This window comes from Vulpes lagopus, chromosome 3, assembly GCF_018345385.1.
Source record: "Vulpes lagopus strain Blue_001 chromosome 3, ASM1834538v1, whole genome shotgun sequence".
In the NCBI taxonomy this organism is placed as follows: domain Eukaryota; kingdom Metazoa; phylum Chordata; class Mammalia; order Carnivora; family Canidae; genus Vulpes; species Vulpes lagopus.
Window position 1 is genome coordinate 152,701,063 of NC_054826.1, and position 288,358 is coordinate 152,989,420.

The window sequence follows — 288,358 nt, forward strand, 5'->3', positions numbered from 1 at the left end:
CTTAGACTTAAATTTGAGAGCTTAAGGCTATGTATCTCCACTTATCTGTCCTAATTCTGTTTCTGTATATTGAGTGTATTTTGCCAAACAGGCTCTCTTTACATTACAGATTTATATCCTCCCAGCTTAGTAACTTAAAGAACAGTTCTTCTCTTTCCCAGTATCTACATATTATTACTATTTTATATATAACTATGCTAATATAACAATGGGTCACCTGAGTGACTCAGTCGGTTAAATGTCCAACTCAATTTCAACTCAGTTCATGATCTCATGGTCATGAGATTGAGCCCCACAATGGACTCCACACTCAGTGTGGAATCTGCTTGAGATTCTCTCACTCCACCCATATGCCTCCTCCCCCTGCTCATAACCCTCTCTCTCTCTCTCTAAAATAATAAAATCATTAAATATATATATCAGTAAAATAATTAAAATAAATATAAATAATTATACATATTGGTTCTGTATAATTCATATGACCATTTCTGTTGAAGGGAGGAGACAGGGTACCATGACTGACATGGAATGAGAAAAGTGCAGTTTTATTGAAGAAATTGTCATATAAGGTAGGTAAAAGCAACAGATACCCCATACATTGAAAATAAGAAAGCTTCTAATCAATTTTCCATCTTGGGGACTGGATAATAGAGGTTAGGAATGAAGGAGAGAAACTAGTTTTTTTAATTAATGAGAGGTATATGACTTGAGACTTGGGTATATTGAGTTTGAGGTGGTAGTGTGACATCTAAATGTGGATAATGGGGATCCCTGGGTGGCGCAGCGGTTCAGCGCCTGCCTTTGGCCCAGGGCGCGATCCTGGAGACCCGGGATCGAATCCCACGTCGGGCTCCCGGTGCATGGAGCCTGCTTCTCCCTCTGCCTGTGTCTCTGCCCCTCTCTCTCTCTCTCTGTCTCTCTCTCTCTGTGACTATCATAAATAAAAATTTAAAAAAAAATAAAAAATAAATGTGGATAATGAATAGCAGGAAAATGTACAGTTAGAGCAATACAGGAGTTGTGAAATAAGTAAAGACAACAGTCAAAGCCACAGCTCTGAATGAAATCTCATTGAACATGGAAAGAATAAAAAAGCATGTAAGGGTAGACAATTATGAAACAAAAAAGCGGGGAGTCCTAAAAGGAGTTTGACGTGGTAGGAGTCTGGAGTGGTCAGACAAGCTGAAAGAAAAACAGGAAATGTAGTCAGAGGTCAAAAAGAATGAGAGAGTACCAATTTGATTGCATACTAGAAGTTATCTAATAAAAACAATATTAGAAGAATATACAGATGCTTGTAGGAAAGAAAAGAAAGCTGAAGAATCAGGATTGGCATACTCAGGAACCAGGCAGCTCCAAAGAGCTGAAATAGTTGTTGCTGATTGACATTTTCCACGTAACAGCCAATGGAACAACAACAGAATATATATTGTTTTCAGTCTTTTTCTTTTCCAACAATTCCGTTTCTAATGAGAGAATTCAATTGGCCTATCTTGGGTTAAGTTTTTGCTTACACAAGATAAGGCAACCGATTAGCAGTCCTGGGACTCATCAGTGGGGAAATTTCCCAGTACCAAAAAAAGGGTGGACTAGAAATTGAGCACTTAGTAAAACAACAATGTCCATTATTTAACAGTATTAGTAAACACAAGTATTTCTCCTTAGTGGTACTCTAAAGGACTATTCCTCCTCCCTGCCACCCAAAATGTGATGGACTTTATCATAAAATCGTAGAAGTTTTTGGTTAAATATGTGAGAAATAAACTGTTACCTGATGTGGTAGGCAGGATAATGCCCTCCCAAAGATGTCCAACTCCTTAATTACCAGAACCCGTGACTATGTTACCTCGACTGACAAAGGGAAATTAAGGTCACAGTTGGAATTAAGGTTGCTAATTAGCTGACATTAAAATAAGGAGATTATCCTGCACTGTCTTTGTGGGCCCATGTAATCATAAAGGTCCTTAAAAGTGGGCGAGGGAAACAAAAGAATTCAGAGTCCTGTGATACAAGATCTCTACATCATTGCTGATACCAAGATGGAAGAAGGGAGCCATGAGCCAAGCAATGTGGGCAGCTTCAAGAAACTAGAAAGAGTAAAGAAATAGTCTCTCCTAGAGTCTCCAAAAAGGAACACAACAGTGCTGACAGCTTGGTTTTAACCCATTGAGATCCAGGTCAGATATCTGATACACTGAACTGAAAGATAATTTACGTCATTTTAAAAACCATCAAATTAGTGGTAATTTGTTACAGCAGCAATAAAAAACTAATACACTTCATCCCATTTTAAAAATAGAGTAAACAGGTTAAGTGATTTGCTAAATTGTCTTGAGGCAAAACCAGGACTGAAAACCAGGTTCTAGATTCTCAAGAAGTTCTCTACACTTCACACAAGTGTATTAAAAATTCTTTACATTAAAGGTCATTATTTGGAAACACTGATTTCCTGGAAATAGGGTAAAGAAGGAAAAGGCAGTTTAATTTCTAAATTATTCTGTTAAATAGCTATTGAGTATCCATTTAAAGAGAATGAAGTTAAATATGAGTTTTTAGTTTTTGTGATCTGGAAGTTGAAGGGGTTATTTGAATAATATGTGTGGAATGTGCAGAACCATGGTAGGAAATTAAGGTGATTTTTCGATTTCTTTCTTTGTTTCTTTTCAATCTGGCAAATACTTTTTTCTTAATATTCATTTCTAAGTGTCTTGGTTTATATTATATACTACTTATAATTGTTCTCTAAGAAGGTGATGAATTTTGCTGTATAAAAGGTACTGGGTTTTTTTATGAGTTACTATGAAAGGTTAGGAGTGGCTAAAGAGAACTGAATTGCTCTAATTCAGAATTCCAGAGTAATCCAAGGCCTAGCAAGTGAGGAAGAGAGATGGGAAGGGAACAATTAGCAGTATGTCAGAAGACTGGGACTTTTATATGGTGCAGGCAATGGCAACTAAGAGGTCTAACATATGATTCCAAGTTGTGTCTTACATAGCACTTAAGGTAGCTTTCAGGTCTTCAACTAAATTTTTGCTACATGCAACAGCTTTATGTTTGTGGTTGCTCTGAAGGAAATAATAAAATATAAAGGACCATTTTTGCCTTTGCCTTGTTGCCTGAGCAACAAAAATGGCTCAGAAGCAAGATCAGAGCCAGAGGGGTCCCTGGAAATATAAGCCTATCAGAAATTTGTATAAAATCATAAAGAGAGGGAAACCTGGGTGGCTCAGCAGTTGAACATCTGCCTTTGGCTCAGGGCATGATCCTGGAATCCTGGGATTGAGTCCCATGTTGGGCTCCCTGCATGGAGCCTGCTTCTCTCTCTGCCTGTGTCTCTGTCTCTCTCTGTGTCTCTCATGAATAAATAAATAAAATCTTTTAAAAAATCATAAAGAGGACTTTGGATATTAAAATAATAGAGGCATGCTTAATTGGTTGAGTGTCCTACTCTTGATTTCAGCTCATGTCATGACCTCAGGGTCATGCAATCAAGCCCACATCAGGCTCCATGGTCAGTGGGGAGTCTGTTTGAGATTCTCTCTCCCAATCACTCCTCCCACCCTCTCTCTCTCCCTCTCAAATAAATAAATCTATAAAATAAAATGCATGTATTAGGGATTTGAATCAACCTTTTGTAGGGAATTAAGAAGCCGAATTGACTACAAAATCACCACCACTACCGCGAGTTGTAATTATAACTAAAATGTATAGAAAGTTCTCTATGTGCCAGGCTCTGCACTAAACCTTTTAAATATATGACTTCATGTAACTCACATAGCAGTTCTAGAAAGTGGGAACTGTCACAGTCCCATTTCACAAGATGGTCATGAGTCATAGGTAAAAGAAGTGGCCCAAGATTTTACATGTAGGAAATAAAGAACTAGATATACTTCATTTGAACCCAGATCAGTCTCATTCCAGAACTTTAATCAGTAAAACCAGCATTTCCAAAAGTCTAGTCTAGATCATCTGTGTGAATATGATTGGGGAGTGCTTGTTTTTAAAATGCAGGCTCCTGGATCCCATTCAAGTCTATTACATCAGAATCTTTTGTGTAAGTTCTAATTAATCTGCCTCTTAACAAAGTATGACCCTTATGTGTATGTGTAAGCCTTATGTTTAAGTGTGATCCTTAAATACACTGAGGTTTGAGAACCACTACCCTGTTGTATTGTATTCAAAGCCAAATTAACAGTCCCAACACGAAGTTGGTCAGGCAACCCTTGAAAATATTTAGGATTGCGCTGGTCTTCCAGAATCAGTACTGAAAACTTATGTAGTATACCAATTCTTTTCTATCTTCTTATATACGTATACAGTATAGGAATCAGAAAAGTAGAAAACTAATAATGATTGAGTCTTGTTTTGGGAATATACTACGCAAAGCACTGACATTAACTCATTTAATTTCAAATAATTATTCAAGATAACTACCTGATATATAGATAATACAGAGCTCCAAGTCTTTATCTTTTGCATAGATAACTGCCTTAGCCTTACAACCAGTCTCCTACCTGTCATCTCTCTGCCATACTTCCTATTAAACATTCCAAAATGGTGAAATAGAGCACACTTAACAAAAAAAGTATGCAAAATACAAATGTACAAATTCAATGGTAATAATAAACCAAAATCCATGTACCCATATCGAGGGCAGAAACAGAATGTTACCGTATCTTAGATACATCGTATGAGACCTTCTCATTTATCGTCCCTATCCAAAGATAAACAGAACCTTGAATTTATCATTCTCTTGCTTTAATTTAATGTGAGACTTTTGGTTTTGTTTTTATTTTGCTACCTAAGCATATAGCTCTTATAATATACTTCAGTTTTGTCTGCTTTTGAAATTATAAGAAGTAAGAAGTCTTCTGTAACTTGCTTCTTTTACTCAACATTGTTTTTAAGTTATAATCATGTGGATGCATATTCTATAGATCATTCCTTGTACATGTTTATAACATACTATTGTATGAATAGACCATAAATGACATAACCTTTATACTATTAATGGATATTGAGAAAAATTATATAGTTTTTAAACAATGTTGCAGTAAGTATTCTTGCTTATAAACACATTCAACAATCTACTTAGGCACCTAGCTAATGGAATTGTGGAGTGGTAGAATTAAAGTGTGTTCAGTTTTCCTGAATATAGGAAACTGTTTTCAAAAGTGGTTATACCCATTTATATCCAATTCCTTTTGCTCCACATCCTCACGTACACATGCTTTTGTTTTAACTTTTCCATTTTAACCAATCTGGAAAGTGCTTTTAATTTCCATACTGAAGAAATTGAATAAAATTTCCTATGTTTGAGGACCACGTATGCATCCTTACCTGTGAAATTTCTATTCATTACTTTAACCCACTTTTCTATTGAACTGTTAGCTATTTTCTTAATGACTTTTTTAGGGGATTTACTGAATCTCAATCCTTTGTAAACTATACTGTGGCAAATTATCTTCTCTCCATTCATAATTTGAGTATTTGCTTTCTTTATGATATTTTTAATGTATTTAAATTTTTATCAGCTTTACTGAAGAAAAATTGACATATAATAAACTGCACACACTTAAATGCACAATGTTTTTTTAAAAATAAAATATACAAGAAACGCTTGGATGGCTCAGCAGTTGAGTGTCTGCCTTTGGCTCAGGGTGTGATCCTGGAGTCCTGGGATGGAGTCCCGCATCAGGCTCACTGCAGGGAGCCTACTTCTCCCTCTGCCTATGTCTTTGCCTCTCTCTCTGTGTGTCTCTCACGAATAAATAAAATCTTTAAAAATAAATAATAAAAGTAAAATATACACATAAACACACACCCATGAGGCCATCACCACAATCATGAGATTGAACAAATCCATCATCTTCAAAAGTTTCACCACACCCCTTTATAATCTTTCCTTCCTACCTCTCCTTGCCAATCTGTTTCCAGGCAATAGCTTATCTGCTTTCTGTCATTATAAATTAATTTGAAGTTTATAAAATTTTATATAATGTTCCCATGCAATATGTATTTTTTTTTGGCCTGATTTCTTTCACTTAGTGTAAAAATTTTTTAGATTAATGCATGTTGCTTCATGTATCAGCAGTTGATTATTATTGCTGAGTAGTATTCTATTTTTGGCTGTGTTTATACCTATTGATCAATCTCCAGGCTGTTTCCAATTTTTGACTAATAAAGCTACTATGTATATTTGCTTACAAGTATTCATATGGACATATACTTTCATTTGTCTTGGTAAATACATAAGAGAATGGCTGGATTAAATGGGACACACACATGTTTAACTTTTATTTATTTCTTATTTTTAATTTTTTAAAAAGATTTATTTATTCATTCATAAGAGACACAGAGAGAGAGGTAGAGACATAGGCAGAAGAAGTAGTCTCCATGCAGGGAGCCGGATGTGGGACTCGATCCCAGGACCCCAAGATCATGCCCTGAGCCAAAGGCAGATACTCAACTGCTGAGCCACCCAGGCATCCCTGTTTAACTTTTAAAAAGACTGCCTGGGATCTCTGGGTGGCGCAGCGGTTTGCCGCCTGCCTTTGGCCCAGGGCGTGATCCTGGAGACCTGGGATCGAATCCCACGTCAGGCTCCCGGTGCATGGAGCCTGCTTCTCCCTCTGCCTGTGTCTCCTCTGCCTCTCTCTCTCTCTCTCTGTGACTATCATAAATTTAAAAAAAATAAAATAAAACCTTGTTAAAAAAAAAAAAAAGAAACCCCCTGATTGTTTTCCTAAAATATTCTACTATTTTACATTCCCAACAGCATTGTATGAGAGTTTCACTTGCTTCACATTAGCACTTTAGTATAATCAATTCTTTTTAATTTCAGACATTATAACAAAGTACATTATCTTACTGTGGTTGTAATTTACATTTACCTAATGATTGTTAATACTGAGTACCTCTTCATGTGCTTATTTGCCATCCATGTATGGATGGATTGGCAAAATATCTGTTTTTTGGCAAAATATCTGTTCAAATTTTTTACCTAATTGTTACTGGGGTTTTTTTCTCTCTCTCTCTTTTTTTTTATTATTGCATTTTTGAGAGCTCTCTGTATATCTTGGATACAAGTCTTTAAACAGATGTGTTCTTACAAATATATTCCTTCAGTTTGTAGTTTGTCTTTTCATTCTATTAACAGTGTCTTTCGAAAAAAAATTATTAATTTTAATTAAGTCCAATTTATCAATCTTTTTTGGGGGGATCATGCTTTTGTGTCATACCTAACAAATTTTTGCCTTAACCCTTAGTCACAAATTCCAAGCTCTGCTAAATTCTACACATTTAAGAAAGAAAGAAAGAAAGAAAGAAAGAAAGAAAGAAAGAAAGAAAGAAAGAAAGAAAGAAAGAAAGAAAAGAAAAGAAAAGAAAAAGATGCCAATTCTACAGAAATTTGAAGAGGAGGGAATACTTCTCAACTCAATTTATGGGGCAATCATTACTCGGATATCAAAATCATACAAAGATATTACAAGAAAAGAAAACTATATAAAAGTATCAAAAATGAATATATATTTAAAAATTCTAAGTGAAATTTTAACAAATCAAACTAACAGTATATAGAAGGGATAATATATCATGGCCAAGTGGGACTTATCCTAAAAATGTAAAGTTCTCTTAACATTTGAAAATCAATGTAATTCACATTAACATAAAAAAATAAAAAGCATAAAATCATCTCAGTAAATGCAGAATATTATGTGACAAAATCCAACTTCCCTTCCTAATTAGGAAAGAAAAAAAAAAAAAACCTCTCAACAAACTAGGATAAGGGAATTTCTTCAACCAGATAAATGACCTCTACAAAAATCCTATAGCTATTGTAATTCTCAGTGGTGAAAGATTAAATATATTTTTCCTGTGGTTAGAAACATGATGTGAATGGCTACTCTCAGCACTTCTATTCAACATTTTACTAGAGGTTCTATCCAATGCAATTAGGCAAGAACAATAATAAAATCCATCCAGATTGGAAAGGAAGAAGTAATATTTTATTTATAGAAGATTGTCTATGTAGAAAATACAGTGGAACTTATTTTAAAAATAGCTTTTAGAATTGATAAATGAGTTTAGCAAGGTTGCCTGATACCAGGTCATTATTTTAAAATCAATTATATTTTTATATTTTAGTAATAAACAATTAGAATTTTTTAATTTTATTTTTAAATATTTTATTTATTTATTCATGAGAGATACAGAGACAGAGGCAGAAGGAGAAACAGGCTCCATACAGGGAGCCTGATGTGGGACTCAATCCCCGGACCCCAGGTTCATGCCCTGGACAGAAGGCGGGCACTAAACCACTGAGCCACCCAGGCATCCCTAGAAATTGAAATTTAAAAATACAGTTTACCATAGCATCAAATAAGATGGAATGCTTAGGAACAAATCTGACAAAAGATGTGCAAAACCTATAAACTGAAACTTATAAAACATTTCTGTAAGATGTTAAAGAAAGACTAAATAAATGAAGAGATGCACCATGTTCATGGATTAAAAGACTCTGTTTAAGATGTCAATTTCCCCAACATTCATCTGTAGATTCAGTATAATCCCAAGCAAAATTGTAGCAGGTTTAAAAAAAAAAATTGGCAAGCTGATTCTGAAATTCAAATGGACTGCAAAAGACTTAGAATAGCTAAAACAACTTTGAAAAAGAACCAAGTTGGGAAACGGGAAACTTATACTACCTGGCTTAAAGATTTATTGTAAAATTACAGAGTATTAGGTTTCCCCAGAGAAACAAAATAAATAGGATATATAGAGATACATACATAAGAGGAGATTTAATATAGGAATTGGTTCACATGGTGCTGAAGGCTGAGAGGTTCCACAATAACTGTCTGCAAGCTGGAGAACAAGGAAAGATGGTGGTATAATTTAATCTGAGTGATGGCCTGAGAATCAAGGGAGCTGATAGTATGCAAGAGGGTGGCACAGCTGATATAAGTTTTGGAGTGCAAAGGCCCCAGAACCGGAAACTGTCATCTGTGAGCAGTAGAGGGTGGATGCCCTAGCTCAAGAAAAGAGAATTCAACTTTCCTCTGCCCTTTTGTTCTATCTGGGCCCTTAACAGATTTGATCATGCCCACCTACATTGATGAGGGTGGATATTCTTTACTCAGTCTACTGATTCAAATGCTAATCTGTTCCAGCAACACTCTCACAGACACATCCAGAAATTGTTTCATCAGCTAAATGGGCATCCCTTAGCCCAGTAAAGTTGAAACATAAAATTAAATGTTATGTACAGTAAATCAACAGAATGTGCTATTGGCATAAAGATAGACAAGAGATCACTGGAACAGAATAGAGAATCTGGGATCCCTGGGTGGCGCAGCAGTTTAGCGCCTGCCTTTGGCCCAGGGCGCGATCTTGGAGACCAGGGATCGAATCCCACGTCGGGCTCCCGGTGCATGGAGCCTGCTTCTCCCTCTGCCTGTGTCTCTGCCTCTCTCTCTCTCTCTGTCTCTCTCTCTGTCTCTGTGTGACTATCAGAAATTAAAAAAAAAAAAAAAAAAAAAGAATAGAGAATCTAGAAATAGACCTATACATATGTTTTCAATGGATCCTTGATAAAGGTGTAATAAGGTTAAGTTACGTATTCAGTACAGAAAGATAGTCTTTAAGCAAATGGTTCCACAACAATTAGATGTCCATACTAAAAGAGCTTTGATACATATATCACAAATATAGAAAAACTAACTCAAAATATATCATATACATAAATGTAACCCTAAAACTAAGAGGTTTTTCTAGATTTTGCTATTAATTTCTAATATTGTTGCAAAGTACATTCTTTGCATTATTTCACCCTGAATTTTTTATACTTAATGGCCAGTGATATGATCAAATTTTGTGCATGCTACAAGTCTTGAAACAAAGTCTTTGTTTGTTTTTGTTATGAAACAAACTCTTCCAGTAATAAGTAGGACAATCTATTCCATGACAGTATGTTTTATTGTCAACCCTAAGCTCTTGAGCTACCTCATTTGTAGATTCCTCATTGCCTTAGTGAAGGATGTGTCCTCTGGATTCTTCATGAAATAAAGTTAGATGGTGGGTTCTCCAATCTCACTTTAAGTATCTATTCAAAATTTTAACATCTGGAGCTTTCTGAATCTTTAATACATTCCAAAGCATTTCTAGTATCCCCACCTCATTTATGTAGGCATCATTATGTTCAAGCTTCAAAATGTTGTCTGAAACCATATTAGGACTGGTTCCAGGGATCCTTGCCAGAATGCCAAATCATAAGTCATGTGAAGATGTTCCTTATATCAATAAAATTTTCCCTATCTAGTCTTATATTTCCTTACCTTCACTACCACCAGTCTACTCCTACAGGTATTCCTCTAGTTCCTGCAAGTACTACTTAGCTGGAACTTGAAATTCCTTTCTCATATAAGGTGCTGTCAACTCTTGTTATGTGAGGTACTTATTTTCTATAGTCAGTGAGCCATTACTTGTAGGATAAATATATGGTTAGATTTCTGCTAGTCTGAAGTCACAACACTTTCCTCAACTTATCAATACACACCTTGCTTTACGTATGTTTCTATTTTAGAACACCTTATTTAATATGTAATATCAATTCATTAACATTGAACTCACAGCCAGTAGACAGTATAAATCATAGCTAAATGAAGCTAATCTAACCTATATTTACTCTATAAGACATCACAGCTTTCTTGTACTTGAGAACACTGGATAGCATTTCAAAACTATACTTGGGGGCCATTTTAAACAGAAAAGTCACCAACACGAAACACAAAAATGTGGGAAAAAAGGAAAGAGAGCTAGCTTTATCAGATGTTAAAATATATTTTAAAGCCAAGGTGAAGTGATATCAGCATTATGGTGACATTAGACTACCATGGTTGTTTGTATCCTCTTCCTCACAATGAAGGGAACAGCATCAGTTCCCTTTGACCTGCGTCATGGTCATTTGTTGAGTTGTTTAATTTGTCAGTTTGACAGCAGCAGCATAATTTGAACTTTAAAATATTGATATCACTTAAAATCATTTTGTCCTTTATCTCTTAATGAAGTTTCTTGATATCCCATCCTCCTTTCCTTGCATTTGGGAAGTGTGTTGGATTAGAGAATGGAATTGGTGGAAGATTTTAAATTATTATTTCAGAGTGCAGAGCTGGTGGCAGCTTCTGAGGCTCTGCTTGGGTCATGCTTGAGGGTCATGAGGTGGGGGAGTACAATGAGGACAGTGAAATCTGAGAAACTGGTAGCCCTCCCCCAGTAATGCTGTTAAGAAGTGGGTGGTGGGGAGTCTCTTCAGCTCTCAGTGGAATATGGGGAGGGATTGGGAGGAGGAATGTGTTCCTAAGTGCAAGGAAGCTATGATGTACCTTACATAAAAAAATACATGTGTTAGATAAGTTTCATTCAGGCATGGGTAATAGTGCTATTGGCTTTGAGTTTTATGTGTTATTCCCCCCTCCCTAACAACAAATATTCAGCACACATCCATGAATAAAAATGACTTTGTGGGAGCTGTGTGATCCAACACCATAGCTCTAGTCCAAAGGCACCAGAAGGAGTCTCACCTACCCATGCATTGGGTCATAGAGGCAAATGAACCTTGATCCTGGCTAGAGATAGTGAATTGATGCATGAGTAGCTCCAGCCCTTCTTGACCACAGACCAGGAGCCCCTGGAGAACACTGACATAGATACTCACCTATAGATGAGAGAGCCTTTGTTGAAGTCTAGGTTTCCAGAGAGTATCTAGCACTCTGTTAGAGAAGAGGAGTATGAGTTTTGAGTTTAGATGCATTGGAATGAAAAAGAGAATCAGTTTGATTTTACCCAAATAATTCCACCCTTGCCAAAGTGGTATAGTTTAAGGCTAAGAGAGCTTTTCCTGGGCCCATGATTTCTCCTGTGGGAGAAAGGGAGAGAGTGTGGGTGAGCACCCAGCTTTCCCAGCTGTGTGGATGCTGCCAAATAAGCTCATTTCTCTCATACTCCATTTAGAGAACTAAATGGAGAGCTCCATGACTGGAGGGTGGGAAAAGTCTGGAGAAAGTGATAATATGACTCAGAGGGCATTAAAAAGACAGTGGATACTATTATTGGTGTTATAAACTTTATCAAGAAGCCAACCCACAAAGTGCTGAGAAAACCCCATCTGTGGGCTGAGCCTCAATTGGCTCAATGGCAACCCCAGCACCTTGTGTGCCTTATCCACACAGCCTCTACACTCTGGCCAACAACCTGTGCATGGTTCTGAAGATGGTGGGCAAAAGCAAGCTTTAAAAGATGGCTAATGAGCATGCACAGAAAGCAGGCCCAAATCTGCAGGAGCAAGAGATCACAAACCTGTAGCACCACTACAAGTTTGGGAAAACAAAAGAGGCTTTCAGCCCTGGGCCTACCTAATGTGTTGCAGGATTGAAAGAAGGCATAAAAGCTTAAGAAGTCTACCACAAGAGGGGGCAAGATGGATGGAGCAGATGTATTTCATAAGTCTGAGAAAACTTCAGAATCTCTGGCAAGGCTGATGGAAGGCACCTCTCACCGGAAGACATTTAGTAAAGACTGGAGGAGCTGATACTACTTCAAATAAGAAGACAGCAACACAAAAAACAAGGAACATTAAAAAAAAAAAAAAAACAGAATCAAGAAACCTTGACACCACTGAAGGATCATAATAACCTTCTAGTAACTAACCCAAAGGCAGATCCATGATTTACCCAATAAAGAATCCAAATTAGCTTTTTAAAGGAAACTCAGTGAGCTACAAGAAAACACAGAAAAATACTTCAGTGAAATCAGGAAAACAATACATGAACAAAATTAGAAATTTAACAAATAGACCTAAATCATTAAAAAAAGGATAAAACAAATTCTGGAGCTGAAGAATTCAATGAATGAAATGAAAAGCACAGTAGAGAGCACCAATAACAGACTTGATCAAGCAAAAGAATCCGTGAAATTGAAGACAAGAATTTTGAAATTTTCCAAACAGAGGAAGGCTAAGAAAAAAGAATGAGAAAGAATGAACAAAGACTACCTGACCTACAAGGTACCATCAAAAGGACCAATTTGCAAATCATTGGCATTCCAAAAGGAGAAGAGAAGAAAGGGGAAAGAAAGCTTATTTAAAGAAATAATGGCTCAGAACTTCCCAAATATGGAGAGAAATTTGGATATCCAAGTTCATGAAGCTTATAGGTCACTAAACAATTTCAGTTGAAGAAATTATCTCCAAGACACATTATTAAAAAACTGTCGGGACCCTTGGGTGACTCAGCAGTTGAGCATCTGCCTTCAGCCCAGTGCATGATCCTGGAATCCAGGGATCCAGTCCCATATCAGGCTCCCTGCCTGGAACCTGCTTCTCTGTCTGCCTATGTTTCTGCCTCTTTTGCTGTGTCTCTCATGAATAAATAAATAAAATCTTAAAAAGCATGTAAAAAATCAAGAACAAAAAGAGAATCTTAAAAGCACCTGGGGGTGGGGAGCTTATAACTTAAAAAGGATCCCCACGAGCTATCAGTGAATTTCTCAGCAGAAAACATTCAGGCCAGGAGAGAATGGAATAATATATTCTGAGTGTTAAAAGAAAAAGAAAAAAAAAACTCTCAACCAAGAATACTTTACTTGGCAAAACTATCCTTTAGAAATGAAGGAGAGATAGTCTTTCCCAGACAAACAAAACTTGTAGGAATTCATTACCACTAAACCTATCTTACAAGAAATGCTGAAAGGAGTTCTTCAAGCTGAAAAGAAAGGATGCTAATTAGTAACATGAAAACATATGAAAATATACAACACAGTGATAAAGGTAAGAATGTATATATGGTCAAATTCAGAATACTCTAACACTGCAATATGGTGGTATATTAACTCCTCCAGTAGAGGGCTAAAGGGCAAAAGTACTAAAAAAAAATAATTAGGGATAAATAATTTGTTAATAAATATGCAATATAAAAATAGGTAAACCATGACATCAGAATCAGAAAGGAGGGAGTAAAAGAGTAGAGTTTTTATATGTGATCAAGATTAAGTTGCTATCAGTGTAAAATAGACTTATATCTATAAGATATTTTCTGTAAGCTTCATGCTAAGTGCAAAGCAAAAACCTATAATAGATTCACAAAAGATAAAGAGAAGAAAATCAGAACATACTACAATGGAAAAAATCATCAATTCACAAAGGAAAGCAGCAAGAGAAGAAGGAAGCAATAAAGGAACTACACAACAGCCAAAAAACAATAAGATAGCATTAATAAGTCCTTGCGTATCAATAATTACTTCATATGTAAATGGATTGAATTGTCCAATAAAAAGGCATGCAGTAGTTGAACAGAAAAACAAAACATAACAAAACAAGATCCAACTATATGCTGCTTACAAAAAACACTCCAGCTTTAAGGACACACATACGCTCAAAGCAAAGGAATTATAAAAGAAAGACAATACCAATAAAAATAAAAGAACACAGGGGAAACTATACTTTTATTAGAAAAAAAATGACTGTAAGCTAAATATGGTAACTAGAAACAAAGGTCATTATATAATGATAAAGGGGTCAATTTATCAAGAAGATACAACAATCCTAAATATATATATACACCCAACATCAGAACACCTAAATATATGAAGCAAACACTAATAGGACTTGAAGGGAAAATTAAACAATACAGTAATAGTAGGTCATTTTGATACCTACTTTTATTTTTTTTATTTTTTAAATACTTTATTTATTTATTCATGAGAGACACAGAGAGAAAGAGAGAGGCAGAAACAGGCAGGCTCCATGCAGGGAGCCTGACGTGGGACTCAAACCCCGGTCTCTGGGGTCTCACCCTCGGCTGAAGGTGGCGCTAAGCCGCTGAGCCACCTGGGCTGCCCTTGATACCCACTTTTAACAATGAGTAGATAATTTAGACAGAAAATCATCAAGGAAATGTTGGAATTGAACCACACATTAGACCAAATGGATCTAATGGGCATTTATAGAACATTCTATCTAACAGCAGCAGAATATACATTATACTCAAGCACACATGGAACATTACCCAGAATAGATGATTGATCACAAAAGAAGTCTCAGCAAATTTAAGAAGAGTGATTCATACCAAGTACCTTTAGTGATTATAATGGTATGAAATTAGAAGTCAGCAATAGGATTTGTTGATGAATTGGTTGTGTGATGTTGGAGGAGGAATGGAATCAAGGAAGACATCATTTTTTTAGCCAGAGCAATTCAAAAGATGAAATTTGACATTAATTAAGATAGGAGAAGTGAGAGGAAGCAGGTTTGGTGGGCATTGAGAGTAGAAATCAAGAGTCTGGTTTTGAACCCATTCAAATTTCAAGATGACCATTGAACATTCAAGTATCAATGTCAAAAAGACAATCAGATATATGAATCCAGAGCTCAGGTGAGAGGTTAGAGATATAATTGTCCTTTGTGTACATGTTTCTTAGGAGACTTTATCATTATACCTAAGAACCTGGTATAAGTTCCCTGAAATACTTATCTAGAAGACATTTAAAGTGATATCTCAAAAAAAAAAAAAAGTGATATCTCAGGGCATGGTGCATCCAAAATTAGTGTCTTATTCTCAAACTCTGTCACCAGACCAAAGTCAACTCCCTCTCTCTCTCTTCCTCTCTCTTCCTTTTTCCTCCTCTCCCATCTCCTCCTCTCCTCTCCTCTCCTCTCCTCTCCTCTCCTCTCCTCTCCTCTCCTCTCCTCTCCTCTCCTCTCCTCTCTCATCTCCTCCTTTTTTTTTTTTGTGGAGGAAACCCCTTTATTGCGTGTGGGGCCCCAGGAAGCGCAGGCCCGCGGCGTCAGCGCACCTTCTCCAGGAAGGCCCGGCAGCACCTGGCGCACTGCTGGTACACGGCCTCGAAGTCCGACTCGTTGCCGTAGTACGGGTCCTGGATGATGAGCTGGTTCTGCGGGTCGTAGCTCCCAAGGAGTTCGATTTTAGCTCTGCAGTTTTTAACCTGATTACTTTTTCTAGTCAAGTCTCTCAGATTGCTTTCATCCATACACAGTATATAATCAAATGTGGCAAAGTCTTCCTTGGTAACGTTATCTGAAAGCTTTTGATCATCTCCTCCCCTCTCCTGTATCCTCCTCTCCTTTCTCCTCTCTTTTCTATTCTTTGTTCTCTCTTACTTTCTTCCTTCATCATCTGCTATACTGCTTAGGAGACTAAAAAAAGGTTTGGGTCCTACTTCCTGATTGCTCAAGAAGAGGCAACCACTGGCCCTAAGGACTGGAGTCATGTCTTTCCCATTGAGCAATACTTCCTCAAAGGGGGCTGGATCAGGACTACCATGACACTACCAAGTAAAATAGGGATAAGAAAAGGCAAACAGTACATTTTTTTAGAGCAACATATACCCAGCAAAGACCTACACCTAACCTCTGATATAGATATTATGTGTCCGTGGGCAGCCCTGGTGGCGCAGCAGTTTAGTGCTGCCTGCCGCGGATCCTGGAGACCTGGGATGGAGTCCCACTTGGGGCTCCCTGCAAAGAGCCTGCTTCTCCCTCTGCCTGTGTCTCTGCCGCTCTCTCTCTCTCTGTGCCTCTCATGAGTAAATAAATAAAATCTTAAAAAAAAAAAAGATATTATTTGTCCAGTGAAACTACTAGGAATAAATTCTCATGCCAATAGTATTCCACTGATTTTATCTTTTAATACTTTTATTGTGATTCAGTTAAAATTTCATTTTGATAAGTAATAGTTAGAATGTTAATAGATATTAAATTAAGAAATAACCTGTCATAAGAAAATTGATCATACGGTTAACTACAAATTTACATTTCCAGTAAGATTGCTAAGCAGTGTTTCCTTATGGTTTGAATCATTGGCTAAATCAGATTCTTATTTATCACTTTAGCTCAGAGTTTACTTTTTATTTTTTTAATTCAATTAGCCAATATATAGTACATCATTAGTTTCAGATGTAGTATTCAGTATCTCATAGTTACAGATAACACTCAGTGCTCATCACATCATGTGCCCTCCTTAATGCCCATCACCCAATTACCCCATCCCAAGTCTACCTCCCCTCCAGCAACCCTGTTTGTTTCCTATAGTTAAGAGTCTCTCATGATTTTCCTCCCTCTCTGATGACTTCCCATTCAGTTTTCCCTCCCTTCCCCTATGATCCTCTACACTATTTCTTATATTCCACATATGATGAAACCAAATGATGATTGTCTTTCTCTGATTGACTTATTTTGCTCAGCATAATACCTTCCAGTTCCATCCACGTCGATGTACATAGTAAGAATTCATCCTTTTGATGGCTGAGTAATATTCCATAATATATAGCATATATATGTCATAATATATAATCATATATATATATATATATATATATATATATAAAACATCTTCTTTATCCATTCATCTTTCGATGGACATCTTGGAATTTAAATCACTATTCTCAAAAATATCTCCTTTTACTTAAGCCTGGCCACTACAGTAAAGATAAGAAATTTATAAACCTATTATATCACTCCCTTTCTTAATTATTTCTAGTCTTCTCTCACTATTGATAAAATAAACTCCAAACTCCATAGCCTCATTTCAGCTGCACAAGAATGTTAATAGTATTTGGTGTTCCACAAAGAGGAAGATTCAAGAATGATGTTTTGAATGGCTGGGGACATGATTAGATAAGGGGATTTAGGAGTACTTTCAGTGGGTGAACAACATGAAGGAACATTCACATGCAGATCTATCTGGGAATAGAATATAAAACATGGCTAGGATACAGAAGGAATTAAGTTGTGTGGGTTTAAATTCTGGAGAGCATTTAAGGCTTTTATTAGAAAATTTAATTGGATTGGACTGGTATTTGGAGACTATTTTATATCATATGAAAAGTGGAATCTGATAGTAAAATTTTTCCTTTAGGAATATGATTCATACTATAATTTGCAAGTCAGATTGGTCTTTTCGAGGCTTCCAATTTAGTGAAGCAAATCAGAAAGAAACATTTGCAGTTGATTTAATTGCATTTACCTATTTCTTTTGACTAATATTGCAGTTCTGATGAAAATAAGAAGCCTCATAGTCTGAGGGAACACACAGAATATGATAGTGAACAATCAGCATAATGTCTTTCCTGGATCCATGCCCTGGTATCCTTTTTAAAAATTTTCTTTGAAGCTTTAATATAAGAATAAAGATAAATTTTTCACCCTTAGAGTTTGTGTGTGTGTGTGTGTGTGTGTGTGTGTGTGTGTGTGTTACTGGATTTTGAGGACAATTACAAGGTCAAAGTGTGAGTCGTTTTGGCTTCGCTTAGCCTAGATACTAGGGAAAGGTAACTAAGACAAAATGCATTTTAAACTTTCATAGCAGTATTGGCTAATTTATTACAACTTGCATACGCTCAAAGGATATAATATAATGATGAAAAATAGTTTATGAATGGAAATAAAATTTTTATATTACTTGGGCTTAACAAGGTCAAGAGCTCTCTTCAATTAAAGACATGCAATATTTACAAGAAAGAAGATCCAGAGGAGGAGTTTTGTGATTCCCTCGGGATTCTAGGTCTAATTTATGAATTCTCAACTAATTTTTTTCTAGTTTCAGAAAAATAAATTGATGGCGCCAGTAAGTAACTTATATCATTTATCTTGTTCTAAAAAATCAAAATATTCAATTTATATCTTTAGAAAATAAGTGACCCAAATAATTTGGAAAAAAAGGAAAATAATTTCTAAGCTTTAAATAAGAGGATATGAATAAATGTAAAATTCATGATTTTTCTCTTGAAATATCAAAGCAAGGAAAAGCGTGACTATACCAACATATCTGGAGTATTCAAATTTAATTAAAGGAAAGCATTCTGTCTTTAGAAAGAGAAACTTTAAAAAGGGCATTATGTATAATTTTCTCAATACAAATCAGTGACTGCATGTAAACAGTTTATGAAATAAAGACATTGAAGTCTGATTCATGCATTTTTAATGCAAGTATCCTCTTAAGATGGCATTTTCCTACAACTGCATTTCTGGGGTTATAGACAGATAATGGGGTAGCACATGGGCCGTGACCTAAAGAAACTTAATAGTATCTGGAAGGCTAGATTAAATATTCCATAAAAGTAAGTCTTTAAAAGAATGCAATCATGGGCTATGTCTAGTTCTGGAAATTTCAGAAGTAATCCCAGTCTACTAGGAGAACATGAGGAGAAAACTCTAAAAGAGTAGAGCATAAGTACAGAGCTGGAAATCTGAAAACAAAGATACAGGTACTGCTTTCAAGGCTAGTCTTTGATCAGATGTTCTATATTACCATTCCATCAACTTTCTAACCCTAATTTAGCTCATTGCAAAATGAGAGAGACTAGTGTCTACTTTATGGTATCCCTGTGAAGATTAAAATGGGTTAGATCATACAAAGTACTTAGTATAGCATATGATGCAAAGCAAATGCTAAATAAAAATGTTGGTTACTTCTTGCCAGCCTTAGTGCCACAGCTTCTTCTGTATCAGCAGAATTCATTCCGAGAAGAAACACAACTACAAACTATATAGAATAAGACATTTATTTTATGGGATAGACTTTATGCAAATGTAGAAGAAGCTAGTCAGGAAGTCTATGTCAGACATGTATGGCCTTTGCACCTAGTGGGGGGCCTAATATCACTAGAGGTTAGCTGGGCTGGCAGTTCAAGAGAGACAGATGAGAACTGGGGGAGAGAAAGAACAAACTAGATCTTGCAATGGTGAATGGAACCCATGAGAACAAACTGGATTCCATGAGGACAACATGAACCTCAATGGTGTGAGAGACCTGCTGTCGGAGCTGGTGTTCTTTACCATGAAGTTTCACATATACCTGGCTCAGGACACTACAAGACATCTGAGGAAAGCTGGAAAAGCTGTATACCCCAATGGTATCCCACAGCATCAAGGTTAACTACAAGATCAACAATAACAACCGTGAGCTGCCAGAGTGATGGCACCCTCCACCAAACTTTGGAACACAAAAATGGTAGCTTTAAATTTTTTCCACCATACAGATTTTGAGGAAATTTCTCTTGTGGCCAACCCTAACCTGAGACTACACAGGAGAGGACATTATAGGAAAGAGATCCAACTTGACTAAGCTAAAACAATGAAAAACAGCTACAGTTTACCTCCTGTCAACTTAACATTTGTACATACTTCTTTAAACCATATTGTCAAATAAAGATGATAATAAAATCAAGCTTCCATCTAACATGTTGCAAATATTTCTTATACAAATCAAAATCATGCACATTCTTTTTCCAAAAAGGGTCCAAATTTCCTTATACATTTTGGATCATGAATTTTTTTTTTTTAGGTGGATCACATACACTTTTGAGAGCCTATAACTTAGATTCTGAGATGCTAGGCTAACTATTATTAACACATCTTACATTAGATAATTTGTTTTTGCAACTGGTTACATGGTTGTACCTGGTGTCTATAATCACCTCCTTTTGCTACCTGTTTGCCCTCAGCACATACCTTGATAGGTCATGGTTCTTTCTTTGGTAGGTGACTCAAACTTTCATTTCTGAAGGGTCTGGGTCCTTAAAAGTCCTGCCTATATATTGAATTGTAGTTTTCCACCAACTTATTTGAAACAGCTTTGTTGAGATATTTTAAATGCCATAAATTTCACTATTTTTTGTGTGTGCAACTCAATGATTTTTAGTAAATGTACTGAGTTGTTTAACCATCATCACAATTTAGTTTTAGAACATTTCCATCATCCCAACAAGATCCCTCATGTCCCTTTGGAAACACCCTCCATTCCTACTCTCAGCCAGAAAACAAAAACCCTACTTTCTGACTCTGTAGATTTGCCCTCTCTGGGCATTTCATATAAATGAAATCATATAATACGTGATTTTTACATTTGGTTTCTTCAAATTAGCATAATGTTTCCGAGGGTCATCTATGTTGTGACATATATTGGTAGTTTTTTCTTTTTAGTTATCTCACAGAACATGAAAGTTCCCAGGGACCTCTTATATTCCAGACATACTCTTCCTCACCTCGTTGTATAGTAGCACATGATATTCCCTTGACAGAATCAGTCACCCCAGTAATACATTTAACTCTCTTTCTTGTTGATTCACAGATGTAACAAACCCTAAATGGACAAGCAGCAATCTCAACTCCTAAGTTAATGGAACTACTGCTGTGTCTTCTGATGGAAATATGTCACCCTTGGGAACTAAGAGATCTAGACCAGCAGAGCCCAAACTCTATATCAGCAGCCCAAAGTAATACAGGAAGCAAAAGTTTTCATAGAGGATCACAAAGGGAAGTACCTCTGTATAAAGGGAAAATATGCAATAAAAACAACTAAAAAATATGACTATATAGATAGCCCACAGTTGCTTAATCTATTTGCATGCCATTGTAATTCTCTTAGTGAGGGTGTGATGTCCTTATGGGCCCAGGAACTTTGAGCTGATGGGAAATGACTGTTCCCTTTACACAGTAACATAGAGTCATAGGCAAATAAACAAAGACATCCTTTAAAATTTTCATGTATTATTTATCATGGTTTTTTGCATTAATTTTGATTTTGAAAATATTGCATGAAATATTATTAATCTTGATTACTAAGTATTTGACACTCAAATGTTGTGCCCTATATGAATGCTTCACTCATTTCATCCTAACTCTAGCCCTGATTAGAGGTAATATTGAGAAGAAACATTCCCATTTCAGGCAACTGCTTCTCAGACCTATAAACTTTTGGAAATGGGAGAGCATCATATATTGGTCACTGATTTAGAATTAACACTGTAGTCTAGGTAACATTACCCCTGCGTTGTAAAGTGCTGTCATCTAGCTGATGCTTTTAACTGAGTCTTCAAAAGGCTATTATACCATCCTAATTGGCCAGCAGCTACTTCAGGGTGATGGAGTGAATTCTGTGTGTTTTGTTGCCATACTTCATTTGCTATAAAATGAACTTCTTGGTGAGAAGCAATGTGTGGAATATACGGATGGTAAATAAGGCATCCTCTAAGTTCATATATGGTGGCTTTGGCAGAAGTGTTGTAGGCAGGGAAGACAAATCTACATCTTGAGTAAGTGTTTATTACAGTGAGAACAAAGTGCTCTGTCTTTCATGACATAAATAGGCAATACAATCAGTCAGGAGGTTCTCTGAGTCCCCCAGGGAAGATCCCCTAGGGTTGGTTTTTAGGTTATTGAGCCACCTCAGCCTTGGTGATTAGAAGTCTGTATTGCTAAGCAAATATATAACCTTTATTTCTGCTGCCTTGGACAATTTGACATGATTGTACTAGATGAGGATGAGGTCGCTAGGGAAAGAGGTTGACTGATGGCCACAGAATTGGTCATAATGCCCTCCTGCTTATTGGAAGCTTTTTCTATTGAGCTTGTTCTTTGATGAGCATTTTTACCTGAGACATAAATATCTTCATTTCCAGAGGCATCTATCCACATATCTCCTTTCCTGTCACCAGCTTTCCAATTGTGTTCTGGACCAATTTTCTGACTATCTAGTTAAATCATTAGCCACTGTCCATGATGTAGAGTAGATTTCTGCCTCTAGTATTCCAGAAAAATGAACAGCCAGATTTACTGCTTAAAGTTCTGCCCACTGGGGCAGCCTGAGTGGCTCAGGCTCCTTACATACCTGCCTGAAGAAATTCTGCCTTTGTCAATAAACCCTATACCAGCTTTTTGTCTTGTTTATTTTACAGAATGCTGCAATACAGGGCTCTTAAAACTTGTTTGATATAAAATACATTTTCCTTTGTTTAAGCATTTATTTTTAAACACTAACAAGCTTTTTGGACATCTATTCAAAGTCAGGAAGTCAGATTTGGGGTTTTTTGTTTTTTTGTTTTTTTGCTTTTTGTTTTTTTGTTTTTTTGCTTTTTGTTTTTTTTTTTTGGTAAGTCTATTATATTTTAATAGTTTCTGGAGACAATCTAGGTTAAGCAAGAGCAAAGTGCTATTGTTTGCCTTTAAGGGGGGAGAGGGGGTATTCTCTACACATTTTCTTTTTTAACTTTGCACTTTCTTTATATAATAGTTTGCATTTTGGTTATTTGCTACCCTGGATACTTTCAGGAAGAATGAATTAAATATTCAGGGTGAGTGAGTTAGGTATAAGATCTGAAGTTTTCAGCTGTGAAAACAGGAAAAATATATAACATTTTAACTTGACTGTGGAAAATGACGGTTGCATGTTTCTAATTTGTATGTGTTTCCATCTTTGTGATAAGATGCTTTAATAAATCTCTTAAATATTGGGAAAAAAATGAGCATTCGGCCTAGGGCATGATCCTGGAGACCTGGGATCGAGTCCCACACCAGGCTCCCTGCATGGAGCCTGCTTCTCCCTCTACCTGTGTCTCTTCCTCTCTCTCTCTCTCTGTGTGTGTCTCTCATGAATAAATAAATAAAGTCTTAAAAAAAAAAAGTTCTGCCCACTGGCAGGATTTCCCTTCAAGGCCTTTCCAGAATGGGGCTATATTGCTGTAGTGGCCCAGTCCGTTTTTGTGTAGTGTCAGCATATCATGCAGAACCATATGTAAAATTAAACACTTTTTTCCCCTAAGTCAGCCGGCCATAGGGAACATCCCATAAAAGGAAGGAGAAATTATAACAGAAATAGAAGCCATGGGTATCTGGGCTATTTGCTCCTACAACTTACTTGTATCCTCAGGGCCTTCTCAAGACGAGTCTCATATATATAACTTATTTTATGACAGAGTGCCATTGTACACACCCAACATTTACGACTTTGGATTAGACAATGCTCAGTGCATGACGGACAGCTCTGATTGCATGTTACATTACAGCCCATGAAAGTCAGTATTCCTTTTCTACTAAGGCCCACTAACAAATCAGATGATGTTTCTTAGAAGAAGTATAGTTATATTTTGAGAGTGGCATAGCTTTGTTCCAAAATCTTTAATGTCTGCACTGTAATACAATTATAGATATCTGTCAAAGGCTCCATGAAGCATCCTGTTTACTACATATACTTTTAGCACCAACGTGTTTGCTGGGTTACATGACCCAAGTGGAAGAATAGCTTGCATTTCTTCTGCATCCCACTCAAAATTGGCAACTTTTCTAATTATGCAGTAAATAGGTCAGAATAGCATACCCAAATGAGTGTATGTATTGCCTCCAAAAATCCAAAGAATCCCACTAGTTGTTATACTGTTTTCTTAGTACTAAAGAAACCAGATACAACAACTCGTCCTTTACTTTGGATGATGTAATTTAACATGTTTCTAGAAATTAGAAATCAAAATCCTAGAAATTCACTGAGGTGTGAGGCCTCTGAATTTTTGTGAATTTATTTACTACTATGTGACATTCCTGCCTCTTACCAAAATGTCCAGAAGAGTTTCTACCCTCTGCATACCAGGTCAATCATCGTGATATCATCAATGAAATATAACATAGTAATGTCCTATTCAATGTAAAAGCCACTAAAGTCCCTAAGACTAGATGTTGGCATGGGATAAAGAGTTGCTATAATGAGGTAGGAGCATGAAGGTACATTGCTGGCCCTAATAGCCAAAAATAAAACTGTTTTTGGTAGTATTCCTAATAGGTTTAGAGAATAAAAGCATATGCTGGATCAACAGCTTGCATACAAGGCTTAGGGATATGTTGAACTTCATATGGAGCAGGCACTGCAATTGACATTAACATCTGATTAATTTTACAGTATTCCATTGTCATTCTTCAAGGAACATCTATCTTCTGCATGGGTCATGTCTGTGCTTGAAACACTCCAATGTTTCCCTCAACCTATAGGACAGAATCTAACATCCCTGGCCTTACATACGAGAAACACCTTGTGTTATTTTTCTTTTTATCTTTTAAGAATTGTAAGGGTTTTTTTTTTTCTTTATTTAGTGAATTTAGTCATTTTGAGTATATTTTTGCACTTGGGGTAATTTTTTTTTCATGTAAGTAGCAATTTTTTAGCAACATCTATTGAATAGTTCATCCCTTCACCAATAATTGTAATTCTACCCTTGTCACATACCAAGATTCCACGTAGTCATGCATCTGTTTCTGAGTTTTTCATTCAGTTCCACATGTCTGTTCCATATGTATGTATGTAGGTATCTGGTGTCCCTATTTTGGGTGGTTTCCTGAACCATTGGGAAGTCCATGGTGAAGGAAAGCATAAAGTCTTCCTCAGCTTTATTCTTTTTTAAAGGATTTTATTTTAAAGTAATCTCTACACCCAATGTGGGGACCAAATTTACAATCCCAAGATCAAGAGTCACATCCTTTACCAACTTAGCCAGCCAGGCACCCCCTTACCCAGTTTTATGTAGCTATCGCAACTCTCTTGTTACTCCTGCACGATTCCTATGTCATGGATTTTCCTCCTTATACAAACATTAAAATTCTAGCTCTCTGCTTTTAAGTACTATATTGAGTCCTGATAACCTTACAAGCTATTACTTACCATTCTAACTTTGAATTTCTGCTGATTCCTGGCACTTCAGATTTTCCTTTTCTTAATTCTGAGTTCACCAATAAGTTGAAAAAATATTTTGCATTTTATTCAGTGTTTCTACGCATTTAAAGCAGGTACGTGGTATATCTTCTATGTCAGGTCAGTCCATCATATCTACCACATTTTTATTACTTGGGAATTTTTTCTTTCCTTGAAATTACATCTATATTTTTTGCTTCTAAATTCTCCATTTACTGGCTTTAATATTCATTGCTTCAGGGCAAAGTAGATAAAGTTCTACACCAAAGAAGTGTGTAGAAATGCTAAGTGGAATTTTTAAAACACTCAGCAGGCACCACATTCTGAAACCAAAGCACTTTTGATTCTTAAGGGCTAGGACTTCAGAGGAAAGTTTTTGTTTTGATTTCTAAAAAGATTTAGTTTGGATCATCAAAGCCAAAGCCTATATGACAAGAGCATAGACATTATAAAAGATAAATGGTGAATAGAGCAAAATGCAGAATATGACATCAGCTCCTCAGAAGCACAGAAAATAATTGTCAATCAAAAAGTCAATATATCAACAAGGGAGCCTCTGCAGCAGGATGCCAGGAAACCTTGTAAGCAAGAGCCACAGATAGACCACCCAAAATAGGGAGACCAGATGGGGATTCAGCTGAGTCTCAAAGAACCATCAAGCCTATGAGAGCCAGTGATGCCTGGGATAATAATCCAGTCCTACTCACTTCCAGATATCAGGTGACAAGCTACACCATCAGCAGAAGTAAGTAAGGAGAACCAGAAGCCCCCTCTTCCACTACAATGATAATGGCTAACATTTACTGAGCATCTACTATGTTTTAGAACCTGTTCTAAGCATTTACATGCTTTATCTATTTAACTCTGATAACAATCTATGGGTTTAGTAGTGTTATTGCCTCTGTTTTAAAGATGAGGCAATGAGGGTGTGCCGCGGAGGAAGGGCTGTTGATCTGTGGAGGGTTCAGGTCCCCTCGCAGGTGGCTCCCGTGGTCTGCTTCTCCCCCACTGAGCTGCCACCTGATGGAGAGGAAGCCAATGGCGCTCTGGGTCACCAGCAACACAAAAGTTATTGTTGAAAATACGGCGAAGATCAGTATGGCAGGCGCAAAGCGCATGCCTCTGGCCACTGCTATAGCCTCCAAGCCCCGACTGAGGCCAAGAATTGCTTTTGGAGACATTGGTAACCAAGTCAGAGAACAACCACAGGCCAAATTGCCTCTGAAAAAGGAAGCAAAAACTTCGGTTCCTGGAAAAGTCATTGCTAAAAAAATACCAAAGCCTCTGGAGAAGGCACCCGAGACTGTGCCTGTACCTGTGCCAGAACCAGAGCCGGAACCTGAGCCCATTAAAGAAGAAAAACTTTCTCCGAGCCTGTTTTGGTTGATACTCCCTCTCCAAGCCCAATGGAAACATCTGGATGTGCCCCTGCAGAAGAATACCTCTGTCAGGCTTTCTCTGATGTAATTCCTGCAGTGAACCATGTGAATGCAGAAGATGGAGCTGATCCAAACCTTTGTAATGAATATGTGAAAGATATTTATGCTTATCTGAGACAACTTGAGGAAGAACAAGCAGTCAAACCAAAATACCTACTGGGTCGTAAAGTCACTGGAAACATGAGAGCCATCCTAATTGGCTAGTACAGGTTCAAATGAAATTCAGGTTACTGCAAGAGACCATTACATGACTCTTTCCATTATAGATCGGTTCATGCAGAATAACTCTGTGCCCAAGAAGATGCTGTAGCTGGTTGGTGTCACTGCCATGTTTATTGCAAGCAAAAATGAAGAGATGTACCCTCCAGAAATTGGTGACTTTGCCTTTGTGACTGAAAATACTTAAACACCAGATCAGGCAGATGGAAATGAAGATTTAAGATCTTTAAATTTTGGTCTGTGCTGCCGTCTAAGCCTGCATTTCCTTTGGGGAGCATCTAAGATTGCAGAGGTTGATGCTGAGCAACATACTTTGGCCAAATACCTGATGGAACTATCTGTGTTGGATTATGATATGGTGCTCTTTCCTCCTTCTCAGATTGCGGCAGGATCTTTTTGCCTAGTGCTGAAAATTCTTGATAATGGTGAATGGACACCAACTCTACAATATTATCTGTCATACACTGAAGAATCTCTTCTAAATGTTATGCAACACCTGGTTAAGAATATAGTCATGGTGAATCATAGGCTTACAAAGCATATGACTATCAAGAGCAAGTAGGCCGCATCTAAGCATGCTATGATCAGCACTCTGGCACAGCTAAATTCTGCGATAGTTCAAGATTTAGCCAAGGCTGTGGCAAAGGTGTAACTTGTAAACATGAGTTGCAGTACTGTAATATCTGCAAATAAAATTGGCACCATGTGCCATCTGTATATATTATATGTTACCTTACTTACTTTTAGTAAAGTTTGTGGTCCTTTTTAACTTCTTAAAAAACTAATAAAGATGAAGCAATGAAATACAGAAAATTTAAGGTTGCTAGAATTTGATAGATTCAAGATTTTATTTCCTTTGTATCCAGACACTTCCTTTATATCCAGACACTGCTGAAGGAAAAAAAAGTGAGAAGATAGTCCTTGAAAAGGATTAAAAGCCTGATGGATGTTTGAATTTGAAAATAATTTACATCCTGAAGAAAATTACCCGCCCCAATAGTTGAGTTTTTCCAGAGAAACAGAGTGTATGCATGTGCATGTTACACTAATTAATTAAAATATTAAGGAATTGGCTCACACAATTATGGAAAAGTCCCATGATCTTTGTTTGCAACTGGAAACACAGGAAAACTGGTGGTGTAGTTCCAAAGGCCTGAAAACCAGGAAAGCCATGATGTAAATCCCAGTTTGAAAGGAGAATACCAATGACTTGGCTCACACAGTCAACTATAGAGAGAAAAATCTCCTATACCTTGCCTTTGTTCTGTTCAGGCCACCAACACGTTATATGAGCCTTGCCCACATTGAGGAGGGTAATCTGCTTTACTCAGTCTACCAATTTAAATTTAATCTCATCTAGAAACACCCTTACATGCCTACACAGAAATAATGTTTTAACAACCATTTGAGCATCCCTTGGTCCAGTCAGGTTGACACATGAAATTAACTATCAGAAGTTTACCCATAGGGATGCCTGGGTGGATCAACGATTGAGAGTCTGCCTTTGGCTCATGGCCTGATCTGGGGTCCTGGGATTGAATCCCTCATCGGGGTCCCTGCAAGGAGCCTGCTTTTCCCCTCTGCCTATGTCTCTGCCTCTCTCTGTGTGTCTTTCATGAAAAAGTAAAATAATAAAAAAATGTTTACGCATAAAATTAGCCATCACAAGTCCACCCCTTGTCAACTTGTCAGCCATATACATTACCTTAAATCATACTTAATCTCCAAATAAAGACAACATAAGGCCATAATTTCACCTAACATGATACAACTTTTCTGCTTGCAACTGAAAAGCACTAACCTCTTCCTCAATAAAGGAGATAATGTCCTTAAATAATGGTTACTCTTTTCCTTCATATCCCATAACTTAAATACTATGATGTAAGATTAATAATATTTTATAAGTCTAAAATACATCATGAACAGAGAATGAGAGAAAAAAGAAATTAGAGACATTTGATAATATATATACACACATACACATACACAAGCATATTTATGACAAAATAAGGGGGAATACTCATAACAAATAAGTCCATATTTTTAAAAACTGGTCACATGGTCATAGCAGGTATTTATAACTACCTTGTTCCACTACCCATTCTGTAGTCCCTTTGTCTTTATTTTTTTTTAAAAAAAGATTTTATTTATTCATGAGAGACACAGAGGGGCAGAGACACAGGCAGAGGGAGAAACAGGCTCCATGCAGGGAGCCCGATGTGGGACTCGATCCCAAGTCTCCAGGATTAGGCCCTGGGCCAAAGGCAGGCACTAAACCACTAAGCTATCCAGGGATCCCCTCCCTTTGTCTTTAGAAAGCACCTCAGCTAGTCTTGGTTCTTTACTTGGTGGAGTGACCCAAATCTTCATTCCTGATGGGTCTGGGCCATTGGTAGTCCTACCTGGATTGGATTATTGTAGTTCTCTATTGACCATAAATCACAGAACATGGTAATACTAAAAGATGTCCTAAGAGATCTCTTGTATTTCAGACATACTGCTCCTTACCTCCACTATGGAGTAGCAGTCCAATTTCCCCTTGGTAGTCAGGATTAATCACTCAACTAACACAGTAACTCCCTTCTTTGTTGATTTAGAGGCATGAAAGAGTCCAAAGTGGTTGCAAAGCAGTCTTAATTTCCAGTTTCTTAAAATCATGGTGTGTTTCCTGGTGGAAGAATTCTTCCCTTTCGAATTAAGACCTCTAAACTAGCAAAGCATAACGTCCTGGGGAAAGGTACCAAAAATTTTGGCTAGTGGGGCACTAGGGGTCATATCAGTGGTGTCTTTCCATTTCTATCCTTTGATTCTTGGACCCATAAATCCTTGATTATGGAGAAATAACACCATATACCTCACAGTAATTCAGAGCATATACAGTCTCTGGAGAACCTTGCTCCAGCCCTACAAGGTATTGCCACCTAGCCAGTGTCATAACCAAATTTTCAAAAAGCCATTCCAGTATTCTGTTAAAGTGGCTACTTTCAGATGGTGGGGATTGTGATAAAACCAATGAATTCCATGAGCATGGTGCCCTTGTCACACTTCTTTTGTTGTGGATTTCCTTGACCAAAAGTTATGCTGTGTGGAATACCTTAATGGTGGATAAAGCATCCTATAGGTCTACAGATGGTAGTTTTAGTAGAAGTGTTGAATGCAAATCTGTATCCAGACTAAGTGTCTATGCCAGTAAGAAGAAAGTGATAGAAGCAGTCCAACATAATCAACCTGCCACCAGGTACCATCCCCGGGGAATGGTATCATATAGAGGGCTCAGTGTTAGTTCTTGCTGCTGATAGATTGGATACTCAGCAGTGGTCATAACCAGGTAAGTCTTAGTGAGTGGAAGTCCATGTTGCACAACCTTCATCTCTGTCATCATGGCTACTTTGTTCATGAGCTCATTGGGCGATGCAGGGGTGACTGCCAGCAAAAGACATTTAGGTCCATGATCCATTTTCACATTTTCAGTTAACTTTTGTGAAGGGTATAAGATCTGCCTAGATTCCTTTTTTTTTTTTTTTTTTTTTTTGCATGTGGATACCCAGTCATTCCAGTAAAATTAATACTTTTTAAAAGGCAACACATTTAAACTTTAAGAAGCAGGACCAACAAGATTGAAAACAGGCCTTGAGGATGTTAGAGGCATCTAACCAAGAAGTGGAGCAGAGATTGACAGTAGCCCAGAGGAAAGCCAAATGAGCAAGAACCACCAGGACTGCTAAGGAATGGGAAGGATTTGGGGCAGGGACTTGACTTGCTCTAGAGCAATGATTGCTAAGCCAATGTCCTTGGTTATTTACTTTCTAATATTTTATTTGAAACAGTACTTTTTGTTATATTCATGACATCAGAGTTTTGAAAAGTTAACATATAACCCAAACCATAAATTTTTACTGAATTTGCTATAAATAAACTCTGGAGGAAGACAGATCTGAGTTTATTTTTATTATTATTTTTTTATTTATTTATTTTAAAGAGATCTTATTTATTTATTCGAGAGAGAGAGAGAGAGAGAGAGAGAAAGATAGGCAGAGACACAAGCAGAGGGAGAAGCAGGCTCCCTATGGGGAGCCTGATGTGGGACTTGATCCCAGGACCCCAGGATCATGTCCTGAACCAAAGGCGACACTCAACCACTGAGCCACCCAGGGGTCACCCAGATCTGAGTTTAAATGCTAATTCTTCCTCCTTATTAGCTGTGCCACTTTGGGCAAGTTATTTAACCCTTTCCAGCTTCTACTCGCTTATATGTAACACGAAGATAATAATAATAATACCTAGTTTATAGGGTTGTGATAAGCATTAAATTAGATAATATATGTACAATTGTTAGCACAGCATCTGGTATGTGATAAGTGCGCCTGCATGCAACCATAAAAGCATAGCTAAAAAGTTCAGGGAATAAAAATTTAAATTTGACAGCATCTCCTGTGGGAATTCTTATAGACATATCAATAGATAACTATGATGCAGTGTAATAAGTGGCTTAATAGAAGTATCTAAAAGTGCTATAGGAAAACAAAAAAGGGAGAAAGCAATGTGTAGGGAATTTGAGGAATCTTATTCAAACTAGATGACTTTTTAGTTAGAGTTGAGTGAAGTATATTTCTCTAAGGAGAATACGTTGATGAAGATTATTTAGAGAAATCAAAGGTAAAATCCTAAGATATCTCAAGCCATTGAAGTGGTTTTGTGATATAATGCAAAAATTCTCATCTATACCCAGTATTTAAATCTAATTCATGGGATGCCTGGGTGGCTCAGCAGTTGAGTGTCTGCCTTCCACTCAGGGCGTGATCATGGAGTCCAGGGATCGAGTCCCATATTGGGCTCCCGGCAGGAAGCCTGCTTCTCTCTCTGCCTACATCTCTGCCTTTTTCTCTGTGTCTCTCATGAATAAATAAATAAAATCTTTTAAAAAATCTTATTCATACTTATAATTTGTTTTTTCTATTTTCTTTTCTAAACATCAATTTTACTTAAAAAAACTCTTCTCACACAATGTGATACAGCTGTCAAAAAATTAATATGGTCTTACTTTAATTCGTAGAAATGCAGAATCCAGAAAAAGAGAGATGATTGGTTCTCTCAGTACACAGTATCAAAATTTACTTTCATTACTATAGTCAGTTCTGAGTATACAACATTAAGAGGAATAATTCAGGGGTTCTTACTGCAACAAAGGTTTCTTTCTTATTCTTATTACATGTAAGCTGAAGACTGACTAAACTCTTGACTACATCCTCTAATTTCTTTAGAGTCCAGACCGAAAAAGAAGCCTGTATATGGGCATTGCTTGAATTATAGAACCACATGAAGGACCTTAAAACTTCTGCTTAAAGTTGGTATCACCATTTCTGCTCCATTTCATTGGTCACAGCAAGATATATGACTTGCAAGGTATATGAGCTTGCCATCAAAAGGGCAGGAAGGATGGCCCAAAAGGAGATATTCTGACTACACTTAAACATACTACATACAATCCTGCAGTCTTGGTTTAACATTTCACAATTCCACACAGTGAAGTAAATAACTTCTAGGGAATAAGAAATATTTGTTTATATAGCATTTATTTTGGAAGCAGTTTTTCCCACCAAAAATTAGAGAAACCTACTTCACTCCAGAAAGAGAAAATGAACTCCCAGGCATTCATAGCAAGGATATTTGCAGAGTTGCAGGAAAACTGCATCCACTTACATCCCACCTACTGCCAGACTGTTACATGGGAAATCACTAATTTCTATTTTGTTTAGTTAGCCATTGTATTTTTTGTCTTTTCATTAGTTATAGCAAGTAAGCCTAATACATGAAATAAAATTCCGGGTACAATGCCAATCAACTATAAAAAAAACTCCCACATTTTTAAAAGACATACAAATGATAAAAATGTATCATTCAAAGATGGTGTCTAAAAATATGATTGTAATTAAGCTTTCATTCCTTTGGTACAGAAATCATCACAGTTTTGTAACATGCATGTCTATTGTTTGAATTTCACACATTTGACTTTGGGCAGAATGAATACATTGTGAGTGAAAGTAGGGGTTTTGTTAAGTAAGTTTTTAAAAGATGCTCAGGCTTCATGAGTGTTATGCCTCTCTCAGAAATCACATCACGCAGTATGTGTCTTGGTACCAGCACTAACAGGACTCTATTTATTTGCCAGACGGGAGGGAGTCTGCTCCCACATTATGTATATTGGATGTGTATGAAAGGCTTCAAGCTGTGTAACATAATGCAACAATAGTCACAATGCTAAAGAAGCAGAGAAGATAAATGTAAAACTAAAAAAGGGAAAAAGCATTTTTATGTTCACAAAGAAGTCCATGTTTCTTTTGTTGCCTTACTACCAATACTCCCACCCAAGCACCTGGTCTCTATATTGTGCTTTGACACTGAATGTATCAAATACATTTAAGAATTCAGCCAGTATTATTCTGGTACCTTTTTCATCTCCCAGGTTCTTTAAATGTACACATGGTACTAGGTTCTCTGAAACTTCACTGATCAGATTGCTTCCCCCTACAATTAAAAAATCCCCTGAATTTTTATTTCCATAAATGGGAAGCTGCCAACTGAATTAAGTGATAGGTGGACTTCAAAAGATTATTAACGTAGAAGTCAGGATGCTGGTTCTAGCTCTGCTGTGCATAATTATGTGATTTTGGTCTAGTCATGTAATTGATCTGGGTCCTAATTTTTAAATGACAGAATTGATCATTTCAGCCATATTTTGTGATTCTATAGATATGAGTGCTATAAGAAGAGTTTTATTCATAGGGAATCATATTCTTTGTTTTTAACATATTCATCTCATGAGGAATACATATAGCAAAGGATGCATGCATTGTATGTTTTCATGTCTTTTAAAGTGGAGACTCCAATATTATGAGACTTTAAAAATATTCAAAAAGCTTTTATTGAGTGATTGCTTAGTGGTTGGCCTGGGAGATAGAGTGAGGAGTAAGGCAGACTTGGGTCTGTTCTCTAGAGAGCTCAGCGAAGGCAAATATCAAAAAAGGTAACAGGGGATTCCTGGGTGGCTCACCTGGGGCCAATCCTGGAGTCCCGGGATCAAGTCCCGCGTAGGGCTCTCAGCATGGAGCCTGCTTCTCCCTGTGCCTGTGTCTCTGCCTCTCTCTCTCTCTCTCTCTCTCTGTCTATCATGAATAAATAAATAAATCTTAAAAAAAAGGTAATAACGTACATGATAAGAAGTGGAATAAACTTTGGCTATGTACAATTAGGAGACTTAGGATAGTCTGTGTAGGAGACAATGTTGGCATAAAGAGAGAGTTAGATTTTGAGAATGACTTTTAGGGAATAAATGACCATATCTTTTGTGCAGAAGTAGAGTTAGAGGTTGTGTAGCCCTGGGTTTGAATTTCAGCTCTGCTACACACTGTGTCATCTTGGGTTACCTCTCTAAACCAGTTTTCTTAACTATAAAATGGGGATGATAATAGTACTTAGCTCATAAGATTCTTAGCATGCTTGGAGGAAATAATGTCATGTCTAACACAATAATTATACCAGCTATCATTGTAATTTTTTTTTTAAGATTTTACTTATTCATGAGAGACACACAGAGAGAGGCAGAGACACAGGCAGAGGGAGAAACAGGCTCCTCACAATAAGCCCGATATGGGACTCGATCCCTGGACCAGGATCACGCCCTGAGCCAAAGCCAGATGCCAACCACTGAGCCACTCAGGCAGGAGTCCCTCATTGTAATTATTGTTAATGAATATTAGTATTGTGTCTTGGGACCTAGTCTAGCATTGATATCAGTCTTTCAGCTATCTCTAGGAATCTTACAATTGGTAACATAGTCCTGAGGTGCACTACAAATGTTTTAAGAATTTTTTTCAATTTGCAAGCAAATTTTTTTCAATTGACAAGCAAGCTGCAGTGTATCTGAGACAGGGCTTCATAAGACTTTTCTGGGCTCTTGCCCCTACCCTTACCCCAAGGTGGGGAGGGTGGAGAGGGGAAGCAGGAAAGGGATGGAGAAGGAGCAAGGAGCAAGACCTCTCAGGAAGCTCCAGCATTAAGTCCCAGAGCCCAGTACAGCAGACCCAATTGCTGTCCCAGTGAGATGTGGACTCAACTTTGTATTCAAGGTACAAAACTGTGTTAAGTCATGACCTGTTTAATTTTAGATGGTGATCAAAAGAATATGAGTTAGTAAAACAGAGCAAACATAAAAAAGAATAACAAAAACAACCCCATGAGGGGTAAGGGAAAGATTTTTTTTTTTTTAGCTCAATTGTAGCTGTATGAGGAGAAGGCTGTATTCCATCCAAGTCAACCAGCAGCATCTCATACTTTCCCAGCTGCTCTCATACTTCTGCAGGCAGACTTTCCAGTTTGTAAGACAATGGGGGTGTCTGCAGTTATACTTTCATCCCTTCTACTTGATCCTTCTAGCTTCCTTGACAGCTCCATCTTCATCACTCTAAATTGGGTTCAGTTGCTTGAAACTTCTATCTTTCTATCAGACTTGGTTCATACAGCCTAATATGATACAATATAATATGATGGAATATGATATGATAATAATATACAGAAGAATAGAATTCATTTGGAAGAGCTGTGATCCAGAATTAGTGTATTAACATTTAAAATGACAAGGTGGTTGACACCCACCTCAATACCTAATCCAGAATCTAAACTGATTAGTAATTGACAATAGTTATTATTTACATACACCAATCTCTTCACTGGAAAAACAATTAGGTAAATATAATCTAAATTTTCTCAATGTTTTAAGGTTTCCTTTGGTAGCATCCTCCCCACAGAATACCCCAACCACTTGACAGAGAACTCTTTGAATTAAAATAATAATAAATTTGAATTTATTATAAAAATAAATGATAAAGTAAAAACTAATATGGTGATGAATTTTAATTTGTATTCAGCCTAATATTAACAATAAGATCCTCTACCTGGCTACTTTCAGCTAATTTCTTTGTGAACTTCTAAATGATATTGACATTGATATCATTATTAATATTATTATTTGTGATCTATCATTTTATAAAGCTTTCAGCTAAAACCACCCCAAAGACCAGCACAATGAGATGATTCTGACTCCTGGCACTTCTTTGAATGTAAGTCAGAGTATGGCGTGGCATGGCAACAACACTCAGGGGAACCTCCATCTACGGGCACCACACGGCTTCAGTGACTCTCAAGTGGAGGACAGAGAGAGGCCCTGGAAGGATACACCAGAGTGCTCCTTAGACACAGCAGTCAAATCTTTTTGGGACTTAGGGCATCTCCTCTCACAAAAGATAAACATTTGATCTCACTTTAGATGTCTTAAGGGCAAAAGTTCTTCACATCCCTTTTCCCATATTAAAATATCATTAATTTCCTCTATTAAGGACTTCAATACAAGGATGTCAAAGGAGCAATTCAGTAAGACTCAACTTGTGTTAATTTGAGATATACATAACAGAGGTAAAAATAAAATGGCTGCACAGAATTAGCAGAAAAGAAAACTGGAAAATATGGTAGAATTGGAGTAAGATTTGAATCATTTCAAAGATGAATCAAAAAAGTAACTCAAAGAAAAAGGAAAAATGACAAAGGCTTCTACCGACTGAAAACCTTATACCTTGACGTCTTCAATTATGCTACATGATGAAAGTGGAAAGCTTTATTTTCCTAGTTTAACAAATACTCCCTGCAGCAAACCAGAGGTGACAACATGTCATTTGTTTCTCAAAGTAAGAAGCCAGCCAGACATTAAGAAAAACTAGAATTGGGGCAGCCTGGGTGGTTCAGTGGTTTGGTGCCACCTTCGGCCCAGGGCATGATCCTAGAGACCCTGGATTGAGTCCCATATTGGGCTTCCTGCATGGAGCCTGCTTCTCCCTCTACCCGTGTCTCTGCCTCTCTCTCTTTCTCTCTCTCTCTCTGTCTCGCATAATAAATAAATAAAATCATTAAAAAAAAAAAAAAGAAAAACTAGAATTGGGAAGACTTTTGCCTTTTCTGAGCTAGTTTTTTGTGTTTTGATATTGTTATAGCAAAGCTCCTACTGTGAGGTGAAAGGCAGAATGCTTTAATCTGTTACCTAAGATTTGTTTTAATTACACATTGTAAAATGTAAACAGAAATGGTTGTTATGAAGGAAGTTTATACCCACAGATCCCTGGAGAGAGAAGGCCCAGCACACTCTGCAAGCCCACATAGGGAATATCATGGTCCGTGGGGAGGCAAAGGGAAAGGGGAAAATGTGGGTAAGAACCTTACTGTTGTTTCTGAGGGAAGGAACAGGGAGGAGGTTTCAGCAGGTATAGGATTTGCTAGTTTGAATAATTTCAGCAGTCTATGGGAGATAACGGGCTAGTTGTCTGATATCTGGCCCTGGGGTTGTTAGGGCAAAGTAAAAGTCACCTTGAATTTGAGAGTCCATTAGAAGAAGTCGTTGGATGTGTGGGCTCTAAATTGATAGTTTCCATTCAAAAGACATGCTAGCAGCTTGCTAGGAATCTCTAGGAATTAGCTGTCCCTGGGAGAGGTAGTCCTTCAGGGTTCAGCAAGGTCCTAGATGGCAAAGCATCAAAATAAAGAAGCTAAAAAAAAATAAAAATAAAAATAAAAAATAAAGAAGCTAGACTGCATGATTATTGCACAGAAATATGTCATACTTCATAACTGAGTCTGAAAAATATCCAGCCACAATTCATATTCAAAATATAGAAAACTCTGAAAAACTTTAATGTTCTCATCAATATATAAAAGCCATCATTTAATTTTCATGCAAATGTACTTTGTCTACTACCATTTGGAATATTTCATGTTTATGTGTAAATTTTGCAAAACTTGACGTGCCTGGGTGGCTCAGTTGGCTAAGCATTTGCCTTTGGCTCAAGTCATGATCTCATGGTCCTGGGATCAAGCCCTCTCCATAGGGCTTCTCTATTCAGCCAGGAGCCTGCTTCTCCCTTTTCCTCTGCACCCTGCTCCACTTGTACTCTCTCTCTCTCTCTCAAATAAATAAAGAAAATCTTTTTTTCTTAAGATTTTATTTATTTATTCATGAGAGACACAGAGAGAGGCAGAGACAGGAGAAGAAGGCTCCATGCAAGAAGCCTGATATGGGACTCGATCCTGGAACTCCAGGATCATGCCCTGAGTTGAAGGCAGATGCTCAATCACTGAGCCATCCCGGTGTCCCTAAATCTTTAAAAATAAATAAATAAATTTTGCAAAACTTTTTATTTCTGCTTTTATTATCTCATTTGTTACATTGACAGATTTGTATAAGTTGTATGACATATGGCTAAATGCAGATTGTTTTAAAATTAACCACTCTACCTTTTAAAAAAAATATTGTATGAACAGCAAATGACAATGTTTCATATTTGATTACTTAACTTTGGCTAAAAAAATAAATAGCTCAAAAACCTAGTACAGGTAAAAATATATTATGACTTTTTATTTAAATAAAGCATATTTCCAGATCTTTAAAGTGACCAATCAAATATGGCTTAGCAATAACTGTTAGTCTCTCAGAATTTATACAATCCCTCATACAAATCAGGTATATCTAGGCATAATGGATCAGTATCTTTTATTGGGTCCTCCTCCTTCTAGACCTTTTACTTCAGAATGCCTTAGGACTCAGTTTGGGGGCCTTTACTGTTTCTATGAATATCCATTCTTTTAATACTTTTGGCTAGACTCATGACTTTAAATCCCATCTATATGCTTTTAACTCCCAATTTTATTTCTCAAGCCCAGACATCTTTCCCAATCCAAACTCATACATTCAACTTTCTTCTTGACTGCTTCATTTTTGAATGTCTGATAAATATCTCAAGCTTAACATGTCTAAAATGGAACTCCTTATTGCCTCCCCCAATCCCTGTCCTACATCACCACCAAATCTTCTCCAATATGCTTCTTTAATCAGTGTATGTCCATACTTCCACTAGTCAGAATGAATAGGACCTTCTTGACTCCTCTCTTTCTCTTGTATCCCACGTCCACTCCATAAACAAATTGTTCTGGACAATCCTGTCCTGCTTTCACAGCTCATTTCTTTTTCTGGTGCAAGTTTGGGAGCCTGAAGTTTATTTTAAATCTCACAGAGTTAAATGTTGTCATAGTCTGCATTCATAGTCTCTTTGATAATATAATTTCCTCAGAAATTTAGGATGCTCTTGATCTATTTCTCTGCTGAAATTCCTCATTGATTTTTGTATTCCCTTTTACATTTGATCCTTTAATATAGTAATCATAATTATTTTAAAGATTCTGATTGTTGCAACATCTGTGTCATCTTAGTCTATTCCTGTTTATTGTTTTATCTTCTCTCAGTAGGTTGTTTTTTCTTGCTTTTTAAAAGTCTTGTAATTTTTTTTATTGACTGCTAGACATTATGTGTAGGACAGTAGAGACTAAGGTAAATAGTATTCATTCCTGGATAGGGGAATACCTCTTCTTCTGTTAGACCTTTAGTGGGGGCTTGAATCAATATAGCCAAAAGTTGAACTGGGTGTGGGTGTATTTTTTGCTTTTGTTGCCTTCAGTGTACCAAAGGCCTCAAATTTTCTAACAGTTGAGCTACTACTCCTTTGTGCCTTGGATGGGAGATGAAGTGCTAAAGAGTTTCTCTCATTGGTTTTGCTCCACTTTCAGCTTTCAATCTCTACTCATACTCTTGCCCCTCCCCCAATAGTAGAATGTTGTTGCAAGAGAGATTCTCTGTTGTCCAGTTCCAACCTCATTCTCTGGCAGGCCTTATACAGCTGAGTGTTGGAAGTTGACCTTTCTCAGTATGTCTACACACTCTGGCCATGGCAACCAAACTCTGCCTTATATCTGGGGATGGTCTTGTGCAGGAGTTTCTTGTCTCTCCTCCAATGGCAGCAGAACTTTGGTAAGATTCAAGATCCAAAATTTTTTTGCCTCTCCTCCACAAGTAGGTGAATTTTGCTCCTATTCCTTCCTTAGATGCATTGAGTTTTTGCCTATAACCTGTAGGCATGAGGATTTGCTGCCCCTTCTCCCAGCGATTTAAATATTTTGCTTCATAGGAGAGAAGAAAACAGGGAGGCAAGTAAGGCCTTGTGCTCATTTCCTAACAATCACGTATTATTTCTTCATACCTGCATTAGTGATGTGGCTCTCTCAAATCTCCTCTGCCACCACTCTTTTTGTGAATACCTTGGAGAGGCTTGTGGGAAAACTTGAAGATGAGTGTCATCTCCCTTTGTTTTTGGGTTATCCCAAACTGATGTTATCCCAGACTGATGCATCAGCCCACATGTGTCTGTAACATTTTTTTTTTTAATTTGGCTATTCTTTTTCTTATCCATTTGCATGGTGGCAGCCAGTTTTTCCCCTACCCTGCTATAGATAAAAAGATTCATGTGTTCCATCTTTCTTTGAAAGACTTTGTGCCTCATTGGAAGATTACTCAGTTGCCTTGTGATCTCAACTCTCTGAACCTCAAGGAAAGTTATGCTTTTGAGATAAGCTACTCTTTTTCTTTTCAGATTTTAGTTTTAGTGTGATAATCTTTACAATTTTGTACAACCTAAGTAGAAGCTAAATTATTGTGTTCTTCATTTTTAAGTTATAGAAATTCATTCCAGATAATTTAAGTAGAAAATCTTGGCATATTGGCATATTGATACTGGGGAACCAGTAAAATGTGCAGATAAGGTAAAGAAGCAAGCACAAATTAGACAAGAACTAGAGTAATTCCTAGTGTCCAGATAATAAGGACTAGTTAGTTATCTAGTCAAATTACGTTAACTGGAAGGAATGAATTCCAACCCTCTTAGATTCCAACTATTCTCTACATTCAAAGTCTTGGAGAATTTTTACTTGATCAGTTTAGCCTTCATGTTTATCTTTTGGTTTTAAGAAGATACCATGTTTATACCAATGGGAGACAGAAATGCACCAAAATAGGTGTTATGTTACTGGTATAGGATAATAGATTTGCAGCAGGCAAGAAAAACAATTTTCTACTCTGCCTATGAATGTTGCTGATTTGCTGATTCCAATCTGTTATAATCAAGATTTCATTTATTTGTCCAACAAATATTTATTGGGTATTTGTTATATGGAAGACAATGTTCTTTTGGGAATTATGGACAAATGACCACAAAATAATCTTTTATGAATTAAATGATTCATTTTTGTGATATAGTCTGGTTTTGCTTGTTTCCATGTTCTTGGTTTTATTTTTAATATTTAGATGATAATGAGCATGTAAAATGCTAATCTATTTTGTTTTGGCAGTGAGTTATAAGAAAAGAATAGGCAATAATGTTAGCGAATCTATTTTTACTCACTAAAAATGCAAAGTGATCATGTGGATTATTATTTGATACCTTAAGGAAAAGAGAATAATAGCCTTTGGAAGATAAATGTTACCTCATATTAAAAACACTTTTAAAATTTGTATCATTAGATGAATTTCACTAATTATTCTCTATATCCTGAAAGTGTTATGGAATCTGTTAGTCTTGGCAGTGATTTAAGCCAAAAGACAAGGTCAGAGGCAGTACAGAAATATATTTGATAGAATTATTTTTTATGAGTCATATTTTCATTCCTTGTACTTCTAAGGAAATTACTCTTCTTGGAATGTGAGAATGAGCCAAAAGTTTTGCAAGCTTAATTTTGTATTATTTGCTTGCCAAATGGAATGGGTTTTCCTAAGGAATTGGCCTGGTGATAAAATGTCATATGTCTGGGATACTTGCATCCACAAGTAGGATAGAATATACCAGTTTCTCTTAGTAAGGCAGTAGGGTGGAACAATGAGGATGGGAGCTTAGGAATCAGAGTGAGCTAGATTTAGAAAAACTTGGACTTAAGTCCCACTTTGGCAATTTCTAGCTTTGTAATATCAGGAAAGTTACTTAATATACTTAAAATTTCAGTTTTTAAATCCATAAGATGGTCGTAATGTGGTCTCTACATGGGATTTTAGTAAGGATTAAATGAAGTAAATGAAGTACTTAGTATAGTGTATCTTACTTATTGAAAAGTGAATAAAAAAGAACTGTTATTATAAAAAATAACTATTAATATTAGCTCCCTTATAATAATAATCTCTACCAGGATCATATTTCACTGGATGATTTAGTTTAAATTATTTACAATTTTTTCTGGAGATGAACTTGACTAAAATCCTGTTATTAACAAATTAATGTTATAGTCTCATCCTTAAAATAACTAGACAGGCAAATTATAAGAAAAAAGGTGTCTGTCATTGGGAGTAGCACACAGAAAGCCTTAAACCACATCCTTGATGAAGTGAAGAAGTGGGGTTGCCCTGGATAGGAAGGACCATGTTCCTTCTTCAAAACATACCATTCTTGTATGGGAACTTTGCACAAGTCTGAGGATCACTTTCTTTGCTTGAATCAGATAAGCTTGTAGTCTTTCAAATCCAGTCATAAAATCATAGAGTCAAAGTCAGTAGGACAAATATTTGAGAGTTTTTATTTCTTATCTGCCTTGATGGCAATTGATTTTGAATCATTCCTTCCTGAAGGAAAGAGGGATAACATTATGGGTTATAAACTAGATAAACTAAACTTTAATACTTGGACCAAACTTTGACTTCTTATTTGACTCTGGAAAATAGTCCTCAGTTTTCTTTTCCATCTAACTTTGATTACAAGATTGTTTCCTTAAATTTCAGCAGCTGTGGGCAAAAATGGAGGCACTGTAAGTACAACAATTGGTATTCTTGCCTTCTTGTTCCATCTTTTCTAGTTTTTTTTCTTCATCTTCTCATGAAGTACCTTTAATTCCACTCAGTGTGTTCCTCAGTCACTTCAGGGAGAGAAATGATTTTGGCTGGAGTTGTCTCAGAATTTAGGACATCCAGTTATTCTAGAGCATTTACCATTTCCATTCCCCTCTGCTTGAGCTTACAGGAAATCAGAATCTATTGCCACTTTGGGTAGTGTTTCTCTCTAGTTTGCCAGTATTGCTGATCCCTGCAATAAGTTACTATCCTTAAAATGGGCCTAGTTGAAATTAGGAAAAAAACAAGTAGCAATAAACCCCAAATTAAACAAAAATATTCCCACCCATCTTTGTTTAGGGAGGTCCCAAATATTAATATTTTGTGCCTTTAATGTCTAATTGAGTTTCCAATAAAACAGGTTTATTTATTTTTTATTATTTATTTATTCATGAGAGACACACAGAGAGAGGCAGAGACATAAGCAGAGGCAGAAGCAGGCTCCCTCTGGGGAGCCTGAAGTGGGACTTAATCCCAGGACCCCAGGATCACAACCTGAGCCAAAGGCAGATGCTCAGAGCCACCCAAGTGTCCCCCAATAAATCAGGTTTTAGTTTTTCTTCAGCCCTCACCTTTCCAGGATGTGAACCTGAGAGTTGGACCAGAGGACAACAATGTGAGCAAAAGATATCAAGCTATATTCCAATTCTGGTACAGAGGAATGGTTACTGAATCAAGCTTGTGTGCTTGAGGTTTTTTGTTTGTTTCTTTTATTTTTAAGTATTTATTTTTGCCTCAGGATGAATCTTTTTTTTTTTTTTTGCACCCAGGAAATTCCTCAGTCTGTCATTCAGATATATTCTTGGCAGTTACTAGATTTCCAGAGAAGCCCTAACTGAGCATGGACTACTTGGGCTTAGGTAGGAAGCCTAGCTTCATTGCCCTTTATGTAACCCTTTTTATAATATGAAAAGAGGTGTTAGAACATGTAATAATAACTAACAGAGATAGTCTTTTTTTTATATGCAGGTAGAGCCTGCAAAATAGAGAGATGACTCGGATCACATGTTCACTTCTATGTTGACATCTCAGCACCACATACAAACTCTAGAACCATGATCCAGTTCCAGAGAAAAGGAAGGAAGATTTTGCATTGACTGAGATTAAATCTTTACTGCCTGATGGACTAAGAAATTTAAATAAAAGTTAATTTGGATTATAGATAAACATATAGTTAGGCTGAAGGGAGATTCTGGGCATAGGTTGACATGAACACAGTTTCCTTTTCTTTCAACCTTAAAGAAGAATGGAAAAAACAAAACAAAACAAAACAAAAAACCCAACCCAACCCAACAACAACTAACCGAAACAAAACATACCAATGGAAATGCATAGAAATACACCAAGAGGGGCTAGAGCGTTAGGATTCCAACATACCAATTTGATAGAGACAAAAAAATTCAGGTAATAGCAAGGAGAAATACGGAAATGCTCAGAAGCTTTGGAAAACTAGGGGATCCCTGGGTGGCTCAGCGCTTTGGCGTGTGCCTTGGGCCCAGGGCATGATCCTGGGGTTCTGGGATGGAGTCCCGCGTCGGGCTCCCTGCATGGAGCCTGCTTCTCCTGCTGCCTGTGTCTCTGCCTCACTCTCTCTGTGTCTCTCATGAATAAATAAATAAAAATCTTTAAAAAAAAGAAGCTTTGGAAAACTAAACACTATACACTAAAACAATGGGGAACAGCAAAATTGAATTCAGAGGAAAATGTGTTGCCCTTAATTGTGGAAGCAGAAGCTGTAAATAAAAAAATTAAGTACTTAATGAATCCAAATAAAAATAACAATGAAAACAAAACTTTTGAAGAGAGAATTAATATTGATAAAAGCTGAAATTATTAAAATTATTAAAATAAATAAAATAGCGGAAAATAATAAATTCAAAGACTGATTCTTTTAAAATACCAATAAAATAGATCACTACTGTGTGAGCCTGATAGGGAGAAGAGAGTGAAATAAAAATTAGGCAAGACTAACAATGTGAAAGTAGGAAAGACATTAAAAGAAGTTAAATTTTAAGTTATTAAAAGTTAAATACTAAAGGTGGCTCTGAAGCAGTACATTAAAAAAATAAAAACCTAGAATAAAAGAATAGTTTCTTAGGAAAATATACATTATCACAAACAATACAGAAAAAGTGAAAACTTAAGTAGGCCAATTATTTAAAAAAAAAAAAACCCTAGACCAATTATTATAGAAGAGATGGAAAAAGTGATTAATGGTCTCCCATTGAAAGAGGCAGCAGGCAAATGGATTCACAGCTGAATTTTTAATCTGAATTTTTAATCTAATCAAATGTTATTTAAGCTGTGTGGTACTTAGAAAAAGACGGAAAGTTCTCCAGTTCATTTTATGAACCCAGAATGTCTCAAATAGCAAAGCCAAAGAAGGAATACAACAACAACAATGACAAAGTGCGGGCCAATTTCATCTCTAACTATAAAAGCCACATGTTTAAATAATATATTAGAGAGTATAATAGAGGAATGAATCAAAAGACTAATCCACTATGACAAAACAGGCTTTATTTGAGGAGGGAAAGGCAGTTCAATTCCAGGAAGTCTATCTACATATTGATTACATTAAAAATTAAAGGGGAAAAACCCAACCATCATCAATAGATGGTTAAAAGACATCAGATAAAGGTCAAGCAAGTGATGCCAAGGGAAACTTGGAGCAAAACAGGAACAGAAAGAAATTACTTATGTAATAAAGTAAGCCCAATAACAAATCTTAAATGGCAAAAATTAAAACTTTCACTTAAAATCAGGAGTGAGACAGGCATCAATCACTATGAACACTTGGATTGGTGATTCTAGCAAATGTAAACAAAATAGCAGGTATAAATAACAGGAAAAGAGATAAAGCTCCAGATGCTGTTGATATGCCTGTTTTCTTAAAAAACCCAAGAGATTCTCATGAAAAACAAGTAATAATAGAATTTAGTGTGTTGGATTAGTAAAAAATAAATTACGGAAGCAATCAATCTCTATTCAGGCAAAAATCTTATAGAAAAGGAAATGGGGGGCAGCCAGGGTGGCTCAGTGGTTTAGCGCCGCCTTTAGCCCCAGGGCATGATCCTGGAGACCCCAGATCGAGTCTCACGTCAGGCTCCCAGCATGGAGCCTGTTTCTCCCTCTGCCCCTGTCTCTGTCTCTCATGAATAAATAAATAAAATCTTAAAAAAAAGAAAAGAAAAGAAAAGGAAATGGGAAGAATATTTCATTTGGGAGACAAATGCCAAAAAAATAATTTGGTATGAAAGCTGTAGAACATATATGAAAAAAACTATAAAAATATTCTTGGGAAATGCAAGATAAAATAAAAACAAATGATATCTATTATGTTGGATGGAATGACTTACTGTTATAAACCTGCTAATTCTCCAAAAGTTAATACTTAAATTTATTGCTGTTCTAATTAGGCTCTTTTTTCTCTTATGTAAAGTTCCAAATATCCACATAGAAAAGTAATTGTGAATGAGTATAATCTTTAACTTGAGGATTATTTGAAAACTTTTCAGAATGACCAAACTAATACTGAAAAAGGCAATAACAATTTAATAAATACATTTCTGTAAAATAAATGTGAATACTAGCCTCCCATTTCCTTTTCAACAAGTGATGGAGTTAAAGGGTTAAGTCTAGGAGACCGGATGGTTGTGAGACCCACGTTGCTCTTGTCCTGTATGGTGTGGTCAAACTGGTCAAATGGTTGTGCATTAAGAATCACTTACCGTGCTTAATAAGAATATCGATTCCAAGGTCTTACCCAAGAGTTCCTGGAATCAGAGTCTGCAGCAAGTATTTAGAAATCACTGGCCAACTCTATGCTCCAATGATCACTTCTTGTTGCAGAGTCTCTTTTCTGAGCACAGAAACCTGGAAAAGGATATCCAACGTTTCCACTGGGAGGACTGTCATTTAAATCGTCTTTGAGAAACGATGCATTTCCTTTTATCCTTTTAAGAGTGAAAGTTGAAAATAGATTTTAAAAAACAGAAACAAAATAGATTTTCTATTGTAGGGAAAAAATTCAATGTACAACTTGCTTTGCTTGTAGCAGGAGGCAGTAAAAGTATGTGGAGAGTAATGTCATGTACTGGTTTGGGTTTGAAACCCAGCTTTGCCACTTTCTAGCTGTGTTGCCTTTGTTGCCTTTGAAATTAATTGTTGTGATTCTCAGTTTCTTCATCTATAAAATGAGGATGAAAATAGTACATCACATAATAATAGTACCTCAGAAATACTAAGGTTGAAAAAGTGATAGCTAAAAGCAAGCAGAAATAACACTATTAAATATTCCCAAGAGTAACTTGGGATGTTAATGTCACCACATGCCTTAGTATGTGGCCAACACATAGTAGGTACTTAATATTCTTTTTTTTTTTAACAGTAATCCACAGTGAGATATACATTTTATTGATTTCAGTACCTATGTGTACTAAACTGGGGGCTTGAACTCATGACCTGAGCCGAAATCAAGAGTCAGATACTTAACTGAGCCACCCAGGAACCCCAGGTACTTCATAATCTTGAATCGAAGTTCAGCATGGCATGGCTCGCACTATAGTTCTATCAAAAATGTTAACTATTTTCTTTCTCTCTAGCTCTCTTATCAGTGTCATTTAAAAAGTAATATTATTTGAACGTCCCTAGGTCACACTGGTTTTGTAAATACAAATAAACTCACCTTAATACTGCTACCTAAATAAGGTTTAATAATCATCTAAGTTTAACCGACCCAAGCTCTCTTATTTATGACAAGAAATCCTCAGCTGCCTTTCCCAGGTGCTCAGGAACAATTCCATTTATGCTCTGCTGCTCTGGCTCCTAGTCAAGTTATCTTGACCATGTATTGGATGTCAATGCCCTTTATGAGAATATATCTCCAGTACCCTTCCTTATTAGTGGCAAGGTTGCATGAAGGTCTATGGCAGAATGGGTGAGAGAAGGGCCCTCTCCCCTAGCTCTGTGTCACTAGAGTCCAAAGTAGTACTTTTTATACTTGGAATCCAGCAAAGTCATTTATGAAAATAATTCCTCAGTTTCTGGCCCTAGCTTCTTTCCCTAATGGGTTCAAAAGCATTTGATGTCTCTGGGAGAGGAGGGAATGCAGGCATCACACTATCCCTTCATTCTTTTTGACAGTTTCTCAAGGCCACTGGCACAAAATATCCCCTTCCTTCTTCATTCAGAAACATACCCTCCAAGAAGTTCAACTTACACCAACAGATGGCCAGCGATGTCACTGGTAACCAGGTTCTAAATCCCAGTTTGGTCTCAGGTAAGCCACCTGAGACCATATCCTTCCTTCTTAAGTCCCTGTCAATCAGAGAGAAAATACTTATTCAAAAGGCATCTTGTCTACTCCAATTCTGTTCTTTTCTTGTCTCCTTTGAAAGTGAAACAGCTGTATGTGGAGAGAAGAATCACACATTTCTGAGGCTGAGGCCCTCCTGGCCCTGAGTCACAGATGCCTGGCGTCACTAGGGATCCAAGCACCTAGTTCTTCAGCAACATGGAGCTCTGGGGATTTCTGTTTTGCTGGTACTGATGTGTGAACATTTACAATAACAGTTAACACAATAACAATGGCACAGAGTAGGGTAAAAATTTAGTTTTACGCTTTTTCTTTTCAAAAAGCTTCCTTAACATGATATGAGAGTTATTAATGCCTTGTTACTTTAAATTCTGGTAAAGTATATGAGGACTTATGGCATTAAGCCCATTTAAAAATTCTTACTCCTTTCTGGGAAGAATAGGGCACAGTGTAATATAGAATCATAGTTTAAGGGTAGTATAAAGCACAATGTAGTGTCAATGCTGATCTAAAAATGACTTTAAAAAGGTACTGGATTAACAAAAAGATAACAAAAAGTTCCTCCTCACCTTCACATGACCCTAACCATGCATTTTTTTTTAAATGATGTTTCCAGGTTAATTCTGAGTGAAATACAGCCCCCTCTTTCTGATCCCTATTCCTAACCTCAGGAGTCCACCTTAGAAATTTAAACGTCCCTTTCTCCACCATGAAACCTAGTTTTCACAAAGGAAGGATTAATAAACTTACATTCAAGGGCCAATCATGGATATGGTAAGGCTTAGTATATGTTTCCTGGGGCATTCTGGATGGAAAGGCACTAGTCAAAAACTCCAGATTGCAGTGCTTGCTCTGCTACTCATCATCCATGAGATGGTGAACTCAGCACAACAAACTTTCTGAGCTCAGTCTATTTTAAAAATAGCGATGATATCACCGATTTTACAGGAGTTTTTAGAGTAAACGAAGGAATAAAACTGGAAACACTCTCAGTGTAGTGTTTGGTCCATCGTATGTGCTCAATTCATGTTAAAAAATCATGTTAACACACACACACAAAAAGGACAACGCTTTCATTCAGAGTGAATGGCTCTGAACTGTGGAATTTATTGGGGGGGGGAGTTATTTGGAGAGTCTTTTTTTTCTTGCCCCCTTGAATTATATATATATATATTTTTCCCCTTGAATTTTATTTTAAAGGTAGTTGTCAACTGTTTTTTTTTTCTTCCTATAAGGAAAACTGTACTGTACACTTGTCTCCATCCTCACCATGCTCTGAAAATGAACCTGCTTGCTTGAGCCTGGTTGTGAACGGGTCAGAGGCCACAAAAGCGCTCTCAGCAGAAGTCCAAGGGATGTGCCGGCAGGAGCTTCGCTCTCCAGCTCTATGAAAGTGCATTTCACATAAAGGTACGATTTCCTCCCCACTCCCAAGGCACTTCTCCTTAAAATGCTCAACAACGAACCTGACACATTTCTGCGTTTCTTTAATAATCTCGTATAGGGCCGTGAGAGGGTCTCCTAGATGCACATTTCCAGGGGCAGCGACTGGACATCCGTGGAGCTCTAACTCTGGGATCCTTATCCCCCCCAACCTCCAAGCAGCACCTACAGGACGCGGAGGTGGGGTGGGGGTGGGGGGGCTACTGGATTTTATTTGCTAACTTTCCGGCTGGGCTTGGATACCGCTGAGTTCTTCGCTCCACAAAGCAGCGTGGGTAAAAGAGCTGCCCTTGGAGGCTCGGATGGCCCCCAGGGTGGGGCGGACGCGCCGAGGCCGGTGCGCCCGGGACCGGCGCCGCGGGCCCCACTGCGGAGCGGAGCGGGAGCGGGAGCGGGAGCGGGAGCGGGAGCGGGAGGGGGAGGGGGAGGGGGAGGGGGAGGGGGGGCGCCGCCCAGGCGGAGCGCGCCCGTCGCTAGGTCCTCTGTTCGCCGCGTTCCGAAGGGGCCCCGAGCCGAACCAAGGCAAACCCGGAGGGGGGCGCCCGGGAAAGCCAGGCCCCCGCGCTGGGGCCGCAGCCCGCGGCGCCCGGCGCCCCCGAGCCCTCGCGGCGCCCCGGGAGGCGGAGGATGCGCCCCCCGCGCCCCGGCCTTGGTTCCGCCCGCCCCGCCCCGCGCCTCGCGCTCCCCCGGCCGCAGCCCGCGGATGGTCTGGCCGGTCGGTAGCCGCCACCCCCTTCGGCAGCCGCAGCTGCTCCAGCTGCTCCGGGGGCAGCGCCCGAGCCCCGAGCCGACGCTGCTCTGGGCGGCAGGCGGGCGAGGGGACCCCGGGCCGGGGGCGACGGGGAAGCGGCGCAGCCGCGGAGGGGCCGCCTGCAGCCGGGAGCCGCCCACCGCGCTGGGCTTCCCTCGCCCCGGTGAGTACCTGCTGCCCGGTCCTCCGCGACCCTCCCACGACCCCCCACCGCGGGGTGATCCCCCGCACCCCACCCCTCCCCCACCCGGGACGGTCGCCGCCCTGGGGACCGGCTCCCGCGGGAGCAGCGGAGCCGACAGCTGCCACTGCCGGAGCTGGTGATTCAGCACCATCCGTGCCCCAGGAGATTAGGAGATTCGGGCCCATGGGGGGTGGGGGGCGAGGTCAGCTTGCAGTGCTCTCCCCCCAGTTTCTAGGCTTCAGAGGTCGCCCCCGCGCGGGCGGGCGGGCGGGGTCGGGGCGGCCGAACCCCGAGGCTCCCTGCTGGCTCGTTCCGGGATTCCGTCCTTTCCCCGGAGCGTGGTACAAGCCCCCGTGAGTGTGGGTGCGACCTTTATAAAGTGTGTCACGTTAGTGTCTTTTCCGTACGTGTCGGAGAAGTAGGGGGCCCTGGTCTACCCCTGTCAGTTTCTTTACTTCTTGCTCCACTGCAAGCATGGTCCACAGTTTTCCGTTGGATAGCATCCCCCTCCTCCCCGAGTGTGAAACAGATGCTGTGTCCAAGTTGTCTTGTGTTCAGAGTAGGTTTGCTTGGTCTTGGCATAGGAGGGAAAGATTTAAGGGGAGTGGGAAATAATAATTTCAGTATCTAGACACTTGCTTTTAGGTATATTGTTTCATTAAGTCATCACAACAGCCCAGAACCGAAGGTGGAGACTGAGGAAGCCTGGAAGTTAAATTACATGCTCAAGGTCACAGAACAGGGATTTGAATCCAAGTCTGGCTGACTCCAAAGCCCACGGACCTTCCACTGTTCTAAGGAGTTGTGTGTCCAAGTGTAAGCGCACATAGAGATGGTCCGTCCATTCGGTATTAAACATAAGCTGAATTTTCTTAAGTGTGATCTCAAACAATAGCAACAACCTGTAAACTTATGGTATGTGGAATTATTGTTCTTTTAGTAAGAAAGAGCTTTGAATTAGGTGGGGAGAAAAATCTATTTTCTTAGAAAGCACATGCCAAAAAATAATATCTGGACAACACTGCAAAGGAGAGCTAGGTCATAGCAGGAGATGTTTAACACATTTTTGGCAGTGATATATGGTGGGTGCTCAAATGTTGGAAAAATCAATTAGAAAAGTAAAAAAGAATACAAATAAAAAAGACCGGAACACCTGGAAATCTTTTTCTTATTTAGAACTTAGCAGAAACATTTGCAGTAACAGTTACCTAGTTCGTGGGTGTGTGACTGAACCGTTTTTGTGAGGTGTGTCATCCCATGATAGGGTGATAGATAAACCCAGACTATTAATGTTATTTGTTTCATTTTGACTGTGGTTTGGCTAGGAAGTGATAACTCCATTTTACAGACCAAGGAACTGAAATACAGAGAAGGTTCAAGATCATATGGCTAGTAAGTGGTGGAATCTGGACAAGTATTGACTTACAAAAAATATATGTGCTGTAGCAAAACGAAGTTCTGTATAGTGGGAAACTGCATTGATTTGTTTTTGCTCTGCCCTTCAGAGTCAACAATCATATTGACCCGCGTGCTCTTCCTGAAAAAATAATGGATGCTGGGTTTTTCTTTGTCTGTTGCTTGGCCATTTGATTTGCTTTCATTTATGATTTATGTATTCTCCCTTAAGATGTGAAACTCTTGTTGATGTCTCCAGAGGCAGGTTGCTATAGTACAAATGCTCATTATCTCTAAGTGCTGGAATAGTATTTGATGGCAGATAGGAACATAATTATCTTCGTCCGTCATTTCTAAAGTATTGAACTATTTACATTGGAGAATTCTTGATGAGGATATTGATAGACTAAAGCCCATTGCCTGAATAAGGCCATAAAATGGAGGCACAAATATGTTGTTCACACAGGACTATAAGAGAAATAGGATCTTGTGATGACTCTTAAATTTGATTTCTAGGAGGTAATTTCTTTTTGTTCTTTGTATGGCTGTAGACTATATCCTGAACCTTGGGGAGGCATCTTGCAATCCAGGCTGTTTAATTACAAGGAGAATGGCAGAATTGGTATGAATAAATAAGCTATGAAAAAAAAAAACCCAAAAACGATCCCACTGCTATTTGAAAAAAAAAAAGAAAGTGCATGTCCTAGTGATGAAGGGTCAGTGAGAACATTTTAAAACAGAGGCAACACATTTTATTTAGGTAACATCACCAAGTATGAATATAACACCAACCTGGTTTTAGCATTGCATCTTTTCTCACTCTTCTCTCTTTCTGTATATGCATTTGTTGAATGACTACGGTCTGCAGACCATTCAAATTCTTGACTTCAAGGAACTTAACATCTAGCTGGGGAGGTATTTACTTACACATGAGTAATCAACAAAATAATTAGAATTGGCCTAGTACTGGGAGAAAGTGGTGCTATAAATGCTGTATCAACACCTTAAGAAGGAGAAATTGTAGAGGCTAGTTTCGTAAGAGAATCAGGAAACTCTTCATGGATGGAAGTGAATTAAATCATTCTGCCAGATGGGAAGATTTTGATAGGAAAAGAAAAAGTCAGACAAGGAGGTTTAGCTAAGTGCTTATATACTGTTTGAATATACAGTGACAAATTGTGAAGAACCTTGCATATCAGGCTTTGAAATCTGCTCCTCGTCTGGTGGTCATAGGGAACTAGTAGTGTAGGTTACTAAGAAGGCCAAGTTTCTCTTTGGCTTGTCTTGCTCACATTCTCCATGTTCTTTGTTCCAGGTGCCCTTCCAGAAAATGCATAGTTCTTGGGTACTGATATTAAAAGGACTAATTGCCAAAAAAAAAAAAAAAAAAAAAAAAGGACTAATTGTCAAGTGAACCCAAGAAGAATTTTCTATGCAAGTAACAAAGTAACATTTTTCCTCTTTCAAAGAAGCTTTTTTTTTTTTAAGATTTTATTTACCCATTCTTGAGAAACACACACACACACACACACACACACACACAGAGAGAGAGAGAGAGAGAGAGAGAGAGGCAGAGACACAAGCAGGCTCCATGCAGGGATCCCAACGTGGGACTCGATCCTGGGTCTCCTTGGGCGGAAGGCGGCGCTAAACTGCTGGGCCACCCGGGCTGCTGGAAGCTTGCTTTTTTTTTAAAAAGCTTTCCCGCTTTCCCTTTCCATTATAGAATTATGAACAAATTGGAAACTATAAGAATATAAAACGGAAAAAATGATCATACTTGTAACTAAAGACGTGCACTATTAATATTTTGATGTGATTTTGGTATTTTCTTCCATTCTTTTTTCTGTTCATGATTTTAATCATGGTATGTATATTACTTTTAAAATATTTTTACTTTAAATTTTATAACATTGATTTTCACTTAATTAAAACTGGACAGTGAACTTTAAAAATATTTAGATAATTTTCTATTAGGTAGGCTAACATTACAAATTAACTCTAAGATATTGACATATTATTTGTTACTGATTCTCACTCCTGTCTGTGGTTCCTCAGATTACACTTTTTTAGGCAACCTCTTTTGATTAGAAAAAGAAAACTATTTAAATCATGGCTACTGGGCAAAATAGATGAAGGGGAGTAAGAGGTACAAACTTTTAGTTATAAAATAAGTAATGTGGATGAAAAGTACAACTTAAAGAATATAGTCAATAATATTGTAATTACTTTGTATGGTAACTATACTTGGTATAGTGGTGAGCATTGCATAATATATGGCATTGTCGAATCACTGTTTTACACCCAAAACTAATGTAATATTGTCCGTCCGTTGAAAAAAATCATCAGTAGTAGGAGAAAGGTGAGCAGTTGGGGCCTGAGGAGAGAAGATGTAAATAGTTGGAGATCCTGTTTGGTGAGAGCCAGCAAGAGAAGTCACTTGCAAGAGAAGTGCCAGTCAGAGAAGGCACTATATGATGGACTATTTTCTGGTTTTAGCTTTGTATTTTTGGACCTTAACTTCCTCCCCTCAGGCATCTATTCCCACCCTTATCTCTTTCAAATTTCAACCTCTTCCATCTTCCTTTATCAAATTCCCAGGTCTCCACAGCTTCAATATCCTGACAATGCAAGGCATATGAACTCACTCCTGCACTATAATTTAGAGAATCCACATAGATGAGGGTGGGAATTTCAGACCTTCTTCCGGTTCTCAGCAGAAGCTTGGTTCCAAGGTAGAACAGAGTGTAGGGGACATTGATGACTTCTGCCCCCTTGGATATTGCTAGAGACAGCCTCTGAGAACAGGTGGCCATTGAGGGACACAACATTCCCAGCATTTCCCCTGGGCATTCATATGCTTCCTTCCCTTTGTTCCTAGTAACCCTCCGCCAAAGGAGATTCCCCTCTAGGAGGAGAGAGACTATGCCTCCCTTACCACACCAGTTGTAGGGATGAGTGACACTATCTCCTTTGCTTTGGCCAGGTCTCTTATTACTCCAGTCTCTCACCCATGCTTCCTTGGGGTCCCACCCCCATCCTACTTGGAATATCAGAAGCCATTGAGGCAGGGAGGCCATTAATTGTCTCTGAGTTTCTGAGGACTAATGGAAGGGGAGTCACTGGGTTATGAACTTATCTTGAGGGCACAGGTAGAGAGCAGAGGCAGGTTTTTATAACGTGCCATTAGTCTTGGGAGACCTGAAAGGAAATGAAAATTGAAGCATCAGCTTTACAAATCCAAAATAGTCCCCCCCTTTTAGGACCTGACAGATGATTTCTCGTGGAAGCTGGACATCGAGGTACACAGTATTTTGAAAAGAATTTGTCCTGAGCTTAGTTGAGACCTATTACTTAAAGCAGTTTCCTTAAGCTCTTAGAAAGTGGTTTATTTATTTACATTCCTCTTAGGCATTATCTGTCAGAGTTGAACTGGGCTTAGCCAACAGTTTTCCTAGGATTAGTTTAGAGTTTAAAAACTTAAATTGAAATAGGCTTGCCTGTTTATTCTCCATTACCCTATTTCTGTTAATTCCCATTTGAACATTTATTGGTTAACATACTCCTGCCCATAATACATTAGGAGTATGTTTGGCTTTTTGACAAAGCCAAAGTGTTGGGATTCTTTGGGCTCTGGGAAGGTGAGTGATAAATTAACTCTTTTTTCCTTCACTTTTTACTTGCAAGTAACTGATTGGCCTAGAGAGTTCCTTTGACTCCTTTGAAGGTTTAGTTAGGTAGTCAAGTGATCATTGGGTCTTCCCTGAGGCTGACTGGAATGTCTCTGAGGACTCCTTCCTTTTGAAATTGATAATATTCTTGGTTCTCTGGGTATGCTGAACCATCCACATTATTTGATATTTATGTATTTATTTATTTTAAAAGATTTTTAAAAATTTATTCATGAGACACAGAGAGAGGCAGAGACATAGGCAGAGGGAGAATCAGGCTCCCTGTGGGGAGCCCGATATGGAACTGGATCCCAGGACCCCAGGATCAGGACCTAAGCTGAAGGCAGACAGACGCTCAATCACTGAACCATGCAGGTGTGTCCCCACATTATTTGATTTTTAAAAATTGTGCTGTGGCTCCTGAGCTTCCTAACTTCTATGTGATTTTGTTCTTCCGCTTAGCCATGTGAAATGGAACATTATGTTTGACAAAGGATTATTTTGAACATTTTTATCTCTTTTACTCACTACTTTGCAAAGTCTGGCCTGCGTCACATCTAATTCAACAAGATGGCATTAGCTTATTTTTACATAAATTCTCCTTTCTCCATTAGCATATTTTCATGAAATTGACTTTTTAAAGTAAATTGAGCATTTGTAGATTTGGAAGATGGAACAGTAGTAATCCAGGAAACAGCTTCAAGATTATTTTGAGGCTTTTTGTTGGATTAGAATTTTAGAGCTGCTTAGATGTACCTCTCTTTTAAGGTAATACCATCTTTCTTTTGTAAGAGAAGTGACCCCACTTAAAACTTGCTTGTGTAAAATCTGCTTTAATTGACGTAGTCCTAATACTAAGTTTGACAGGTTTTGTGAAATGAATGGCCATATGTGTGGAGTATTGGTAGGAACAGTTAGCAACTGTGAATTTAATTCGAATCATTGCATTTGATAGGAAAATTTTCATTTGTAATTTTGTTAACATTTAAACTATTTTTTCAAGGTACTTAATAAATAGAATCTGTAACCATGTGTGATATTCATAGTGATTGCTAAAAAATCAGGACAATAATTTTAGCACACGTCTCAGTTTATATTTAGAATCAGTCAGTCTGCAGTTACTCAACAAATATGTGCTTGCTACTTTATGGAGGGAAATGATAGAAATTGGACACTTTCTATAATCAGCTTAATTTACATGAAATCAGATGGGGGCATTTTGATTTAGTTTTAGGTTTGATCACATGCAAGGTGATAATACTTAGTTGCTTAGCATGTCTCAATCTAGAATATTAGATACTGTTTCTTCATTTCAACAATATAAAAAATCAAGTGAGAGGAAAAATACAGGTTTAATTTGCAAGCACAATCATAGTAGGATTAAAAATTGATCTATAGCTAGCTGCTCCTTTAGATACCAATTTTGACAATAGATGCTAGTATTTACTATTATATGTAAATAAAAGGATGACTTTCATTCATTTAATGGATAGTTTTAATGGTTTACTTCTTTAAGGGTATTTGAGGAAAGAATAACTTGTCAAACTCAGTGAATATTCACCTATTTATTTATTTATTTATTTGTTTGTTTGTTTATTTATTTATTTTCAGATTTTATTTTTATTTTTTAAGTAGGCTCCACTCCCAGTGTGGAGCCCAATGTGGCGCTTGAACTCATGATGGAAATCAAGACCTGAGCTGAGATCAAGAGTCAGATGCTTAACTGACTGAGCCACTCAGGTGCCCCCATTGAATACTTTTTTATAATCTCTGACACCTACATTTAGTTCACATCAGTGTCTCTCTTGGCCAACACACACATTTCAGCCCATTATTATTGGAAAATCGAAACAAGTTTTTCCTGTAACTTGCTACAGAAATTAAAGGAAAGTAGACATGTTAAATACTGAGGAAAGTTTGAAAGGGGTTATCAGTGCTTCTTAAAATCAAGTGGACTGTATGTATGTGGAAAAGCATTTTCACTTGTCAAAAATGAGTGCCAAATGAGTATTTTAGGAAGAAAGAAAAGTTTACTGCTCCATATGTGAGGGGGCTGTCATTTCAGAATAGGAGGCATTTTCTTTTTTAAAAATTTATCTTGGGCATGGAATATGTGATAGCTATTTTCATCTTTAACTAAGGAATTAAAAGTTAAATGTGTTCCTCATTGGTTATAGTATAACATGTTTACTTCAATAACATGCCTGAGAGTATACCTGTGAATTTTGTTTTTAGAATCCATAAGGAATCAGAAAAAATGTAAATATGAAGTAAGGTTCCTAAAGTGTAGCTTCCACTGGGAATAAATTTAGCAAATATACTTAGCAATATCTATGAATATGTATATTTAGATTTCCAAATAAAATTACCTAATGGTCTGGAGCTTTCCTCTCTTTGATATAACTGTACATATTATGGTATTATGAAAAGGATTATCATGCTTTCTAGAAGAAAAAGGTAATAACTTTTTCTTTCAGAGTAATATGAGAATATTGTGATTTATGTATTTGTTTGTGTGATTTCTGACATAGGCATTCCACAAATGCAGCTTTTTCTTCCACTTAATACTGTTATTATTTTTATATAATTTTTTATTGTGTTAAAAAACACATTACATAACATTTATCATGTTAACCTTTTTTTTTTTTAAAGATTTTGTTTATTTATTCATGAGAGAGAGAAAGAGAGGCACAGGCAGAGGGAGAAGCAGGCTCCATGCAGGGAGCCTGACGTGGGATTCGATCCAGGGTCCCCAGGATCAAACCCTGGGCTGCAGGCAGTGCTAAACCACTGTGCCACCAGGGCTGCCCACATTGATTAATTATTGAATATTGAATGAACCTTGCACATATGGAATAAATCCTGTTGGATCACATATATACACACATATTGTTGCATTCAATTTGCTAAAATTTTGTTAAAAATTTTTGCATTTAACTTTATGAGGGATATTGGTGTGTGGTTTCCTTTCAGTTGTGCTTTCTTTATTTGGTTCTGGTTATTAAAATACTACCAGCCTCATGTGGTGCTAAGAAATTATAATTTGTTGAATTTGGGTGTTGTGTCAAATTCAAATATCTATAATTACCTGAGCCGGTTATTAAAATACTTCTTTTTCCAACTACATATCTCTGTGAGGCCAAATTTTTTCATATGCTTCCAACTAAAACAACTTCTCAGAATTAATGCATAAGCAGATATGAGAATCTGTGCTCTATGAATCAAGATGTTAAAGATATTTTTTAAAAGTACAAAGCACCACTTTTTGTTTTGAAAAAAGTTTTTTAAAAATAAAATATTTTTGTAAATGCATAATGGTTTTTAATGGTTTTAAACATGTATCAGGTTTACTTTCTAATAGGGTAAGTATTGATGGGTATAACCTGCAAAAGCTAAAAGTCAACAAAATTTAAAGAGGGTAAAGAATTCCAACATAAAAAAAAAAAAAAAAAAAGAGAACCACTACTAAGACAACCAAGGCAGAGAAAAGTGAAACCAAAGGCATGGACATGTGCATCTCACACAGGCATTGGTTTTATCAAGTTGTTCCATGTGCTTGTTTTCCTTTTTCTCCACTAATACTTTTATTTCACAAAAGATGCTTTTTCCTCCACACTTACTCACCAATATGTACTTCTCTTCCCTAGGATAAGTATGATAAAAAGACCAATAGAACTTTCTAGTGCAATCTTTTTTTTTTTTTTTTTTTTTTTAAATTTTATTTATTTATGATAGTCATACAGAGAGAAAGAGAGAGAGGCAGAGACACAGGCAGAGGGAGAAGCAGGCTCCATGCGCCGGGAGCCTGATGTGGGATTCGATCCCGGGCCTCCAGGATCGCGCCCTGGGCCAAAGGCAGGCGCCAAACCGCTGCGCCACCCAGGGATCCCTCTAGTGCAATCTTTATGAAATGAAATTCCTCAAAATTATCCCCATTCTAAATTTAATAAATCCATGTATCTATATATAACTGTATTTTAAGTTATGTTATAATAAATAGAATAACAATATTAATTCAGTGATTGCTTATGTAAGAATGAAGTAATTTAGACTATTTTGTAAAGAATTGACTCAAAGATAGCCTAGGACATATTTGAATTACTGTTCTTTGATTTTGATTATTGTAAATGGCTTTTCTTTTGTACCTTTCCCCAGCACTTTATTGAGTATAACTTATATATTGTATAATGTACAGCTTGGTGAGTTTTTACAAGATTTTGATAAATAGCATTTGAAAATATATAGTTTGTAATAGGATAAACTTTAAGGTGAGATGAAAAAGAATCTGAGAATATGAGTAAAGAAAACAACAAAATGAAATGAGCTAGGGGAACCATTAGCTCACAAAATCCATGTTCTGAAATCCTGTATGTTTATTAGAACTGAGCACACATTTAATTTGAGTTTTCTAACTTCCAGGCAAAGAGGAAAACAACTCTAAAAAGCAAAAAAAAACTTAATGGTTGGAAAACTCATCCATGAGAAAAACAAACTAACTGCCTAAGAGGAACACAGTTGTTTCTGTCTAGAATCCAGAATGAAATATCTGCTATAGTTTCTTTAAGAGTGGATTCAGTATAGTGTCATACAATTTCCTCAATGCTCTGACATTGAAAGTCAGCAGGATTCATTGGGCTGTTTTTTATAATGTCCTTCATCTAGGCTCTATGTCTCTGGGGGAAATAACCTCTCAAGATCTGATTATTTTCTTTTCTAACATGAAAATAACATCCATCTCGAGAGCATTGTGATGTGAGTAAAGATCGTATAGGCTCAATAAATAACTATTCTTTTTCTTAAAGCAGTTCTGTTAGGGTGGCCGTGACCAGCAATGAGGTACGGCCCAGGTACGTAGCTCTCTGATAACCTGGCTTAATCCAGGAATGGACATTATAGTATCTCAAAGAATGAAAGTTCTGCATATCTTTTAGGAATTCCTTCATGCATATTATTTTGAGGGGCAATGCATCTGAGGCTTTGTTTCCTCAAATTATTTGTTTCAGTCAAGTAAAGAATCTCATGGTTTGAGAATCTGCTGGGCTGATAGGAGTCTACCAAGTATATGTTACCTAAATAGAAGTGTATTGCAGCTCTGCACTAAAGTAGACTAAAGGAATGACCCTAGACTAGTTTTAAAACTTCCCTTGAAGTCAGTTTTGCACAACAGGAGAGTGGGTGATGCAATTCCCAAATTTATGATGTGGAATATGGCTCTAAATGCTTATTTGAGGTAGCACAGCCTTATATACAAATAAAAGAGGTGGAGCTATCACTTTTACCTCTTTTGCAGAGAAGTGTAATTTTTTTTTCTTCAGGCCAAAATATTTTTTTCTAGAATGTTTTTTAAACCATCAATCAATCTCTGTAGAGGGAGCCTGAAAGCAAAGTGTTGGGGTTTGCTAAATTCTCACTTTGTAAAAGTTGAATTAGGCCCTGGATTTTTTGAACAGAGCTGTAAAATTAGTTTGTAGTAATTTTGCAAGCATTCCAGAAGGTTAGTTTACTTCCTTAAGTAGTCTTTTAAAGCTAATTATCAAAACAATGTAATTGGTGTTTGATTTTTAAAATCTTTTGAGTCTTTGTTAGAGTAGAATTTTCTTTCAGTTGTAATCCCTTGAGAATGCTGTAAGCAAGTCCTACAGTTTGTATCCATTTTCCACATCACTAAAAGCATTCTAGAGCTACCCACTAGCACTAACTCAGATTCACTGTGGTTGTCTGTAGGCTTCTGAGGCTAGAGCAAATTTTCCTTTCTTTTTCCTAGGGCTTTCAAGACCATGAAAGGCCCAGATCTTTCTTGTCCAAACTAATTTAGTAGGAAAGTCATGGTCTTAGGTTTGGAGTCAGTTAGGTACTTTTATAATATGTGTTGAACTAATGAATGAGTTAGAATCAAGTTTATATCCTAGCCCCCATAACTGTTTCTGAAATTATAAGCAACGAATCTGATAATAACATAGCCAAATGTCTTTCATATGAGAAATTTCCATTTTCATCCCTGCCAGATTAGAATGTCCAGTTTTAAATGCTCATTTTGGGCAGCCCGGGTGGCTCAATGGTTTAGTGCCGCCTTCAGCCCAGGGCCTGATCCTGGAGACCCGGGATCAAGTACCACATCGGGCTCCCTGCATGGAGCCTGCTTCTCCCTCTGCCTGTGTCTCTGCCCCTCTCTCTCTCTGTGTCTCTCATGAATGAATAAATAAAATCTTAAAAAAAATTAAATAAAGGTTCATTTATTTATAATAAAATACAATCTTATTAATTATATAATTATTAGTTATTAGTAATTACTAATATGCAGTATTATATGTATAGTAAAATAAATTTTAGTTTTCATTTACTTCTGCAAATATTAAAACAGATCTTGCTTTATTGGGATACCTTTTGGTATGCTTTTGATTTAATGTGATTATTAAAAAATGCATTATAAAGTGAATTTAAAAGTCAATTATAAAAATATTGGAGAATTGAAAGATTAGATTTATGCCACCTATTTATTATTAATCTTGCTTTCATGGTTGGATTTGGTAGTTTCTTACAGGAAAGCTAGATGAATATTTGATTTTTGGCAAAGAGCATTTCTTCTCTATGATGTGTAAAATCTCCAGTATGCCATTTGAAAGAGTGATTAAGGGGGGCAATCTTTCTCCTTTTTTTTCTTTCCTTTGTTTGTTTCTTTCTTCCTAAATGACTGTAATTTATCTATATTTGAGTTTTGGATATGGTTCTGGCTTAGGGTCCCTTGGTTAGGTTGCATCCTTTAATTGGTGGGTTTTTGTCTGAGGAGCCAGCTAAATGGACTGGAAAGCTGAGAAAGAAGAGCTGGTTCATATAGTCCCCCTGGGCACATTTGTAACTCAATCTCCCTCTCTGGTTGGTGTCTGCATCATTTTTTATCCTGATGGCCTGCTTAAGCAGTTGCCTCAGACTCCATAGTAGACGAAAGCTTACTATTTTAACTCTGTGATGTTTAGTTATATATTTAGTAGGTGAGATAAATGTTATACAAAATCTAATGCACTGAAATGAAGAAAATAAGAAATTCACTGTTTTGTTATAGGGTACCTAGAGGGAGTTATATTTAATGTACAAACTTAAAATATTTGGTGTGAAATAGTCACATAACTCTTGTTAATGGAATTAAATGAATAAGGAAAACACAGTTGTACACCTCAGCTTTCCAATCTTGAGACAACTGTATGGCTTTGGAAATTATTACATGTATCTTTCCCTACCTCTTTGCCTAGCCCCAAAGGACCACATTTGAGTTAAGATTCAAATGTAGCAAGCTCTGAGTTATGTTTACTTACAGTACTCCTGTCTGTGCTCCAAAAGGAAATACTTGGCTTATGACCAATTTTTACCTTCTTTGGGCATCATCAGATCTGTGGATGCTGCTGCCTGTTTCTCCCCGAGATGAATCAGCGATGCTGTATGCCGGTTAGCTACATCCATGGCTGGCTTTGACTCTTAATAGTTGGGCCCATAATGTTAGGGGAAGCTGCATAATGTAGAGGATCGTAGAGCCATTTAATTTGGGTCAAAAATTTGAAACAAAGAAATGGTATGTGATTTTCTTTTTCACATGTTAAGATTGCATAAATTTATAACTAAAAATTCGAAGGTTAACTTTGCAGAAACACTGGCAGAATTTTTCCCATGGATTCCTGAAATAGATTTTTATGGAGCATGCTCTTTGGCATTCTTCCAATTTTAATTTTTATTTCTATCTTATTACAAATTTAAATTACTTCTAATGTTAAGTAAATTTTAATTCTAGTTTATTTAAATTTGTATGTTGTTTCCATGCTCCCTGGTACTTACTCGATTAAATGTCTTAGTTACTCAGATTACTGTGACAATATTTGACTTTAGGCTGGTCAGGAATATAAGATATTAAAATCACATGTATGTATATTTGTATACATATGCTTATATATTTGAATATATACTATATATATTTTGGTTTTTTGTTTTTTTAAAACATTGAGAGGCTTATTTTCTTTTTAAGATTTTATTTATTTATTCGTGAGAGGCACAGAAAGAGAGGCAGAGACACAGGCAGAGGGAAGAGAAGCAGGCCCCATGCAAAGAGCCTGACGTGGAACCTGATCCTAGGACTCCGGGATCAGGCCCCGAGCCAAAAGCAGATGCTCAACCACTGAGCCACCCAAGAGTCCCTATAATATATATTTTTAAAATACCTTTTTGAATAATTAAATAGTCCCGATATTTCAATACAGTCAAGAAATAGGAAAGACTTAAATTGCCTTTATTTAGATGATTACAGATGATTAAAAGACTTTGATGGTGTTAAGAATTAAAATTGAGAGAGAATAAATGCTTTTTTGTTTCCTTTGGATTTGCATTTTAGTAAAATTGTTTTTTTCCCTGTTATCATTCATAAAATGGAATGTACTTTTATTTGGTAAGTGTATTTATTTAATGTATTTTGTTTGGTAAGTGTTCAATGAATCTATTTTAATTTAATTTCATAGCAAGTATAGAAATAGGAATTGGAGAAGGTGATTTAATGTTAAAAGAGATAAGAGAGTGGGGCACTTGGGTGGCTCAGCGGTTGAGCGGCTGCCTTTGGCTCAGGTTGTGATCCTGGGATCCGGAATCGAGTCCCACCTCCAGGTCTCTGTGAGGAGCCTGCTTATTCTGCCTGTGTCTCTGCCTCTCTCATGAATAAATAAATAAAACCTTTAAAAAAATAGGTAAGAGAGTAGACTGGTATAGACAATGTAAGCTAATCCAGTAGAGCTAACTTCAAAGTTTGTCTTCTTTCTTCTTTGATACAGGCTTTGGCAGACAAGAGTATCATCTAGACTAGATATGGATAAGCCCGATATTAAAGTAACTTTAGTGCTAATTTGTGATTATTCAGGAAGATAGAAGATGCAATTCATTCTTCATTTATGTTTTGTATCATCAAAATTTCATGAGTAAAATAATAGTAAGCTGCTGTCCCTAATTGTTAAAAAAAATTAAGCTCCACCATGTATCAGGCTCTGTTTTGTTCATATTTTTGAGAATGAGAGACACTGCCCTCTTTAAATAAAATACTTTAAAAATATGGTTGATGTTGTTAACAGTGGTGATGCACTAAAGAACAGCTAATTCTGCCTAGGAGATAGAAGGAAGGGAGAGGACAACCAAGCTGTGGTTGAATGCTGGAGAGCGAAGGAAGACATTCTAAGATTAAAGAAAAACATGAGTGTACACAAATCAGAAGATGACTAACAGCTGCCTGCTTGGCTTAGTTGTAGAGTGTGTGGCTCTTGATCTTGGGATATGAGTTTGAGCCCCACATTGGGTGTGTTTATTTTAAAAATAAAATCTTAAAAAAATAAAAAAAAAAAGAAAATGAATAACATTTTCAGGATTATCTTTTTATCCTATGATTTTATTTCTACCTAGAATAACTTTCAAACATCAAATATGTTTGAAACTCATGGTGCAACTCATGGTAGGAGATAGGATTTGCTACTTGCTATAACGTGCACGCATACACACACACAGGCACACGTGCAGGTGCACACACACAGGAATAAAAGTTTCAAGACTCAGTACTTATAGTTAATACTTTTTCTGTTACATGCAGTGCAGTCTGGCACTGTTATATTTTTATCAATTCTTTTATTTCATTTAAAAATACTTTTTGAATCTCAGTAAATTGATTTCATGACCATCTGTGGGTCAAGGTTTGTTTTTGGAAGCAAAACAAAAAAACCTGTACCAGAGCTCAAAATTCATAAGGAGGCCTTTTAACCTACTGTGCAGATTTGCAAAGCAACTATTTGACTTTTTTCCTGGCAGAATTTGAAGGTTGCAAGAAACAGACTGATGGCTTTGGGATATTTACAGTTCAGAAGGCAACATGGTAGGTTTTGAGACTTGGAAAGGTTTAAGTCTTTGTCAAGTTACTGTATCTCTGAATCTCAGTTTTCTGTTCAGTAAAATGGAATTAATAATATGATCTATGAGGACTAAATGAAATAACATATCTATTGAAATATTAGTTCTCAAACTTGGCTGTATATTTAAATCACAATTTCACAAATTTCTGTGCTCAAGCTACATCCCAAACCAATTAGATTGGAATGTTTGGGGCTGGGACCCATCCATCACTATTTATTTTTCTCTTTTGAAACTTAATGCTTCCTGAATAGCAACTCTCCATATACCCCTCCCTCTATGTCTTGGCAGCTACCATTCCACTTTGTGTTTCTACTTATTTGGCATTTTTAGATACCTCATAAAGATGGTACTATGCAATATTTGTCCTTCAGTGACTGGTTTATTTCACCTAACATAGTATCCTCAAAGTTCATTTGTATTGTCATATATGGCAAGATTTCTTTCTTTTTAAAGCTGAAAACATTCCATTTGTATGTATACCCCACATTCTTTTTTTTTATTTTAAGGATTTACATATTTATTCATGAGAGACACAGAGAGAGAGAGGCAGAGATGCAGGCAGAGGGAGAAGCAGGCTCTATTGCAGGGAGCCCAATGCAGGACTCGATCCTGGATCCCAGGATCACACCCTGAGACGAAGGCAGATGCTCAACCGCTGAGGCATTCAGGTGTCCCTCTTTTAGATTTTATTTATTTGATATGGAGAGAGTGAGAGAGAGAGAGCCAGAGAGCCCAAGCTGGGGGAGAGGGAGAGAAGCAGACTCTCCGCTGAGTAGGGAGCCCAATGGGGCTCGATCCCAGGACCCCAAGATCATGACCAGATCTGAAGGCAGGTGCTTAACTGACTGAGCTACCCAGACACCCTCACCACATTGTTTTTATCTGCTCATCCACTGATGGACCTTTAAGTTGTTTCTACATCCACTGATGGACCTTTAAGTTGTTTCTACATCTTGGCTTTTGTGAATCATGCTGCGGTGAATATGCACATTCCTCATGTTGTAACCTTGATTTATTTTATTTTTTATTTTTTAAATTCTAGTTAGTTAACACACAATGTAATATTAGATGACTTTGATTTAAACTATTTTAGATAAATACTGAGAAGTAGGACTGCTGGATCATGGGGTAGTTCTCTTTTTAACTGTTTGAGGAAATATAAATAAATAAATAAAAATGAGCAAAGGACTTGATTAGACATTTCTCCAAGGCTAGAGTGCATGTACTCCTTCAAATCTGTGTTTTTGTGCCCTCTGGGTAAATACCTAGTAGTGCAATTGCTGGATCATAGGGTGGTTCTATGGTGACTGGTGACTAAATGCCCAGAAGTAGGACTGCTGGATCATAGGGTGGCTCTATTTTTTACTTTTTGAGAAACCTCCATACTGTTCTTCAGAGTGACAACACCGGTTTGCATTCCCACAAACAGTGCAAGAGGGTTCCCCCTTCTGTGCATCCTCCCTCACCAACACCTGTTATTTCTTGTGTTGTTGATTTTTCTTTTGCTCATTTTTATTTTCTTTAGAAAAAATATTTTATTTAGAGAGAGATTGCAAGGGGGGGAGGGGCAGAAGGAGAGGGAATGAGAAAATCTTAGGCAGATGCTGCCCTGAGCTCAGAGCCCATACAGGACTTGCTACCCAGAGATCATGACCTGAACCAAAATCAAGAGTTGGACTGATAGGGATTACACTGAATCTGTAAATCATTTTGGGCAGTATGGACATTTTAACAGTATTTATGCTTCCATTCTATGAACATGGGATGTCTTTATTTGTGTCTTCTTTAATTTCTTTCATCAATATTTTGTAGTTTTCCAGCTGTCACATCCTCAGTTAAATTTATTCCTAAGTATTTTACAGGCACTGATATTATTTAAAGCTCCTCTGGTGCAGTCTGTGTTGAAATGCTTAATTATAAAGGCTGTAGTGCAATGTGTGGAACATGCTACGTGTTTGTATCATGTTTGGTTCCCTTGGTTAATAATATCAACAATTATGAATAGCTAACTTTTTTGGTGATGCTTATTATGTTTTAGGCAATGTGCTAAATACTCTTCATATCATGTAGAAAACACTGTGCTTTTGGGACTCCTGAGTGGCTTAGCATTTGAGCGTCTGCCTTCGGCTCGGCATGATCCCAGGGTCCTGGGATTGAGTCCTGCATCGGGCTCCCTGTGAGGAATCTGCTTCTCCCTCTGTCTGTGCCTCTGCCTCTCTCTTTAGTTTGCTCCTTGGTTTTCAATAACCGCTTCTATAATGGTGATTGAGAAAGCATTCTTTTAAAAACTGTATAAAACCAAAAAAAGAAAAAGGCATACTTTTTTTCATGGACGTATGTGTTCTTTACATTTAGCACATCTTCAAATAACAACAACAAACCATTTCCTCTGTCCAGTAAATAGATTTTGAAATTGCTACATCAACTTTGCTTAGATGATATGCATACTTATCTTACTCTTTCCTTTGTATGTTTTCTTTCTACCTATTAAGTATTAACTCATTCATAGGGTACATATAGTCTTCAGTGTAAATGAGTTAATGGATATAAAGTTCCTAGAATAGTGCCTGGTGCTTAGTAAGCATTTAGTACATGTTATTCATTGGCAGTGCCGGTGACTTACAAAAATGCATAATGCACAAGTGTACTATGGGAGAGTCAGATATTTGCAAAGGAAATTAAAGAACTAAGTTTTGTGACTGAGAATAAAAGTTGCCATTCCTTAAGGAGATGAAGAAAGTTGAAGAAGTGCTTAATCCTTTACATTTTTGGTCTTTATAGACGCCAGATTAAATTCACTTAACGCCATAGAGCAGTTTGGAGGTGTAAAACATTAGTACAGAAGGAAGAACATTTTCTGAGTGTAGATTTTGAATGAAGGATTGTTTCTAGGGCATTCCAATATGATAGAACCCAAGCTAGGAATAATTGACTCGGATTGGATTCTGGAATTTGTGAGAAGTATCTAAACTGTTGAGTTGAGTTTTACAAAGACTGACATGTGTTGTCAATGTGATTATCTGCCCTGTCGTTTTATTCTGCTGTCATCATTCTCAAATTATCTCCTTTGACATTGTGGAACTATATAAGAATCTCTTGTGATTGAAAATTGAAATATAGAATGTGTCACACAGGTTTTTAGGACAGCATTGTCAGGGGCCATGTGATTTACTTAGGATTAATGACTAAGCATATTGTGTAGAGGCTAATGAAATCATACTTCCCTGTGTGACCGAAAAAGCTGGCTTGATTTTGCTTGGAAGGAAAATTTAACTTTCAACCCTTCCCTCCACTGTCTTCCTTTCACTTTCCTTCCTTACTCTTTTTTCCTTCTTCTTCCTTTTTCTTATGGAAAATTAACTGCATCTTTTGAAAAACTTTTTTTCACATAAATATGGTATGATACATATTTTTCTCCATTCCCTTTTCCATGAGTTTAGGATATGTGAAACTGATCCTCATTAAAAATAAGCCATGGCATTGTTGGACGTTAGCATACAACTATGTGTTGTTTAAGGTGCTGTGCTATGTTTTCCCGTCACCTTTATTGATTTCTAAAATGAAGATAGTGCTCATAGAGAGTTTACTATGGATGTCTGTCATGATAGGAGAGATATGGTGAATCTTTTTATTTTTTTATTTTATTTTTTTAAAAGATTTTGTTTATTTATTCATGAGAGAAGAGAGAGAGGCAGAAACATAGGCAGAGAGAGAAACAGGCTCCATGGAGGGAGCCGGATGTGGGACTCGATCTCGGTACTTCAGGATCATGCCCTGGGCCGAAGGCAGATGCTCAACCGCTGAGCCACCCAGGCATCCTGAGATTTGGTGAATCTGAATGTGGATGGCAGTATAGAAATAAATTTGGGACCTGGGTGCAAGGAGGTAGAGGGGTCAAATTTTTAAAAAACTTGATGAAGTTGGTGTTGGATCTGTGTTCTAGCTGTAGCTGGTTCATTGCTTGGCCTTAGGCAAGTTAAATAACTTTTTAAATATGAGCTTCTTCATTTGTCACAGGAAAAAATAAACAATCCTATTTAACTGGTCTTATAGTGTTGTGAAGGGCAAAGGGATTAAGAGAGTGAATGCCCAAGTAAAACTCTTCTTTGGACATAAATGGAAGGATATGAGTCTTACCACTTGTAGCAACATAATTTCATCTATTCATATGCAAAATAAGGATAATAATAGTACTGGTCTCAAAGCAGTTTTTATAAGTATCATATGAGCTAATCTACATAAAGCATTTAACATAGTGCCCAGCACGGAGCCAGTATTCACCCATTCTTTCACTTATTCAACAAATATTTACTGACAGTTTACCATGTTCCAGGTGCACTTCTAGGTTCTTGGAATACACCTGTGAGCAGAATCAAAATTCCTGTTCTTTGCAATTTTATAGGCCAATGGGGTAGAATTAATTAAAAATAAATGTATAATTGCTACAATAAATGCTGCGAAGGAAAGGTACCTGATGCTATAGAATAACATCAGGGAAGGTGGGCTCCTAACTAGGTGAAGGCCAGGGACAAATGAGGATGGATTCCAGTCAGAAAGAATAGCATTTACAGTCTATGCAGTGGGACTATGCAGTGCACGGTTATGAGACAGAGTGACAGAGAAGGTGGCTGAGAATCAGGCTGGAAAGATAGGCAGGCTACTAGATACTTATGTCAGCTAGGGGCTCCATTGAGGAAGCAGAATCACTAAGAGTGATAAAGAATAAGACATTTATGATAGGGATAAGAAGAAGTTTATAGAGGGCTTATATCTTGTATCTGGTGTTGGGTCAGCAGGGTTAGCAATCAGAAGTAGCAACCAGATCCCACTAGGATAAATTGGAACCCATAAGAACAAACTAGAGCCTATACCTAACTCTTGCACCCTCCAGTCTCAACAAACTTCGTATGTGCCTGGGCCAGGGAAGCTAGATGTGCTGGGATTCAGAAAGCTGAAGATCTGGCAAGGAGCTGGAGTAACTGCAGGCTCAGATGCCTCCTATGTCAACAAGAGGAGCAAACAGATCAATGTCAACATGTACAAGTAAACAGTGCATGATGCCTCATACTGACCTTCAGAGCACAATGCCTTTTGCTTTACTTGTGCCTTCAAAATTGCATGCAGATTTCTTTTTGGCTAACTAACCTGGAACTAATTTCTAGGAAATATTGTTAGCCGAGTTTAATTGACTAGTATGAAGGACTTTTTTGGAAAGGTCTTTTTTGGCCATGAGTGGGCTTTTGGATTTTATCGGATGAGTATTGAAAAGCTATCAAAGGAGAGTTTAAGCCTGCTAGGGTGGTGTGGTGAAGGAAAATGGGAGAGTAACATGACACGGTATATGATTAGATTTGTATTTTTAAAAATTGAAGTGTAGTTTACACAGTTTTACATCACTTTCAGGTATACAACATAGTGATTTGACAACTTTATATATTTATGCTATGCTCACAAGTGTAGCCACCATGTCACTATACGTATAGAGTAAACTGCACAAGTCTTTAAGGGTACAGTTTGATGGATTTTAAGTATGTATAAATTTATGTAAACATCACCTAGGTCAAGATACAGAACATTTACAGCATCCCAGAATGTTCCCTCTTGACTATTCTCAATCAGTGATCCCTGATCCTGCCCAGAGTTGGCTTTTATTCTAATGTTTTAGATTTAGTTTTTCCCATTCCTTTTTCCACTTTTACTTCTATTATAGTTAACATACAGTGTTATATTAGTTTCAGGTATACAATACAGTGATTCAACAATTCTATACATCACCGGTGCTCAACATGACAAGTGCACTCCTTAAACCTCATCACCTATTTCACCCATTCCCCCCATCTCCCTCCCCTCTGGTAACCATTAGTTTGTTCTCTATAATTAAGATTCTGTTTCTTGTCTTGTCATTGAATATGTCATTTCCATTATCTTCTCCCATTCAGTAGGTTGCCTTTTAGTTTTGTTGTTTCCTTCGCTATGTAGAAGCTTTTTATTTTGATGTAGTCCCAGTAGTTTTTCTTTTTTTTTTTCTCTCTTTCTCTTTTATTTTCCTTGCCTCAGGAGACATATCTAGAAAAATACTGTGTGGCTGATGTCAGAGAAATTACTGCCTGTGTTCTCTCCTAGAATTTTTATTGTTTCAGGTCTCATATGTAGGTAGGTCTTTAATCCATTTTGAATTTATTTTTGTATACAGTGTAAGAAAGTGGTCCAGTTTTAGTTTTTCCTATTCTTGAACCTCATCTAAATGAAATCATACAGAATATATGGACACAGACTTTTGTACCTAGCTTTCTTCATCATTAGTAAGCTGTTAGCAATTGATGTTGCAAACTATAGTATGCTGCAGTTCATTCTTTTTTATTGTAAGTAAGTATTGTATTTAAGTAATTCCATGTATATACCACAATTTCTGGTTTGTGCTATTACTAAAGCTGGTATTAACATTCTTGCCTCAGTTTTTTGGTAGACATGCCCTTATTGGGGTTGTTAATGTTTTGAGATAGAAAATGACACAAAGGTGCTTGCTTTGGGAGCGCATACAATAGAAAATGACACCAAGTATGAAATGTGAGGGAAAAGCCTTGGCAATAGAATCTGGTGTTCTAAGGAGAGTTAGGAACTAGAGGTTCAACTGGTCTAAATCCCTTCTTTCCATCTCTTCTTTTGTCCTTCTCTTACCTTCTATTTTTAGGATGTCTAGGACTGTTGATGGGATTTTACAGGGTACAGGGACTAGAATGGGGAGTTCGTTACTGGAGATGGCAGAGGCCTCGAAACCTTAACAACAGGGAGAACCAAGGATTATGTGGCAAGAGCTAGAAGATAACACTGAGTGAGCTATACTGCTGCAGGGTCCAGAAGATGCATTCAGGGCTGGGGTGCAGAGCCGAGTCCTCCAGATCCTGGCATGCAGAAGAGTTGACAGCCAGTTAAGGTTCTACCAGTGTGCCACTGAGTGGGGTCCATATGTGACCATTCTCCATCAACTCCATCAAAGTCACACACACACAAACTCTAAGTTAATACAGAAACCTGCTATGCGAATACAACAAAGAAACAATATAAACTATAGTATATTTGCTATACAATATCAAATCTTCTGGTACCACCCACCTAAATCAGATTGTTGTTCTTAAATCCTCTGTATGGAAACTGAACCCCAGACCTTGCTAAGAACCAGTGCTAATGTTTTAACTTGTTTTTACATGGTAGCTGGGCTGCGGTAGATGGTCTGTTGGTTGAATGTAAAGGCCATGTTTGGGATGGATCATTAGGTAATGGAATTGAAGTCTTGGGCACAAATAATGTAATTTAGGGATAGTTGTTTTAGTTGATATCCTCAGTGCCTTGCCCATAATCCTGGCACCTTCCCATCTCATTATACTCTTCTTACTTACAGTTGCCTGCCAGTGTCTACATCTCTTTCCCTGGGGCTTAAGAGGACTTTTCCAGAAGCCATGGGACTAGGAACTCCTTGCCTGTGCGGGCCTCCTTCCCCCAACTCTCATTCTCACTCCCCAGGAGGGCTGGAAGTGCCATAAAATTAATATCCACTGCACCCCTATAGCAGCCCTCAAGCAATGATTGACCCGTTTGGGTTCGCTCTGAAGCAGATGTATTTTACGCTGGTCATCCGAGTTCTCTCAGGGATTAAACTCTAGCCACCCAGTGTAGCTGGCTTTGTCACTCACCCTTTATGGGCTGCCTCCTCTTCCCTGTCTCACTTCCCCACTCCCCTGTTTCCTGCACTCCCCCAGATAAACTACTTGTACCTGAATCCTCATTTTAGGGTTTTTTTCTGGGGAACTCAGACTAAGATCTTTTGAATAATACCCACAAGGAAAAGGCAAGCAAGGGAAGAAGAGCTGTTATTTTAATTTCTGACTTCTGCCTGGAGTTTCTATGTGGACATGCTGTTTGCAATCCCAAACCTGATATGACCAAACTGAAATCAATACCTAAAAAACAGAATGCTTCCACTTTGATTAGGAAAAGAGGATTTCTAGGAGTTTACTTTCTTTCCATTCTTCTCTAAAAGGAACAATTTTTAAATGAATTCAGTATGTGCTGTGTGTTCCTAATTTTCTCTGACTTGGGGTGTGAATAGCACTTCAAGCAAATATAACTGGTACGGTAACTTCACCGCTGACTATTTTTACTTGATGATCTGAGTCTTGGCTTGAATTCCTGGAATCTGAGATCACTTAGTTTACATTTTTATTTACTCTAGAAGTGTTAACCTTAGAGTTAGTTTAGTAAATATTCCAAGTACCAAAATAAATGCAAAATATAATTCACACTCGTAATGCTTGTGTACTACTTAGGAATCAGTCTCTTTTGGAATTAGCCAATTTTATAGATTTATTTTTAGAGGTTGTTATTAGAAAAATTCATCCTGACATATGATTCCTAATTGATGATGTCCATTTCTTGGCTTTAAAATATTCTGAACTTTCACAAAACAAATGGAATGTGATGTGTAAGGCAGATAGATGGTGAATATAATATCACAGTGGTGGTATATTTGTTTAGGTTTAATAAGTTAAAATGGATGTTCTATAATTTTATCACTCATCCATTCATGGTAAAAGAAAATGTATTACTTAAATTATTGTGAACATTCTTAAATTCTTTCTCATATTCTTTCTCAAATAATTATATGCCTCTCACATGAGTAAAAGTTTTTCATATCCAGTTTCAATGACCATGATAACCTATTGTTTGGCTATATCATAACTTACTAAATTTCTCAATTGGATACATTTAGGTTGTTTTCCGTTACAGCTGTAAATAGTGCCTTGATGTACATCCTTGTTCACTAACATGCCTCAACATTTGGGTGATTTTTATTAGGATAGGTTCTTACCCAGGAATTATCCAGTCAAGAGCATAAACACATTATATATTTTAGGTTTTTGCTGTATTTTTTAATTGTTTTCTAGAATATTTTAGTTAGTGAGTGAAAATTATAAGCTAACCTGGGTAAGCTAATAATATAAATTGTTGAGTTTGATTTCAGTTGTTGGGCTTTTAATTTGTTGTGTTCAGTTTTCTAATGTTAATAGTACTACATTCAGTGGATTAAAGTGATAGATAATTTATGTACACGAAAGCAATATGTTTAATTTTATGTTATATGAGATATTACTTATAAATAACATTTCAAATTTACTGATGTAACATTGCTTGGAATCAGTATTATCTAGAGAGTAAACCTTGAAAAACCAGTATCTGTCATGACTAACTTGTTCTAGTGTATTTGCATTCTCTCTAGAGACCTAAACATTTTATTTACCAAATTACTTGATTATTTCATGGCCATTTTACTAACAGTAAACCTGACTAAAGTAATGTAACCAGGAAAGCACTAACATTGAATATTATCAAATGGTTGTCTTTGATACATTTCTAAGAATATTCATGTTTACTTTCAGATAATAATTGTAAACAATGAAATTGAATAGAAATTTTTCTGCAACAATTGTTTAAAATTATTAATTTAGTTCAAGACATTTATGGAGTACCAGTGATTCTCAAAGTGTTTGCGTATTCGAGGGGAAATTACTCTTGTGTAAATTTTTCTTATTTTCTATTGTGATGAATGAGAATGTTCTCATTCTGAGAACATAGATTTTATATTGTAATAAACATCTGCTAATCTTTAACTCATTCGTAAGAAGAATAAATTATATAAAATAAATTACAAAATTAAAGCATTGGCAGGGTGAACTTCTTTATTGTTTATTATTAACTTTATGTCTTTAATGCTTGTTATGAATATTCCTCACTGCAGCTTACTACCTCTCTGGGTGAAGGGAAATTCCACTTCACAGTGTTGTAGATTGAGATTACGAAGTCAGCATTCTCATTTTTCTTTTTTTTAATAATAAATTTATTTTTTATTGGTGTTCAATTTACCAACATACAGAATAACACCCAGTGCTCATCCCGTCAAGTGCCCCCCTCAGTGCCCATCACCCATTCACCCCCACCCCCCGCCCTCCTCCCCTAGCACAGCATTCTCATTTTTCTTTGATGGCAGAAGATGGGACTTCTGTGGGAGGGATAGTCATGAGGAAGTCCTAGGTTGAGAAAAATATTTCTGTTACCTAGCCTCAGTGTCACTAAGGGCCAAAAGAAATGATAATTTTCCAGGCCAGTGACCTAGCTGACGTTTATTAGTGTTTATAATAAAACTGTTCTGCTTGGAACTCAGCTGCTTTACTAGAGCTCAATTGAGAGTTAAGAAGTAGATAGAACTGTCTCCTGCCTAGCCGAAGTGGAGTACTGTCTTCATCATGAATTTAGGTTTAACCCGTTTGCCTTTGGATCTCACACTAAAATTCTTATCCCCTTAGAGGTGGGTGAGGAGTGAAGGTGGTGAGTAAGGAGAGCAGAGAAACTGGCAGGCAACTTTCTTGGGAATTAGGTATGATGGCGGGTAGGTACCCATGATTCCAGTATTTTTCTGGTCTAATAATGTTTGCTAAGGTCACAACCACATGCAGCTATGATATTGGCCTTCTCTGATATTTCCCATGGAGCTTGCTATTCTTTGTGACAATGCCTGTGGAAGTGGTGCTTTGTGACATTTTGCTCCAAATCAGGTCAGTTCCCTCAAGCAGCAAAACTGCTGCCTTTCATGCTTTTCCCAGCGCTGGTAGCACAACTGCACTGATGGAAGTGGAGGGTGATGGTGTGTCACCCTTGTATGGCTCCACACTCAGATGGCTCTTTCACTGTTACTACCCTGAGTTCAGTAGCTGTTGTTGAATAAAGCTTTCATTTATGGCTTTGAGCATTTTCCAGGGTCCTGGAAAGAGTTTTGACAACTTTATGCAGTTTTATTATTGTTTTGGGAGAGAAGAGTTGCTGAACTCCTCACTCCACTATTTTGCAAGTTCTGCATTCTGGGTCCATTTTAATTGCAGTCTTGGAAGTTATATTTTGAGTGAGGCCTGAGTAGAAAACCTTTCCAGATCATGCATGCCCTAAATTATAAATTAAACTTTTTGTGTGTGTGTCTGTGGCCAATGATTTTAGAATATTAGATCTAGAGGGGGTCATAATTCTATTTTTTCTTTCATCAGATTAATAATTGGAAACGTTAGCGCCTTGTGCAGTTATGACACAGACTTATTGGTGTCAGAATTGGGTTTGAAAGTGGATCACTCACAAGGCAGTCATTGCTTCCCCTTTCCCTCTGCAGGGGCAGATACCGAAATCCTTTCTCTACAGGCTCAACTCTGCCTCTGAGCTGATGTTGCCCAAATCAGAGTACATGAAGATTCTCAACCTTGCTGTTGAATGAGGTCTTGTATGAGTTGTGCTGCCTCGAACAGCAAGCTTGGGTTTGGGGCCTGGGAACCCTAGTTAAGCTCTCAAGGAGATTCTGAAGTACATTTAATTTTAAGAACTGCTGGCATAGAGTAAAGGCCTACCTGTCATTGAAGTTGTCATTAGTTCTACATACTTGACATTCTGATAGCCAATACACTACTATTTTTCGTCATAGTTAAGATCATGTTCATTGTAAGACACATTGATCTTTTTATTTACTTGGAAAAAAACCCCTCTGCAATTCCGATTATGGAACAGTTCTTTCATAGTATAATTGTATACACGTTGGAAGAGACTTTGAAAGGTAGTTTTAAAATTGTCATTACTGGGATGCCTGGGTGGCTCAGCAGTTGAGCATCTGCCTTTGGCTCAGAGTGTGATCCCACGGTCCCCGGATCGAGTCCCACAGCAGGCTCCCTGCATGGAGCCTGCTTCTCCCTCTGCCTGTGTCTCTGCCTGCCTCTCTCTCTCTCTCTCTCTGTCTCTCATGAATAAATAAATAAAATCTTAAAAAAAAATAAAAGTGTCATTACTTTATGCATACAAAAAAGGAAACTGTACGTAAAATAAATGGATCAAAGCATTCTTTAAAGTTCTTCCAATTCAAAGACAAACACTTGAATCTCTTCTTCATTCACTGTGCATGCTTTTCCAGACAGCATCATCCTCTGTGTCATGAAGAGTAATTGTTGCAACATTTCCTAAAAGAATATTCCATTATTGTTATATATCTGAATTTTTCTCTCAGCCTCTGGCATGGATTCTGCAAATTTTGATGTCTATGCACAGGCATATGATAGCTTTTCAGGACTGCCACCTAGCTGACAGTGACTATAAGGTGCATCATGATTTTAGAGGTTTTTAAATGTTGAAAAACAACACAGTATGGCTTAGAATCAAAGAAATATGGTGGTAATTATGGAGTAGTCTGTATTATCTACTCATTTCCTCGCTTCCATGCTAGAGATTAATCCCATAGATTCTTCTTTATACAATTGTCCCATTCATTCTTTTTGTAATAATATACCATCTTTAGTTTAGGCCTAGGTTGTATTTAGGCTGGTATATAGTTTCCTTCAGAAACTTCTTCAGGAAGCCTTCAGGAGTATTTAAAATAGATTTTCAGTCTCATGAAATACAGCTGACCCTATGGAATAATGAATGTATTAGTCAGGGTTCCCTAGAGAAATAGAACCAATAGTGTGTGTATGTGTGTGTGTATGTGTATGTATATATAGGGAGATAGGAAGAGATGGAAGTGGGAAAAGAGAGAATGAATGAAATGAATGCATATGAATTGGGTTATGTCACTGTGATTGAGAAGCCCAAAATTTGCAGGTTTGGTTGGCAAGCTGGAGACCCAAGAAAGAGTTGATGTTGCAGCTCAGGTCCAAAGACAACCTGAGGTTGAATTTCCTCTTTCTTGGGGACCTCAGTGTGCTTTCTCTTAAGGCCTTCAACTGATTGGATGAGGCCCACCCATATATTAAAGAAGTGAAGTGCTGTGGAGAATGCAGCATACGTATACTACACAGCAGCTTATATTATAGCTGTTTAAAGAAGACATTCAAGTGAATGTTTAATCAAATAACAGAAGACAACAATAATGTAGGTAGAGACAATATTTAAAATTGCATACTAAGTATATATTGTTATTGTAAGATTTATCTTTTTCATATTCTTAATGGAAGCCAACCTGTCTCTTCAATAGATTGATTGGGAAAAATAAATGAAGATTAAAAAAAAATAATCTGTTAGTATAAGGTCCAACAATGCAATAGTCACCAAAGCCAGTTTAAGACAGAAGCAGATGGTAAGGGGCACCTGGGTGGTTCAGTCAGTTAAGCATCTGCCTTTGTCCCTGGTCATGATCTCAGAGGGCCTGGAATCAAGCCCTGCTACAGGTTGCCCACTCAGTGGCGAGTCTGCTTCTCCCTCTTCTTCTGCTCCACCATCTTTGTGCTCTCACTTTCTCTCTCAAATAAATAAATAAATAAATAAATAAATAAATAAATAAAATCTCTTTTAAAAAAGACAATCATTCTGCAATATGTTGATTAAAGTTGTTCCAAAGAATACACATTTTTTTCTAGCCAGGCTAATATATATGATAATTTTGAAAATAGATAAGATTAAAAAATAGTAAACCCAAATCCTATGAGGCACAACTGAAAATCAGCTTTGTCGATTTAGTATAATATTTAACTTATAACACCAAAATACATGTTATGGATATATGGTTACATGCATAATGTTATAGATATTTAGGGTCAACTTTCATTCTTTTTTTTTAAAGATTTATTTATTTATTCATTAAGAGAGAGTGAAGAGAGAGTGAAGAGAGAGGCAGAGAGACAGGCAGAGGGAGAAGCAGGCTCCATGGAGGAAGCCCAATGTGGGACTCGATCCTGGGTCTCCAGGATCACACCCCGGGCTGCAGGCGGCACTAAACCGCTGCGCCACCGGGGCTGCCCTCAACTTTCATTCTTGAGTGTATTTATGTTGATATAGTTGTAGATCATATATATTCTGGATGAATTCTTGGGTATTTTGGGTATTTGGGTATTTATTAGATACCTTCTCTAAAAGAAAATGTATATGGTGAAGGCTAGGTGCATTTTTTTTCCCTCACAAGAGCACCTAATAAAACGATTAGCATTAGAAAGTATTTATTGCCTTAATTAGAAATGTAATGAAATAATGAAGGGATAAGCAAACTTTTAGACAGATTTGTGATACACCTTTATAGTATTTACTTACTTCATATAAGAAGGAAAGGTAGAGGCCAAGAAGGAAAGATCAGTTAGAAAATAGTACTATTTGAGAGTATAGCATCTGTGGATATCATATTACTGTGCTCTGGTTAACTTCAGGCACCGCTTCTATTCTGCGTTTCATTATTGTTCATTAAAATAAAGGACAAAGATCTTTCCTTTGCGTTTCCTTTTTTTTTTCCCAAAGATTTTATTTATTTATTCATGAGAGACACAGAGAGGGACAGAGAGAAGAGAAGCAGGCTCCATGCAGGGAGCCTGAGTTGGGACTAGACCCCAGGTCTCTAGGATCACGCCCAGGGCCAAAGGGGGCGCTAAACCTCTGAGCCACCTAGGCTGCCCTCCTTTGCATTTCCATAAAAGGACTAGTTTCACCTCAAAGATCATGGTGCCAGATAGATACAGTGTTTTTAAATGCCTGGAACAACTTTTGGGAAATATTTTTATTTTAAAAAAGGCTAAACTTATTGAAATATAGTTGTTTAACTAGTTTTCTTAATACTGGGTCTGTTAGATGAAGGCTGTTGGTATGTTTTTTCTTTACAAAGATTGATCTTATAAATTCACTTTGCACCTATTTTGTTTGCACTTTGCAACAAAATAGCCCTATTGTTCTTTCCTTCCTTAAGATCTAATAGTTATACACCTCTTAGTTTAGCTGATGGAGGCATGCAGAACATTACATGAACTCGACCTGTATATTTTCTTTTTTCTGTATGGATTTTCTAAACTTTGCACGACTCTCAGACCATGGCGTAATTTTAATGGGATTTAATTTAATTTACAGGGATTTGAAAACTGTGACAGATTTACTTGATTCTAGAACTTAATACAATTGAAAATTTCTTTTTTTTTTTTAAGATTTTATCCATTTATTCATGAGATTCGGGGTGTGTGTGGGGGGCAGAGACACAGGCAGAGGGAGAAGCAGGCTCCATGCAGGGAGCCCGACGTGGGTCTCGACCCCAGGTCTCCAGGATCACACCCTGGGCTAAAGGCAGCGCCAAACTGCTGAGCCACCTGGGCTGCCCACAACTGAAAATTTCTTATTTGAAGTTCAAAACCTCCTAACAAATAATATCCCTCTGATATGGTAGCTCGGCAATTTAGCTCCTATGTTTCAGGCTCTTTGAGATTGAAGAACATGTAAATTAAAAGACATTTTTAAAGCTGCTGCCTGGGAGCCATTTGTCTCCTGGAGGAAACGTACAACGAAGCCTCCTTTTATTTCATTTGAGTTGTGGCATTTTATGCAAGGACATTTTGAGGTAATTCTCTTTCTTTAAACAAAATAAAAGCTGAACCTAAATACATTGTTATTTGTTTATAAACAAAGTTTATAACCAACTTTATATAAGGTTATAAACCAAGTTTAAGCAGAAAAGAAATTTTTTAGTTTCTGTTGTTGAAAATTTGGGGGATGTGTTATCTTTCTCTCTTCTTTATGTGACTGCATCCTTAGGTTTTGTGTAGGTGTGAGCAAGTGTGTATTCTCTCATATTCGAATCCAGCTCAAAAGAGAACTATATTCTTTAAGAATCTGAAAATGAGTTCGGGGCTTGATTCTTGCTGGTCTTGGTTGGATCCTGTGTTCATCTCTGAACCAATTCCATGCCCAATGAGATGGGATTTCACAGTTATTTTAGATCTAAGTCATTTGTCCAGCCTTGGACCCAGGATCAGCATCAACCCCATCTAAAGCACATAGATTGATGGGGGATTTGCTTTACCAGCAAATATCCAGATTACTGTTCACAGAAAATGGGTAAGTGTAGGCTGTGGCAAAAATGATAAATGTCCAAAGGCATTGTGCTCATGGCTTTGCATTTAGGCTGGTATATCTTTTTCAGAAACCAAAACAATAATTTCTATTGGAAAAAGATGTCCATTATAATGCGCATTTAGATGGTGGTAACAGAAAATTAAAATAATAATGCCTTAAAAAGATGGAGGTTTATCTCTGGATATAGGCAGTCCAAGACTGACATATCATTTCCATAATAAAACCAATGTCTTTTTAAAAAATTTTTATTTATTTATGATAGTCACACACAGAGAGAGAGAGAGAGAGAGAGGCAGAGACACAGGCAGAGAGAGAAGCAGGCTCCATGCACCGGGAGCCCGACGTGGGATTTGATCCTGGGTCTCCAGGATGGCGCCCTGGACCAAAGGCAGGCGCCAAACTGCTGCGCCACCCAGGGATCCCAAAACCAGTGTCTTTTTGAATTGCTGTAGCTCCTGCAATCGCGTTTAAATTCCAGGCTGGAAGGAGGTGGGGGGAAAGCAAGTAAATGAGTATCTGTCAGTTGTCTATCTTGCTGCTCAACAGCTTCCACTTATATCTCATTAACTAGGATTTGGTCACATAGCCAGATATACTTGTAAAGAAGTCTAGGAAATGTGGTTATTCAGATTGGCACAATGCCACCCATAACAACCCAGTAAGTATTGTGTTAGTAAGGAAGAATTAGTGAATGGCTAGTGTTCTTTTGACATGTGTTAACTTATTAACTGATATGGATGACAATGGGGGCTTATTCAACAACCCAATGAATTTTATATATTTTAGATTTAAAACTCATTTTAGAAGTAGGTAGAAATAAAAATAATAAAACTACTTATACTCTAAAATTGGTAACAAAGTATGCATAAAATTGGTATCAAATAAGAAGGTTAAAGGAAAAGTTAAAGATGGTTCTGATTGGGATGCCTGGGTGGTTAAGCCAGTTAAGCATCTGCTTGGGCTCAGGTCATGATCTCAGGGCTCTGGGTGCTTCTCCCTCTCCTTCTGCCCCTCCCCCAGTAGGTTCTCTTTCTCTCTCAAATAAATAAATAAATAAATAAATAATCTTAAAAAAAAAAAAGATGGTTCTGGGGCAGCCTGGGTGGCTCAGCAGTTTAGTGCCGCCTTCAGCCCAGGGCCTGATCCTGGAGACCCAGGATGGAGTCCCGTGTTGGGCTCCCTGCTTGGAGCCTACTTCTCCCTCTGCCTCTCTCTCTCTCCCCCTCTTTGTGTTTCTCATGAATAAATAAATTTAAAAATTAAAAAAAAAAGATGATTCTGATTTATCTGTCTCTTGGACGTTTGGCTATAGTGATGTCCTCTGCCAAGATAAGGAACAAAAGAGGAGGTACCAGGTTTTCAGTGGAAGTTAAAGAGTTAAGTTTTGGACATTTAAAACTATAAATGTTGCTATCAGATGACATTTGGATGATGTCATTTGTTCACCAGCTAAGCAGCTGCACATTTTGATATCTATTGTGCATTTTCTGGCAGAGAACAGAGAACTGGATATTTTAGAAATTTTCCGTTTCCCTTAGTCCCTTCTTTCACCTTGTGATCTATGTTACTGCAAGTTAAGGAGAGCTGGGTCCACAGGACCACAGTTCTAACTCCATAGCTTAGAACAAGAGAAATGTTGATGTAGTCAAACATAAGTTGGGTGTTTTGAGGATGTGATGTTCAACTGTCAATGAAAAGTGAGACTTTCATTAGGCTACTGGAGAATTAGATAGAACCTCAGTATTACATTCTGAGGAAATGTACCTTTTGACTCTACGTAACTATTTGATGGCTATATTATGAAATCACCTTGTCTTTTGTCACTTTATTAGCTGAATTATAGATGTTACCTTTCCAAACTTTATTTAGTTCAACATTTACTGAATAAGCTTTTTGCGCTTTTCATTATGCTAAGTATTGAAAATAAAACAACTATTAATAATGCCTTCATGATATGCTCTGTTACATTTCCTATTTATCAGTTTCTATTTTTCGTGTCATAGTAGGCTAAATTTCAAAGATAAGACATTCCACATAGTTTAGTGGGCATTTTATTATGGATGTTGTAACTTAACCAGAAAACATTGAAGAAATACTAAGCAGGGTAAGGCAATTTGAAAAACAAGCAGTACATTAGTGGGAGCAACTATTGCTCAAAGTCAATATTAATTGTAACTAGAATGAATAAATAGTTCTTCTGTTTATTCTTATATAATGTCACACTTGGCCTTCTTTCAGGTTTTTAGAAGTGGTTGATCAAATGGTTTTTTTCAGGTCGAAAACACTGCAGATCTAGCTTTTGGGAATATACCCAGTCTGAGAAAGGGATACAAAAGTTTCTGTGTTCAGGGAGTAAGTAGATTCTCTGAAAACCTTTTTAATTTGTACACACAATGAGTGGTGCCAATGTATTATTGTTAGGGCAGTTGTTTGGGTGATGTCATTTGTTCACCAGTCAGGCAGCTGGGCATTTTGAAAATCTATTGTAATTTCTTGGCAGAGAACACAAAAAATAGAAGTTAGCTTTGGAGCAGACCTTTCTGTGTTTAATTAAAACAATTTTATTTATAAAAGTGGAGGTTTTCCTTATTTACAATCTCTAATTCTGTTGTGTTATTTTCTATTTTTTTCTATCTATCCTTTTCTGCAAATATAAAACTGAAATCAACTTACCCCTCAAAATGACTCTTCTTTCTGCAGGCATTCTCTTGATGAATGGACCACCTAGTTCCTGCAAGTCGTCTGAGATTACTTTTCCTTTATTGATTACCAACTTCTTATTCTGTAGTAGCAGTATTCTTTTGCCCTGTGTCTATTGCTTCTGTGATCAAGCTCATACCATCTCTCTTCTGGACTTTTGTAACACCCTCTTAGGACCCTATCACCATTCTTCTCTCTCTTCCATCCAGCTCATGATTACTGTCAGCATAATATATTAATAAGAAAGTTGGATTGTGTTACTCCTCTTTAAGCCCTTCAGTGACTCCACATTACTTGTGAGTCAGGATCAGACCTAAGTTTCCAACAGTGTAACTTAGAACACAGTACTTCCAAAAAAAGTACACTGATTCAAACAAAAGAATCTTGACTATTTTATTTTACTGCTTTAGAAGGCTAAACCATGATAAGAGTATATATTCATTCCTTATGTTAAGAATGACATCTTTGGTGCTCTTTCTCTGTAGAACAGGCCTGACTGTTGCATCCTCCTCCTTTCTCTCAAGAGGTGTCAGAGTTAGTGTTTATCATCCCCATGTAGTTCTTTACACTTTTATTTTATATGTGTTAATTCCTAAGTGATCTCTCTCTCTCTCAGTGTATACCATATGTTATTATTTTATGTAATTTTAAACTTTATATGAATAATACACTTCTGTTTGTATTCCTCAACTTTTTTATCTGCATTATTTGTGTGATTCATCATGTAGTTCTAGTTCATTTATTTTTACTTGTGTATAGTACTTTCACTGCGTGTGTGCACCAACAATGTACACAATGTACAGTGTTGATGTTCATCTGCAACTCTTCTTCCCCCTGGAGTCCCCCCCCCCCCCCATTTTTCAGCTGTGACCTTTTCAGATCAACTTATTATGCTCCTGGCCCAATGCTTTGGAGGAGAGGGTATATTGTTAATTTTTGTGGTTGCTGTTAATCCTTATATGTTTAATGATTTTTGGTAGATTATCTTTAAAATGAATGTCTTATTTGATCAACATTGGTAGCTGGTTTGGGCTCAAACAAAGGGTATAAACTGTTTTTCTAGATTAATGAAACCACATCTTACGTAGCAGGGCTGTTTCCAGTAAATGAGATCCTTTGTAGCAAATGTCTTCCTTTCTAGCTGCTCAGAGTCCTGCTTGGCAAATACTTTCTCCTGCACTTTTTCTTGGTCAGGTGATTCTACTTTAGAAGACCAGTGGGGAGGGAATAGACTCCAGTAGACTGTAGCAGTGTTGTCCTCCACTTTCCTGGAGTTTGCCCATGCTACCAGCTGTTGGCTCTCTAGTCCAGTGGTTCTCAAACTTTAGCCTCCATCAGAATCACCTGGAGGGCTTGTCAGTTGTTGGGCCTCACCCCCAGAATTTGATTAAAAAATTTCAGGGGTGAGCGCAAGAATGTGCATTTCTAATAAGTTTGCAGGTGTTGCTGATACAGCTGTTGCTGAGACCATATTTTGAGAATCACTAGGCCAACATTTCCTAATCTTTATTTTATTTTATTATTTGATTCATGGGGCCCTTTAACATTAATATGCAATTTCACATCACTTATATGAATTTTAAAATCATTTTATAATCTTGTAATTTTCACATGTTACACAGATGGACAGTAAGTTAAAAAGAATTGTGTCAGTATAGTATTAAACACTGTGGTCATTTAGAGCCTCACTACTCGAAGTATGAAGTGTGGACTAGCATACCTGGGAACCTGTTAGAAATGCAGACTCACAGGCCCCCTCACCAGAACTAATGAATCAGAATCTGAGTTTCAGTGACATTCCCAGATGATTAGCATGCACATTAAGTTTGAGAAGCCCCTGGCCTAAAGCTCACATTAAATCCATTCCTGATAACATCAAATAAGAAACATTTTAGATTTTAATGTTTAAACCTTGGCACATGTTTCACTTACTTTCATTTTCTTGTACATAAGAAAAAGCACTACATTTTTGAAAATAAGAATATCAAATTTGGTTTGGGGACCAAGTGCTAAAATTTAATGATGTGTTATAGCACAAAAATAGACACAATTGTAATCATGACCTGATGTCTGAAAATATACCTATTTCACACAAAAAAACCAACTGCCTCATTTTGATATTTTTCATGAAGTAATGGATTTCTGACTGCTACTTGGAATAACCTCTCTCCAATAACATGCTATGTGTGTGGAGAGTGTTTTTTCCCCAAAGTAAAAGCTTGATTTGGTATAATTTTTGCTACATTTATTATCTTTCAATTATTTTGAAGTAGTAGTAGAAACATCTTTCATCAAATAGTTTCAGTATAGAAATGCAGAGAGCATTATTTTGAGGTGACTTGCAGAACTATCACTTAAAAAATTTCTAATATCTTGTGTTTCAATATCATTGTTCATTATACCTGTTCATTATATATTTAGGTAACTATCTATGGGGTTAATAATAATAGAGCATCTTCTATGGTTGTGAAGATCAGAGTTTTATATGTAAAAAACCTAGATGAAAAACAAAACAAAACAAAACAAAACGTAGATGAATGCCTGGGCACATAGCATGTTTTATGTTAAGTGACTGCATCAACCTCATCCTTCTCCTTTTCTTCCTTGTGTTCTTCCTTTTCCTCATCAGTGTAATTATAATTCTTAACAGCTAAGGAGAGAGAAGTTTATTATCTGTTGTATAAAATCAAGGGACAGACTGGGTCCAGTGCAAGTCTCAGCAAACTTTTTTTTTTTTTTTTTTCAATCAGAGAATATTACTATAAAGTGGAGCTATGGAAAACTAGAAAATAGTGTCTAGGGGTAGGTGGCAAGGTTCAAATAGGGAATAATTAATTGGTTGGAGTCTGTTATGAGTGATGGTTGTTAGTGTTACTGGCTTTCATTCCTTCATGAGGTGGCGGGGAGGGACAGAGGGAGAGAGAGAATCTTAAGCAGGCTTATACCCAGTGTGGAGCCCTACACAGGGCTCAGTCTCATCCTTGAGATCATGACCTGAGTCAAAATCATGAGTCAGACATTTGACTGACTGAGCCTCCCAGGTGCCCTCTGGCTTTCATTCCTATTGGTCATATAGAATGATTGTACTTCCTAACTCTTGTTGGCAGGGGTCATGTGACTTATTCAGGCCATTGACCTGTGGAGTAGAAATTTTGTGTCATTAGTTGCCTATACAAGATCCTCCAAAACCCTTTCCCTCTGCCACAGTGACTCGTTTTACGATAATGGCTGCTCTAACAGCGTGTGTCCTCCTGTGTGACTATGAAATGCAGAACACCCCTGCCAGTCTTTGGTCGATATGCAGCATGATTAAGAAATAGACCTTAGTTATTTAAGCTCCTGAGATTTGGGGGATGTTTATTCTTGTCTTGAAATGTAGCTTGTCCTGACTAACAGTGATTCTCCTTGATGGGTTTTGAGAACTGAAAAGTCATACAATAGGATGTCAAATATGGAAGGGGGATGTCAAAAACTATGATGCTAAGAAACAAGAACCAAAGAGAATCATCAGCAATGTGCGAAAATCTAATGTCAGTACTGGGGACACAAAGTATATGGAGAGGTTGGGATCTCCCTGCCCCTCCTCTCTCCCCGTCCATCAGAAGAGTGATATACTATCAAAAGTATATAAAACTAGTTATATACACTGTGAAACCTGAGTGTTCTCCTTATCAGTGTGAAAAAAAAGTAATTTTAAAATCAATGTAGAAGATCAATATCTAGGAACACCAGGATTTAGGAAAAAGAACCATATTGGAGGGCATTAAGATTGTTGAGTACCACAGAAATGCTGTTTCCCCATTCCCTCCCCATCACACGTGTTCACGTCCTCACATACTTCCATGCACATATGTGTACATATGCATCAGATTTTAATCAACTCCACTTGTGACGACAAGTCATTACCCTTCTTGAAACATCACCTTCCCAATGAGGCCTATCTGGATTCAATATTTAAAACTGCAACCCTTCTCCTTCCTTTCTCCCCACATTCCTGATCTTCTAACCAGTTGTGCTTCCTCCCTTCAGAGTACTTAGCATTTTCTGTAGTTTACTTAATATGTCTGCTGTTATTGTTTGTCCCACACTAGAATGCAAGCACCACAAAGAAAGAAAAATTTTATCTGTTTTGTCACTGAGAACAGATGCTGATACATAACAGTATTTTTGAATTGCAGTATCTTCATGAAGGAAAAAACAGGAAGACAGATTCTGGACATGGATATCTGCCTTAATGTTCTAAGAAGAGAGATTAAATCTGATGCAACTTTGTGATCTCAACCACATTTTAAACCACAGCTTGATTCTCTTGTTCTCATTCCTTAGCTTTTAAAGGGAATGAGAGCAAGCAAAATTAAGCTTCTTTGTGAAATCTTCAATATGTCCAATTTAAAGACTGAATTTTGAAGGTAGCATACAAAGTAGGAAATGTCATGGAATTTAGAGATAAGCCACTTCATTGTCACCTATTAGGTGTAACTTTGGGCAAGTTACTTAGCCATGAAATCTAAATTTTCCTATATATAAAATTGGAATAAAACATACTGGGGCATTTATTGAGTGGACTAAATACAAAGTTATGTGAAAATGCCTAGTACATAGTAGGTACTAGTTTCTATTTCTTCCTCCTTCCCTCTCCTCACCATAAAAATGGCTTTTTAAAAATTTTTACTTAAATTATTTTACATATTTTCACCTTAACACCAATTTTGGTTTCCACTGACCTTTAATAAAGATTATTTTATTTTATTTAACAAAGTTTTATTTAAATTCAATTTGCCAACATACTGTATAACACTCAGTACTCATTTTAGTAATCAATGGTAGCTAAAATTTCACCAATATGTACGAAGAACCCATTCTATATAGTATTCACTAAGGCATGGATTTCTGAGATTTGTTGGGAAGGTATGAGCTTCTCTCAGGTGATTTACACAAAAGATGTCTTGTGTTCCTGTTTCAAAAATGCCACCAATGCTTTCTTCATTGGTTGGCATTTTCGACTGAAAGTCTGGGAAAAACCAATTTCTTCCTTATGCACATTGAGAAATTAAGTTGTCTATCTGGTAAGTCTATCTTATAAAGGATAAGAATTCAAATTGACCTCTTGTTCAGTGCCCTTTTTACCATATTATACTTTCATCTAAATGAAATACAAAGTTTGGGGTGCCTGGGTGTCAGTTGAGCATCCAACTCTTGATTTGGGCTCAAGTCATGATTTCAGTGTGGTGAGATCGAGCCCCATGTGGGGCTCCATGCTCAGTGGGGAGTCTGCTTCTCTCCTTGTGCCTCCCACACCCGCTGATGTGCACACATGCTCTCTCTCAAGTAAATAAATACATCTTTAAGGAAAATAAATGAAATACAAAGTTTGATGGGTTTTGTTATTAACATAGTAATGTTGAAACAAACTTTTATCACATGTATTTTACTTTTTAAATAGGCAATACATGCACAGGATAGGATACTAAAGGTTGTACATAAAAGTAAGTCTCTATGTGCTGTCCACAGCTGCAATAGGCCGCCACTACTCTATGCCTGTGTTCCACATATGCTTCTGTTATTTTACCCAAATGTAAGCTTTTATGTACTTCGCTTTTTTCACTTAAAAATGTGAAAGTAATCGTAAATGATACGTATTTGCTTCTCAGGGCTCCGTGACCACCTCTGGTTGCTCTCATGCGGCATCATGAACAAGTGCTTATTTAGCATTATGTCAGGAAATATTCTAAGCTCTGGGAGCAGGGGAGTGAACAAGAGAGAAGGAAATCACATGTCTTTACACACTTACCTTCATAGTCTGTGGTTGGTGATATGATAGGTACAAATAATGGTCTCTGTGATAGACTAGAAGAGGGAGAAATTAATTTCTTCAGTCATAGTCAGAGGAGGCTGTAGGGGAAAAGTGGAAATTTATTTGGATATTACATGATGGGTTGTAATCCAAAGGGAAGAATGGGGAAGAAAGAGCACTCCAACACAAATGTATCGGAATTAGAATTTTTTTTTTTTTTTTAGTCCTGTTTTTTAGTCCTATTTTTATACCATGTTTTGCATGGTAGCACTGGAGCCTCTACATTTAAGGTTCGCATTTGCTTAGCATTTTGGGAAATTGATTCCTTTTGGAAATGGCTTATTTGCAAAATAAAATTGCTTATTGTCTTAATTTCTGCTGATATTCTAATTCCTCCCCAACCCCCCAATTTGTTTACTTGAACTAGAAATGAAGATTTAATGGGTGCTTTTCACCTAAATATTTGGCCTCTTTTTATATAGGTTCCAAAGTTTTTTCCTTTGTTTTATTTGTTTCTGTTAAGTGTGTAACTAACTATTATTTGCTTCAGGGTCATTAGAACAGAGTTTGTTAGTCTAGGCTGCATGATACAGTCATGTGGAGAACTTAAAGTATGTCTGATACCTGGGCCCCACCGGGGCCTAAGGTGGGACCTGGTTTCCAGGATTTTCAGAAGTTCCTTAAGTGATTTATTTTGTAGCTGAGGTTAAGAAATCTTTGGCTCCAAGTATTTCGGAGGTAACTGAAACATGCTGTGTACCTCTGAAAAAGTAGGTAACCACGGCTCATTTGAGTGGTGTGATCAGTCTGTCGTCTCATATCTCTTACTAAGAATAAAGTGAAATGATTAGAATTCACTGGTAGAATGAAGTTCTTGAGTTTGTTAAAGCGCTCTTACTGTTATTCACCAGAACATAAGTGCAATTAAGTAGTAAGGCATATGTATGAAAAGACTAAATTTAAGGCCTTTAAATTACTGTGCGGTGGGAGAAGAGGTAACAGTGCTTGTTTTGAGGTCTACACTAATCAGAGTAGTTAGGCACTTTATTTAAGTCAGAAATTAACAAATCTCTTTTTAGAGCCTGTGACGGTTACTAACGTAGTGTCAGTATAGTTAGGCAGACCTTGTCTCACACTCCTGTTGACTTTGTCACCTACTTTCAATGTAACACGTACTCTGTTACCATAAGGGGATCTTTGTTTACTCCGGTAACAAGGTGTTGGACAAGGACTTGTAAACCTACATAGTTACCTCCCTGAGGTATCACAGAGCTTCCAGAAAGAAATCACGCTGAACTTTAGACCATTCCTTTCTTTTATTCTGAAAGGTAATCCAGTCTATTTCCAGCTTGGAATTGGGAGCTGAGATCAGTCTAGGGATATTCACTGTGATTTCACTGTTTGGTCTGAAGTATTGTGATTTCCCACAATACACCCATATCTTGCAGTTTGTACTGCAATTGAGTTGTCAAGATTTTTTTGTTTTTTGTTTTTTACATCTTTATAGTGTATTAGCACAGTGTCTGAAAATAGTGGGGCTTTGTGAATAGTATGAACAATCGGACAGAACAGGGTTCAGAGCCTAGGTTTTCTATTTATAAACTGTTACCTTGGTTTATTTAACTTAGAAAGCCTTAATTTCCATATCTGGAAAATTTCAGAAATGATATCTAAACTCCAGGTTTGTTAATGAGATAAGATATTTTAGATTCTTAACAGTGCCTGCCCACAGTTGATCTATAATAAATAAGAGTTCCTAGTTTTTATATTGAATTTTTCTAGATAATTATTTTAGTTTAATTGGTACCTGAGAACAAACTACGTTCTAAATTTTCTTTAATAATGAATCTTTTTTTTTTTGAATCTTTTTTTTTTAAAGGTTTTATTTATTTATTCATGAGGGACACAGAGAGAGAGGCAGAGATGTATGCAGGGAGCCTGATGCGGGACTTGATCATGCACTGAGCCAAAGGCAGACACTCAATCACTGAGCCACCTAGGCGTCCCTTTAATAATGAATCTTATTATTAATAATGACTATTGGATGTGATGTATATGAGTCACATTTTATGTAGCTGAATTTCTGATAAACCTGATAATCTCCTGATAAAGATATTAATACCATACCTTTATCATGATAGGTTATATAATTTTTCATTGTGTTTAGAGACATATTACAAGAATTCAAAGATTCTTACAATGTGAAGGGAGAAATTAGAAAGTTGATAGTGTAGATTGGGCAGTGTAGTGTAGTCAGGGCATGAATACCTAGGTTCATACATACCGAGTGAAAATATAGGTGTCATGTAGGCCATGCTAAATTGTAGCCAAATCAAATTAGTTCATTAAAAAATGTTTATTGCATTCCCGTGTGTGCCCAAATAAGGTCATGGTAATAAAGACTCCTTGTTTTCTGCCTTTCAAAATTGTTTTTGTTTTTTAAGTCACAATTCAAATGTGGTCTGCTTTATGCAGTTGTCACCTTCCTCCCCATCAACCACTGCCCCTCTTCCTTAATGAGGAATCCCTTTTCTCTGTATTCTGTTGGTATGTGATGTCTGTCTTGACACTTCATTGTTTCATATTAAAAGTAATGCTGCCCCTAAATTTCAGACCTTGGGTTGAAAGTTGTGTGGGTTCATAGTTAAGGGCACTGCCATTGACATCAGAGAGATGTTAATTTTAATCTCCACTTTGTCATGCTTTGTGTAAAGATCTGTCCTTTTTGAGATCAATTTACTTAACTGAAGAGAGGGATAAAAGCTCCTACCTCATGGTTTTGTTGGAAGATTAAGTGGCTTAAGTGACTACAATAGGGAGCAATAGTAAGTGTTCAATAGATGGTAGTGAATGTGGTTATTATTTTTGTTTTTGTATGGCATGTTATTTATTGTGTGTAAATATGGTATAACTTAAATAAAATCTTCCAGACTGTGCACTTTTTAGGACAGGGAACTATCACTTGGTATTTTTCATAAGGTTTAATAAAATTGACAAACATTTGTTGATTAACTTTGCCCTCACTTGACTTTTAAAAAGAACAGAAAAATTCCATAAAAGTCCTTTTCTAAATGACTTTGTTTTAAAATCCCTACAGGTACTTTCTCATCCCAGAACTTCAGTGTCCTGAAATCTGAGGATTCCATCAAGATAATATGATAGGAACCTTCAGTGATTTGGAGCCATATCCTACTTAGACTAATGCAGGCCTTCCAGATTTCCTGAAAGCTTGGTACAACAGCACACATTGTAACAGGCACAGGCAATAATGCCATCTTTGCCTCAAGAAAGAGGTAAGCAGATTGATGTGATCACATTACAAAACATGAATATATTATAGATCATCACTGAGAATTTTTTCTAAGAATTAAAAATTAATTGAGGACTCAAAGAACTAGAATTTATAGTTTTACCTTTTTTTGGGGGGGGCATTTGTGTTCTCTGCTATGGAATTTTTGTTTTTTTAATGATGTTTGGTTGGTTTACATTTCTTTTAAAGTTATTCAGGGACCTTCTCCCCTGGATCTGAATACAGAATTGCCTTATCAAAGCACAATGAAAAGGAAAGTCAGAAAGAAGAAAAAGAAGGGAACCATCACAGCAAATGTTGCTGGGACAAAGTTTGAAATTGGTAGGTCTCCTAAGGATCTCATAAGGTTTTCATAATTGTTGGAAAAATTGATTTGATGTTGAAAACAATCTAGAAATTGAGGGAGATAATTATCTTTTGTGTAATTGATTTTTAAATGCCTTCTATGAAATGTTCCTTTTTATGAGATATTTAACATGTTATTAATCAAGTAGAACATCAATGTAAATGAAAAGCTGTAGCTATTAATGGGATGGTATTAAATATATGTGGTTTTGATTAATACTTAGTTTTTAAATCAAGTATGAAATAAACATTAAATAGATTAAAATGTTAGATGTAAAATTTAAAAAGTACTGAATTAAAAAAATAAAAAGTACAAAATTTGAGATTTTTATTAAACAATGAGAACCTGACTTAAAAACATTAAAAACACATTTAAAAAAACATTTCTCTCTGTTTTAAGAAATTGTTTTGATGATGCTGTTGCTTTTTTATTAATGAAATTTCAGTTTTATGTATTCTCTGTTGTATAGAGAATAGATAAGAAGAATAATTGTTTTAAATTAAGATACATTTGCCCAGGGGGTTGCCTGGGTGGCTCAGCAGTTTAGCACCTGCCTTTGGCCCACGGTGTGATCCTGGAGTCCCGGGATCGAGTCCCACATCAGGATCCCTTCATGGAGTCTGCTTCTCCTTCTGCCTGTTTCTCTGCCTCTCTCTCTCTGTGTCTCTCATGAATAATAAATAAAATCTTTTTTTTTTAAATATATTTTTGCCCAGCATTGCAGAACTCTTTAACAAATACCAGAAGTACTCAACCAATCTTCCTCTTAGCCATTTTGCATTAAAAGAGTTAAGGAAAATCATATGAACTTCAAGGATGTTAATTATTCTTACCCTTATTAGTCTTTAAGAGCCTCATTTCCATTTACAGTAATTCACCAAAGTTCTTGAGTAATCAGTGGAATACTTCACTGCAATTGAGGTTCCTGATACTCTGTTTCAACAAATGGTCCTTAGAGGCAGGGACTTGAAACAGGTTAGCATGGGAGGGTGAGATGCAAAAGATTCAGGGTTTATTTGCAGCATGTTTTCTAGAAATAAGAGTAAGGTGACCACTGTTAAAGTGACTGATGAGTGGTGCTAATTTATCCTCTTACTTACTTTTAAGATTCCGGTGGGGTTCATCAGGAACCTGATCTACAGGAGAGTGTCTAAGTGCAATTCCCTCTCACTTTCCCAGGGCTGAAGTTGCCTTAGCATTCTTTATACTGACTCCTACCTCCTTGCTGAGCCTGCTCAGGGTTTAAGAGAATTTCTGACTCAGTCCTTGGATCCGGGACTGTTGGGAGAATACAGAGGAGGGGAGGGAAAGGGAGAATTGGCTGTGTGTCAGGGAGGAAGTGCTACCTTGCTTTTCCCTTATTTAAGCTAGTGATATACAACAGCTTACTTCTTACTGCTTTCTTAACAGTTTGAATTATATAATGGAAATACACTCAAGCCATAGTTAGGACACCTGTGCTTTTGCCCTAGGTGTTGCCTGTTTGCCTCATGTAGATTACTTTGCTGTAGTTTTAATAGTCATGTTTTTATAACCATTGACCAAACATTTCCACATGCATTACTTCATTTAATTCCTCCAGAAACCCTATAAAATAGGCTGCATTACTCCCTTCCTTCCATTCTCCTGCCTTTCCTCACTCTAATAGTGAATTGGAAGTGGCTAATAGTCATAAGAAAATAAACATGGAAAAATAAAGAGCAAAATAAGACGAATCTTGTGGCTGATAAGGATACAAAATACATTCCGTGAGAGTCTCTATAGTTGGAGATGGACATAGATTTGACTCAGAGCTTCCTGGCAACCAAAGCAAATATTTAAAAATAATCAGTTATAGAATGCAGAGGATAAAATCATACTGGTCATTCAAAGGAGATATGACTTCTGTATTCCTGAGTCTTGGGAGAAATTTCTTATGAAGACATGTTGTGGAATAATGAGGTGCATTCTCTTAGTAGTTCTATAATTAATACATTATGAAATTCCACATGGGTTTTTTAAAATTTAAATATAATTAGCCAACATGCTTAGTTTCAGATGTAGTGTTCAATGATTTGTCAGTTGCCTATAACACCCAGTTCTCTATACATCCTTTATAGTAGAGTTAAAGAAACAAGCCCAGTGACAGTGAGCAACTTACCCAAGTTCACACAGATGGCAAAAGTGGAACTTGAACCTGAATTCATTTGGTTCCAAATTCAGTTTTCTTTTTACTGTATCATGCTGCTTAAATATGAATTGAAATTTGAAATGAGAAACATAAATGTACCTTCTGTATCTAAAATTCAGAGAGTTTCATGGATTCCTATTTTTAAAATTCTTGAGCAGCCTCTGAAAGCTCTATGGGTCAAGGCCAAAGATCACAGGACAAATTGTGAGGAATGTATTTTTGGTAATTTTTATTAAACGGAGACAAGAAGGATCAGAGAAGGGGATATGTAAGTATGTAAAGGGAAATGTGAGAAAATAGTTTATATGGTTATCACTATTTTACCAATAGGGCATTTGGTTTGGTAGAAATTCAGTACAGAGGCTATGATTTCACCCCCTTTTAAAAGAGAGCTCCTAAAATATCAGCATTTAAAGGCGTAGAGTTAGGCTTTAGCTGTCATCAGCTTTCTGTTTGGAACTGATGCGTTAAAGCGATTTCTTTTCCATGCAGTGGAGGATGATATCCTTAAAAGATTCCAATTGATTTCTAAAATTTCAGTTCAAATAAAAATTTGACTAAATAGCTTACCTGAGGAAAGTGACATTTTAATACCCGGTATTTTTCTTTGAAGTTCAACTAAGTTCTCCAAGCTCTGAATTTCATAATAAAAGGGATTTATATATGACTAACCTTACAGATTTGGTTTTGTGAATCTAAGGAAAGAATGGATCTTTCCCACTATTATGTAACCTGAATGGTCCCAGCCTCACTGGTTCATGTGTATAGTCATAACCACTTTTTAGTAGCTCATTATACTCCCTCCCTCTGTAACTGCCACCAGTTCCATTTCTCTCTTTAAGGTCGTCTCAGTTATTTCTGAGCAGCCCCAAACAATGTCTCCCCTGCAATCAGGAACAGGTCTGCTCTTAAGCTGCTATTCTGGCTTTATTATTTTTTTCTGCTTAGGAGTGAGTTAAAGGAGTCTCCCAGGCTTTGTGGTTATTGCTGTTGCCCTGCGTGTTAGGCCTGGGTGGCACAGCAGGTCCCGAGCCTTCAAGTCATCAAAGCTTCATGGTAGTCTGGGGCAGACAAGAGAACATCCCTTATCCCAACTCTTGCTTTGTACCTTGTCACCTGAACCTTCAGAACAGCCCCAAGTTTTCCTAAGCCTCTCATGGACAACTGTAACTTCAGCTCAGCATTCCTCCTCTGCCCCAAGATCATCCACCTCCAATCACTATTCTCTTCTTTTGTGCTTGTGCTCTAAGAACCATTGCATAAAAAGTCCTTTCTTTCTCGTTGGCCAAAAAGCAATCAAGAATCTCTAGGACTTGAGACCAACAGGTGTCTGTCTGCTTATCAGTTTTATACTTGAGCCAAGTAAATTTAGACAATTGATCCCCTTTTACCATTTCCCCTCATACAAAGGATACACAGTAAAACGAAAACATTTACAAATAAAAATATTGAAGTGCTGCTATATAATTACACCTTTCTATTAAGACTCAGAATTCTGTTGGAACTCAAATTTATCCTAAATATTTTGCTTATCCTTATTCTAAACTTGAAATTCATTAGAAGAATAATGTTAGTATGTTAATTGTGATATCCAAATCAGAGAGGAACATATAAATAATTTGTACTAAAAAACAAACTTTCCTCTGTGCATAAATTTTTTTCAATAGGATTAAAGGGTTAGAAGCAGATAGGAGGCCAGTTTCCAGATCTCTACTGTGAATTCTACTTCATAATTCCATATCCTGAATTAACCCAGCTGACTTGATTTTAACTGCTAAAAATAATTTGATCTGGGGAGGTTGAAAGTATAAGATGGGTCTAATGATCAGGGACTATTTTTACCTTTTCCCTTTTGTACCTAGCCCAAGGTCACAAAAAAAGCCATGAAGTACATTTTCCTGAGTAGAGGTGTTGTCTCAGCTGTGTGTATGTTTTCACTGTGCCTTGAATAGTCACTGAACTCTTTAGCAGTATTGTGTACCCGCTAAATCTCAGAGGGTTGAAACCAAAGATTTTGAGTGCAATCTAAAAACAGTTCTCAGTTACTGTGAGTATAATTTGGCCCTAGAAAAATTGTCGTTACTAAAAATAAGGGTATGCTATAACTAATGGATATTTTGCAAATGAAATACTGTGAGATAAAATTTGCATATATCAAAAAAATGTTTCCACAACGAATATATTTCAGAAGTATTTTAATTTTCACTTAATTTCATCATTTACTTGCAGTTCGCTTGGTAATAGATGAAATGGGATTTATGAAAACTCCAGATGAGGATGAAACAAGTAACCTTATATGGTGTGATTCTGCGGTTCAGCAGGAGAAGATTGCAGAACTGCAAAATTACCAGGTGGGGATTAATCATGACCAATTATTGGTTTCAGGAGAGTTATATGAATTCCACTATAATTTTACTTAGGGTTCTTAATGTGTTGACATTAAATTTCATTTCTAACCTACCTACATAGCCTCATAGCCTGTTTTTTGCTGTCCAGTTTTACTGTTTGCATAAAAGCCTGAATTCCTTCCAATCTTTTAACGTCTTTCCATCTTTAAGGAAGAATTAATAGGAGAAAACTTTTCCCACATGGGTGCTTTGCATTACAAGTGATGTGGAATAGATTGCACAGAGGTGCAATCTTCCACAGAGGAAGTGGAAATACTTTGTAAGGTCTGCTATGTGTAATCTGACTTAATTCTTTTATTTTTAGAATGTCAAGCAAACATATTAAAAAAATAGACATCAAACTGAAAAGCCAAATACACAGAATTGTAGATAGTCAACATTTTGTATAGTTTGTTAGCATAGAGTGTAATACAGAATTGACAATACAATAGGGAACAAACAAGGCTATTTTCGTCAATATTTCTACAATTCTTATCTGTATGAATATAGTGACTTTGAAGTACTAGAAATAATTTGGAACTTGAATTACCAGTTATTCAATACAGAAAATTGTAACTTTAATATCTGTGTAAACACTGTCTGATTTCTTAAAAAATTTGCAATTTTATTCTTTGCTTATTGTAGATTCTTTAATTCTATAAAGTCATTAGAGGTCATTTAATTTTAACTATTTTACATTAATAACAATCAGTTCTTAAAAAAAAACATTAAACTCGCAGGATGGATGTAACTCTATTGTAGTATAAATGAATATTTTCATTAAGTCCATGAGAATATTAATGTTTACCTTTTTATTTTCCAGAGGATCAACCATTTTCCAGGAATGGGGGAGATCTGTAGAAAGGATTTCTTAGCAAGAAATATGACTAAGTAATCTTCATTTTCTTATAATAGAGAAGACCTTTTCAAAGTTTGTTTTGAATATTATAGTGCATCTTTCACCAGGTTACATTGGTTTGAAATAATATTTTGATGGAAGAGATAGAATTTTCGAGATAGCAGGTCTTAGAAGTTCCCTGGTCTTCCTTCACTTTGTAGAGGAGGTAACTGAGAATCAGAGAAATGAGTATCTTGCACAAGTCAAACAAATAGTTAATAGCAGAGCTGGAGCAGAATCCTGGTCTCCAGAATCTCAGGCTTCTTTTTACTGCAGTTTAGCAACATAATACACTGTATGTGTGTGTGTGTGTGTGTGTGTGTGTGTGTGTGTGTGTATTCATACAGTGGTTATTGAGCATCTGTATGTTATTGAGCATCTAATATGTGCCAGGCACAATAGTAGGTGCATATGTGCACACACATACACATAGCCACGTGTATATATCTCCACCCAGGGTTATACATGTACATATATTTATTTCTGAGACTATTTGGAGTAACAGTCTGCTTTTATGGGAAAAACTGTTTGAAGGCTCTCAAGTATTATATCAAATGAACTGCAGAATTTTTTCATGATTTATATTCTGTTGACTAAATTTTTTTTAGTTTAAGGAAGTTGAGTGATAATTTGAGAAGGTTTTTAAAAAAGACAACTCAAACAGAGAAAGGTTAGCAAACTGGCATGTAATCAGATATTTGTATGCATCCTGTGAAAGCTTATACACCCACTCACTCAACAAATATTTTTTGTGTGCCTACTATAGAGTAGAGACTGCTAGCAAGTGAACAAGATAAATAAGGCCTAGTCTCTGCCTAGAAATCAAATTTTAGTAAGGGAGAAAGAGTGATACATATAATACAGTTTGATGGTACCATGTTAGAGGAGAGTCAATGTATGGCAGTGACAAAGATAATAACAGACATCATTTCTAGGAGAGGTTTTCTGGAGAATTCAAATGCAAATTTGATATTGAAAAGCGTATGGTAGGAGTTCACCCTGTGAGAAGGAGGCAAGGAGACTGTAGGTGAAGACAACAATGGGAGAAACTATATGGAGACTTAAATCAACATGTTTCAGGAACTTCTAAGCAGTTTCTGTGGTTTTATAGGGTGTCAGGAGGCTCAGCCTCAGATGATGCTGCAGATAAATATGAAGGTCAGGCTGCATATGCCATGTTACTTGTTTTATTCAATCATTTAATTATTGATTCTTTAACCTCTTTAACTACTCAGGAAATATTTCTGTTTATCCTGAGAGAAATGACTTGTTTTTTAATGGGTTTAAGAAAAGATATGTTTTACATAATCTTGGTGGGCCTGTAGATAATGGATTCAAAGAAGGTAGAAAGGAGGGAGGAAGCCCTGAAGGAGGTGATTGTCAACATCTGATAAATGAAAGGAGAGATAGTGGGAATGGGGAAGAGAAAATACATATGGAAAATAGGAAAAAACCAGAATTGACAGGAATGGAAAGCTGCTGCGATATTAGAATCAAAGAAGTGTCCAAGATGACTGCTAGGTTTCTGGTTTAGGAGATTGTGTAGGTGGGACAATTTAGTAACAGGGATTATAGGAAGAATGGACTTCAGAGGAAAGGGAATTACTTCTGCAAAGTTTTGAACATGTGTTTCAAACAAACAAAACAAGACTTAGTATACTCAGAGGCTTCACATGGTTTTCTCAGAAAAGTAGTTGAACTTCAAAAACAGTGGAGTAAAAGATGATCAAAGCTGTTCCTTATGGGTGGCCCAGAGGACTCAAAATCATTTTTAAAGGAGCAATATGAATGGCACCTGACAGTGAACCGTTTTCTGCTACCCACCTTCTCATCCCATAGGCAGAGTTAATGACTATTTCCATATGTTAACTTGCCACGTATGTCTTTATTGCACTAACCATATTGTATTTAATAGCCTATATATAAATTCCTTATAGTAGAAACCATATTAATTTGTCTTAATATCCCAGTGCTTAGCAATAAAGTATGTATTCAAATGAATGATCTATCAATATATAAATTAGTGCAGAGAACAGAGAATCTTGTCTGTTTTTTTCACTGATGTATCCTCAGTGTCCAGAATAATGTCTAGCACAAAATAGGTGCTTTATAGACATTTGTTGAATGAATCAATAAATGAAGAAATGGTGGGAATTAAAATCTCTGTAGTAAATGTCAGCAGCATAGAGAAAGAAAGTTTAGAAAAGTTTGAATAGAAATTACTTTTCATATTATCTCTAATTTACAGAATGATCAAGTCCCGGCCTTTGGATTATACCTTTGTTCCTCGAACATGGATATTCCCTGCTGAATATACACAGTTCCAGAACTATATGAAAGAATTGAAGAAAAAAAGAAAGCAGAAAACTTTTATAGTAAAACCAGCTAATGGTGCAATGGGTCATGGGTAGGTATTTTTCACCTAGAATGTATAAAAGCTTAAAAAAAAAACTGGGGGAAAAGAATAAATGTGAGCCTTCACTCATGGTTTATTATGAAAAAAAAATAAAATGGGTCTCTGTTGCTTTTTTGGAACTAAATATTTATTGAGCCCTTTTATGTTGTTCCACAGGCTTAATGAATTCAATTTAAAAATTAAATCAGTTGAAAGACTGATAATTGGAGACAATAAAATAAGAGAAAAAAAAGATGTTTTCTAATTTTTCCTTAAGCAGAAAATTTCCATTTATTTTGTTTTTTAAAGATTTTATTAATTCGAGAGAGAAATTGAGAGAGAGAGAGTGGGAGAGGGAGAGAAAGAGAGAATGAGCAGTGGGGACAGGCAGAGGGAGGGGGAGAAGACTCCCTGCTTAACAGGGGGCCTAATACAAGACATGATCCCAGGACCCTGGAATTATGACCTGAGCCAAAGGAAGACACTTCAATTAACTGAGTCACCCAGGCACCCAAAATTTGCATTTATAATAATTTTAGAGTAAGCTTGGATGGTAAAGTTCAGTTGATATAGTGGAGCTAAATTGACTTGGAGAAGCTAGAAATTTAAAGCAAAATAAGTATCCTCTTTGCTTTACGAATAAGCTTTTTTCTTATGGAGCCACCGTATTTGAATTGAATATCACTAAAACACGTTTTAAGCTAAAGTACCACAAACTAGACATGTTAGCTGATTATACAACTTAATATTCCTAGGTCCTTTTGCTTTCTAATATTTTCTACAATGTACTTTTTTGAGGCTGCTTTTAATAAAAACATATTATTTTAACATTTTGATTTATCATTTTATCATTATATATTGTTCTTCCTTGTCTCTTATAACAATTTTTGTCTTAAAGTCTGTTTTGTCTAGTACTAGTATAATCACTCCAGTTCTCTTTTGGTTACCTTTAGTATGGAGTATCTTTTCCATTTGATCACTTTCAACTTATTTGAATCTTTGAATCTAAAGTGAATCTCTTGTAGACAGTGTGTGATTGGACCATGTTTTTTTTTTTTTTTATACATTCTGCAAGGCTTGTCTTAGTTGGAGAGTTAATGTACTCAATGTAATTATTGATAAGGAAAGATTTCAGCCATTTTGCTATTTGTTTTCTATGTCTTAGTATAGTTAACATTCTTCAATTCCTCCTTTTCTACTCTCTTGTGTATTAAATAGATATTTTCTTGTGTGCCATTTTAATTTTGTCATTTATTTTACTATATATTTTTGAGTTTTTAAAATTTTTTATTATTTTTATTATTTTTTTAGAAATAGAATTTATTGACGTATCACTGACCTGTAATACCCACTGTTCATCATAACAAGTGCCCTCCATAATACCATCGCCAGTTAGTTCATTCCCCACCCACGTCCCTCCATCAACCCTGTTTATTCTCTATTGTTAAGAGTCTTATTGTTAGCTTCCCCCCCTCTCCTTCTCTCTTTTTTTCCCTTCCCACACATTCATCTGTTTTGTTTCCTAAATTCCACACATGAATGAAATCATATGGTATTTATCTTTCTCTGACTGACTTATTTCGCTTAGCATAATACATTTCTAGCTCCATCCACGTTGCTGCAAATGGCAAGATTTCATTCTTTTTGATGGCCGAGTAATATTCCATTGTCTATGTAGACCACATCTTCATTATCCATTCATCAGTCAGTGGACACTTGGGCTCTTTCCATAGTGGCTATTATTGATAATCCTGCTATAAACATCAGGTTGCATGTACCCCCTTTGAATCTCTATGGGAGGGTTTTTTTTAAGTGGTTTCCCTGGTATTATAACTAACACTTTGATTTATAACAGTTTTATTGAGATTAATATCAACTTAGCTTCAATAGTAAAACGAAAACAAAACCAAAAAAGACCTCACTTTGCCTCTATATAGCTCTCTCCTTTTTTATATTATGATTGTCACAAATTACATTTTCATAAACTGTGTGCCCATCAACATAGATTTATTATTGTTGAGTGCAGTTGCATTTTAAATAATATAGGAGAAAAGAATAGTTATAAATCTAAACTACATTAATAGTGACTTTCATATTTACTTATGTAGTCACCTTTACCAGTGTTTTTTATTTCTTTATGTGGATTTGAGTTACTTTCTAGTGTCCTTTCATTTTAGTCAGAAGAATTCTTTTTAGCATTTCTTATAGGCCAACTATACTAGCAACAAACTCTCAGTTTTTATATGGGAATGTCTTTTTAAAAAAGATTTTTATTTATTTATTTATTTATGAGAGACACAGAGAGAAAGAGAGGCAGAGACACAGGCAGAGGGAGAAGCAGGCTCCAGGCAGGGAGCTGGACATGGGACTCGATCCCGGGTCTCCAGGATCATGCCCTGGGCCGAAGGTGGCGCTAAACTGCTGAGCCACCTGGGCTGCCCTATATGGGAATGTCTTAATTCCTTTTTCGATTTTGAATACTTTTGCTATAAGATATGGAATTGTTGGTTAACAGTCTTTTTTGTTGTTGTTGTTGTTTTTTGTTTGTTTTTTTGTTTTTTGTTTTTGTTTTTCTCTTTCTGTCAGCACCTTGTATATATCATCTCACTGCCTTTGGTCTCCATTGTTTCTGATGAGAAATCAGATATTTATTTTATTGAGGATCCTTAAATGTAATAAGAAGACTTAGTCTTGGTTTCAAGATTCTCTCTGTCTTGGCTTTTGACAGTTTTATTATAATATGCCTTACTGTGGATCTCTTTCAGTTTATCCTATTTGGAGTTCACGGAGTTCTTTAGATGTATTTTTTTTTTAAGATTTTATTTATTTGTGAGAGGGAGAGAGAGAAAGAGAGAAAGAGGTAGAGACACAGGCAGAGGGAGAAGCAGGCTGCATGCAGGGAGCCTGATGTGGGACTTGATCCCTGATCTCCAGGATCACGCCCTGGGCTGAAGGCGGTGCTAACCCGCCGAGCCACCCGGGCTGCCCTAGATGTATTTAGATGTAGTTAATATTTTTCATCAAATTAGGAAGTTTTCAGCCATTAATTCTTCAAATATTTTTTCTGTCCCGTTCTCTCTTCTCCTTCTGAGATTCCCAATGTGTGTGTGTTGGTGGTATTCTTGATGGTGTTCCACAACACTCTTAAGCTCTGTACATTTTTCTTCATCCTTTTTTCTTTCTGTTCTGAGACTAGTTCCAATTGACCTACCTTCAAGTTAACTGATTTTCCCCCCTGACTTCCTGTATCTTCTGTTTAGCCTCTGTATTGAATTTTTATTTAATTACTGTGTTTTTTAACTCCAGAATTTCAGTTTGGGTCCCTCCACTCTTTTTAACAAACAAACAAACAAACAAACAAACAAACCCCAACTATATCTTTATTGATATTCTCTATTTCGTGAGATACCATTCTTATGGTTTCCTTCAGTTCTCTGCATATGGTTTCCTTTAATTCTTTGAGCAAATTTATTTTATTTTTTAAAAAGATTTTATTAATTTATTCATGAGAAACACACAGTCCGATTCAGGACTCGGTCCCGGGACTCTGGGATCACGCTCTGAATCAAAGGCAGATGAGATGCTCTACCACTGCGCCACCCAGGCATCCCTTTGAACAAATTTAAAACAGTTGATCTAAATAGTTGATTTTCTAGTAAGCCCAGTGTCTGTCTTTCTATTAATTGGTAATTTTCTTGTGTATGGGCCGTACTATCTTTTCTCTTTGTATGATACATAATTTTTTTTGTTGAAAACTAGACATTTTGAATGTTATAATGTAGCAACTCTGAAAATCAGATTTCCCCCCTCTACAAGTTTTTTTTTTTTTCTGCTTATTATGGTTGCTTATTTGGTTAGTGATCTTTCTGAAATAATTTTGTGGAGTCTGTATTTTTTGTTGTGTGGCACTGAAATTACTGTTCTGTTGGGTCAGTGCTCAGCTAGTAAGTGGACAGAGATTTCTTCAAATATTTGCAACCAAAACAAATGAAGAAAACTGTCCCCAAATCAAAACTCCCAGTCCTTGCAGATGGGGTATATGAGTGTGTTGGAACATGCCATCAACACTTAACTAGGCAATTTAAAACTCAGCTTTAGTCTTCATTTCCTCCTTGTGCAAAACCTGTTGGTTGGCCAGAGATAAGAGCTTAGGGACTTACAAGTCTTTCCTGAGCATGCACTTTTAGCCTTGGGTATGCACATGGCATTCTAGATTCCCAAAAATATGAGGTTGTCAAAACTCTTATTCCCCAAAAGATTCTCATACTTCAGTCTTTCTTCTCAATATTTTTAGTTAATATATTGTTTTCCCCAACCTTTATTGGTTGCCATAGGCAGCAGGAACTAATTCATTTGTCTTTAAATGTTTTCAATAATGCCTACACCCCTTCAAGCAGCTGCCTCAACACTAGGAGAGTTCCTACTTAGGCAAGGTAAAAGCAAGTCCTTTGAGTTTCTTCAGGAAGCCACCAGACAGGTAAAACAACAATAATAACAACAAAACTACCACAGGAATAAGGTCTGTTCTGTTCCCTCCAGAACCAGTACCTGTACTGGGAACATGGGCTGTGTTCAAGGCCATTGCTGAATTGAGGTTGGGGGATGGGACCAAAATAAGTTAAAATGCCACAAAGCTCTTTTACATAGATTTGGCTTTTTATTTTTCCTCTCTCTCTCTCTCTCTCTCTCTTTTTTTTTTTGATTGTTACTTGGTTGTTACAAGCTTTTGGTCAGTTTTGAGGTTTCCAAAAAAATTGATTCTGATAACTTTTTGGCTGTTCATTGCTTTTGTGGAGGGACAGACTTTGGAGTTCCCTACTGCACCATTTTCCTCTTGAGTATTGTCTGTAATTTTGTTAACATCTTGACCCCCTATCAAATTATTCTTTTAATTCTCTTTTTTTTAAACTTAGAATTTCTTTGATAAGAAATGGTGACAAACTTCCATCTCAGGATCATTTGATTGTTCAAGAATACATTGAAAAGCCTTTCCTAATGGAAGGCTACAAGTTTGACTTACGAATTTATATTCTGGTAACATCGTGTGACCCACTGAAAATATTTCTGTACCATGATGGGCTTGTGCGAATGGGAACAGAGAAATACATTCCACCTAATGAGTCTAATTTGGTAAGTGATACCAGACAGAATCGATGGCTTTATTCATTTGTTCAACTTGTACTTTTTAAAGCATGCATTGTATGTAAAGATTATGTGAATCAAAGTAGCTCTTCTCAAGTTTTTATACTCAGGAATTGTGTACATAAACAAGACTGCTTCTAGTTTATAGACAGCTTTGTGAAAATTAGAAAAAAAAATGTCTCCTCTAGCAGGGCGCTGTGAGCACAAGGATGGATTTCAAAGCACACGTGTATGTAGTGGCCTTGTATAGAAATGACATGTACACGTGTATACAGTGGCCCTTATAGAAATGGATTTCAGAGTGCATATGAGTATGCTGTGATCCTGAATAGAAATGACTTACTTAGAAATATAGATAAGTGTCTCATTGAGAAGGACAAAGTGTCATGGAGTTGAATATAGGGATAGTTTGTGTTCAGCTTCTCATTTGAGTATTTGAGTAAGCTTTATATAAAGGTATGGTTTAACATGTAGGGTGTGGGAGAAAGTATATGAAACAGAGAAAGCAAGAGCCATCAGAAAGTAGAGTTATTAATTTTTGTTTTCACAAAAGAAAAGATGGTAAATTTACATTGACCAAATTTAAAGACATAAATTGGCAGTTTCAGTGTGCTTTTTAAAATCTATTAAATGGAACTTTTATTTTAAAGATTTTATTTATTTACTCATGAGAGACACAGAGAGAGGCAGAAATATAGGCAGAGGGAGAAGCAGGCTCCCTGTGGGGCGCCTGATGCAGGACTCAATCCCAGGACCCCAGGATCACAACCTGAGCCATAGGCAGACACTCAACCACTGAGCCACTCAGGTGCTGCTCTATAGATATTTTTCCATTAAGATTTCATTTGTGCAGCCATATATTCATTGCTGAAAGTTATAACTGAAGTTTATGGTTTATGAAGGTCAAACTGTAACACTTTATTATCATAATTTATCATGAAAGTAAAAAACTTCAATTTATTATACATATTAAAAGTTTAGTTAACCCCGACCCTATTTTTGGACCTCCTAATTGTAGTAAAAATTATAGTTAATTAAGTATTACTTCCCATTTTGTCAAAAGCCTGGTTATTTTTCTCCTCCAATGTTATGTGCATAGCTAACTGCACAAAAAGTGGTCATATTTTAAAAATTACATAATGACTGATCATAAGCATTGCTATATGTTAAATTAATTGAAAAATGTTGTAATCCTGGCAAGGGAAGAATAAGGGAACTGTCAAAGTTTTTACTGGAAAGGAAGATAAAAGAATCATCTCTTTAAAGGTCATAAGGTGTGAATATATCCAGCCACCAAGTAATATTTGAACTCTACTGCATTCTAGGCATTTTGCTGGTTTTGGAAAAACAGTGACCAACAGATACAGTGCTTGACCTCTCAAAAGCAACAGTCTAGTGGGGAGGCAGAAAATAAAATAAGCAATTATAATACCTGATGGTAAGTGTAATGGTCTAAGACACTGAGGGTGCTATGGCAGTGCATAGCAAGGGCATCTAACCCAGCTGGAGATAAAGTCTAAAGAAGGAGTTTGTGAAGCGAAATATGAATAATAAAGGATTAGCCAGTTTGAGGGAAGGGTAGGGTGGGGTGGAAGTCCATAGAGAAAAATGGCTCGTGGTATGGTGTGTTTGGAGAAAGCAGTCATGTTCAATATGGCTAAATACAGACTATGAAGGGTGGGTGTTCAGAGATGAGGAGGAAGAGCCTGGAAAAAGAGAAGGAAAGGAGGAATGTGATTTTTTGTCTTAAAAAGGTCATCTGGTCTGTAGTGTGGGGAATGTGAGAGATGGATGTAGATGTAGATGGATGGGAGAGGTGAGGGTAAGGGAGAAGGTATTTTCTAGTCTAACCACACGTGGGAAGAAAGATGGCCTTATCTGCAGTAATAGCAGTAGGGCTAGCCTAAGAATAAGAACTTAGATTTAAGATATATCTATGATAACATGGATAATATTGCTGTAATATACTGACAGGTTGGATCTGTAGAAGAGGAAAAGGGAGAGAGAAATGAAGGATAAAACTCAAGAATTTTGGCATGGGCAGTTGGGTGGATGGGGAATTATTCACCATGACAGGAAATCCAGGGGCTTGCAGAAAGCTGGTGTGCTTGGTTGACATGCCTGAGCAGCCTCCAAATGGAGCTGTGCTATAAGTATTTGGATGTATAGCGTAGGTCTGGAGTTCACGAGAGAACCAAACTGTAGGCCTAATTTGAGACTTGTCAGCTCTTAAATTATAATTAAAATAACTGGTGGGGTAAGAATGGGTTTTAATACATTCTAATGCAGATAGTCATGTTTTGAGAGAAAAGAATAGGGGAAGATATAGAAAAGGGTAAGACTTGGAAGCTCATTTAGATGGTAAAGTGATTTATCTTAATATCTTAAATTATATGTATGTGATTTGCTTAAGCACATTCATAAGGAAATCATAAGGAAAGTTTGGAAGTCAGGAAATGTAGCCTCTGTGCCTCACTTTGCCAAGTGCTTTTGAATCATGTAATCTTGTGGCTTTGGCTCACATGTACAAAGAATTATCTTCTCTTGTGTAAGTGTCAATGTTCCTTATATATCTTTAAATTTTCTTTTTTTAAAAAATATTTTATTTATTTATTCATAAAAGACACAGAGAGAGGCAGAGACACAGGCAGAGAGAGAAGCAGGCTCCACACAGGGAGCCCGATGTGGGACTCGGTCCCAGAACTCCGGGATCACGCCCTGAGCCAAAGGCAGACGCTCAACCGCTGAGCCACCCAGGTGTCCCAATATATCTCTAAAATTTCAACGTTTACCTTTTTTGACTTCACAATCAAATTCCTAGATTAAGATACGAAAAAGAAAAAAATGAAATACAAAATATTTTATCTAAAGTGTGATCAAATTATATAGAAAGTAAACTTAAAAAATGGCTGGAAAAAATAAATCAAAATGTTCTCATTGGTTGTTTTTGGATTGCATACTTTTACATATTTGTTTCTTCCTGTTTCCAACTTTTAAAATAGTGAACATGTATTTTATGAAGAGTTGTGTATGTTTATAAGAAGTAAATATTGGTAAACTACACATATGGAGATCATAAGACACAGAAATTCAGGCATTGAAATATAATAACCATTTATTTTTTGCTAACAGTTTAGCAGTCGGCCAGTTCTTCAAAAGTTTTGTATATCCCAATTCATTGTATTGAACCTACATGCTAAAAAAAAAAAAAGAGTAGAGAATAGTTATATCCTTCTTGTTCCCTGCAGGTTACTGTTTGGTTTATAGCTATCTTCACTCCTTATGGCCAATGTCCAACTGGCAATGAATTGCTTAGAAGATTTTTGTCGAGGTAGATGTGAAACTGGAATTTCCAATCCTACCTACAAAGATACCATTTTAAGAAAAATGCACAGTTCCATTTCTTACTCATTTTTTCACTAGGATAGCTATAGTTTTTACCATCGTTATTATTCTTTATTTTAAGAAATTATTGCCAAATGGAGAGCTCCTCAAAAACTTTCCAACGTTTTTTAAAATTGAAAAATGATTTATATTTTGGAAAGTAGGAAATGCTATGGGCTATGGTTTGATTCCTTTCCTTTTTCTTCAAATCAGGCAGTTATGATTAGACAAGCAGAAGATTTATGCTCTTTCTTTTAAAATAACACTTAATTTAAAGCTTTTTCTAAGTTTTGTTAGGTTAGGGACTATGTCTGTCTTGCTTGTTTTGTATTTACAGTGCCCAGTAGCAGTTCCTGCAGGTAGTAAATAGGTACGCCTTAAATACTGTTTAGTGAATGAAAAAATAAATTCTTAATTAGTTATGAGCACTTGGGTTAGTAAACAACATGTAGCTCAAATGATCAGTTCTGCACATTTGCTTCAAATGTTACTGTACATCTAAGTTAATTGCGGTGAAGATAAAATATGATACAAATATACTTGGCTATTTGTATCTTAACCAAGATAATGATAATGTACATGAAGTATATATTCATTGTGATGCAACACTGCTATCCAAAGTAATTTCTGGGAGTAGAATCATGAGGGTAGGATAGGTAGATTTGATGAATGTTTATGCTAGGTTGATATGGAACCATTAGGTGTGTATCAGTTGATAATACTGAGAGGTTTTAAATTTTGGATTCTTTTTTTTTTTTTTTTTTTTTTTTTTTATTTATGATAGTCACAGAGAGAGAGAGGCGGAGACACAGGCAGAGGGAGAAGCAGGCTCCATGCACCGGGAGCCTGATGTGGGATTCGATCCCGGGTCTCCAGGATCACGCCCTGGGCCAAAGGCAGGCGCCAAACCGCTGCGCCACCCAGGGATCCCAAATTTTGGATTCTTTTTCAAGCTTAGTTGAGGATAACAGTATCAACAAATGTAAGAATGTAAAGAGAATAAGGCATAACAGCTCCTAAAAGGAGTACTGTAAATTTACTGTTAATGATTACTGTTAATGACTCCACAGCATCGGGTGGTGCTTCTGTCTGCTGATTCTAAGTGCACTCTGTCTCTTGAATGAGTTCAAGTGGCTTCCCAGTCCCTATGAGAAGGCAGAGGTTGTGTTTGGTAGGCCTGCCTTTTAGTTTATACTACTTACTTGAGATTTCATTTTTTATTTTTCTTTGAAAAAAACATAGAATGTTCTCTCAGAAAATTCTCTTTTCCAAAACAAGTTTGGGTGAGAACTGTGACTAAAAACATTAAAAACAAATTAACAAAAACAGCATTTTTCTTACTTAGCAGTGTATAATTTCACATTTTCATGTAATTATATAATTATTATTATTTTAATACTATTTATGGTAGATATATTTTTGAATAATATGTAAAGTAACCTTGTAGATGACTACATTTATAATTCTTTTATTGGAAATGTGCCATTCCATTTAATTTGAAAATTACCTAAATCATCCTGAAATTGTTGATCTATATATTTTATGCTTAAAATTGTCTTTCATCCTTGGTTCCCTTATTCTGTGAAACCTCACAGTTCTAGATTCTCATAGGTGATAACAACTTTGGTTCTTACTTGTTACAGACCCAGTTATACATGCATCTAACAAACTACTCTGTGAACAAGCACAATGAGCGTTTTGAAAGGGATGAGACTGAAAACAAAGGCAGCAAACGTTCCATCAAGTGGTTTACAGAATTCCTACAAGCAAATCAACATGATGTTGCTAAGTTTTGGAGTGATATTTCAGTAAGATTATGCCATTTTCACAATTATAACTCTTTCCTCAGGTTAATTTAAAGGATCATCAGCATTTTAAATGAAGAAGAGGTTACATTAGATTGGGCAGATAAAACATTTTCATGAAGGAAGTGGGAATTGTAACAGATCTTGATAAGCAGTATTTTTACTGCTAGGGATGGGGGAGAGGGAGTTCTAGGTGCAAACAAAGCATAAGTGAAGGCGTAGATGTATGAGAAGAGTGATAAGTGGCCGGGGTTGGCATGGATGGTATTTTTGGGAATTCTGTGGGGATTTATGGCTGAGACAATATATGGAGGCAAAATTTTAGGTCTGAAAGATCAAAGCTTAACTTGGTGTAGGCAGTAAGGATTCATTCCTTCCAGATTTTCATAAAGGAGAGTAATAAGGCCAAAGCCTATGAATTTAAAGGATAAGTCTGAAAAATGGGTATAGGATGGGTTCAAGTATAGACCAAGAGTAGGTAGAGGAAGGCACCTAGAGGAAGTTTAAGTGAAAAGAATGGCCCAAAATGAACCACAGTAGAAGAGATGACAGGTCAACTTTGAGGTTAACTCAATGTCCAAGAAATCAGGGAGAAGCATTCAAATGTTCCTCTGCAGTTTTATGGAGGAATTATAGGGAGAAGGATGTGGCTTTATTTTAAATAGAGTAGAAAGGAACTTATTTTGAAAAGAGGTAGAGCTTAGTTTTTTAAGTGAAGGGAAAGAGTTCTGTTCATTCATTTCATCCAGTCATTCAGTAAACACTTACTGAACCCGTAGTATAGGCTTGTTTCTGGCTAATAATCTGAAGATTTAGAAGATACAGTTCCTCAAAAAACTTAGAGTTTGATAGGAAAGACCCACACAAAAACTGTTAATAAAATGTAATTTAGCATGTACAACAACAGAGGCATGCATTGGATTCTGTGGGACTGTAGAGGAAGACCACATATGGTAGCTTTCTGTGGGCGAGAATAGGAGGAGGGCTGCCTGGAGGTTTTGATGCCTGGACTAAATTTTTAAAAGGTTATGAGGCTATGACAATGAGTTCTAACAGAGACTTATTGAACTTGAAATGTTTTCTCAGGTAAAAAAGATTACGTAGTCAGTTAAAAGTGTACATTTGGGATGTAACTGATAATTAAAGCCATGGCAGTGGATGACATTGCAAATGATATGTGTAAAGAGAGAAGGAAGCAGATCTGAGAAGGTAACCTAGGTGAAACTGACCGTTTATTAATCCTAACAGAAGTATCACAATGGTATTCAAAGTTAGAAGAGGACTTAATATGATAGACTATGAAATATGATTTAGCTTTCCTTTGGGAGCAAATACGATATAATTTAAATAAATCTACCATGAAAAAGGACATGGAAGTTCATAGTTAGCTGAATTTGGTTCTTTCGGGAAAATCAGAAAAGCTAGCATTATTATATTTATCCCTTTGTTGTTTTGTTGGTTATTTTTTACACCTTATTTTCTATATATCACAGAATGTAAATCCAGAGACTATTGGGTGTCAGTCAAGTAAAAAGGAGTGAAATGGTGTGGATAGAAGTAAATAGCGTGTGCTGGGAACTGTGGTAATTTGAAGAGTGTAAGACATCTGAAGGAGGTGGATACTATTCAGCACCAGCCTTTTGGTGCCACATGGTATTTTGGGTCTAGTGTGATTCATTCTTCTAATTTGTCAGTGGAAGCTCTAAGTCTCTTGATTTATAAATAAATGTTGGCAGCATATTCAAAACTTTTTAGAAATGCAGGGGTTCCAGCAAAAATGTTTGTCAGCTGGATTTTGTTAGAGACCCAGCAACCTGTTAACTTTCTATTCTATCTTCCTGATAGTCTAAATACATCCAAATAAGAAATTTGATTATGATAATGCTGTGTTTATCTACTTACTTACTACCAATGCCTATTTTGCAGAAATTTAAAAAATATTTTAATAATGTTAATATTTAATAATAAAAATATTTAATAATGATAATTTATTATATAGCAAGTTAGATGCATCAAAAGGGTGAAATTTGTTATTTTGGGGCAGTAGCTTGTTGATGGGAGATCATTTATGATGATACCTGATGATTTAATGAACAGATCATTTGATCTCAGTGAGAACAAGAAAGTTTTATATGCTGTGTGATATTCCTTTTTCTTTACGCAATTTTTCACTTCCATGTGGGTTTTCACTTCTTTGGAGAAGTCCTTGTGAAAAGGTGGAATTTATTGGGCTGCCTTGGTGAAGAATGTGTAGAGAAAATTAATCAGAGAGAAAAATTGGTTTTAAGTGGTACTTCCCCTACATAATTAAATTAGATAGAAGGTATAGAAGTAAGACTAATATAAATAAGAGGGTATGGAAAGGAACCTTTCTTTTAGAGCCTAAAATATAATTTTCATATATAGCTGGAATATGGCCAATGTGCATCTATTAAGCTCTGAAACATTTATGATCTCTTCTATAAATGGGTAAATTTTGTATTATTCTTGCCTACATTGGTTAGGATGTATAGTAACAATCTACAAATAAGCAATTATTTAATACTTAATAAACTTATTAACTTTTCCAAGCACATATTTTATAATTATATTTACTTTTATTAAGAATTATATATAAAGATATCTGCTTAGCATGAGTTAATGAAATAATATATAAAAAGGGAAGAGTTTGAGAAGGCAATCAATAAATTTTTCTCTTAATGTCACAGTTAACAAAGTTCATGAATTTAACTTAGGACTTTTTTTTCCAATGACCTTTCTTGGGAGGGGTAATTTATCTAAAAAGTAACTATGTATGAAAACTAACTTATAGTACCCCCTATATAGCACAGAGATATGTATTTTGTGCAGATCAATAACGAATAAGAAATCAATAGAAAATCAAGCCATGGTGATTACAATTATAATCACTCATAAAACCATCCTTACTGAGTGCTTTTTATATATTTTAGGTACAAATCTACAAATCATATTTCAAAGCAATGACACCATGCTGGACATTCTCAAAAGCATTAGTGGAATTTGATTTGTGTTTGGTTCTATCATTGCTGATTTTCAAATATACCTGCAGTCTTGCCTTGCATTCCTTACAAATGTGTGTTTTATGTAGAATAAACACAGATTTATAATTCAGGGTCTATTAATATTCACTCTCCCCATCCTGCCTGTGGTGTTTCATGCAGACACTTATTAGCCAAGGTTTTAACTTTCTCTTTTTTCTTATTCTCCTGTGGCTTCACTAATGTATTGAAAGACTTACATGAAGTGGTTTTTGGTCTTTTATCTTTATATACTTTAGTATTACCATCAGTTTTTTATTTTTATTAAAATGTTCTGAGGATAACCGTTCATGGCATCTCTGATACCCCAGATATGATTTGGGTGGGGATTCTGGGTGACAGCAGAATTAATTTCTGTGTCCCATTTTTTTCTCCCATGTAGTGACTGTTGCTCCCACCATGTAGTGGAATGTTTGTCTTTGACTTGACGTATGAGGTAGTGTTCTGGAGGAATGGTTGAAAACTATAACAATAGTTTAGTAGTTAACACTGAAGGTTTACTCTGTTCTAGACACTGTGCCAAGAGCTTTACATGGAGTCTCATTTTGTCTTACATCACTCTTTTGCAGTAGATGTTATTACTATTTCCACTTTACCTTTGGGAAAAGTAGGACTCACAAAGTTTAAGCAACGTGACTGAGGTTGTACATATAGCAAGTAGCAAACCAGGGATGAACCTGGAAAACTTGACGTTGGAGGCGAGTTCTTACCTGCCATACTATATCGCCTGTACCTGTAGAGAGGGACTTAAAAAGACAATATATTCTAAGAAAAAACCCTAGCAAGCAGTTTTTCCACAATCCATAGCTTGTTCTTAAACTTCAATAAACTGTTTTGTTAGCATTAGTAACTCACTCTAGTAGTATTGTGTGTCCTCCCAGCAGTGTGGACAGCTATTTCTGTAGTCAGCAGGACTCTCATCTCAGATAAATGTTGTGAATTGCAAAATCATCACCACACACAGAAGCCCACCTCTCCTAGGTTCTGCCCGCCCTTCCAGCTTTTGTCTATGTTATTTGTTGTAAGGAGAGTGCTTTACTCTCCTTAGAAATTTTTTCCCCCGCTACTCTTAAACCTTTCTGTATGGTTTCTGAGAAGGCTAGCATATGATCCTAGCCTTCTTTATTTAACAGACAGAAGCCACATTTTATTTTACTTATTTGTTCACAAGTATTTTTGAGCATCTACTAAATGGCAGGCACTAGTGTTGGCACAAGGACATGGCTCTAACAAAATGAGAAAGATCAGCTGATTCTACTCTGCGTGAAGTGGTGCAGTAAGAGATGACAGACAGTGGCTACCTTTGACTCTAGGGTCACAGAAGGCCTTTCTGAATGTCAAGGCCAGGCATGGGAGTATAGGGAACAGTGTTCCAGAAAGAGGGAACAGTTAACGCCAGGGGCCCTAAGCAGGCAAGCATGGCTGGAATGTAATGAGCAGGGTAAGAGTTGCATGAAACGGAATCAGAGCAGCGGCAGGGGCCACATGCCATAGAGCTTTGTGAACTTGGCCAGGGTGCTGGTTTGTAAGTCCAGGCCTTATTTCCATATATGTAAACAAGATACAAAAAAAGTAAGGCATTTTTACCTTTTTTTTTTTTTTAAATCACTATACGTGCAGGAATTGGTTGTAAAGACTTTGATTGTAGCAGAACCTCATGTCCTGCATGCCTATCGAATGTGCAGACCTGGCCAACCTCCAGGAAGTGAAAGTGTCTGTTTCGAAGTCCTGGGATTTGATATTTTGTTGGACAGAAAACTAAAGCCATGGCTTCTGGAGGTAAGGCATTTCTTTAAGAAAGAGAAGTTACTACTGCTCTTGTGCATGAACGCAAATGTTTTTTCAATGTGTACTTGGCATAGTTGACTCATTAACTGAACAGAAAGAGGCCTGAATGGAGCATGTGGGAGGAAGAAAACAAAAATTCAGAGAATAGAACATTTCCAGGAATTGATGGATGTGTGTTTGATATTACTTTTCCCAAACTAAGATCGATTGAATTTCTAAGCCAGGACTTTTGAATATCTGTGTGAATCTGCTTTTACTGATTTGTTATCTACTTTCTCCACTATTTTCCCAGCCTCACGGCCTCTACCACTTCATGACTTCTGGATGTTGTCTTTCCTCTGTGTGGGTGCCTGGGCTTCAGGACCACAGCCTCCTTGTCTTCATTGGGTTCCCCATTCAAACTCTCCAAGAAGAGAGAGGCTCCGATTGGTTCATTAATCAGTATTCAGTACCTCATACCCCAGCTGGCATGGATTCTCCTTAAGGCCATATAATATGCCTGGGGCTCCTCTCATGTCCAGACTGTTAACTGTATGCTTTTGGGTTTGCTGCCAGCTTCTGGTATGGTCAGAGTCATCATTATTTTTCTCTCTATCATTTACTATTAGGGAAATAAGGAAATGATATAAGGAAAAAATAAAAATAGTCTCTGTTCAAGATTTTTGTACCTTCCCTTCCAGTCATATTTATGTTACATCCAGAAGAAAACTTAGAAGTCTTGTGATCCAGTACTACCCCATTCAGTAGTTCCCTCTCCGACCCCTGATCTGGAGTCATAGAGTGCGTGGGCACAGAACACTGTGTTTAGGAAACTTTATCAGCAAAATATCACATACCCAAACACTTGTGTTTACTAGATTAGTTACATTAAGGAACATATTACTATAAAGGGTCCAATCAACAAGTACTTTTCATTTTAAGCTGATTATTTTTTTAATGATTTTGAAGTTGGAAGTTCCATCTGTAACTTGAAAAAGCAAATTGAATAAGTGATAGATAATCAAGACACTCAAAATATATTTTTAGGAAAGAACACTTTCCCAATTTGAGGGCTCATGGTTTTTTTTTTTTTTTTTTTTGTGTGTGTGTGTGTGTGTATGTGTGTATGTGTTCAGTTTCCTATGTGCCAGGAAAGTATATTCTATTTCCAGTCAAATACAGACATCAGATGTTCAAAGTTTGCTCTTGCATAGGTCCTAGAAATAAGATAAATGTGAGGAATTTTGCTTATATTTTTGCTTCCTTCATTACTTAGATATGAAAGCATTTGACTCTGTACCTTACTAAGGCATGACATTTTCTTCCTTAGGTTTCCTTCTTTGTCTGCAATTACCCCTTCCTGTTTTTTAACTTTATTCTTTTTTTCCTGCTCCTGTTACTTGCCTTTTATCTTTGATGGGGTGGGGAAGAAGTGAAGGCACATGCATGAAGTGGAATTGAAACTATAGCAGGGAATAATGACTGTGGATAACTAGTGTTTAAAGCATTTGTCTAACTGGAGCTTTGTATGAGCTTGGTAAATCAGAATTGACTGAGTGGTTGGATTCTGTATTTTTTTTAAAGGCTCCAAACATTGTTTGCATTAATATTTCTTCATACTCTCCTCTCCTCTTCATCATCATGTCCAGATCAGTAACCATTTAAAAACCCAACAATAATCAAAAGCTAGACAGCACTGTTTGCATTAACATATTTTCATTTTTGTTTCATTACTTCATCATTTTTCCAGATCAGTCAGAACCATTACAAAAACTTTACAGTAAGCAATAACTATGGATAATGAACATTTGTTATATTAAAACAATTAAAAGAATCTTATTTAGATCTTGCTTCTTTGTGTTTTCTCCCAGCTGCAATTGTAGTGGTTCTAACATATGTTGTTAAAAACCTTTTGGCACCATCAAGTGGAATAAGATAGAAGGTGCATCTGAGAATATGATAACTTTTAGTTAACTGGAATAATTGCAGGTAATGATTCATAGTAGCAAAATTGAAGAAATTTTCAAGCACAGAAACATTTTTTTGGGGAAAAATATGGAAATTGGGTAGGGTATGAATATACTGCTAACACTTTAATTACACTTGAATTAATTTCAACAAGTCATTGTGTCAGGGGGTGGAAATACAAGAAGACAGAATATTTATCCTGGCCGAGTGGGGACTCAGATATGTCTCGTGGTAATATTTACAAGGATAAGTAGGGAACAAACAATAGGGTGATTAATCTCCCTGTGTACAGATGTGTATTTCACAGTTAAAAATCTTTGCAGAGGAGGGAACACCTGAGCATAGTGTTTAAGGCTATAGAAGGTGTGGTGGGAACTGGAGGTTGGGAGAGATGGGGTTGGGGTAGGAAGAAATTACGCAGAGAGAACAGCACTAATTAGGGAGCATAGACTCTATTATGGATACTTTGATATGTGCATGAAATTATTGCCCTTGTTTTGATAGTAAAACTATGATTTAGTTGGTCAATAAATAGTATTTATTAATTTAATTTGCTTTCTAATAGTTTGCAATTTTTGCATGCATTTACAAGCTACTGAACTTTAAGACTCTAACCTCTGCTGAGCTTTGTTCATTCTAGAATTGGGGTAGGAAATGAGAACCAAAGAAGCCATCCACATCACAGAGTAGAATTTTTTTTTAAAGATTAATTTTTTTAAAGATTTTATTTATTTATTCATGAGAGACAGAGAGAGAGAGAGAGAGAGAGGCAGAGACACAGGCAGAGGGAGAAGTAGGCTCCATGCAGGGAGGCTGACGTGGGACTCGATCCTGGATCTCCAGGATCACAACCCAGGCCAAAGGCGGCACCAAACCTTTGGGCCACCGGGGCTGCCCTAAAGATTAGTTTATTTATGAGAGAGAGGTGTCCAATGCTGGGATCGGTCTCACAACCCTGAGGTCACAACCGGAGCGAAAGACAAGAGTCGGACACTTAACAAGCTGGGTCACCCAGGCACCCCAAAGTAGGATTTTGACTGAATGGAACCTTGATTTTCAGAGTTTCTTCTGTCTCTAGTTTTTACTTTCTCATAAAACTTTTGAAAAATCCAAGATGTGAATTGAAAAAAGTTTCTCTACTTTTTCATGTATTTGTTTTATCTTGTGTGGGTATATTTCTTCATAGACCAATTTCTTTTTTATGGTAATAGCAGGAATATTCTGAGATAGATAAGAGAGAGAGTCTGAGGTTACTACTATCCTGGAGGAGGGATATGTCTGGTAGTATTCCAGATAGCAATTTTGGAATGGAGCATCTAAGGAATTCTATAAAGATAGATAACATTTCAGTGAACCGCTTAATCATTGTTTTCAAATGCCTGGTTCATTTTATAACCTTGTCCTTTGTAGCAACAGAACTTGCTAATTGTATTACAAATTCTAGAGATTTTTTTTAATTTTTTTAATTTTTTTTTTTAAATTCCAGAGATTTGAATCAGTATGGACTGGTTAAAATTTTTTCATATAAAATGTGTTACTGTACCCTTTCTTCACACTTGTAAGAGGAAATACTTGAGTTTTGAAGTTTCGAAGCAGATTAATAAACTACCTGCATTAAATTTTGCCTGGAACAAATGGATGTTCTTGCCATTACGTAGCTGCTCCCTTCTCCTTGAGACCACATTGCATAGGCAGAAATATGTCCATCACCACCTAAATCAGCAGTCAGCAAAGGCATAATATAGTTTGGCCTATCCCTATAAGTGGAATACCATGCATCAAAATGATGGCATGAAAGGTTTTCATGATATATTGTTAAGGGAAAAACTTGGATTATAGAATAGTATTGTTAGTATAGGCATGTATTTGGAAGGTAAAATAAATATACCAATATATATGCATAGCAAATATTTATCATTTATCAAATGGTTAGCAATACACCATTTATCAAATGGATAACAATCTATGAGGTGATGGGATTACAGGGGATCTTTTTGTTGTTTATTTAGCTTCCATGTGCATACTTCTACTTGTATTTTCTATAGCTTCCAGTTGTAAACTGCATACCATCAGTTATTTTGTCTCTTGTGGAATGGAATTATATAAGACAACTCTCTTCTATGACTAGTGACATCGTGTTTTTTTGAGATAGGCTCTGAAGTTAGGTGGTGGTCATGAAGCTAAGCTGGAGTTTTGAACTCAGCAGTGTTCTAGCCAACTGAGTTAATTAGGTAGTCTTCATAAACACTTGCTATTCCAGTTACATTTTCATAGCAACAAAGACAAAAACAAAACTTCCACCTCTTGAAGTGGTACTATATTGTATAATGGATTTCAGGGTATATTCAGTTACTGTTACTTTTTATTTTTCATCTTAATGAAATCCTGTAAATGATGTTGGAAAGAACACTCACAAATGGCTCTCTTATTCCCATGAGTCCTTATACAGTTAGAGAGGCTCATAGAGGTTAGTCTGAAGCTACCTTAAATAGTATCTTCTGAGTTATATAATCAGTGGAAATGAAAATTGATGATTTAATTGTTTGATCCAGATAGGAAGAAAATAATTTATTTTTTTAGGCAGCAATAGACGAATTCATCCAGGAGATCTGAAGCAGTGAAAAGAGGGCACTGTTAGTTTCTACATGCTAAATAAATGCATAAATGATTACTTTATTGGTATCATGCATATTATTTTTGTTACACCATTATTGTTATTGTTAATACTGGTCCACTAACCTTTTTGTCAAGATGAGTCACCTTTAACTTCCTTTAACTTACAACCAAGAATGCATGGGGTACTGGGCTGGAGACAGTGGAGAGTAGGGAGAGGACACAAATGCTGACCTAAGATCCTGAGCTAAGGCAGCAGGGGGAGAGGGGTAGTAACAGCACTCAGTTCCTTTCAACTCCTTGATTTAGGGTGGTGAGGAAGGGAGGTGTGGCAGTGGTAACTGGGCCATTTACCATGTAGAGCTTTGAGTTTATTATAGTTTTCCTATTGGTTGGGGATCGTGCAGTGGTTTAACAAATATGTATTGAATATTAACCTACTAAAATGTGGCTGATCTCATTGTTTTCTTTGTAAATTTCAGATTAATCGAGCTCCAAGCTTTGGAACTGATCAGAAAATAGACTATGATGTAAAAAGAGGGGTGTTGCTAAATGCACTGAAGCTACTAAACATCAGGTAAAGTATTTCTTCCATCATTTGGAAGGTTTACATCACTTTTGGCATAGAACAATCACTTATATGTGGGATTGGTTTGCAGTTTTTTCATGTTTTGTATTTTGAATTTCTTGATTTCATTCTTCAAACCCATTTATGTTTTCTTTTTAAATATCCTTTCCTCTCTACAGACTGCTTTTACTTCTCTCTATATCATGCTCTGAATCTACAGTAAATATGGTTAAATAACAGTGTTGGTATAATTATTCAATACAGAGCATAAGGTTGAATTGGAGAATACCTGAGGAAAATCTCTAGATTATCTTCTTCACCTTACAAGAAGAAGCAGAGGTCATTCAGGAAGTTAAAAACGTAACAACCCTCAAACATTTGGATTTCCTACCTTTCTGTGAGATCTTCCCACTGTATCATGCAGCCTGGGTAAAGAGAAGAAAGAAACAATTGTTAAGGCAGGGTTAACCTTCCCGTTGAAAAGCATAGACAGGATTTCCTTTTTTTTTAAAGGCTGGATAATATTCCATTGTATGTATATACCAGATTTTCTTTATTCATCTATTGATGAACATTTAGGTTGTTTCTATGTCTTGGTTATTGTGAATAATGCTGCAGTGAGCATGGGAGTGCAGAACTCTCTTTGTATCCTGATTTCAACTCCTTTGGATATATACTTGGAAGGGGGATTGCTCCACTAACAGGATATTATTAGGCTGGTTGTAGTGTACATGATCATGGATCTCAAATATTTGAAGTGCTATTTTGTAGGAAAGCTTTTGGCTCCTTATGAAAGAAATTTGTTAGAAGTTTAATTGAACTGCCTAATGAAATAATGTCATCTGCCATTTTAAGTGTTCAAACAGTGTTTGGGGTGTTGGATTAAAGGACCTCTGAGGTCATTTAAACCCAGGGATTTTATGATTTCAATTGATTCTTATCGTCATTTAAAGAACTCTTAAAGAGTTGTGGGATGCTCCCAAGCAATTTATTTACTTTAAATAGTCCCAAGCATTTAGCAGATGCTTGCTTGAAGTAGCTTTATATGAGAAGCATTATTAAAAGAAAATAATAATTTTCCTTTTTGTTTGATAAACTTGGTAAGAAATTTTCATATGGCCCCTTCTTTTGCTTGATCAAAGAATGATTAGCCTAAATTTAACTGACATTTCAATTATCCTAGAAGAAATGAATAGAAGATATATAAAAAGTGAAATTTTTGTTTATTTAGCTTACATGAGTGCATCAAATATTTTAGATTATTCAAACAGTATACCTATACATATTTTTGTGTTTACAATTATTATATAAGTAGGCCTTATGTTTTTTGTTTTGTTTTTTTTGCGTAACTTTGCCAATGATGTCTTTGCCAACCAATTCAGGACAAAATCTATGGTGTTTTTGTCTTCTTAAAAGTGAGATAGTGAGAAATTTCTAGACTTAAAAGTAAAGAAAAGTTGGAATTCATTTTTCTTATTTTTTGTAATGTTCCACTAAGAGAATGTAGTACAATTCTTAACATTTAGAGCATGTGCTGATGAAGTTTACATTGCAGATGTGCCTTTTCACTCCACCTAGTTGGAGTGCCATGGGCATATATGTGTTAGATTTGTCTTTCAAATCTGCACAATTCTTAATACAATGTTTTACTTTTAGTATGGCTCCATATATATCCCAAAACTCATTTGTAAGCATACATTTTTAATCTCAAGAAAATCCAAAAGAAGGTACACTGCTCAGAGTATTCCATCACAACCCCTGGGAATATGGAACCTCCAGTTTACTATATGGAGACCCACATTTGATGGATGATTAGATGATATGATGTATGGGAATATATATATATATATATATGTTTACTATATATATGTTTACTATATATATGTTCACTAAATAAATATAAATATATATTTATATATAAATATATAAGCATACTTATATATATAATATATAATATATAATATATAATATATATTTAGTAAACATATATATACTAAATATATATATATATTTTATTTAGTAAACATTGATTCATATCTCCACTATGTCTCCTCTTCTGCTAATTTTCCTCACAGGGAGAAGATCAGGGCTTATTTGAATTCCTGTGTTTTATATTTCAGGACCAGTGATAAAAGGAGAAACTTGGCCAAACAAAAAGCTGAGGCTCAAAGGAGGCTTTATGGTCAAAATTCAATAAAAAGGCTCTTACCAGGTTCCTCAGACTGGGAACAGCAGAGACATCAGTTAGAGAGGCGGAAAGAAGAGTTGGTATGAAAATTTTCACAATATACCTACAATTTGAACTGCATAATTCATTGGTCAGATTTTATTTGTAAAATTTCTTCATTTCTAGAAAGAGAGACTCGCTCAAGTACGAAAGCAGATTTTAAAAGAAGAACATGAAAATCGGCATATGGGAAATTATAGGTAACTGTGCTTCCATTTTCATACAGATTGAAGAAGTGTCAAAACAACTGTTCTACATTTTTAGCCTTTTAGATTTACTTTGAGCACTGTTTCATTCCTGCTAGCCATCTTCATGGGTGGATGTATAAGATCTTTTAAATCTGATACTATCCTATGACCTTATTTACTTGTAATGTAGTATTTTGAGAAAGTCAGGTTTTAGGTCTCCTAGTTTTCTTTCTGTCCATTCCGAGTGGTTGCTCTACTTTGTTTAAACCCAGATATATCAGGAATCAGGCAAATAATGAAAATGTTTTGAGGAGGCGGATATGAGACAATACAGAGGGATGTGGACTGTGTTGCACTGGAAGGAACCCCTCCATGGTATCCTTTGACAGGTTAAAAAAGGACACTTCCCCCCAAGTTCCTTGTATTTTTGGAAAGACTGCCCATCTTCTCAAGCTTTGGCATTAGCTTAACAGAATTGGGAGGTTTGGGGGCCACAGAGCTTCTCACTCTCTTGGTGAAACATTCTTTCCTGCAACAACAAGCAATTCTTTCCATCAACAGCAACAAGGAGAACACATTCTTCTCATTCTATGTCTACCCTCTTCTCTCCTTTAGAGAGGCACATTCCACCACCCTAAAAGAGAATATCAAGATTAATGCTCACATTCTTGTATACGTCAGTAAACACATGGTGATTGCACAACTTCCAAATTATTTCTCATCACCTGCTCTCTCCCATGAAGATCTGTATTTCTTCGACTGCAATTCTCCAACCACGTCTCCACAACCAAACCCTTATACTGTGCCCTCTGAAGCTTTATTGTTTAATGACCATTCTCTAGATAAACTTTAACTTTTGTAGGTAACTGGTGAAAATTTGTGAATTTCTTATAACTGAATTCTTATTTCTAGCACCTAGAAGAGTAACTGGCAGAGAGTAGGTTGTCAAGGAGTATCTAGGTAATTGGACTTAACTCTTGCACTACAGTAGCCTCTTTTTTTTTTTTTTTTACAGTAGCCTCTTTTAAACAAGTTGGTTTATCTGATTTATTGTAGACGAATTTATCCTCCTGAAGATAAAACTCTGCTTGAAAAGTATGAAAATTTGTTGGCCGTTGCCTTTCAGACCTTCCTTTCAGGAAGAGCAGCTTCATTCCAGCGAGAGCTGAATAATCCTTTGAAAAGGATGAAGGTAAAAGAATGAATGTTTATAAAGAGAAAAATGAATGAAGCCAAATAGTATGTTTTTAAAAACAACCCACCTTAGTCCCACATATAAAAACATTTGTTTTAAGATGCACTTTTCTTTTATTTTAACAGATGGTAGTATTTAATAACCAACCAAGTGATTTCATAAATAAGATGTCTAACAGGACAAATTATACAGTAGATGTTGATATTATGTTGTAATATCAATCTATCATAATAAACATGTTTTCTTACAGAGATGTGTATATGTAACTGAATAAAAAAATCCATTGAATTAACCTAATTGTTTATGATGCTTTCATTATTTGGATTGTAAGTGACATTATACAGTTTTTTTTCCCTGATACACTGCATATACCTGGCATGTAAGAAGTAATTAAAACACACACACACAAACACACACACACACACACACAGAGTAATCTGTTTATATATAAATATATATATTTATGCATCTTTTGATGCATAATAAACCATTTATTTGCTCATATTCTGTAATCTTGGCTGGGCTCAGCTGAATAGTTTTTCAGCTTGGCTTCCTTGGAGTGAATTCTATTAGTTGCATTTATGTGGAAGTTCTTTTTTTTTTTTTTCATTTATGTGGAAGTTCAACTGGGGTTGGAAATCCAGGAGAGCTTCATCACATGGCTGTAGCCTCAGTTAGATAGCTGGAACATCTGGGGAGCTGGCTCAGTGTCTCTTTGTCTTTACATGGCTTCTTAGCAAGGTAGCCAGATCTTGTAACATGGTAGCTTGGAATTTCAAAAGGAAGCATTTCAAGAGGACAAGTGCTAATCAAGCCTCTGCCTGCTTGCATTGTGTTTGCTAATGTCCCATTGGACTAATAAGTGTAGGTAGGCTTATTTATCAAATTGTACTTTATATTACTGGACATTTCACTATAGTGATAACCTTCCATTTCTTGGATGCCTTGTTATATTGAGTGATTCTAAAGTTATAAAGCTTATTATAGATTTTACTTTTCATGCAAATTCTGCAAAAAGATGTAAAGCCACTTTCAAGTTGGCTACACCTAAAAGACAGAAGCAGAAGGAATTATGTGTACACTTCAATGCTCTTCTCTTCCAATAGTCTTTCTTTTGACATACACCAGTGTTTCCACCATTAGAATTATATCCTATGGCCCTTTGTTTTCTTGATCAAGAGAGTGGGAGACCTTTGTTTATTTTCCATCACCTGTTCTGTACTGTTATTTGTTTTTTCTGTGGATAAACATCTATTTCTTCTCATTACTCTGCTCCCCAACCCCTCTTTTTCTGCTAGAAAACCTAGGGATTTGGGAGCCAAATAGATCTACATTCAAATTCCAGCTCCCTTATGTGTTAATTTTATAACTTTAGAATAAACTATTTGATCAATAGCTTGCACATCACTAATATAGTAGTATTAAAACTATACTTGAAAGGTTGGTTTCTAAGATAAAATTGAGGTTAATTAAGATAGTCGATTTAAAGTACTTGTCACAAAATAGGCTACAAATCTTAATTCTCTTCCTTGTATTCTTCAAAATCTGGTTTAAATGTCATCACTTTGCCTGTCCTATTCCTTTGGTTTGTGAGTCTCTTATACAAATATCACACTATCTTCATTACTGTTGCTTTTGCCCTTTCTAGGTCCTTTATGATTCCATTTACATCTTAGAATTGACTTGATTTTATATTTTGATTAATTTTGTATTACAAAGTGGCTGCTGGGATTGTAATTGGGACTGTGAAGAATCTATAAAATAATTTCTGGGGCAGTAACAGCACTGAGTTTTCTGATCCATTAATATGGCATATCTCTCCATCTACTTGAGTCTTTAAATTACTCAACTGTTTTATAGCTTTTGATGTATAGTTTTTGCACATCTTTAATTAAATTTATTAAGTATTTGATATTTTTGCTACTATTGACAATAATATAGTTTACATTTTTTTCCTTTTAAATTTGTTCTTAGGATGTAAACATCTGATTATTTTTATATATTGCCCTTGTATCTAGCAATTTTTACATATTATATTTTTACTAACTGCCATCTTAAATTAATTCCTGGTTTTTATTTGGTTATTTAGAAGCTCATTGCTTAATTTCCATACATTAAAAACTTCTCTTTTTATTTTTGTTGAAAATTTCTAGTTTATTTCATTGGTGTTAGAAAACATTCTGATTTCCCTACTGTAAAATGAACTGATACTTGCTTTAGCTCTATTAAGTACTTATTTTAGTGAATGCTCCAAATATACATGAAAATAATGTGTTACTACAGGTGTTGGTTATAGAGTTGAATACATGTAGTAAGTAATTTGGCTATTAGTGTTGTTCAGGTATTCTGTATCCTAATTTTTTGGCCTATTCATTCTAGCAATTACTGAGAAAGACTGTTAAAACTTCAACTGTGATTGTGGATTTAGTTCTGTCAATTTTTGTTTCATATACTTTGAAGTTATGAAGGTGTCTTTCTAATGAATTCATCCTTTTTATTTTACCATTATGAATTGTTTTTCTTTCCCTTAGGTAGTACTCTATGTCTTAATTTGTTTAAATATGTTTATTTGTTAAAATATGTTTACTTTGTGTAACTAATGTGGTCACACTAGTTTCTTTCTTATGGTTACTGTTTGAATGACTATCTTTTCCATCTATTTATCAATTCATCCATGTTCTTATATTTAAAAAAATATCTCTGGTAAATACTGTTTAGTTGGGTCATATTTGCTTTGAAATTTAGTCTCACCCTGTTTCTTAATCCTTTCACATCCTTACTGGTTGTCTAATAGTTTTCTAACTAACCTTTCCTATTTATTCACATATACACTCTTTCTTGTGTTCTGTATTTTGTCATGCAGAGTCTAACGAGGATTATCTTCAGTTTGAAGAAATGTTCTTTATTACTTCATATTCCTTGTAGCATAAGTGTGGTGTTGATTAATTTTCTCTCTGTCTCTCTCTTTTATTTTTGGGGGGGGGGTCAGAAATTATCTTTCATTTTGCCTTCTTTTTTAAGTGGTAGTTTAACTGGATATAGAATTCTTTCTTGGCAGCCTTTTCTTTGTTTCTTTTTTTTTTTTTTCTTCTCTTTCAGGACTTTTATGGATATCACTTATTTGTCTGCTGAATCCTATTGTTTCTATTCAGAATTCAACCATCATTATTCTTGCTTTCCTTCTAAATGTAATAGTCTTTTTCCTTGGCTGCTTTTTTTTTCCCCTCCAGCATTTTGACTTTGATGTGTCTGTGTGTGGCTTTCTTTGTATTAATCCTGCTTTTAATTTTCTTAATTTCTTGAAGCTCTGGGTTAATGTATTTCATTAGTTTTGAAAAATCCTCCTCCATTTTTTCTTCAGATATTTCTGCTGTATTATTTTATATTTATCTCTTTATGGTACTCTAATTACACATATATTAGAGACAGGGACAGCATCCCATGTATCTTTGATACTCTGTTCTGTTTTTCCTTGTTTTAAATCTTTCTGTGTGCTTCAGTTTGGATAATTTCCACTAATTTCTCTGCTGTGCCCAGTCTGCCATAAACCTCTTCAATCACTTATTAATTTTTGATTATATTTTTCAACTCAAGAATGTCCATTTGGTTTTTTAAATCTATTTTTCTGTTGAAATTCTGCATCTTCCATTCATTTTGTTCATTTTTCATCAATTTTCTTTAACACATATATAGTAGTTATTTTAAAATCCATGATTGTTAATTTTAGCATCTGGATCATTTAAGGACCTGCTTTTTAAAATGTTTTTTTTTTTCCTTTTTATCATGGGTGACATTTTCCTGTTAGTTTGAATGTCCTACAATTTTTATTTGTTAGGTGTTTATAAAAAAAACATAAAAACTGAGCTGATATTATTTTCTCCCCCCCCCCCAAAAGGTATATCTTTCATCTTTCAGAGTGCTAAGGTAAGGGGCTAATCACTTTGAGCCAAAGGAAAGTTGAACAAAAGCAAAAATCAACAAGTGGAACTACATCAAACTTAAAAGCTTCTGCACAGCAAAAGAAATAATCAGCATGAAAAGGCAACCTGCAGAATAGAAGAAAAATTTTGCAAAGCATATATATGATAAGCAGTTACTATCCAAAATATATAAAGAACTCATGCAATCACATACCAAGAACAAAAACAACCTAACTAAAAAATGGACAGAATAGCTAAAACAGACATTTTTTTTCAAAGAAGACGTGCAAAAATCCAACAGATACATCAGAAAATGCACTGTATCACTAATCGTCAGGGAAATACAAATCAAAACCACAATGAGTTATCATCTCATTCCTATTAGAGTGGCTGTCATCAAGAAGACAAGAGATAACAAGTATTGGGGAGGATGTGGAGAAAAGGGAACACTAGTACAGTGTTGGTGGGAATATAATTTGGTTTAGCCAGTATGGAAAGCAGTATAGAGGTTCCTCAAAAAGCTAATAATAGGTCTACCATATGATCCAGCAATTCCACTTATGGGTATATACCCAAAGGAAATGAAAACAGGATATCCAAGTGATAAATTCACTCTGGTGTTTGTTGCAGTATTATTCACAGTAGCCAAAATTCGGAAACAATGTAAATGCCTGTCAGTGGATGAATGGATAAAGGTGATGTGGTATATATGTACAGTGGAATATTTTCAGTCATGTGGAAGAAGGAAGTCCTAACATTCTGACAACATTGATGGACATTGAGAACATTATGCTAATTGACATAAGTCAGACAGAAAAAGACAAATACTATAGGATATCACCGATATGTGGAATCCAAAAAAGCCAAACTCATAAAAACAGTAAAATGGTAGCTACAAGGGTTGGAGACTGGAGGAATGGGGGAGAGATTGTTTAAGGATACAATCTTGCAACTAGTAGTAAATAAATCCTAGAGACCTAATGCACGGTATAATAAATATAGACAATACTGTATTCTAATCATCAAACTTGCTAAGAAATATTAAGTACAATCAGAGAAAAGAAATGATAATTATATGATATGATGGAGAAGCTAACTATTACCACAATGGCAATCATATTAAATATATAAATGTGTCTTTACACAGTGTTATATGTCAAATTTATTTCTATTAGTAAAAAAAGGAAGAAAAATTAAACTTGGTTCAGTCTGGGTTGTAGTATTTTTAGTTTACCATCTTGTTTCAAGTGCCTCAAGGATGAAATTTATTCAGTGTTTGTTACAGAGCTCATTTTCTATTGGTATCTAAAAACTGTAAGATATTACTGGATTTCACATGCCTGTATCCTCCTACTCCACTACATACGCAGTAAAATTGCTGTCAGAGAGACCCAGCAGGTGAAGAGAACCAGCTCTGTGGATTCCTTTAGATGTTGCACTAGGACACATGATCGTTGAAAACTCTATTGTATTCTCTTTATTCCAGCAGAATCTCCTTGCTTATAATAGACATGGTCTCTACCCATCTGTGTGCAGACTGGACAAATGATTCCAAAGTAGAAAGTGGCTTCTTATCTCTGCTTACCTAGAACTTTTCCCCCTTTGATATACAGTTTCTTTTAAACTATTTTTTATCCACAACTTTCTGATGTCTTAAAAAATATGATTGTTAAAAAAATATGATTGTTTAGTTTATCTTTTTCTAGCTGCTATAATGAAAGTGTTATCTATTATGACCTTCTTTCTCCTAAACAGAAACAGAACTCTGAGTTTCTTTTTAACTATCTTGGTTTGCTGTCACTGGAATTCATTGTAGGATTATTATTTAATCAAAACATTATAGCAGAAGGCTTCTGGGTAGCTCAGTTAAGTGGCTGCCTTCAGTTCAGGTCAAGATCCAAGAGTCCTGGGATCCAGCCCCTCATGGGGTTCCCTGCTCATCAGGGAGTCAGCTTCTCCCTCTGCCCCTCCCCTCACTCATGCTCCTTTTCTCTCTCTCTCTCTCAAATAAATAAATAAAATATTTAAAAAAATCATAGCAAAAGTATTTTGGTATTCTAATAGCTAAGCTTTATTGAATTGGGATGAAGAGTAACTTCTTTTACAAATTTCCATTGCACAGTGAGATTTCTAGTTTCTTCAAAAGCCTTTTTTTAAGAGACATTGAAATATGTCATAAATATATAAATGAAGATGTGATATTTTAAAGGTTGAATAAATAGCTCAAGGAAGTTATTGATTATACCTCTTTCAGCATATGTATTATACTCATATTGCTCTGGTTGGGTCAACATTTACTTGAGTATATATGTTTTTGTAACTTTTCCCCTTAACTTCACAATGACTTTAGAAGAACATAAGAGAAGGTATTCTGCCCATAGAATGAAAATCTTTCACAAAGTTCTAAAGATACTCTTGCACAATAGTTAAAATTTTGAAAGTCTAATTAAATTGTGCCCATTTACCAAATACTAATATTAGATCGTTCTAAATGAAACTATTAGGCCAATCATCAATTTTCTTCTGATGTTGTAATATTATTTTACACTAATAATATAGAAATCACTGGTGAAATTGTACTCTGGAAAACTAGAGTGAACTGTTAGAAATTTAAAAATGTTCAATAGACTAATTTATTGAATTGTATTATACTCAAGATTTTAATAGTACTAGAGGATACATTTGTTTATGATATTAATATATAGTAGATTTCAGCTATATATTGTTTATATTGCCAGATTTTATTGAAGGTTTCTTCAAGAGATTTTTCCATGACTCTCTATTTCTCGTTTGATCTGAGCAATTTTAGTTAAATAGTTCTAGGACTCCTTGTTGTACACTGTTTTATGGAGATTAGTGAACCTGGAAAAATTCTAGAGCCATTAGTGATCATAATTTTAATATTTTTAAGGAGGAAGATATTTTGGACCTTCTGGAACAATGTGAAATTGATGATGAAAAATTGATGGGCAAAACTTCCAAGCTTCGAGGACCAAAGGTGCAGTACCTCTACATTCTTAAGTATCGCAGTAGATGCTACCAAGTGCAGTTGATTTTACCTTTATAGTTCTTACTGTAAGAATGATTGATGCCACTTTCAAGGAACCATATGGACTATGTGTCCAGTGCAGATAGAGTTAGGGAGATACACTCAGGAGAAGTTTTGTTTTGTTAGTTTCCCTCAGTTTTAAATTCTTTCCCTAATGCTAGTGAAAGTCCTATGAGGTAGGGCCAAGAGGGATATAAAACTAGCACCCTTATTCCATACTCAGTATTAGATTTTTCTCAAATCTCTAGACTTAAAAATCATCAGAGATGTGTAGCATTATAGGTAAGGCAAATCATGACCCTGAAGAGCCTCATGGGAAGTCCCACTTATTGCTGACCTAGCAGCATTAAAATTGTGTTAGTTAAAATAGGTATGGTTTCTAGGAATAAACAGAAAGCTATCATGCAAACAAAAATGGACAGGTGTTTGCCTTACCTTCATCCTCTCTTTAGTGACAATCTACATGTTCCTTTTTAATATGTCCAGGTCTTTGCTAGTAGAGTAGGAAAGTGTTGAATTTGTAAAATCTTGGAAACTTTTTATTTAGTTGTCATTGTTGTTTTAGTTTACATATCAGCAATACAAAGCTATCTCTGGGGGCACCTGGATGGCTCAGTGGTTGAGCATCTGCCTTTGGCTCAGGTCATGATCCCAGGGTCCTGGGATCGAGTCCCACATCAGGGTCCCCGCGGGAAGCATGCTTCTCCCTCTGCCTGTGTCTCTGCCTCTTTCTGTCTCTCATGAATAAATTAGTAAATCTTAAAAAAAAAACCCAAAAACCAAAGCAATCTCTATATCCTTATATACATCATCCTTCTCTGTTATGCTTTCTTGCTTTTTTCCGTGTGTCTGTAATTCTTTCCTATTTTAAAAAAATTCCTTTGTTTCTTTATTGATTATAGACCTTCTAATCTGGCTGAATCATTGCTGCCTTCATGAAATCTTTCCTCACACCCCAGTTGTTTTTTTTTAAGATTTTATTTATTTATTCATGAGAGACAGAGAAAAAGAGAGAGAGAGAGAGAGGCAGAGACACAGGCGGAGGGAGAAGCAGGCTCCATGCAGGGAGCCTGACGCAGGACTCGATTCCAGGTCTCTAGGATCAGGCCCTGGGCTGAAGGCGGCGCTAAACCACTGAGCCACCTGGGTCGCCCCACACCCCTAGTTTGACTTAGACCTTCCTTCCTTCTTCTGCTGTGCTACAAATAACACTTTTAGAGCAGTCATGACAATTGTGTGCATGTTTGCTTCGTGACAATTGTATGCATGTTTGCTTTAGTATGAACTTGTAAGTACTTTGAGGGTGAGCCCATTGTCATCTCTAGCACCTGGCACAGTGTTTGACACCTAGAAGGTTATCAAAGCCTGTTAGTTAAATTTGTTGAATGTGTCTACAAGGATCTCATTGGCCAGTGGAAGAACAGATAGGTGAGGCAAAGTCCAGGGTACATAGTGGCAAGTGCTGTAATAAAGGGAGTGGAAAGTGCTACAACAACATAGAGAAGAAAGGGAATGCTAGACTATAGATGGCTTCATAAAGGAAGTGACATTGGAATTGGGTCTTGAAAAATGAGTAGTGTTCTAAACATTTAGAAGCAGGGGAAGGATATCGGGGTAGAGCGAATATTTAAGGCAAGGACATGGAGGTGTGATATTACATAGAGTATTGGAGAAACAAGAAAGAATTTGGTGTCACTCAAATGTAAGATTCCTGGGTAGTGAAATAGCACAAGATGAACTTCGTGAAAGACATGTATCTGGTGGAGATCAGAGACCTTGGAGGTCAGGCACTGTTCTTCTGAAATATGGGCTTGATACTGAAGAATTGTTCATGATGCTGTTGATGATGCCTCTAATATATTTTAGAGTATCTGTAAAAGTGAATAGTTTCTAAGCTTTATGTATTAATTATTGCAATTCAGCAAACGAGTTGAGAGACAACTTGGGGCACAATATTTATGGCAGAATGGCAAATGAAAAGGCCCTGAGACAGCTGTCTATCATACTTTTCTTTGCTTCATGAAATAAGGCTTATCATCCAAATAAAACTATAAGCTCCTGGAAGGCAGAGTTCACATTGTATATTTTTTTCAACACCTCTTATTCTAGGCAAGTAGTAGAAATTAACTGTATTTGTTGAAATGAGATGAATTGGCTAGTTTCTGTAGATATTTATGTCAGTAATATTTAAAAGTGGTTGAAAGCTGCATAATTAGTCAGAAGTGAAAGCATTTTTATAACTTTTAATGCGATATACATTGAGGGCTTGGGGTGAGCCAAACTTCAAAGCAGGCTTTCATTTAGCTTTTTGTTTTAGAGGGATGATATCACATGATAAGCATTACTTTCCAGTGTGTTTATGGTAGAAGAATAATTGAAGGTAGTGAAGGTTAAATGAAACTTGTACTAGGAGAAATAATAAATTTTCACTTATTTGAGAAACTAAGAAATATTAATTAGCTATATAAGTAATAAATACCGCATAAAGTATCAGCATTGTTTCTTTTTTTCACCTGAGTGGTAGGGGCATAAATATTTGTTTTATTAATCTTTATGCTATTTGTATATTTTGTGTGTATGACCTAGTTCAGAATAAAATTGGACATAAGAATAAGTAGTATGGTTTGTGTCCTAACTCAGTGCCAATTCACAAATTCCATTTTGTAGTTAAGGCACTGTTGGAAGTTCACACTGCTTCACTTCTTGTTAATTACTGCTTGAACAGTGTGTTGGTCAGAAAGTCCCAAATTTATAAATGACACAAAGGTTCAGCTATCCATTTCCCCTCGTGATTCTTTATAAGATCAAATAATTCATGTACTGAAGCTCTTTAAGAAACCTTAAAGCTGTCTAGCTACATGCAGGACTACTAGCAAGCCTGGTTGTGCCACTGTTTCTTTGGGGTCTGCAGGACTTCTGAAGAAACTTTCCCTAGAATTCATATTCCCCAAGACTATCAGAATGTTCCATGGCTGTGTGCACCAGTCAGTGTTTTTAATGCATATGTCTTTGAACATTGTTAGTGCTCAGTAAATACTAGTCTATCAAAAGGAAAACATACTTTCAAATACGAGTTGGTGCCTTAGTGTATTAAATTACTTCCCTGCTTTGGTTATTTTTTACCCTTTACAAAGGCGGTAACTTTAAGAGGATCATGCTTTGGCTTCCTGTGTCTTCTGGGCACTTCGTGAAATGCTGTTTCTCTCTTTATCTTTCATCCTACACTGATACACGAGAAGATACACCTTATTTCAGTGAAATCCCATGGTAACCAAGGGTTTCATCATGGTGTATGTTAGCATCAAAGCATTTTTGTTTAACAGAGAACAGGAATCTAGTGTACAGCTACAGGAACCTTTCCCAGCAGGAGTAAGAGGCATATGGTTTGTATAATAAATAGTCTCTTAAAATGACTAAATCATAAAAATGTCTTGTTCTAGGTTGTACACATTTTTTCTGAAGTGAAGCTGTCTTACTTCCCTTATCTCTCATTCCTTCGGTGGCATCCTTGGAAACACATTGATTGAGTGGCTTGGAGACAAGTAAATCTAATGGAAACACTGGAACATAGTAACAGGGCATTTTAAATCACTACAGATTTACCCTTCTACATGGCACCTCTCCTCAAAAACTTCATGCCATAGTGATTTTTACATAATATCACTGTTTTTATGTAGCATGGGCAATGAAAAGCAGTGTTGCTCCATTATGGCCAGATGTCTATGTCAGATTTAGAAATTCTATAAGAAGAGACACAAGTTGTTCATAATCAATTGGAAAGTAGACAATTAACTAAAAATTTTTCTTTGTAAAAATATGCACAGGAAATTAGACACGTGAGGAATACCTTGCTTTGTGTTGCACATTATCTGAGTGGATAGGCTCATAAGCTCTGTTTTACGATGTGGTGACAGTGTTTTATCTCATTTTACTTATCCTGGTTTAACTGGCTGCTGCTTTCTTATTTTTTCTGCCTTTCCCCCGCCCTTCTCTTTTCTGTCTGTCTCTCACAAGCAACACGCACACCCACACACAGACATACACACACACATTTATTGAGTGACTCTGAACATCAGTGACACAACAAAAGTAATCTCTGAGTTTTGATGGTAATGAGTAATCTCTGTATGGAATGAAGAAAAGCTGATTATGTTTCTGATTTTTATATTTTCATTTTCATCTCAAATATTTTATCTTGCTGTTCTTTGTGGATGCTCTGGTCATTTATTCAAGTCGTGGAGAAACAGCATTTTCCTCATCATGAGTGAACTATATCATTTAAAAAGGAACATTTTGCAGAAACAGAACAATCAGCGACTAGCATGATGGGCTAACAGCAGCATGGTAGCAGTCATGCTTTGCGAGAGTCTCAGGCTTTGGTGAAAAGCAGCCAGCATAAGCAGGAAATTAAAAATGGTAACTAGTCATGCTAATAATTTGCTAATACTGTTTCAAATTCTAACAGAACATATTTCTCTCTCTTTTAGCCTCTGTCTTCCATGCCTGAGAGCGCTGAGGTAATGAGAAGACAGAAATACTACAGCAGTGACAGCAGTTATGACAGTAGCAGCAGCTCTTCAGAATCTGATGAAAATGAGAAAGAAGAGTACCAAAATAAGAAAAGAGAAAAGCAAGTTATGTATAACCTTAAACAGTCCAACAACTACAAATTAATTCAACAATCCAGTAAGTTGATTTCTTCTAATTTCGTTGTTATATGAAGAATTATGGAACTGAAATTACTGAGCTCAATAAAAGACCTTGGGCCAAATGAACCCTTGTTTTGTGTGAGGGAACATGGATTCTGTCCCACTTCCTTCCCCAACCTGACCTGGGTACACCCCACAATCCCTTTCAGGGTCTGAAAATGGGAAACAAAAAGGTCAAATGAAGGATCTCTTAGAGTCCATTCTTCTGTATTTCATAGTTTTTAAGTCCTGGATTTTGGCATAAATTTTATGAAATGGGCCTCTTGGCTGCTGATCTGCTGGCTGCTTATTCCGTTTCCCCCCACTTTCCTTCCCTTTTGGTCACCAGTTTTATTTTATATGGTCACCTATTTTTAAAAATGTGTATCTCTCTAGGCATTTAACTTGAATGTATCTATGAACCACACAACTGTGAAATAGTTGGAGTTTTGTTCCTTCCTGTTTTCATAGGGCTACACACCCAAGTGAGGGCCTTTCAGGATACAGCATGTATTCAGGACAGTAACCAATCAGCTGCTCTGTTGGCTTCCTTTCTGCCTTCCTCTTTTCTCTTTCTGCCTTATTTCTTTTCACTTTTTCTCTCTCTTCCATTCTGTCATTCATTCCTTTTTTTATTTCAAATGTATTTGCGATTCTTTACTCATCCCCAAATGTCCAATATGGTATTGCTCTTTTCTCAGGCTCATTTGGATACCGCTTCCCCATGCTGCCTCCAAGGCAGAGCTTTTCTTAACTCCCTTTTCTCCTGTCTTTGCCCTGTGCTCCACTGTCCCAGGGCTCCACTAAAGGGATCGGTTTAGTCATGCAGCAAACACAACTGTGAGCCTTTGTTGGTCTCCAGCGGTGGTTTATTTAATATGTTAGTTTCCTGGTAATGAGTATGTTTTGAACCTGACCTTCCATACTTATGGCAAAGTGCCATGAGGAATGCAGCATGAACAGATGAATATTTTTAATTATCTTTCTTGTACCAAACTATCATGAAGATTTTTAATGGTCTTTCTTTTCCTTTTTCTTTACTTTCTCTTAGTTAATATTTTATAAAGATATGTACTAATGCTCCTGTTTTCAGAGTTTATGTGTTTGGAGGGGAAATAATGTATTATGTTCCATTTCATTTATTTATTTATTTTTTTACTTATTTAAGATGTCTATCAGGCACCTACTCTAGAGTTTGCAAGCTATTTTATCAATTACCTCCATTTTTCCTTAAAGATGCCTTAAGTACTTTTAGTGTGACTCTGTAAGTATGGCTCTCTTTCTCTTTTGGAAGCTGACATTGTTGTGTCCAGATTTCATCAGTTTTTTAACCCCTCTTCTGTTATTTAAGGTGGCATCCCTAAGAGCGTGAGACAACAGAGGATTAGGGTAGGGTTGAGAAAATGTTGTTAAGATTTCTATAGCTCTGAGATTGTTCTTTGTTTTCAGACCTAAAACAAATTGAGGTCAGAAAAATAGTGTACTAAAAATGTTTTTAAGTGTACACTCACATTTTAAAGCTGGCTTAATTCAGTTATATATATTTTTCCTTATTAGTTATATTTTATTTTTATAGTCATTAGGGAATTACCACAAAAGATTCCATTTGTTTTGTATTCTCTCTTTAATATCACACTAAGGAATACCATAGCTACATACCTTCCTTGAGTTTTCTCTCCAAAGTGATGCTGAGGATGGAGGACAAAATTCAGATTACGTGTCACATTTTCTGGTGTAGAGAGCTAATTTAGGAAATTTAAACTTGCTATAGTTTCAAAAATATATTTTGAGTTGATAGAAGGTGTTCGTATACAAACTATATGAAATATTTTTTCTTGTAACTTGTTTATGCAAGTTACAACCATTTTTTGTTAAATTACCTAAGTATTATTGGAATGTCTAGTGATTTAATTATTTTGTCTGAATTTTCAGTGTATGCAGGGGGGAAATGAGAATCTGTGATGATTCAAGAGAAAGGATATTTTCCTTCTGCACCTGTGATCAGGTTATACGTGTCCAAACTATCACTTAAAGTCCTCAAGGAGAGCAGGATAAAGATGTAGGTGGTAGCACTTGCTTTTATATATTTTCCTAGTCAATCTTCTACTAGTGATATGTTCCTCACATAGCCCTTTTCTAGAAGGATAGTCCTTTCAAAAAAAATCAGATGGGCCTTTTAGGTTCAGAAGAAAATAATAATTGGAACAAATGGAAGGTTTTTTTTAAAGCATTTTTTTTATAGCTTACGAGAGTATATTTTTTGTACTCTCCAGAAACTAATGGTATTAGGTTCATCATCGACTCAAAATATCCTATAGAAATACATCCCTAAATATAAGGTTTATGTCCATTGCCTTTATAAAGGTTTAAATTTTTTTCAACAGCTAATGAAGAGAAATATTTGGGTATTCAACACGCCTTCATGTGAGTTTTATTAAATTATTTAATTAAAGAAGATTGATATATTTCCCAAGCAGAGAGAGAATATAGAACAGAGGACATACACAACATATAAACTAAAAAGGAAATAATTGTTGATAATGTTGAGTGATATTCTATTTCCCTATGTCAGGAATCAAAATTTACCTGGAATAGTTAGTTCTTTTTTAAAAATGGTCTCAGTATGCATTGGGGAAGATATTATGTGGTTTTCCCTAGTTTGTGTTGATAATAACCGTCTAGATCCAGACATTTTTTTTCTTGACTTAAATCTTTTACTATGGGAACTTAAATCTAGTTTTTTTTTTAAAATTCTTCTCTCGGGATCCCTGGGTGGCGCAGTGGTTTGGCGCCTGCCTTTGGCCCAGGGCGCGATCCTGGAGACCTGGGATCGAATCCCACGTTGGGCTCCCGGTGCATGGAGCCTGCTTCTCCCTCTGCCTATGTCTCTGCCCCTCTCTCTCTCTCTCTCTCTCTCTCTCTGTGTGTGACTATCATAAATAAATAAAAATTAAAAAAAAAAAAAAAAGAATGAAAAAAAAAATAAAATTCTTCTCTCCTGTGAATAAGAAGACTATCCATCTAGTACTACTCTTGTAATAGCTAATTATATGTTTTAAACTCCATTAGGATAATCTTTATGTTTTTTTTCTATTTTATTATTTTTTTTCTCATGGGCCCTAAGTTCTAGAACATCCCTTTATTCTGGCCACTCTCTAGACTCCTTTCCATCCCTCCCTATGAATCTTGCTGTAAAATATTATATTTTTAGCCAATACACAGATTCTAATAAATGACCAGTCTAATCCAAAGATAGTAGATGGCATCATGCTTTAGAAAGAGGGAGGACACTGACGTTATAAAGGCCAGGACTTAAACCTGAGCTTTGCCACTTTCTGGTCATGGGATCTTTAGAAAGTTCTTATGAGCCTCCAAGCAATGCAGATTCCTACTTCAGAGGGTTTCATGAGGATTAAGATAAAAGTGTAGCATCTAGCAAGATGCTTGGCTTATAGAAGATGTTCCATAAATGTTAGTTTTCCTTTATTCTGGTTCTTTTATGTCATGTTTTAAGAATGGAACTGTTTAAAAAATCGTTCTTATAGTAGCCATACTCTTTCATAAAAAATATTTTATTTTTTAATTTATTCATGAGAAACACACAGAGTGAGGCAGAGACATAGGCGGAGGGAGAATCAGGCTCCCTGTGGGGAGCCTGATACGAAACTCGATCCCAGGACCTTGGAATTATACATAACCTGAGCTGAAGACTGATACTCAACCACTGAGCAACTCAAGTGCCCTCATGGTAGTCATTCTTAATCATGACAGGGGTCCTGCAAGTTCACTGTTTAAATTGAAGAATTAACTTCAAACTCATATTCTCATGGAAATGTCTATGCTTTTACATTTATTGCTGTTTTACTCCCATGTGGTCTAATTGTTAAATAAACCCAGTACAGTGGAAAACTTGTACTAACTCTACTACTGTATTATCCCTCTTCTCCATTATAATAGGCTCCATTAGGCGTTCAGTCAGTTGCCCTCGGTCCATCTCTTCTCAGTCACCTTCCAGTGTGGACAACCGCCCCTTTTCTGCTCAACAAATGATAGCAGCATCCCGGCCAACTTCAGGGTCTCGGTCACATTCTTTAAATCGTGCTTCCTCCTACATGAGGCATCTGCCTCACACTAATGATGCCAGCTCTCCTAACTCTCAGATGGTAAGTCATCTATTTTGCTCCTCTGAGATTACAGGAAACACTATACTCAGGATTTAGATGGCAGACGGATCAGCTGGGCGGAGGACAGATTGAACTAAAGATCCTTGATATAAATCAGCTCATGGTCTTCTGGAATTCGGATTATTCATCTATCCTAGTCTATAACTTAAAAAGCAGGCTCCATTATATCATGGAACTTGAAGATGGACACTAAGAATAGCATTTTTTTCTATTTGCTGATGGTGTGGGATAATTTTGTTGAAAATCATATGAATAAATATATCATTTTGTGTATTATGCAGTAAATTTGGGGGAATTTGTTGGATGGCAAATTTTCCTTAATGGGACTATTGATTAATAGGTCAGAAAAACAAAACATTGATAAATTATCCTTAAAGCACTGAAGTATTAACATTGTTGATAATGTGTTCTGTATAGTAACTTAACACATAGTAATTTTTCCTTAGCATGAATTCCAGAGATTCACTGTTGAAGAAGTCAGGGAATTTATTTTGCAACCAAGCTTACTTGTAGATGCTCAGATAGATATCTCTATATACCATAGGCCAGCGATTTATTTAATTTGTTTATGTAATGTGGATAATGATCGCAAAGGGAAAAGTTTAGAAAATTGAAATGAATAAATTTCACTTGGTAACAATCAATAGTTATTTTTTCTAATAAAGAATTGCCTAAGGTATATGTAACAAATGATCTGACCAGAGAGTCTTTTTTTAAACACTTGTTTTTATTTTAGTATTTTGAGCTAAGTAAACTATAACTGTGTGGAAGTATGAAAGATACTCTTGAGAAATCATATCCATTTAATCCTAAGAATAAATGTAAAAGAAATTATTTTCTTTTTCATTGTCTTTTTCTTTCAATTAAAAGTGCATCATTTTTACCTAGAAATATCTTTCAGATTATAGTGGCACAATGAAATAAGACCCCCTCCAAATATCTGTATTCTTTCAAATTTAAGAGTGAGTCTTTGCGGCAACTGAGAACAAAGGAACAAGAAGATGATCTAACAAGTCAGACCTTATTTGTCCTCAAGGACATGAAGATCCGGTTTCCAGGAAAATCAGATGCAGAATCATTACTTCTGATAGAAGATGTGAGTAGTTGACATATACGAAATTTCAAGGAATTCACAACTTTTTATTATTCTTAAAATATTAAAATTTATTTCCTGATGGCATTATTCTCAATGACATGGTAAACTTAATTGATATTCTTTTCAACCTCTGCAAGCTTTAGAAAATACAAGGGTTATTTTAGTTATTATGATTCATAAGCAGTGAGATCACATAATCAGTAATGCAAAATACCTTTTAGTGTATAGTCCTATTTTAATGATGCAATCGCCTCATCAAGTGAGAATAATTACTGTTAAATAATTACCTTTCTTAATGATGAAAGAAGTATCAAAGTTAAGCCTCCTTCATAAAGATTTAGAAGGACATAACATGGGATGTGTTGTAGTGAAAAAAAGGGCCTTGGGTATAAAATGTCCAGAATATTTCAATGTGAGACCTTGAGTGGTTTTTGTCAAATTTCAAAATGGCTTGAATATGTTTTTCTTGTTATAAACACATTTGCACCACCCAGTGGAACATTCTGAAATGACACAGTCCTAAAAATTCATATTAAAGTCAATGACTTACTGTTATTTTAGAAGGAAGATCCAAGTTATTCAGATATTTCTGTGAAAGAGCATTCCTTCACTCAAAGATTGATTTTTTTTCAAAGATTGATTTCATATTTACATTTGTTTCAAGTTGACATTCCTAGATAATCCCTCAGTAACAGAGGTGGTTTTCTGGCTTCCCTGTTTTGTTTTGTTTGGAGCTTTGGTTTTTGGGTTTTTTTGTTTGCTTTTTGTTTTGTTTTTTTTTGTTGTTGTTGCTCTTGCTGTTCCAGAGGAGAAGGCACCATCTAGTGGCCAATTATAGGATAGAAACCAGAAGAAATGTACTTTGCTTTTTTCACGTCTGAAGCAATTGTCTAGAAACAAACAGAAAACAAATAATAATAAAGATTTAACTTTCTTAGTTTAAAAAATTAATAGTAGCAATTTCTATTTTGTAATCATGACATAGTTATAACCAAATCCCCCCAATATTATACATTATGTTATTAGATGTATATTTTAAAAAGTGAAAATGATATATATTACTTATAAACAAGCTGATATTTGTTACATCATGGGAAAAGGAAAAATGTACATTTGTTTTCAAGCATTAAGTAGATGTGTTTTTATTTACATATTATTCAATCAAGTTCTTTTTTCTAGATAAAGACAAAATTTTGTAGCATTTTACTTTTATTTCTTAGAGATATTAGTTATATACCACCCTTTTGAATCAAGTAGAAGAAAAATTAGATAATCAGAGAGTAGAACTAATATTCGTGGCCGATGTGATTATTTTATAAAGAATATATATAAGCTTATATAATTTATAAAAAATAATGAGGGACTCGTGGGTGGCGCAGCGGTTTGGCGCCTGCCTTTGGCCCAGGGCGTGATCCTGGAGACCCGGGATCGAGTCCCACGTCGGGCTCCCGGTGCATGGAGCCTGCTTCTCCCTCTGCCTATGTCTCTGCCTCTCTCTCTCTCTCTCTCTCTCTCTCTGTGTGTGACTATCATAAATAAATAAAAAAATAAATAAAAAAATAAAATAATGAATAATTATTTAAGACATTAGATTGTTGACTATATGTATACTATATGCAGGAAATATTTTAATCTGTTTTCTACAGTGCATATTACTAGAATATATATTCAGAAACTACAGATTTGTACCAATAAAACCCCCCAAAAAAGCCAAAACAAAAGAATAACAGAATCCTAATTATATGTAGGCTATCTTCTAATGTATTGTTCAATATTCTGTTATTATGGGTGATGTGGTAAAGATAGCTCTTGGAATTAAAATGAAAAATCTGTGTTTTGGGCTTCTTCCCAAATTCTATGTACCTGAAGACATTTGACTTTCATATATTAGAGACTGTATGCTTTTTACAGCAAGAAGAGAAAACTTCGGATTCTGATAGCTTCTTTAACTTAGGATCTTTGCACATGTCTTTATGAAAGTACACATTCTTTTTTTTAAAAAGATTTTATTTATTTATTCATGAGAGACACACAGGGAGAGGGAGAAGGGGAGACAGAGAGAGAAAGAGAGAGAGAGAGAGGCAGAGACATAGGCAGAGGGAGAAGCAGGCTCCATGCAGGGAGCCCGATGTGGGACTCAATTTCAGGTCTCCAGGATCACATCAGGAGCCAAAGGCAGGTGCTAAACCTCTCAGCCACTCGGGGATCCCCATGAGAGTACACATTCTTTGTTGCAAGTAATATTATAGTACCTCTGTTTCACAAATTAATTAGTAAAATTGACTTCAACCCATTCATTTACTTTTTGTTACTTCTGTGGAAAATTTTAGATTAATTTCTTAATGTTTCTTCCCCAAAACAGATCATTGATAACTGGAAGTATCACAAAACAAAAGTGGCTTCATATTGGCTCATAAAATTGGACTCTGTAAAACAACGAAAAGTGAGTAATGCCAAAAATAGGTTTGCCCTTTGGTGTTATATATTAAGACCATTAAACTGTATTCATAATTAAACTATGTACATGTTCATTTGTTTACTCGTTTCTTCACCAAATATTTATTACATGGCTACTGTCTTTCAGGTACTGTCCTAGGTTCTGAGGATAAAAAATGAATTTAAGAAAAGCCCTGTGGTCTCATAGAGCTTATAGTTTAGTTGAGGTGTTTGATAATAAACAATATGTAATAGAATGTGGGCTAGTTTTAAGTATCATGAAGAAAAATAAATGTGGCTGAAAAATAGAGAGAAGGTTACCTTAGAGCAGAGACCTAAATAAAATAGTACTATGCAGATAACCGCAGCTAGAATGTGTCAGGTGGAGGGGAAGAGCTTCTGCCCTAAGGTAGAAGCTAGATTGATGTGTCCATGAAGGCGCAGAAAGCATCATTTCATTTCATTGTTTATAGGATAGTTGACTTGTGCTGGTCAAGAGTGAGTGAAGTGGTGGGAAACACTGAAGTTAGATGCATGAGCAGGGGTCAGATCACACCTCATAGGTTCTAGGAAGACTGTGGCTTTTATTCCAAGTGATGGAAAGTCACTGGAAAATTTTGAGCAGAAGAATTACAGAGTCTGGTTTATAATTTAAAAGGATCATGAGAGCTGCTGTGTAGAGAATAGAACTGGGGTAGAGGGAATGTAGCAAAATAGAAGTAGAGACCAACTAGAAGGTTTTTGGAATGATAGAGCAAGAGCTACTGGTTGCTTAGTTAAGGTGGTAACTGAATGGGCAGATGCTGGGGAAGAGCAGGGGTTTCCTCCTATTACTACCATTGTTTCTTCATACTTTTTTTTTTAAAGGTTTTTATTTATTTATTCATAGAGACACAGAGAGAGAGAGGCACAGACACACACAGACAGAGGGAGAAGCAAGCTCCATGCAGAGAGCCGGATGTGGGACTCGATCCTGGGTCTCCAGGATCACGCCCTGGGCTGCAGGCGTGCGCTAAACCGCTGCGCCACTGGGGCTGGCCTTTTCTTCTTACTTTGATTTTGGTTTTGGACATGCTGAGGCTGATATATTGATTAGAGATCCAACTGAAAGTATTGAGTGTGTATTTGTATATATAGTTTTTTTATTTCAGAGCTAAGGTTGTGTATGGGAGATACAAAACTTAAGAATCAACCAGGATATTTAAACTGGCAGGACCAGATGCGATTACCTAGAGAGCGAGTGTGGTTAGAAAAGAAAAGAGTTTCAAGAACTGAGCCCTGGGCCACTTCCACATGTAGAAACCAGAGAAGTGTGTGTGTGTGTGTTTTGAAGGAAGAAGATTAACTTAAGGGGACCGAGGAGTAGTCAGTGAGGTGTGAAAAACCATGAGAACTGGGTGTCCCTGAAACCAAGTAAAGGAATTATTTTAAGGACAGAATGATCAGCGGAGTCGGCTGTGGCTGATAGGGGCAGGAAGACCTGACTGCAGTTTTTGGCAATGTGGAAGTTAATAGTGACCTGATCATAACAAGTCAGGAGGATAGTAGGGAGTAAAACTTGAGTGGAGTTAGTTTCAAGGGATAAAAGGCACAGAGGAAAAAAATACAGCTAGCATAGCCTTTTCCAAGGAGTTGTGCTGTAGAGAGGAAAGGGAAATATGGTAGCTGGAGAGCCATGGGGGTTAATGACAAGGTTTGTTTGTTTGTTTTTTTAAAGATGAAGATATTTGCAGTTGTTTGTGTGCTGATGAAAATGATCTAGAAGACAGGAATGGCACAGGCAAGAGAGGTGATAGAAAATCCTTGTGTAAGTAAGCTGGGGGCAGTTTGTCCTAACCAGGAGCATTTATTCTAATAGGACAGAAGGCAGAGTCTAGCATCCTGCAGGGAAGATGTAAAGGTTTTCTTCTGATGGGGAGGGGCTTTTAGAGGTTTAAGGAGACAGTAAAAGGTATGTGATTGTTATCTTGCACAGTAGGAGACGGGAATGGCCAGCAGCCTGAGCAGCCCATCAAATGCATTGCAACATAATTTTGGGGGAGTTATACTATTTTAGTAGTTTTAATGAAGTTGTATTCCTTCAGGAATACAAACTATCATTTCCTCTTTTAATATTTCTTTTTTGTTAATAAGCTGAAAGTTGACACTGTTCGGATGATGACTTTTTTATGTACTTTCATCTGGGTGAACTGAACTCACAATCTTGCATTAACACATTCAACAACTAATTACTTGGTTTCTATGGCATGCCAAATACTGGGCTGCCATTGAGGACGGTATAGCAAAGCTGATCCAGAGGTAAACTGAAAACATATTATAAGCCCCAAATAAATGTTTGCTAAGTTACTGACTGTAGCCTTGATTGATCAAAATAAGGACTTTTTATTAGAATCAGAACCCTAAATTTTCTCAGGTCCATGTACTTTTTGTAATGGAAGACTGTAGGTAAGTTGCTAATTAAAATGAAATAGTCCAGAAGAAGATTAAAGTATTTATAAGACATAATACATGATAAATAGGATGTTTTAAAGCAGTGGAGAAAAGGTAATTTCCCCCACCCCAATAATACTAAAGCAATTGGCTACCTATCTGTAAGAAAATTGGGTTGGAGTCTTATCTCTCACCATTTGCAAAAATCAATACGAGATAGATTATAAATATGAGATAGATTATAGCTTAATATGTAAAAAAAGAAAATATTAAAAGTTTAAAAAGATATGTTTATAATCTCAGAATGGGAGAACCACTTCTTAAGAAAAACCTCAAACCCAGAAGTCTTAAAGCAAATATTGACAGATTTGATTACATGAAAACTTTAAAACAAATAACAGAAGCCTTGAGGAGAAGGGGGCAGGAGTATGGAGGAAGACAGAAATTTGTGGTACATAAAACACAAAGTTGACGCCAACAAACCAAAACCTCCTACAAATCAACCAGCAAGAGACAAGCTATCCTATAAATATTAATAAATAAAATGGCAAAGTACATAAAAAGGCCATGAAAAGACAATTTATGTGTCTTCAAATGCCCAATTAACATGTAAATAGATCCTTGGCTTCACTAATGATGAAGGAAAAGCAAGTAAAAACCATCATATTGACAAAAATTAATAAGACAGATAATATCAGTGATGGAAATAGTCTGGATAAAAGAGCTTTTGCTCTACTATTAGAGGGAGAATACATTGCTACAACTCTTTAAAAAGGTGATTTGCGGTATCTATTAAAATTACAAATGTTCATAACCTTATGACTCAGCAAAATTACTTACAGCATTTTATCATACCCAGTAATTGTCTGAGTAAATGAAAGATAGACATACGTGAGCATTCACTTCAATGGTATTTATGAGAGCAAAACATGTGAAGAAACTTAAATGTCTTATCAATAGATTTATGGTTCAATAAATTATAGCACACCCACACTACTCAGTTGCATTAAATTGAATCCTATGCTGCATTCATAGTTCTTAACCTGAGAGATAGCACAGGATTATGACTTGCAACATAGGAAACTAACGTACATTAGTAAAATGAGCCAAACTTTACTAATCGTGAGTGAAGGATACGATCAGTAAGCAGTCATCTGGAGCCCACGAGCCCGTCAGCTCTCAGGTGTTCCTTTTCAAATGTCCAGAGACATTCTGGGTTCAAAGTAATAAATGCCAACTATGTGTGGATCACCTTAATACAGAGGGAGCCTTCTGGATTTGGGTGGCCTTCATTTCATTTTCCTTCTCCATTACTCACCCACGTAGTCTTTGTGACTAACTTGCATTCCCTAGCCAGCTGAAATAAAAAGGTTGTCTGATAGACCATGGATGTTGTCTGATAGAACTCTCTGCAAAGATGGCAATATTCTGTATTTGTGATGTCCAGCACAGTGATCACTGGGCACATGTGGCCACTGATTGAGCATTTGAAATGTGGCTATTGTGACTGGGGAACTAAATTTTTACTTTTAATTAATTTAAATTTAAACAGCCACATGTGTCTAGTGGGGACTGTAGTTGACAGTGTGGAGCTAGGCAGACCAGGGCAGCCTTCTAAATATGTTCTTAGATAATAACTTTCTCAGTTATCTTCCTGCTGAGAAATAACATTAAAGGGTTTGCAAGAATGTCCAGTAAGGTCATCATTGCCTTGGGCATCATTGCCATGGGCATCTCAAAGAAATAATGCCTCTCTCAATTTTTTTTCCTTCTATATGCCATCCAAAAAGGCTATCAAGATAGTAAATTAAAAAAACATGTCATGTTGTGCAATAATATGTATTAGCCCATTTTAAATGATAGATGTATATGTACTATTTTAAAATTTTTTCATTAAAAATTTTTACAAACTAGGTACCAAGTTGTTAAGATGATGTTTTTCTAGAGGGTAGGTAGGCTCCCTGAGCCAAGGGAATGAAAGTGGTGACGTTTGGTGTTGTTTTTCTCTTTGTTTTTGTATGTTTCTCTATATTTTTTTTCAAGGTAAAACAGTCTTTTTTAAAATGGCAGAATGATAGGGAGACACAGGCATTCCTGTGAAGCCTGTCTGGATTCCTCCCCAATCAGATGTTAGCTTTCTCTGTTGTAGATCCTCGTGGCACTTTGTACTCAGTTGTACTTACGGTCTGCCTTGAGAGGTTTTGGTACTAATTTTTTTCCACTTCTCTAAAAGCCAGGGGTTTGTCTTACTTTGTAGTTACCTGTAGGAGGATTTCTTTTTATTAAGTTGACTCAATTCTAGACTCTTTTATGAACTCTGTCAATGGGGGGCTAGCTTCATTCTGCTTCCTTTATTCTTCACTAGTAATGTGTGTGTACTTGAACAGCAACAACAAATTAAGACACTGTCATTCTGTTTTCCTACATGTGATTAGAGAAGGTCTGACAAACATTGTACGGGATAATCAAATGATGTGTGTGAATAGTAGTAATATTTGTGAATTAGAAGAAACTATTTAATACTTTAGGATTGTTATGCTCAATTTGGTTTATAAATTTTGAGTAAGATTAAATGATTGCTTATAAATTTACTTGCAAGTACTCTTGGCAGTATATCTATTTCTCCTCTGCTGATTTACTCTAAGAATATTTGGAGTGGGTTATGTTTGTGTAATCCTCTCCTCCACATCTCCAGGTTTATCATACACTGTTATGTTACAGGAGTGGAAGCACCGATGTGCGGAGGCATGGTTTGTAGTACAACTTGTGTATCTAGTTACCCTTTCTTTGAGCCCTTTTATTGCTCCTTCCATTTTAGCATAAACCAAAATTACTATATGTCTTCTGTCCTTGTAAAAAGTAGTAAGATCTCCCATCTTCAATACAAAGCTTGTTAAAGTCCCACAGTTTACAATACCCAAGCAATTATAGTAATACTTATACATAGGTAATTTAGTTCTATTTTTGGCAGACGAATTTGTAGCTTGAATTTTGACTCTTGGAGCAATAAGGGCTGATCTTAATTAGAGCAAGTGTATCCTGCCCAGTTGCCCATTGTCACAGAGGCCCTGAGAGTTGGCTCAGAGATGGTAGGCCTGGGCTACGATGAGAATGGGAAAGCCCAGGATTTATACATGTGCAACTTATTTGTGGCAGTTTTCTTACTATGGTTATGATCACCGAGTTTCCTTTTCTTTCCCCAGCCATTTTGTTCTTTAAAACCCTTTATCCAAAACAGACCCTTATTCTCAGATGCATAGTAGAAGGTGGAATGCTCCCAGCAAAAGAAACAGAAGGCAGCTTTCAGCAGCATTCTTAGTGTGATGGCATTCTGGCCCTTACTGCAAGGGTCATTGAAGAGCTCTTACCCATGCGTAATTATTTGAATAATAAGGAAATGAATTTTTGGAAAACTTTTCCTTTTTGTAAAATTAACCCTGCCAAGTTTCTAGGTTCTTTCACCCATGATCATAAAAAGAAGCATAACAAATACACACATCATGAATGCACATCATCAGGCCAGCCAGGGGCAGAGGTCTTGAGTTCTAACATAAACAAAGAATTTTTAATTGGGATATATATATATATATATATATATATATATATATATATATATATTTAACATTCTGTTCATTTAATCAGTAGCATTACAATTAATTAAGTGAAATACTTAAAATTTAGCTCAGACAAGATAAGTATAAAGATATATATTGTTTTTCTGTTTTTTAAAAATATTTTATTTATTCATGAGAGACACAGAGAGACACACAGGCAGAGGGAGAAGCAGGCTCCATGCGGAAGCCCCATGTAGGACTCAATCCCAAGACTCCAGGATCACGCCCTGGGCCGAAGGCAGGCGCCAAACCGCTGAGCCACCCAGGCATCCCTAAAGATATATATTGTGAAAATAATCATTGAGACAAAGTTAAATATGTTTTGTCTGATTTCTCTCTCTATATATAAACATTTTTTACTCTACCTCTTCCCAATCTTTTTATTTCAGATGAAATCAGAGGTAAAGTGGGATCAGAGAATGATTGACTGAAAGATTTTTTTCTTGAAATATGAGTGCCAATATAATAATGAGTTGAAAAGTGCATTGAAAAAAAATTTAAAGCTTTATATGTTGATAAGGAGCACTATTAGTGGAAAGAGGTACTGGACCTGTAGTCACATGGATTTGGTGTCATTACTATCTCATCCCTTTACTTGGGGCAAGTAACTTCTCAGAACTTCTTTGAGATTTGTAACATTAAGTAGTGGGGGGGGGGGTTGTGAAGAAGTGACACATTATATATGGGAGGGTGCTCAGGCATGGGAAGGGTAAAATGCAGGCTGATTTCTTTCCTACTAAGGAGCCTCCTGCCAGGCTTTTTTCTCATACATACATGTCTCTGGTAAAGTAGAATTTATAAATTAGGCACAGTAAGAGATTAACAACTAATAATGAAATAGAGCAATGATAACATATGATAATAAAAGTTTTGAAAATATGGCCTCTCTCTCTCTTAAAATATCCTATTGTACTGTACTCACCCTTTTTCTTGTGATGATGTGAGATGATTAAATGCCCATATGATGAGATGAAGTGAAGTGAGTAATGCAGTGTTAGACAACTGTTGACCTTCTGGCAATAGGTCAGAAAGAGAATCATCTACTTCCCAACAGTGGTTGACCGCAGGTAACTGAAACTGTGGGAGGTGAATCCACAGATAAGGGGAGGCTACTGTACTGAATGTACTTCTACATTCATATGCAGAATTATTTTAAGTAGGATATGTAGAAATGGGATATAAAAATTGTTGGGTTGTAATATTGTAACCATTTATTTGACTGTTTGAAACCTGTCCTATTGCTTTATAAAGCCAAAAGCTGCATCCAGGTTTTTGAGAAACCTAGAATGTGGGTCAGCTGTGGAATGTAGAATTATATATTATAAAAAGTTACCTATTTAGAAGGCCCAAGACTTAACTAATTTTCATCTAGATGTGGATTAATCAGATCTATCCTTCTTTTGTCTGGGATGATAATAATCACTGGAAGGCTGTGTCAGTTCTGTTGCCTGGGGAGCAGACATAGGACAGAATTAGAAGTGAAAGAGATTTATAAGAGAAAACACCCAAGACAGATAAAAGAGAGAGAGAGTTCAAGTAGATAAGAAGAGCCTTCAAACTGCAATTTGGGTCTGCCGGTGGTGAAGGGAGGGCAGGAGGGCTGGGGAGGAAGAACCTCAGACTTGTGAAGTTCTAAGAGAGCCTCATCGGGCTGATAGGGAGCCAGAACAAAGATAGCTGTTAGAGGGATCGTGCTAGGTGGGAATAACCCCTCTCTGGTATCCCATCCATGCTCAATGCCTTGGTTGGGAGCAGAGGAGAGCATGAAGTTGATTGTTGCAGTGGATCCTGAATGGGGAGGCTGTCAGTTAGCTGCAGTCTTGGAAGCAGGTTGAGTCTAATGGCATGCCACAAAGGCTGTGTGTGATACGATTTAACTTGACAGGCATTTATCGGTTGCTGTTTGGTACTAGAACTAAGCTAAGCACATTGGGGATTTTGAGAGTTGTTCATTCGTTCATTTAGTTATTTGCTCACTCTAACATGCATGCATTCAGTGACACTAATTGAGGGACTACCATGTCCCACACACTATGCTAGGTGTGGAATGTGTAAAACTCTCATTAAAATCTCTTAATTCCATTTATAGACCATTGTTGAAATATCTCACTTTTTCTGTTCCAGGATCCAAGCATTTTCTGGTTGCTCATTAAAATGTTATAAAACTCTAAGATTAGAACCCACACACACAAACTCTTTCACATGCCTTATTTCAAATTTTCCTTAATGGATGTAAACTTCAAAGGTCAAGGATGAGGGAATTAGATACTGAAAAGAATCCTCACCAGGTGAAAATGGAAATAGCTAATCCTATTTAATATCATGTTGTGGTAACTCCACACTTGCATAATGTAGTTTTCTGCCAAGAATGTAGCTGCTTTATATAATTTATAAGGAATATATGTGAAGTATGAAAATACTGCAGTGTTGGTGGGCTGTGAAGAATGCCAAATTTTCTGAAAAGCTTATTCTCTGATGTGATATCTAGGCATAACCCAAGATTGGAGGATGAAGAGAAATTCATAGTGATGTAAAGCTTATGCTATATTTGCATTTATTTGGGGGTTCTAAGAGATCTTTGTTTATCAAGTGTTTCTTCTCTAAATAGCAATTTCTTTTTAATACCTACTCTAGTTGCTTCTACATACATTTTGATGTTATTATTTTCTGTCTCTTTTTCATTTGGGCTGACATAGATGCTGCACAGAGCTGTTCGTTTTGCATCAGCAAAAATGCCTTTACCCTATAGCCATGGCTGCTGCATGCATCATTAGTACAGCATGTAGTGATTTTAATGTTATTTCTAAACCGCCCTCACCTCATGCCATTATTTTAATTTAGAACCAACTGTTCAGCCATATGGAGCAGTTTGTCATTCAACATCTGTATATTCTTGCAAAATATGAATTTGTGTACTTTATGCTTTCAAACATGCTATATTTCATATGGGAAAGACAACTCTTTTCATTTTATTAATGTTTTCATTGACCGAATCTCCCATTTATTTTTCCCTCGGAGAGCTTAATGTTGGCTCAGGATGCTTTTAAAAGTCACAGTGTCAGGAAATGGATACTTGTATTCTATAACTTACCCTCACTTGAGTCCACAGATAAACCTGAAGGGCACTGTGCTGACCATTTTTTTTTTGTGTTTCACAAATTATTCATCTTCCATCCATTTTGTTCTAACCCCAAAGCACCTGGATATCCAAAAGAGCATTACAAACGAACTGGCATTAATTTACCTCTTTCCAATCTGGTTCTTTACCTGTCTGTTCTCTGCCTTACTAAAATTATTCAGTGGATGTTTTGCTAAAGATACAGTCCCTGTCTCCCCATCTATAGCCTTCTATAGCCCCATGTATAGCCTTTTTTTTTAAAGATTTTATTTATTTATTCATGAGAGAGAGAGAGAGAGAGAGAGGCAGAGACACAGGCAGAGGGAGAAGCAGGCTCCATGCAGGGAGCCTGATGTGGGACACAATCCCGGGACCCCAGGATCACACCCTGGACCAAAGGCAGGCGCTAAACCGTTGAGCCACCGGGGCTGCCCTGTATAGCCTTTTAAGCAGATAAGACCCTTTGCCATGGCCCTGATGGAGGGGGTGCCTGGGCAGTCTTTTTTTAAAATGATTTTATTTATTTATTCATGAGAGACACACAGAGAGAGTCAGAGACACAGGCAGAGGAAGAAGCAGGCTCCATGCAGAGAGCCCCATGTGGGACTCCATCCCGGGTCTCCAGGATCAGGCCCTGGGCCGAAGGTGGCGCTAAACCACGGAGCCACCCAGACTGCCCGGCAGTCTTGCTTATACACAGTGATCCCATCCATTTTCCCAAGTATTACTTGAGTAGAGGCAAATCTGAATCTAAGAAGTGACAATTTGATTCTTTTCTAGGGTTTGCTATTGACACTTGGACAGGTCAAATTAATTTGGAGGCAGTGTTGGGTAGTGCTTAGGAGCATAGATCTGTCTACATAGCTGTGTAATCTATTTACTAGCTGTGTAATCTTGGCAAAGATACTTATCTGCTCCATGCTTGAGTTTTCCCATCCATAAAATGAGATCCAGAAATGTCCTCAAAACCTAAAAATTTTCATAACCACTAGGCAGCAAAACCTAACCTACCTGAATTCTTTTGGTGACAGCGACCTGACAGGAATTTATGTGTTATTTCTGTCTTGTCTCTTGGTTTGAATAGTCACATATTTTCCTGCAGAAATAGTAATGTGTGTGATTGTGGAATATAGCCTCAAGATTTTTTGAAACGAACTGTAGACCAATTTGTATCTACCTTATGTTTTTGTTCTGAGGGTTAAATGGATTGCTATATATAAAAGTATTTAGAATAGTCCCTGGTCCACAGGGAGGTCTATAGGACGCCCTCAGTAAGTGTTAGCTCTGATTTTTACCTCGTTTGCATAGGTTTCACCTTGCTGTAAGGAACAGTTTCACTAAGATAAAACACCTGCTGAGTGCTAGACCTGTCTTGAGCCTTGGGTACATAAGTTTTTTATGGGCATAATGCCTTCCTTTATGTAGATAACAGTCTATATTAAACAGGAAATTAAAATAAAGGAAGCTAATTATTAATAGGGGAAAAACAAAGGATGAAGGGATCATAGGTCAATGGCAGGTAAAGGTCACCGTGAGTAGGTTCACCAGGTGAATAGGTAGAAGACTGTCCCAAGCAGAGGAAAGAGTGTATGTGAATGCTCAGAGTGGAGATGAGGGATTCAGGTTCTTGTGGCCCTTGGTTTGCATGCCCTCATGCCCTCCTAATTATAGTTCTTTCTAACTCATTCCTTTCCTCAAGGCCAGGGCGCTTGCCTCCTTTAAAATTGAAGGCAAAGAGCAGCAAAGGACAATGTGTGCTTCCCGTGAGCTGCTCAGGAAAGAAGGGGCAAGTTTCTGGGTGGCCTAGACCATGCTAGTCTCACGATTCTGGGAAATCACTAAGGTAGAAATGCTGTTGCGTTACAAGAGGCCTAGGATATTTTGTTCATCTCTTCATGTTGGAGGAAACCTTAGGAGTAGAGCAGAAGCATTCTCCACCTCTAACACCCTGGCCACTTTCAGAAGTTGCTTTTAGTCATGTGTGGGCTAGAATATTAGACCGTCATGTTTTGAAAATTCCCTTTAAACTAAGAATAAAACATGTGCAGAATAGTGGCCAAGAGAGTCCCTACTAAGGAATGTACCTAGTACGGTGCTTGGTATAGAGCAGGCAGGCGATGCCTGTTAGTTGCCCTTCTCTTTTGTTCTTGCTCATCATAAGCATTTTTCCACAAACTGTATTCAAAAAAATAAATAACCTATCATCTCAAAAGCTGTAAAGTTGAATAATTATTTAATAATAGAATATGAAAGAGGCACCTGGGTGGCTCTGTCGACTGAGTGGAAGACTCTTTGATTTTGGCTCAAGAAGGGGGCCAGTGGCACAATGGATAACACATCTGACTATGATTTTGGCTCAGGTCACGATCGCAGGATCATGTGTGGGGCTTTGCATCCGGGGGGGGGGGGGGAGTGCTTTTCACCTCCCTGTTCCTCTCCCTTCTCCAAATTAAGAAATCTTTAAAAAAAATAGTAGAATATGAAAATAATGTTAACATGGCTACTTTTTACCTTTTCTCTACATTTTAACTTTTGGCCTATTATTATTCATTATACATAGAAGGTAGAAATGAAAATTGAGAAATGACTTAAATTTATCATTTACTGCTAGTGTGGATTCTTCTATCACATCAGTCATGAGTACTGCTTTCTACTTGAAAAAACAGAGTTAAACTAATAGATTAAATGAAAATTGTAAAAAATAAAAGGTACGAATTCATGTCTAATAGACCTAACAGCATTATTATGAATAATTCATATTAGAGTTAAAAAAAGTGTCCTGTTAATGCTTAAGCATTTGTTATCTGTAGTAACAAGCCTTTCCAGGATAATTTTTTTCCCAAGTGGCTTTATTACAGATTGCAGTTTCTCTCCTTATTCTCTGCCTCCTCATCTGACAGGCCCCTGACCTGCAGTGGGAGTTGCTGTACTGTTCCCACTTCAGGATGAAGGAAGCAGGAACAGGAGGGGAAGGCCTGAGGCTACTCACACCATTCATCATGAGAAGCTGGAGCTGACATTCTTCTCTAAATAGAATGTTATTTTGAAAATTTTTTACTGAATTGGTTTTAAACAGATGTTTATTCTACATTTACCTCTTCAGAGGATAACTAGTATCACTTTTTAAAAGATGGCTGTTTTAAAGACAGACGAATTAAATTCTTCTTTTTATCTGCTTCCAAGTCTCTATATATTTGTGCCAATTGAGAGAAATTCTATCTTCCTTCAGCCTTTATAGTTGCAAGCTTCTTTCCCTTCTCACCACTCACTCACATATTTACAGGCAGTTCCTTCAATGAGATACATAAAATAAAAAGTAAAAACCTGGGGCACCTCACTGGCTCAGTTGGTAGAGCATGCAACTCTCAGGGTTGTGAGTTGGGCCCCACGTTGGATGTAGAGATTGCTTTAAAAAAAACAAAAATTGAAAAAAAAATTTAAAAAAGTAAAAATCTACTTTCGTGTATTGAAATTTGAATAACTATATTTGTTGGTGCTTACTTTTTTTTTTTTAAAGAGTTTTCACTGGGGGACACCTGGGTGGCTCAGTGGTTGAGCGTCTGCCTTCAGCCCAGGGCGTGATCCTGGAGTTCGGGATCAAGTCCCACATCGGGCTCCCTGCTTCTCTCACTGCCAGCATCTCTGCCTCTCTCTCTGTGTGTCTCTCAAATAAATAAATAAATAAATAAATAAATAAATAAATAAAAATAAACTTTAAAAAAGATTTCATTGGAAATACCTACATAAGTGTTAAATACATGTGAATTGAACGAAATCACTTTTTGGGTTTATAATTTTTTTAAAAAACCTCTAGGATTTCAGTTGTTTTGAATTAGTTTAATCATAGTCCTTATTTCATGGTACTCTCTCATTATTGGTATGTCTTTGGCCTGCTCTTATTTAGTGTTTTTAAGGTTAATTTTACCATATGTGACCCCCAACACCCAAAACAAAAGCTATATTCCTGGCAATGATCTATTATTATCTAATCAAATGACTCTCCTCCATCCCCCTGGTCATCCTTTCCATGTCTCAAGTAGCCATTTTCTTGAATTCAGGGTTCACCAGTTCCTTTCTTTCTTTATAAATTATTATGTCTGTGTTTATTCCCCACATGTATTTTTAATATTTAGTTGTTTTTACTTCTCTTAAAAGAGTTTCATACTGTATATAATTTCAGGTTTTCATTTTTAGAAATTTACTATTATATTACTAAGGTGTTCTGTGTTTTGTGTGTTGCTGTATTTCATTCATTTTGGTTACTATGTAATAGTTCAAGGGAATGAGTGTACCAGTTGATTTTTTCACTTTCCCACTGAAGGACAACTAGGTTGTTTCCAGGTGTAATTGTGAACAGCTGTTAGAACATTCTTATACATGCCTCTTGTTTTTAACCCCTGAGAGAGTTTCTCTTAGCAATAATATTGCTAGGTTATAAGGTATATGAATTTTTAACTTTAGGAGGTAATGCCAAGCTATTTTTGAGTGACTTTACCATTTGGGACTCCCACTAATAATGTCTAGGAGACCTTGCATATCCCTAGCTCTCTAGCACTTGGTATTGTTAGACTTTGAATTTTTGTCAGTTAAATGGCATAAAATGATATCTTATCATAGTTTTAATATTTATTTTTATGTGTATTGGGCAAACATTTTCACTTTTGTGAAATTCCAGTTTTATATATTTTTGTCTGTTTTTTTTCTAAGTTGTTGGTGTTTGTGTCAACAATTTGTCAGATGTTCATTATGTATTTCTGATATTAATCTTTTGTTGGAGATACATGGTTTTTTTATTTTTATTTTTTTCTAAATTTATTTATTCATGAGAGACACAGAGAGAGAGAGAGAGAGAGAGAGAGAGGCAGACACATAGGCAGAGGGAGAAGCAGGCTCCATGCAGAGAGCCTCATGTGGGACTCAATCTGGAGATTCCAGGATCAGACCCTGAGCCAAAGGCAGATGCTTAACCACTGAGTTTTTTCCCATTTTTTAATTTGATCTTTTATTTTCCTTATTAAGGTATCTTTTGGTGTCTAGAAGTTCTTAATTTCAGTATAATCAATCTATTAATAATGTTTTATGGTTCATACTTTTTTGTGACTTAAAATAATCTTTTTCTAACCTAAGGACTAAAAGATATTCACCGGTACTTTTCACTAAGATATTTAATGTTTTATTTTTTAAACTTAAGGCCCCAATCCCTCTGCAGTTGATTTTTGTTAATTGAGTGAAGGAGAATTCAACTTTATTTTCTAAATAAAACTCATTATTTTTTTTGGTCTCCATTTACTAATTTAACTTAAATTTAAATTTTCAACTTAATCTCTTCTTACTCCAATGGTCTAACTTACTACCTATGTCATACATCAGAGTTTCATAAATGCTTGGACCTATATCTGGGGATTTTTACTGTGTGCTATTATTCAGTGAATGAGTATGTGTATGTATCTTTGATTTACATATATTCATCTTTGAATTTCAGACACACACTTATAGACCTAGATCTTGAAATAACTTTGGTTTTTCCACTAGGTTTTGGACATAGTAAAAACAAGTATTCGAACAATTCTTCCACGCATCTGGAAGGTACCTGATGCTGAGGAAGTAAGTTTATATCGAATTTTCAACCGGGTTTTTAATCGCTTACTCTGGAGTCATGGCCAAGGACTGTGGAACTGTTTCTGTGATTCAGGGTAAGTTCTACGTTACTTCTTATTATTGTTACTTTTAACATTTTATTATTTGGTTATATAGAAGCCCAATAAAATGGTTCAGTTTCTGTAATGATCTGTTAAAATAAGGATTTCTTTACTGCATATAGTTTTTTTTTAATTTGGCTATAATTTATAGCAGTTAAACTGATTTAGATGAGATAATGAATATGAACACAATATCTGACTAATTTGTATTCAGTGGAGAGAAGGTTGTGTTTGATTGAATTTAACTTTTAAAAATTCAATTAATTAACCCATACTGTATTATTAGTTTTAGAGGTGGAGTTCAGTGATTTATCAGTTGCCTATAATACACAGTGCTCTTTGCATCAAGTGCTCTCCTTGATGCCCATTACCCAGATACTCCATCCCACTATCCCCTCCCTCCAGCAACCTTCAGTGTCTTATTTTATTTTTCCCTCCCTTCCCCTATGATACTCTGTTTTGTGTGTTAAATTCCACATATGAGTGAAATCATAAGATATTTTTCTCTCTCTGATTGACTTACTTCATTTAGCATAATACTCTATAGTTCCATCCATGTCATTGCAAATGGCAAGATTTCATTTTCTCTGATGGCTGAATAGTATTTCATTATATATATATTATGTGTATATACACACACATATACCACATCTTTATTCATTCATCTGTTGATGAACACCTGGGCTCTTTCCATAGTTTGGCTATTGTGGACATTGCTGTTTTATTTATATAATATGGTGCAAGTGCCCCTTCGGATCACTGCATTTCTATTCTATCTTTTGGGTAAATATCTAGTAGTGCAATTGCTGAGTCATAGAATAGCTCTTTCTGAGGAACCTCCATACTGTTTTTCATAGTGGCTGTACCAGCTTCCCACCAGCAGTATAAAAGGGTTCCTGTTTCTCCATATCCTCACCAACATCTTTTGTTTCCTGACCTGTTAGTTGTAGCCATCCTGACTTGTGTGAGGTGGTATCTCATTGTGATTTTGATTTGTTATCTACTGATGCTGAGTGATATGGAACATTTTTTCAGCTGTCTGTTGACCATCTATATGTCTTCTTTGGAGAAATGTCTGTTCGGGTCTTCTGCCACTTTCTTGAATGGATTTTTCTGTGGATGTTGAGTTTGATAAGTTTGTTATAGATTTTAGATACTAGCCCTTCATCTGATAAGACATTTGCAAATATCCTCTCCCATTCAGTCAGTTGTCTTTTGGTTTTGTCAACTGTTTCCTTTGCTCTGCAAAAGCTTTTTTATCTTGATGAAGTCCCAATAGTTCATTTTTGCCTTTGTTCCCCTTGCCTTTGGAGATGTGTCTTGCAAAGAAGTTGCTGTCGCTCAAAGAGATTGCTGCTGTGTTCTCCTTTAGTCTTGTCTCATGTTTAGGTCTTTCATCCATTTTTAGTTTATTTTTGTGTGTGGTGTAATAACATCACCCAGCTTCACTCTTTTGCATGTGGCTGTCCAATTTTCCCAACATCATTTGTTAAAGAATCTGCCTTTTTTTCCAATGGATATTCTTCCCTGCTTTGTTGAAGAACAAACTCTATGGTCTATAGTTGACCATAGAGTTGAGGGTCCATTTCTGGGTTCTTTGTTCTGTTCCATTGATCTATTTTGTCTGTTTGTGTGTGTGTGTGTGTGTGTGTGTGTGTGTGTGCCAATACCATACTGTCTTGATGATCACAGCTTTGTAATATAACTTGAAATCTGGAATTGTGATGACACCAGTTTTGGGTTTCTTTTTCAACATTCCTTTAGCTGTGGGGGTCTTTTCTGTTCCATACAAATTTTAGGATTATTTGTTTCAGCTCTGTGAAAAATATTGATGGTATTTTGATAGGGATTGCATTGAATGTATAGATTGCTCTGGGTAGCATAGACATTTTAACAATATTTGTTCTTCCATTTCATGATCATGGAACATTTTTCCATTTCTTTGGGTCCTCCTCAATTTCTTTCATAAGTATTTTATAATTTTCAGAGTACAGATCCTTTATCTCTTTGGTTAGGTTTATTCCTAGGTATCTTACGGATTTTGATGCAGTTGTAAATGGGATCAATTCCTTAATTTCTCTTCTGTCTCATTGTTAGTATATAGAAATGCAACTTATTTCTGTACTTTGATTTTATATCCTGCCACTTTGCCGAATTCCTGTTCTAGAAATTTTGGGGTTGGAGTCTTTCGGATTTTCCCCATAGAGTATTGTGTCATCTGCAAAAAGTGAGACTTTGACTTCTTCCTTGCCGATTTCGTTGCCTTTATTTCTTTTTTGTTGTCTGATTGCTGAGTCTAGGAATCCTAGTACTATGTTTAACAACAGTAGTGAGAATGGACATCCCTGTCATGTTCCTGACCTTAGGGAAAAAGCTCACTATGTTTCCCCTATTTGCAATGGAGAAAAAGCCATTCACAGATGGCTTTTATGATATTGAGGTATGTTCCCTCTATTCCTACCCTGCGGAGAATTTTAATCAAGTAGGATGCTGTATTGTGTCACACGTTTTTCCTGTATCTATTGAGAGGGTCATATGGTTCTTATCCTTTCTTTTATTAATGTGGTGTATCACATTTATTGATATGTGGATATTAAACCATCCTTGCAGCCCAGGAATAAATCCCACTTGGTTGTGGTGAATAATCCTTTTAATATACTGTTGGATCCTATTGACTAGTATTGAGAATTTTGGCATCCATGTTCATCAGGGATGTTGGTCTGTAATTCTCCTTTTTGGTGGAGTCTTTGTCTGGTTGGGGATCAAGGTATTGCTGGACTTATAGAATGAGTTTGGAAGTTTTCCTTCCACTTCTGTTTTTTTTGAAACAGCTTCAGAAGAATAGCTATTAATTCTTCTTTAAATGTTTGGTATAATTCTCCTGGAAAGCCATCTGGCCCTGGACTCTTGTTTGTTGAGAGATTTTTGATTGCTGCTTCAATTTCCTTGGTGGTTATGAGTCTGTTCAGGTTTTCTATTTCTTCCTGATTCAATTTTGGTAGTTTATATGGTTCTAGCAATGCATCCTTTCTTCCAGATTGCCTAATTTGTTGGCGTATAGTTGCTCATAATATGTTCTTATAATTGTCTGTATTTCTTCAGTGATGGTTGTTATCTCTCCTCTTTCATTTGTGATTTTATTTTATTTTATTTTATTTATTTATTTTTTCATTTGTGATTTTATTAATTTGGGCCCTTTCTCTTCTCTTTTTGATAAGTCTGGCTAGGGATTTATTGGTCTTATTAATTCTTTCAAAGAACTGGTTCCTGGTTTTGTTCATCTATTCTACTATTCTTTTAGTTTCTATTTGATTGATTTCTGCTCTAATATTTATTATTTCTCTTCTCCTATTGGGTTTAGGCTTTATTTGCCGTTCTTTTTCCAGTTCCTTTAGGTGTAAGGTTAGTTTGTATATTTGAGACAGGCCTGTATTGCTATGTTCTTCCCTCTTAGGACAGCCTTTGCTACATCCCAAAGTTTCTGAACTGTTTTGTTTTCATTTTCATTTGCTTCCATGAATTTTTTAAATTCTTCTTTAATTTCCTGGTTGACCCATTCATTCTTTAGTAGGATGCTTTTTAACCTCCATGTATTTGTGTTCCTTTCAAATTTTCTCTTGTGATTGGGTTCAAGTTTTAAAGCATGTGGTCTGAGAATAGGCAGGGAATAATCCCAGTCTTTTGGTACTGATTGAGACCTGATTTGTGACCCAGTATGTGACCTATTCTGGAGAATGTATGTTCCATATGCACTTGAGAAGAATGTATATCCTATTGCTTTAGGATGAAATGCTTTGATGTATCTGTGAAGTCCATTTGATCCAGTGTGTCCTTCAAAGCACTTTTTCTTTATTGACTTTCTGCTTAGATGACCTGTCCACTGTTGTGAATGGGTGTTAAAGTCCCCTACTATTATTGTATTATTATCATCAATGTGTTTCTTTAACTTGTTATTAGTTGGTTTATATAATTGACTGCTTCCAAGTTAGGGGCATGAATATTTACAATTGTTAGATTTTCTTGTTGGATATACAATAAGATTATGATATAATTTTAAATTATGTTATAGTGTCCTTCTTCATCTCTTATTACAGTCTTTGGTTTAAAATTTAATTTTTCTAATATAAAAATTGCCACCCCAGCTTTCTTTCAATGTCCATTAACATGATAAATGGTTCTCCACCCCTTCACTTTCAATCTGAGGTGTCTTTGTGTCTAAAATGAGTCTCTTATAGACAGCATATCGATGGGTCTTGTTCTTCTTCTTTTTTAAAATCCAGTCTGATATTCTGTATCTTTTGATTGGAGCATTTAGTTCATTTCCATTCAGAGTAATTACTGAAAGACATGAATTTAGTGCCATTGTATTACCTATGAAGTCACTGTTTCTGTATGTTGTCTCTGTTCGTTTCTGGTCTTTGTTACTCTTGGGCTCTCTTTTTGCTCAAAGGATTCCCTTTAGTATTTCTTGCAGGGCTGGTTTAATGATCACAAATTCTTTTAGTTTCTGTTTGTCCTGGAAGCTCTTTATCTCTCCTAACATTCTGAATGACAGCCTTGCCAGATAAAGTATTCGTGGCTGCATATTTTTCTTATATAGCACCTTGAATATATCATATTAGTTCTTTCTGGCCTGCCTAGTCTCTGTGGACAGGTCTGCTGCTGGCCTTATGTTTCCTAGATTAAGGACTTCTTGTCTGGAGTTACTTTCAAGATTTTCTCTTTATTTCTAAAATATGCAAGCTTCACTATTAGATGTTGGGGTGTTGACCTATTTTTATTGATTTTGATGGGGATTCTCTGTGCCTCCTGGACTTAAATGCTTGCTTATTTCCTTCCTCAAATTAGGGAAGTTCTCAGTTAGAATTTGTTCAAATCTACTCAAATAAACCTGCTCCCCCTTTCTTCCTCTTCTGGCATCCCTATAATTCAAATATTATTATGTTTTATGGCATCATTGGTCTCTCAAAGTCTCTCCTCATGATCAAGTAGTTGTTTTTCTCTTTTTCTCAGCTTTGTTACTTTCCATCATTTTGTCTTTTAAATCACTGACCCTCTCTTCTACCTCATTTTACCCTAGCAGTTAGAGCCTCTGTTTTTTACTGCAATCTCAGTAATAGCATTTTTTTTTTCAGCCTTATTGGTTTTTGGTTCTTTTATTTCTGCAGTAAGGGATTCTGTAGTGGCTTTTATGCTTTTTTTCAAGGTCAGCTAATATCTTTATAATCATTGCTTTGAATTCTAGTTCTGACATCTTACTTATATCCATATTGATCAAATCTATGGCAGACTACTACCACTGGGTAGAATTGACATTTTAACAATATTTCTTTTCTGTGAAATTTCTTTCACTGTGAATTTCTCAATCTAGTCAATTTGTCCAGAAAAGAAAGGAGGAAAGAGAAAGAAAAGAAAAGAAAGAAAAGAAAAGAAAAGAAAAGAAAAGAAAAGAAAAGAAAAGAAAACCCAGCAAAATCAACTATAATAATATCAATAACAATAATATCTTCAGGGAGTGATTCTGGTTTATATTGTGTACACTCTGCTGTTGTGTTTTGACTGCTCTTTTCCCACTGGTCCTTTCTCTACATAATTCCTCCTTACTTGTAGTGGCAAATGTTTGTTCCTCTAAGTAGGTATGCTTTGATTTTGTTTGTGAAGTTAAGCTGGAAGCTGAGCTTTCTTTAATCAGTAGACTTGGTAGATGTGGGGGTTTGTGTTGGTCTTCTGAGGGAGAAGCCTTCTTTTTTTTTAAGATTTTATTTATTTATTCATGAGAGACACAGAGAGAGAGGCAGAGATACAGGCAGAGGGAGAAGCAGCATCCCCACAGGGAGCCTGATGTGGGACTCGATCCCAGATCCTGGAATCACACCCTGAGCAGAAGGCAGACGCTCAACTGCTGAGTCACCCAGGCGTCCCAGGGAGAGGCCTTCCATATTGGCTCACAAGCTGACTTGCCCTCTCCTAAAGATGCTCCTGCCAGGTCAGGGGGTTTAGTGTAGGGAGCTCCAGCCTCCACTAGAGGCACTATGTTTCTCTCTGGAGTCAGACTGTGCTGGTGGATGGAAGTGCAGAGGGGTGGTAAAGGAGGCTAAATATGGCCTTCCCTCTCACTCTTGTCCCTGAGGAGTGGATCTCCCAGCAACTGCTACCCAGGAAGCCCTCTTAAAAAGGTGAGCCATCTCCTGTGACTTGGGCCCTTGTCAGTTCCCTGTCCTAACCTGTCTGTACCCAGCTTGTTGGCACACTCAGAACCATAGATTTCTTGTATTTTATCTCTGGCCAGTGGCTGGGATTCAAAACTCCAAGTTTTAAAGGGACTAGAATGTACACGCCCATTCCTGTCCCTTACCGGGAGGCCCAGGGCATGCCCAGCACCATCCTGTCCCCAAAAAGCCATCACACAGTGCACATGCAGAGGCTAGAGTTTATTGTAATACTCAGCAAAAAGCTGGAGCCAGGTTATCAGCCATCTGCACTCGATTCAGTCCTCTACTCCCCTTTGTTCCAGAAAAGCCATCACAGAGGCTTGAATCGATTGTGGCATATAGCAAAAAGCAACAGCCAGGTTATCCACAATCTGCTCCGGTCTTTGCACTCTGCTCCGTCAGTCCCAGAAAAGTGGCCAGTTGGTTCATGCACAGAGGTTTAAGCCTATTGTGGCTCACACTGAAAAGTTAAGAGGTTTTCTCCCTCTGCTCTCCCCTTGACCCTGTGCTGAGCTCTACTCAATGGCTTTCTTTGTCTCTAGACAGGACAAATATGCTCCTCCAAATGCCTTCCAGGATGGGGAGCAGTCTCTCCCTAAGCAACCCAGGGATCCACTCACCATGGCTTATTGTGTGGTTATAATGTAGTTTAGGAATGTAGGTGAGGTTTTGTGGGATGCAGTCCAGAGCTAACGACCAAGGAAGAATTCTTGAGATGTCTTTGGTGAAAAATGGTGGTTTTATTAAAGCCTGGGGACAGGACTCATGGGCAGAAAGAGCTACTATACTGGGATTGTGAAAGGTGGCTGATTATATAGTTGCAGAACGTGAGTTTGTTCTTTGCCCTCAACTAGTCCCTCATCAGTTACAAACCACTGCAATCTTTCCTACCTTCTCCATCTTCCTGACTTTGCTCCACCAATCAGGCTTCCTCCTCTTCTCGGCCACACGGATTCCCAATCTTCCAATATAGGGCTCTGAAACTTGCCTCTGCCAAATTCTCTCCCTGCAACTCTGCAGATTGTTTCCATATTCCTCCAGTCCTCGTCCTAATTGTTCAAAGTAGTTGAAGGTTGATCTAGTTGTATTCAAAAGACAAGACAAGTTCAGGATTCCCCTACTACTCCACCATCTTGGAACTCTTCCCCGCCTTTGCTGCCAGGGTAGTCTTAATTAATGAAAAATCTCAATTACAAATCTATCTTTAAAGTTCTTCTGCTCTTGCTTTCATGTACCAGACTTCCAAAATATGGCTATACTTCTGTTCCTCTCCAATATTTCAGACCTCCCAAAGCTGTTGTGACTCATTGTCACTTTAGCCTTAGGATGTCTAAATCCAAACATTCTGCACCTCCCTTTCATTCAGAAAAAGCTTTTTCTGAACTTCCCTTAATCTCATTGTTAGTCATGCAGGTTTGATCTCAGGGGTATCTGCATTTTCCTTCTCCTTTCCAGTCTTTATTCAGTTTGCTAAATCCTGTAGTTTTTCTGTCACATTCCCACTGTGGCTACTTTAGATTCTTTTTCATTGTTCTTAACAATTATCCAGGACTTACTACTGTGTTAAATACTTTTGGAGGTACAAAGTTGATTTTGACACAGATCCTGCCCTCAAGACTTTTAAAAATGATAATAGCTAAAGCTATACTACTTACTATGTGCCAGGCATTATTCTACATGCTTTATGTATATTGCGTGATTTATCCTCCTAACAACACTTTGAAGCAGGTTCTGTTATTTATCTCCATTTTACAAACAAGGAAACTGAGGCACAGGTAGGCACTAAGGACCTAGTGCAACTGGGATTTGGACTCAGGGAGACTGGCTCCAGAGTTTATGGTCTGAACATGCCACTAGTAGATAAAAATAAGGTATATATAGAAGTAATGACTATAAAAGAGACTTAGAGGGATGCCTGGGTGGCTCAGCAGTTGAGTGTCTGTCTTTGGCTCAGGACATGATCTTAGGGTCCAAGATCGAGTCCCACGTCAGGCTCCTTGTAGGGAGCCTGCTTCTCCCTCTGCCTATGTCTCTGCCTCTCTTTCTCTCAGTGTGTCTCTCATAAATAAATAAATAAAATTTTAAAAAATTAAAAAAAATAAAAGAGACTTAGATAAAGTATTATAGGATTTCTGATAGGAGGAACCTTTTGGTAGAAGGGCTAGGTAAAATTAATAGATTTCTAAACATTTTTGTCTCCAGTTATTTGTTTCCCATATCCATGCTTCTGTCAGAATAATTTCCTAAGATCTGTAGTAATTTCTCTCATTTATCATTAAAGTCTACACTTCTTATCTAGAGACACAACACTTTTTAACATGCTGGTTCTTTCTTATTTCTCTAATCTTCTATCTCATTACACTTTTACTTAAAGTTTGTTCCAGAAAAACAAACTCATTATTTTCCAAATATCTTTGCAGTGTATTCTTTTTTTCCTTCCAGCTTTTGATGTCATTGAGTATCTGACTGGGTGGCCTTCTACAACCCCATCCTTCCAATCCTTTTTGCATTATTTAAATCCAATGTAAAGACACAGACTATAGCCCCCTTTTGGTGAAATCTTAGACTATCACAGTCTGAAATGATCTCCAAATGTCCTCCATTTAAAAACTCTAGTTATCTAATACTGATTCATTCATACTATTTGTAGACTTGTTCTCACCACTACCATTTTCCTTGGTAGCCATTCACCAACAGGAAGAATTTATAAGCTACTCTGTATTGTGGTAAAATCTGAGAGTAATCTTGGCAATAAATTATTTTCTATAGAGACTTAAGTGGAACATTTGAACTATATGGCCCATTAGCTGATGATTCTCTGTAGAAGTTCTCTCAATCTAGACTCATAATTGGAATTTTGTTTCCAATTGATCCATTGATTGTGATCCATTGATCACAATGGATCCATTTGTTGATCCATTGATTGTGATGTGGAAATGTTGGGGTTCAGAGCCGACAGCCAAGAAAAATACTTGAGATGTCTTTGGTGCAAAAAGATGGTTTTATTAAACCAAGGTGGAGGAGACAGGACCCATGGGCAGAAAGGGCTGCCATGTTTGGTACCGTGAGAAGCAGTTAATTTTATACTGTGGAGTTGGGGGAGGTACAGATCAGGAAAGTTTCCAGAAGGATTTGCATATGCTAAAGAAGACTCACAGGATCCTGGAGGCTCACCTTTTGTCAAGCTAAGGTTGTTTTTCCCTCTAGCAAAGCATTAACATTAAGGCAGTTGGGAGTTCCTGGAGGAATGTCAAACTCTGCTTGCCTGAAGTATTTGTCAGTGTCTTGGAGGTTTTAAGGAAATTTAATTTTACCTATATTTCCTTTGTTCCCCACATCAGTAGGAATGCTGTATGTGAATCCTAGCTATTCTTCAGCAGGAAAATCAGTCAGATAGTCTGCTACTGAAATTGGTGCTGGTAGTTTTAAGTCCATGAGATAATCTCCAACTCCAGACCCTAAGGATGCCCATAAAGTGGTTCTTCTTTGCCTCTGGGACTCTTCTTCCCTGAACTATTTTGGTAATATATTCTAATTGATTCAGAATCTTTTCCTCTTGTTCCTTGGATAATACTCCCCTTAAATTTCTCTGGTGGTATCTATTACCACTAGTATTGATAATGAAAGTTAATAGCATTTGACTTACCAAATGCCTGATACTATTTTATATATTAAATATTATTATAACTGCTACTTTGATATTTTAAGTTAATTATTATTATTATTATTATTATGCAGACGAAGAAATTAAAGAATAAAGAGAGCATACAATTTGCCCAAGCTCTTAACTGTGTTTTATTGACTCCCCTCAAAGCAGCATTCCCAGTGGTAGACAAGCTTGCTTGATTGCAATTCCCGTAGTCTTAGCCAAATCCCCAGCTCCATTGCACCTGAGTAGAGCAGGAGTAGCTTAGAGTCCAATTTGACCTCCACTCTACATCCACTTCTTTAAAACCTTGGTGGTTTATAGAGATGAGTTTAACACATTTGTATTTTGTAGCCTTCCAAATGGGTTTCTTAGGTTTCCTCAATTTAATGAAAACACGTAATGAAAACACGTTGTGTGGTTTGATTCCAGTTTGGACCCAAAGTAGTTCTATTAATCCTTTGAATCATGTCCAGTTAATACATCCTTCTTTAACTTTAACTTTTGGCCCAACAGCCTAGTAGTCAAGGTACAAATCTACTCTTAACACGGTTCTAAAGGAATGATTTTAATAAAAAGAACAATTGTCTTTCACGGTTAGGTATAAAATCTTTGAAAAATATAACCCAAATAACTCTGGGCTACCTTGATTCTTGCCTCTGTCTGTTAACACCCCAATAACAAAACAAAATAAATAAACCACTGCCTGGGGAGTCTGGGTGGCTCAGTGATTGAGCATCTGACTTTGGCTCAGGCCATGATCCTGGGGTTCTGGGATCGAGTCCCACATCAGACTCGATCTGCTTCTCCCTCTGCCTGTGTCTCTGCCTCTCCTTCTGTGTCTCTCATGAATAAATAAATAAAATCTTTTTTTTAAAAAAACCACTCCCTATCTACATCCAGAAACATCAAAGAATATAAGATTTTTGTGCTGAGTTTCCCTAGAGTTGGCCCAGGAGTTTTACTGATAAATCACAAAGAACAAACCCTTATCCTTCTTTCCTATTCTTCCAGGCTGCTGAAGCTCATGCTCAGTGACCCTTGTTATCATATGGAACCTTTTCTTGTTATCACATGAGGCTCCACATTCTGAATATGTTCTTTGCAGGAGACTAGCTCTTGGAATTTTCATGAATAAAATTATCCAGCATGTTTTACTGGGATACAGGAAGTCTAGATGCTATGGGAGTCAAACTCAGGATGAGAGCCTAGGAAATGTGTCTGTCCAAAGGTTGTAACATTTCAGCTGAGACTTGTAGGAAGAGGAAGAAGTTTTTCAGGTAAAACAAAAAGGAGGAGGCAAGGGATAGTATAGGAGAAGAAATGTATTGTTTGGAAAGGTCCTCTGTCCACTCAAAACTATGATATGTAAGTTCCAAAAAAGAGAATCTCTTTGGATCCTTTATCCAAAGGCATTTTCCAGTGGAAGTTTGTCATGGAAAAGCTTTTCTTTTAGAATCTGTGGGCAAGAAGAAATGATAAGGAATTATCCTAAGTATTCTGCTTCTAGACTTACTATCCCACTTAAAAATGTATGCATAACATACAGAGTGAATATGACCTGAATCTAACTGTTCTCATATCACTTTCAATGGATATGTTATTGTTAGTACTTTTCGGCTCATTGTTGTTATTTATCCAGTTGATACAGTCCGGTTTTTCTCTCTTTTGTTTTGCTTTGCTTTGTTTTTACTTTCCTTTCTCCTTTCTGCTATTTAACTTTGGTCCACTCAGCCAACCATTCAGACTTCTACCAGAGAAGGAGAAAGAAATGAATCGGTTTTACTTTTTAGATAATTGCTTATTAAATGTTTTGATGAGAAAGTTGGTGAAAATATTGGATTGCTGGATAATGGGAGGCCTTTCAAGTCTCTAGATTTCATTAATAACTCCCCTTTGTTACCAGAAGTATTTAGTATTCTCTATCATATTGTTATATTACTAAAAAGTACCATTTAAAGTTGTGTCCTGTTATATATCTCTGAGGATTAGGGAATACAAAGTGGAACTTTTTAACCACTTAATTTTTCCTTTTGAATTCATGGTTTTAGGCTTTCTGAAAGAAGGCAGATAAGATGTTAAGTTCTTTGATAAAGGCATTGGTATTATAAATTATTTCTACATCCTTTCACCTTCTTAAAAATGGTTGTGTTGTATTAGAAATTGAGATACTATGGTGTTATAGAGGCATTGCACATTTACTCAGCTATGGCAGAGGTGGTGGATAGGAGGTGGGGGACATAGTTCTAATATACTCAGTTTGAGAGATAGGTTTTCTTTGTGCAGAAAAATTTAACCTAGTACCAAATGAAGCAAGTCCATTCATTTTCTTTTCTTTATAAGTAGTTCTGGTATGTTGATACTTAAATATGACTTAATAGAGTAGAATGTGGTCTTTAGCCAGTGGTGGTGAACATAAACACCAAAAACTAGTAAAAGACTTTGGTCCGTATGTTTATTTTAATTTTTTTTAATTTTTAAAAAATATTTTATATGAGAGCGAGCGAGAGACAGCATAAGTGGGGAGAGGAGAGGGAGAAAAGGATTCTCTGCTGAGCAGAGACTCTGATGTGGGGCTTGATCCCAGGACCCCAAGGTTATGACCTTAACCAAAGGCAGACGCTTAACTGACTGAGCCACCCACGTGCCCCCCTATGTTTATTTTAAATATTTAAGGAAGAATGAGAGAATGAGAAGCCAAGCTGGTCGTATTATAACTTACATAGAATTCAAAATGTTACATCAAATTAGAGTGTAATAGAAGAAGCTCTTTTATCTTTCTTCCATTTTATTTGTTCTTTTCTTAACCCTATACTCCAAATCAGGAAAAGAAAAATTACCATGATGTGTGTAACTTGATAGTGGATTTAATCAAGTGGCTTCAAAGGATCAAAATAAAAAGATATCCAAATTGAGAGGAGAGGATGTAGCAATGCTCAAAATCTCAGTGGAGAGTAAAGTGCTAAGCAGACAGTCATAACATAGGATGTTTTTCTGTATGTATTTGTATTTATGTGAAATTTCATTTCTCTGGGCCTAACATGGAGGGCTTTGAAATTAGGACATATTAATTATAAACACATTCTCTAATTAATTGGTATTCTCCAACATCTTTCATGATCAAATTAGGTTACCTACACATGTATAGGTATATATGGACATATGCAAACATATATGTATTATATCCAGTTTTTCTTATATTTAGTAATAAATTAAAATTTATTTTTAGAGTTAATTTAACTACCATTTTCTTGAATGAAAATAACTTTTTAAAAATAATAAAAATAGTATTGTATTTAGTCCTGAACATCTCAGAATATGAAAGAAAATTTATTTCTTTCAGTCTACTCATTTGAATCTTATTCCTTTTAAGAAAACCTGTCATTCACAGATGACATGCTATCTTTTTAGGACCACGTTTCTCCTGAAAAAATAAACAGTAGCCTTTCTACTAAAAAATACCTTTCTGAGTTTCTAAAGCATTTAAAAAAGTTCCAAAGATATCAAATATCCACAGAAGATTGAAAATGGAGTCTTTGAATTTCCCATTGGGAAGTACATTTCTTCAGAAAAATATTTTGCTTAATATTTTTTTCTTTCTGAAAATCTACTCTTTCCTTTTTCTGAGGGTTAAGTGAACTGGTTTTTGTAAAATGAGACTTGAATCATTACCAAATCTGAAATGAAACTTTCCCCTTGAGACTTGAAAAGTTTCATTTACACTAAGGAAATAAGTAAGTTTCTCTCTCTCTCTTTCTAGTGGTGGGGGATGGTGAGGTGTTTCCTGATTTGGATCATTATGGTAAATTTAGGAATTGTAAGAACATTTATATGTATTTGTGTACCTGTACACATGCATGCACACACAAGCACACACACACATACACTTGAAGTTTACCAAGAAAGTGTGTACCACTACCTGCTTTGGTATAAGCTGAATGCATGTAAGGAGGGACACTCTCTTTGTGATTATAGTCAGGTGGTACTCACTGAGACAACATTACTTCTAGAATACAGAACCTATGCTCTATATCATGGATGTCATTACATCTCAAAGTGTTTTGAGAGGAGTGATCATAATCAAAGGATGAACTTAAATTCTCCTAGTACAGAGAGGCCGCAAATGAAATTGCAGCAAATTTTAAATTCTTTTGTGGGATCATTATTAATGTAAAGGTAAAGATAGCTTTAGAAAACCTGAAAGGTTTAAGAAAACCTGAAGGTTTAAGATGCCTAACTTTTGAGAAATAAGCTCAGTATTTTACATATACTTTAATATAGAGTAATTCAATTTTTTAGGAGGTGTTGGGAAGCCATCCTGATAGCAACGCCAGTTGGCATCAGTAAAGTCTTTAAAGACAAACAGCATATGAGTTCTGTGTTGTGGTTTTTAATATAAAGATTAATTTTCAAATATATATTTGCTTTATACCTTTCAACCATCTGCAGTCACTTCAAATGTCTGAGGCCATTTCTACTTTTCCTTATTGGTTTGTTGCTAGGTAAGTGATAAAACTGGTTGTCATTTTAACAGCCACATGAGGTCATGTCTGTTTCCATGCCAACAGATCCTCTTGGGAGAGTATTTTCAGTAAAAGCCCGGAGGTGGTGACTCCTTTGCAGCTCCAATGTTGCCAGCGCCTGGTTGAACTTTGTAAACAGTGCCTGCTAGTGGTTTACAAATATGCAACTGACTCAAGAGGATCACTCTCAGGCATTGGTACTGATTGGGGTAATTCCAGGTACTTGTTTACATTTCTACACCCTGTGAGTTTTATATAAAGTAATGCCACAGTGAGGATTGAAATCGAAAGTCTCTCTCTCTTTTTTTATATAGCTAGAGAAAAAGCTAAAGACTGAAAATTCATATGTGCTGTTCTCTACAAAAGACTTAATTTGCACAATCTTTACCTTTAAAGCAACAAACAAGGACAAGAACCACAAACATGAAGGTGACAGAAATAACCTATTTGGAAATGGGATTATTTGGTTTATATACTTTTGCATTCAAAAGCCAAGTAAAAGCATCCAAAAATGGTCATAAACTTGACTTTTTTTCCCCCTAATATAGAGATTTCAAATTTATCCTTCAGCCTGATAAGTTGAGAGAGGATGCCTTTAGTTTAATTTTTACTCCTTTCATCATGACCCACATCTATGGGAGGTGAATTTTGTTAAGCTTCATTTAAAAATTGAATTTTAATAAATACTGTCCAGTTAAAGTAGATAGTTTTCCAAATCATGAAAAATAGTATTGTTTTTATTTATTTATTTATTCATGAGAGACACAGAGAGATAGAGAGGCAGAGACACAGACAGAGGGAAAAGCAGGCTTCAAGCAGGGAGCCTGCCTTGGGACTTGATCCCAGGTCTCCAGGATCATGCCCTGGGCATGGCGCTAAACCGCTGAGCCACCCAGGCTGCCCAATAGTATTGTTTTTAAGCTGCAAAAATACACAGAGTGAAAAAGTAGTACATTTTAGCATTTCTCTGTACAGTCATAGTGCCCATTAGAATTAAAGATGAACATGTGGCTTTATTTTTAGTATGTATAAGCTGCAGTACTACTTAGGATAGAAGAGAATAAACCATGACTTTGAAACACTAAGTGATAGTCAAATAACGATAGCATTCAACTAACAGTTGAATAGGAAATGAGGAAAAAGAGCCACCATAACTGGGATTGGGTTTTGAAACACCTAGAAATTTATGTATTTATTAAAAGATCCCAGGATGTATATTAATAAACTAACTTTCTACAAAACTGACCAGCAACAGCAGAATTGCTTGGAATATATTTCACAAAAATTATTTGAAAGATGCATTTTTTAATCTTTGTCTTTTTAATCTTTAATTTAAATCTTAATTTAAATCTTTTAATTTTTAATCTTGATTCTGACATTATACTGTTGTCGTACCTTTAACCTATTTTAACTCTTCCCCTGCAAATAGAAGCTGAGTGATTACAACAATGGTAGTGGTAAAGCTAGCCATTAATATTTGAAATATATAAATATCAAAGCAATATTCTACAGTTTAATGATTTGGCTGAGGCAAATTATTGAAATCAAACTACTACATTACTTTCATTAATATTTTCATATTTAAAAGAATGATGGTCATTAAGATATTACAAATATAAATGAAGAGGCTTCATTTTAAGGAGTGATACTCTGGGAACATGATCAGGAAAATCTTAAGTTTCAGTCTAGGAAGGGTGGTTTCAAACTCTTTAAAATTTTTTTTTTAATCTTATTTATCTATTCATGAGACTCAGAGAGAGAGGCAGAGACATAGGCAGAGGGAGAAGCAGGCTCCACTCAGGGAGCCTGATGTGGGACTCGATCTCAGGACTCCAGGATCACGTCCTGAGCCAAAGGCAGGTGCTTAGCCACCGAGCCACCCAGGCGTCCTGGTTTCAAACTCTTTAATATCACTCTTATAATTATAGATTTTATAACACATTTTCTATCGAGGGCTCTTATAATTTTGGTAGGCAGGCAAAATAGAATGAAGTTACTCTGGAGAAGGAAGTCACACCTTACAATTATGTTAGGCTTTTTTATTTTCTTTCCCTTCTAGTGGTCAGAAGAGATATTCCTTCTCTGGAATCTTGAGTTCTGGACTTCTGATAAATGCTCAGTATAACCCCAGTATGGTGATTATAAGCATTTTGAGGGAAAGAGAGTTTAGTAAAACACACCCTGTATTCCTGCCCAAGTTCAGATCCATTTGAGAGAGAAATGTAGGAATCAGATGATCATGAGAATGTAGCTTCATTTCTGCATAAAGCTATATTGAGGGACATGGTGTAGATTTGAGCCAAGTGAGTTCTCTAAAATTGAATTCTAGAATTAAATGCGCAGAGCTAGATCAACCCAAACTTTCCACTAACACTACCCCATAAAGTCTAATTCTGTTAGTGTTGGCTAGTGGGCAAGTAAAAATGCATCCTTTATGCAGATAGGCTGATCCATGGAGAAAGGAACTTAGCCAAGCATACCTGGTTCCTTATTTTAAAGCTGAAAATCAGATAACTCATTTCTGATAAAAGGCCAGAAATTTGGTGGAAATTCTTCTACTTGGAAACACAAGGAAGAGAGAGAAATAAATATGTCCTCATAATACTTAGCAATTAAAATCTGAGTCAATGTCACATTAATTTAAAAACATGTGAAAACTGGCCATATCTTCTTTAACCTCATAAATTAGGAACCTATAGCTTTTTACTTAAATGTAGAAGTCACTTAATTTGATATTTATTAATAGATAAATTTCACTTATGAAGTATACCTAGTAAAGCATAAATTACTATTTACAAAATTAATATGTATGCCTAATATAAATGATGTATGAGGTATACCTAAGTATTTTATGAGGAGATATATATTTAGGTAATTTATCTATAAAATTAAGAGAAGAAAATAGAGATAACACCAATCAAGTTTATGGACCACGTTTATCTTGACCAAAGATCTGCGTGATCTTTCTTCAGAGGCTTTAAAGTGTACATGCCACCCATTCCATGAAAGAGAGTAGCCTTGAATCTTACAGTCTTAGAAAAATAATAATAACTTAATAGGCACACCAAGTGGAAAGCCATTCTTCAGAGGCAGACTCATAACTAAGCAAATAGAACTGATATATAAACCCTGATGGATGGATATATATATATATATATATATATATATATATATATCCAGGATACTAGAGTTCTTGGGACCAGCTTGATACTTTACTTGGAAAGCTTTAGGTACTTGGAAAGCTTTGGGAACTCAAAACACTTTTTTTTAAAAGATTTTATTTATTTATTCTTGAGAGACACACAGAGAGAGGCAGAGACATAAGGAGAGGGAGAAGCAGGCTCCCTGTGGGGAGCCTGATGCAGGACTTGATCCCAGGACCCCGGGATCACACCCTGAGCCGAAGGCAGATGCTCAACCACTGAGCCACCCAGGTGTCCCTTCAAACATTCTTCATCTTCAACATCTCTGTGTTTCTGTATTTCAGGTACTGAACTTCCACAAAAGCTCATTTCTCAAGGGGTTTCATGGCTAAATACATTTTTAAAAACCACTGAATTCAAACTTCTGCCTTTGGTAATAGAGCACTAGGTTTTTGGACAAATTCTCCCTTTAGTGACAACTAGAAAAGCTGGATGAAATACTGAAACCTTTGCTTGAAGACATTGATGAGTTAATCAAGTATTTACTTAAGTGCTTGTTGTACTTCTGATAGACTCATGGACCTGAGGGAAAAAGTAGAAGTTCAAGGCCTGACAAAGATGGGGATGTTGGTGAACACCCTAGATTCCAAGGAGTAACTGTGTTCCCAATGTTTTGTAAGGCAAAAGTTAACAGAATTACAAGGAAAAACAGACAAATCTATAATCATAGATGCAGATTTTGATATATATGCATTTTTTAAAAAATTAAAGATACAGAACATTTTAACAACATAATAGACCTGTCAAATAAAGAAATGAATCCAATAATATCAGAATATAAAACACCAAGCACACCAGGAACTTTTATAAGCCAGTCATATAGTAGAATAATAAAACACATTTCCACAAATTTCAGAAGACTTAAATCATACAAGGTTTTTTGTTTGTTTGTTTGTTTGTTTTTCCGATCCCATTCCATTTAGCTAGCAACAAAAGCAAAAGCTAGAATCAGAATATCCATACTTTGGAAAGATAAAAAAAATACTTTTAACCCATGAATCAAAGAAATCATAATGGACTTAAGAAAATATTTTGAACTGGATAACACAAATTTTACAAACAAAAAACTGTAGTATATAGACAAATCATTATTATAGGCATATTTATAGACTTACATGAACATATTAGGCAAGAGGAAAGGCAAAAATTAAATGATATCAACAATCATTTCAAAAAGTGATAAAATGACATTAAAATAGAATACAGAGAAAGGAAATAAAAATGAAAGCAGAAATTAATGATATAGTGAAATAATATGTTGTTTTGAAAAAATAAAATTATTTTAAATAATTAAATAAAATAATATAATTAATTAAAAATAAAATATAAATAAATATAAATAAAAAAATAAAAATAATTAAATAAAATAAAAAATAAAATTGATAAACCATGGGTGGGACTGATCAAGAATATGAAAGAAGAAATAGTTAACATCAAGAAGAAAAATAGGAACATTACTACAGATCCTACAAACAATGAAAATTTTATAAGAAAATATGAACAATTTCATGCTGATAAATTTGATAATTTAGATTAACAAATTCTCGGAAAAGCACATATTACCAAAAATGGCACAACTTTCTGTTAGAAAGTCCTATATAGGAAATACTAAATAGTCTTAACTATTGAAGAAATTGAATCAGTAATTAAAAACCCTCTCACAAAGATAATTTTAGATTCATAGGTCTTCACTATCCAATTCAATTAAACTCATCCAGAGAACAGAAAAGGAGGGGACATTCTCTAATTTGTTTTATGAAGCTACCATACCTTTGATAATAAAACCTAACCAGGACATTATGTCAAAGGATAGAGAGAGTTCAGTGTTACTCCTGAACATATATGCAAAAGTCTTAAATAAAATATCAGCAAAATTGGGGCACCTGGGTGGCTCAGTGGTTGAGCATCTACCTTTGGCTCGGGTGTGATCCTGGTGTCCTGGTGTCCTGGCATAGAGTCCCACATTGGGCTCCCTTTATGAGCCTCCCTCTGCTTATGTCTCTGCCTCTCTCTCTCTCTCTCTGTCTCTTGTGAATAAATAAATAAAATCTTTAAAATATAAAAAAATAAAATCTATAAAATCTTTAAAAAATAAAATAATATAAAATATCAGCAAAATGAACCCAGCAACTTTAAATTGGATAATGTATCCATCTTCTGTTTATTGCATCAATTTAAGGGTGCAATAACATTAAACAGTGATCAATGTGATTTTAATAGGATAAAAGATCATTTTATAAGATACAGATAAATCACTTGATAGAATTCAATATATATTTATGTTTTTAAAAATGTTTAGCAAGCTACAAACAAGAGAGAAATTCCTTAATCTAATAAAGAATAACTACACAAAACCTATAACAAACATACCCAATGATGAAATGCTGAAGGCTTTCCTTCTGAGATGAAGAACAAGACAAGATTGATTCATTACCATTTCTATTTAACATTATACAAGAGGTCCTAGCTGGTTCAATGAGGCAAGCAAAAGAAATAAAAGGCACTAAACTGAAACTCTTTATTAATGGATATGATTGTGTTCATAGAAATTTAAATAAATTTATTGATAAATTATTAAATTTAACAAGTTTAATGAAATCAAGGTCAAGATAAGAACATAACTTATATTTTTCCTATATCAACAGCAAACAGCTAGAATATGAAATTCTAGGTATGGTATTTTTAGTAGCATCAAAGAATAGTTAATACCTAATAGTAAATGTAATAGAAATGTGCAAAACTTTTATGTAGGAAAATGTATAAAATGAGAAGATATACCATATTTGCCATTGGATCAATATCATCAAAGGTCAGTTCTTAAATAGTTCTGAACATCTCTAAAGTCAGTATAATCATAACATAAATCCCAACAAAATTTTTTGGGGGGACGGCACAGTATTTGACCAAAGTGTTCTAACATTTTTTTAAATTTAATTTTATTTATTTATTCATGATAGACAGAGAGAGAGAGAAAGAGAGAGAGACAGACAGGCAGAGGGAGAAGCAGGCTTCATGCAGGGAGCCCGATGTGGGACTTGATCCCAGGACTCCAGGATCACTGCCCTGGGCTAAACCGCTGAGCCACCCAGGCTGCCCCTGTTCTAGCATTTATACAGAAAAGCAAAGGGCCAAGAATAGATAAGATACTCTTGAAATAGAAAAATAAAATGGTAGGATTTATTAACTATAGTGTACTAAGACTAATAAGTTAAAGCAATTTAAGACCATGCAAAAGGACAAATAGACCAATGAAATCAGAAAGTCATAAGTAGACCCAGGCATATATAAAGATCTGATTTATGAGAAAAGGAGGTACATTTGATTTATGACAAATGAGAAAAAGAAATTTGTTTTAAAACATGATGCTGAGACAATTGGGTTTCTAAATAATAATAAAAACAAGAAACTTGACTTTGCCCACACCGTATGCAAAAATCATCTCCAATGAATTGACTACACAGATGTGAAAGGCAAAACCAAAGATTACTAAAGATAATGCAGGGGAATATTTTCATGACTTTGAGGTATGCAAAGATTACAAAAAGTAGGACCAAAAAGTACAGATCATTAAGTGAAAGGTGATTTTTTTACTACATTAAAATTAAGAATATATATTCGTTAGAAGACCCTGCTAGGAGGGTGAAAAAGCAAGCCAGTAAAGGAAAGAAGGTATTTGCAATCCATATAACCTATATAAGATTCTTGGATCATTAAGAACTCCAAAAACTTCTAAGAAAAAAACCAAACACTTTATAAAGAAAAGGAGAAGATACTGGGAAGAAGGGAGGATGCTGTAAGGCATGAATAAAGACGCTAGGAATATTCAGTTACTTAACCTGGGTAGCAGTTATATAGGTAATCACTTTATAATATTCATTAAGCTGGACATTTTATGCTTCATGCACTTTCAAATGTGTACTATACTTTACAATTGAGTTAAATGCATGGTACTATTATGGCCCAGGCTAAGTTAGCTTGAAACATCTGTCTCAGAACAGAGATGGTCTTGCTTCATGAGGCTGATGTTCCTAACACATAAATAATACTCACCCATGTGCACTGTTTCATCAGCTCTATGCTCTGTAAGCCAGGCATGGCAGGAACTACTGGACTCTTCTCACAGACTAGAAAACTGGAAACTGAAGCCTGAAGAGATTAATTAAATGGCTTCTCCAAATCCACGTTATTAGCTATGGCAGAGGTGGAACTTGAAATTAGAGCTTCCCTCTAATCTGTGGCCCAAATCAAAGTTAAAACAATGGGACAATCCACACTCAGTAGGATGGCCATTATCCCCAAAATACAAAAGAAGTGTCAGGGAAGATATTGGGAAGTTGGAATCTCATGCATTGCTGTCTCAGAATGTGTAATGATGTGGCTTCTATGGAAAACAGGTTGGGTAGCTCTTCAAAAGGTTAAATATAGAATTGCCATATGACCCAGCAGTTTCACTCCTGGGTGCATTCCCAAAAGAATTGAAAACAGGACTTGAACAGATGCTTGTACAACGATGTTTATAGCAACATTATTCACAATAGCAAAAAGGTGGAAACAACTCAGGTGTCTACCAACAGATGAATGGATAAATGCAACGTGATATAGACATACAATGGAATATTATTCAGTCTATATAAAAGAATAAAATTCTGACACATGCTACAACATGGATGAACCTTGAAAGCATGCTAATTAAATAAGCCAGACACAAAAGGACAAATATGGTGATTCTACTATATACGAGGGATCTAGAGTGGACAAATTCATAGAGACAGAAAGTAGAATAGAGATTACCAGGGAATGATGGGGAGGAAATTGGGATTTAGTGTTCAGTGGGCAAGGAGTTCTGTTTGGGATGAAAAAGTTCTGAATGAGATTGTGGTGATGGCTACACAGCATTGTAAATGTGCTTACTGCACTGAATTATAGACTTTAAAATGATAAAACTAGTAAGTTTCATGTTATATATATTATACCACAGTAGAAAAAAATTTAAAACACAGGATAAATATTGTGATGAATTTTATTTACCTTTGTTCTTCAAACCAGGAAGCTGAGTTTATTTTGGGGGGAACAGGGGTCCTATCTTACTCCAGGAAAATCTCAGAAGGTGGGTGTAGCTTAAGTTTTCAAGGTTAATTTCCTACCAGTCTTGAAATGCTCATGTTCTAGAGATCCTCCGTGGTCAACAATAAGTTGGTACATGACAGACCAATTCTACATTAAGTAGGAATTAGACAAATGCAAGTTTTATGTTTATGTGATGGATATGTGAAATTGTGCACACCTAAGCCTCAATGATGAGGGAGTGAGGATACATTTATGAAGCACATAGGGTATTTCTCCTTGGTATCTACAAGTTAGCTAGTTTTGTACATCAAGAGTAAGCTAGAATAAAGTTAAAGCTGTAAACTTTCACATTTTTTGGTGCTTTAACACAAACACTTTAGACATATGTACAGTCTATAAATGTACTTCCCAGAGATATTCTTCTTGCTAAAAACAATCAAATTGTATTATTTAATTTCATTGCAAAGAACATTTCAAAAATAATCTTTGATGTTCAGCTAGTGTGGGATCTCCCAAGAGATATTAATGGAGATATTAAGGCAAATAATCCATTGTGTTTCCCTGTAAGGCTTTAAAACATCCCACAGCACTTGCTTTAGGGAAAGAAAGTGTTTCTTCCAATGTGATTTCATCTGCTTTTTTTAGTTCATACTGAACTTTTTTTCTTATAAAAGTTTCATTTGAGCTTTTTCTGCTTCTATTGTGGATATATAATCCTTTTCTACTTTCTAGGTTATTTTATACTTTGTAGTTTTGATAAAATGAGTATAATCATTGTATCCATTAGTTTTAAAATTGAGATTCATACAGAGAATAACAGGCTAGTATAGCTGCTAGGAGCACTGATTCTGGAGTTGGCGCACATGGGTTTGAGTCCGAGTTCTGCCATTTACTTGCTATGTAACTCTGGGCAACACGTTTGACCCCTGTATGCTTCAGCGTGTTCATCTATAAAATGAAGCAAACAATAATATCTACTGTATAGAATTGTTATGAGAAGTAAATGAGTTAATATTTGTAAAGCTATTAGAATAGTGCTGAGCACATTGAAAATACTATTTAAGTATTACATAGTGTTAAATAAAATAGTATAGCTTAGCTGTAAGCCTGGACTTTGTGCTTTTATTTTTCCTCTGTGAACTGGAGCTCTTTAACTCAAAAGGATATGTGAATGTTATTATAATGTCAGTAGTAACTATTGCTTGGATATTCTTCAAAAAGAAGTTGAGAGGAACGCCTGGATGGCTCAGCGGTTGAGCGTCTGCCTTCCACCCAGGGCGTGATCCTGGAGTCTTGGGATCGAGTCCCACGTCAGGCTCCCTGCATGGAGCCTGCTTCTTCTCCCTCTGCCTGTGTCTCTGCCTCTCTCTGTGTGTCTCTCATGAATGAATAAATAAAATCTTAAAAAAAAAAGTTGGTAGATGTTATTGTCTAAGAGTTATTGATATAATCAAAATGCATTTTCTTCTTTTTTTTTTTTTTAGAATGCATTTTCAATAGAAGATAGAGTAACTCTCAACTAATGCAAAGTAGTGAATTTTGATCAAACACTTTATTTTCCTTTGCACCTTTGCCTTAGATAGGAAGGGAGCCTTTTCATGACAGAAGATATCATATTACTCATCATGACTCCACTAGCTCTTGACATAATAATTAATCCATATAAATTACCCAAGTGATATTAAGAAAATAATTTATATAATCTGTGATGTGAGAAATCAATTGTTTCATTATTCATCACCCATTGTGCAATTTTGATCTAATTTGGTTTGTTGTATATTATTTTACTGCTCTATTAACTTAATGATTTGAGCAATTATTTATAGTTTGTGATACTAGGTAATAGATTTAGAAGATATTATTAGATAATTCATGATAAAATGATGTTTATGGATATTATACAGAATTCTTCCATTTTAATCTGAATACTGTATGCAGCTCAATCATAATGAATTCCTATTTTTCTACAAAATTCATATAACACAACTATAAATGTAACTTTCCATTGGCATGGAAGCATAGCAGTTAACATTACTTAATGTAAAATAGGTAGCTAATAGTACTCTTGGGCCTCAGTTTCTATGGAATATGATACTGCTACTGGAAAATTTTAATGTCAAGTGAAAAAAATAAATGAGTTGGTGCTCTACCATTGTTTATTTTTTCAAAAATTTCATATCTCCTTCAATTGCTACTTCTGATTTTGGAAATTCCTTATACATGTCTTTGTCCTGACTCTATAGCATGTCCTTCTAGTCTTTACCAAGATTTATACTTTTAATAGTAATGTTTTTTGCTCATATGAATTTCCTTTGTGGATTTTCATTTTTCTCTAGATATATAGATTGGAGTAGCCTAATGCTAATCAAAGTTTTTCCAGAGAGAGACAATTATACAGGTGCACATTCTTATTTAGAATTCCTTGCTCTCAATGTCTGAAAACTAAAAAGGAAGAAAGAGTAACCTTTTTATTGATAAATCTGACTTGACCTGAATTGACATGAAGTTATTTTTTGTTTTCATCTTGTTTATTGTGAGTATTCATACATTTCTCTATAGCTATCTTAGTGGTATGAATGCTGCCCTAAGGCCCCAATGGAAATACTATACTATATATAGTATATACACTATAGCATTCTAAAATCAGGAAAATTCATGTATTCTGAAATACCTTTGGCTGCAAGTATTGCAGGTTACCTATAATCACAATTATTTCTGATGTTCTGTTATCATAAGACCATGTAGCCTAGGAATATGAATTTTTGCAATTATGAATTTTAGTCTTTAACTTTTTCTCTTAGATTACCTATAGTCATAATACATTGATGAAATATTAATATAATTAATGGTTCCAACATCCTTGAAACAAGCAGTTATTGGTAATGTTGCTAGCCAAATTCTCATATCACATGTTTTTCAGAAATATTTGACTGATTTTACATATTTATAGAGATTAATGATGAATTTCAAATTAACATGAACTGTGGAAATAATTTCCTAGCACATGAGTATAATGGCTTTTTATGGAATGTCTTAGGATACTAAGATCATATGTTGCATCTGTTTTTTAAGCTTTTTAGGTGAGGCTTTTATGACCATCTCCCACCTCCCAACCTCAGTCTGGGAGAAAACTTTTTTTTTTTTTTTTTTTTTTTTGAGAAAACTTTTTTTTAATGTAGAATGCATTGTTGTCATAGTATTGTTTTTCACATAGCATATGTAAATTATTAATCACAGTGCTTTAGTGAGAGATGTTAATACTAACTTGTCTGTAAAGTATAATTTTTTAACTGTTATTTGTAGGTTATTACCAGGAAGTACACAATTCTTCATGAGAACACCAACTTACACCTTGAAATACAGTTCACCTGGAATGACTCGCTCCAATGTTTTGTTTACATCCCGATATGGCCATTTGTGAAACAGAAAGGAAGATTGCCATGGATTATGCATAATACCAATTCATTTTTCCCCTCCAATTTAAACATGCAAAGAAAGTGACCATTAAGTGCTGTTTTATGTATATATGACATATATGTTTGAAAATATATACACGTGCACTCAAATAACACATATATATTTATTATAATATATGAAAGAAGAGTTACAGAAAACTGGATATAAGACTTAACATTTCTGGAAATGTAATAAACCATGTTAAACTGTTTACACAAATATGTGAATGTCGAGAATTTGCTAGGTTTATAATTAAAACCTTCCTACTAGAAATGTTATTTTTGCTGCAGAGTATATAAAACAGAATTGATCTTGAAGATCCCATTTCAGTGTTAAATTATTTTCTAGATAATACATCTTTTGACTTGAAAAAAGCATTATTAGTATAATACCTTATTAATTCTCTTATATATATAGTAGCCATTTAAAATGAAAAACAAAGCTAGAAACCTGGTGTTGCTTGATGATAGGATTAAATATAAAACGGGTTTGTCATTACTATAGCACACTGCAGAGTACTATAAAAATCTCAACCTGATTTTCCCGATATTTTTATTCCTCTATGTGGAAATGTAGCTGCTTGTGATAATGTACATTTTCAGTAAGGCTTTGGTAAGATCATATAATGATCTAAAATGGAAGACAATCCAGTGGGTTAAAAGTAAACAAAGCATAAACTAGCTTTTTTCCCCTACTTTTCATTGGGAGTCACATAGAGGAACAGAAAATGATGGTAATAACAAAATCTTTCCATCTGATTTTTGTATCTCATACTACTCACTTTTATTTGGAAAACATATCTCCAGTGGGTACATATGGTCAGATACAATTTATTCTGTTCTTCAGAAGTAGAAGAGTTGACATTTCAGACTAAGTTTGGTGTTAGGGGATAATGTCTCACACTTATAAGTCTCTTAATGTTAAGACGAACTTATATTGCAAAATCTAATATAAAGTGTCACATTGCAGCATAGAAAATAAATTATTGCAAACAGAAGATTCTGATTACTAGATATTATTAGTCATGGGTGTATCCTTGGGAATTTTCTAAAATCAAAATAGAGTATGAAGTTTTCTTTGTATCTAAAGTTATTATGCATACATTTCATAGCAGTTTACTTCCCTAACAGTTTCAAAAGCAATGAGCTTTCAGTTTCCCATAAAAATATAAACAGCACTGTCATTGACATGGAAATCCTTATAAGTTGCAATATTCATCTTTTAGAAGTTTGTTTACACTTCTCCCAACAGTCTTATTTTCTCACAGATGCTAATTATTGGCAAAATTTAGGAATGTCTTACCTTTTATTATCCTAGAAACTATTTCCAGTAAGTCAAGAAATGGCCCCAAAGTGGGAAAACTGAGAAGCAAACTATCCTAGTTTAATTCGCAAATGGATAAATGGCAGTCTAAAGTTGTAAGTTAGATATATTTTGCTTTTAAAGCCATATTCTAAGGCTGTGATAGGCTAACATGGGTTTTTCCTTAAATTACCCCTAGTTGATTCTTTATGACTACCTACATCCATGTTCCAATAGATACTTTTCCTTGCTAAATGCATCCCGAAGAAGAATTTATTACTGTCTTTGGGAAAAAAGAGGATAAGGATGTCAGGATAAAGGAAATTACAGTATAACTCTGAGTGTGACTACATTTTGTGAATTCTTAAATATCTTCTAGATTTCTTAGAATAAATAATGCAAAAATTGGGATATTCAAAATCATTGTAAGAGTGATCAGCAAGTAGGTCTTTTCATGAAGTATTTTTAATAATTTTTCTTTTAAATTCATGATTTATCCATGAATGAGATATAATTTTAAGTGTCTGGTATATGATATCAACCCAGTTTTTTGGTCACTAACTTGCATTAATTTAAATCAAAATGGTTAGTATGCTAGAGTGGGTGCTTTGGGACTTCTGTCTTTAGTAATAAAAGAGTGAAATTTTTATTTAAGACAAAAAAGAACATGGGGGTGAACCCTCTCCCTCTAGAAAACACACACACACACACACACACACACACATTTAAGAACCTTTTAAAAATAAGTTAAAATGTGTGAAACTACTCAACTAATGAACAAATTTCATTTCTCTAGCTATTTAGACCTGGCTTTTTTGAGCACTAGAATTTTCTTGCTCACATTTGCATATTTATATCGATCTAGTTTGATGTGATAAAGTTGTGAATAAAAGCCATGTGCTCATTATTTATATATACTACCTGGTATGCTGTGGACTATGGTTGCTATAGTGCTTATTCCCTAATGAGAAACTAAGAAGAGAAGATACAGTAGTAAACCATGAAAGTCTCTAGAGGCCATAGAAATGTTTTAGAGGTATAAAATATTCCTTAGTTTTTATTATAAATTTTTTATTCATAGGGTGAAAACATATCAATATAAATGATAGTACGGGTCTGATTCTCTCTCTCTTCCAGGAGAGAAAGTAACTTTATTTGAAAAACTCCAGAAGTTATTTAATATTATCAGGAGTTTTTAATACTGGATTTGGTTTACTTAAGATGAAAGTGTATTTTCTTTCTGTTGTAAAAAAAACATATCCCTACTCATTCTGTAAATTTAAGATCGGAATGCTCTCCAGAACTGTATATGATTGCAGTGATTCCCAGAATTATATAAAAAGCAACCTTTATTTTAAATTGTCATCTATGAACATGGTATGAGATAGCAGATTTGTTTTCACTTTGATTATCCAGCATTGTAATTAGTTACCATTTGCTTTATGTAATTTGTTGAAGGAACTATTATGACTCATATTATGTTTATTTTTACTAGCAACAAATTTTATTTTACTAGCATTTCATGTAGCTTTTGTAAAAATGAAGCTATGTGTAAAAATGAAGTTGTAATAGGATCAAATATGGAAATAACCTCTGTCAGATGCAAAGATTTGTACAGATTTTTTTCATGTATCTGAATTAGGTCTAAATACACAAAAACTGCCTACTAATTCCTCCTCCCTAAAACCAAATTGAACCAAACTCAGATAAACAAAATAACCCAACTTTCTTTTCGTGTAATACTTACAAGCAACTAGATGATAGTGGTATCTAGACTCAGGACTCCATTCTAATTCTCTTTTTAATTTGGAAAGCATATGATTATAGAATTTTGTTATCTAACTTGAAATTTCACATTTTAATATAGATTAATCTAAATGCTTTCATCTTTAGCATGTCAAAGCCATTCTATGTAAACATTGTTTTTAAATCTAAACATACATATGTCTGACCTTTTCAAATGTACCAAAAAATTAATAGTTGCATAGACTCTATTATTTCTAGGTTTCTGCAAAGCACTGATTCATTCTTAAATGAGTTTCCTTTAAAAAAAAATTGCAAATACCTCGAGAAGAGTGACAGAAAATACCTTCCTTTTCTGTTCTGTAGTGGTAATTTACATTCAGAGTCTTACTTTGCCTGGTCTAGGGGTTAAGCAATAAAAAGTGTAACTTCAGTTAGTTGTGTTGCTATGATCTAATGATTTTTTTAAAATTGGCTTTTCTTTTTAAATTGAGAAGTTTATATTTTCAAGTTCTGGATTAGTTATCTAAATATTTTGGGTTAATATTATTTACAAATAAATAAAAAAATTGGAAATATATTTATGATCAAAATTTTATTCCTTACACTGCTTTTTCTTTCTTCCTGTTTTCCTTCCGTCACTTCTTCCTCTTCTGCTTCACTTTAAGGTCCCTTGAAGTTTTGACCTTTGATGGACAAAGTCCAGAAAAGATAAATCCTGCCTTTTAAATACTGGTTTTCCTTTTATTTTATGGTGGTGTATTTTTACCTCAGCAACAATAAAATTTAGATAAAGTATGTTATTAGACCAAGTTCAGTTTGTCTGCTGAGATTTTTAAGAACCAGAAGCATTAATTGTCTAGACCATTTGAACCAAGATACATGGCCACGAGTAACAATCTTGCAACCCCAAAATGGTGTATGAAAACTTATTGCACTCTGAGATTGCTGCCCTTTTTTGGTGATTTTTTTTGCTTTGTCATAAGTGGGCCTAGATATATTGAAAGAAAACCATTCAGGTAATACATTTTGTATTAACGGGGCTGTATTATCTAAGAAGGGCTACATAAAACTTTTATTTTATCCCCACTACTAACCTGAAAACTATTGGTAAAGTCATCACACAATAGACTAATATTTTTTAAATTAGTAAGAAGACTTACCTTGTAAAAGTAATCAGATAATCCTGATATTTCTCTTTCAAAGGTTAACAATGGCAGTTCTTGGTCCTGAGCTGGTTGGTTCATAAAATTACTACTGTACATGTTACAATATCAACTATTAATAGGTTTGTTGAAGATTCTGGGTTTCAAGATTAGCTTGAAAGGAATACATTTGCTACCATGAATCATGACTCAAATTATCCCCATGTGTTTACTACCTGTGTATGAATGCAAATGTTGTTACAAAAAATATGCTTGAAATGTCAACACAATGTGCAATTAATATTGCATTGTCATGCTTCAGCATGTGATATCTGTATGGTGAAGTTATTTCAATTACTATAATAAAAAATGTTTAACATAAGAAAGCCACAACATGTCATCAAATGGTTATTTCTGTTTTACACACACACACACACACACACACACACACACACACTTTTCAGTAGTAGAGGAGACTGGTTCTAATTAAGCTTTCAGGTGATGAAATATGTTTTCACAGTAATTTTCTTCTGCTGTACAGACAGTAATAGCACTATGGGGATAACTTTTACTGCTATTAAAGTCAGGTCGAGTAAACAAAATTGGTGTCAATTTTTCTCCTAGTTAGCTGAAAGGCAGACCCTCCTAAAATTTAGAAATGACACTTTTATATCTCTCTAGTATCATTGATTATAACAATAGCACTACTAATCTGAATAGAATTATGTCAGCATCTTAGTTATGACGTTCATTTTTCATAGGAATTTATAATTTTATCACTGTTAAAACACCATACTAAGCCTCAGTAAGAAGCATATCCTACTCATTGCCATTCATACCATTTTTCTTTAGGATGATTATATAGAAAGAAGTTAGATTATTTTTCCTTTAAGGAAAGCAATTACATTGGTTAAAAATCCTATCATGTGATAGTAACATTAATGCCATGCATGCCTTAGTTTTTAGAATTGATAACCACATGGTATTAATATTGACTTTTAAAAATATATATCTTTAAATATGTCATTATTTTTATAAGGTTAAAATATTCTATGAATGCTTTAAAAGTTAATTTTTGACTTTTTTTTTCCAGTGACAGTAAGAATGAAGCCAATGTGAGTAGTTTGATATCTCCCTATTTTATTACATAATTTGTAAGATACATATACATATATATTTCATTCAATTAAATGACTGGAAATCTTTTTACATTATAAAATAAATCATCATGAAATAATTTCAAGTATAGAAAACTTCATACAGTGCCTTAAAACAAAATTAACACTTAGTTCTTTTGCAGAGGAAAATAACAAATCTTTAATTTGCAGAGAGTTATCTCAATGATTATTCATGTATGTACAGCATATGGTGACAACAAAGCCTGTCCCAAAGATCAGGTAGATTTATAAAACATTAGGTGGAAAAATTGGTTGTGTTTTTCTTCTTTCAGGATCTCTTGAGTCTTTAGTATCTTAAGATCTGGTGAGAGCCTTTAACAGGAGACTAGAAAGTACATCAGTTTCTAAACCAATTTCTCTATGACAGCTTTAATTGAAATGCATCTCCCAGGACTAGTCTTCTATTGACCAAACTCTCAAAAACAATAAACTAAACCAATTCATTTATTAATAAAATAAAGTATTTATTTAATCATTCATCAAATATGCACTGGTGATATAATTATGAACACTGACAAATATAGGGTAGGAATTTACTTACACATGTCATTTGAGAATTTGGTCATTTCCAGAGGAATGTTTGGACCAGGGTTCAAGAGGGCTGGTTTGACCCAGGAATGATAGTCTTAGATAAATTGCCTTACTAGTAAAAATGAGCTATATTAGACATTTGCAACATAATAGTGATATGCAAAGTGATGTAAAATGCTTTAGGATGTGGCCAGAATGAGGCCCAAGTGCTTATGAAAAGATGTTAATGACTTATTGGATCTAACAAGATATAAGTTTGTCTTTAATGAGAATCTGTTGTCCATCAGCAGATAAAAGTTTTGTGTATATCTAGAAGCACTTGCTATTTGAAAGTATCTTCTTATACAAACAAAAAGTTCTGTTAGTTTACAATAAATTTCCTTCAAAGCTGGAATTTATTAAAAGTTTGTTGTATTACTTATGAGAGACAAAACTTACTGAGACAAATTTTTTCCCATGTCTACAGTATGTTAGACACTTTGGAAGCCTTAAGAAGTTTCATCACACTTATTCCTGTTTTGTCCCATGTGAAATATTGCCCAAATAATCTCCCTTTTGAAAATGTAGTATCTATATGACTATTCAGTGTATCTACAGTTATATACTGAATGGTACTATAATGGCCTAAGCTGAACCATTTTACATAGTTATCAAAGATGTTGAAACTTTGACTTACTAAGTAATGCCTTGACTGTTGTACAGAAATGACACATTTTTATATCTTTATAGCAGGCCAGCCTTCAATATTTGATACAGTAATAAAAACATACAATAAGAAAGAGCAAATTACAAATTTTGTCCAAAAACAGGTGCTAGCAGACATAAACCCGTTAAGTACTAAACTGACACTGTTGTGACAAAAACTTGCAAGGATAATTCAAAACTATATAAACTTAGCCAAGCTCTATTCTATTATAGATGGGCTGTTGCTAGAGTTAGAATGAATAACTTTAAAAAGGTCAAGGAACATAATAGAATTCATTTTTAAGCCTGTAGTATTCTGTTAGCAGTAAGAATGTATCTGCATGTTTGTAATATATCTGACTTTGGGGAAAATATATGACACAGTGTATGTGAAAAATCTAAAGTATGTAAACCTTAAGACAATCTAAGAAAATACCATTTCAGCATATTACTTCATTTTCATTAAAATGATGAAAATGTGAGTTCAGAAAATCACTTAGTCCTTAGGCTAAAAATAGGTAGATCATCAAAACCTAATATCATTTTAGCTCAAATTGGTATTTATCCAGTAAATGTTCTACATCATAATGTGAAAAGTACAAAAGAAAACTCAAATTTGGGGAAGAAATTGAACAGATTTTTAAAATAAGCAATGTTAGCTAATTCCATTATGTTTTTGATTCTTCCCAAACTGAAGCAATAGACTTATCATAAAACATTTAGTACAAATAACAAATAAGTAGACTCCTCAGAAACTAGCTTAATTTTATATTTTTAGCCTCAGGTTTCTCAGCCAAAGATTACTTATAATTTGCTTTTGAATTCATTTCTTCTGACCATTTTTAAGTTTCTCCATTTCATCTCATTCAGTTCCACTTTTCCCATGTGAAGCATTGCCACATTGCTCTCACTTTAAGAATAATAATTGCTGCCCATTTTGATTATTTTAACTAAAACACTGATTTCTTATCATAAGTGTATGGAAAGAATGAAGGTAGATCCACTTCTGGATTATTATTTGCACTTTTGTATTAATATTTTTTTTTTTACCAATTTGGTTCACAGTCCTAGTGCCCCATTTCTCTGGGCAGCAGGTAAATGGTTACAACTTCTCTGAAGTTCTTTGGCTGCTCAGAATCTCTGAGAACGTATGTCCTGGAAAACCCCAAGAAGCCCACCTCTAGACCTGAAATATTCTAATATTGATCTCTCTTCTCCCTGCACATGCTAGAAATTTCCACAGCAGTTTCCAGATCTGACTTAGGTAACTAATTATTAAATGGAGATTACAGATTTCTGAGACTCCATAGCACCTTGCCAAGTAATCCGAAGGCTTTGGGGAAATGAAATGAAGCTCCTCGCAAAGACTGGAGTCTCTACTATTTTTCTTAGTTTATTATTTTTTATCTACTTTATTATTTACTTCTCTTATGTAATAGAAAATACATAGGAATAGGAAGCAGATGATTTGAGTTCCAACCCTGATTCTGCTGTGAACTAGCTGGGTGGGAAAGTCTTCATTTCCAAAAAATAATAGCAACTTTGTCTACATATGAGAGTTTTGTCATAAGGAAAATGGGAAGCATTAGTCTCTGTAGCAAAATCTTGTGATGTCCTCATTGTATATAAAAAATGTCTCACCGATGATCCGAAGACTCTACTTTATGATTCTAAATCTGGTGGGATATCATTGGGCTTCAGGTTCTGCAAGAATGGGACTAGGAAACTTGTTACCAGGTGGTAATCATCTTCATTCATTCAATAAAAACTTTTTGTGAACCCACTAAATTCACTCTTGAAGTCACAAAGTAAGTTATTTACACAGCCGAGAATTTTAGACAAAACAAAACCCAAACCCCTAGATTTTGTTATTCCCAATAAAGTAAGATGCTAATGAAGAGTGACCTCAGATGCCAGATGACCTGGATTTCAATTGACTCTGGGCCTCAGTTTGTTCATGGTAAAGTAGGAGTTTCTCCATAGTGTTGAAGGGAAATGGAATATTCCATGTAGAGTTCTGAGGCTGGCACAGGCTTCTCAATAAATATTTGTTGTTGTTTTAATTTTCCCATGACTTTCTCTACTGTCTCCAGAGAAACACAATTCCGTTGATATATTTTAGGATTAAGGACTCTTAAAGCCACTCTGGTATTCTGGACCATGCTCTCAGTTCTTCCATCACACATTTTCTAGCCTTGCTCTCCACCTTGTTCTGCCTCTTATGACAAGTCAGTTTTGGAAGAACTTGTAGTTCTTCCAATGTAGTTGTTCAATTCCCAAAAAGTTCCTCTAACCATTGAGATCTCTGAAGGGTGAATTGAAGGGTGAATCGAACAATCTGTGAAGAACTGTCATATTTGTTCTTAGAAAATGGTAGGTATAAACGTTATAGAATTACCACAGACATGCCTCTTCTGAAACGAGAAGTGTACAGAACAATCAAAATAAATGAAAGATTTTTAATCTTTCAAGCACTGCTGAACTGACCTCTACGATATAAAGAGCTAACATTCTGGGTGGGAAGATACATAATCACTCACGGCTAGGTAATACTAATGCAATGGAGATCTGTAGGAGTATAGCAGAAATTATGAATACGCTGTATGGGAGTCCTGGGGCCAGTGTTGCAAGAGAGCATTTGAGTTGGGTCTTGGTATGTGAGCAGGGTTTCAACATATGGGATAAAAAGAGGGTGAGGGTTGCTGTCAAACACAGGGCATGTCAGAGCTGAGAGGGCCTGACTTACTCAAGGAACAGAGAAACAGCACACATAGACATGGGTTGGAGTATTGGTGGAAGAAGAGAAGTTGGGGCCAAGTTACAAAATCCTTAGATACCACTTTATGATTCTGGATTTTACCCTTTACACAGTGGAATCAAGGGGCATTTTTTATATCCAGTAAGAAGAGATGGGGTCTGAATGTTACAATGTTGCCTATATTGGCCTTGTGGAGAGGGAAGAGAATGGACCTTGGGGGCAGGGAAGGAGGACACTACTTCCTGAATGTACTCCAGTACATTCAGGCTGGGACAAGGACCAGAACTTTGGTGGGATGGCCATAATCCAGATTTAAGGGACATTTCTGAGGAATAATCCTTTAGATTTTTTGATCTACTTCGTATGAGGAATGTAGAAGAGCAATCAAGGAGTTATCTAAACGTATTTTCATTGTTGTGAAAAAATTTATTTAGTGTAAAAAAAATGATGTGTATTTAATATGCAGGCTAAAGTTGTTCCTTTCAAGGCTGCTTACCTTGGCTATGGCATGTAATTTCATTTTGACAAACATGTATTGAATATCAGCTCTGTGTCAGGGACTATGCTAAATACCAGAGAAACAAATTAGTAATAAGAGAACATCCTCACTTTCCATGAGCTCAAATTCTAGTACAGGAAAAAGTCATCCAAACAAATCATTATAATGAAATGTTAATAAGGATAAATAACAGAGGTATATGTAAGGGCTTGTATCAAATATGCCATTGCTGTTACACAGAACACCTCTATGTAGTGTGACAGCCTAGCTCTGGTTCCCAGATGGAGTGGCCCTTTTAGGCATCAGGTATTATGAGTAATACAGAAAGCACGATTGACATTAAATATTGTAGACCGTTGAGAGGTACGAACCAGCTCAAGGTACACTTTCTCTTCAGAATGGACTCCTGGACTTTCTATAGTTTGATCTTTAATCCAAATGGCGAGAGGTATGTACTATAGTAGCTAAGAGGCAGGATTCGGGAGATGAACTGCAGGATTTGAATCTTAGTCCCATTGCTTCCTACTGGCCTACTCTTGAGTAAGTTCCTCAATACCGTGTTTCTCATTTTCCTTATCTGAAAAATGGGGATAATAGTGATAGTAGCCATAGGGTGGTTATGAAGATTGATTTGTGCCCTTCTGAAGACATTATGAGATGAAGTCTTCTTTTCATTTTTTATGAAAAACCACCTTCAAAATAACAGTACCAGAAGTCAGGTTTTTATTTCATGAAATAAATACCTTACTGATTTGGTGCAGTTTTTAAAAAGCTATCTTTATATTAAATGGTTCCACAATAGATCCTGATGATATGTTGTATTTAAAACTGATTCTCATACATCTTCAACTTATAAAGACTTGTAACATTGAAAATTGCTCTCCCATTGATTGTTCTTTGCAGCATGATAGCTCTGTCTTTCTATGTTACTGATACGATGATCTTCCTGTCCTTCTGTCAATAATATTAGAAACAATCTTACATCACTAGATATATTTCCATTCCGAGGTTTGGATAAAGAGACAAGTCTTGCTGCTTTCAGTTGAGTCCAACTCCTGATTTTGGCTCAGGTTAAAATACGCTTTTGCTGTTGGTTTTCTTCATGAAGAAGTGCATGGAAAGATTAATTTAAAAGGCACTCTTTTTGCCCTCGATGTCTGCTACTGTTTATCAGTTGTTCAGCTGTGCTGTCACTGTTACTGACACTGTTGGAGCCATTTAGCCGAAGTATCAATTAGTCTCTTTCCATTATATATATGTAATCATTAATTAATTAATATTAGATTATTTTCAATAAAATAGTGACCTTGAGGTATAACATCTTCAAGTGGGTCCAGGGGGTCAGCAGAACTGGCATCATAATGAATCAAACCTTTCCTTGATCATCCTCCCCACACAGTGGGCTGGACGTCATACAGACGTAGGCTGCTAGGCCATGTGTGATGAGCTCATTTCAGTGCCTTTGACATATGCGAGCTGCAAAAGACTCTGATGCTTTAGAAGTTCCATTTTCATGTCTTGTATAGAGAAACCCTGCTCTGAGGTTTAAACAGCCTAACAGTGGCTTCCTGAGTTTATTTCTCTAAATGTACAAGTAAGCCTTCCAAAGGTAAGGAAGACTGAAGGGTTTGAGTCCTGCTTCCCAAAGACAAATGTAACCCAGGGAGCACACAAAGGCCTTGGCTTATGAAACATCATTTTCAAGTCTCTGTCAAATAGACTTTGGTTTGCATCTTTTATGTCTTCATTTATGCCATTGAACATCTACTTTATTTGGTCTCATATTAAAAATACAAAAGCATACAAAACACCTCACTTTGGTTGAGCGTGGCATTTTGATAAATTAAAAATTTCCCAAAGGTTACCCAGCTCTGTTTGTTGCAGAGATCTGTTTAAAACTACAATTGGAGTGCTTCTCTGAAAGACTCCTGATTTGGAGGAAAGGACATGAAGAAATAGTCATTTTAAATAGTTTCCATTCTGACAACACATGCTACATATCATTGGACTTATAGGTGGATTAAAGAGGGGGAGAAGATGCCCTTTCATTTCAAGAGACTACACTAAATTTGGTAGTATCTTCACTTACACAATGTGAACATGTAATGACTTCTGAGAGGTCTTTTATTCAGTATTCACACTCATTGCAATTAGGAAAATTTGCTAATTTGATATCAGTTGTTAATACACAAAGGCAAAGGTTTCTTTGGCATGGTCTTTCGCATTTTGGTATTTCTAGTGGTATGCTGGTAAATGTTTAAATCCCCAAACACACACTCGCACACACACACACAAACAAAACTCTTAATTTATAGTGTTTGCTGATTTCTGTAGTGTAAACACTTCCGCCCCATGACAGATTTCAACTGTCAAAACTATGTCACTAAACGCATTTGGGAAGGTATGAGTACAGTCAGCTCTCACAAGATGGTACCACTTGGTTCCAGTAAGCCACTGGTTCTGATTCTAAAACTGGTCATCACCCAAGTGTTGTTTTTTTAAACATTTGAACCTTCTGCCACTACTTGTGTCTATCCACTAAACGTTCTTTTCAAATGGATTGTGGTTTGTTGCTGCAAACATGTTAAATCAGTAGAGCACTTACAAGACTGCAATTATTTTTACCTTCTTCCAGTGAATTAGGTTTCAATGCTCACAAAACATTTCTCATGTAGTTAGTACCCTCCTATTCATTCTCTTTGCTACCTTGTTTATTTCAAAGCAAAATTTCCTGTGAGTCCATAAATGAAAACGTTTGAGTGTGTGCTCTAACTGGCTTTTAATTCATGTCAATTTAGAAACTTGGAATTATTTAAAGTAGTTCTAGCTGTTCTAAGGTTAGCAATTAGCACTTTAATTTGTGCAAATAGCACTGAAAATGCTGTATCAAAATAGACTGTTTCTCTCAACAAGGAAACCTTAAAAAAAGTCTAAAAAAATCAGTGGCAATCAATTTGAACAGTACTACTTTTTCACCAAGAGAGAGCAACATAAGCACACTTTACAAAAATACATTTCCATGGTCATTTTACAGCGTGAGTGGTGGCATCGTGTCCATGCTTTCTTTAGGAACCTATTACTTTACCTGCCTCTGAACTTGATGGACAAGGCACAGTGATTAGTTTGGAAAATGGCAGTTGACGATGCATTCTGTAAGGATCATATTTTTATTTTCAGGTTTTTAAAATGCGCAATGTGTTTCTTCTTTATGATTTCACTTATCATCCATGTGAATTCTGAATATTGGCGTTTTTCGTGTCTCAGGAGTGGTTTTCAACAGGAGCTATTTTCTCCAACCAGTATAATGAAGTTAAGTAAAACTGCAAGAGTTTTAAGTGTATACGTGGTGGATTTTTAATCTTTATATTGTTTTAACATAACCAAGATGCATAATATCTAACTAAGAAAACTGGCATGTCTGGAAATTTTCTTTCGGAAGATTTTAGTACTATTAAATGTACTCACAACTCTGAATATAAACAACTGATATTTGACCATAAAACAGAAGTATGAAGATTTCACCAATAAAATCTGTACATTCAAAGGATTAATTATAATTAACTTTAAAATTTTTGCTGGATTTGTGGCTTAGTCTTACCTTAAGTATTTTAGGGACACTATTTCCTCTCAAGGTTTTCATATTTCAGTAAAACATGGTGTCTTTAGGTTGCAGTAACTAAATATTAAACTTATATTGCTTCCATATAACAGCAGGAGTACCTGCAAAACATATCAGTTAAAACTCGATAAGGCCAAATCTTAAAAATGCCAGTGACAAATGATTTGTTATACTTATTAAATTCATGTTTTATGGATCTTTAGATATTTGTCAACCTCTAGGGGGTCATTTACGAGGGTGGGGGCAGAAGAGGGAAAAAAAACAAGGTCATGGCTATAAATAAATGTATTAATTCTGTGCTTTCAGGAAAATTGTTTTCATGTTATTTTAAATTCAGGAAAAATTTTAAAAATTAAAATACATCTAAGGCATTTATTTTTAAAAGGTTTGTTTTTAGAAGGCTTTATAGGAAGAAGCTTGTGGATTTAAAAAATTCTGTGTAAATATTTGCATGGTTTCTGTAGCTTGCTTCAGAAATATTGACAGGCATAAGTTAGGAATGTTAATGCCACAAGGAGGCGTTGCCCTGTGTCTTTGTACCCTTGAGGTCTGGTACTGCTCTTGTCCTTTCATACTTCGTTTTGAAAAAACAGTAATTATATCTAAGACCTTGGGTCTAATTCCATACTTGACATAGTTACCTTAGAATATAATGAATTTTATGTATTCAATGAGCTAGCTGCCTACTTTTTTCTAAAGCATCCCTAGATAGATAGATACCCTATGATAACTGCAAAATGACTATTTAACTTAAAAAGTCACCGTTTTGTAATTATAATTTAGGAATTATTTTCCACATTTAAAAATATTTTACTTCAGAGTTCCTTTACACAGAAAGCTCCCCTAAAGAATTTAAACTATAAATTAGAGGAATGAAATCTTGATTTATAGACTTTAAAAAACTCTCAATCAATCAAGCAATCAATCAAATAATTATATACTGGGGCGCCTGGGTGCCTCAGCGGTTGAGCATCTGCCTTTGACTCAGGTCATGATCCCGGGGCCCAGGGATTGAATCCTGCATCGGGCTCCCCATGGGAGCCTACTTTTCCTTCTGCCTATGTCTCTGCCTCTCTATCTGTATCTCTCATGAATAAGTAAATAAATAAAATCTTAAAAAAAAAAAACAACAAAAACAAACCTAGGGACGCCTGGGTGGCTCAGCAGTTGAGTGTCTACCTTCAGCCCCGGGCATCCGGGGATCGAGTCCGCATCGGGCTCCCCATGGGAGCCTGCTTCTCCTTTTGCCTATATCTCTGCTTCTCTCTGTGAGTCTCTTATGAATAAATAAATAAAATCTTTAAAAAAAACCCAAAAAACAAAAAGACAGTTACATACCGAGCACATACTATGTGTCAGGGAGGGTGAGACAGATAAGAAGGGACTACACACAGGGGTTTCTAGGCCATGGTGTGGACTCAGATTTTAAGCTCAGTGGAGAGCTATTGGAAATTTAAAGCAGGGGAGTGAAGTGCTGTTATGCCTTTTAAGAAAGGTAATTCTCACTTCTATGTAGAAAACAGGTTGTAGGATGGCAAAAGTAAGTATAAGAAGGTCAGTTGGAAGGTTACTAACATCGTTGAGGTAAGAGGTGATGGTAATTTTAATTAGGGCGGGAGAGAGTAGGTGAAGAAAATGATCAATTTGGAATATATTTGGGACATGGAGCAGATGAAACCTGCTCGTGTTGGGAGTCTGTGAAGGAAAAGAATCAGGATGTTTCTATATTTTTTTGACTTGAACATCTGAGTGTATGATGGTGCCATTTACTGACATGGGGAGGAACATGTCTGTGAGGGCTAGGGAATATGGAATTCATTCAGGACATGTTCAGTGTGATGGTCAAGTGGAAGTGTTGAGAAGATGGTTATATATAAAACCAGCTACTATTATCTCCATTCTCAGATGAAAGAAGTGAGGCATAGGGCAGTTAAGCAGCTAGCCCAAGGCCACCATCTTAGTTTAGTCAGTGGAGCTGGGATCTGAATCCAGGAAACCTGGCTCCAGGGTCTACACTTTTGGCCACTCCTCTGTCATTTGGGTACATAGGGTTGGAGATACTTAAAACAGTGGTACTTGAATGAGCTCAGTTTGGAAGAGAAGTTAGATGGAGGGTAGCAAGACACACAGCCATGCCTGTGTACTCTTCCATTAGATCTGGCAAAGGAGAGAAAGGAGACTGAAAATGAGGAGCCACTGGGGTCCAAGGAAAGCCGGGGGTATAATGGGTCATAGGAGCCAAGAGAAGAGATTAGCTCAATGAAATGAAAGCTCCACAGATGTGGGGTGAGTTGAAGAAAGAGGTGGGTGGGAGAACCTGGGGCTGTTTGTGACCATCACAAGAACAGTTTCAATGAAGCAATGGGGAAGGGAGCTGTTGAAAATAGATGGAACATACGATGGGCGACACAAGCCAGGCCACAGCATTGGGAAGGCGGCTCATGCTGCTGTCTAGCGTGACATGGACAGTGACTCACATTCTGTTCCGAGGCAATGGTAGGGCGAGCACGGACTCGAGTCAGACCTGAGCAGTAATTCTCATCCTAAGGCCAGTATTCCACAGTGTTAAGCCTTTTATGTAACCTCTGAACCTGTTTTTTATCTGTAACATCTGTTTCCTGCAACTCTTGGAAGAAGCTGTTGTTTACCTCCTTACTGTTCCTTTCATAAAATGCTATTCCCTTTACCTGAAATCTGGTGAAATCTCTCCCTGCCCCTAACATCCTCACTGGTAACTGCCCCAGTCCCTTATGTCAAGGCTGGTAGGTCTTTCTAAAGTTGCATGGAAGCTTTTGTGTGATGATTCACATCCTTTCCCTCCTATTAAATTGCGTGCTAATTAATTGCAGCAAGGTTCCTGCCTTTTGTAAGCCAGCACCGACCAGGGTGGGGAGAAGCAAAGCTCTGGGAATGCTGGGGCTCAAGGGGGCTCGAGGTAGCCGGGCAAGCGGTGCATCCACTTCTGCTTTAAACTCCAAATGCAGACAGGTGACACGACCCGGGGAGAAGGCAGCTGTCAGAACAAAGGATGCAAGGCCCCCACAGAGAGAACTCACCTGTGTGCAGCCTCAGAGAGCCGGGGAGCCGCAGCAATCGGCAGGCAGCAGTTCACGAACAGATTAGAGTTGAAGTTTCTGGGAGAAACCAGTTATATTTTTAAATAATTAAATTAAATTAAATTAAATTAAATTAAATTAAATTTTACTTTATTTATTCATGAGAGACACAGAGAGGAAGAGACATAGGCAGAGGGAGAAGCAGGCTCCCTGCGGGAAGCCTGATGCAGGACTCGAACCCAGGACCCCAAGATCACAACATGAGCCGAAGGCAGACGCTCAAACACTTATCAACCAATTACGATATTATTCACTCAGTATTGTGAGCTAAGGCTAAGGCTTGAAAATAAAGAGTCCCAAGACAAGAATGAATGAAGTGAATTAATTTGATTTTAGAATGTTAGAGTTTCAGAAACTAGGGTGCAATTAATATACTTGTGAAACTTGATTTCATTTTGTACCAGGGAGTTAATTATATAGGGACATGAAGTAAAGTAAAACGGTGATTGAGCCCGGTTTGTTCGTATGCTATTTTCTAGGTATTACAGAATTTTTCCTTTTGTTCTTAATCCATCCATTTCCTGATTTCTTTTTAAGGGTATCTCTTATTGCTCTCAAATTAAATCGCTTTATCCTGGCTCACCTACTCTGAAGATAAAAGAAATCGGGTCAAGCCTAATGAAACTCATAGACTAGGACTTTTGCTATCAGGCAATAAGTAGAAATGAGAAAAGAATGTAATCATTCCTCTACTATTTATGGGTTTTTATTATTATCACTGTATTTTATGGGGACCTATTTTGGGATAAAATGTAAACATAGAGATACACACACACATATACATATAAAAACCTCCAACCTGTCAGCTCAGTAGAGGGAGAAAATCATGCAAGGGCTACATAAGTGAAAGAAAAAAAAAGTTTAAAAATTAAAATTTAAGATCAGGGAACACAAAAATCTAACAAATCTAACAAATAAAATGCACCTTCACTAAACTCATCCAGGAAGACAGAATCAGTACGAGGACGTTTGAGGTGGACGGAGGCAGAGAACCAGAAAAAGAAATAGACCTCAGACATTTATATGGAGAGTCACGAAGAGAGGGAGGGAGAATCAGATTTCTCCTTAAACACAGCGATGGAAGTACAAATGCAAAGTTTCACATGCACACTTCATTTATCTAGATAAATTGAATAGAAAAAAGAAGAGAATGCCATATAAATGCACCAAATAAGAGAGATTATGAGCTTCCTAAAGGCAAGGCTTGTTTCTCATTTATCTTTGTGTCCTTAGCTTTTAGCACACCAAAGTAGGTTCTTGGTAAGTGCTTGTTAAAATGTGGAAAAAACAGAAAACAATTTTATGAGGACCATCTCATCTTAGAGCTTACAAAGTACCTCACAACTGTAGGCATGAGTAGACTATGAAAACTGTAGTCACGCCTCCAAGGCCTGGAAATTAACTGAATGTTGAAAATTTTCCACCTGCGCTTCACCCTGTTGATGTGGAAAGCGATTGGGAGGTAGGAGTTGTGACTTGGAATTGTTGGGGTCAGCACTGTTAGGTTCTGAGGTCATCGATACAAACTGATTTGTAAAGACCTTCTGGGGACTCCTGGGTGGCTCAGCAGTTGAGCATCTGCCTTCAGCTCAGGGTGTGATCCCAGAGTTCGGAGATCGAGTCCCGCCTCTGGGCTCCCTGCATGGAGCCTGCTTCTCCCTCTGCCTGTGTCTCCGCCTTCTCTCTGTGTGTCTATGAATTTAAAAAAAAAAAAACTTTCTGGAAAATGTCTTTAAGGCTGAATGGCATATGTACTCGCGAATATCTAGAGAAATGCTGAGTGATGCATATATCAGTATTTTCTAGGACCTGGTAAATTTTAGGTATTTACTTTGGAAAATGGAATATTACCAAATTCAGTATACCTGTGTTGATTTGAGTTTGGAAATGACCTTAGCCATACCACTTCTACATGTTGTCCTCCTTCTTGGTTTTCTTTTGATAAAGGAAGACACCTACTTGACATAACTTAGAACTTCTAGAAAGGAATGAAGCATTCTTCTTATCCTGTTCTTAATATATACAACAAGGGAGAAATTGGTTTGAAGCCCAGCTCCCCAGGAAAGCCCATTTTCCTGTATGTTCAGGTGGTGAAGTGGGTTATGATAGCTGTTGTGAAGAACTTGTAGTATGTAGGATGGAAACTTAAATTGCCTCATTCTACTTTTTCCAAATTGGCAGGTTTTTTAAAAAAAATTTTAAGATTTTCTTTTTTTTTAAGATTTTATTTATTTATTCATGAGACACACACACACACACACACACAGAGAAGAGAGAGAGAGTGAGGCAGAGACACAGGCAGAGGGAGAAACAGGCTCCATGCAGGAAGCCTGATGTGGGACTTGATCCTGGGATTCCAGGATCACGCCCTGGGCCAAAGGCAGGTACTAAACCACTGAGCTACCCAGGGATCCCAAAATTGGCAGGTTTCATTTTAGTTGTTGCTATGCTCTTCTGCTAGGTGAGCCATGGTTTATTGTTTTAAGGTGTGTCTATACCTTATCCTAAGAGCAACAACATATAACTGTGGTGTTTGGGCCTGGGGGGGGGGTTGCTGCTAGGGGTGTTCGGGGAAAATAATCACAGTACAACCCATGTGTAGAAGCTGGGGGCTTCCTTCTATGGGGATACTATCACTTGACGACTCTGGGGCACCACGTTGGAACTTTCAAGTGTCCTGAGTTACTGAAGGGCCAGTGGGAGGGTGTGGCTTATCTACAAAGGGTGATTCGGTATGGGACTGTGCACCCGGGCACGATCACCAGGTGGTAAGTACACTGCTGTGCATGGTAAGTTCCCAGATGGTGATGAAGGAGCAGCTGATGGAATTTCTCAGCCTATGTGATGTGTGCTGGTCCTTTGAATAGACGTAGAATAGACGTAGGCCAATGAGAAGCTTCTCTATGCCTCTCAGGTGCTGGTAAAATATGGCTTTTGATCTGGTAAAGGCTGGGCAGCTTCTGGGTGCACTGCGTTTCCCCCCCAGGCTCAGGCTCTTATCCTGGACTTCACTGGCCCTCTCCCGCCAGCCACACTCTCCTCTTCCAGCCTCTGAATCCACATCTCCTCTGAGTGCCATCACTGAGCTCTTTTTTTGGTCTTTCTAATGAGTGTTTATGACATCAACTTTATGTCCTGAGCTTCTTCAGTGCTTTTCCTTCTTATTCTTTGCCCAATTCCCCAAACCATGCTTTTGAGTTAAAAAAAACAAAACAAAACAAAAAACAAAAAACAAAAAACAAAACAGCTATCTTTTTTTTTTTTTTTTCAAAATAGCCCAGTTCTTGCAAGGAAAAGCTTGCAAGAACCTTCACACTTTTGTCTCTGTTATCGGTTTCACAAATCTATTTTAAAATTTAAAAACCAAGCATTGACTGTTTCTTTCTCTTTTCGCTCTTGTTATAACAAGGCTGATCTCCCAGAGACGAAGAAGGCTATTCATTATTGAGTGATGGGTTCATCAGGATTTTGTGGGGCTTATGGAGCCACCTGTGCAGGGAGAGGGGACAGCATTACGACAAGCCTCTGCTCCCGTCATCTGGTGTCATGCAAATATGTATTTTCTGTAAAGCAAATGCTCAGAGTAACCAGGCTCCAGCTGCTTTGAGGGGCGTGTGTGTGTGTGTGTGTGTGTATGTGTGTGTGTGTGTGATAAGAAGTTAGGTGGAGAGGGCCCACATCAGCACATTAGGGGCTTGTAATACCCACAAACAGACCCTGCAAAAAAGATAACATGGACATGCAGAGGGCATATAAGTAAGAAGAGTCAACACAGAACAATAATCAGCACCACCTAAGTGAAAATGTTTTGTCCTTTTCTCTACACACTCCTTGCTTTGCTCAGACTCTAGCAAAGCCAGAAGTCGGTGGTGGAGGAGACCAAAGGGAGGAAAGAGACGGTGCCCAGCTTCTCTCCCCAGCAGGATCCTAGTGGCAGATTGGGCCTGAGCTTGTGTTGGGAGACGGGAGAAGCTTCGAATGAGATGTGGTATTGAAGTCTTAAATTTAACAGCCTTCTCCTACCTCGAAGTGAGTCATAATTACTGACATGAGACTGATTTTTTTTTTTTTTGCTGTTGCTGAAAAGGCCCGGAAAGCTGCGGAGCTGCCCGAAATGTCATTAAGATATGGGAAAGGGGAACCTGACATGTTGAAAGGCAGAGGTACGAGGAAAATACAGCTGCTTCCTGTTTGTACTCATTACGTTCAGCCCTTTTCAATAAACTGGCTTCACATCTATCGATTCTTATGTAGTCATTCCTGCAGTGACTAATAACAACCCACACCGCATCTCAATAGCACGAGAGCTAGAAGACAGAGGATTGGAGGATTGTAAGCAGAGCACGGGAAGGTTCCGATCTGCCAGCCTAGGGAGAGGGATGAATGAGCTGATTCTGTGCCTGGAGCCCAGAACTCTCCCTCTCTGCCTTCTCAAGCGGAGGCTGAATTTGTCAACATTCTCCTTTTAGCCTCTTTCTCAACCTATGTTTTCTGATTTCCTTTGATGAGATCATCATCATCATCATCATCATCATCACTTAAGTCTGACTTTGCCTTTGACACATCAACTTGGCTTTACCGCTCACATTTAACTGGCAATGAACCTACCTAGTAGCCCTCCCTTATCTATGGTTTTGCTTTTCCTGCTTTCACTTACCCGTGGTCCTGAAGCAGATGATCCTCTTTCTGAATCATCCGAAGGTCAATAGTAGCCTGAAGCTACATCACAGCACCTAGGTCATAAACCTCGCTTCTCGTTTCGCAACGTGGGCATTTTATTATCTCACATCATCACAAGAAGGGTGAGAACCATATAATACAACATTATGAGAAGGACCACATTCATGTAACTTTTGTTATAGTATATTGTTACCATTATTCTATTTTTTTCATTATTCTATTGTTATTGCTGCTAATCTCTTACTGTGCATAATTTATAAATTTAACCTTATCATAGATATGCACATGTGGAGAGAACACAGTATATATATTGGTACTATCTGTAGTTTCAGGCATTCACTGGGGGTCTTGGAATGTATCCCCCATGGATAAGGGAGGACTGCTATAAATCTATCTCAGCAACAGCCCCCAAAATATCCCTCTGCAAAACGATTCTCATTGAAACATTAATTTATTCACAAATATTGGAGGGCTTGGTGGAAGTGATGAAGCTCACAGCTGGACGAGGCATGTGTCTTGTTTTCTGGGCCCTCGTGGTTTAGAGCGCAATGGGCTGGACACCATTCTAATGCAGTGTGATGAGTGTGCTAGTGGAGATATGGTCAAGGTGCTATGAAGGCTGATGAAGGGAATAGCTAACTGCTTAGCAGAATAGACACAGGTTGTCAAGGGGGACCTTGAACTTGTCCTTTAAGGATAAAATATGGAGAAGTGAAAAGCAAGGGGGGGAAATAACAGACAGCAAGAAGCCACCAAGCAGAGGGGAGACCATGTGCAAAGGCAGGAAGACAATGAAAACTGCGAGTAGTTCCTTATACATGGAAATAGGGAGTAGGGTGCGAAATGACAGGAGATGGGGCTAAAGAGAGACAGTGTAACCTGATTTTAACATAGACATTTTAGATGATTTCTTTGGAATAAACTCCAGGAGTAAAAGGCTAAATGTCATTAGGAGTTTTACTGGAAAGGGAGGGGAGCACCGAGCATTCCAACAGAGGCTGAATAGGCCTCCTGGAACATTGGGAGTGTGTGTGTCCTGTGTGCACATTTGTGCTGGAAGGAGATACAGCAAAAAAGGTAGGTTGGGCCAGCTTTCGACTAACCTAGTACGCCGTGTCCTTTGTAATAGGCAATGTGGAGCCATACGTGGTTTTGAAGTGGGTTGATGAGGACCATACGTACAGTTTAGAAACATGATTCTAGCAATAATGAGAAGAGAGGCAGCAGGCACTCGCCCTCCTCCAGGTGACCCATAACCAAGGCCTGAAGTAGGGCGGGGGGAGTGGCTTTGCAAGGAGACAGTTGGAGAGACAACTGAAGTAGCCAAGGCTCCGCTAGCCACTGGCTGAGTTTCCAATTGCCTGTGGATAATTAGAGCTGCATAGATTCAAACACTGTACCCCAGACCACCTCAGTGGGAATCGCCTTGATGGTTAACCAGGCTTGTGAACCATAGCACTAACTGGTCTGGCTTTGCCTTCTCTTCTGTTTTCCTTCACAGGTAGCTGGGATCCCGCCTAACCATTTAGGCTGAAGGGCTAACTATGAACTACTCCCATCACCATTAGTGCTCCCCTACAGGTACCTTCTTGGCCTCTTTCCATGTGCCACTACCTTCTCCTGGAATGATCTATTTCTTCTTTTGCTGCTGGCCCAATTCCTACACATCCTTGGGGGACCACCTCCGTTGAAATCTGTCATGTAAAGTTTTCCCACATCGCTCCTTCTTACTCATGTGACCCTGCCCTGCCTTCCCCAGTGAAAGAAATGGTAATCCTACCCAGCACTGGACTTTTCCCCAATTCCAGAATAATTTACCTATATTATGTACTTACAGCACCATCTCCTTCTTGGATAAAGAACTTGTTTAAAGTAACTTGTATAAAGATATATGGATCTCTTCTGGCTGTGGACTCCTCAGGAAAGGAATTATTTCTGGAATATATTAGGTCCTCAGTAAATAATAAATAAGCGAATGTCAGTAATCTTTATCAACTCACGATTAAAGAATGGTATGAGTTTTTTTCCTTCTTACTGGGGGAAGATGCAGCAACTTTAAAAGATACAAGACATGGTCTTTTAATTAAGTCTTCAGTTTTGATCAGCATGTTTGTACAATTTTGCACAATTGAGGGATATATTTTCTGACATTAAGGTCTAAATATATTGTGCTATTAATTCCTTTATTTAAAGTGGGGATTTATTCTCTTTCAGAGAAAAACTATAATCCTTCCGTGTTACAGTTCACAAAATTGAGTCCCATAATTCTGTTCTAAATGGTAGGGGAAAACCCCCGAAAAATAAATGTTATCAGGTAACCGCGTCCATGTCATTGTGACGTGTTAGAGCTCTCCAGGGAGCCCACAGTAGATAGCTTTGCTGTTTTCCAGCAGGTCTCTGTGTTTTTCCCCCTGTACACTAAGGTGCTTGCTTAGGGTTTACTAGAATGCTAAATTATCTCCAGCAAATTATAAGCAGCATGGCTGAATGGACATGTAGTATTTCATTTTTGCCTCATTATGCTTTAGATTTGGGATCTCCAGTTTTGTAAATGATAGCTACGGTATATCACTCCATCCTTACACGTGCTCATGCTTGAACGCGTCCTGCTTCTCCTCCCATATGGAACAGTGTCAATCATGATGTACAACTGTTGTCAAGATACATCTTGTGTCTACGGAAAATAACCCCTAAGTATTTGCTATGGAATAATGTATAAGATTGCAGGAAAACACAAGAGAAGTGATCTTGCCTTTCAAAAGTAAGCAAACAAACGAAATTCCAAAAACCTTTGGCATATTTTTCGGTAGAAGGATATAGGAAGCTCTTTTCTCAGGGCTCCAAGTTCCCTTCATAGCTCCTGCTACTCCCTGGGGGACTGAAGTGTTTGCCATCATCTTCCTGTACCTCAGTTTCTTCATTTGTAAATAAGACTTAGAGTCGACAGCATCTTGTAAGGAACAACAAATAAAAATGCCTTGAAAGAGCTTTGCGAGTCTACAGTACTCTGTAAATGCTTAATGATAATAATATACAGTAGGGCATCTTCCCTTGAAAACAGCAGGAGTGTTTCCTTACATAATGACCTGACAGATGGGTTATGGTATCTAATCCCCTTAAACCCCCAAAGCTCTTTGATAGTGGATGTTGTAAAAGGCCAGATTAGAGCACATGCTGCTCTTTTATTGAGCCCTTTCTTTCAGTATCTATGCCATATTCAATTGCTTCCTTCTCTAAGTACCGTTACGTGTTAACCTACTACCTACAGGAACAATTAGGAGCAAAAATAGAGACTAAAGGACAGTGCACTCCAGTAGGAAAAATTAGTTAATGCTTGTTGGCCCCAATATTAAAAATCCACTTTGGCCTTTGCATGTGGCTTTTATCGAAGGTTCCTGCCCTCCTAATTCCTGACTATTAATCTCAAGCTGTGGGTATTTGTCGATGTTGAGCACAGGCTTTGTATGTGTGTGTGTATGTGTGTGTGTGTGTGTGTGCATGTGTGTGTGAGACAGAGAGAGAGGGACAGAGAGAGACAGAGACAGAGAGAGAGAGACAGACAGAGAGAAAGAGAGAGAGAGAGAGAGAGAGAGAGAGAGAGACCTGTATGTGGTGAGAACGCAGTGTTGATATTAATTCTAAACCAGCGAGGCTTGCAGAAACCACAGGCAGTTAAGGATATGTGCAGCATTTATGGAAGAGTGGGAGCTTTTAATCTGTTCAAAATGAGGAAAGGATGATTAGCAGTTGTTCTCCTGTAACCTTAATTCAGCTCTTGAACCTGAATTGGACCAAGAAGTTTTTTACATTTCCCCCTTTTTTTTGCTGCGCTTGTCTTTTGAGAATAGCTATTAAAGTTATCAGTTTCTAGAAACCTTTGTCACAGTGCGTTAACCCAAATTCATCATCCTTCATTAGTGAACAGAGTTTGCTTTCTTTGCGTGCTAGAAGCAAGATACGCTGTTGTGAAATCTCACCCATGGCGTGTCATCGGTGTAATCACAGAAGAGAAAAAGGAACAGCAATAGTGGTTTGTTTGACGACAACTGGCTATAACTGCAATAAACATTTCAAGTGTGCTATCTCTTTTCATTTGGGATGTTTAAAGAAACCAGGATGGATGTTCAAAGCCCTTTCTGAAAAGCCCCTCTGCTCACATACTGGATCCTCCCTGTTTCGCCTTCTCAGAAACATCACTTCTACTTTTGTGTCCTCTTCCCCTGCATCTTCATATACTCCCTCTTTTCCAAATCATGGCACAAAAATTCTAGAATATCACCCAACTTTATAAAACAACTTTATCTTTAAAAAAAATTATTTATTTATTTGAAGGGGGAGGGTGGGGGCACATGCACACTTACAAGTGGGGGGAGGGGCAAAGGGAGAGGGACAGGCGGCCTCCAGGCTGAGAGGGGAGCCCAATGCAAGGTTCAGTCCCAGGACCCAGATCATGACCTGCACCGAAGTCAGACACTTCACCTACTGAACCACCCAAGCGCCCCAAAAGAATAACCTTATCCTGAATTTCTTCATGCATGAATTTCTTTCATGCATCATTTTTCTGAATCCGTTTAGAGCAGAGCTTCCTTAAAGAGTTCTCCCTACTTGTCATCGGCGCTGTCTTTCCTATTTTCTCTCTCTCTCGTTTGCTCTCTCTGCTGCTCTCTCCTTTCCTGGCTCTCTCTCATTGAGATGGATCTGAGCGTTCCCCAACCCCACAGGCAGTCAGTCAGTGTTCTGATTTTTCATGCCTAGATTTGTTCTGCCTGTTTTGGGATTTTGTATCAATGGAATAATAAAGAATGTATTTAGGTTTTTCGCCCAACATAATGTTTTTGAGAGTCATCCAATTGTTGCTTGTATCAATAACCCATTCTTTTTGTCATGCTCAACAGTCACCCATTGTATGGCTACGCCATGGTTGTATTAATTTGTTTGTTTGTACTCTATCCTTTTGTTGATGGATATTTGCATTGTTTCCATTTTGGGCTATTATGAATAAGGCAGCTATGAACATTCTTGTACAAATATTTTTGTTGGCATGTGTTTTTATTTCCCTTGGGTAAATATATAGGAGAGGAACTGCTAGATAATTGGGTAGCTGTTTAACTGTAGAAGAAACTACTAATTTTGAGAGTGGTTGTTGTATTTTTATACTCCTGCCAGAAGTGTATGAGATGTCCAGTTGCTGCACATTCTCATGAACATATTGATGTTGTCAGTATTTTAACTTTAGCCAGTCTAATGTGTGTGAAGTGGTAGGACATTTTGGTTTAATTTTGCACTTCCCTGATGAGCACCTTTCATATGCTTATTGTCCATTTGCATATCTCTTTTTGTAAATTGTTCAAATCTTTTGCCCATTTTAAAAAATGGGGCTGTTTTTTAAAATTATTGATTGCACTAGTTCCTTTTATATTCTGTTTACAAATCTTTTGTTAGGTGTATGTATTGTGGTAATTTCTTGCAGTCCATTGCCTGCCTTTGTATTTGCTTAAATGATATATGTTTTTAAGAACAAGTCTTTAATATTGATGCTGCCTACTTTATCAACATTTTCTTCATTGCCAGCATTTCTTTTTGTGTCCAATATAAGAAGCCTTTGCATACTGCAAGGTAATGACAATGTTCTTTTATGTTTTCTTCTCCATGTTTTATAGATTTAGTTTCAATTAGGTCTATTATCTATCAGAAATTTGTGTACTGAGTGAAATAGAAGCTGAAGTTTATTGATTTTTCTGTAAGGATGTCCTATTGTTTTAGTGCCATTTGTTGAAAAGATTTTTTTCTCCCCCTCGCATTAAATCATCTTTGTACTTTGGTCAAAAGTCTCTTGATCACATATATCTTCACATATCTTTTTCATAGATTTTTTGCTCTATCCTTACACTAATATCACATGCATATCACTTAATTACTGTAACTTTATAGTGAAGTCTTAAAATCCAGCTTTATTTTGCTTTCTTTCTTTTTTGATGTTGTTTGGCTATTTTAAGTCTTTTATATTAAAATATAAATTTAAGAATATGTGGGTCAATTTTAATAAAATTCTTCTGGGGTTTTGATTGGGATTACTGAATCTATACATTAATTTGGGTAAAGTCAACATCCTAACAGTAGTGAGTCTTCTACTGTATAAACTTGGTGTATTCATCTATTTATTGAGGATTTCTTAAATATTTCTCAGAATAATTTTAATTTTCAATGAACATGTCTCACTTGTTTTTTGTTAAATGTACTGCTAAGCATTATAAGTTTTGGTGCTTTTAAAATGGAAAACTTACTCTCCAATTTTTTTGCTAAAAACTCTTAATTTCCATTGTTTTATTACCATAATATAGATATATAATTGCATTTATTATCTTGTATCCTAATTTCATAGGGTAGACTCTTCATCCTTCACATTTCTGCCTGGAATGAGAGCTCTTGAGAGTGTTTCCTTTCCTACATAATATGGCTCCTCAATTTCTGGTATTAAACTCATTTGTAGTTCTTTCTATTTTCATTATTTTTTTTAATTTTTTTTTTATTTATGATAGTCACAGAGAGATAGAGAGAGAGGCAGAGACACAGGCAGAGGGAGAAGCAGGCTCCATGCACCGGGAGCCCGACGTGGGACTCGATCCCAGGTCTCCAGGATCGCGCCCTGGGCCAAAGGCAGGCGCCAAACCGCTGCGCCACCCAGGGATCCCTATTTTCATTATTTTAATTGGTTTTATAATACTATGATTTTATAGTTCATCTGATTCACCTTGTTTTTGTTGGTAGAGTAAGAGTGATAGTCTCTTGCAACATTCTAATGTAACCTAGGAGTAAAATGGCCCTAATATAGTTTTCAGGTCTATAGGATCTGGAATGATAGCTCCTCTTACTCATTTGTTTTTCTGTCTTGATTTCTTGTTCAGTCCACTAAAACTTTATCAATTATTTTAGTTTATCAAACAATCCATCTTTTGATTTTGTTAACCTTCTCTGTGGTTTGTTTTCAATTTTATTGATTAATGCTCTAATATTTATTGTTTCCTTCCCTCTACTTGCCTTGGTTTTCATTTGCACTTTCTTTTCTAGCCTCTTAAGGTATAAGCTTAGATTACTATTTTAACACCTGTTTTTTCCTAATATATGTATTTGAATCTATAAATTTCCCTATAGGCACTGCTTTAGTTGCATACATACAAATTTTGATATGTTGTGTTTTTGTTGCCATTCAATGAAATATTTAACTAGAATCTATTTTAATCGAACTAAAACAGTGATTTATTTATTTTTGGTTCATGAGTTATTTAAGGATATTTTGGCATTTTGTAGCTCTCTTTCTGTTTCTGTTATTGATGGCTGATTTACTTCTATTATGGTCAGATGACATACTCTATAAAATTTTAGTCTGCAGTTATTAGATTTTTTTGTTTTGGTAAATGTCAATTAGGTCAGCTTTATTATTCAAATACTCATTATCCTGACTGGTATTTTTGTTTAGTTGTTCCATTAATTTCTAAGAGAGAGATGATAAAAAAAAACCAATTGTGATCATGGATTTGTCTATTTATCCTTTCACTCTGGTTCATTTTTGTTTCACATATTTAAAAGTTTATCAAGATTGTTTTATGTAAAAAAAAAAAAAAGAACGATTGTTTTATGTATGTCTAAGGACAAGATCAATAGAGTGAAGAAGCCACCAATGGAATGGGAGAAAGTATTTGCAATTCATATATCTGATAAGGGATTAACATCCAGAATATATAAGGAACATCTACAGCTCAATAACAAAAGATGAATAACCCAACTGAAAAATGGGCAAAGGAATTGAATAAAAACATTTCTTCAAAGAAGACACAGATAGTCAATAAGCACATGAAAAGATGCTCAACACCCCTAACCTTTAGAGAAATGTAAATCAAAACAACAATGAGATACTACTTCATACCATTAAGGACAGTTGTTATGAAAGAAGAAAGGGAAAGAAAGAAAGAAAGAAAGAAAGAAAGAAAGAAAGAAAGAAAGAAAGAAAGAAGAAAGAAAAAGAAAGAAGACAGAGAAAATAAGTGTTGATGAAGAGGAGGAGAAATTGAGACCCTTGTGCTTAGCTGATAGAAATGTAAAGTGGTGTAGCCACTGTGGAAAACAGTATGGCTATTTCTCAAAAACTTAAACATAGAATTACTACATGGTCTAGTATTTCCACTTCTGGATATATACCCAGAAGAATTGTCAGGAGGTAATTGAAGATACGTATATACCTATGTTCATAGCAATGTTATTTATAATAGCCAAAAAGTGGAAGCAACCCAAATGTCTATTGAAAGATTAATAAACATAATGTGTATACATACAATGGAATAGGATTCAGCTTTAAAAAGGAATGAAATTTTGACACATGCTACAAAATGAATGAAATTTGAAGATATTTCCCTAAGTAAGTGAGACACACACACAAAAAAATTGTATGATTCCACTTATATGGGGTATCTAGAGTAATCATCATGGGGACAGAGAATAGAATGGTGGTTACTTGGGGGGTAGGGTGGTGGTAGGGGGGAAATTAGAGGTTATTGTTTAACGTATGTAAGTTTTTAGTTTGGGAAGATGAAAAATTTCTGGAGATGAATGATGGTCCTGGTTGTATAATAATGTGAATGTGCTTAATGCCACTGAACTGTATACCTTAAAGTGGTTGAATAGTAAATTTTATGTTATGTACATTTTATCACAATAAAAAATGTCTTTCTGATTAATTTACCCTTTTAATATTATAAAATGTCCTTCTTTACACTGATACTGCTTCTTGCCTTAAAGTCTCTTTTCTGACATTAGTACAGCCGTAATAGGTATCTTATGGTTAGTGATTATATATTTTTTGTCATGCTGTTACTTTCAATCTTATTGAATCATTCTATTTAAAGATTTTTATACACAGCTGTTTCTTACAGATAGCATATAGTTGAGTCTTGCTTTTAAACCAGTCTGACAATTCTGATTTTTAATTGGTTTAGACCATATGTATTTAATGTAATTATTGATATGGTTGGATTACATCTTCCATCTTGCTATTTGCTTTCTATTTGTTCCATCTGTTTACTTTTATTTTAATTTTTCCCTGTATTCCTTTTCTATTTTTCAGTATTCCATTTTATTTTACTCACCACCCCCACTTTGCTCACTCTAGTTTATGTATTGCAGTGAGCAAATTCAACAGTACCACCTCAAGGCTTTACTTTTATTTTATCTGCCTCTTAAGTTCGACCACCAGAAATCCTTACAACTCATTCCCTCACTTCCATTCTGCTCAAATGTGACCTTGAGAGGCCTTCCCTCATCACTTTTATTTGTTTTCTCTCTCACATGGCCTTATTTTTCATTATAGCACTTTCACCACCTGATGTTATATTTATACTTGTTTGCTGATTTCTCTCTCCTCAGACAGGAATGTAGGCTCCAGAGAACAGAACTTTGTCCTTGTTTCGTTCATAAATGTATCATCAGCTTAGAAGAAGATCTGGCTAATTGAAAGCTCCCAGAAATATTTTTTAGAATAAGTGAATCAAAGGGATATGGATAAATTATTGAAAGAAGGATATTTAATCACAATTAAAAGAAAGTGGACTCAACCTATACTAATAATACCAACCAGATTAAAACACAAAATTTGTTTAATTATTAAGGCCTGGTGGCATAATATTGAAAAAAAAAGAGGGTGCCTGGATGTCTCAGCTCAGCCTCTGCCTTCAGCTCAGGTCATGATCTCAGGGTCCTGAGATCCAGTTCTGTGTCCAGCTCCCTGCTCCGTGGGGAGTCTGCCTCCCTCTCTCCTCTGTCCCTCCTTCCTGCTTGTGCTCTCTCTCTCTCTCAAATAAATAAATAAAATCTTTAAAAAAATACTCCAGAACCACCCCCTTAATTGAATTTGCTTGTTATTTGTGAAGGAAACTAATCTTGAAACTAACTATGAAGAACTAAAATTATACTGAAAATAGAGCCAAGAAGACAAAGAAATTTTAAGAAAACCAAGATATTCTACATGATGTTGCGTTTCCCAGCACAGAGGTCATAGTCTAAATGTCATTGTTCCCGTGACAATGCAACATGTTAGGAACCTAGAGATTTGGTGAATGGGAGTTAAAGGAAACTAAGCAGAATACATAAGAACTTCCAGAAGAGCTACTCCTTTATATTATTATTATTAAGTTTTTTATGTTAATTCCAGTGTAGGTAACAGAGTTGTATTAGTTTCAGGTGTACAATATAGTGATTCAACAATTCTACATGTTACTCAGTGCTCATCCTCTTAAGTGTGCTCTTTAATCCCCATCACTTATTTCTTATTTCCTCCATTACCCCCAGCCTTGTTCTCATAATTAAGAGTCTGTTTCCTGTGTTTCCTGGTTTCTCTCTCTCTGTTTTTTTTTTTTTTTTTTTTTTACTTTGGTCATTTATTTAATTCCACATATGAGTGAAATTATATGGCATTTTTCTTTCTTTGGCACATTTCACTTAGCTTTATAGCCTCTATCTCCATCCAAGTTGTTGCAAATGGCAAGATTTCATTATTTTTTTGTGGCTGAATAATACCCCATTGTATATATGTGTACACACACACCCCACATCTTTTTTCCATTCATCTGTAGACGGACACTTGGGCTGCTTCCATAATTTGGCACTCTAAAGAATGCTGCAATGAGCATGGGGCTGCGTGTTTCCCTTTGAATTAGTGTTTTTGTTTTTGTTTTGTTTTGGTAAATACACAGTAGTGCAATTACTGAATCATAGGGCAGTTCTATTTTTAACTTTTTGAAGAACCTCTATACTGTCTTCCACAGTACCTGAACCAGTTTGCATTCCTACCAACAGTATACAAGGATTTCTTTTTCTCCACATCCTTGCTAACACTTGTTGTTTCAGAAGAGTTAATCCTATCCATGATAAAGCCAAACAGTCATCCAAAGCCCCTAAATATAAGAAAGGTTAGCAAATTCTAATTCTAGCCAGGACTCTGATGATGCTGAGAGGCCTCTTGAGGTGGTAGATAGAGTGTGGCAACAATGTGTAATTGGTAAGTCATATTGCTATATAAAGTCAGAAAAAAAATAAAGTCAGTAAAAGGAATATCAGAAGCAGAATCTAGTCTCTGGATGGCAATAAAGAGAAAAATCCAGTACCCCAAGTATAGGGATTAATGACAAGCCTCAGTTCCAGTTAAAAATTGAATATAAGAGTAGTCAGGCATATACTAGCACATAATCCAAGGGCCAGAGGTCAGAACTCCTTTAGATATTCAGGGCACAAAATTTATTGTAGGATCACAGAGTGTGAGAGCTACAGACACAATTCACTGGTTGGGAGGGATAGGACTTTGTTATTATCATCTCAGAGTTTATTCAAGGCTGATCCTGTCTGTAACGGCAGGTTATTTCTGGAACATTTGGAATGGAGAACTTCTTGGACAAATTGGACAACTAGATAGAAATAGAAAATTGCCATTTTGATCTTTCAAAAAAGGAAAAAGTAAATTCACTTAAAACACAGACTCATTCATTCAGCCAACCAACCAACTTTTTATTGAGGACCTACTGGATTGCTAGGCACTGTACATGGCTCAAAGGACACAAGGCAGTTATGGGTCCTTGTTTTCATGCAGATTTCAATATATTACACATAAAGGTAAACGCTAGAAATTAATATCAATTACAGGCAAAATTCTAGAACAGACATTGGTTGGATGGATTTACTAAAAAACAAAACATGTTCATCTAATTTTGTCTTTTTAAAAATTATTTTACTGGAAGATGTAGAAATGTATTATTTTATTTTGACTTTTCCCAGTTGTGTCCCAATAAATTTAAATTAAGGAGACAGAAGGATTACATGGACATGAAATTAGTGTCATAATGAGTTGAGTGATTATATACAAATATTTCTGATGAATGAACCAATATTAATCTGATAACAAGTTTGTAATATTTCTGTCTTCAAACATTCTGTATAACATTCTATTAGTAGTTTGCTTAAAAATAGTAAGGTGTAATTTTCAAATTTGCCAATAAGATGACTATCAAATAGTTGATAGATGGAGACACCAACAGATGAATTGGAAGACTGATCCTCCACGGGTCATTGGCCTCCATCAGAAGTGTTCTTAGTCCTATGAAACATGTTCAGCAAGTGCTTCTTTAAGAACTCACCTCCAAGGAGATTCCTGGCCACAGTTACACTACTCTCGTGTGTAAAAATTCTGCAGTCACTTTGATTTGGAGGACAAAATTACTAGTATGGATGAAGATACTGACAAGCTGAAGGGATAAGCAGAATCTAAGAAGACAAGTTTTTATTGGAGTTAACTGTAAGGTCATGCATGTGGGTCCAAAGAAAAAGGTCAACAAACTACAATGATACATAATTAGGGAAAGAGGCAGGGAACTAGCTTGACAACAAGTTATGCTAAAAAAAAAATGATCGGAGATCTTAATCAATGGACCATGTATGATATGGCCACCTGTAAGCTAATGTGATCTTTGTTTATAAAAATGGGTACATTGTCTTAATGCATCAAATGTCTAAAACTAATAGAATAACTTGAAGAGCATCAGAGAAAAACAACCTGGAAGATAAAGGGACTTAAATCTTGGCATGCAGGGAAAAGTTAGAAAAGCTGGAAATCGCTGGCCTGGAGATGGTTTGAAAGTGGAGAAGTACATCAGAGAACAAAGTAGTTACCTTCACATATATGAAAGCTTTTGGAGAGAAGAGGGAAGAATCATTATTCATTTGTACCAATGGATATAAATCTACAGTTTAATACATTTTGAGTCAATAGAAGGAAGAACTTTCTAATACCCAGGATAGTCTGAAAGTGGAGTGGGATGTATCAGAGTGACATAGAGAGGTTGCATAAATATACAGATTCCTAAGCCCACCTCAGAATTCCTTCCAGGACTGGAAGTCTAAGAGTTGTATTGTTTTTAAACCTCTTTGATAATTTTGATATAAAACCAAGTTTGGAAACCACCAGCTCAATCTTTTTCATATATGATATGTAATAGGATACTAATAATTGATGTAGAGGTTGAGATGGAGTCAGACTGATTATATGTAAAGCCTCTTCATCCTCAAACTCATAAAGTGGCATTTATCTTAGTGAATTCACTTTGGCTCAGGCCCTGGCCCCCTACCCTTGAAATCTTAAGAACTTAAATTGGTCTTTGTCTCCCATGTCCTGAGTCATGTTAGAAAAACTCAGGACAAGATTAAAAGTTGGTCAAAAATGAGAAGAAAACCTACAGACTTGGAGAAAATATTTGCAGAAGACCCATCTGATAAAGGGCTGTTATCCAAAATACATAAACATCTCTTTATGTATTTGAAACTCAACGATTAGAAAACAAACAACTGGATTAAAAAATGGGCCAGACTGTAACAGAAACTTCACCAAAGAAGATACTCGAATTGTTAATGAGTATATGAAAAGATACTCCACATCTTATGTCATCAAGGCAATGCAAATTAAAATGAGATACCACTATATATCTATTAAAATGGCATAAATCTGGATCACTGACAACACCAAATGCTGGAAAGGATGTAGAGCAACAAGAATTCTCATTCATTGTTGATGAGGATACAAAATGTGACAGCCATTTTAGAACAGTTTGGGGTTAATTACAAAACTAACATACTGTATGTTCCAGCAATTGCTTTCCTTGGTATTCACCCAGAGGACTTGAAAGCTTATGGATGCACAAAAACCTGTCCACACAAATATTCATAGCAGATTTATTAATAACTGCCAAAATCTGGAAGCAACCAAAATGTCCTTTAGTAGGTGAATAGATGAAGAAACTGGCTTATCCAGATAATGGAATACTATTCAGGGATAAAATAAATGAGATATCAAGCCATGGAAAGACATGGAGGAAACTTACCAAGTGAGCACTGGGTGTTATATGTAAGTGCTGGATCACTAAATTCTACACCTGACACTAATATTATGCTGTATGTTAGCTAACTGGAATTTAAATAAAAATTTTTTAACAAAGAAGTCAACCTGAAAGACTATATACTGTATTATTCCAATTATGTGACTTTCTTGGAAAGACAAAAGCATGGAGCCAGAAAAAAGATCAGTGGTTTCCGGGATGCCTGGGTGGCCCAGGGGTTGAGTGTCTGCTTTTGGCTCAGGGTGTGATCCTGGGGTCTTGGGATCGAGTTCCACATTGGGCTCAGGGCAGAGAGCCTGCTTCTCCCTCTGCCTATGTCTCTGCCTCTCTCTGTGTCTCTTATGAATAAATAAATAAAATCTTTAAGAAAATCAGTGTTTTCCAGGGACAGATGAATATGTGGAACACAGAGACTTTTAGGGCAGTGAAACTACTCTGTGTGATACCATAATGATGGATACATGTCATTATACACTCATTCAAACCTACAGGATGTACAAGACCAAGAGTGGACCCTAACGTAAACTGTGTGGCTTGCGTGATTATGATGTGTCAGTGTAGGGTCATCAGCTGTAACAAAGGTACCACTCTGATGAGTGATGTTGATAATGCAGGAGGCTATGTATATGTGGGGGTAGGAAGTATATGGGAAATTCCTGTACCTTCCTCTCAATATTTTTCTGAGACTAAAACCTCTAAAAAAAACCCCCAATGTCAGATGCCTGGGTGGTTCATTTGGTTAAGTGTCTGACTCGATTTCAGCTCAGGCCATGATCTCAGGTTTGTAGGATCCAGCCCCATGTTGGGCTCCCTGCTGAGTGGGAAACCTGCTTGAGATTCTCCCCCCTACTCATGCTCTCTCTTGTCCTCTAAATAAATAAATAGATACATTTAAAAGATTAAATCTTTTAAAAAACCCAATGTCTCTAAAACTCTGAAAAAAAAGTTAAAAGTTGGCTAACCTATACAAAGTTAATTAAATCTATGTGTTGTTATTTAGGGATATTTTTAGACACAATGTTAAAGTTCACCAGTATTTAGGATGATATGCTGTATTGGACATAATACAATGAATAAATATAATTGCAGTTTATTTAGGGTCAAGCTGGGTCAGATTAATTTTTTTTTCTCTTGCAGAGGTATTTGCCTGGGAAGCTGGACATGCTAGATCTAGTTTCACTAATGATTTTTTCCCACTACCTAATTGTCCTGTAATTGGCCCATTGTTTGTTAGAGGATATACAGTATGAGACAGTCTTCAGTTGAGAATATTTACACAAAAACTATCATACTTATTGAATCTGGGCCCTCCTCACATGAATAGAGAATACTCAATTTTACCAAAATAATTAGAGTTAGAATATGAAGAATCAATTTACAAATGCTTAGTCCCTTAGATACAGAGGGTCTAAGCTGTAAGTTTAGGCTAATGTCCAAATAACATCTATGAGAGGTGTTATGTTTTTAGTGACAAATATTCAGACACATCAATTCATGGACATTGATTTAATCAAATGAGAAATTCACAATAAAGAGGACAAAGTATGAGATAGCAGTGATAGTATGTCAAATGAGAAGTCAAATCATAAAGTTCAGTTCAAGACAGAAGTGAGTGTCTTGTCTTCACCCCTTATTTACTTGTTGTGTGATCTTGGGCATGCTGCTTAAGCTTTGAGTTCCACTTTCATTGTCCATAGGATGAGGATAAAAAATAATATTGCTGTCATATTTTGTTATTAACAGAATAACAGTGACATTACCTTAAGAAAGACTTTGAGACTGCTCCTTTGAGTAGCAGCATTTCTGCTGCCCCATTTGACATCTCTCTACTAAGGTGTCTACTGGACGTAGCAGGATGTCAAACTGAACGGTTTCTGTTCAGATATGCAGCTAAATCCCCTAAAATGAGAACAGTAGGCTTCCCATTCTAAATGCAGCCTCCCCAAATCCTTGCAGAACCAACTTAAAAAATGGCCAAACTAGCTCTGCTATCATCCTCCCCATTTTATAAAGGAGTCGAGAAGAATAACCAGAGAATCTGTCAGCTTAGTGGGCAAGTACATTCTTGGCGCATCTACCTCCTCCACCGAATCAAGGGAGGGGAGATCTAAGGGAACCTCTTAAATTTGTAAGGGGGGCTTTAAAAAAAGGGAGACTGGCTTCTTTTCTACATGTGGGCACCTGCATATAAAGTGGATTTGATGATTTGAATGAAGGGAAAAGGAGCTGGCAAGAGATAGGAATGAAATATTGTCAGGAAAGAGGGAATGGAAATACTGCCTATGGTCACACTACGGTTCGTCCTAGTAGGGGGTCTATGAATTTCTTTTGGACCTGTAGGGCTCAGTAGGAGCTTGTACCATCTGGTTAGGATGCGGGGAAGGGTGGCTAAGTGCCAGATGAAGGGACACCAGCAGCAAGGAGGTGCAGATAAGGAGAGGAGATTAGAAGAAATCATGTCAGAGAGGATCTCCCCTGTAAAAAAGTATGCAACAGGACTGAGCCCTTTATGGTTCAGATTGCTCAGCATATGACTTATACTTGTTTTCCATGGGATTCTTTTCTCCACTCCCAACAAGATCACAATAATGGTGGGAAACAATAATCTCTGGCTTAGCACCCACAAGTGAAATCACTGGAACCCTACTCTCCCCCAAAATCCTTCCCACCTATGAAAGAAGCATCATGTGGTGTCTCACCAAGTCTTTTGATACAGCTGACACCTACGTGTCTCACCTTGTTATTTCGGCTCTTACACTCAGCCATGGGTGTGATGTTCCCAGGTGTCTGTGGTATTCTTTTCTGCTATTTTCAAGTAGCTTATGTCCAGTTGTTGTTTGGTCCTGCGTCCATGGTCTCCACATGGAAGTGGGAAGACCCTCTCTTCTCTCTCTGGCTTTGTTCCTTTCTCATCTTTGATGGCTCGACTCTTTCGTGTGATTCAATATTTATATAAGCATTTTCCTTTGAAGATAACGAGTGTCACCAAACTGAGAGATATTTGGTCATTCATCCCCTGTGACCACCCATACCCCACCCCACCCTTCAATCATGTCCTTGGTCAAGTGTTAGACTTCCACTTTCTCTTCTTAGGAAGGCTCCTTTTCCCCATAGGACCATTAGCATCATCTTCATCCCTTCACAAAATCTATCCAGGTGCACTGCTTGTGGCCTGTGGGAGGCCTCACTGCTAAACAATGCAGAGATCTTAGCCCTGGCCATCGAGTGTCAGTCTCTATTTCTAAGGCTGTCCTGACTCCTTGAGTTTTCTTGCAAATAACACCTGGCTGGCCTTCCTTACCAGCCTCTGGGACAAACAAAGTCCATCGGATTTTGCAGTAGTATATATTCAGTTGAAAACTTGGTTTTGGCAACCCCCTCTAGAGCACACAGTTCTTGCAGGTGATGCTAACGGGGGGACAAAGATCAGAAGAAGATGGCGTGTGTTCACAACATTTCAAAAAAAACCCTTCCTGTTTATTTTCTCTGATGAATCATAACTTCATAATCCAGCATTACCATGTGGGCAGTCTTAAGGCTTTGCTTTCAGAAATGCCAGTAGCTGCAGGTGATTGCTAACAACCATACGGGTTATGTTGCAATATAATGAATAGTTACACAGTTTAATAAAAGGGAAAGGGCCAAGCAAAAATTTGTGACAAGAATAGGGAAATGGAGCATTTAACAGGATTTGTTTTCAAGCTGTTATTTGGGAGACTTAAATAAATCCTCTTAAGTGCTCTAGTATTTGAGCCCTAAGTGTGCCGTGGTTAGTTTAAAAAAAAATGTTTTTAACTTGGTACGTGGGAGTCTTAGGAAAGACCATCCCAGTTGCTGGGTGTGATGAAGTCTTCTCTCAGGTTCATCAAAGGTTATGCTTCCACACTAATTATACTACTTAAAAAGCTGTCTCCAGTTCTTGGGGTTTTTAAAGACAATGACAGTATTTTCAGGATTCCAGCATTTTGAGATCAAAGTCCACATCCTGGGTCAGGCTAATTTGGGCAGATATTTCAGTGCTTAACAATCATAGATGCACTCCTCAACTACAAATTTCAGTTTCCTGTCATAGAAACCCCAAGAGTATATCTGTCAAAAATGGAATATTTAGATTAATTGGGGCTTTGCAATGGCATCTGGCCCAGGAGGACCTAGTCACCCCGGGTGGATTGTGGATTGTCCTTTGGAAGACCTCCAAGCTTGGAGGTTCCAAAACCTTCTTCGGTTATTCTCATCCTTTAAATGTCCTGTGCATTTGGGGGCTTCCTTTCCTAATTTAATTTTCCCCCTTCTAGGGAAGATCAAGGGCAGCTGGTCCATACATGTATACAATTCCTTTATTCAGGATAAAAAATGATTAAAAAAGGAAATCCTGATTTCTTTATTTGAAATATTCCTTAATTAATGAGAAAATTAAATCCCAGCTTCTTGTAAGTTCAGTAACAATCGCTACTTACTGAAACCATAGAGAACACATTGTTTTGAAAAATGTCACTTGCCACTAAATCAAATTTCAAGTCTCATTGTAATAAATATGTATTGAGCTGAGCAGTCTTCTTAAAAGAAGACTGCCTTTATGGAAATTTAGTAATTGGATGTGAACCATGTGGTGTTTTTCAGAAGCCTTATTTTCCAGGGAGTCCTTAGAGACCTTAGATGACACCACTCCCTATAGTCATCCCAGGCTCCCCAATTTACCTAACAACATACAAGGTATGACCCTGCTCATTTTATTAATGCTTTTAACTGGTCAAGTCTGATCTGTGAGAATTAATTTAAATAATAGTGAAGTATTGAAACACCAATTAAGAGAAAAATCAAATCGTGTCTAACATTCCTAAACTATCACACATTTTAATAATTTTGTTGTTTTCTACATGCATAAAGCATTTAAAAGTCAACTTTTGCCTTACAACAAGTAGATGTTCATGGCTGTGCCAACTGGTTTTCCTCATATTTCTCAATTTATGACCATTTGATGAGAATAATGTTATTTCATATCTAGAGACATTTTAATAAAAGCCTTCAGCATTTATGTCCTTTCTTCAAATTTTTTAACAGATGACAGTGTATCACTCTTGATTCTTAAAGAGACAATTTGCTTTAAGCAGTATGAAAAACACAAACTTAATGTAAAACACTAAAGTATATTTCTTGGCCGGAGGCTGAAAACAGAGAACGATTGCAACCATGTAAATGGGGGACTCGTGTCTTTTTAGAGAAATCTCCTAACATCTAACAATGTAAGTGAAAGCAGCAATATAAATTATTGAGTTGTTCCTATGGGTTGATCATGGTGCTAAGCTCTTTACAATATTTCATAACCCTAAGAGATAGTTATTACCTTCTCTACTTATGGCTCTACTAAATAACAGAACTTCCAGAGGATTCATGATTTGTCCAAGGTCATTCATTTAATAAGTGGCTGAGCTAAGATTTGAACCCAAGGTATCTGACTCCAGAGTCATACTTTTAAGCCATCTCATGGCACTTCATTTTCCACTAGAGAAATATATCAGTTACTCACTCCTTCAGGTCTTTAAAGGTTTTCCATTTTAAAATCACAAAGTCATATGCAAGCAGTTTAAAAGGATGTTGAGCTCAGCCATCCTGAATGTCAAGACCTTGTCTTTCCTGGGAGATTTAGTTTGGTCACCAGCATTTCAAAGACACATATTAGTTGCAGCAATTATATTTCTCCATTAGCAGAATTCAGAGAACAATACCTTATTCTAAAGCTGTTTTTTCTTTTTTTAATTGCTTGAAAAGAGACTGACTTTTCCATTTATTAAAAAAAGTTAAGCCTTTCCCCTTTCCCTAACTTATGCGGAAGTGTCCACACTCAGTCTATCTCCTGTTGACCTTTGCTCATTAATTGCATTTCTCTTATGCCAGAAGCACCGCTCCTTGATTAAACAAACAGCTTGAATGGACATGACAACAGAAGAGCATCTTCCATTACTCTAATCTGTTAGAAGATGACTTGTGGATGGGGATGCTTCAAATATATTGCCTATCTGAAGATTTTGACCATTTCTCTTTCAGTTTCTGTTTGATTTTTTTGTGACCAAAAAGCATTTAAGTCCCACCATTCATACCAAATGTAAGTTAGGGCTAGAACCATCTTCAGTTTATCATATCTATGGTTTGCTAGCCAGAAAGTTCTCTGGCTCTTTCTAAACAATGGAATCCAAACAAAAATAGATCAGTGAGAAGTTATTTTATAATATCCATTAGTCCCATTGCTAGAGATTCTCTATATTGGAAACCACCTTCATTATTTATAAAATTTGAGAATTTCAAAATCCCGCATGTTGTACCCATAATTTCAATTAGTATTGAATTCTTAAAATTAAGACCTTGTAGTTTTTCCTAAATTTCGAAATTCAATTGATAAATATTGTTGTTGTTGTTAAAAGTGTAAATTTTTTAGTAATTAAGAACTATAACTTTAAGGAATTGAGTATGTGTCTGATCAACTTAACAAACTAATTTCTCTTTAAACAATCAGTCTCATTTACAAATGTGGGCATTTTAAACTACAGCTATAAATGTAATATATTCCGTTTTCTTTTTAAGCACTTTAGGTACTTGACCAGACAGACAAGTTTAAATCTCTAATGAGCAAAACTGTCTTCCCATCTAATAAATTATTAAACTTATAAATATAGTAAATCTAGTTCTCTTAACATTCTTATTCTGTTTACAAACTTAGTCAAAAATCTTATACCTTCAACTTGAATCACAAGTCAATTACATATTTTAAATTGGAATCACAAGGCTAATCTGTCAGAATCTCTATTATGCCAATTCTAAATCATTACAAACACTTTAAATACTGAATATACACAGATTGTCCCAATGATTAAACACCTATTCTTGAACTTGACACAAGAGTATTAATACTTCATCATCGGTATAATTAATACTAACCCATCCTGGATCTGGAAAGACACTTACGAAGGGAATAGTTTTTTCATGTCAGATGTGGAATCTGACACTTTGCATGTTCGGGGTTATTCTTTTTATCTCAAGTATGGACACTTGGAGCCCTTTGTAGTAGTTGCTATGAAAACGAAGACTTTAAGTTCCATCCTTTAGATGAAGTTCGTGTAGCAACTCCTATCTTCTGGGTTCAAGATACATTTTTATCTACCTGCTTCAGCTAATTTGGTTAGGTGCCAGTCTCTGCCCCCATCAGGATATAATGAACTGCCAACGGTTTGCTCTTTATTTTCTAAATTTCCTGATTAAATTCTGGATCTTTTTCATATTCTCCTTGCCTCTCTGGGCCATAGCACTTACAGATATTTTAATGACATCGAATTGTATTCCACATATTTCTCATACCTGTCTGATTCTCCATAAAACTACAAAGAGATACTAATGACAGATATGGATTTTGGGGAAATATATTACAAATTGGAAACTAATTTTAGTAAATTCTTGATCAAAGATAAGTGGTGAGGATCATGATCACAGAAACTGCTTTACTCTTTTTGAGTCTTGATTAATAAATTAGTTTTTCTTTCCCATTAGTTTGTAAGTCAAACTTAAAAAAAATAGATATCTTCCAAGAGGCTTTTTCAGATATACCAAAAGCACAAGCAACAAGAAAAAGTGGATACATTGGATTTCATCAAAATTAAAAACTTTGTTCATCAAAGGACACTATCAAGAAAATGAAAATACAACCTGCAGAGTGGAAGAAAATATTTATAAATCATACATAATAAGGGCTTAGTACCCAGAATACATAAAAGCCTCTTTCAACCCCATAGCAAAAAGACAAAAACCCAATTAAAAATGGGCATAGGATTTGAATAGATATTTCTCCAAAGATGATAAACAAATGTCCAATAAACACACGAGAAGATGCTCAACATCATTAACATTAGAGAAATGTAAATCAAAACCACAATGAGTTTCCACTTCATATCTACTAGGAAGGCTACAATTAAAAAAAAATACAGAAAATGACATGTCGATGAGGGTGTGGAGAAATTGAACAGTGTCACATTGCTAGTGGGAATATAAAATGGTACAGTCATTGTGGAGAAGAGTTTGGCAGTTCTCAAAAAGTTAAATACAGAATTACCATATGACCTAGAAATTCTACCCCTAGATATATACCTAAAAGAACTGAAAACAGATATTTTAAAAAATCCAACCTCATGAACGTTCATGGCAGCACTATTCACAATATCCAAAAGATGGAAACAACTCAAAAGTCCATTTACTAATGAATGGATAAACAAAACATGGTAAATCCATACAATGGAGTATTATTTACCCATTAAAAGAATCCATGCTACATGGAAACATGAAATTTGAAAACATTTCACATGTGACCCTCTCCCACTTTTTTGTTTAAGATCTGTAGATTATCTTTTGCAAATGAAATGCCTCAATTCTTGTGGTATTATGTTCTAGAAACACTTATATTAAAAACTTAAAACACATCGAACAAGCTCACTAGATATGAGGTATTATTATCCCCATTTTATAGGGATGAGAACAAGGGGCAAAGAGATGAAGTGAATTGGTCGATACACTTAGCTACTAAGTGATGAGCTAGCATTCAAACCCAGTCTGGCTTCAAATTCCTGGTTTTAAACTAATGCTTTTCTGTTCTACCTTTTAGAATCACTTACCAAACCTATTGTGTTCTGGGTGAAGTAAGATATGGCAAGGGTAGTTGGCCTCTCTATATTTTCTAGCCTGTTGTGCAGTTGAGATCATGTGACTAATTCGGGTCTATTCACTTGGAGTGGAAGTGATATGTGCCACTTCTAACCTAAAGCAGTTAGTTGAGAGCAAGGGTGAGTGCTCCATGCTCTTTTCCTGCCCATCTGCAAGCCCGGAAAGCAAGAACTTTGAGGTGTTGTAGATGCAAGGTGAAAGCAGCCTGGAGGACCCCTGAGTCACTGGTAAGGAAAGTCATCTCTCCCCTATTCCTAAAGAAGCTACCAGACCCACATCAGACTTTGACACGAGTGAGAAATCAAGCTTTAGTATGTTAAGCCATGAGTTACTTGTTACCAAAGCATATCCCAATCTCTTCTGAGCAGCTCAAAATTGTCATTGATAAATGACACATAGTCTTGACCCATAGAATGGGATTTTTCCAAGGGCCTCCTGGTGTCTCCTTGGTGGTTGCTACGGTTTGAATTGTGTCTCCCTCCCAATCCCAAATTTGTATGTTGAAGTCCTAACTCCCGGTACCTCATAGTGTGGCCTTATTTGCAAACAGGGTCATTACAGATGTAACTAGTTAAGATGCGGTCATTAGTGTGGGCTTTAATCCAATCTGACTGGTATCATCCTTAAAAGGAGAAATGTGGACACAGAGGCACTCACATGTGAAGAGGAAGGCAGGGAGCAGAGTCCCAACACTCCGCCCCATCCTTCCACTGTCAGAGTTCCACTGTCGGCAGACTGACCAGCTCCTGGGCGCTGTGCACGCGCACCCTTCCTTCCCCACTAAGTCCACGAAGAGCTACCACGGGCCTGTTATGATCCCTTTGGGACATCGGATAAAACCACTCAAATGAAGTAATAATTCCTCTGTTTTAAAACAAAATCCCTTTTGTAAACAAACATGGAAGGGATTATAGGGTGAAAAAAGATGTTCAAACAATGATAGGAAGTGTATTATAAATACATGGTCTGGACAGAACTCGAGGCCAGGCAAGACAATTTGAAGGCCTGAAATTGAAATTTTTCACTAATAAATTCTTTACCCTGTGACAAAGGGGAGCCTCGAATGGGAGAGCTCGCTCACCCCTGGGAGCTTGTTCAGATACTGATAGCAGACTCAATCTTCCTGGACCAGCAGAGGTCGAGCCCAAAATGGAATACTTTTTTTTTTTTTTTTCCCCTTTCTGCCTGCGGAGCCTAGCTACTCCCCTGGCTGTCTGAACGACTGTCGCCGCATCATAAGTGAGCTCCCTGGGCCGGTAGGACAGGATGCCTGCTGCATCTTGGAGCCTGAGCTTGCAGGGGGGCGAGCTTCAAGTCCCAACCATACAAAGGTAATAGCCCCATGCAAACAGCATCCTCGTGAGGAGTCTATACAATATAGGAAGCCCCCCCCCCCCCCTTACGTGGAGCTCTGGACTGAAGAATGGCACGAAGAACATTTGGTCTTTGAACAAAAACTGAGAAGATGGTGATCAAATCACCGCCCCCCCCCATAACCCCAGGTGATGTGCCTCAAATCTGACCAGAGCAACCCAGGCCCGTGTACAATTTACAATCTTCATTGTAAATTCACAGACCCTGAGTAGAAGTCAATTAGCCACGATGAGACGTGATTGGTCTTGCTACTTATTTACGTAGATGGTCTTTATTCCCTCAATGGAGGGTTTGGAAAAGTGGTTTTGGCCTTGTCTGTCAACCCCCCCCCCCCCAACCCCCCCAGGTTCCCTGGCTATGCCTTTCTTCCAATACCCTCCAGCGAGGTTTGTTTAGTGAAAGTGGTAAGTAGGTAAGATATTGATTGCCAGGGGATATTACAAACCAATAACCCGTGCTAGGCCGGGACCCGCAGGAGCATAATGAGTTATAATCATTGGCTGGGATCGTGAGGGGAGATCATTTAAACAGGACTTCAGTTTCCACTCCACAGAGCACAAGGCTGCTAGGCCTCTTTTCCCACTGTGTGCTTCCCTGGGCTGGGGGAGGAAAAATCTGAAAAATGGAGAGAAACAGTTGCCTCCATGGCAGCACGCCGGGACTCTGAGCTCAGGGTGTACATGCCAAAATAGAAATCCTCTAGTCAATCAGCAACCATTTAATGAGCACATCTGTTCAATTCAGTTCAGTTATTTGTTGAGCTCTCATTCTGTGCAGAGCCGGGATGGGGGCTGTGGAGATGTAACCTTGAAGCAAATAGAGTCTTGACCTCCAGGAGTTCATAAAGAAGAAAAAAATGGACACGCAGGTAACGAATGCAAGGCATATTGTGAAGAGTCGCCTAACCTAATCCAATTTCACTAAACAAATATTTATTCACTTTCTACAAGGAGCACGGAAAGACAGTAAAAGTAAAATTCGGGATGTGAAAGTAAAATTTGGGATGACCTCATGGAGGAGGTGGGGTTTTTGCAGGGCCCCCCCCTGCCGGCTCGGTATTTGGCTGACCACACCCCCCCCAGGTGCTCCCAGGTGGAGAGGGTGTGCAAAGAGTGAGCTGGGAAGTGCAGGACCTTGGAGGAGTGAGGAGGCGAGGAGGATGGCACCCTAGATGCACATGGGCAGAAGGGTGGTGAGCAAGGTGGCCGGGGATGGGACATATCTCAGCGGAGGTTTCGAAGCATGAGACACATAGATCTCTGCTTTGGAACAGTAGCCTGCCGCTTATAGAATTTGAGGGATCCTCTTTAAGAAAAAGAATAGAAAATTGTGGATGTAAATCTACATGTATAAATTAGAAGTTATTTAGAATAAGAAAAAAAATGCTCACCAAATTATTGGAGCCTTGAAGATTCAGGTCTCCCTTCTCTGAGGTTTTTTGTTTTTTGTTTTTGTTTATGTTTTGAAAATTTGTTTTTTTTTGGCAATGCCTACATCGAAATGCTTATGACTGCCACCTTCACCCCCTCCCCACTAGGACACTCTGTAACCACAGCATGTCCAAGACTCCCAGGAGCCTGTTCCTATAATGGGGCCTATGGATTCAATCTCTTTAGCTTCACAGTAAATCCAGCTGTGCAGAAGTCTCCAGCTCTACTGATTTCTTACCAGCAAAAAAAAGTTTGAGCATGTACCCTGACTGTGACAAAGGGAATGGAATGCCATGACTAGTCCCCTCCAGGTGAGGCGCTTAGGAGGGGATGTTTGCGCTACCCAAATAATATTTAAGGAGACGACCAAGGTAAGGTTGTAACGAAGAGACTGGAAAGGGGGAAAGTCTACAGGTAGGAGGCCGGTTAAACAGGTCTGAAATGATGAGGTCTTAGATGAAGCTCAGAACCACGGGAAAGGCCATGAAGGAGCACAAAGGACTGAGAAAACCTGGACATCTCCGCGTCCACCACCCTGTATATGCGTCACAGCTCAGCAAAGAGCTGAAGGTCAGCCACGCTCTTAGTACACATATGTGTTCAGTAACCTCAGAGTGAGCCCTGCATGCTAGCCGTGACTCGTTTCAAACTCTATAAATATAGGGCCCACTCACCAGTTCTCAGGGTAGAGGTTCTTCCCTTTTTCTCTTTCTATCAGTGGGGTCAACACACATATTGTCCCTGCATATGGAGGTGGCACAAAACTAGTGCCTTGATTCCTCAAAACGATCTCCTAGGACAATCTTGTTCTCTCTTTGCAATAGCAACAATTATTATTTTTCGAATACCAGTCTCTGGCCCCCTGGTAAGTAGCAGTCAGGTCAGCTTCCATATGTAATGGCTCCCACTCAGGCCATAAAGCTTTGATATACTTAAACTAGTCTTGCACCCAAAAGTTAGCAGTAAACAACTGGCCTATAAAGCCTTCTAAGAGGCAAAAGAATACCCGCTCCCTGGCTATAATTATTACTTCTCTCTTCCTGATGACCCTGGAGGAATGTAGTTAAAAAGCAGAGATACCACCTTTCTATTTTTCTCCATCTGTTTATTTTGCACAGTAAATTGCCAGCTCTGTGTCTGACACGGGGGGTAAAACACTGCTGGGCCTCTTCTCTGCAACTCCTGAGAATGCAGCGCAGCATATACCCTTTAACGCCGACATAATCAAGAATTTACTTCCCACCAACTACATTTCATCTTTTCCCCTCTCACGTGGCTGTCGGTACTTGGAGGGGTTTCAAGTTGTCTGAGAATGTGCTTGCACCAACCAAATCGGCCACTTATTTCTGCAGGCAGGGTGAAGACCCAGAAAGGGGAATTCCAGCAAAGTTAACAGGAGGCCTACCTGTGGCAGCTTTATTGTCCTGGCCCGGGACACTATTCCTCAAAGGGCGCTCAGCCAGGCCTCCGCGCAGCACTGGATGCCCTGATCGGAGGCCTGGCAGGCCACGTGGCCAGGAGTGTGGTCATTTTGTGTAGCTGGAAACCTTCGAAGCCGAGGGAAATGGGACTTTTCTCGTTACCTGAGGCCCTGTTTGGCAGTCTCCCTCAAGCACTCGTGCCTCTGAAAGGCCCTGAGTGGGGCAAGTTCCTTCCTCAGGGGAATTTAGAAAATGGAATAATTGATTGTGCTCTGAGTAATCAGGCACTCAGAGATTGTTGAGATGCTAATTAATTCACACATCTGCAACCATCAGTTCAGTTTTATTCAACAAAAAACTTATTGAGCTTTTTTGTCCTCTGGGCCGGATACCAACTTTAGGGGTCGACTACCCAAAGCCAAAGCCGAATAAAATGCGGTCTTCTTCCCCTCTCGGTGCAGATTCTCCTGGAGGACGAGGAATTGCTCACAGGTGACCTTCACGCAGCGCGGCAAGCTCCGTGACAGCCCTGTGTATGACACAGGGGACCATGGGTGGGGTGCCTGCCCCGTCTAAGGGGCTGGGGGGAGCTCAAGAAGGCCTGATGGGAGTGGGGTGGGGCTGCGGGAACCGAATCTTTGAAAGGGAGTGGGGTTCAGGAAAACAATGAAAGCGAAGGCTGGGAGGCAGGAAACGCTGGAGTCCCCAGCAGCTCCAATCGCTAGTGACTAGAGAGCCACCTGGCGTGGGGCAGGTAAGGACCGCGGAGGGTAGAAAAGGGAGCGGACGGCCGCCTGGTGGCTCAGTCGGTTGAGCGTCTGCCTTCAGGTCCGGTCATGGCTCCGGAGTCCCAGGATCGGGCCCCCCAGTCGGCTCCCCTCTTGGCCGGGAGCCTGCTTCTCCCTCTGCCTGTGTCTCTGCCTCTCTCTGTCTCTCACGAACACATAAATCTTACAAAACAAGAAAGAAAGAAAGAAAGAAAGAAAGAAAGAAAGAAAGAAAGAAAGAAAGAAAGAAAGAAAGAAAGAAAGAAAAGGGAGCCGAGACCCACGGTGCAGGGGAGAGAGGTGACGCGTCCACCGTAGGCGGTGCCTGGGGTGAGGGGGATTCAAAGTAATGAGGGGAGTGTAGGGTTTAGGTGGCGGTGAGCAGCCTGGGGGGACCGGCTTGACAAGGAAGGCGGAGGGAGGGGACCCGGGACCTTGCAGTAGAGCAGGGCAGAGCTGGTGGGGACCTGGAGAGGGGGCGGAGGGGGGGGCGCACAGGGGAGAGTGCAGGCCGGAGACGGCGCCTGGGAATGGGCATCCTTCCCACACAGGCCGCGGCCGAGCGCACGCGCGGAGTGGGCGCAGCAGGGAGACCGAGGAGCCAAGCTCGGCCCTGGTGGACGCCGTCCCCGGGCACGCGGAGGAGCCTGCGGAGGAGGAGCGCGCGGAGGGGGAGGAGCAGCGCGGAGGAGGAGGGGGAGCGCGCCGAGGAGGAGGGGGAGCAGCGCGGAGGAGGAGGGGGAGCGCGCGGAGGAGGAGCGCGCGGAGGAGGAGGGGGAGCAGCGCGGAGGAGGAGGGGGAGCGCTTGGAGGTGGGGCGCGCGAAGGAGGAGGAGGAGCGCGCGGAGGGGGAGCAGCGCGGAGGAGGAGCGGGAGAGCGCGGAGGAGGGGGAGCAGCGCGGAGGAGGGAGAGCATTCGGAGAAGGAGCAGCGCGGAGGGGGAGCGGGAGCGCGCGAAGGAGGAGCACGCGGAGGAGCGCGCGGAGGAGGAGCAGCGCGGAGGAGGAGCAGCGCGGAGGAGGAGCGGGAGCGCGTGGAGGAGGAGGAGGAGGAGCAGCGCGGAGGGGGAAGAGGAGGAGCAGCGCGGAGGAGGGAGAGCGGAGGGGGAGCGCGCGGAGGGGGAGCGCGCGGAGGGGGAGCGCGCGGAGGGGGAGCGCGCGGAGGGGGAGCGCGCGGAGGGGGAGCGCGCGGAGGGGGAGCAGCGCGCGGGCGCCGGGGCCGCGGGCGCCGCGGGAGGAGAGGCTCGGCCCCCCGCGAGGCGGGCGGAGCCGGCCGGGCTTCACCGGGGGGCGCGGGGTCTCCGCGTCTGCCGCGGCCCTGCCGCAGCGGCGAGAAACGCAGTGATTCCGCAGCTGTGCCCCAGAGCCGGGTAACAGTAGTTTCAACTTCTAACTCCCGAAGATCGACTTGCAAATGAGCAGCGCACTGCAGGCCAGCAGGTCGGTCTGTGGGCGTGCACTCTGTCCAGGACTCCTCTGCTGTTTTGTTCGGGCCCCTGGTGGTTTTCCCCTCTCTTCCCACTCCGAACTTACAATTTCTTTTTTTTTTTTTCTTTTTTTTTTTACGCGGCGCGCAGAAGGCAGAGCCTTCCATCCGGCCGCCGGCCGCCACGTGAGCTGCCCGCAGAAGTGCAAGGGGAGGACAAGAGCGTTTCTTTGCTTCCATCCCTCCGAGCGCGGGAGCCTGCGCGTTCCTCGCGGTTCGGGCACGGGCGGCTCCTCCTCGGGGCGCTTCCTCCCTGCGCGGGCGGGCGGGTCCGCTCCGGCAACGTGGGCGCAGACGTGCCCCAGGCTGGCCGCGGTGTCGCGTGCACACCTGCGCTCACTACCTGCCAAGCACCCGACGCGAGACGCGGAGACCCGACGTCCTTAGACCCATCGAGTCAGACTAGTGAATCCTGGGGGACCCCTGGGGGGCTCCGCGGCTGAGCGCCTGCCTTTGGCCCAAGGCATGATCCTGGGGTCCTAGGATCCAGGCCCACGTCGGGCTCCCTGCATGGAGCCTGCTTCTCCCTCTGCCTGTGTGTCTCTGCCTCTCTCTCTCTCTCTCTTTCTCATGAATAAATAAATAAAATCTTAAAAAAAAAAAAAAAGGATCATCACAGATGGGTGGATCAGTGAGACCATTGGTTCTTGAGTCAACACACTTTTGCTGAGCAACTTGTTAGGCCCGCCCCGGGAGCTGGGGTAACAAAGATGGATTAGCTGTACTCACGCCTGTGAATTATTCATCGTCCAGGACGATAATTCATACATGTCAGAGCTCTTCGTCAACCTTAGCTCGTTCCCTTTACCACCTGGCCCTGCAGAGCTCATGCATCCCCACGTGCAGATGAAAGCAAGGGGCGCGATGGCTCACGTGCAGGGCGCAGCATCTGTTGCAGGCAGGGGCTGGTCGCCGCCGCGTGCTTGTTTCGGGGACTGATTTCAGCTCCCTTCAGACTTCTTTTCCTTGCACGGCTCCTGGCTCCGTTCCCTGAGTTGGCGGGCCCAGAACTGTCACGGAGGAGACATTCTCGCAGGACCCTCCGCTGGGACAAGCGAGTGGGAAGATTCATATTTCTGTTCACACATTAACATCAGTAATCGTACATCAAATGCCAATATCACCACATTTGAGCACTTGCAATTTCATGATGACCAATATCTTATTAATTAGTAAAAAGACTTGTTTAATGTAATATTCTCAGCAATATGCCCTGTTCCCCTTCTAGCTAAGTGTTTATGTATATGGATTTGTTTTTATGGTAAAAAATCTTATAATTACATTCTTTTCATACTCTCAAAATACCATTTGGCTTAAAGAACTGATGTTTTCTCTGGTAACTTCCACATGGCATCTGCTCAAACTACCCTTCAAATTACTGCATTAATTTGCTAAATGTTTATCTCTTTGCACTTGCCTTGTGGAAACCGATCTTTTACTAGTTCCCTTTCCCCTAAATCAGCAAAACCTCAGCCTGTTCCATCTGGCATTATCCTTGTTTTCCACTTGGCAATATAGTGTAGTGGTTATGAGTATGGGCATTAGAGTCCATGAGGCCTGTGTTTGAGTTCTACTTCTAGAACCTTCTAGAGATGCGCTCATGAACGGTTTACCTCAACTCTCTCTGCTAGACTTTTCCATATGTAAAATGGTAAACTAATGTTAACTATCTCATAGAGTAATTGTGATGTGAGGAGCACAGTGTCTGGTCCAGAATAAATATTTTTTTCCTTGCTATCGTTACAATCTTCTTGGCATAGTGATAAGCACATAGATATTGAAACCCATGCACTTGTTCGAACTATGTCATTGGGCAGGCCAGTTGCCTTTATGACTCTCAGTGTCCTCCTCTGTCAAATAGAAATAGCAATACCTTATAGTGATGACATACTTTCACAAAGACTAATTGAGATAAAATATGTGAAAAGTAAATCTGGTGCCTGGCATGCTGAAGTGATAACTATGGCTTCTCAGATCTTGCCATGACTCAGTTCCCACACCTAAAGCATCCCTCCTCCCTCCTTGTCATCAGTCACTACAATCTACAAGACTATTAGGACCAAAGAAGATTTTAGTACATGTAAAAATATGGTCTCCTCTACTGGTATTATATGCTGTTTACTAATCACGGGTCCCTTCTCTAGTTATTTCTCCATGGGTACATGTATGAAAGTTTTAAAAGAGAATATTTTATCTCTTAGTACCTTATAGATCTTATACCATCTCAGTTGCTTAAGTTAAAGTACTGCTAGGCATGAGCCAACTCACACATGCGTTCATTCACTCGCTCAACAATATTTGTTGTATACCTACCATGTCCTAGGCTGTGCTCTAGGTGTTGGGAATAATCAATAAACCAAACATATTTTTCTTTTTTTAGAAAAAGATTTTATTTATTCATTTTAGAGAGAGAGCACACACAGGAGCAGGGAGGAGCAGAGAGAGAGGGCGAAACAATCTGAAGCAGACTCTGCACTGAGCACAGAGGCAGACGCGGGGCTCGAACCCACAATCGTGAGATCATGAGCTGAGCTGAAACCAAGAGTCAGAGGCTTAACCAACTGAGCCTCTCATGTGCTCCCAAACACGTCTTTCTGTATGAAACTTATATTCCACTGAGGTGGACACTTGACGGGATGAGCACTGGGTGTTTTTCTGTATGTTGGTAAATTGAACACCAATAAAAATTAATTAAAAAAAAAAAAAAGAAACTTATATTCCAGTAAGGGAAGACAGACCAAAAAACAATAAACAATCATAAATGTAAATTATATAGAATATTAGCAGTTACATTGATATAAGTATTATGAAAAGAAAAAGAGTAAGGCAGATTAAGGGGATCCGGAGTCTATGGGGAAGTTGCAAATTTAAATAGGGTTATTAGAAATGACCTTATTGAGAAAGTGACATTTAGACAAACATTTGAGGTAAAAGTTACTTAGAAGCAATTTGAAGGGCGTACTCTACTTTTTTCTGAGTAAAATCTCAGTACTTCTATTTTTTTAAGATTTTGCATATTTATTTTTGAGAAACAGAGAAAGAGACAGCGTGAATAGGAGAAGGGGGAGAAGGAAAGAAGCAGACTGACTGCAGAGCCTGACTCAGGCCTCACCCCACGACCTCGAAATCATGACCTGAGCTGAAATCAAAAGAGTTGGACGCTTAACAGACTGAGCTACCCACAGCAGCCCCAAACCTCGGTACTTCTGAATCTATATCCTTCCATGAGCCCTGCTCTGCCTTTGTCTTGCTTGGGTGTCCTTGTAGCACCCTTGCCTCCTGCTGGTCTCCTTACTTATCCCCAGCCACACTTTATAATCGCCAGTCCTACACCGCCACAGTGACAGTCCAAAGGATGTTTGATATTTGCCATAAATAATATCACCGAAGTATAGATTAAACTGGGTAGCCTTCCTCCTCACAGGACCCAGTAGCTCTCTCTCTTTGGGGCGATACTTCATCTACTCTGGGCCACCTGCTCTTTATACCTTTTTGCCTTTGCCATTATTCCTATCAGAAATACTTTTCCCTCATTTCGTGCTTATGAGAAATTGTACTCAGCTTTCAAGTCCCAGCCCTAATGCTGCCTTGTTTAGGGAGCCTTCTTAGGCCTTCCAAGGGAACTCTGTTCCATGCATTTCTCTATTTCCTATGCCCTGAATGCTGCATGGTTAGTGGGTTGGATGGCCACCTTCTCTTGAAATTGTCAATTCTATGGAAGATGGTTCGTACTTATTGTGGGTTCTTCTCAGTATAGTGCACTGCTTGGTCCACTGGAGACAACCCTGCTCTCTTGAATTAATCAAGTTGGGCAAGCCAACTTACCAACTTCGGTCCCCAGTTTTATCTTAAAATGGGTTAATAACACATTTACATGAGGAATGAATAAGGATAAAATGAGACTACAGGGGACAATGGCTCATTATTTGAACGCTCCTTGTGGTGGTTGGCATTGTGGCATGCCTCCGATAAGTGTTCTAGGAATCTGGTTTTGTTTTCTAGATGGTCTTTCAGTAATAACAGGGTTCCTTCACCATCTTTCTTCTTTTCATTGCGTAATGGTGTCATAATTGTCACCATTTTTTCTTTCTTGATTTTTGAAGGAAAGCACTCCTTTAGTTTTTTGTTTCTAGATGACTTTCGTATCTTCCTTCTCTTTTAAAAGTAATAGCTTTTATTTTTAGAGCAGTCTTGGGCTCACAGAAAAATTGCATGGGAAGTACAGGAAGTTCCCATATACTCCTGACACACACAACCTCCCCCATCCTGCACCAGAATGGTATATTTGTTATAGCTGACAAATCTACACTGACACACCATGATCACCCAAAGTTCACAGTTGACATTAGGGTTCACTCTTGATGTTGTACATTCTGTGGAATTTAGACAAATATAAGAGTTTCCCTGCCCTAAAACTCCTCTGCATCCTGCCTGGCAATGCCACCCTCCTCTTTAACCCCTGGCAACCACTGATTGATCCTTTTACTGTCTCCATTGTTTTACCTCTTCCAGAATGTCATACAATTGGGATTATACCATATCTAGACTTTTTAGATTGGGTTCCTTTGTTTAACAGCATGCATTTAAGATTCCTCTGTATCTTTTCGTGGCTTGATTGCCCATTTCTTTTTAGAACGGTAAGTTTTAATATAATAAATTTCTAAAAAAATACTGTCTTGATCCAGTTCTGAGGCCATGACTAGAGAGACCATTCTGTTCCCTTTATTGAACCGTTTATTAAATCCACATCCCCAGTCATCTCACTTATTAGGCTCTCACACTCTGGGCCAGGTACCAAACAACCACAGACAGCCCCGCTATCCTAGAGGCAGCTGAAATTATTTAAAGTAGTGATATGTATTAAAGCAATAGGTTAAAAGACATTGACTACTAAAACCACTATTGCCGCTTACTAAATGTTAATCAACTAACCATCCAATCAATCACATATTTATTAGGCACTTAATATTTTTCTAGATGCTGTGGGCAATAACAAAGAAGTTAAAGTATGGTCACTGCTTCGAAGGTATTTATAGCCTATTTTGAGAGAGAGTTTAAATAAAAATGTAGTGCTGGCTTTGTGGTACTGACTCTAAGTGCAATAGAAATTCAGGCAACAGGAGTTCTTATGGATTATAGTCATTGAGAAAAGATTCATGGTTGGATGACATGAAGGATGATCTAGGTCTGAAAGGTCAAGTAGCTTATGGACAGGTAGAAAAGAAGAAATGTAAAGCACCAGGTCGAGTACCTTTTTATTAAGTGTCTCAAGCATCGTAAATGCAGTATTTATCACATGGCTAGCTCCTCAGGATGGCAAAGCAGGGAGCTCCTACAAAATCATTGATTCGAGAGAGCCAAGGTACCCCAATCCCTGTATAAAGAGATCATCCCCACCGCCATAGACTGAATATCTGTGTTCTCCCCAAATTTGTACGTTGAAATCCTAACTCCCACTGTGATGGTATTAGGATGTTTGGCCTTTGTGAGGTGATTAGATCATGAGGATGGAGCCCTTATGAGTGAAATTAGTGTCCTTATAAAAGAGACACCGGAGAACAGCTTTTCCCTTTCTGCCATGTGAGGATATAGCAAGAAGACAGCCATCCATGAATGAGGAAGTGGACTCTGAGCAGACCCTGACTCTGCTGGTACCTTATCTTGAATTTTCAAGCCTCCAGAATTGTGAGAAATGTTTCTATTGTTTAAAAGCCACCCAGTTTATGGTATTTTTGTTATAGCAGCCCAAATGAACTGATGGCTAAGACATCTGCTACCTGTCTACTCCTACAATGAGCAAACTATTGTGCTCATTTGGCTCTAGAAAACATTTAATCTTTAAGAGACATTAGTTAAAAGGAAGATGCTTCTAAGGAGTGAACAGATGGTTCTAACTTAAGTGTTCACCCATTCTTTTAGGTAATGTTTTATTTATTTATTCAGCAAATATATATTATGTCCCTACTCTATGTCAAGTGTTACGCTGGATCATGGGTATAAAAAATGAGTAGGCTATAACCTCCGCCTCGAGTAGGTCAGAGTCAGTGAGAAGGACAGATACGTGTGCCAATGATCATCATGCAATGGAATTCATGCTATTTATCACATAAGAAAGGAGTGATGGGGGATTCTGGAGACCATGGAGTAGTATGAGGCTGGAGCTGAGTATGGGAGTTGGTCATGTGGGAAAAAAGGGGAGGTTTCTTCTTTTTCTTCATTTTCTCCCTTTGTTTTTCCTCTTGATCAATTCTCCACATAACCTTTAGGGAGGACTGAGTCTATCAGTTATCTTTTTTTTTTTTTTCTTTTAAGAGAGGGAGAGAGAGAACGAGCAGGGGTTGGGGCAGAAGGGGAGGGAGAGAGAATCTTAGGCAGGCTCCATGCCCAGCACAGAGCTACAGGAAGCCCAACATAGGGCTCCAACTCATGACCCTGAGATCATGATCTGAGCTGAAGTCAAGAGTTGAATGGTTAACCGACTGAGGTGCCCAGGCGCTCCCTACCAATTGTCTCCAAGAGGTGAGAGGAAGCCTCTGTGGTCCTTCCAACCAGGGGGGAGAAAAGTGTCCACGCAGCTAGTCACAGCTCAGTTCGGGGTGTTGGAGCCAAAGTGAGGCAAATATGGGTGCCCATGGAAGTGTCTCCATGGGGCATCAGAGTTCAAGCGCAGGAGGAAGGTATTTGTAGGAGGAGACTGCAGTGGCTACAATAGAGATTGATCAGATAAGTACATATATTCAGTATAACATGAGGCAGATTTTCCACTCCTGGAGAAGGGAATTCCACACATGGGATTGAGAAAATGAGACTGAACACGACAGTGTTGCATTAGAACTGGGGGTTTCAGTGTGAACTTGCAATGTTCAATACACGGAGAAAGATTTGGAACAAATATAAGAGTACACCTTGTTTTTTGGTTTGTTTTTGTTTTTGGTGTGTGTGTGTGTGTGTGTGTGTGTGTGTGTATAGTCCTGTACATGAGGGTCAAAAACCTATAGCAACGAACGCACCAAACACCCAGATCTTTGGCTGATTCAATAGCTGGTCAGGGGAAGAGCAAGATGAGTCTGCAAAATCTTGTTGTTCAGGAAGCAGTGAGTTCAAGAAAGGATGAGAACACTGAAAGGACATAGGCTCCAGCTTGATGGGTCTCCCACTGGCCAATCCTGGGCAACTTGAGCGTCAAAACGGAAAACAACTGGTAACAGGTTATTTGTAACCTTCTGAATAAACGAGGAATCTCAGTACTCATGCTGATTTACATAACTGAATGAATGCATTGAAAGTTTGATGAGGAATGGGACAACTACTTAGATTGAATCATTCTTCACAAAATACTTATTAATTACAAAAGGAAGAAAAAGCACTTTTTAGTGGAGAAGCCTAGCAGAAACCACTGTAATTAAGTAATCAGTGCTAACATCATCAGGAATAGGAAAAACCCAAATCGTGTGCAGCCTGGTAATATACAATGAGACACGCAGCATCATTTCTCTGATAGCCTGGCCGGAGTGTAAAAGATAAAGTGAGTCCATTCTACAAAACTGCCCTGGAATCTTCGAAAGTGTTGATGTCACGGAAGTCAAGAAAACACCAAGGAACTACTCCGTGTTGAATGAGACTATAACAACCACATGTGTTTCGTGAGTGCAGCTGGACTTTTCTGCTGTAAAGGATGTTTTTGGGAAACTGAGAAAACTTGAATGGAATCTGTGGATTAGGTAGTAGTAATGTATCAGTGTTGATTTCCTAATTTTGATGGTTGTGTTTGATAATATAGGAGAAACATATTGAAATTCTTAAAAATAATATAGGAGACTTATCTCTGTTTCCAGGCCGTATAAACTCAAGTACTTAGGGATTCGGGATATAATATTAGCAACTTATTCTCAAATGGTTTAGGGAAAATAGCTCCTTATACTCTGTGTTTAACTTTTCTACACATTTGAGATTATTTAAAAAAAAAAGTTGGGGGAGAGAAGCGCCTATGGAGAGGCCTAAACATGTTATCAATGTTAGTGGGGAGTTCTTGGATGGCCCATTGAGAACACAGCTCTGGAAAATATGGTGTCAAGGGGACTGGCTCAGGATGGCTCTGAGTCCACAGCTGGGGTGGGGTTCTTGGGCTGTGGCGTTGGGCTGGCTATGCAGTTTAACATGGAATGCCTTTAGACGAAGCACCTAGTCCCCCTGGATGGCTCTTTTCTCATCTGTAAATGACATAACTCCCTCCCAACTGTCAAATTTAACACCATGATTCCATTTTTTTTAATGCATTTTAGCTCGCCATCAGCTCTGTGGTGGTCTTTGTTTCAAAGTTCTCAGTTCTCTGTATCTAGCTATCCCAGGGAGGTCTCTGACTAATGTGGTGCTGCCTGGTTTGGCAGTTTGATCACCTTGGCCTGATGTAATTCTCCTCAGGCAGGAGGATTAGTGTCTCTGACATGCAGAACTCCAGGAAGGGAGCACACCCTGGTGTAATAGCACAGCGATGGCCTTCGAGATAAATCCATACTCTCTTCTGGCATGAATAATTCCAGCAGCGTGACTCGAGGCTCAATTGGGTACTGGCCACAGAGAACATTTCCTTGGAGGGCCTCCAAATATTAATTCTGGAGCTGCTGATGGAGCCAGAAGGTGACGAGCCAGATGGGCAACACTGGTCCACGAAGGGATTCTCATCTCCCCACACTCAGGCCCGTCTGAGCTTCAGAACTCATGAGGAAGCTTTAGCAACCTCCGTCCACGCACATGCCAACCACACATAAAAATCAGTCATTCCAGTTGACATTTTGCCAAAGAAAATTAATATGCCATAGTGTGCTGAGAATGCTCTCTACTTAATAATAACCAGACTTAAGAGAATGAGAACAAGATGCAAGACTACCGAAAAATAAAGGGCAATAAACTGTATGTCATATTTTTTTCTTATAGTGTAAATTTCCAAATTCCGAAGGCAATAGATTTTATATGCGATTTAACTGGGGGTCTTTCTGTTTGGTATTTGTTATTAAGAATTAGTGATGTGTCAGGAGGACTTGGTTCCTTCAGAATGAACTCCGGCAGGATTTAGAAATATCTTTGCCAAATTACCTTGGTGCCTGGCACAAAATTAATGCTCAATAAACATTCGTTGAATGAAGGCATAAACGAGTGTACTAACCTGTGATGATGATATTCATGGGGGTGGCCGCAGGCTGCTGACTATGTTTTAAAAACATTTTAAAATTGGTTCTCCGTGGAATTCCAAAGCAGATAGAGGTCTAATAAGAGTTGGCTAAAACTAACAATGTTTCCTGAATGCAAGGGAGAGCTTGATGTGAGAGATCTTGTTTCACTAGCTGGAATTCTGTCTCCCTTTTTATTACTGGGCTCCGGGTAAAAAAGAGTTTTGAGGATATTTCTTCCTCCAGGCTCCACCCCTCCCATCTAGCAGGTGAGGGCACTGTAAACTAAATGATGCTACTTTATGTGTGCACTGAGATTTCTCTAGTGTAGCTCAGTCCTGCCACAGGGATGATGGCTTGTTTGTAAAGCTTGGGTAATGAATAGCCCAAGATTTATTTTTACATTTATTTAGGACAATCTTCTTACTGTCACTGTGCCAGCACCATCAGTATTACTAGATGTTGCATATAAAAGCTTTGGGGAAAAAGAAAAAAAGCCTGACCTTAAAAGTCTGCTCTGTCATTCACCAATTGCCTGACCTTGGACTGCAATCTCCTGGCTGTTGGATCTATCTGAGCCTCATTTTCCTCACAGGGCTGTTGTTCCAGCTCAACGAGATCGCATTTGAACAGTGCCCAGCACCTAGTAGGCCTGCAGTGTGAATTTCCTCCTAGTTAATTTTCTGTAGGAAATTTGCTTTGCTTTGCTTCCCATCACCTTGGTTTTCTTATTTCATGCCTGTCCTTCCCTGTTCCCCTGCTCTCCTGGCCCTAACCTGAGGCAAATAAATAATCACTAGCTCACTCCACAGTTGGACCATTCCTGTGTTACTGGGTCAGTGTCTCCTTGTCCACCTCATCGGGGAGGTAAGAGTTTGGGATTCCTGGAGGTGCCCTAGGTCAACTTCGGCCAGAACAGAAGTCCGTTACTTTGTACCATAATGGCTTCAGCAGACAAGTGTATACTTCCTGGGGTACCTGAGTGGCTCAGCTGGTTGAACGTCTGCCTTGGACTCAGGCAGTGATCCCGGGGTCCTGGGATGGAGCCCTGCATAGGGCTCTCTGCTCAGCGAGGATCCTGCTTCTCCCTCTCCCTCTGCCCTGCTCCCTGGCTCCTGCACATGCTCACTCTCTCTTCCAAATAAATACATTTTTAAAAATCTTCAAGTAAAAAAAAATACATGTATACCTTTTAAGTTCACGTTTATGATTCAAGTTCACATTCCTGCGCAATTCATACCCCCCTCACCTCAAGATTTTCCCTTAGGAGAGATTTGAATTGCCTTAGCTCAGTTTCCATGTGTGCCAAGGGTGGAGACACCAGCAATCAGTGCAGTTGACATTCATACCACGGTCACCTCCACACCACTAAGTGGCTGTCACCTATCATGAGTATCATTAGATATTATGGTTTGTTTGTTTATTATTATTTTTCCACTGAAGTATAGTTGGCACATGGCGTTGCGTTAGTTTGAGGTGAACAACATACTGATTGGACAAGTCTCTATGATGTGCTATGCTCACCACAAGGTACTATGATCTCTTTTTGAAGCAGCAGCCAGAGTGGAGTAATTCTTTAAAGTTTGTTAGATAGGGCAGCCCGGGTGGCTCAGTGGTTTAGCGCCGCCTTCAGCCCAGGGCGTGATCCTGGAGACCCGGGATTGAGTCCTGCATCAGGCTCCCTGCATGGAGCCTGCTTCTCCCTCTGCCTGTGTCTCTGCCTCTCTGTCTCTCTGTCTCTCTGTCTCTCTGTCTCTCTCTGTCTCTCATGAATAAATAAATAAAATCCTAAAAAAAAAGTTTGTTAGATAATAAATACTCTCTCGCTCGGTGCCATCCAGAGGCTCCCCACCATACCTAGAATAAAAGTCAGGGCCTTACATCTCATGCCCTCTGTGCCCCTAAGGGGCCCGGGTCTGTTTACCCTGCAACCTCATCTCATCATCTCCCTTATTCACTATGTTCCAACCTCAAGAGCCTCCTTGCTGTTTCTCCACCACATGGAAGTCAAGGTCCCAGCTTAAGACTTTCCCTCTCATTGCTTCCCATGCCTGCCGGCCCCCTTCCCCGTCCCCCCCTCTGATAGCCACATTATTCCAGTTTCTGCTTAAATATCACCTTTTCGGGATGCACTTCCCTGTCTATATTAGGGCCAGCTAATTAACTGTCCCTTAATCAGCTTACTTTTTCTATACATACACACATACATTCGTTATTTGTTTAAAGCTTGTCTTAGCCTCTGGAATGTAGGATCTCTAGAATGTAAGGATTTTATTTCCTTCACTGCAATATCTCCAGAGCCTAGAATAGTGCCAGGTGCCAGGCCTAGAGAAGGCCCTCAATAAATGGTGACCTAATGAAGAGATAGATTAATTTAGGATTAGCCCTGAAATGTTCCTTGGTTTGGTTAGAGGACTGCTGAAATGCTTTTGCTCTAAAGACATCAAGATACTATGTCTCTGTAATAAGAACAAGAACAACAGCAATGTAATAGTTTCCATTTATTGAGCATTATGATGCCTTGCTCAGTAGGAATCTACAAGTTGTTTGTGATCATTCATGAGCTTATAATTTTATCACTTTGGTCTATGGAAAAATGTGCAATAGTTTATTATAAAGTTATTACAAAGAAAATGTTCAGTCTTTAAACTACTGTACTAAGACAGTGCATCATGAAAATTATACTCTCATTTACTGATGTACACAGAATATGGTGTGATATAAGGTCCTCCTACAATTTGAGTTTTTTCCCTAACACATGCTCCAACATTTTGTCCCCCCCTGCCCCGCCTTTTCCTGCTAGAGAAATCTAAACAAGCCTCTGGGAGCATGAGTCTGGGTACCGAAACCTGAGAGCTAGAACACGACAGGTCTGGTTCAAATGTATATGGCCTTGAATAGGTTACCTAGTCTCTATGCCTCAGCTTCCTTATCCCTTAAAAGGGGAGAAAAATAATACCAATGTCAGGTATGTACAATATGATGAGTAGATGAAATAATATATAATGTGATGAGCATAAAGTCATCACATAACAATTGTTAATAGTTAAAAAAAGAGGACCTAAGTATTTGAGGATTAAGACAGTCAGCTCTTGGTCCCCCATCCCCGCAAAGTTCTTTCCTAACACGAGATAGAGAGATACTTTTCTCTGGGATATATATTTAAAATTATACCAGTCTGTAGAAATTCGAACAGATTTACCAACATGCAGATGTAAGATGGTGGCAGATCTCTGCTCCATAAAATGCATTTTAACTCTGACGTATACTCGTCCTCACAGCTTTGACTATGGCAGGTTCATGGCCATAACACCTTCAGGTCTCGACCCTTGAGTGGAGTGAGTGACTCTTCAGAATTTGTTTTTGTAAGCCCCTCTTACTGATTTTTATCCTCCTGTTTGTTTTGTCTTTGGTTTTGGTTTTGTTTTTAGCAAAATTCGCACCAATTGCCCATAGAAAGCTTTTTTTCTCCCCTCCAAATGATGTGAGAGAAATAGTTCCAGGAGAAGGCCTAAGGATGGGCTGGTTTGCCTTTGCTCGAGGTCAATGGGGGACCTCCAGAGCCTTTTGTGTCACTCAGAGGAAGATACTAAGAGTTCATGTGCTTCTCTTAAACTGCAACCACTTCTCTTAAACCACACACAAAAGGATGCATTACTGACCTCACCTAGGTACTAGGGCAATTTCATTAATATAAGAATATTAATAAGTATATAAATAAGAATTTAACATCAGCTTTTGTTTGGAGGAAAAAAAAATATATCATTTCAAATGGTTAAACACACACACATACACCCAAACACACATATTTGAGGCTGAAGAAGATCTGGAGGGAATAAAAAAGTAAGATGTTCCAAGGACATATCCCTGAAATGATCTTGAGTCAACTTTTTGAGGCAAAAATTGCTCAATAACAAAACTTTGTCTCTCCAGGGGAAACTGTATAGTCCTATAGGAAATGTTAGCGCAGAGGTCCACAGAAGCCCTGGTGTGTATGTGCGTGTGGTTGCAGGGACACCAGGATAAAGGGAGGACAAAGAACAGATATTACTCCAACAGAAATAATCTCCTATTTCTTGCATATCCTCCCACTCACAATAAAATACACGTTTCCAAATTACACGTCAGCTGTTTTCAGTGTCTGAGACTAAATGCCTAGGCTGTGATTTTTTTTTTTCCCCCAGCAGGAAACTAGGAAATGAGTCATAAAACATTAATACTGCCTTAAAATAACTTAGGGTAGGGTGATCCCAAGATGAACTCGAGTTGAGCACCAGAGGGAAGGAAGCTGTACCTCCAGAGGAGAAATTTCATTAAAGAGGACTTGCCCTTTCCACGGAGAGTTCTCAGTCTGGCTTCTTGAAGCTGGGCGGGCTGTGTCATGCTGAGTGGGAATCCTGGCTGCCTCACACATCTGTGGAGTGTTCCTCTTCTCAGAAACAGGAATAACTGTAGTAGTGAGGCAACCTCTTTTTCTAAACAACGGGAATCTAACACATCAGTGGGGCCCATTATAAAGTGTTTTCAAGTTTCCACAAGCTCGACCAGATTTAGGACTTCACTAATTTGGACACGTGATAACTTAGGTGCAGCCAGGCTACCATATAGAGTGGTGGTGAAGTGTGCAGGGCCGGGAGCCAGACAGATCTACGTTAGAATCCTGGCTTTGCCTTTCATTAGCTGTGTTCTTGGACGATTTATTTACTCTCGGTTTGTTTTCTCTTCTGTAAAACTGGGACAATGATGATTATAAAGTAGTTTTGAGGATTAAATGAGGTAATGACTGCACAATAGCCCATGATTGAAAAGTAAAATCACATTCCCTTTCATAAATTAGTCCTCAGCCCTTATCTTAGGGATTGGAAGAATTCTAGTTTTCCAAGCGGGAAAGATCCCCCTTTCCCCAAGTTATTTCTGGGAATACTGGAAAAAATACAAGTCCTACAAATTCATCCTGGTAGTTATCATTTCTCTGGAAGACGTCTGCTCCAGATATCCCCTGTAACCTCATGCCATTGGATAATTGACTTCTCTGGGCTTGAATCAGTTAGAATGAAGCCACAGCTAGTCCATATGGTGCTTTTGTGTGCATCAGCAAAAAGTGTCTCCTCTAGCTAGGGCCACTGCCTCCATGATAAGACTAGGCCTTTGGATTAGTGAGAAAATGGTGTCCTCTTTATCCAAATGCACTCAGCTCCATCTCAGGATTCGTGGTTGTTGAGGCTGGATTTCAGGCCCCATCCTTCTTATTCAGCCAGATACTTTTGGGCAATAAAAACAAAACAAAAGACAAAAAACAAACAAACAAAAAAAACAGCAATACGATGACCAACAGGGTAACCCCTTGCTACATGTGATGGAAAATCCCAAAGCAATACTGGCTTAACCAAAGTAATAGTTTATTTCTGGCTCATGCAAATGAAGCAGGCCTTCTAGGACTGATTTGACCACTTGATGGTGTCATGAGAGCACAAGGTTCCTGTTTTTCTGTTCTGTTATCCTCAGTATGTGGCTTCCATCGTCCGGGTCATCTGATGGCCCATGATAGTGGTGGAGCTCACACTATTTTATCCAAGTTCTAATCAGTAGGAAGGAGGGGATGAAGTGGGCAAGCCACTGGGCTTTTAAGGATCATTTTGCATAAATCTTATCCACCAAAAAATAATCATATGACACATGTGTCTGAAGAGGTAACAGAGATGTTATCTTTTTAGCCGGGTACACGGTTTTATGGTGATTCTATTATTAAGGAAGAGGGGAAAATGGATGTTGGATGTAGGCAACTAGTAATTTCTCATAAGGTTCTCTTGCTTCCAGTTCTACTTTGCTCTAAACATGGACCTGGTCACTCCCTTACCATTACACCATCACTCAGCTCAAAACCACTGAGTCTTCTTTGATGAAGTCTAACTGAATACAGAGAATAGAAAAATAATATTACAGATAGCTGAAGGCAGTTAAGGTGACTCCTTAAGTGGCTTCTAGAGTCTGATTGCTTTTGCCCAAACACTGGCTGTATAATAATTCTTAGCTGGAAACATTCAGCAGCTCTTTCTAAAACTTTCTGGGCTTCTTAGTTTCTAACATGCAAAAAAAAAAAAAGGGTTGTTATGAAATTAGCGTTCTAAGGGGTATAAGAGTAGAGAGGCTATGGCATGTTTCTGGCTGTTAGTCTCTCGTAGGTACCATTCATAAGAATGTTGATATATCCCTCCATTTGGCAGTGATATTTATAAAATCCTTCTTAATGTCAAAACACCCACCAATCTCTACTGTCTGCTAATATTGGGCTGCTCCATTGTATCCTTGACTGGCCAGAAAACTTGCATTTGAACAATTGAGTATAATTCTTATTCTTTGTGGCAAATTGAGTGCTTCATTTGCTTATCTTTGCCAGCTATTATGCATCAAAACTATTTGCCAAAAGTAAATGGCAGGAAGAGAAACAACAGAGGAGTGAAGATTACAGAATGTGCTCCACTCTTTGAGTGTCTGCAGCATCTGAACCCTTTGTTCCTTGGCACCCCTGCCTCTCCTGTATGATACACATGGTAGTATATGGACTATGGTGGTGGAAAATAAATGCTTATGTTCTCAATTTTTTTATTTTGAAGAAAACATTTAAGAGACAAATATGAGTCAGTATTGTGGCCAATAACATTAAATGGATTAGAAGTACATATAAAAATCACGTTACTTAATTAAGAGGAAGTCCTCAATAAAGGTTCAGTGAAGACACAAAAATGGTGATATACACTACTGCCAATGGTAATTACTTTGGGGGTTTATAGACTCTGACCCACATTTGAAGGTCTTTGCTTTGCTCCCCACTGGCTTCCGCGCAGGACAGGTCCCACGTCCTGACAAGACAATCACAAAAGTTGAGAGTACATTGTTCAAAAAGTAGGCTTTTTCCAACTTAAGCAATGTTATGTGCAGGTTCTAAAATCCAGTCTAAATCCACATTTTGGAAACACAATTCTCAATATCTGCCAAGATATAGCATAGTTAAAACTCAATCTAGTTTATTTATTTACTTATTTAGAAAGTTAGGTACTTTTTAAAAAAAGATTTTATTTATTTATTTGAGAGAGTGGGGTGGGGAAGAGAGAGAAAGCACACGAGAAAGCACAAGCAGTGGAGAGGGAGAAGCAGGCTGCGCATCAAGCAGGGAGCCCCATACGGGGCTAGATCTCAGGACCCTGAGGTCAGGACCTGAGCCAAAGGCAGCTCCTTAACTAAGCCACTCAGGCACCCCAAAGGTCAATCTAGTTTATATTGTAGAAGTAAACAAAACACTCACTATTTTAATTTCATCATCATTAAAATTTATGGCAACGTCCATTTTTTTCTCCCAAAAAACTCTGAATAGGAACTTGCTTTCCATTGTTAATAGTACAGTTTCCTGGTAATAATTTCAATCTCTTACCCCCAAAAGGATGTTCCAAAGGTCTCTGTAGAAAGGAAAAATGTAAACCACTCCTGAATTGTACTTCTCTTGCTTAAAAAGGAAGTATATAAAAGTTCCTCCTTTACTAGAGACCTCACTACAAATATACAGATCTAGCTAGTGGTTAACATATGACACGCACTAAAATAGTAGCTATTGTGCCTACCTGCTTTTTTTCTAAAAATATACTTTCCATGGCTTTGAATAAAAGGCTGATGTAAAATAAGGTTACAACATTGTAAAACTCAACATGATGTAAAAGAAAAGACCCATGTTAATTGCAAAAACCAGTACATAACTGTGAGTTTCCTTGTAGCCAACACGAAGAAAGAAAATGTCAAACTTAAAAAAAAAAGAAGAAAATGTGAAACTTTATAACGAAGAGATGTCTAAGCACACTTACTCTTCACTGGAGCAATTCTCTCATGGCAGTGCATTCTAAAAGATACCTGTCCAATCAAGTCTTCTATACCTGGCACCTAAAGGCATAATATTTAGTGTCCTTGAAAACAGATTTACAAAATTTATAATAACAGGGTTCATATGGCTGTTTCCTAGAAGAACTGAGAAAGTTAAAGGTACAGGGGTTTTGTGCAAATAAGACAATTCTAAGGGCAGTGCGGCTGACATGGAGGTCTGGCGGGACGGATGGACAGACACAGGAATGCCTCAGGGAGTAGATGTGAGACTTGTCCTTTAGGCTTGTTCCCCCAAATCTTCCTTTCTCTCAGAGTACAGTGGCCATTTGAAGATGAACTGTCTGTCTTGTGGCTATTATTTCCAAAGGGTGTGTATCATTAGCAGAGTTGAATTTGACCTTTGGAGGCATCTTTAAAAAAAAAAGTTTGCCGAGTGCATTGATATACAGAGATAATGTTTATAATTAAATGCAAGTTTACCTTTTCAAGTTTTTTTATTGTAAAAATGCAATAAATTGGTTAATAGAAAATACTGATACTTATAACCATAATAAGATTACTTGGTGATTTTAAAATATATCCGCAAATTCTTTGATAATCCTCCATTCAAAAGATACATGCTAATTCTTCCCCCTAAGTGAGGGCTGGACGTGGTGACTTGATTCTAACAAACAGAATGTGGTAGCAGTGATAATGTAGGGCTTCCGAGCCTTGGTCGTTGGAAGCGTGTGGCTTCCTCCTTGCTCTTGAACCATATGCTCGGGAGGAAAACAGCTGCCATTTTGAAAGGACACTCAGGGAGCCCTATGGAGAGGCCCACTTGGTGAGGAATTGGCACTTACTGCCAACAGACAACAAGGAACCGAGGATGCCTGCCGCCAGCTATGTGATGGAACCTTCTTGGAAGCAGATCTTTGAGTCTTATCAAGATTTCAGATGGCTGCATTGCTGGCTGACAGCTTGACTGTGACCTCGTGAACCATTGTGTGATTTGTATCTTAATTCTATTATCATCTCTTTAAGCCCAGAAGTTTTTAAGTTTCATAACATCCTCAATTTTTTATTTTTTTCTTTTGTTACTTTTGTCTTTGGTCATATCTGAAAAATGACCAAATCCAATTTCATGAAGCTTTTGCTCTGTATTTTCTCCTAAGAATTTTTTATAAGTTTCAGGTCTTACATTTGGGTCATGGCCCATTTTTGAGTTGCTTTTTTCTGTATGGTATAATGTAAGGATCTAATTTCATTCTTTTGCATGTGAATAGCCAGTTTGCCCAGCACCATCCATTGAAAAGACTGTCTTTTCATCATCAGATGGTTGTGGCACCACATCATTGTTTTGAAGATTTTATTTGTTTATTTTAGAGACAGAGGGAGAGCATACATGAGTGGAGGGATGAGCAGAGGGAAAAAATATCAAGCAGACTCCCCATTGAGCATGGAGCCTGTCATGGGGCATTGTTTCACAACTCTAAGATCATTACCTGAGCCAAAATCAAGGGTCAGATGCTTAACCAACTGAGCTACCCAGGTGCCCCAGAACATCATTTGATAAAAAATGTGAGGGTGCATTTCTAGACTATTCTATTCCTTTGGTCTGCTCGTGTGTCTCCATGCCAGTAATATCCTATTTTGATTACTGTAGATTTATTGTAAGTTTGGAAATCGGGAAGTGTGAGTTCTCCAGGCTTTTCCCTTCTAGGATGATGAGATACCATATGAATTTTAGGATGAATTTTTCTATTTCTACAAAAAATATCATTGGGATTTTGATAAGGATTACATTATATCTGGAGATTGCTTTGGGTAGCACCGACATCTTAGCAATGTTAAATCTCTCATTCCACAAACGTGGGGTAGCTTTCCACTTAATTGTCTTCTTTAATTTCTTTCAGAAATGTTTTAAAGCTATCATTGTAGAAGTCTTTCACCTCTTTGGTTAAGTTAATTCCTAAGTATTATTCTTTTTGATGCTATTATAAATAAAATTGTTTTCTTAATTTCGTTTCTAGGTTATTCATTCTTAGTGTGTAAAAATACAACTGATTTTTGTGTCACCTATGTATCCTGCTCCTTTACTGACTTTGTTAATTAGTTCCAACAGGGTTTTGTTGTGTGGAATCTTTAATTTTCTATACATAAGATCAATCATCTGTGAAGAGAATCATTTTTCTTCTTCTTTTCCAATTTAGACACATTTTACTCTTTTTTCTTGCCTAATTGCTCTCACTAGGATTTCAGGTACTATGTTGAATGGAAGTGATGAAAACAAGCATCTTACTTCGTTCCCAATCTTAGAGGAGAAGCTTCTAGTCTTACTCCATTGGGTATATTTGCTGTGCTTTCTTTTTTCCCCCCATATATTGCTTTTATTAGGTTGACATAGTTTCCTTCTCTTACTGGTTTTCTGAATGCTTTTATCATGAAAGAATGTTGAATTTTTGTACCAATTGAGATGATCATGTGGATTTTTTCCCTTTATTCTGTTAATGTGGTATTTTTATATTGATCAATTTTCCTATGTTGAACAATCCTTTCAAGCCAGGAATAAATTCCATTTGCTCTTGGTGTATAATCTTTTTAATATGCTGCTGAATTTGGTTTGCTAATATTTTGTTGGGTATTTTTGTACCAATGTTCGTAAGGGATATTGATCTTTAGTTCTTTCTTTCTTTCTTTCTTTCTTTCTTTCTTTCTTTCTTCTTTCTTTCTTTCTTTTTCTTTCTTTTTTTCTTCTTTCTTTCTTTCTTTCTTTCTTTCTTTCTTTCTTTCTTTCTTTCCTTTGACCACATTTGGTTGACCTCATAAAATGAGTTATGGAGTAGCCCCTTCTCTTCAATTTTTTTGAAAAAAAATTGAGAAAGCCTGATGTTAGTTCTTGTTAAAATTGTTGGTAGAATTCACCGAGGGATGTCATCAGCTCCAGGGTTTCTTGCTGTTATCGTTGGGAGATTTCAACTACTGATTACATTTATCTACTAGCTATAAGTCTATTCAGATTTTTCTTTTTGTTTTTGGGTTAGTCTTGGTAGGTTTTGTGTTTCCAGGAACTTTTTAATTTCATCTAGGTTATTCAATTAAGTGGTATCATCATACTCTCTTATCATTCTCCTTGTTTCTGTAAAAGCAGCAGAAATGTTCACACTTTCATCTTTGATTTTAATAATTTGAGTATTCTCTCTTTTTTCTTAGTTCACCTAGCTAAAGTTTTGTCAATTTTGTTGATCATTTTGAAGAACCTACTTTCGACTTTATTGATTTTCTCTGTTAGTTATCCATTTTCTATTTAATTGATCTCTGTTCTAATCTTTATCATTTCCTTCCTTCCACTAGCTTTGGGTTTAGTTTGTTCTTCTCATTCTAATCCCTTAAGTTATAAAGTTAAATTACTGATTTGAGATCTTTCTTGTCTTTTTTGTGTCTCTTCTTGAACCCTTGTAGTAGCAGTTGGTGCATAGTCTGAGTGTGGACAGCTTCCAGTGGGGTTTTGGAGATCTCAAGTATTAATTTCAATTGAGTGTTGCTACATCAAAGCTCACGGCGTGCCACAGTCCAGACAGCAGGGATGGTTGTCCCAGACACTGGGAATCAAGACACCTGAGTTTGAGTTTTGGTGCTGCTGCTGATTAGCTGTGTGACTACAAGCAAGGTCAAGGCTCATTTTCCTCAATTATAAGTTTATGGACTAATAATCTTTATAAGGGGCATAGTGAGGATTCCATAAAATATCTTTTGTTATAGTTCAAAGTAAGCACGTAAAGATAACTATTATTTCTAGAACTATGAGCTTCCTTGAGGCAGAGAACTGTGCTTTTTTCTCCTTTTAGTGAATGAGTTCCATAGCAGCTATGATTGTACTTAAATTGCATATAGAGGCCATATATCTCTACCACTGAGCACATCATGGGCACTCAGCAAATGTCAATTGAATGAATGAACTAATTACTCTTACCTCGAATGGTGACTTGCGTGACCTTTGCCAAGTCATTCACCATCTGGATTTCCCAGCCCTGCCCCAACTAATGCTCCACTGCCAGGAATCCCTGCAGGGGTCAGTTCTTTGACAGCCAGAGTCAGCCACAACACTAATGTTTGCCATTATCACGGGAGGCGCCCCAGGACTTCACTGGATGCTGTCCCACTGGGATGACTGAGAAGAAGTAGGAGAAAAACAAGCAAAAGGAGTAATGTCAGCTTGTCTCTGCATTTCTTCATCTGCTTCTTTCATTTTCCTTACCTCCCTAACACACACACACACACACACACACACACACACACACACACGCACAGCTGTCTGCTCTCTTCCATGCAGAAAGACACTCATGCACCTCCCAAGTATCACTTTAGGGCTGAAATCCAAAGTCTTCTCTTATCTGAAATTCATTGCACACTTGCCACTTGGCAGAGCCTGCAAACAGCTCAGTGGGTGTTTTTATAGTCAGCACTCACACACAAAATTGCCACACCACTAATAAAGTTTTCCTTATTGTTGTAACTGTTGGCAAAGGCAAAAGTCTGGGGAGATTGACTGCCTGAAAAGCTTCATTATGCTGCAAGAATATTTTTGATAGAATTTCAACAGCTTCTGACTGTCAACTTTACTGTGTAGTTTTTTTAACACCCTCCCCCACCCCTCCCTAATTGGTCCTCAAACTCACAAAAACATTGAGGCCAGTTGTTGAGTATCTGAATCTTTCCAAGTAATTAGCAGGTAGAGTTACCAGGTAGCAGGCGTGTTTGCTTGTAATCTGTCACCAGGGTCTGTGGTGGGGGTAGTTGTCATCTTGAGTGGCCTTGCAGCCACGTCTAATTTGAAGTGTCAATAGAGAGTTTATTTCTGTCTTTTGTTCTTACTCCCAGGTTGTGAGTTCTCCATTTAGAATTCAGGCTCAAAGTAAGACAGATATTTGGAACATGTGAATTTCAAGGAAAAAATTTTCCCCAGAAACCCAAAATATGTAAAAGCATTTAGACTTCATCCCTCTCTCCGCAGGACTTGGCTAGGTTATCCCAACTTACACATTCAAGCCAGATACACGGTATCTGATAAATGCAATGGGAACATTCAGCCCTTTACCAAGCAGAAAAGTTACACTTTGACAAGTGGGCTGGGGGCAGGGAGTGGTGCAGATGAGGGTCTTTTAGTGCTCACCAACACTTGCCTGCCAGTATCAGTGGCTGCTACCACTGCTAGGCTTCTTGTTTTTAACTCATATCCATTCCCTCTTGATTCCCTACTAAACTGCTTTCCAGTTCAAGACAGATTTGCCAAAGCAGCAGATCCTATATTGCATACAGAACGTGCCTAGATTTACAGAGCCCCGGCTCAGGAACACATTTTTCCATTAGCAGAGTCTAGTCTTGGCTCACTTAAAGTTTTGTGACTGCTCTTGGGACCAGTCTTGGGGCAAGCTGCTGTGAGGTCCAGCTGACTGCTTCATTTCTTTGAAGTCCCCTTGACTGGAGAAAATCATTCCATGGTTCATATTTAGAGACAGGTTCCCATTTTCTTCTTTTCCTTTTTTTTTTTCTTTTCTTCTTTTTTTTTTCTTCTGACTCACACACAGAACCAAGATGTTGGGTTCCAGAAACCCATATGCCAATTCACAGATGGCTTTCAGGAATGATTTTTTTTTTTCCATTTGAATCATTTAGGTAATGTGCTTTATTTTTTCAATACAGCTTTAAAAAAAAAACATTCTAAACAGACATCAGTGTCATATGGTGCCTAACGATTTCTTCAGGTACTACAATCACTGTGGTATAGTAATGTTAGTGAGGGAGACACAAATTTTACTCTGAGGTTTTTCTTGGACTTATTTTCTAAAAGATTTCATTTAAAGTTGAATTTTAAAAAGCTGCTGATACAACAGCTGGTATTCGGCATTCGATTTGAATTTATATCTAATCACGATAAATAGATTCTCTTCCTAGATAAAAACTAGGATGGGGTTGGGGAGAAAAAGAGTGGTATATTCGTAACCAATACATTCCATTGAAAATTTTAAACTTTAAGTATCACTTTTTTTCTTTTAATTGGGGAGGAAACAGAAGAGTGTGTAAAGAAAAGTGTCTTCACGTGGCTTGTCATAGGCATTCAATATCTATTGGGCTTTTGTAGGTCATCATACAGGGGACTAAACTTGAGAGAAAAAAAAACTGGCAACTTACCTCTATCACATCAGATGATTGGAAACCCTATCTCCCCACCCCACCCCTTCTATTAAGCCGCCATCAGCAAATGCAAGGTGATCCCCGTAACGTTTGGTATCAAGAACAGAAAAAGCATTAGAAGCCTCCCCATGATATAAGTAAGCTTCATTGCCTAAGTCCCACTCTGATGGGGATTTCTGATAAATTCCGAGGCAACCTGACAGATGTGTCATAATGTCTAATCTCTTTAAACACCCAGAGCTCTTGGAAAGTGGATGTTTTAAAAGAGCAAATTGGAAAACATGCAGCTTTTGTCCTGAGCTTTCCCTTCAGTGTCCGCACTGCCCCCAAATCCCTCCTTCTGCAAAGTGGGAGGACGTAGGCAAGATGTGAATCGAGGCGTTTCAATCGGAATAGGAAAACGGGAGCTGGATGCAAGTTCCCTGCAGCTGAAATGATAAAATTATAAAGAGGGGGAACCTACCCAAGCTTGCCTTTTCCCAACTAAAACCCCACAGCCCTATCATTTGCGCTGTGGACTGACTATGCCTGGCACCTGAGCTGAAGAATGCCTCCGGGATTGGAGTCGGGGCGGGCCAGAGAATAAAGTGGGGATGTTCTCATAATGAAAGAAATAAGAGCTGCCCCCATAAAGACCCTCCCAAACCTGCTCAATGCTTCTGAGCTCTGGCTTGCATAAACCTACTCTCAGGGTGCGGCGCAGCGCCAGGGGCCGTGGAGGCCTCCAGGTGCTTTCCGGGGGCGCAGTGACACCCTTGGAATTGCACCCAGTGGTGAGGGCTGCTTCTTAGACATTTGGACAACTGCCACGAGGAAGGGAGGGAGGAAACCGGGCCAGTTTGCATTCTGTTACAGACCAGTCTTTTGGATGACAGGATTCTTTCCAATCAAAATGCCATGGATTACTCCCTGCTGTGAGCTAATAGGGTGCTAATTAGCATATTTCATTTATTTACTTAACTGGGCTAGAAACCATTGGGCACGTGGCCCACTTAGAATGGTTTCCCGGGGAAGCGTGAGCTGCTGTAAGTGCTACCTCTGTGCGGGTGGGGGAAACCAGTTTGCAGAGGCCCACCGCCCCCCTTGGCCCCCCTGGTCTCCCCTTTCATGCCCCCCTCCCTCCCAACACACTCCCACGGCACAGACTAGGGCTGGAGTCTAATCTGGCCCGACTTCACTAAGAATCTGAAACAAGAACTAAAATCTCATGACCGTTTCCCAAAGTTCATCTCCACGGATGGTTTTTGGCCACCACGTGGACACTCTGGACTCTACTGCACCTGCAATGACCCCGAGCTTCTGCGGAAGCTGAGGCCTCTCCAGATCTCTCTGCCGTCCTCCCACACGGGGAGCTAAGCCACGAGTGAGTGGAGATGGTTGCTGGAGCCCTGGGCCTCCCCGGACCACCGCTTGGAAAATCTTAAAACACCTGTTGGCATGTTTTCCTCCTTACTTAGAAGGACTCACTTTCTAGTTCTCATGCTTCACCAGGATCCTTTTAGGTTCCATGTCTGCTAAGCTCCCCAATGGTTTATTTTCATTCAGGGGCAAGCCATGAACAACATGCCAGGAAAACAAAGCAGCCCAAACCCACTAAGCAAAGAGAGATGGATCCCATCTCCAACGACTCCGAAAGCAATCTCACCCGGTAGAAGTATTGCCCAGTAACTTGGCAGAAATAGATATGCGTGAAATACATATGTGTAAAGGTCTTGCGGTGTTTCTGCATAAGTTTTTATTTACCAAAGACTCAGTTAATAGCACTATGATCCGCCTTATAGTCCAGGCCTAAAAATCTGGGAGTGATCGTGAATATTTCCTCTTTCCCTAATCAGTCCCGGGGCCTTGTCATTTTTACTTCCTCACTGCTTCCCGGCCGTGTTCTCTTTTCTGCGTTTCCATTGTCACTGCCTTGCTCAGGTCTGAGTCACCTGTCACCTAGACCCTTGCTACTCAAAATATGCTCCATGGACTGGAGCACCAGCATCACCTGGTCATTTGCTGGAAATGGAGAATGTAGTGACGCTCTCAGGCTCAGGGGAAAAAAAAATCCAGATTTGCATTTTAACAAGCCCCTCGCTGGCTTGTGTGCACATTACAATTTAAGGATCACTGAGCTAGATTACCAGGGGCTGCCCTATAGTGTGCTTGGGCCATCCGGTTCCTCCTGTCAACATCCTCCCACGCCTTTCTTTATGGTACGTAGATCTGATTATGTCACCTTTTTACTTCTGATTTTTCCATACCTCACTTCTATGTCAGGCTTTCTATACTCTCTCATGGTGGAAAATGTTTCGAGCTCATTCTAGTTGATCCTGGTCACTTCATGTTTTTCTTAGTCATTTCACACTGAAACTCAGTTGGTCACAATTTCCCATTCTTTACTTTTCATCTCACTTTTCCTGGCATCAAAATTCCGAGGGAATTACATGGCTAGATGGCATCATCTGGAAGCTAATCGGCCGTTCAGTGGTGTCTGTCCCTGCCGGAGCAGGTCTTCAGGCATGATCACTGCTCCATGCTGGTGTTCACCAAGCAGCCAGGTCCCGCTGTTTCTATACAGTCCCCGATTTTGTGGTCTTTGCTGCTTTCTCTTGCGGTACTCCTCTGTGACAACCAGGGTGTCACGTTTGGGCCAGCTGGCTTTCCCTCTTTTTCAGTTAATTTATGAACCCATCTTGCGGGATTGGAAAGACTTCAGTGCTTTTTTTTTTGTAGTTGAGAGAGATGCAGTGAGGCTGCCCAGATCCTCTGTAATCTAGACACTTCCACAGCTGTCTCTATTATCCTCTAGCATTTGTGCCTCGGCACCTGAGGCTTTTAAATGTATTTTTCAGCTCTTCTTCTCTCTTCTTCTGCCACCCAAAGTTTAACACTGTGCCTACTGGAATGCTTACCAACTGGAAGAGCAGATTTCTCTAGATGGTCAGTCTTTATAGAACACAGTCTTCGCCTTTCACCTACATTGTGTATAGCTCACAAGCAGTCGATCAATCGATTAATCATGATATTTTACCATATATTTACAAAAAGCTTCATGCATTATGGAGCTCTTCAAAATTCCCCACCCTCTCCCTCAACTCATTCAATTCACACAGGACCCCTGTGAGGTAGGTAAGGTAAGTATCCCAGGATATCATCCCCAGATGGAGAATCCTTATTTCAGAGATGTGAAATAACTTTCCTGGAATCACCTCAAGCCTCAAAACTAGAGGAGAAAATAACCTTGAGGACTTCTGACTCTGGACCTACCAATATCCCTGACAATATACCATATAGAAAACTAATTTCTAGTTCTCCCACTCAGCTCACAAGGTTTTTATGCAGATTGCTTAGATTCTCTGCATCCCTGCCAATCACATTGCAAAATGCTTATGAGAATGATACTCTCTGCCAGGTAATTATGATGTGCTGTGAGCCCCCTGGGAGAGAGAAAAACTGTAGGTAGCATTTGCATTTCTCAATTTCTCATATTTTGTCCAGAAATTTCCTCCCGCTTTATTTTTACACATTTTATTTCACCTCTTGGATATTAGGCAACCTGTCAAGAAAGGACCCTTTCCACGCTTTCTTTTACATCTTCCTAGTAATCAGTGCAATATGAGGTAGACAGTTGGTACCTAATGAATGCATATCAGATTAATAAATAAAGAGAATCCTTGCTCCTATGTTTGCAGAACCATATGAAAGACTCTGTGAAGTTTGTGATATGTCTTGTTGCTTTATTCAAAAGTGTCTTAATTTTAATATCACAAGCTGTTTCTTAATTTAAACCACTGGCACTCAACTTCACAGTTGCAGCTGCATCTTGCCAGAGGGTAACATCGAGTGTTCTTGTTGAGGGCAACATCCTTCCAAACAAAACAGCTGAAAAGTTTCACGTGTGTATTTCTCGTGCATATACTACTTATTTATTACATGCAGCAATTTATTATTCTCTCATTTGGGAACTTCTTAGTTCAGTTGTTAACATGTAACTTAATTAATTAATGAATTTACTTATTTCCTCACTGACTTACTTCGATGTTTCCCAGAGTGCTCCTTCTGGAAATCTTATGTAATTTCTCAAGACCTGATTTCAAGTTTCCATCTCCACAAAGCTTAAAACCTTTTATGTTGGTCTCAAAAGAATGTGGTTTTCTACTTAATAATTAAAAAAAAAAAGGTCTATATTTTACCATTTATAAACCTTTCCTATTTTTCTGATCAGGTTTGTGTTCTTCTAAGACCAGAAACAATCTTTTGCTTCCTTTCATGGCCTACAACATGCTGTACATAATTGCCTTGTAACTATTTGAATTTGGTTAACTGAAACAATAAGATATTCTAGCTTTATTTCTGAACATGAGAAAGAGATGATTTCTTGCAGGAAATATGGTAACTATCAATTAATATTTTAATCTTAAAGCCTAGTTCTCCTTCTAAGATTTCATTCTAGTAACTGAGCTCTCCAAAAACATCAGTGAACATGCTATTTGCAAGAAAATTACAGGAAGAAGGGAAAGAAGAGTCTCTGATCTTTTTTTTTTTTCCTAGTGCCAGTCTATTCTGGGCTTAAGTGATAGAAAGAATTTATGACTCACTCAAAGTTGCTGTTCATATATTGATACCATTATTTATATACCTTTCATTAATGTGTCAATGTCTAATATTCATTCTGCTCCTCTGAGAGTCTACTTACTTTCTAGATAAATAGTCGTGGATCTTCCAAACTGGTGAGGGGCAGCCCCCAATCGAGAAAATGTTCCCTATAGAGAGAAAGCTACCTTTTAAACTAGACACTATCAGTTATGAAATACATAACTGCAGTGAGTGTACTTAAAAATTAGATTGGGACTACATTTTCAGTGTTTGGGAACACATTGAAAACAGGTGAAACTATTTGCTATATATTATAGAAATAAGATAAGACATGTTTAGGGCAAACAGGAAGCAAAATATTATAGCTGTTGACAGTACTGAACTAGCTTGAAGGTATAAATGGACTGAGGGTTTCCTGATTTACTCAGAGTTCAGACCTCATGAAAACCAGTGTGAAGTTAGAGTCATATTCCTACATCTGGCAATCTGGGCTACCTGTTTTCCAAAGGATGGAGTGTTTAAGCTGGCCGAGACATCTCAAGGTATCTTGGTTGTTATAGACTGAATGTTTGTGTCCCTCCAAACTTTGTATGTTGAACCTCCCTCCTCCCACAGACACTGTATGTGATGGTATTTAGAGGTGGGGCCTTTGGGGGGCAATTAGGATTAGATGAAAATCGTGAGGGTGGAGCCCCCCTGATTAGAATTAGTGCCCTTATAACAATCATAAAAGCTTGCATCCCTCTGCTCTCCACTGTGTGAAGATGCCAGGAGAAGTCAGCAGTCTGTGACCCAGAAGAGGGCTCTCACTACAACTTGATCATGCTGGTACCCTGATCGCAGACATCCAGCCTCCAGAATTATGAGACATAAATTTCCACCATCAGTAAGGCAGCCAGTCTATAATGCTTCATTATAGCAGCCTGAATGGACTAGAACACTAGCACTAGAACACCGAGTGCTCCCATTGTTAAGTAGGAATATGGTGAACAGAATATGAGCGAATGTTTGGGGAACAAAGGAATTGTATTTGGAAGACCAAAAGCATTACTGAAAAACCACATATAACCCTCCTCAGTTTCTTTCTGGGGCTTAGTGGTGTGTATGGGTTTAGAGAAAAGCCAGACTATCTCCCATGATACATCCTATCCAAGAACTTCTGTTAAATGATGATCCGATCCCTGGGCTTACTCAAGGATTTCCCAAGGGTCATTCTAAGGACATGTTATTTCCTACTGCATGTAATGTGAGGAAAGGGAGGGGTCATACGGCCGTAAGCTATCGTTGCTGTTAAAGGGAGTGCTGTGGTTTGAGGAGTGTGGTGAGTTATATAAGCCAAGCATGTGGCTGGGTTTGCTGTCTACAGGAACTGGGCAGTGGGGTGATTCTTCAAGGATACAATTTATAGTAATTGTTAGTCTTAGGGTGGGTAAACTAAAATGTGGACAATTTTAAACAGTCCTCTTACAAGCTTCAAGACCTTCTAGGAGCTGCAGTTGAATCTTCTGCAGCACGACAGGCCGCAGAAGTAGGCAGTCTCTTCATTAAGCAAGGGTGGCAGGAGCAGGTTGGTGGAGATGAAATTTCTCTCATATTCTGGTTTCCAATGTAGGGCTTTTATCAACTATTTTGCGATACCCGATACTTGTGAAATGAAAATAGAAAAAGAGCAAAAAATAAATGATGGACCCCTCCTCTCTCCCCGCCACTGGGATTCCAGGACAAAGTCACCTGCTATAGTCTAAAGTAGCCTGTGATGGGATAAGCTAAGAGGCGATGTGAAATTTTCAGGAGTCAGGCATCTAGAAGAATACTAACTCAGATGGAAATAGAGGTCCTGCGCTTCTTTAGGCCTACTTACCGTATGGGAGAGTGCATGATGTTTGGGGTAAAGAAAAAAAAGGTTTTCCTTTCCTAGGACACAGCAGTGGCCTTTGAGCCACACTAGCAACCAAAATTTTACTAGAGAAAAATGTACAAAACAGTGGAGAGGAAATGGCCAAAGCCAGAGACCTGTGAAACCTGGAGCGATTGGGTGTTTTGGTTGCCCTGACTCCACTTCATAGCTAATGACATCTGGGGCAGAACCATGTGGGAACCTTCTGGTGGACAGATTATATTCCAGAACACCACTTCAGCATTTTCAAATACACATATTTGGGCAGCCCGGGTGGCTCAGCGGTTTAGCGCCGCCTGCAGCCCGGGGTGTGATCCTGGAGTCCCGGGATCAAGTCCCACGTTGGGCTCCCTGCATGGAGCCTGCTTCTCCCTTTGCCTGTGTCTCTGCCTCTCTCTTTCTCTGTTTGTTCGTCTCTCATGAATAAATAAATAAAATCTTAAAAAAAAAAACAAATACACATATCTTAGAGTTGACCTAGAGGTGGTGTCATCATGTAGTTGATAAAGGCTCGGGATCATGAGATGTCAGCCCAGACCAAACATATTGGCATATCATCAGGTCATGCCTTCTTGGTTTGAGTGACCATTTAAGGTGTTGTTCAGCAAAAGCTGGATGGTGGTAAACTTGAAAATCATCTTTTACTTGTCACCAGATATCGATAAGGGTGTAGGTGTCCTGGACATCTCATTTTGTAAAGACTATCTTTTTGGAACTGTGGGATCATTGAGCACTGGTAATGATCTCAGACAGGTAAATTTACATGGATAACAGGTTTTCCTGGAAGAAGTAGGATACCCATTTTTTAGAAAAGATCTGTGATCCTTAGAGGGAGAACGAAAGGCGTGATGGCCTCCTTCTCTGAGTTTATAGAACAACTTGTTGTTGGGTTTGGAGAGAGACAAGGACATAAAATGTAAATTCTATACTATTTGTATAATCTTATTTGCAATATGGGCCTAACTCTTATGAAGTTTATTGCTAAACAAACTTACCTAAGAATTTGTAGGGATTGACATTAGAGCAAGGGGAATGCAGTGCTTAGCAAGAGAGGCAGACAATGATGGCAGAAAAGAGTTTAGATAAAGAGGAAGCCTGGGTTTTCCAGAATAGGGATTATGGGATTCTGATTAATAAAAGCCTGGAAACAAAGGGAAATGTGGACATCAGGTAATAGAAAGCACCGGTTTCTTGCCATGCCCAATTTTATGGCAGTGGTCTATTAGACTACTGATAGCTCGGAAAGGATCAGCAGGCTTAGCGCAGGGTAGGAAGTTAATGAAACAGTCTGGAATTTGGTCTTTGTCCCTGCCGTCAGCCCCTCGGACTGTGGCTATTCATCTCTATTGCCCTATCAATTAGCCAGCCACTTTGAGCATCACCCTTCCCCTTCTGGTGGTTAAGGACTAAAGCATGACCAGGGCTGGAGTTGGCAGCTTTCTATTAGGGTGGGTGGCACTTCTTTGGAAACGTGATCTGTCAACAACGGCGGCCTTCCCAATGCAATAAAGGAACAGCTGCTCCATCTGGAGGCACATCTTATCCTCAGGCATCAATAGTTAGGGCATGACTGAGTAGCAAAGTGTTTTCTGTCGCTAGGTCACGGTGGCCTGATCTACTAGCTCCTAAAAGCCTTAATACCAAAGCTTGAGTTTTCATCATCTTTTGTATTATTGGACCATTTGGCGGGAGAGGAAGGCTCCCGAAAGAAGTGGGCAGCGTTCCCATCCCCCTTGGGTCCTGCCAGTGTATCACTGGCTGTATCTTGCAGGGCCGGCCACCAGATACAATTTAGTAACATCACTTGGTAGTTGTCTGTGCGGCCAGAGAAAGATCTCTTCCCTCTCTCTGTTTCCTCTGCCTCATGAAAGGGCCAGCATCTGCTCCCTGCTACACACACACACACACACACACACACACACACACATACACAAACACACACTGCATACATTGCATTTAAACCAGGAACTTGGTATCAGAAAGACTAAAAATTAAGGGCATTTATTGGCTCCAGCCACTTAAAATGAATAAATAGGATGTGTCTTAAGCAAGGCTGTGTGTTGTGCATCAACCATTTCACTGAACTCCTGGTTTGGTTATTGCGGTTGTTTTCCAAACTTCCGATGATGGCTCTAGCCCAAGACTGGCTGACTCAGTGTGGCTCTGAGCAGCTCCTGAAGCAATATGCCTTTTCTTCCACATCCAGCAGCAAGTGAAAACCTCTCTCCTTTCCTAGCAGCCTCATAAGCCATCTCCTGTTGCCTCATTGGTCCAGACTGGGTTGTGCGCCAGTCGTGCTATCACAATAGCCCAGGAGATGCGTTTCACTGATAAGATTAGATTAATCAGGACCTTCAAAAGTATTTAAACCACCAACTATTTTTACTGTTTTAAAACAAAATATATATTGATACTGATACATACTCAGCACTTTGAGAATAGCTGAATTATTCTGAATTAGAATACAGGAGAAATCATGGTTTTCCATTAGTTCTATAAAATATTAGGCAAAGCATAAAAGACTTAGAAATTTGGTCAAATTATTTTGTAAAAAAATATGTTGTGGATGAAGTTGGTTGAAACTACATTCTTTGAGGATTTTGAGAAATGCTTTATCTTCAAATAGAGACCTGGTCTGCCAGATATGACCTATGTGAAATTCTGCTTTGATACAGAAGGATAAAACAGATAAAGTCTCAGAGATCCTCTGTCTCTACACTACTAGGAAAATACATAAGAAATATTCTGTATTCTTCCTGCCACAAAACAAATAGTGAAGCCCCACACTTGAACATAATGTCTTAATCTTCCAGGCTGCTGTAACAAAATACTCCAGACTGGGAGCTTATGAACAATAGATATTCATTTCTCACTGTTCTGGGAAGTCTAAGATCGAGGCACCAACATGATCATGTTCTGCTGAAGGCCCTCCTCCTGGGTCATAGCCGATGCCTTCTCGCTGTGTCCTCACATGGTGGGAGGAGCTTGGGATCTCTCTGGAGCCTCTTTCATGAAGCACGAATCTCTCCTGTAGGATCTGAGCACCTCCCAAAGCTTCCACTTCCTAATTCCATCATCTTTGGAAGTTAGGATATCAAACACATGAATTTTCAGGGTACACATTCAGACCATAATAGACATTCAGACCATAATAGCACATAGCTCTTCTTCTTCTTTTTTTAAATTTTATTTATGATAGTCACACAGAGAGAGAGAGAGAGAGAGAGAGAGGCAAAGGCACAGGCAGAGGGAGAAGCAGGCTCCATGCACCGGGAGCCCTACGCGGGATTTGATCCCCGGTCTCCAGGATCGTGCCCTGGGCCAAAGGCAGGTGCCAAACCGCTGTGCCACCCAGGGATCCCAGCTCTTCTTTTTTTTTTTTTTTTTTAATTTTTATTTATTTATGATAGTCACAGAGAGAGAGAGAGAGAGGCAGAGACACAGGCAGAGGGAGAAGCAGGCTCCATGCACCAGAAGCCCGACGTGGGATTCGATCCCAGGTCTCCAGGATCGCGCCCTGGGCCAAAGGCAGGCGCCAAACCGCTGCGCCACCCAGGGATCCCCCAGCTCTTCTTTTATTAGATGACTTGATATTATAGTTTAAGGTAGATAAAAGCAGGAGAGAATCCAGGTAAACCGACTTCTGATCTCTGCTCTGCATCTGCTGGGTTACTTTTGTTAAATCATGTCACCACTCTTTGCCTATTTCTGTACTTGTAAAATGTAGATAATACTACTTATTTTTTTTCTACCTCATCAAGTTGCCATGAGGATTGAATACAACAGTCTAAAAGTGCTCTGAAAGCTGTCAAGGGCTTTCTGAATAAGATATTCTTATTACCATCACTAGTAATTGACTTCTAAATTTTTAAAAAAGATTTTATTTATTTGAGAGAGAGAGAGAGAGAGAGAGAGAATAAATCGGGGAAAAGGCAGAGGGAGAAGAAGAGGCAAACTCTTTGCTGAGCAGGGAGCCCGATGTAGGGCTTGATCTCAGGACCCTGGGATTATGACCTGAGCCAAAGGCAGATACTTGACTGACTCAGCCACCCAGGTGCCCCTTGACTTCTAAATTTACCCAAAATAAATTTATAGTGTTGGTTAAGTTATTTAACATCTTTTACTCTCATTTTCTGTCCTTATCCAGGTTGGTCTCTAATAGCTCTTCCAGCTCAACTTTGGGGTCTTTTAATTCTATTTTTTCCTGGTAACTATTAAATAATGCTTGTCCACTGGATACAGTTAAGGAGGCACGGCAAATTCGCAATAGCCAGCTTTGGCCATTAATGCTGAAGGTCAACTACAGCCACATCCCTGATGCAGTTTCTTGGAATTTTAACGATGGTCATTACAACCAATGTAGAGTATTTGTTTGATGCTGAGTTGGTTTATTTTTTACATGCAGCCTTGAGTGTACCTCAGTTTATAGGTTAGTTGGTGGAAACACTGGGGAAGAATGTGCGCAATTCAGAGAACTGATGAGTTAGCCAAGGACATTTAATTCAGTGGCAATTTCAGGAACAGAACTCACATGTCTTGGACTTTATGGGGCAGGGTTAGCAGTTTTTACATTTTTAGTTTTATTTATTTATTTATTTATTTATTTATTTATTTATTTATTTATTTCATTTTTAGTTTTAAAGAAATAACTGAATTAGGGAGAAAATGGCCTCCAAAGCTAATGTGGAAGGGTTGCCCTTGATGGAAGGAGATTTTGAACTATCTAGGTGGATAGGAAAATGGAAAAACAGCTCAGAGATTTAGGACCTTGAAACAGTGAACTATTAGTATGGGAATGTAAGAAATGCTATATGAGAATCTTGTCTAGGTGCTCATTCTAGACAGAGCTCTATGTGTTTACATTTACAACTATATGGATTCCTTTGGCAGAGATGTTGGTGATGATGATAGCTACTCCCTAACAATATGAGCGAACATTTGTTACTTGCTTGTTTTCCATGGGGCCCTAATCTAAGTGTTTCATGTACATTCTCTCAGTTGATCCTAACCATATTTTCATGTAATGGGTACTGTTATTATTTTCTCTTTGCACATGAGGAAATGGAGGCACAGACTGGTTAATTAACTTGCTCAAGATCATGTAACAAAGTAATGGGCAGAGATGGGTTTCAAACCCAGATGGCAGGGAAAGCATACTTACCCAGGTGGACATATCACTTAGTGCCACCGCCACGAACATGAACAACTAATTCTACTGATGTTTTGATCATTTTAGGCATATCACTTTAGCAAGTTATGGATCCTTATTACAACCCTATGAGTAGGTATTATTACCAATACTGGTAATCCTATAGATGTGAAAACCCATAGCCAGAGGATGAGCTCCAGAGTTGGTGCTATTAGCTGTCACACTATAACAAATAATACAAAACAATGATGGAAAACACCTTAAAAATAATAGAAACAAGTACTTGTTGAGAGATTTTTACAGGCCAGCTACAAAAATGCTTTGTAAACATTATCAATATCATATTAGATATGAATAGTTCTTTTTTCTTGTTTAAGTAGGCTCCACACCCAGTGTGGGGCTTGAACTCACGATGGTGAGTCTCTGAGTTGAGACCAAGAGCCCAATGCTCAAATGACCAAGCCACCCAGGCACCTCAGGTGTGAACAGTTTTTATTCTTCATTTTACACAGGATAAAATTGAGACTAAAGGAATTAAGAAATTTGCCCATAACCTCATAATTTTAAAACCTGGGAATCAAGATTTTAGAGACTGACCGCAAAGCCCATAATCCGAGCAGTATTTTGAACCATGTTCAGTTCTGGATTTGGGACTGGGAATTCTGAAATATTGGTTGTGACTATGACATTTGGTCATTTACTCAGCCAATAAATATTTATTGGGCACCTATGTATTGTGTACCAAGTGGCATGTCCCTATGGCTTCTACATGGATTATAAAATAGTGCACAATATTTCCTCAACAAGAGAAAGCCTTTAGAAGGGTGAAGAAGTGGTGGCAAAGGTGTTTAATCAAATGTGAAAGGAGAGCATTCTAAGGCTTGATCCCAGAAAATGTTGGAATTAACTGATTTCTTTTTTCTTTTCTTTTTTTTTTTTTTAATTTATCGTAGTCACACACACACACACACACAGAGACATAGGCAGAGGGAGAAGCAGGCTCCATGCACCGGGAGCCCGATGTGGGTTTCGATCCCGGGTCTCCAGGATTGCGCCCTGGGCCAAAGGCAGGTGCTAAACTGCTGCACCACCCAGGGATCCCAACTGATTTCTTTTTAAAACAAAATATTTAAGTTAAGCAGCAGCAAAAAATTCACACACATGAAAATAAAAACTTATCAGGATAACTTAGGGTCAAATCCTTCCATAAGGAATCCCCCTCACCCCATTATTGCAATGACTAAGACACTAAAAATCAAATGAAATTACCTAGTGTAGGGTTTTGAAAGCTCGAGGAATAGGTGTCCCACTATTTTACTTGCAAAGTGAGCGCTAATTGGATAAGGCCTTGGACTTTGTGATGAGAAGAAACTTGGTGGGAGCCCTGGGTGATAATAGTGATAGAGCCAGTCACTTTATGACTAGGAGAGGTCACAGGTATCCTCTAGCCAAAGGGCCTTTGTGTGATCAGACTTATCCTTCCTTTCCTCTTGACCTTTTATTTACTTCTGATGTTTAATACTTGTTTGAATGCCCTGGATTTTTCATTTCAAGGAAAATAACTTCTTGGCAGGTGTTTTTTTCATTTAGTCTGGAGGAATAAGTCTGATTGTTTTTTCTTCTGAGTTTGAAGAACAAAAATATTTCCTATTTGTGCATTAGGTGTGAATACACAGGTTTGATAAAACTTGTTCACTAACCAGCTGGTAGAAATAAGGCTACCCGGCTAAGGATGTCTATCTACGCTCCTCTCAATTTAAAAACCTGTGGCATTTTCACTGTACTAAAGTCCCTTCTAAATAGTAGGTTTTCAATATATGCTTACTGGTTTGGAATTTAAATTTTTACCTGGCATATAATTAACATACAATGAAATAAATCCACACAGCTCAGTTATGCGTTTGATGAGCTCTGTCAATTCTTTCTAACCCTGTAAGCACTGCTCCCATCAAAAATAGAACATTTCCACCACCCTGAAAGTTTGCTCGTGTCTCTTCAAGTCCCACCACGTTTGAATTCCTACTTCCAATCTCCATAGATTGGTTTTGCCGGTTATTAGAATTCAGACAAATGAAAACATGCAGTATATTTTTGCATCGGGGTCGTTTTCCTCGCCTTAATGTCTTTGAAATTCATCTGTGTTGCTGCTTGAATTTGTACTTTACTATTTTATTACTGAGTAGCATTCCGTTCTATGAATATAATACAATTTGTTTATCCATTGTTCTGTTGATGAACGTTTCAGTTGTTTCTAGGTTTTGGCTTATTGAGAGTCTAGTAAAATTGTTTGTGTGGATAATTTTTATATCCTCTTGGTGAGTACCTAAGATGGAATTCCAGGTTTGTAGGATGAATGTATACCTACATTTAAAGTGGTTGTGCCATTTCACGTGTCCACCGCCGTGAGACTTCCAGTTATTCCATGTCTTTGCCAATATTTGGCATTTTCAATATTTTGAATTTTCTTCATTATGGTGGGCATAGTGTGGATGTACTGTGGATTTAATTAATTAAATGTACTGTGGATTTAATTTGCGTTTTCCTGTTATTGAGCACTGAATGGTGGTTATTGGTGTCCCAGTCTTTTGCTCTTTTAAAATTTAGTTGTCTTTTTTTTCTTGATTTGTAGGAGTTGCTTATATATTCTTTATATATGTCTGTATTAACATAGCCTTTCAAATATATGTACAATATACATGCATGTTTAAATATTTTTTTCTCAGTTTATAGTTTGCCTATTAATTTCCTTAATGGTGTCTTGTGATAAGCAGAAAAATGCCTTTTTGATGATGTCTAATTTATCAAAAATGTTTTTATGGCTATTGCTTTTTGTGTCCTGTCCAAGATATTTTTGCCTAGCTCAAGGTTGCAGAAATATGCTCTTGTATCTATGTTTTCTTTTAGAAGCTTCATGGGTCTGAGTTTTTTTGTTTGTTTAGGTCAATGATCCATTTCGAATTAACTTTGTATATGGAGGGAAATAAGGACTCAGGTTTGTTATTAGTTTTTCATATAGCTATCTAGTTGGTCCAGCACCATTTGTTAAAAAGATTTCTTTTCCCCATTAACTTGGTACTGTGGTGAAAAATCGATTGACCTTATATATGAGGGTTTATTTCTTAACTGACTTTTCCATTGATTTGATATCCTATGTTAAGAGCACAGGGTTTTGATTATTGTGGTTCATAATAATTCCTGGAATCAGGCAACACAGGACCTCCAGCTTATTCTTCTTTTCAAGATATATTTTGCTATTCTTGATCTATTGTATCCCATCTAAGGTTTAGCATTAACTTGTCAATTGTTTCAAAAAAGCCTGCTGGAATTTCGATAGGGATTGCATTGGGTAGAAGATACAGGTAAACAGGGTAAGAATGGGCACAGAAACACTATTGAGTCATCTAACCCACAAATGTGATGTATCCCTCCATCTATGTATGTCTTTATTAACTTTTCTCAGCTGTGTTTTATAATATTAGGTATAGCACTTTTGCACATTTTCATTAAAGTTTTTCCCAGGCATTTTGATATTTTTTGGTACTATTATATATTGCATTTTTTAAAATTTCATGCTCCAATTGCTCATTGCTAGTATATAGAAATGAAATTGATTTTTAATATTGACCTTGTTTTTTGTAATCTTACTAAATTCACTTATCACATATTCACTTATTCACTTATGTTGTCAGCTTTTGTGGATTCCATGGGGTTCTGTAGGTACACAATTGTGTTGTCTATGACTAATTCCAGTTTTACTATTTTTTTCAATAGTTACGAATTTTATGTATCTGTCTTCTTTTATCGCATTAGTTAGAGCTTCTAATGTAATGTTAAAAAGAAGTGCTGAGAACAGTCATATTTGCCTTATCTTCACTCTTAACCTTTAGCCATTAAATATGACATTAGCTACTGGTTTTTCTTACATACCTTTATCGGGGTGAGGAAATTACCTTTTATTCTTAACTTGTTGAGAGTTTTTATTGTAGATCACATCGCCAATTTTTTTGTCCTGCTCTATTTAGAGGATCTTCCCTCCCCCCCCCCGCCCCACTCTTCTGCTGTGAATTACATGGATTGATTTCGAATGTTAACCCAAACTTCCATTCCTGAAATAAACCTATTTGGTCATGGTGTGTTTTCTCTTTTACATATTTCTAGATTTAATGTGTTTATATATTGTTAAAGATTTTTTTATATCCATCTTCAGGAAATATATTTGTCTGTAATTTTCTTCTCATGTAAAAAAATTAGATCTTACTTTCAAGGTTATGCTGGCTTCATAAAATCCTCTTCTGTATGCTGAAATAAGTTTTTGTAGGATCAGTATTTTTCTTCCTTAGTTGTTTGATAGGGTTCACCACTGAAGTCTTCTGGGCCTGAAGTTTTGAAGTGAGAACTTTATCGCACATTCAATAAAAAATGAATTGCTGGAATGGCCTTCTAAGTATAGAGCAGGACATCTCTTGGGCATGTCTCTGCTTCCCCTGCCCTGTGCTGCCTCCAGGGAGAACTTTAACACCCCCAAATCCCCGAGGTACCCTGATTCCAACTGATGCCCTGTCCCCCCATGAATTGTTTACATCCCTCCCCATACTGGAGAAGTCACCCTGTGACCTGAGGAAATAGACTGATCAGACTAAGAAAGGACAGTTTTCACTGTTAGAACAGGAATGGGGAGGGGTGTCTGGGTGGCTCAGTCAGTAAAGCATCTGACTCTTGGTTTCGGCTCAGGTCATGATCTCAGGGTCCTGAGATCGAGCCCTGCATCAGGCTCTGTGCTCAGTGTGGAGTCTGCTTGAGATTTTTTCCCTCTCCCTTTGTTCCTCCCATTCATTCTCTCTCTCTGAAAGAAATAAATCTTCAAAAATCAAATAAATAAAATGAACAGGGCCAGGTGGGAAAAGGTGGCAGGTATGAGGAAGCTTGGGGACAACGTCCCGTGTTCTCACCAAGGCCTGTCCTCCAGGTGTAACTAACTACCACAGACTTAGCAGCTTCAAAACATCAGATGTTTATACCTCACACTTTCTGTGAGTCAGGAAGGCAGGCTTGGTTTAGCTGAGTTCTCTCCTTCAGACTTTCTCACAAGGGTGCAGTTGAGGTGTTGGACAGGATTGAGGTCTCATCTGTGTTTCAACGAGAGAAAGATCTGCTTCCAAGCTTATCTGGGTATTGATGGGATTTAGTTCCTTTCAGGAAATATGGGCCTCAATTACTTGCTGACTGTTGGCTGGAGGCTCCCCTCAGTTTCTTGTCACGTGAGCCTCTCGACATGGCAGTTTTACTAAGCCGGCAAAGAGAGCATCTGTAGAGTCCCCTGGCACAACCGGAGTCACAATCTTATATAACATAATCAAGGGAGCGACATCCCCTCTATTTTGCCTTAATATTATTATTAGGAGTGAGTCATAGGTCCCATCCACTTTGATGGGAAGAGCATCACACAAAGACATGAATATTAGGAGATGGGGATAGTCGTTGGTAATTATTAGAATCTGTCCACTACATATGGGGCTATTTCAGATTTTCCAGTTTTTCCTATGTCAGTTTTGTCAAGGAATTTTTCATTTCATCTAGGTTGTCAAATTCATTTCAAGGAATGAATTCATTTCATCTAGGTTGTCAAATTCAAGGAATTTTTCATTTCATCTAGGTTGTCAAATTCATTGGCCTAGGATTATTCATAGTATCCTCTTATCTTTTTAAATATTTGTCAAGTGATACCCCGATTTTCATTCTTGATATTAACGATACACATTTTCTCTCATTTCTTTTCTAGATCAGTCTTACTAAGGATTTATCAATTTTATAAATCCTCTCAAGGAACCAACTTTTGACTTGGTTTATTTTTTTTTTCTATGTTTCAGCTGTTTTCTAGTTCACTGATTTCCTAATTTGTTGCATTGTTTTCTCTGTTTACTTGCATTTCTGTTTTTGTTTTTCCTATTTACTTTTGGTCTAACATGATCTTCTTTTTCTAGCTTCTTCAAGAAAACCTTGGGTCACTGGTTTTTAACTACTTTTTATTTTTTAATAGATAAGCAAAATTTTCAAACCCATGTGACTGTGTAAATACATTCCTAGGGTTCCCAGTGGGACTTTGGAAAGGAACTATGATTGGTAGGCTGAAGATTCTTTAGGCTCATAATAATTCACTCCTTTTTTTACGGCCTTTCATTTATTTTGAGATGCACATTTCCCCCCACCCCCTCTCCCCACGGTTTTAACATCTTTGGAAATGGAGTATGTGTTACAATCTGAGGCATCTTGTAATTGCTGTCAGCCAGGCAAAAGTCATGGCACAGTTGTTTGTTGCCTATGTGTGCAGGACCTTGGGTAGGGCTGGCTGTTCACACTGTTACCATTTTGGGTGAGCTGTATGCAGTTTTGGTACCTACCCTGAGTTTCAGTAGTAAGTGTTGTAAAAATGATTACATTATGACTCAGTGTTGAAACCAAAAGATAGCATGTGTTCAGAAAGGCAAGAAAAGACAGTAAAATGTAGTGTTAGTGAAGCGAAGGTTGCAGGAGGACTGCTCATAATTTGGATGTTTTCCTCTGAAGCAACAGCCAACTTATTTCATTGTGTTTTCCTTTTCATGTATGCATAATAGTAATATTGGAGAAAAGCTATGTTTGAATCATAACTAAGACAAAAATTGTTAAGTGATAAGAAGGAAGTGAGCCATAGTTTAATCGGTAGTGTTTTCTTTGGTCTAATGTGTCTTACAGTTGACAGTGACTCTAACTGATGAACTATTAGGTAGCTCACTTAATTCCCACATAAATGTCCAGGAAGTGACCAACTATTATTACCCATTTTTAGAGGTGAGTAAATTGAAGCATGGGGGTGTTAACTTGTTCAAGTTCACCACTCATGGGTAGTGGATCTGGGATTAGAGCGTTGGGAGTCTGGGCCTTAGGTCTATGCTCTTCCCCACACATTATATTGCCTTGGAACCCGAGGGAAAAGGAGGAGCAATTTCTTTTTTGAGATTCTCATCAATTAAAAATACTTGATTTTCCAGACGACTATTGGCCTTGTCGCTCTCCTATTGAGAACTCTTCATTAGTTTACCACCTCTCATGGATAAAATAGAAACTTCTTAAAATTTGAAGTCTTCCCTGATCTAGCCCCAGCCAACTCTTGCCTGACACATACTTGCTAGCCACACGGAACTATTGCTTCATGTGTCCATAGCCAGGGCAGTTCTCATTCTAGCATAATAGTTAATTGATCTTCCTTTCACTCTTAAAAACTTCTAGTGAGTTTTTGCTTATCTGAAGTTATTCATGCTAATCCCTTGCGAGAAAAAGAGTTGAACTAGGATGCCTAACAGCTATCATTTGAAAGGCCTGGTGACAAGGCTGTCCCTGGCTGGCATCTGGAAATGTGGATTTCAGGAAGGTTTCAACCATTCCTAGAGCTGATAATTATGCAAATAATATGGTTTATGCTGTACACCCGTTATCTTCCTGGGAAGGAATGTTGTTATGTTCTAGATAAAGGATGTCTATGTGACTATCCCTCAGGATAATAAAAAAAAAAAAAAAAGTTAAAAAAATCCTGGGTTCTATGTCTCCAATAGCTTCCCTGGTTGGCAACATTTAAATGGATCCTGTGTTACTCGGCTGGGAGAAGACTCTTGGAAGCTTATTTGTGGCTTCCCCTGGACTGTCAGGCACATTTTCCCTTTGCCAAATTCTCTTAGTATCTGTCCTTTCACTGTAGGAAATCATAGCGGTGAGTATATGCTCAGTCCATCTGTCTTCTTAGAGAACCTGGTAGTCTTGGGGACCCAAGTGTGACCCCTCTCTTGAAATCCTCCCCATGCCTTTCCCCTTCCGTTTTTACCTCGATAACCTTTTCCAGGGAGCTGTTTCTGAACCTCTCCCATACTTTCCTTCTGTATTTTGTATTCTTCCTTTGAACTACTATAATATCCTGTGGCTGTCTCTATTATTACGCTTATCATATCATTTTATAACCATAGGGACACTTACTCGTAGTCCTTTGGGGTTCTTGAGAGCACAAATTATGGTATAGTCATCTTTGTGTCTGTATACCTGTCACCCACTGGTGGTCGATTAATATTTGTTGAATAAATAAAGGCTGTGGCCAATCTGGGATGTCTTCTGATTGCTGGTAGCATCTATAATAAAAAATAATTGAGACAGAAGTTTGGAATGGGCTTTAAGAACATCTTTCTGCACATCCTCGTCTACAGAGTTAGTTATTAAATTATTTCCTCATTAAACTGACACTTAGAAAACATGTATGTATCTTTTATGTTAGATGGGGATTTGAAGTATTTAAAAAGAAAGGAAAAAGATAAGAGGTTTGAGCTGATGTCAAGAAAATTAAGAAAATTAGGAGGATTAAATGTAGGCCTCAGCTTTGTCATTCTGCAAAATGGTGCTAAGGATACCTGTTCTAAATGCACACTTATGACAGGAAATAAAGTAGCCTAGGTTGATGCTTTGAGAGAAGGTATGAGGCAATATCAAGTATTTATCAGTAACTTGTGCTTCATTAGTTCCAAAGAAAATACATCTATCTTCTTTCATGGATTACTCATTGGCTGGAAACTTACACTCTTGTTCTGGGACAATTCATTCCTTGATACCTTCATAAAGATGGTATTTAGATTTATTTTTTCCCTTCATTCATTGTTTGCTAATGTCTTACTTTTCCCTCCCACAGTTATATAATCAGCTTGCTATTTTTAATACTGCTTTTCTGACAAAGCCAAGTCTAAGCTTTAACAGATACATTTTCATATCTTGGAAGTTGCCTCAATGATTCACTCTGCTATGAACTGAATATATTATACATTTTTTGATTGTTCTTACTCTTAAAAGGGATATTGGGTTTCCTGAGATGTGATTTTTCAAGTTAAAATTAGAACCGGGAAAAGATACCCTTCTTTGGGGGGTTGAGGGGCTTGCATAGCAGGGAGTGGAAGTGGTTGGTGACTCAGGATAGAAATAGTGTCAGCCAAGCCCAGCCAACATTGTAATTACATCTTGTATTTTCCATTCACAATGTGGATGAATATGGGGAGACGCCTGGTGTGGACTTCATCAATTTCTGCATCATTCCGTTTGTTAGGACTTAAACTGATCACAGTCTGTTCAAAAAACACTTTTTATGTGCTCTCCCTGGACGTTGGTGACTGTTGTCCCATCAAGGAGAAAATAGGGCTTGGGACCCTGCTCTAGGCCACGGGAGCCTCGTGGAATTAGAGCCATCTAGATAACTGCTTCGTCCTTCCCTTCATTTTGGCTTCTTACCAGAGTTGCCCAAATCATATACAATCTGAAAAATTATGGCACGCGATGCATGGGAATATTTTGTTGTTTTAACACCAACAAAGGCAGATTTAGTTCATCATAAAGCATCCAAATAGAGGCCAAACAATTCAGGCGTAAACTTGTAGAAACTCCTGAGACAATCTGTTTAAAAAACATTATTTGAATTTCGGTATTGCTGAAGCCTTATTTAATTTTTACCAAGATAAAAAATTTATGTCGAAGTCAAGTCTATCATCTCTACGACGTAGGAAAAAAAAATCCACAGAGGCTAAATAATAAAATTGCAGCTGGCAAAGAATCGGCAGCCTCACTCCCAAATGTTCTCGCTCTTGCGCTCTGCTGTCTCCCCCTCTTGCTGAAATATGCCAGAGAATCTTTAACTTACCTGTTTTCTAAGAATTCTCATCAGAGGCTTTTTAACCTCTTTAAAAATCCAAAGTCAGCAGACTTTCGGGGAGGCTTTGATTTTACATTTTGACATAGTTTAGGGTTCTTTTTTCTTCGCTGGCCCACATTTTAGTGCCGTGATCCTATTTACAGCGCTTGAAAGAGGCCTAAGTGGTATAGCTTAGTGTAACCCTTTGCAGATTGTATTTCTCCGGATAGATACAGTTTTCACTGCTTACTGTTGTGCTCTTTGATAAATCCCATCTTCCAGATGCTTCCTTTAGAGAAGAAACAACTTCCGAAAATTCTGGTAGTGCAACCTAAAATTACTTTCACATCAGGACGAAAACTGAGCCAGACTTCCACGTTGGCGGGTGAAGCCAAGGCGGCGTGCCGGCCCAGGGATGCCATCCATCTACCTCCTTACTTCCCCTGTTTCTTTTCACGTTGTTATTGCTCAACTCGGTAAAGAAGCAGGAACAAAGACCTATTGTATTCGCATAGTTTCTCTCCTGCCGGAAAACAGCTAAACGTTCAACATCTTAGTGCGAAAATAACCACTGGAAGAACAAAAGGATCAAAATGAGAATCTCTAACTTGAAGAAATATTTTAGCAACGAAGTTTAAGCTGCATCCTTCACAGGGGAACGGATTTCTTTCTGGCCCTCAACGCCGGTCTGTGAGCCGATAAAGCCTATTCTAATTATTATTGCCCCCCTCCCACCCCGCCCCAAGATTTCTCATCCCCTCCTTTACATTTCTGATTTCTTATCAGAATTCCAGCCCTCTGAGGCAAGCAGATTGTGGGCACTGACAGGTCTGGGAAGCTGAGCAGCGACTGAACACACAATGATTGATTCTTGCTCTAATTGAGATGGCTTGGAATGAAAAGTTACCGTAGGAGAAAGATGCCTTGTTTTAAAACAACAACCCAAATAGTCATATTTTCAAGAACACTGGGGTTTGGTAATCATCATTTCTCTACAATTGCAATATATTCCTAAGTGTTGAAAAAAAAAAAAGACAGCGATGGCAAAAGACTAATTGAAATGTAAAGATATGCGTCTGTTATTAGTGTAGTCAAGTTATTATTTTTCACCGCTTGTTTTATTAACATACATCTTATGTTACACGTTGCTTTAATCTTCTTTATTAAGACTAGCTGAAAGGTCCTGTCATTATTTGTCGTTTCAATGCCTCAGGTTCCATGTTTTGTTCTGAATTTTCTATGCCAACTTCTTTTGACATGAAAGTGAAATATTGTTGTTTGGGTAGATGTGCGAATGGGTCTAGGGTGGGTGTTTTATATAAAAACAATCACAGAAAATCAGTTGTGTGAGCAAATTCTATCTTCAGGCAAAATAACACTTTTGCTGCAAATGCTATCCCACTGCAAATGTTCTCTGATCATAGCTTTCTCTGGGCTAATGTGATCCTTTCTCATCGCTTCCCCTCCCTGCCATGCCCCCCAACTCCAATAAAACTGGAAATACTATGGTGCAAATGGAGAAACGCACACACTTCTCCTTTCCAGAGGCGCTTTTTAGCAGAAAGGGAATACACCACAAACTGTTTTACCACTTGGACGCAGCTTCGGTAAAGAAGAAAGAGGAACTTCTCGGTCTGCAGCTGATCCGTGCTTAAGCAGTTCACTGGGGCATCATGGTTATAAACGTGATAGAGTATCCCGGGAGCCTTGCACGATTTTCTGCTATTTTTCATAAATAAGTAAAAACACATCAGAAGGCCTTCCCACTTCCCAAGGAATGCACAATTGAGGGAAAGCGGAGAGAAACAAGACCTGGGGTATGGACCACGGTTTCGGCCCGTGAAGGCAGATGCATTCACTTTTTGTCACCGTTGCTGTTTGCTTTTGCTTCCCTCCGTCCCCTGGTGGAGTAATGACAATGGTTTAGGAGGAAGGCGGACCGAGAGAAAATAATGCCCCAGAGCGCATCAGTAGTAAAAGTAATTAGTTCATTGTTAACATCAGGGCGCTGTTAACAAGCACAGGCCCTGCTCTCTGGCCAAGCTGCCACGCGCCAGGACAGTCAACTCCAAAAGAAAAATGTATTTTGTGCAGAAGGATGGAGAGCGGGGGATTAGAAGCTTGGAAAGGACTAACGTTGGGGGTCGGGGAGATTTTTCAAAAGCATAATGGGACCCCGCGAACGCAGCCTCGCCTCCCAGATCTGGTCATTATGCACCACATGTGCATTCAGCGCATGCACGCTCATGAGAAACACAGAGACACCCGGAGACGGAGAGGAGCGGGCGCTGAGCACCAGCCAGCATCCCGCACAGCACCTGGGGACCACAAGATCTAATTGGAGAATCAATAACTGAAACCCCATTTTAAATATTCTGCTCTATTAATTCTTTAGGTTAATAAAAACTGCCCGCATGATGATATTTTGGGATATAGATATTCAGAGTTGGATTACTTTTGACAAGAGCGTAAGGAATCTATTCAAAGCTGATTTTCCCCCCTTTTGTTCACCGAGGACCTGCAGAATCTAAGATAAAAATGGCACTTGTCCTGAGGGCACCCTGAGGCATGTCATTAAAATCGGAATTTGATCCTCTTTTCATGGTTACTTGGGACAATCAAGCACAGGAAACCTGAAAACTCATCAGTTTTCCAAAATATGACATGCCCTTGACTTTGTCAGTATTGCTGCCATGGAGCAGCCCTGGCTATTTCAAAACCCCTTTAGATGTCACTCTGCCTTCAAGAATGCACGCGGCGGCTCTTGCGGCCGGGGAGGCTCAGCGCTTGCTCTGGGCGCCCTGGCCCAGTCGGAGCACCGGCTGCTCTGCCTCCCATCAGAGACAAATTCCACCTCGGTCTTCCAGGAAAAGGCCAGGAAAAGGCTTGTGTTTTAAAAGAAATGAAGCAATTTACTAATCGTAATTAATGTCCATCCGAGAAGTGTTTCCAGTCCACCTGTTCAAGCGTCCTAGGGAATGGGGTGACTCTGGTTTATAAAGCTGCAGTGGGTGGGAGATGACGGGGCCAGAGAGAATCTTGGAGATAATCCGTTGCCCTTACAATGACATGGCTTATTTATTGTCCATTTGGTTTTGCTTTTTTTTTTTTTTTTTTGCTCAGCTTTTTTTTTATTCTAATTTTCACTGATTAGGTTTCTTTCATTTTCTCGTTTGAATTACGCAAAGTCGGAGACTTTACAAAACTAGAAATCTGGCCAACTTGAGTTGCTAGGAAAATGAAATGTGTATTTTACGAGGCACTCTCCAGGCACCAAAATTTTCTTTTACCTAAAAAAAGTCTTAAAAAAAAAAAAAAGCTAATAAATTCTTAAACGAGTCTATGGACTGAGGCCTCTTCCCACATTCTACCCTCACACTTGTTTTTTCCAGAATGAATGGTGAAGAGAGATCCCATCTCCCAGCCATATGTTTTGCTTGATCTGAGAGACATTTGAGTATTCTCAGCCTTGAGAACAGCTTTTCGTGAGGAAAGGCCAAAGCTCTAACCCCAGGGCAAACAGGAGGCTTTTCCAAGTGGGGAGCAAATGGGTGGACTCTTTTGCCCCTTGCCTTAAAAACTAACTTTGCTTTCTATGAAAGTGAAAATAAAAAAAAAAGAAAAGAAATTTGGCTACTGAGGTTTATCTGCCCACTAAAGCCAGCTGCCTTTTGATAGCTGTTGCCTGTTGCAAGTACTGTCAGTTCAAGACTGTACAGGGGGCACCTCCTACTATACCATGCATGTTCTATAGCTTGGCGGTCATTCAGCATCGCTGGCACGTCCAGGAAATTCTTGTTGTGCTTGGGTTTTAAAGTTGGGATACCCTCTGCTTGTGTAGAATTTTACTTGGTGGAACTTTGATTGGTTAAAGCTAGTGTAGCAGCAGGAGATTTCTTTATGAGTGTCACTCCTTTGTTGCCATTAGTCTACTCCCCACCATCTAAAAAATTCACCTGCGGCAGATGCGCTCAGGAAGAACCATTTCCACAAATCATCTCATTCCGCACTGGCTAGCTTCTTAGAACTTTTTGTTAGACTAAAGTTCCAGTTCTCTAGTTAAATAATGTATACAAAGAAGAGGAACTTTGAGTGAGCAAGGTCTTGTGCAAATCCTTGATACTGTGTTTAGTTATTTACCAACCGTTTCATGTAAGCTAATCTACTTGTCTTTTACTTTGCTTTGTTCTATGGCTTTGCATATGTTTCCCCTCCCACCTGGGATGCCTTTTCTTTTCCACTTCCCCTCTACATACTCTGCTCTCAAAAACCAGCTCTAAAATCAGCTCCTGCTTAAAAGCTTTTCCTGATGTGTTCGACTTGACAAAGATCACTCAGGTGTGCTTCTCATTTTGTCATTGGTGGGATAATACAACTCATAGTTTATTATTGCAGAAAGTTGAATATATTGTAGATTAATGAATGTGCCCCCAGGCCTAAAAGGAACACCCGATTATAACACTTTCGGTTGCCTGTGTTAACATTATCAAGGAAGGGACTGTGTGGATCAATGAGCCTTCCTGGGTGTGTTTCTTGATAATCTCTTTCCTCAGGTGTGCCATCAGACATAAGAAATCGAGGCCATCATCTTTTTCCTTTATGTTCTGTGCACAACATGGTGCCTAGCACAGCTCAAAATTTGTTTTAGTTCCTCAAAGTAGTACTGAGCTCTAACTACCTATAAAGCACCTGAGACAACATGGTAATGATGACACGCCACTCTCTGGTGGTCACTGAGACACTAGATCAGGGGTTGGCAAACTACACAGCCCAAAATCTGGCCTGCCATCTATTTTTTAAAATAAATTTTATTGGCACCCAACTCAGCCCATTCACTTGTCAACATATCGTCTGGCTGATTTTGTGCTCCAGTGGCTGAGCTGAGTAGTTTTAACAGAGACCATATGGCACACAGGGCTCAAATATTTATTATCTGGCCATTTACAGAAAAAAATTTGTCAACCCCTGACCTAAATCTTTGCATTGACTTTAGTAAGAAGACAATTACTGGCTTAAAGTATAATAAAGACTAATGTAAAAATCAGGCCAAATGAACTATCAAAAGATAAATTATACAAATATGCAGTCTTGGATAACTTTGAAAGGCAGCTGCTTTCTATAAATAAATATTTAGGAACTTGAATTTTCAATGGGAAAAAAAAAACCCTAAAACAAAAACCCAAGGCTGAGAGACATGGGGTTATGACCCCTCAACTCTACTTAGAACAAGCACTGTTTGTGTAGCTGCCTGTGAAGTAATTATTTCATGTATTTAGTCAATAAGCATTGGTTGTGGACTCGCTTTATTCCAGTACTGATGCCTGGAATGTACGGTAGCCAAAGTGGAAGGACACACTTTACTTTCCATTTCTATACAAGAAAACCGAGTATCTGCAATAAATGGCACAGTCAGGACTAGAACCAAATCTCTTGACCTTACTTTCAGTCTGCTCGAGTCAATAATCATGGCCTATGAGAGATGCAGATTGGAAAAAATATCAAATGGATTCATTACAGACATCACTTTTCTCTCCAGTGCTAAATTTATTGGTCGGCGGTACCATGTCTGTTTTTCTCCATAAATATTCATGGATGAGATCATCCATTGAAGAGGCAACCCAAGTGTGACCCTGGTATTGACATTAACTAGCTGGGTGACTAGTTCAGTTTCTCTGAACTTCAATTTCCTCACCTGTACAATGGGGGTAAATCATCTTAAACTTCTAGGTGGTGGAAGGTAATGGGGTAGGGCACTGCACACTGAAGCGAAAAAGCTCAGTGCTGAGCAGCAGAACGTGTTTGGGTATGGATTCCTACGCAGACTAACAGATATTCCTGGACCTGGAATATACTGTACCTAATTCAGCCCGGTGCTCCCACTTTCCAGCTTGTGACCTGCTTGCTTCCCTCTTAGTTTGCTTAATGCTTTTCTTTGTTGTGAAAAATGGAGAGAAACAAGATTGGCCTAACAGAGTTGTGAGAATTGTCCTGAGATGCTTGAAGGCACCCAGCAGGGCACTACTCTGTGCAAGAGGCTCCAGAGATCCTAGTGTCTTTCCTTCTGTCTGTATCCTCTTGACTATTAAGGCGCTATCACCCCAGTATTAGAAGGCTAATCAAGTTGTAAAAATACAAGAAGGAAGAGAATGACCGCATTTCTTACTCCACCCAGGTGAAAATGGTCATACTTTCCAAGGTGACGGCGTGGATGAAAATGGCAGGAAACTCCATCTGATGAAAATCCGGTAGCACATCCCTTCCAAAAAAAAAAAAAAAAAAATCTTGTTTCTTTGCCTTGGTTTGAAATGTGAAGGCAGAAGACAATCCCTGTGATCGCTTTAGTCACCGGGAGTGATTGGACAAATTATACATAAAAAGAGTATGTGAGGGTCAGGTCATTATTCTAGTAACTTGGGGAACGATCTTGGTATTGAAAGAAACACTCCCTTATCTCTTCCTAATTCCGAAGCCTAAACTGCTTTAGTGCCAGGCTGGCTTGAACATCAGATGACACTGCGGCTGGCTGGCGTTCCATGATGTCAGAGGAGGTGTTGAACACTTAACGGATTCAGGGGCGTGTTTCTAGTGATGAGAAGTGCTGTCTTGTGTTAACAGTGTCAGTAGGAGAGAGACTTGAAGGCACAAAAGACTATGCTTCTGTAGGCGCTCTTTCATGTCGGGTGCTACACTTATTGCTTTTGATGAAGATGTATGATTGAGTTACTGGATATGACATTTGTTGAGAGACGGAAGATTACCGTGGGTGAAGGGCAGCAGAGTAAAGGATGAGGTGGTGGATGGAGTGTGAATGAAAGGTTACATGCATTGATGTCTTGTTTATTTGATTTAGGAGTTTGAGATGGAATTAATCTATTTCATTTTTTAACATGTTAGGAGAACTATCTTAAAAGCACGCCTTCCCATACATAACCAAAATATATCAAAATAGACTCCGGAAGGTAGCTTTAACTCGGTGTTGGTTGTACAAAAGTGTGTGCTGGGAGGTGGGGATGAGAGCCGGGGACTCTGTTCTGAGAAAAGCCTAAACTGCTTTCACGTGTATTATTCTGCTTCTATTCACAATACTCCAGTGCAGCAGGGAAAGCCAGATTTTTTTTTTTTCCATGAAGTTTAAATGTTTTCAATGAAAACCCATTTTATCTGTTATTTTTTTCTGAAACAGTGTGAATGCAAACCAAAACTCATCATCTCTGAACACAGAAATTAAAGAATGAAATGGGCTATAAACTGAAGCTGAACAATCTAATTTCACTGTTGCAGTTAATATGGTGAGAGAACCCTCAAAACCATGGACATTTAAAGGGCAGAAAATAAATGCAATGTTTGAGGTTGAATTCTCTAAATAGCACCTGGATTTTGGCAGCTGAAAACGATGCTAGAATTCACAATGAAGAACCGAAATTCTCTCAGAACGAATCATGCTCTGAATGTGCACACGCTCTTTCTCAGACAGTTTGCTAATTCTGCTTTGCTAAGGGGTAAGCCGGGCCCAGTCCTGCCTCCATTTTACAGATGGAGAAAAAGAAGAGTGGAGTTCTAAACCGTCCCAATTTACAAAGTGGTTCAGTGGCAGGGTTAGACACAGAAACCTAGATCTTCCGATTCCCAGGATTCCCAGACTGCAGCTC

At 37.6% G+C, this 288,358-nt stretch overlaps 1 protein-coding gene and 1 pseudogene across 1 annotated transcript; both read left to right on the forward strand.

Moving 5' to 3' along the window:
- Positions 1-26,564: 26,564 nt before the first annotated feature.
- LOC121486229 lies at positions 26,565-27,836 on the forward strand (annotated as a pseudogene).
- A 22,352-nt stretch (positions 27,837-50,188) lies between these two features.
- On the forward strand, positions 50,189-190,402 carry TTLL7 (tubulin tyrosine ligase like 7). The gene is made up of 21 exons (XM_041749648.1): positions 50,189-50,654; positions 93,154-93,349; positions 93,556-93,687; positions 98,112-98,233; positions 99,093-99,160; positions 101,416-101,574; positions 106,476-106,692; positions 111,732-111,896; positions 116,573-116,731; positions 121,783-121,877; positions 123,989-124,136; positions 124,222-124,295; positions 125,340-125,475; positions 132,310-132,396; positions 136,935-137,133; positions 141,093-141,298; positions 142,281-142,415; positions 144,778-144,858; positions 159,546-159,706; positions 174,139-174,312; positions 185,667-190,402. The coding sequence occupies exons 2-21, from the start codon at positions 93,325-93,327 to the stop codon at positions 185,782-185,784; spliced, it is 2,661 nt and encodes an 886-aa protein (XP_041605582.1). The 5' UTR covers positions 50,189-50,654; positions 93,154-93,324; the 3' UTR covers positions 185,785-190,402.
- The last annotated feature ends 97,956 nt before the right edge of the window (positions 190,403-288,358 follow it).

Bases quoted from the DNA above. Each gene is read 5' to 3' on its own strand.
- TTLL7 (XM_041749648.1), top strand. From the start codon at position 93,325: ATGCCATCTTTGCCTCAAGAAAGAG. The intron at 125,476-132,309 runs GTAAAAGAATGA...AATATTTTTAAG, and splicing joins ATCCTTTGAAAAGGATGAAG to GAGGAAGATATTTTGGACCT. The intron at 159,707-174,138 runs GTAAGTTCTACG...CCATGCCAACAG, and splicing joins AACTGTTTCTGTGATTCAGG to ATCCTCTTGGGAGAGTATTT.